General features: G+C 38.4%; 1 protein-coding gene across 3 annotated transcripts; it reads right to left on the reverse strand.

Annotated features, from left to right (window-relative positions):
* Positions 1-29,059: 29,059 nt before the first annotated feature.
* On the reverse strand, positions 29,060-212,257 carry LOC126370867 (cytochrome P450 6k1-like). 3 transcript variants are annotated; one of them, XM_050015978.1, is made up of 10 exons: positions 212,088-212,257; positions 130,452-130,511; positions 36,105-36,311; positions 35,741-35,893; positions 35,065-35,249; positions 34,600-34,757; positions 33,096-33,214; positions 31,784-31,889; positions 30,753-31,001; positions 29,060-29,254 (listed from the first exon to the last, which is right to left on the reverse strand). In XM_050015978.1, exons 3-10 carry the CDS (start codon positions 36,300-36,302, stop codon positions 29,085-29,087), a joined length of 1,338 nt encoding a protein of 445 aa, XP_049871935.1. In that variant the 5' UTR covers positions 36,303-36,311; positions 130,452-130,511; positions 212,088-212,257; the 3' UTR covers positions 29,060-29,084. The 3 variants fall into 3 exon arrangements, with proteins under 3 accessions (XP_049871935.1, XP_049871933.1, XP_049871934.1); XM_050015976.1 differs by lacking the exons at positions 130,452-130,511; positions 212,088-212,257 and adding an exon at positions 38,106-38,802; XM_050015977.1 differs by lacking the exons at positions 130,452-130,511; positions 212,088-212,257 and adding an exon at positions 37,194-37,266.
* Positions 212,258-288,358: the final 76,101 nt, after the last annotated feature.

A 288,358-nucleotide genomic window follows, 5' to 3' on the forward strand; every position in this document is an offset into this window, starting at 1 on the left:
TATCCTGTTGCAACTAAGCTTTAAGTTTACTAAAGTACCTGCATGCTAAATTTCAAACGTCTAACTTGAATGGTTTAGATTTTTCATACAAAAGGATTTTCCCGTTAATTCCCGTTCCCGTGGGAATTTCGGGAATTCCTTTCTTAGTACACCTCTACGGTATTTAAGGTATCTGCATGACAAATTTCAAACGTCTAACTTGAGTGGTTTAGATTTTTCATACAAAAGGATTTTCCCGCTAATTCCCGTTCCCGTAGGAATTTCGGGAATTCCTTTCTTAGTGCACCTCCACGGTACGTAAGGTACTTGCATGACAAATTTCAAACGTCTAACTTGAGTGGTTTAGATTTTTCATACAAAAGGATTTTTCCGCTAATTCCCATTCCCGTGGGAATTTCGAAAATTCCTTTCTTAGTGCACCTCTACGGTATCTAAGGTACCTGCATGACAAATTTCAAACGTCTAACTTGAGTGGTTTAGATTTTTCATACAAAAGGATTTTCCCGCTAATTCCCGTTCTCGTGAGAATTTCGGGAATTCCTTTCTTAGTGCACCTCTACGGTACCTAAGGTATCTGCATGCTAAATTTCAAACGTCTAACTTGAGTGGTTTAGATTTTTCATACAAAAGGATTTTCCCGCTAATTCCCGTTCCCGTGAGACTTTTGGGAATTCCTTTCTTAGTGCACCTCTACGGTACCTATGGTACCTGCATGCCAAATTTCAAACGTCTAACTTGAGTGGTTTAGATTTTTCATACAACAGGATTTTCCCGCTAATTCCCGTTCCCGTGGGAATTTCGGGAATTCCTTTCTTAGTACACCTCTACGGTATTTAAGGTACCTGTATGACAAATTTCAAACATCTAACTTGAATGGTTTAGATTTTTCATACAAAAGGATTTTACCGCTAATTCCCGTTCTCGTGAGAATTTCGGGAATTCCTTTCTTAATGCACCTCTACGGTACCTAAGGTATCTGCATGACAAATTTCAAACGTCTAACTTGAGTGGTTTAGATTTTTCATACAAAAGGATTTTCCCGCTAATTCCCGTTCTCGTGGGAATTTCGGGAATTCCTTTCTTAGTGCACCTCTACGGTATCTAAGGTATCTGCATGCCAAATTTCAAACGTCTAACTTGAGTGGTTTAGATTTGTCATACAAAAGGATTTTCCCGCTAATTCCCGTTCCCGTGGGAATTTCGGGAATTCCTTTCTTAGTGCACCTCTACGGTATCTAAGGTACCTGCATGCCAAATTTCAAACGTCTAACTTGAGTGGTTTAGATTTTTCATACAAAATGATTTTCCCGCTAATTCCCGTTCCCGTAGGAATTTCGGGAATTCCTTTCTTAGTGCACCTCTACGGTATCTAAGGTACCTGCATGCCAAATTTCAAACGTCTAACTTGAGTGGTTTAGATTTTTCATACAAAAGGATTTCCCTTCACTACTCTGCTCCTATTGATTGCAGCGTGATGAAAAGTATACTATAGCCTGTCCAGGAGTGTGAAGAATAATTGTACCAAGTTTCATTAAAATCCGTCCAGTAGTTTTTGTTTCTATAAGGAACATACAGACAGACAGACAGACAGACAGACAGACAGACAAAAATTTTACTGATTGCATTTTTGGCATCAGTATCGATCACTTATCACCGCCTGATAGTTATTTTGAAAAAATATTTAATGTACAGAATTGACCTCTCTACAGATTTATTATAAGTATAGATTTCATTCTGCCAATTCATTTCTATCATTATCATAAAATCGATTTGCGACAAAAAATTACGTAGGGTGTTTTCTTTAATATAAACAGTTATAAGCATTTTTACATTAAACGGAGCGAAGACAATTAGTGTTAACGATGCGCTCGTGTTTTATTTATAACTAACCTCTTTGGTTTTAAATATGACAAACTTATACTCGTTTTTATGTAATTGATTGTCTTTTGTTTTATTTTTTGTCAATTTTCCCCAAGATCGGATGTTTTTGTATAAGTATTATTATTTTCGTTCTATTTTACATGTTAACCTTTTTTTTGCTATTTTATTCTAAGTGGTGTAAACTATTTTACTAGTGGGGTTATCATAATAAAATATGGCTCCCTTTCTTTTTTACCATAGCCAGCTATCTTGTACAATTCAGTGTTTAGAAAAGAAAAATTGTTTACGACTTTCAGTGAATGTGAAATGTGCTTATATGTATGCAAAACCTTAATTCCTGGTGTTTGTCAAACAAAATAAGAAGTTTCAACGAACCTTCTAGAATAATATAGAAGCTGCTCAATTCAAATCACGTCGCACCTTCGTCTTCGCAGTCATAACACGTTTCGAATCGACGATAAACTCACTAACATTAAAATTGAATTCACTGAAAAAACTTTCAAGCACCCATTTTATGCAGGTTTTGATAATGGTGTTAAAGATATAAAAATATCTTAGTAGTTAGATGATTTAATTTGTTTATCATATTCTTTTCTCGTGTATTGTGACCGACCCTGCTTTTTTTTTTGACGTGACTTATTGTAGATTTGCCGCAGATGGCATTAACTACTTGGCCGGGGTTGACCGACCCTGCCGCTATAGGCCTTTGTAGGAAGAAGTAGAACCCATGAAATTTCACTTATTTTCAATCCTGACACACCATTTTCGCTTCATCCACATACATACACATACATTTACTCACGCCTATTTCCCACCGGGGTAAGCAGAGACTATAGAATTCCACTTGCTTCGATCCTGACACACTTCTCTTGATTTCTCCACACTCATCAGTCGATTCATATACGCACGCCGGTTGAGAGTAGATCGTGGTCGCTTCATCCACTCTCATAGAAATATTCATACATGCTCGCCAGTTGAAAATACCCTAGGCGGTTTTATAAACTACCTTCGTGGTCTAGTGGTTAGGTTAGCGATCTGAGAGTTCCGGTACGATTCCCGATTGGAAAGCCGGTCCTTTGTTTGGTAAAGATATTGCGTTGATGTTTCCGTGCTTTGGAGGGCACATTAAGCTGTTGGGGCCGGCTTTTGGCTCGTAAAACACCTCCACCAACCCGCAGAGGAGTAGCGTGGTGGAGTATGCTCCATATTCGCTCCGGCTGATTGAAAAGAGGCTTGTGCCCAGTAATTAAAACAGTAATTGTTCCCAGTAATAGACCAAGAGGACGGCCAAAAACAAGATGGGCGGATGTGGTCAAAAAGGACCTGTGTATGTGCAATGTCTCCGAGAACGACACGTCCGATAGAGCGAAGTGGAAGAGAAGTACGAAGAAGGCAGACCCCACCATCAGATGGGAATAATAAATGCCAAGGAGAGAGAGAATGTGCTTATGTGTCTCTAAAACATCATGAATTTGAAGTATTTTTGCCTAGGCTTTTCTCTTCCGACTGTATCACAATTAATGATTATCTTTGTAATTTATAATTAAGTAGGTAGGTGCCTACATTACGTTATAAATCACTGTCGTGACATACAGCGGTTGCAAACGAAACTATATTGTTACTTTAAGTACATTATCAGGTTTAAACTCTATTTTCTTACGATAACGTTCGAGTGATTCATTAGGAGCTGTCACCATTAGTGCTGTGATGCGGAAACGAACTATTTCTACGTTTCTCTTTGGCTAAAACAAACAGTTTCTCTACTTAACGCTACCTACGTATTTTCTAGTGTAGGCAGGTAGGTCCTAGGTTTGAATCCCGGTGGGAACATATCACAAAATCACTCTGTGATCCCTAGTTTGGTTAGGACATTACAGGCATCAGCCTCGTAATAATAAGGGCGATTTTTGTTAGAATAAAATATCTTGATTGACGAAAGTTGGATAGATGTAATATCCCTCTTATGATTTTGATAGGTGCCAATAATACGCTTGTTGATTAAGTGGTGACACGCCTCACCGCAGGATTAACACGTGTATGGAGGTCGTGTGGGATGGAAACACAGCTTAACCTTTTGGAGGTAACCTTTGTTTATTTTCCTTACCTTCTATCGTGTGGGTTGTGAAGTGAACTACCAACCTCATCAACCCTGCTGTCAGGGTTACTATTGAGCCGCCAAAGGCCCCTGACAAGGCTCATGTAACGAACTTACTTACATCAATAAATAGTAACCGGGACCAACGGCTTAACGTGCCTTCCGAAGCACTGATCATCTTACTTTCGGACAATCAGGTTATCAGCCTGTATTGTCCTAACCAAACTAGGGATCACAAAGTGATTTTTGTGGTATATCCCCACCGGGATTCGAACCCGGGAGAGTAGAAGTATTTTTTATGTAGATTTTTTTTTAGTACAATCTGTGCTTCCTCAAGACGAGAGCGATGGCATTTTCTATATTTCGCTAGTCGACATTAGAGGGCAGGGCAGGAGCAAAAATATTACTAGAAAGGGCGGGTACCTAGATAATCTACAACATTTCCGTCAATAAAAACAACTAAAAACTTTTTAATAAAAAATAGTTCTTAAAAAAACTGACTCCACTAAAAAGAGGAAAACTAGCCCAACAAGAATACTTTCCATCACACTTCATCAACATCATCTTATTTTTTTCTTTTCATCACTTTTCTGTTTTTTTTTTTCAACATGTAAAAATCATTATTTAGTTAGTTTATATTTAGAATAAGAGTTTATAATTTAACTATCGATTACGAATACATTTCGAGTTTTTAGAATATAGTATCTACAGTCATTACGCCTAAAAATAAAAAAGTATATTTATGGACAAGAAACTTTAGACAATACTATTTTAGTTATTAACTAATAATGGCTATTTAATTGTTGTTTGCAGTTCGAACCCCGATACCGAACTTGTACTAATGGATTACATTATACGGCACACCATCTGTCACTACCACGTTAGTGTAACAGAGAACCCGGTAAGGTGTAGGCGCTTAGTCTATCTTATGATAGATGTACCTCTGACTACCCCAATTGGGAAATAGTCGTGAGCTTATGTTATGTATTTTCCCGTCATTCGTTTAAAATCCAGGCCTCGTCATGTGCCTTACAACCATCGACCAGAGACTTCCTCCACTAGTTACGGTCACTAGCCAGGTCTTCCGATTTACGGGGCAGATGTTAAATGCAAGCACGTCACGGTTTGCGCAGTCCTTGAAGCGCAACATAGGCTGCCCTACTCTTCTCTTTGCGTGCGCGACCTGTCTCAACAGGGTACCCCTAGCGTACTTCACGATCCACACCATTTAACGACCCTCAGCTGAAATGTCAGTCGTGCGGATGCTGTTGCCGCTTCTGTATTGGATTTTTCAGCCATACAAGACGTTGCCACAGAAACGCTTTATAAATCATCTGATTAAGCTCCCCAAGACACAGGCCTATAAGCATAGTTTGGAGATCAGAGTTCAAGAAAACTATATAGGTACTTAACTTAATCGCACACCTGTACAAATCTCTTTGATAATAAAGAAATTATTATTATTATAATTATTATTTTGTATGTCGTTTCCATATCTCGGGACTGTGGAGTCCCGGACTTATTATTATTTATTTATTTAGATAGGTATACCAACAGTACACATATTATAAAGTTATAAAATGCAAGTGATATTATTATTAAGATGTAAAGGCTTATGATGATGATATGTTATAATTGCTGTTGAGACGTCGCAATAAATTTACACTGAAATGAAAAGAGAGAAAGGCAGTGTCAGCCTACCTCACAAGGAACAGTGTACTTAAGTATATAAAAAAAAACATTCGTTAAAGCACCACTGACAAGCTTTTAGTTCGACAGCGCTCAAGTGTTGGCTCACGTCGCAAGTTTCATATTTGTGTTGGCACTTTGAGGCGAAATTGGGTTTCTAACTTTAACTTGAGTGATCGTGGTGACGATTTATTTTCACCTATTTATGGTTAAAGAGAATTAATTTCTTATTTCCAACATATTAAATGTCATTTATATAAGAAATAAAGTACTTACATTTGTATACACGTAAGTTCACACTTCGCCTAACAGTTAAACTTAAACATAATAAGCATTTCCTTCACGCACATCTACACATACATAGACTGGTACGTAGAACCAAGCACCACACTTTCTAAATTATGATAACTTTATGTAGGTACATAAACTACCTATATACGTCCCACTGCTGGGCACAGGCCTCCCCTCAATCAATCGGAGGGGGTACGGAGCATACTCCACCACGCTGCTCCAATGCGGGTTGGTGCAGTTGTTTTTACGGCTAATAGCCGGGACCAACGGCTTAACGTGCCCTCCAAAGCACGAAATCATCTTACTTTTTCGGACAATCAGGTGATTCAAAAGAAAAAAAAGAGAAGAGCCTGAAAAGTCCTTACCAAACAAAGGACAGTCTCACAAAGTGATTTCGACAATGTCCCCATCGGGAATCGAACCCGGACCTCCGGATCGTGAGCCTAACGCTCTAACCACTAGACCACGGAGGCTGTTATGTAGGTACATAAGATATATTTTAGAAATAAAACGGATTTGAAAAAGAGTTTCATTTTGTATTACTACGTAGGTATAGTTCAAAATAATCTTTCAAGACCCGCTATAGAACGTTTTTCATTATAAATCTCTTACTTTCATAGTGCAATTCTAAAAGTGCGGTATCTACACAGCCCGCTGGCCAGTTTTTAAATATAAATATTTCTTTCTCTTATATTTATTTATTTGACTGAAATGCTCGCCAATGCTCTTTACACGTACTTACGCGTAGACGACGCTTCGCGCGGTAAAAAAATATCTTGCAGTGTGGATGCAGCGGTGAAGCTATACCGTTGTAATTATTGAAACATTCATACCTAACGTAAGAACACGTCTAATGCCATTTGCAGATACCACGGAATTCCACTTACTACGATACTGACACACATAAAATAATATTTTTAGGTTTTGGAACTAAACTAGGCGGCGATCTCGTGCGAACAGAAATATAATGTTTTTACAAGCAGAACAAAAGACCAAAAGTCATTATCAAAAAACAAAGACAATAAAGGAATAAAAAACGATATAAAAGAGGTAAAATTCTATAAAAATAATATGTGCTATCTTGCACAATTACGTCACCGTTATAAACCTGTAACATATACGAAGCTACGTTAAGCTGTCCTATAACTATCTTAATCCCACGACCATTGTACAAAATTCTTAGAAAAACACGTCTATCCATTGTATTGTAACACAGCGAGCCACGGCCGGCTCGTAAATAAATTGCGCCGCTTAAATTTTACTCTAAGCGGCTACTGAAATACGTGACACAAAACCTTCTCGGTATAAAACACATCCTGCTAAGGTCAGAGGTTTTGTCCGCAACTTTTTATGTGCTTAAGTTTAACTAGTATTATCGTAGGTATGGGTGTAATTTGTGTTTTGGACTGTACACGACAGACGCGACTTCGCGCCTATCATCGTATAAAGCATTGACGTATAATATTATGTTTTTATACATAAAGAGACTCACCGTAGCGGGAATCGACGTTAGGTGACTCGCTGTCGACGGCAGGATTTCTGAAAGTAATTAAAAAATATATAATATACTTTTTTTTTCGTAATTCTGGACAGAGTGCGAATAAAAAACTTAAAACACGTTCGCTGCTTTATCTTTCCAGGCATGTAGTAAAAACGGAAAGGGACACCCTATCTACTCGTAAATACAATCAACCTTTATACGGTCGATGTGCTGATCATTTGTCACCATACGTTTTACCCATCCGTAACATCCGCCTAATGACTTCAGAAATCAAAATCATTTATTCAATGTAATTATCATGGATCAATGTAACATTTTTGAATTTACGTCATTATGGAAGGTGTTATGGTTGAGGAGAAGAAATGACAAGAAACTGCAATAGTAACACATCTTTGAAGTCAATGAGGGTAACTAAAGCACATAATAACGGGTTCTTACCGCGTTTAAATCAAGGATATGAGACTCCCGATATTTCGTCACTGTTGCAAGTGCCATAATCACGGGATGACTGATGAGATTGGAGTGGAGTAGGTAGATCCATAATTTTCTTCGGGCAGACATATCTGTCTACCCTCTTTCTTTGCCGCTTGTTTATTTATTTGATAGGTACATCGGAATGTTCGAAACCATCTGAACTCGCACTAAATTCACAACGACAAACCGCACTCACTGTGTTCTCACGTTTTGTCACCACATTAGGCCGTTTTAAACTTTTTACAACACCTACCACTGGATTCCATATTATGCTCGATGCATGTTCAATCTCATCAGTCATCCCATCCGGTGATCATGACCCTTGCAACAGTGTCGAAATATCCCTGTTTCAAACGCGGTAAGAACCCGTTATTATATGTTTTAATAATGAGGGTATACATTGCAAGTTACTTAATAACTGAAGGAACACATTTAATACCAGACATTTTTACCATTTAGGTAATCATTAATCTTATTTACATAAAGTAAGCTTGACATGAGCTTTAAATTTGTTTTCTGACAAATTCAAAATATGATCTGGTATTTTATTGTAAAATCGTATACATAACCCCAAAAAAGATAAATTTAATTTACTCAGTCTAGAATTTTGAATAGCAATTTTATTTTTATTCCTTGTATTGTAAGTATGCCTTTCACAGTTTCTCGGAAGGAGAGATATGTCGTGGCCAGATCATAGAATTGATCATTTCATGATGTGCTCGATCATTTCATGAAATGGTCATATTTCATGAAATAGAATATCATTCGTTAGCCACATCATGATGTAGTTTGGCCAGATCAATGAACACAAAACGTTTAACGATATGAGCAACTAAATGCATGATTACTTCATGATATGGCCAAACGTTGGCAATCACATCGTGCCACTATCCACCGATAGTGGCGCTGGTGTCGATTATATTTAAAACTTGATTGATATTATAATCGATAAATCAATGTTATTGTTCAATTTTCCATATCGAATAGGTACATAATTTTAAACCTAAGAAATTAATCGACTATTCCCATTTTTATTACACCACATAGCATGGACACCGCCTACATTAACGATATGGCCAAACGTTGATTGATATATCATTAAACGTTGACGTTTCAACGATATGGTCAACTTAAGTTGGCCATTTCATAAAATATGATCATTTTATGAAATGGTCGACCACATCATGGAATGATCCATTTTACGATCTGGCCACGACAGTTACATTTTTACTATGAAAACTGGTTGCAGTCAATTTCCATCTTGTGTCCTGGTTACCTACTAGTTGCGCTGCTCATCCCATTAAAGGTTACGGGCGTGAGTTTTTGTACATACGTAGGTGTAACTGGTGTACAATTTATATCATCGAGGGCTGTCAGAATAACTAGAGAAAAAGTCGTTAGTCCGCTTTATTGCTTTTTTATTTTACGACATTGTGTGCGGCCATTTTGTTTTTACAACTTCGGCCTTTGTTTAGTTAGGACGCAAATCAATAAGCACTTTAATTTGGTAGTGTGTATTGAAGGTCGACGTTACCCTGTTTACGTTTTTGTTTAAACATTCGTAAATATAATATTAACAGCCTCCGTGGTCTAGTGGTTAGAGCATTAGGCTCACGATCTGGAGATCCGGGTTCGATTCCCGATGGGGACATTGTCGAAATCACTTTGTGAGACTGTCCTTTGTTTGGTAAGGACTTTTCAGGCTTGAATCACCTGATTGTCCGAAAAAGTAAGATGATTCCGTGTTTCGGAGGGCACGTTAAGCCGTTGGTCCCGGCTATTAGGCGTAAAAACACCTCCACCAACCCGCAGTGGAGCAGCGTGGTGGAGTATGCTCCATACCCCCTCCGGTTGATTGAGGGGAGGCCTGTGCCCAGCAGTGGGACGTATATAGGCTGTGTATGTATGTATGTATGTATGTAAATATAATATTAGTACTCACTTTAAAATAACAGATAGGCCCCGGAGACGAGTTAGACGCCTTCAAGAACACATGTCATGATGACGTCATGGACAGTGGAAGAGGAAACCTGAAAAAAAAAGAAGAGAAGTGAACCGAACAAACTCTATAAGTTACACAACGTCGGCGAGAGTGCCTTAGAATTACACGAATATTAACTAAAATTCAATCATGCCTTTCTATCTTCGGGCAACAGGATGTGGGCTTGCATCCCACCCATATGTCGTTAATATTCCACCAGCTTTTCGCTTCCTCGTTTCCAATATGAACGACTAAGGTATGCTCACGATTCCGTTTCCCCAAAAGTGCGATCTGGGCCTCTTCAAGGCAAGAGTTGATGCAGTTTCTGGGTAAGCATGTTCTATCCTCGGATACATCGTCATTTACTATGATGAGATCGTGCCAATCGGTCATAAAAAACAAGGCACGTTAAGCCGTTGGTCCCGGTTACTACTTACTGATGTAAGTAAGTAGTCGTTACATGAGCCATGTCAGGGGCCTTTGGCGGCTCAATAATAATTCTGAAACCAGGGTTGATGGGGTTTGTCATTCACCACACAACCCACACGACAGAAGAGAAGAGATAAAAAACAAGGAAACCGCGCTCGTAGTCTCAATTGGGGTGGCCAGAGCCACTAATATTTAGGAAACTATTTGCAGTCTCAACATGCTTCCTTTGTATCTTATTATTGAAACTAAAATGTCATAACATACTGGCATGATAGAATGAGATGGGATCGTGTTTACCGATAGGCTGGTTTACATCCTACTCAAAACATTTTATTAAAATACACGTTGAGGAAGAAAACTCTTATGGTATTTTCTTTCTTTAATCTTAAAATATAAATTGATCATGCTTATTACTTATAACTGGGCGTAAATAAACTGAAGAAATTTCAGAAGCACGAATATTAATACCAACGGATATTAAACTTAGGAAGTCCTTCATCACATTAAAATTTTATAACCAGTTTGCTCTAAATCCTACGTCAAGTTTATTTAAAACAATTTTATGGCTTAGCCCACATGTCGACCAAAATTAGACTTACATTTTTTGTTAATAAAACTTGGCTTTTGGAATTACTTAGTTTACTAAGTACTCGAGTGTTAGATTAACTTTACGTACATCATTCAAGAAAATAATTCATCCTATGTTTACAGAAATAACATAATATTAATAACATTTCTACATAATACTACAAAGTAGGCTTTATTGGTTATTGTATGCATATACGTTTACTTACCCCGGAGGCAAATAGGCGTGAGTTTACAGATGTATATGCATTATACTACACAATTAAATTAATATAGTTTAATAATCACAGTTCAACAGAGCCACAGTCGTTACCGCAAATTGATGAGAATTATCAGTAAATTGCTGTAAATTGAGAAGATGATTCAATATAAGAGCCTTGAACAGCCAAAGATGGCACTTCCCAATCAATTCCACCACCCTCTACAACCCCACCGGATTGTCCACATTAATATTAATACAGGGACAAATTTAATAATGGGCGGTCTAATTAATTCTTATCCCTTAATAGCGGGACCGTCTCGATAATCGGGACATTGTGACAGGTACCGAAATAAACAATTAACTGCTCAAGGGTTGGGGGCGTGATAAATTGGTTAAATAAATTATGAATATCGAAGGCACTCGGGACAAAATTTATACTCATTTACTTTCTGCCCTGTTTTTGAATAGCTAATGAAGGTATGTAGACATGGACCGTTTTTGGTTATTCGACATGTTTTTTTTATGGAGCCACTGTGGTCCTGTGGTTAACCGGCTTGCTTCTCAAACGAGGAGCGCCAGTTCGAATCTCGGTACCGGACTTGCACCAATGAGTTTTTTTTTTACTGTGTTAGTAAACACAGTTAGCTCGACCATTATAGACGGCGACACGCCTCACCACTTATCATGTTGGTCTAACAACTGACTCCAATTGGGATATAAAAAAAAAAAACATTTTATTTGCAGACAAAAAGTCCATAGATAGTTAGTACAAAAGAAAATCTTACACACTATGTTAGTAATGATAATGGGGGTAAGCATAATATTGAAAAAAAAATGTGAGTACATCCCAGTACAGTCATGAATACATTGTTTGAAGTTTACGCGGTTATTATCATAATTAAAACACAAAATACCGGGTTCTTACCGCGTTAATCAGGGATATGAGATTCCGGATAATTATACACTGTTGCAAGTGCCATGGTCACGGGACGACTGATGACTGATTGGAGTAGGTAGATCCATAATTTATTAGGGCAAACATATCTATCTACCCGCTTTCTTTGCCGCTTGTTCCTTTCATATCCCTGATTAACGCGGTAAGAACCCGGTATTATGTGTTTTAATTATAGTCGTAAACTTTTGTATTTTTATGTTAGATTTCAAATTTTTTGAATCCTTTAAGTAAATAAAAGACCAAAAAAATATATATTTTTTTGAACAATTGAGAGTTATTGAGGACAGAAGAGGCAAGATGATTGGACACTTAATAAAACACGACGAATTTATTCTTCTTCTTCTTTGCGAGTCGATGGCGATCGAAGCTGACGAATTTATTAAAAACATCATAAAAGAGAAGCTACAAGGAAAGAGAGGAAAGGGAAGACCAAGAAGAGCTTACATGGAACAGATTAAAGAGAAGGCGAATGTCTCGTCTTATAAGGAAGTGAAGGAATTGGTCTTTGATAGACAAGAATGGAGAATGCTACACCGACAAGAGCGTGGCTCTTAAATTAGTGACTGATGCCTACCTAACGATTTAAAGCTTACGTTCCGAATATGACAAACGCGGTGTAGCGATAGGTATGGCGATTTTCACGCGGCATCGCGTACCGCCGCGGTTTGCGGCAAAGCGGTCGGCAAGGTCCTAGTGACTTGTATGTAATCCGCTTGGCCGCGCGGTGAACCGCATAAACCCGCGTCGTGTGTCATCATCATCATCATCAGCCTATTAACGTCCCCACTGCTGGGGCACGGGCCTTCCCCATGGATAGATAGGGAGATCGGGCCTTAAACCATCACGCGGGCCCAGTGCGGATTGATGGTTATTCATGACTGCTAATGCAGCCGGGACCCACGGCTTAACGTGCCTTCCGAAGCACGGAGGAGCTCGAGATGAAAACTTTTTTTTTGTGGTCACCCATCCTATGACCGGCCTTTGCGAATGTTGCTTAACTTTAGCAATCGCAAACCGAGCGCGTTTACCGCTGCGCCACCGAGCTCCTCCGCGTCGTGTGTAAATCGCCTATTTATGTGATCACCCCATCGCCCATCGTCAAAATCAATACTATACTCTCACAATGGAAAAAGTACTAAGACCGCGACTTACAACGTAGTGTCACGAGTTTTGTTCCCGGCTCGGATTCCACTAAATTCGACTTTATAGTCTTGAATTTATGTTTGGATAAGATAAGTAACATCACGTGGTTTCCAGGATTTGTGCCCGGTTAATGGCAATAGGTTCGTCCCCTAGTTGAGACTTATACATAGCTGAGGACGAGGAGCGGTTGTATAAACATAAATACATAAACAGCCTATATACGTCCCACTGCTGGGCACAGGCCTCCCCTCAATCAACCGGAGGGGGCATGGAGCATACTCCACCACGCTGCTCCACTGCGGGTTGGTGGAGGCGTTTTTACGGCTAATAGCCGGGACCAACGGCTTAACGTGCCCTCCGAAGCACGGAATCATCTTACTTTTTCGGACAATCAGGTGATTCAAGCCTGAAAAGTCCTTACCAAACAAGGGACAGTCTCACAAAGTGATTTCGATAATGTCCCCATTGGGAGTCGAACCCGGATCTCCAGATCGTGAGCCTAACGCTCTAACCACTAGACCACAGAGGCTGTATATATTAAACTGTAAACGTCTGCCTACCCTTTTGGGAATACAAACGCGATGCTTAGTCAGAAAAAGTATACTGAAATATTCCAAACCCATCTAGTACGAGATTAGTGGTATAAAACCAATCCTTTTACCCGCAATCCGCCCTGCATACCGCAAATGTTCGAAGTTGTGCCATAAACGGGTAACTGCGGCAATCGGCATGTGATTGTCCTCTCACAGGCACAAGTTTTATTAAAAAAAAAACACCTAACACTCGCCTGACATTCTGTAGATGGTACGATTGTGGTTCAAGAAGGAAATAACAATCTTGATCATTGGCTACTTAACTGGATCAAAGATAAAAAATATGAAATACTTAATCTATCAACGCTTGCTGTTTGAAACGACATACATTTATAAAGTGTATTGCATTAAGATATTGTAGCTGAAAATCAGCGTATTGTTCGTGAGAGCAAAAACTTGCGCTGAGCTATGACCGATTTGCACTGCTACAGCACACATACATACCTGGCGTGTTTAATACAGAGCTTCGTCTCTGTTGATTGGTTGTCTGTATCTAATCTTTTTCTTTTTGTATGCATGTGTGTCTGTAGACCAAATAAATGTTTTTATCTATCTATATAGGACAACGGTTACCTCATTTTCATCAAACGCAAATACTTATCTCAATGTAATTTGAATTAACATCAAACAACCAGTTACCACACATTTTCCAGCTAAAATAATTATAACTCGAATCTCTATTATTAACATAAATGTATTTTAGCATTTTCAATTTAATTATAAAACCCTTTGAATACATAAACAGTTGCTAATGATGCTTACTATCTAACCAGTCAGGCAATTAGCGACTATTTTCACGAAGAAACGTGTATAAACAGGTCACATTTAAGCAAGGTGACAATTTGACTCGAACGTGTAGTTGCTTGGTGGTAAAAAGACACATCATTTCGTAACTTAGCTTCACTTAGTTTCACTTATCTCCTCGCTTAGTAACGCAAGTCAATGGTGTAAAAGCAGCCTTAAACTCCCAGTGTACATCGTCGTGAGGAATGCTTAAATTAAACTTGGAGAAAAACTGCTTGGTAGTTTGAGCGGTATACGCCGCTCGCAAGAAAAACTAAACCAATTAGAAAGTTGTCCTCTCGATGTTCTGAAAGGCTTCTGTAGGACTTGCAAAACACTCCTTTACAAAATATAACTACTCGATGTTGTGTTAACATGCGTCAGTATTAAAATACTATGTTGCTGAAGTTTTTTTCCGGGCCATAATAAAATTTACCATCGCATCGTTTTGTAAGGTATACGCGGTAGTATCTAAGCTAGAATAGAACTTAAATAGAAGTACAGTCCTATCATACTGATTTTCAATAATAAAATTATGTATCCTATAAGCAAAACTTATTAGTATAGGTATGGCAGTGAACGTGATGTATCAGGATCATGATAATTTAAATTATGACAAAAACATTTATGCGTTTTAAGAGAATCCCATCAGGATCTTAGTAGGTAAGCGGAATTCCGTTGCCTACCCCTATGGCAAACAGGTGTGATCTTAAAAAAATATTAACAATTCTATAACTGACGATAATATAATTGTATAACCATAATTTTCGAATTAAATTAAATGAGCTTTTTAACCTTTTGACATTATTTTTAAATTTCAAATAAATAGAAAATAAAATAAAATCTCATTTTTACTGAATAGGTACTTAATTCTCAAAAACTGAGAAGAAGAAGAAAAGAAAAAAGAAACCAAGAAGTTACGAGTATGTAAGTAACGTCGTAAACCCGAAAAAGATTTTATCTACCTATCAAAAATTGGAATAAACTAATCACAATTTATACCTCAAAATCCTTCACACCTCAATGCATCGAGCAACCCCCAAAGTTATACCTCTGAAAGGTTATTCCTGACGATGTTTAGGTCAATGGAAAAAAGCCTTCGCAGTTGCGGGAAGTAAATATAAAAGAAGCGGAACAACAAAACTGCCTCCGGGACCAATACACTCGGTTCGCTGAACGTGGTATGTTTTCCACCAGGACGAGGCATAGAGCCGGCATTACAGCTGGACCACTCATAGGTTAAAAACATAAACAGCCTATATACGTCCCACTGCTGGGCACAGGCCTCTTCTCTATTAACCGGAGGGGGTATGGAGACTCCACCACGCTGCTCTAATGCGGTTGAGGTGTTTTTACGGCTAATACCCGGGACCAACGGCTTAACGTGCCCTCCGAAGCACGGAATCATATTACTTTTTCGGACAATCAGGTAATTCAAGCCTGAAAAATCCTTACCATACAAAGGACAGTCTCACAAAGTGATATCGACAATGTCCCCATCGGGAATCGAACCCGGACCTCCAGATCGTGAGCCTAACGCTCTAACCACTAGACCACGGAGGCTGTAACTCGTAGTTTAAAAATATAAAAATACAATTTTCTACGATGTAAAAACGACCTTGTGACTTGATACTTGAACATAAATTTTACGTACCTTGGCCCATTAGAAATAGGTACAGTTTAGAAGACCTTCACTGTTAGCCAACTAGTTTAAATACTTTTATTTAAGTAATAAGATTTGTTAGCCCATTAACTCAGAAAGTTCTTTTAATTATTATTATGCCTTCGGGCAAGTCTGGGGCCAAGAGCAGACCCATCAAAGGTAAAAAAAAATGTAGACTGCTGAGTGAGCCACGGACATCGTATTTCACAAATATATATTAGTAAAAGGTTAGTAAAGGTTTATTCCCATCTGCCCCCATTAGGCTTGCCACCGGGATGGTGGTTGGGAAATTAGGTGCCGTTTACCACCCCGGTGGTCGATGGCACTTAATTAGTTTCATCTGCCCCCTTTACAGTTATAGTACGGGGGTTCATTCTCATGTCGTACTGGACATTAAATAAAAAAAAATTCAAAATAATAATATTTTCAAAAAAATATATGTAAATTTACAATAATGGACTAGTTTAATACTTACATCTATACTTATAATAAATCTGTAGAGAGGTCAATTCTGTACATTAAATATATTTTCAAAATAACTATCAGGGGGTGATTAGTGATCGATACTGATGCCAAAAATGCAATCAGTAAAATTTATTTTATTTTATCCAATAAAGAAAGGGAAAATTTTAATTAATATTGCTAAATTTTCATTTTTTTATTTTATGTCCAGTACGACATGAGAATAAACCCCCGTACTATAACTGTAAAGGGGGCAGATGAAACTAATTAAGTGCCATCGACCACCGGGGTGGTAAACGGCACCTAATTTCCCAACCACCACCCCGGTGGCAAGCCTAAAGGGGGCAGATGGGAATAAAGGATTAGTAGAGGTTAATGTATATAGATTATTTTAGAGCCGTGGTAGCCCAGTTACAAAGTGCTTGACTTTCACTTTGAGGTCGCATGTTCAAATCCCACGTTCCCAAAGTAATGTTTTTCAAAATTGTTTTCGAATTCATGTTTGAATCATAAATGATTATCACTTATTCAGCGGTGAAGGACACACCCTCCACAACAGCCTCCATGGTCTAATGGTTAGAGCGTTAGGCTCACGATCTGGAGGTCCGGGTTCGATTCCCGATGGGGACATTGTCGAAATGACTTTGTGAGACTGTCCTTTGTTTGGTAAGGACTTTTCAGGCTTGAATCACCTGATTGTCCGAAAAAGTAAGATGATTCCGTGCTTCGGAGGGCACGTTAAGCCGTTCGTCCCGGCTATTAGCCGTAAAAACACCTTCACTAACCCGCATTGGAGCAGCTTGGTGGAGTATGCGCCATACCCCCTCCGGTTGATTGAGGGGACGCGTGTGCCCAGCTGTGGGATGTATATAGGATGCTTATGTACGTATTTATGAAGGAAAACATTGTGAGGAAACCCGCGTATAAATGATTAGGTATGAATGCGTTTGGGAGGTGTTGCGAACTCTTCGTAGGTTTTGTAATCTTTTTATATTATTATGTTTTTTATATTTATTCTTTTTTGACGTTTTGTATGTTGATTTTGTTTTACTTCTTGTCGTTTGCTTTTTGGTGACTGGTGAAAATATATTAAATAATTCTCAAAGCTAAGTATCTGTTATTCCTTCATTTCATTTAGTTATACAGTCCACTTCATATTCATCAGCTACCATCGTAGCTCACAGGAGGTATGTGACCTAATTTGTATTGGGCCGGTTTTCCCTTCAGGTTGGAAGGTCAGACAGGCAGTCGGCAGTCAAGTTGTCCCTCTGCTTATTTTCCCGTACACTGTGACCCCAAAAACGGTTCCCAAACGCATTGGGCTGAATTACGTTACGTTCAGTAACGTTCCACGTAACCGTATTACGGAGACGGCGACGTATAACGAATGAAACACAAGCAAAGCCGGGGTAGCGAGTTATATCCTCGCAGAATTTGCTTTTGGGTAACGTACTACCTACTGCTGTTTTATTTTAAGTTTTTGTAATACAAGTTCAGTTTATTTAAGCTATTGAGCTTTTATTAAAAGGGAAGGGATATATTTTAGATCTGTGTTATTAATTAGATACACAAATACTTATGTTCACTCCTATCTTCTGACTTGTGACTCTGCTCACCCCAAATATACAAATATTTCGGTTCCAAAATTGTCGCAAAATGTACAAACTCTAGAAGATAGAAACGGTACTTAAAGAGTGGAGGAACCGAAGGTGGTGTCACAGAATCGTAGTAAGTGATTCTGTGGTGTCTAACTACCCTAACGGGAAATATGCATGATTTTATCAACAAGTATATACAAATTATATCGTCACTGGAAAGGCAAAATTACATAAGCCCTTAAATATCCTAAAATTAGCAGTCCATGTTATAATATGTACTGCTAGATACAGAAAATTTAAAACAATGGAATCTTACGTTGACGTCATCCAAGTTGAACATATTGGTAAAAAGTTATGATAAAAAACTAAAAAAAACTTGGGCTTTTTGTGTTTACGTAATTTTGCCTTTTCAATTATGTAAAAATAGGTACTTACATGAGCGGCAAAATCGATTTTGCAAAATTTCTAATTTTCTTAAAATATCACACACGCACGGGTAGTTCAGAAAGAAACTGACATCGGAAGTGTTTTGTTTGCTTTTGTTTTGGTTTTCCCCGAAGGGTAAGGCAAAGGGAACTATGCCCATACAGCCATGTCTTACGTATTTTTTTTTCTTGATGATTGATGAAATGATGAAGGGTGATGATGATGAAACCTAAGCCCCCACCCTCGGAGTAGACTCCTACTCCGAACCCCAAACGAATTAACTCAAAAGTCCGCATAAACTTTCGAGTTATGAAGCGGCTTCCTGCCACGAAGCGAAAATAGGCAGATACACTTTGTTTATTGAATACTCCGATATAATAACACTCGCGAATGTCTTCCGACTAACTTAATGCTATCATTAACCACAAAACACCACTTCGTATCAATTATTTAGATTATTCAATGAAGAAAGCAACTGTCCCGTTCCCGTTTCCCGCCAAAAAGCCGTGTTTTGTTTGCTTGAATGTGACGCACGACACGATTTTTTTTATAAGGGTTTCGGCCTGGAATCATGTCCTTTGGGCCAAGTCTTCGTTTCATGTCTTTTAATTCAAATTCAAATATATCTTTATTCAGTAGGTAACATAGTTACACTTTGAATCGTCAATTTGACATAACGAACGTCTTATCCGCCTAAAACTACTGCAGCTTCTCACAACCTGTATAGCCGGGGAAAAGAAGCTGCAAGAAAAACCTCGGCACAGGGCCCTAGACGTTCTTTAAAAAAATAAACATAAAACATAAAATATTGGTATTATTGGTATACAATTGAGTAATTTAGCTGCCTAATATCAGTTCTCAGACAGTTAATCCCATGCATTCATATCTTCTAAATAATCACTAACTTTTATATTATTTTAGTTTGTACGTAGCACAAGCACAGCACAAATATGTTTATAAATTCACAATAGTCGATGGTGCGCAAAGTTCCCATTTAAAAAAAGTGGTCCATAGGTCCACGCGCCAAACATGTCAATCACAATAACGCATTCGCCACAAATGATGATCAAACCATCGCGTGCTGTGGAATTCGACAGTTGAATGTAAAATGAGACTAGGCTCGCTACCCCGACATGAGCATCTAGCGCCGCATTGTTCCTAACGATGAGGAATTCCAGTCTGACGGCAAATCCTATTGCAATTCGTACATTGTCTGATGTACGGCCTAAATGCTTTGTCTGATACCTATTGATGGAGAACTGAGGCTGCTCACATACGATCAGATGCAATAGACACCAGCGGGCTTAGCACCGTAAGCACTCTTTCTCGCCGCGACAGAGATCATCTGTCTCTTTCTGTGCAGTACTGTGAGAGAGTGACGGGTGACGTATGTCGAGGTGAGAAAGAGTCGCGCGCTTACGGTGCTAAGCCAGCAAATCAAATGACGGTCTGCGTCACACATTTTAAAACACGGGGTTAGATACTTTACACGTAATATTATTATATTGTTTCTTTATTCTTACGTACACCTACCTTCAAATGACCTTCCATAGCATCTGCTGAACCCGGTGGGAAATAGGCGTGAGTTTATGTATGTTGTATACTTACCTTCCTTTGACGTGATTGGCCGGACTAATGGGGAGCGCTGAGGCCTCTCACCCGGTATAAAATATAAGGCAAGAGGCCTATATGTGCCCAGATGAGCGCGAATCTACGCGGCTCAGAGCGTCGTATGTGAATTAATCAACTCTAATGTGCCGACAGTGATAAGCTCTGTCGGTATCGAGGCCCTGATTATACTAACCTAACATAATAAAGAACTTTACTATTCAAACCACGCTAAGGACATCCCTTAGTCAACTTCAACTTTATGGTTGTATGGCAACCGGTCGTCATAGAGTAGAGACAACCATTACTGCCAATGTCAAGTACAGGCCATCTTTTAGTCTTTTTAAGTGAAGAATATTGTTTTTTAAAAATAGAATAAAGCTGTCCACTCGAACGTCGCATAGAGGCGTTATGTGTTTCCAGGCGCTCGGCGGCTGCGACGCTTTAAAGCGACATTTAGTTGAGATTGCGCTGGGGTATTAGGCCCGCTGGTTTAGGGTAAACGTGCACTATATCGAGCCATGCCACGGTGAGCCGCATCGGCGCACATTTGTGTGCATAATTACTATCTTATAAGCACACACACACCGTTTACACCGTTTCCGATACTTACTTTTGCAGATACATTTTTACAGGCGTTATGTGCGAAATAAGCTGTTTTTAAAAAACATCTTATCTTTCTTAGCCTATACGATCCCACTGCTGGGCAAAGGCCTCCCCTTGATTTTTCCACTCCTCTCGACTTTGCGCGATCTCCGGCCAATCCTTGCGATAAGCATTGAGGTCGTCACACCATCTTTTTAAAAAACATATCAGACCTTAACATACGCCGATACGGCTCACCACTTATCACGATGGTCTAACAAAAATCTCGGTGTGGTGTGGGTACTTATTTCATCTTACAGAGGTACATCCATTGCAAAGGACATACCAACTGTGTTAGTGAAAACTATGCTTCAGATAAATTAATAACTCATTGGCGTAAGTCCGGTACTGCGGTTTGAACCCACAATCTCGGTTTGAGAAGCAAGCCGGACCATATTTAGTGGAAATCGACCCGAATTTAAAAGGAATGGTTATTATTTTATTAGTCGAATAAATCAAACTAATAATAATATAAATCAAAAAAATAAGGTAGGTACTTTTTATGTGGGAGATATTAAATCAAATTATATATACTAATACATCAATCAGTGATTGTAAGAGACTGATGTATATTTCTATATTAAGGAAAATATTAAGAATATAATAGAATAGGTACTTTTTGCTGTATACTTATGCTGTATTGTATCGATCAGGGCGAAATAATGCGGCTATTGGTAATATAAAATGTAGAGTAAGCGATTTATAAGGATTTGTGCAAAGTGACGGGGGACGACATAATGTGCGCGTACCTTTAGCCAACGTCGTCGTACGATATTGAAAAATATAATGTCCGTGTATTGGAAATTGCTCGGTACTAGCCATCAATACAGACTGATACAGCTTACTCGCTGATCGAGGAAAAAGGTTCCTTTTTTGAAAAGGATCTCCGAATAATGAGAATTGGGTACAAAGGGATGACTTGTTATTTTTTTGTTTGGAAATAGATCAGGGAGGGTATTTTGAATGAGTTCGAATTTCGAATGTTTTTGTTTTATTACAACAATATTTTTTGCTTAAAAAACATTGTTATATGGCCAGTTATCGCTTTCATTACGATGGCAGAATATCTTTTTTTCTTTAAATTTGGTCTGCCATCCTATTAAAAATCCAATCTGCAGCCAATCAACCAATTTATGAATGGCCCGCCCAAATGTTCAGAATACTTCACAGAGGTACTTAAAAAGAACTTTTATTGCATTTTAGCTTCAGCTGAATAGGTATTCTTTTTCTCGAAATGCCGGTTCGACCTCATTTTACGCATCGCATCGCCAGCAATATCTTTCCGGAAGACTACATTTAACTTTCAAATTATGCTCAGTGGAAAACGAAAAAACAAAAAACTCTTCAAAATTAACTGAAACAAAAGTCAAATTCCCGTCCGTCCTTAACAAGATCAATATAGCGCCGGGAGATTCTGCAATATTGAAATATCTCCGGCTGCACTTTTCATTATAACTGGCGATGGCAAAAAACCGGAGAGTGCGAGTGGGTACCTCATAATATTAGGGTTCCGTACAGCTACTATAGTAGATAGCCACTATAGACCAATTTGACTTCTAGAATTTAATGTAGATACTTAATTATCTACATATTTAGATATTAATCATCATCGTCTATAATTATCAAAAGTGGTTGCTAGTTGCTAGTAAGTAAGACAGATGACTAAGTTAAATTCTTCTGATTAGGTACTAAGGTACTGAGCTGCGAATTAAAAAAAAACTCACCACTGATGTTATGTTACAAAAAATATAAACACCCTGTATACGTCCCACTGCTGGGCACAGGCCTCCCTTCGATCAACTGGAGGGGAATATGAAGCACTCCACCACGCAGCTCCAATGCTGGTTGGTGGAGGTGTTTTAACGGCTAATGGCCAGGACCAAACGCTTAACGTGCCCTCCGAAGCACGGAATAATCTTATTTTGTTAGACAATCAGGTGATTCAAGCTTGAATGTATTATGTTACAAGTGGTATTAAAATATTCTTAATAGGTTTTTGCTCTTACTATTGTGGCTACGGTACCCTAACAACCGGGAAAAGTTATATTTTAGTGCGGAGCGGAGTTTAATTAATAATTGGAGGGAATGTGGAATATTTCGCGCCGAGTAGAATGAGTACGAGGATCCAACCCGGGCTGGCAAGTTGGAACGTCCATGTCAGATGGCGCCGGAGAATTGTTGGCAAAGTTTATTTTTATATGTTTCTAGGTTTCAAAGACGGCGATCCGGCTCACCACCTATCACGTCGATCTAACAGAAAGTTCGTTGAGGTGTGAGTATTTAGACGGACATACTTCTGACTACCCCAATTGGGATATAGTCGTGAGCTTATATTCTTTTGAATATATTTACTGACGTGACTTTTGGATAGCTTATCTTATGTTTCACGGATCTTTTAAAGCCACATCTTAAAGCTATTACAGAAATAGCTGGGAGGGATTCAAACCCGGGACTAGTGAAGTCTAACACAGACGTAATTTTGTATATTTTCTAAAATACATACATACATAAACTCACGTCCGTAATCCCTAGTGGGGTGGGCAGAGCCACAGGTAATCAAAAACAACTTGCAGCCACTGTTGATACGATGTCGTAAGCTATATTCGCATTCTTCTTCGTCTATCGTGTGGGTTGTGAGGTGGAGTACCAACCTCATCAACCCTGGTACCAGGGTTACTCCATTGAGCCGCCAAAGGCCCCTGAAATGGCTCATGTAACGACTACTCACTCACAATAGTAAGTAGTAACCGGGACCAACGGCTTAACGTGCCTTCCGAAGCACGGATTGTCTTACTTTTTGGACAATCAGGTGATCAGCATGTAATGTCCTAATCAAACTAGGTATCACAAAGTGATTTTTGTGATATGTCCCCACCGGGATTCGAACCCGGGACCTGCGGATTGCCCAAGGTTCAACCACCAGACCACGGAGGCCGTTTGTATTCGCATATGTATTGCTCGTTTATTTTTCTTCTTTCCCTAGCATTGTATGTACACAAGTACCAATATAATACAGGGTAGCTAACAACAGTAATTGCGGGGAGTCACGTCCTGGCTGGCGGGCGCAGGTGCGAGCGGGAATCGAATCCGGACCCGCACGTGGCCGTATCATCGCCGTGAACATCACTTGTACATGCTACGCGTATATGCTACTGGATTGCTGTTAGATGTTGTTTTTTATTTTATTTTTAGCGTTCTGAGGGTACTTTAAGGAAGGAAAAACGAAAATGTGGTCCTGTACACCACTTTTATTTCCGGTATCAGACTTATACTCCCTAGCATTATCCTTTTTTTTCACAGATGGAATTAATGGAAAGAGGCAATTGTGATTGAAAATAAGTAAACTTCTTTCCGGTCCTTAGGAAATAAATATAACACAAACAGTGTCATTACAAAACACAAACTAAAAATAAACTAGGTTTGAAATAGTATTTCGCGCCACGAAAGAAGTCGGCGGATTTTTATGAAACTAACTTGACAAGTCATAATAATTCTATGTAGAATCTGCGACAGTAGCGCCGCGGCCTTCGGGACTTCTTTCGTATACGGATTATATTTTAAACATAGTTTATCTTTTAATATTTGTTTTGTAGTAACACTGTATGGTTTTGCGCAAAGGGTTATAGTGAAAAAATATAACCAAAGCAATGTGTTTGTTTTACTCAAATATTATGGGGAATTGTTAAAATTCAAGAACACTCAACAGTAGCGACACCTGATGGGAGAAATAGGCAGCTTTTATCCTCATTCTTTGAGAGACTCGAGACCGGACACACATTTTCTCTATTCGGGCTATCGATTTGTGTTCCGACAGACCTCGGGAGATGTTTGTTCCCTTTTTCCCATTTAAGACCTCTTTCTCATTAAAAAGTGATTGCAACGTAACATGCACCTGGCGTAACACATAAACTGCCTATATACGTCCCACTGCTGGGCACAGGCCTCCCCTCAATCAACCGGAGGGGGTATGGAGCATACTCCACCACCACGCTGCTCCAATGCGGGTTGGTGGAGGTGTTATTACGGCTAATAGCCGGGACCAACGGCTTAACGTACCCTCCGAAGCACGGAATCATCTTACTTTTTCGGACAATCAGGTGATTCAAGCCTGAAAAGTCCTTACCAAACAAAGGACAGTCTCACAATGTGATTTCGACAATGTCCCCATTGGGAATCGAACCCGGACCTCCAGATCGTGAGCCTACCACTAGACCACAGAGGTTGTTAAACCACGGAGGTTGTTACCTGGCGTTATTACATATCTAATTATAATAAATTCTTAAGTACACGTAAAATCCTTACACACAACATTGCACTCATCACACTTACTGTAAATAGCAAGACAGAATGATTCCAAGTACGCTTCTTTTTGCCAGTGATCGCATGTGAAGCCAGGGGATTACATTCGTGCATCGAAGCTCGTTTGCCCCGACTTCGGGAGCCCAAACTCGCATGATAGGAAAGTCAAACGAAACGTTCCACCAACATCTGTGAACTCGTCTTTTTGTTTGTTTGTGTTTAGCTTCGTGAGGACAATTTCGATGGCTTTCCTTGACTTTCGGGTATTTGTGGTTAAAAGAATGAACTTTGTTCTCAGGAAATTTGCTGTTGGAAGAAATCAAAAAGACTTCCAGTTAATTAAATTATAAGTAAAATGATACGTTGAGTACCCGTACCAGGGTTGATGAGGTTGGTAATCCACCTCATAACACACTAGATAGAAGAAGAGTAGGTACTACGTATAATATATATTTGTTACCTAGTATATTAGTTAAAGCTTGAAATGATCTTTGTTTTTTCGCCCACCACTAAAATAGCATGTTTGAAAGCGATAATAGATTTCCTTTTTTAAATAATATTCGTAGTAAAACCCTACATTTAAAATAAATCAATGTTTTTCGTCTATTCAAATTTCTCAGTTATTATAAATTCATCCTGAAGCCAAATCAATTGTTACAATTATAACGCAAATAAGAAATATTTACTTCTAAAAATCAGAAAACTAAATCTTCATTTATAAAGGAACCAATTTCGCCTATTTTTACCTTAATCTTTTCTACCATAATTCTTCGCACATTTCCCACCAAATAACGCTCAAATCCAGCACCTACTGGGGTATAAATTAGCCAGAGTGAGTCCGCACTATCCAGCGGTGGCTTAGCGCAGGTTATTAGGCCTGGAGGCGCCTCTGTCGCAGTAATCCTCCCAGACAGATCGCCGTCTTAATGCTGAGTAATGGTGCCACCAGACAAATCTATGGGATATCTCGCTTGTTTGTTTCGGTCATTCCCATCGGGTTGGCAATTGGCAGTTCCGGTAACTGTTGGGGGGAAAATTGCAGGCGTAAATTGTGATGGGTTTTGGAAAGCTGTGAATGTTGGATTTGGATGGGATTTGATGGAAAATACATTGCCTTAAGAGAGCCATGAACTACCAACAAACTATTGGGAGCGTAATGGAAAATGACTAGATTTATAAATTTTATAATAGTTTTTGAATTGAATTGAGATTTCCTTCTCTCCTGTTATAGATTCCTGTGTGCATTTGCAATCAACACATTAAAAAAATGAAATTATTTACCTTATCCCTTAACTTGGGGTTAGAGAAACTATCATTTCCAGGATTAACTCCTTTTATGCACATCAAATCAATATTCTATTTTCTTCTTTCTTTTTGAAATGATTAATAATCATTATCATCTCTTAAGTTGACAGTTAGATCGTCAGGCCACCTTACATTTATTATTGAGCCACCAAAGGCCACTAACTTGACTCCAGTAACTAAAGAAAGTAATACAAAAGATATACGTACATATAGAAAAGGCACCTCTAACGAGCCAGCTGAGTAGGTCGGTAACTAAGTAGTAACTGCTAGCTGGTAGCTGGTAGGTCAGTGGTACGTTGTAATGGGTACGGCCAGCTGGACTCATGCCAACACCGTATTCAATAACAAATTATTACTTGCCATTATTTAGAAGCACACAAATTGGGAATGCGAGAATACGGGAACACTGAACACTGTATTACTCGTTATTTTGGCTTCGGTATAATCGACTTCATGAGTTTATTTTGGCACTTGCTGACAATAGAAAATTGATTGGATTCTGCTTCCTTATCACTATACGCAATAGGAGTTTGGGAATTAATGACGTTTGGATAGAAATTATTTATTTCAATTATAGATATGCAAGGATTTCCATCATCATTATCATCTCGCGTCATCATCAGCATCTGGCGTTACCCGGTTTTCACGGGGTCTTACCTAACCTGATGATTTGACCATAAATATACTGTAATTTCAAGGACCTGTGAGCAAATGATGAATAAAGAAAAACTGTTTTATAACTTAATAGATAACTTCTGACTGTCATATAAATGTGCCTGTCTACTAAACTGGATGCCTAAAAATGGAAAATCATGAGATCTGTTCACTAAGTACCTAGTGGAGAAAATATTTTTAAAACTACTTACACATGTGGGAATAAAGTAACGTCTAAAATTTCCCGTTTGTGTTTTCCTCAAGTTTCACGGAATCCTTTTAAGGCTAGAATGAATAGGCTTTTTTGTGAGACGTAATCTATCCTGAATCGTATAGTCACTACTCGCCAGGGATGTGGGATCTAAACATTTATTTCACGCCCACGGACGGTTCCGAACGGCTTCAATTACAGAAATAATTGTACTACTTTGTATGTGTTGCCCGTTGCGAATATCTGTTCATTGGATTGAATTCGATTCACAAGGTTCAACATACCCGGAATTGGCCGGCTTATGGATGAGTGACCATTATGATTGCTAGCTTTAACTTTTTGGCTACTCTGTGTGTATAAAGCAGTCGGTGCTATGGGTTTTCAGTCAAAATCACTTTAGCAACGCGCAGTCCATAGGCAGCTATGAAAATAACATTCTGATACAAAGTATTCGATCTACTCGCATCGTGAATTCATGGATCTCATAAAAGTCTAGTGATATCCTTTAAATTATGCAAAATTTTGTTTTTACAAACAAGTTGGGATCGGAAGTTTAGGCACGAGAGAACGGCATGTAATCCTTTGCTTATGAAATTCAATGAGAACTCCTCTTAAAACATATACCAGCCCCATGCTTAAACCTTGCACTAAACGTACTCCAAAATTTGCAAACATTTCGGTAACCTGACTATTCATTGCCGCGTTGACAGGAACTTTCACACTTTCATTCGTAAGCTAACCTTCAATGAACTTGTACTTAAGAAACTATGTCGAGAACACGCCAGCAGACTAAGTATCTTGGTAAATTATGTAAAATGTTAAGTTTGCAAACTTCCCGAGGATTTCGGATGTTAGTTCGCGCACAACATTGTGATGTGCCCAAGAATGTTGCATTAAAGGTTTTGGGAAATATTTTCATGGCATTAATACTGATAAACTTTTCCTCAAGTTTTATAATGATATAAGTGAAAACTAGAAAGAGAGACTGCTCTTGCGTCCCTATTAAGAACAATGTGTTCTCAAATTACTATTTGAAAGAAAGACATCAAACATGCTTGCTATGAAACACAATATTCACTCTCTGTTCTGACTTTCTAAGACTTTATAATTATACTTAATAGAAATGCGAATGGTATTAATATCACTTTGTACTTACTAATAGATGTCGTTATTGATACTGAAGAGAGCAAAGACCCAGTAGTGGAACTTTTACAGACTGCTAATGTATGTTATGAATATAACATATTATATTACATTATACATTAAATCTGCATTAAACTCGGTATGTGTGCATAGTGCATCATGCGATTGTACCTCTGCTAGCATCAATTGGAAATGAAGTCTAGAGATTTATGTTATATTAAAATCTTTAGAATCTTCTCTCTTAGAATTATTCTTCATCAAAACGTGTAGAAACGAATTATTTGTTAAAGGTCTCTTAAATAGTGGTAAAAGATTCCTTGGGAATTTAAGTTGAAGAAATGGACGCTTCATTCAAAGTTTGTTCATTAGGTGGTCAAAATGTGTCAGGATCGAAGTAAGTAGGATTCCATGATCTCTGGCCACGTCAAAGGGAAATAGGGGTGATAACATATATGTATATATTAATCATTAGTGTCTGGGTACAAAATTGACGTGCAGAAGTTCAACCAGTAGGAAGGGCGCGTTCTTGTTGAACTCGATATCATTCGGCAGAGGCATGTTGGGTAACGGCTTGAGTTCGTAGTTGAGGATCACCGACGCCAAGCCAAACCTGACGGTCTGCTGGCCGAATCGCCGACCTGGAAATTATATGGGTATGGTCACTTATAAAGACTATAGAGAACCGGAGAGGAAATATGATTGGCCACCTAACATGACATGCTTCATTTATAACAAACACCATAGAAGGATAAATTGAAGGAAAGAAAGGAAGGGGTAGACCCAGGAGAACATTTATGAAACAAATAAAAGAGAAGGTGCAGGTCGTGTCGTATTAGGAGGTGAAGGATTTGGCGGGAGGAAAAGAGGAATGGCGATTACTCCACCGACAAAAGCGCAGCTCTTAAATAAAGAGAGAGAAGGTCACTTATAGAAGTATAGATATACTTTGGAACTCTATCGCATTAACTCATTTGATTAATTGGAACAGTCTAGCTGATGTTTGTATTGTATGGATGTGTAATGAAGGGTAAGTACAAGATTCAATTATACACCAATCTGTTAATCACCCCGGCTACAAAATGTTGAATAATACTAAAGCGATAGTGGTCCATATACCTTATACAATTTGAAGGCCAGAATGAACAGGCACTTTCTCGGCGAGCTCCATCTTAGGCCTCGTCAATGCCTTCGGCAAAGTCTGGGGCCAAGAGCAAACCCGTCAAAGGTAAAAAAAATACAAACTTATATTTAGACGTGACCGTACATAATCATTATTACAACTACAACAACAAGACCCAATACATAACAGTTATCAGATATTCATCATCACCAGCCCATTAACGTCCCCACTGCTGGGGCTCGGGCCTTCCCTATGGATGGATAGGGAGAACGGGCCTTAAACCACCACGCGGGCCCAGTGCGGATTGGTGGTTATTAACGACTGCTAATGCAGCCGGGACCAACGGCTTAACGTGCCTTCCGAAGCACGGAGGAGCTCGAGATGAAACCTTTTTTTTTTGTGGTCACCCATCCTATGACCGGCCTTTGCGAAAGTTGCTTAACTTCAACAATCGCAGACCGAGCGCGTTTACCGCTGCGCCACCGAGCTCCTCAAGAGCAAACCCGTCAAAGGTAAAAAAATACAAACTTATATTTAGACGTGACCGTACATAATCATTATTACAACAACAAGACCCAATACATAACAATTATCAATATTATGTATACTTAAATCAATGCTCGTAATCCGTATTGGTATCGGAATAGCGACAAATTGTTAGAAGACAAGTTTAAGCGTCCAAAGATAGATAATTAAGCTGGTGGATAAATAACTTGTACTTATTAAAAAAAGTCGAATTATTATCTGACAACGGAATAATAATTGAGATTCAATCTAGAGCAACAACCCGGCTTAAAAATGTTCAGCTATTAATACTTATCGCACGTTTATTGTTTTAATAAGACCGATGTCCCATGCTCCCAACGTTGTTCACTTTATTTAATTTGTCGATTTGCCTCAAATGGTATTCATTACTTCGCCGAACAAATAGGGAGAACATTTGCTGCAGCTGCTATGTGAGAGAGCCAGCCAGTAGCTCTCACACAGTAAACTTCTAGTGCAAAACAAAAACTTACCAATACAGTTCCTGGGTCCTTCTCCGAAAGGCGCGTATGTGAATGGTGTTAGATCACCCTTGGCCTCAGGAAGAAACCTCTCCGGCTTGAACAGCTGAGGTTCAGGGTAGTAATCAGGGTCCACCTGCATCCCCACAAAGTTGACGTAGACGGGGGTTCCCGCTGGGATGGTGAGGTTCTCGTCTATCTGGTACTCCTTCCGAGCTACGCGATCCAGCCAACCCATTGGTGGATATTTTCGAAGGGTTTCTGTGTGAAAAACGATTTTTTTTTTGATCAAAAGTTTAAAAATGTTCTCTCAGTCCCTTTACCTAACGTCGCACCCCGGACACTTCATACAAAAAACTTCGTTTTACACAGACATTATACATTGACGTTATCGTACACGCGTATCCGTGTGTGTGACGTCTGACGCCCATACGATTGAAGAATAAAGTGACACCGAAGAGGGGTGCGGTAAACCTAGCTCTGCCGCTGGCACGGATAGTTGCCGTTTTATACGTAGAACGAGTTGTTACATGAGCCACGTCAGGGGTCTCTGTCGATTCCATAATAACATTGACACCAGGAATGCGGGGCTTGGTCATCCATCTCACAGCCCACACTTGAGAAGTGCCATCACAATAGGATTAATTTAGACCCAGTGATTAGGTTTTGAAAGATTTGAGTAACAAAATTTTAAGGTCATTTGCGGCTAAATTATCTATTCTGATAACTATTACCGATTCTCTTCTTCTTATGGCATGTTATTCAAATTTTGACAGTCCAGTTTTGCCTCCAGCAGCGTCTGCGCAGATGCACAGTATCGAGGGTCAATAGACGCAGCAATAGAATGCTATCTACGTAGACAGACGTCTTACGGCTATTGGTCGAAGCCCTCTCTATAAAACGCGCCGCGGGCGGCGCAAAATAATTTGTAATGTACTTTACTTTTACTTTTTACTTCTTCCTAGTATTTTCAACAGCCGACTTTCCTACTGTATCTGTTTATTTCGAACCAAATGCTAAAAAAATATAATCATGTACTTTACCATCAATGACGCAGTTCAGGTACGTGGCGTCTGCCAGGGCATCCACAGTAAAATCTTCACCTCCTAGCCTTTCCTTGATGTCAACTATTTCACGATATAACTTCTCCTGTAAAATAAAATTACTTTGTTTCATATAACATATCAGCCTATTATATTATGTCCCACTGCTGAGCACAGGCCTCCTTTCAATTAACTGGGGGTTTCTCCATAACATAATGCGTGTCCAGTATAATAATGCTTCCAGGATTCTCGTGGCTTTCTAGATACTGTAGCGCGTCAGGGATATTTGCGTTTTGTTAATGGTTTTCACGTCATTATACGCAAACGAATTGTTTCCCTGATGATGTGAGATGTAGCCCCCATGGCATCCTGAAGGCATTACCAGATAAGCCAGATTGCCCTATTCGGAGGCATTAGAGTGCGATCCACGAGGACTTTTAAATTGTCCTTTGTTCGCTTCTACGTTTCTGTATGTAGTGTATGTGATTTGACTGTTTATGGACATTGCCTGAAATAAATGGCTTTAATTTTACTTATTTTATTATATTATTATTGGTAATTGAAACAAAGTGTGTGAACGTCACTCTGTTTTAACTGTCCCCTCCTCCTCATATACCAGTTGTTATGCCTAGGCATAAGATTAATTCTTACAATGGCCTCAAGACCTTTACTCAACCGAAATTGGAGCTGTGTGAGGTGTGTGAGGTCATACACTCCGTTTAACTGTTAAAGCGCACACGGGACACGCCGTACAGAAATCTCATTCTTACCGTGTGCCGCCTAACGCGTAAGTGGAAGCGAGACAGAGTCCGTGCGCTCTCCCCCTTACTCCTTAGCGGCTTACGGTTATTTAGGACTAGTAGAACCCAATAGGGGTAAGAAGATCGGGACCCGATACGAATTGGTGCGAGATGGAGAGATACCTTTCTATACGTAGTGGAGGAGCTCGGTGGTGCAGCGGTAAACGCACTCGGTCTGCGATTGTTGAAGTTAAGCAACTTTCGCAAAGGCCGGTCATAGGATGGGTGACCACAAAAAAAAAAAGTTTTCATCTCGAGCTCCTCCGTGATTCGGAAGGCACGTTAAACCGGTGGTCCCGGCTGCATTAGCAGTCGTTAATAACCATCAATCCGCACTGGGCCCGCGTGATGGTTTAAGGCCCGATCTCTCTATCCATCTATAGGGAAGGCCCGTGCCCCAGCAGTGGGGACGTTAATGGGCTGATGATGATGATGGTGACGTAGTCTTACTGGTCACTGTTCTACAGTATCTCCTCTATTATTATTTGCTCCAAAACTGTAACAATGCTTACCTGTACTTCAGTATTATAAGCTAGTTCATATATTGCCACTGCCAGAGTGTTGGATGACGTTTCAAACGCTCCCTGAACGAATATAGTTGCTTGTGCTATAAGTAGTTCTTCCGACATAACTACAACAAGAGACAGGTTTTTAGTTTTAGATTGGTGTTAAGTATATTTTAGCCATGAACACGGTCGCTTTATTTCTGGGGGGTTAAAGGTCACATTGAAACAATCCTAGCTCAGAAAGCAATATTGGTTTTGACATAATGGTTGGCATTACGCAATTACAAATGTGAAATTGCAATATTACTTTTTAGGTTAAATTCAAATTCAGATTCACATTCAGTCTCAGACTCAGACTCAGGTTCAGGCTCAGACTCAGACTCAGGCTCAAACTCAGATTCAAATTCAAAAATATCTTTATGCAATATGCAACATAGTTACATTTTAATTCGTAATTTTTTACATAACGAACGGACGTCTCTTGCGCCTGCTACTGCAGCTTCTTACAACCTGTATAGCTAAAAAAAAAACAAACATTAATTGCTTCAATGTGGCGTTTTTATCCCCAAGTCACCAATTTTATTTATATTTTGATATAGCATATTATGGATTTGCCTTAGACGTCATTGAACACGGCATAAGATAAAATAATGATAAACCACACGATGACTGCACTATGATAATGTTGGTGTTGATACAGTAACCTCTGATCCATGTTATTATGTATGTAGTAACTCGGCATGGGATAGGTTATCGCAATAAATAACGATTAAAACTTGTGACATAAATACCAAAATCTTCCATATACTGCATATGAATAACATAAGCAGCATATCGCTAAATATATATAGCCAATGACATGTAGCTTACCAATAAAGATTTGTATTTGTATATACGTCCCACTGCTGGGCACGGGAGGCTTGTGCCAATCAACCGAAGGGGGTATGGAGTATAATACATCACATCACTAATTTAAGAGCCATGCTCTTGTCAGTGTTGCATCCTCCATTCTTGTCTATCAAAGGCCAATTCCTTATCTTCCTTATAAAACACAAAGTTCACTTTCTCTTTAATCTGTTCCATGTAAGCTCTTCTAGATCTTCCCCTTCCTGTCTTTCCTTGTAGCTTTCCTTCTATGATGTTTTTAATAAATTCGTTGAGTCTTATTAAGTGTCCAATTATCTTGCCTCTTCTGTCCTCAATAAGTCCGAATATTGGCTCTTATCCCCTACTCTTACTAACACTTCCTCCTTAGTAACTCTTTTAGTCCAACTTATTCTTTCCATTCTCCTCCAACACCACATTTCAAAGACCTCGAGTCTTTCTCTGTCTTTCTGTGTCAGTGTCGACGTTTCACATCGCAGGAGCATACATACTCCTTAATATTATAAATGCAAAATTAACTCTTTCACTATTTTTTGACGTGACTTATTGTAGATTTGCCGCATATACCTCAATATTATACCAAATATTTTATTTTTGTCTGTCATACGCAATAATAACAACTTACAATCACTTTCCTTGGCTGCATTTTGCTTCATCTTAAGCAACGTGTCCAGTAGATCTTTGATCTCTTCGACGGGCTTGTCGTACCCGCCACGTTCCTTCACTACAGCTCTGAATATCTTCGTGAAGTAATCCGTCGCTGATTTGGGAAAGAATGAGAATCTGGAAATAAACAAAATTATTAGGATAGTGTCCAGAAGTTTTAGAAAACATAGCAACAAGGACAAACTATTTAATAGCTGGTGGAACTAAAATACAAGCACGTATATTTTTATCTTTAATAAAAATAAGTTTTAATTACTTATTTATTAGAAATAGAACGCTCACTTAGACGTCATAGAAAAGTGTGATTAAAAAGTGAAGATTTTCTTGATTCAATTTAGTAATTATGGCAATTGGTGAATGAAAATATTTTTAATTTTAGCGATATATAATTTATAGTTGACCAAACACACTATTAATATTTTACCTAAAGATATCGGCCAACTCTGGGAAAAACATGATAGAGACGAAGTTGAGTCCGCGGATGAAGCTGTAGGTCTGGAAACTCTTAGTGACACTCCTCATGGGATCCTTGCCTGTGAGCGTCGCGTTACATTTCACGCCGAATGCCGCTGTGCCTATTATGTCGGTCGAGAAGTCAGCAAACATGGTCTGAAAGAATACTGTATAAATAAAAGGGATATCCGCGAAGTAATGATTGATTTTTTGTCTAGGTCCCTATTAAAGTTATAAGAAGCTGCAGTAGTTTTAGGCGGATGAGATGACAAAATGAATATTTATGTAAGAATTGGCGATTTAAAGTTACCCACCAAATAGAGATATTTTTGACTTTTTTGTATAGACAAACTACAAACCGAACCAGTTTCAACTGGATCCTTTGTTTAAAAAAGAAACTAACATGACGTCAGGTACCTAATGAGATCAGCCATTTGTTAATGAACTTGCAGTTAGTTTCGATACTTGTCCAAAAATGGACATTGTACCGTATAGTGACAGGTGATCAGCAATTTTTATTTATCCCCTTTGGAAAAAACATACGCTAATTGCCCATGAACACATTGCTTCTGGCAACTTCCACGACAAGCACCAGATCTGTTGAGATTTTACAAGTTTTTTTAGTAAATACGCAAAAACTCACTTACCCTTATATCAATTAACTTATTTTTACTACTTTCTATTTGTATCCTTTGCACCAATTCTTTAGATTTCTGCGCGATGAGATTTTGTATGTGCTTTATCTTTGCTGTCGTGAACACTGGGGTGAGATGTCTGCGCACGCGGCTCCAAGTAGGGTCCTAGAAATATATTTAATTCTGCTGATTTATTGCAAAGGGGGCACCTAACAAGCTTTCTAATTGATCAAGTAACTTGAAAAAGTTGAAAGCAGTGTCCTGCGGTAAATCCAAACATATGGCGATGTATAAGAGCATTCACGTAGAAACCGATAAAACTGCTCGCTCGCTCCTTGCCAATGCGACAAACGGACTTCTTGGATGATAGACTTACATTAACAGAGAAAATATTAAGGCATCCAATAGGATCACTCTTGCCGGAATTGAGGAATCTGTCGCGAAAGACGTCGGCGTCCTTGACGAGCACTCGTCTGCCGATCTCTGGGTCGTTGACTATCAGCGCCGGTCGCCAGAACAACCAGATTCCGACGTATGGCGTCTTGTGCTTGTACTTGTTGTAGACAGCTATCATCCATTTAGACTGAAATAGAGAAGATTTTTACAACATTTGTGAACTGAATTGTCTAAATATTACCCACTGAAGTCCATTAATTCGCAGACAACGCCCTTAACTAAACTTTGCGCCCAACTAGGCACCCTCAGGCCAGTAGTCTTAAATTCTTCTACTGCGTGAGAGCCCTCACTGCTCCCCAATTGTCCGGCCAAGTTGTTAACTGTTTAAAGACTCTTAGTTCTGACTTTGGCCAGCTTTAGAGAGACAAACACAATAGGATAGCATCTAACTGATAAAATCAGTCACTTTTAAAACTAGGAAAACCTCTTTTACGTCATAAATGGCTATTACGTCATAGATTTTTTTGATAAATTATCGAACATTGTTGCGTTTATCTATATTGATTGATATTCGTAAAAAGATGAAGCTATCTCGTCACCTTCATTTATATGGATACAGACGTTTCCAATCTCGTTATTTTAATATAACATCATTATCCAAAAATAAATACAAATTGGGTTGATAGGTATAACTTCCAACTTCTATTTCATAAATAGATCATTGGTGTTTATGTAATCAGTGGTGCTAATTCCTGCCGACGCTATCAAATTTTATTTTAAGTTATACCTGTCATTTAGCAGAAATCTAAAACAACCGTCTAAAAATTTTACATCGGTCAATAACCCGACAGAGTTAAGTAGACAGCACGTCAAACGGATTACATACCAGCGAGATGCCTATTTTATTCGCCCGGGTTATTCATTCGTTATAAAATTAACTTGTTGACAATCATCCGTCCCTTTCCTTTTCGATGGAAAAGAAAATGACGGATATAAATTAAAAGAAAATTAGGCGGTGTCTGCAGGAATCGGGGCCATTATGTATCTATATTTAACGAGTCATATTCACCTTGATTGTATCATTTGATTGTACAGCCAAGGGCGAAAAACTTGTCTCTATTATCTGCAGTGACATATAGAAACTAGGTATATAATTAAAATAAATAACTGGTTATTACAGTGGTTTTTCATAGCTGGCGAGGGGTGGGGTGTATGTTGTAAACCTCTGCCATGCCATGCTATATTACTTTGCTGTTATGTTTTTTTATTTATAATCTATGTAAGTATCATCAGTAGTATCATCTGGTGTATAGTATGTTCTGTAATGGAAGTTTGTAAATGTGGCGTCCAATATGGAAATAAATATTTTCTTTATTTCTTTCTTTCTTTCTTTATAAATAAATGTAAGGGTCCTACGTTTCAGTCCGGGCACTCCATACAAAAATCTCACTCTTACCGTGTTCTGTTTTAACCGGGGCATAGAATAAGGAATAATACTACATGTAGAACGGACACTCTCCGCTCCCTACGCGACTGAGCTAGGTTTACCTCACCCCCGTCGGTCTTACTTTAGGCTTTCATCGTATCGGCGTCAGACGTCACACACACAGATACGTGTGTACTATAACTTAATGTGTTCTAGTGTCTGTGTAAAACGAGGTGTTTGGTATGAAGTGTCCGGGGTATGCCCAGGGGTCTGTTTCATAAAACTTACAATTGTAAATTACAACGACAATTTGGTGTTCATTACGTAGCTAATATGAAACTGCAAAATATTTGTGATCACACAATACGCAATGTACATCAAATCGTCATTATAATTTACAATTGTAAGTTTTATGAAACAGACCCCTGGGCATACCCCGGACACTTCATACCAAACACCTAGGTAAGCCAAATCTACTCTAGACCACATAGTCCTTTACCATCAGGTGAAATTGTGGTGAAACGGGAGATTACATAATTAAAAAAAAATCCTTACCGTGTTGATCTTGGTCAAATGAGTCAGACTGCCGAATATAGGGTGAGGGGGTTCGTGGGGTACACCACGCTTTCCCCAGAAGGACCGGACCTTCAACCATCTCAGGTACAACCAGGTGACTGTACACGTCAAAATCACTCCAAGCAGAGTAAACAGCATAGCAACCAATATTTTTGATTTATTCACGACGCAATTTAATTATCCAAGCAATCAGTTATTCGACATTACCACAGACACCGGTTATCGCGACCACTATGCAATAATGTACTTAAGTTGGAAGATAACTGCTTCTTTATATACAAATATTGGGAAAACTACTGAGCTAAGTGTGAGTCGGATTTGGAGAGCAATGGTTCTGTTTTCAAGGTAATAAAACCTCGGTAAACATTAGTGACATAATCGTACTTATTTATAAAGGTAAATGTACGAAAAATGATTTTTTTTAAATAATATAGGCTCCCGTTTGACCACAATCTTATTTTTTTTATTTATTTATTTCACTCACAACAACTATCTTTACAGGATAACCTAATGCGACAGAGTTGGGGACTTATTTATACATATTTAAAATTAATCAATAATTATTTTTAACTAGCACAATATACGATTTCCTTAATTAAGTATAACAGATCACACTCATTGCTATTTTTGCGAATTCACTCTTGGAACACGAAAACAGATCCACTCTCTCGGCTATCTCGTTTACTGTGCGCAAGGTTCGAACAAATGGGTCTTTTGACAGAAGGTTGGTGCGGGCCGTCGGTACTGCCAATAGGCGCGGGCGCCGTCGCCTCCATTATTATATACCTGTCTGGTACGCATAGCAATCTCACCTGATGGTAAATGACGATATGGTCTAGGGTGGATCACACTTACCTAGCAAATGCCTATTCACTCTATCCTTGAAGGCTCTCAGAATATAAAACGAAATAATAACACAATAAGAACTTATTTATAACAATTTAAAACTACAATATGTATGACATAATAATTTTGGGTTCCTGACTTATATTTTGAAAATATTTTAATTTATTCATTTACTTATCAGAAATCACACAAAAACCTTACTTTGAAATACTTTCAAATTGTTTTTTTTTTAATGTATGTACCTACTAAACTTATCCTTCAGTGTTCTAATAGCTTAGTACCGTGGTCTTGAAAAGGTACCCACTCCACGGAACTCCGTAGATAAACTACACACAATGACAATCATAATGACATGGGCCTTATATACAATCAACATTATGTCTAGACATTTATTAGACATAAAGGTAATATAAGCCTGTCTACTTGTAATTGTTTATTTTATGGTATGATTAGGGTATGATACTCCAATATATTACGGGACAGCCCTGCGCTTTGTATGACATTCATTCATTTTCATTCTACGCAATATCTAAAAAGAAGCACAACCTGGACGCTTCACACAAAAAACCTCATTTTACACAGACACTACACATTGACGTTATCGTACACGCGCATCTGTGCGTGTGACTTAATAGTGCTAAGTGTAAGATGATCCGTGCTTCGGAAGGCACGTTAATCCGTTGGTCCCGGTTACTATTTTACTGATGTAAGTGAGTAATCGTTACATGAGCCATGTCAGGGGCCTTTGGCGGCTCAGTAATAACCCTGGCACCAGAGTTGATGAGGTTGGTATTCTACCTCACGACCCACACGATAAGAAGAATAGTGCTGCCTACTACGGTCACGAGTACTAATATGTATACACTTTGAAACCATGTCACATTAACTTTTTTGTCAAATTAAACCGTAAGTCTCAACAAAATGTCAAATGTGATAGTGCGACAGAGTTCTAAAACGGGTACATGATATTGCTCACGATTGTACAATACCTAATTTAACCGGCATGACTTACTTAGAAAGGTTCTACTACTTACGCAAACAGGTTTTATTTTATAATTATCAGTCAATATCACAAATAAAAAAATATGGACGGGTCTTATAAACCTATAAGACCCGTCAGTATTAAAGTATTAAGTAGGCACTACACTTCGCTTAAAAAAAAACACTTAATAAATTGCATTCACATTATTTTTACATTAAGCACTTAGCCTAGGTTCAATTTTATTGGCAACACTGACGCGTAAATGTCAAGACGCGTATCTTAGTTTTAATTTCGTATTTTTATTATAATCATAGTTTTTAGTCGACTAATTTACTTGTATTTGTGTTAATTTTAGTATATAAAGTGTGTAAAATAGAAATTTGTGTATTTGAAGTGGAAATACTGGTGTAAATTCAAATCAGCTGATTGTCGTACGGAGACCAACGGACACCGACGTTACAAATTCGAAAATACGGACTAAAACCTGGGGAGTATTGCTTTGTTCCATATTATTACATTAGCTAGCGATAAATATTATTGCTATAACATAATAGTACACAGATCACACCAGAGATTAAAGTCCAACCTCACACCCGGCGCCGTTGTAGTCTCGCTTTGTTTTGACGTTAAGTAGAAACATAGTTGACGACAAAAAAACGGAAACACACAATGTTTTTCTATTTATTTACACACTTACAATAACATTATATTGTTGGCATTATATTGTATATTGTAGCAGTGTAAAACATAACTTTTTACTCCACAAATTAGACATAAATAACGTACACAAAGTATTTTGTTATGTAGGTACTTATTGCAGATTGCTAAGTAAAATATTATTAACAATATTATAGGTATTTTCTATTTTTCTTGGAATAGTTACTGCTGCCTTTCCTTTATTATTTCAGATTCTGTCTAGTATGGCTCCCTGCAGCAAAAAGGACCTAGAACAAAAACTGAAGCAAGCCCTTCTTGAACTACAGGCGTCTCAAGAAGAATGCAAGAAGCTTCTAGAAGAACATGAAGAGAGTGAGGCAGAAGTAATTAATGTAAATAATAGAATACTGTCTTTAAAGAACGAGCTCACCGAGTTAGATGGTCGGTATAAGGACTTGCAACACCAACGGGACTACTTACAATCCGTGATCAACTCACAGGATGAATGTCGAAACAACCATGAGGCTGCTCTAAATCGTATCAGAGAACTAGAGCAACAGGTTGCTATAGCCTACAATACAATAAAAGCTCATGAAGACCAACATTCCATCAACGAGTCACAACAAACTATGGCGTTATACAATGAGTTAGTCCGTGGAGAAAATTGCCAAAATAATGAGTCCATGACCATAGATCTCACCTCAATGAGTGATAAATATAGTGATGATGATGAAGGTTGTGAAGAAACACATAAATTGAGACAAGAAAATTGTGAGCTCCAACGCCAATTAGCACGTTTACAGCAATTATATGGGAATGCACAGAAGGAAATCACTGAACACATCAAGGCAACAGAGTCCCTGGTTATTAATACGGAACGGCTTGAGTCTCTGGTGCACGACCGAAACCTGGAGCTGGAAACACTCCGCGCCAAAACAAGCAGCGAGTCTAGCGAGGATTTGCAGCGCGGGGGGTTGGTCGTAATTTCTGGAGCCTCACCGTCCACTAGCGCCGCATGTACCACGCTGCGCGAGACCGCTCCGCGAGGTACCGCGCCCCGTAGGGCTGCGAGACGCAGAGCCGCGCCGCCCAGTGCTGCGTCGCCTATTGCTGCGCCGGCCAGGGCTGCATCGCGTAGGGCTGCGACACGCAGAGCCGCACCGCCCATCGCCGCGTCGCCTATTGCTGCGCCGGCCAGGACTGCATCGCGTAGGGCTGCGACACGCAGAGCCGCGCCGCCCAGTGCCGCGTCGCCTAGTGCTGCGCCGGCAAGGGCCACATCGCGTAGGGTTGCGACACGCAGAGCCGCGCCGCCTATTGCCGCGTTGCCTAGTGCTGCGCCGGCAAGGGTCACACCGCGAAGAGCTGCGAAACGCGGTGCCGTGCTCCCCGACGGTGCGCCGCTGTCCGCAGTGATGTGCGACACCGCACCGCCCAACAACGAGCCGCCGTGTGCCGCGCTGCCAAGTGTCGCGCCGGCCGGTGATGTGCCGCCGGGAGCCGAGCCGCGGAGGGTCAGAGTCCGCGGAGCCTCGAGGCGCGGGGCGTCAGCGGCAGTGCCGCCGTCCACGGCGCAAGCGCCTGCGGCGCCCCCGCCCGCTGCGCCGCCAGGTGGGGCGCTGCGAGGGCCCGGAAAGGTCGCGACCCCATTGCCGGACAACGTCGCGCCCCAGAAAGACTTTGTCCCGCGTCTAACGAAAAAGACTGTTGTGTTCTCGGACGATATAGGCATAGGTTTAGGACCACTTTTAAAAAACTCTTTTGATCATGACATTATTAATGTGTGCATGCCTGGCGCGTCATATTCACAAATCATCACAAAACTATTCCAGTGTAAATATGATGCGAACACTACCGTTATTCTTTTAGTAGGCAATAGTACAGGGCTCACAAAACAGCAGTTAACTAAGTATCATAGGTCGCTAATGACTGTTGAGTGTGGAAACTTAATTATTTGTTCGTTTCCATACTCAAATTCATTAGCTAGTGAGGAAAATAATTATATATTTTCTCTCAACCAACACCTTTACAACAGAACCTGTCATCACAGTAATATTATTTATTTAGATTTGAATAAGTTTATTCAAAATTGTTTAATAACGACAGATAGAATATATCTATCTAAGTACTTTAAAAAAATTATATGTTCAGTACTAGTTTTTTATATTACAGACATTTCTGCCAGACCAGGCAGTAAACTTATTGACTGTACTGTCTTCTACAGTACAAAACCTTTTATTGACGGTAGTCAGCCATGTACCACGAATGGTACTTCATCTTTAAACTAGACAATAAGACAAAAGAGAAGCTTGGAATATTAAAACTAGTTCACCAAAATATTCAAGGCTTCTCTGGCAAAGAATTGGACATAGAATTATTTTTAGAGACATTTTTTATTGACATTTTATGTATTACTGAGCATTGGTTTAAGGATTATGAATTGTTATTCGGTTTTGAAAATTATCATTTGGCTAGCGCTTTCTGTCGAAAGATCAAAATACGTGGTGGCTCCCTTATTTTTATCAGAAATAGTTTAAAATATAAAGAACGCAAAGATATTACTGGACTTTCGATAGAGGGCACTATGGAGATTTCATGTATAGAAACAGAGAAACATATTGTTGTGGCCGTATACAGACCCCCATACAGTGCTAACTTCACAGTTTTTGAATCAGTGATGGAAAATGTACTGAAGGTCATATCCAAAAGTAATAAATCTATTATAGTGTGTGGAGATTTTAACGTTGATTTATATGAAGTAGATTCAATTACAACTAGATTTCTAAGTTTGTTTACATCTTTTAACCTTGTTAATATATTTATGGAGCCAACTAGAATTACAGAAACAACTGCCTCATGTTTAGATAACATTTTTTGCAATTGTGATTTCCAAGATAACAGTATCCTTAACTGTTTTAAGTCTGATCACAGTGGGCAGTTGGTTAGTTTTCCAGTACTTAAAAATGTGCAAAAAATTAAATTTAGTACTCGACCCATCACTGATAATCGGATAGAGAAATATCGAAATAGTCTTATTAGTAACTTACCTTGTCCAAACTTTGATACAGACAATCCTGACGATTTTTACAGGGATTTCTTCACTATTATCCATAAAGAATTTGAAAATAATTTTCCTCAAAAGGTAGTTACCAACAGTCAATCATTCAAGTTCAGTGACTGGGCTACCGTAGGCATTCGCAAAAGTAGAAATACTCTTTATTCTTTATATGAGGAAAAAACGTATACACACGCTGATAGTTTCAAAAGCTACGTCAAAAATTATTCTAAAATATTTCGAAGAGTGTGTTATACAGCCAAACAGATGCATATTAGTAGTAAAATAAAGACCGCGGATAATAAAATAAAGGCAGTTTGGCAAGTAATAAATAGTGAAACAAAGGCTTCTAAACCGCGTGAATTAGAATACAATATAGAATCGGGCACTGGGTTAGTAAAACAAGATAAAGATGTAGCTGAAGTTTTTGATAAATTCTTCACGAACATCCCTGTAAAAACTACAGAATCTCTCAGGTCCTCTCCTGTTCAAGCTGATATACTATTAAAAAGTAATGTTACTGCTTGCACTGAATTATTTGATTTTAAACGCGTTGATCCGAGTAGTATTGTTAAAGTATTCAAACAGCTGAAACTTAAAACCTCGAAAGATTTATGGGGATTGTCTGTCAAATTGATGAGCTCTGTTATTGATATCTTAGCACCATATCTAGCTTACATCTTTAATATGAGTGTTGAAAATGGCACTTTTCCAAATTTAATGAAAATCAGTAAAGTTATACCTCTTTTTAAATCGGGCACAAAATCAGACCCCACGAATTATAGACCGGTTTCTATTCTACCAGTACTTAGTAAAATTTTCGAGAAAATTATTCTCGACCAACTGCTATGTCATTTTAATTTAAATAACTTACTCCACAGCCAGCAGTTTGGTTTTACTAAGGGTCGGTCTACAACAGACGCGAGTGTGACATTTGTTCGACACATTTTCGATGCTTGGGAGAAGTCGCAGAATGCCGTAGGAGTATTCTGTGACTTGTCTAAGGCGTTCGACTGCGTGGATCACGAGACCTTGCTTTTGAAATTGAGGCACTATGGACTAAATAATGGAGCTCTCAGTTTGTTAAATTCATATCTAGGTGGTAGGATACAAAAGGTACAAATCAATAGTACAACTTCTTCGGGCTCTCATGTTCAAATGGGAGTTCCTCAAGGATCCATTTTGGGTCCGTTTCTTTTTTTAGTGTACATAAATGATTTACCTTATGTAGTACAGAACCAAGCTGACATTGTGCTGTTCGCGGATGACACTTCTCTTATATTTAAAATCGACAGAAAGTTAGACGAATTTGACGAAGCAAACAGCGCTGTGTCGCAGGTTCTAAGTTGGTTTACAGTAAATAACCTAGTTCTAAATGCTAAGAAAACGAAGTGTATTAAATTTGTTCTACCAAACGTAAAGAAAGTAAATAATAACATTAAAATTAACGACGAGAAACTAGATTTTGTTGAACACACAGTTTTCTTAGGAATTACTGTAGATTCAAAACTTCAATGGGGCCCACATATTGTATCACTAGCGGGCAAGCTAAGTTCAGCAGCATATGCCGTCAGAAGGATCCGACAACTCACAGATGTACCCACTGCTAGACTTGTCTACTTCAGCTACTTCCACAGCATAATGTCTTACGGTATTTTGCTGTGGGGTCGAGCCGCTGATGTAGAAACTATTTTCATCATTCAAAAAAGAGCAGTTCGCGCTATTTATAAGCTGCGTTGTCGGGACTCTTTGAGGGAGCTGTTTAAAGAAATAAATATACTGACGGTCGCAAGTCAATATATATATGAAAACATTATGTATGTACGTAAAAACTTATCTCTCCTTCCGAGAAACTGTGAAAGGCATACTTACAATACAAGAAATAAACATAAAATTGCTATTCAAAATTCTAGATTAAGTAAATTAAATTCATCTTTTTTGGGGTTATGTATACGTTTTTACAATAAAATACCAGATAATATTTTAAATTTGTCAGAAAATAAATTTAAAGCTCACGTGAAGCTTACTTTATGTAAAAAAGCTTATTATAAGATTAATGACTACCTAAATGATAAAAATGTCTGGTATTGAATGTGTTCCTCTAGTTATTAAATAACTTGTAATGTATATCCTCATTGGTTTTTAAAAGATGTGTTGCTGTTGCAGTTTCTTGTCATTTCTTCTCCTCAGCCATAACACCTTGCGAAATGACGTAAATTCAAAAATGTTACATTGACCTTCAACAAGTTTATCCATGATAATTACGTTGAATAAATGATTCTGATTCTGATTCTGATTCTGATTCTGATTGCAAATCATCACCATAATAATTTGAAAAAAAAAAAAAACTAAGAAAAAGAAAGTAGGCAAAGGCGCGCGCGGGCGTGCTGGCATGGGCAATTAACTCTGAGATCAAATTTGGAATCAGACGAAAGAACGTCAACGTCCAATTTTAAAATTCGAACATATAAAATATTATATTGATAAAAAATATAAACGAAGGTACACGCACCTCATACGATCTAAAGGCACGTTAATTTGTTTTCTGAGTTAAGTTTGGGTTTGACAAAGGTCTAACTTAACTTGACAATTGGTTATTGAAGTCAGTCATTGCCCTTACGAGAATAATGGAATAAAAGATTTTTTCCCGTTATCCACTACACAGTCAACTTACGTACCTACATTGTGCCGATGATACATAAATCATGTCTTTCACGTCAGCCACGTAACATTTGCTTTACATCATAATGGCGTTATATAGAGTTGCTCGGAACCAACTCTTTATTCTCTCACTATTTTTTAAGTAAACAAAGTTTCCTGGCGAAATTGTTTCGTAAGCTTCCCGACTTCGTGCGATGAATTTGTTACGCTTTTTATTTAAGTACTTTTATTTTTAGCGCTGGGTCGAACCCCGGTACCTTTTTTTTGACGTGACTTATTGTAGATTTGCTGCAGATGGCATTAACTACTTGGCTGGACAAATGGGGAACGGTGAAGGCTCTCACCCGGTACAACGGTTAAGACAAAAGGCCTGAAGGTGCCCAGTTGGGCGCGAACGTCGGCTCAGGGCGTCGTCTGAGAGGAAAAATATTTAAAAGAATTAATCGACCCTATTGGGTCGATAGCGATAAGCACTGATTGACGGAAACCCCCGGTACCGGATGTGTACCCATGAGTTATGCAGTGACACATTTGGCTCAATCATCTTCTACGGTGTGAGTTATGAGCTGGATTACGAACCTCATCAACCGGTCAGGGTTATTATTGAGCAGCCAAAAGCTCCTAACATGACTCATGTGACGACTACGTACTTACATTAGTAAGTAGTGACCGGGACCAACGCTTAATGTGCTTTCCAACCATGATAGGCGGCGATACGGCTCAATAGCTATCACATTGGTCTAACAGAACGCTCTGTGAGGTGTGGGTACTTAGTTCATCCTGCGATGTATGTACCTCTGACTACCTATTATGACTACATTGGGATAAAGTCCTGAGCTTATGTTATGTTGTTGCTCTGTTGTTTACTTCATAAGTGAAGAAAAGGAGTCTCCTCAAATGGCTATGTTATATTCTTTTCTTAAGTCCGCCGCAACTTAGGCTATCAACATGATCCTCAAGGTGATCGGCGAATGTTTTAAACTGTTCCTGGAAAAGTCAACTCAATAAAAACGATTGCTATTATACTACTGATACATTTTCTTTAAAATAAAAACTTGTTCGTTCGTCTTCTCTAGGGAGAAAAGGAAGCTCAAAGGTGAAGCATTTGCCTTGCTGTGGGACAACCTCAGAAAATAAATAAATATACAAATACGCCAATAGATTTTTAGTGAGCCTTTTATCCAGCACGTAATAAAGTCTACATTTTCTCATATCACCAGCCGGGCGCTGCAACCGGTATGACGCTTTTAAATTGACTTCCCTGGCTCCGCTATCATCGCAATCTTTTATCAGAGATCACTAGTTTATAATATAAACGAACTGCGCTTCTCGCCTCGAACGTCAAACGAGCAATTTTCGGGCTATTCTGAATGCATAAAACTTTATGCCAGCCCACAAAATCTTTAACCAGCTGTATCTGACCCGTGACATTTGAATCATCCCCTTTCTTTATGCCTTGATTCTTTGCAGATGTAGTCTATCTGGGAGATCAATGTTTGGTGGAAGGTCGTTGGTAGTAACTGTTAATTTTCAAGAACAGCCGAAACCTTTCCTTTTAACGAGTTCGGGTCATTAAGGGTGTTTAACAGGCAGTGTATATACCAAGCCTCGCGCCAAGTTATGGAGAAATGATAACTTGGTAATAGACAGCCGCCATTTCGAGAGATTAGATAAAAATGGCCTAAGGTCTTTGTTAATCATAATGGTGTGACCTTTTCGTGTGATCATCATTTGAACCCTAATTATGGTGAGTAAGGGTGCTCTTAATTGACCGTGCATTTAAGTATAGCTTATATATTTTGAAATTATTAAGCACTTATTAATAATGCAATACCAATAGGAGCATTTTTTTATTTACTTATTTATTTTATTTTATTAAGGAAAATCTAAAATACAGAAAAGTAGACAAGAAACATACAGTTGAAAACTAATTAATGGTTTCCACTGATAACCCTATACTATTTAGTATGATGAGTGAGTTACTGTTATGCACAGGGAAATCTATGTTAGAAGAGAGAAAAGATATAAAAAATACTTATGGATTAAAAAACTTTTAACTGAGACGTCTTATAATCATAATGATTATCGAGGACACTACAGATAGACAAAAATCCATTTCCTATTATATACAATTGGACAATCGGGTGATCAGCCTGCAATAACTGGAGATCACGAAGAAATTTTGTCATATGTCCTCGCCGGGAATCGAACTTGGGATCTCCGGATCGAGCGACCAATGCTCTAACCACTAGACCACTGGTGCAAGTGTAGCGAACGGCTTCGTTCTCTTGTCCTCTTTGGACTGACTGGCTAATTTGTGGCTATACGTACCCTTTACAGGGATTACATGTGAGAGTTATAGTTGAAAATTCTTCAAACATAACATACATACGTATACTCACGCCTATTTCCCACCGGGGTAAGCAGAGACTATGGAATTATATTTACTTTGATCCTGACATACCTCTCTTGCTTCCTCCACATTCATCAATTCTTCAAACTCCCTGTCATTTGATCTTCGAATATTCCAATGTTTATTTATTATTTTTTTGTACAGAATAAAACAGACACAAGGAACATACAAAAAAAAAACAGATAGTACAGTCATGGGCAATATCATGTACCCACTTTAGAACCCTGTCGCACTATCATAATTTTGACATTTAATGAGACTTTTGGTTTAATTTATCAAAAAAGTAAATGTGACATGGTTTCAAAGTGTATACATATTAGTACTCGTGATCTTTTTTTTTACGTGACTTATTGTAGATTTGCCGCAGATGGCATTAACTACTTGGCCGGATAAATGGGGAGCGCTGAAGGCTCTCACCCGATGTACTCGTGACCGTACAGGTAAGCTAATCTCTAAACAAAGCGATTTCTTCCAGCTGACCTACGTGACGAGAGAGATATTCGACGTAAAATATTATAAGTATATACGCAGATATACATAAATATGCGTTATGTTTCATAAAGTAGATAGGTAGGTACGTGTAATATTCGCAAAACATGTATTTAGGTCTCAGCATAGTTTTGGCAGCCGTTAAGCACTAACCTAGATATTTAGCCCCCTAACTTGCGTCGGGCGGCGTGTATGTACGTATTTTATATGACGTAGACTAAAGGTGGAGTCCTACTGAAGCGAAGCGGCGGCGCCGAACGGATCAGAAACGTACAGGAATCGACCTATCGCACGAGAGATTTTTCTCTTACTGGGAACGCACACTAAGAGTTAGAGCCAATAAACTCTCTCCATAATAATAATTATTATTGTCTTTAACTTTTTTATTTTGTGGAAAATGTAAAAGACTGAATGCACGGCAGCATTCATCTGCAGTGCAGTTCAATAGTTGTCTGCTATCTGTAACCAAAGCGTTCGAAAATATTAAATGATTATTTTTTTTTTAATTAAGATGGGTTTGCTCTTCGTTCTTCCACGAGGAGAAGAATAGATCGACATTGGAACGAGCTTACCCAGAAAATGCCTATTCACCCGTGATTTAACCCCTTAAATGCCGGAACGCGGATCTCGACCAGACACAATGTAAAATCTATTGTGTCTGGTATCTCGGCATATGAGAGGTTAAAGGACCCCAGGTTATAAGATTCAGGAAACAGCGACGCCGGCAGCCCATTCCATTCCTTCGCTGTGCGCATTATGAACGATGAAGCGAAGCGCTTGGTGCGGATTAGTGGTATGTCAACCAAGTAAGAATGGTAACCCGCCGTACGTCTGGATGTCCTCAGATTACTTTTTTTCTCTTCCTTCTTACAAGTAGGATAGTGAAAACAGAACGATATATTCCCCCTAAACTTCTCCACCCGTCACGTAGTATTTATACGATAAAGTAAGTAGGGATAAGTAGAGGCAAAGTTGCGCACCTAGCGCTGGTTGCGTACCGGCAACTCTGACCAACTGGCGATTAACTAAATTCCCGCCTTAGTTCCCAACTACCTGCCCCTCGCAAATTGCCGGTTTCCCTGACTAATTCTTGATTAACTCGCATTCAAGATACTCGGTAATTATTCCCAAAGTTCCTTTTTAGTTTTGTTTGATTTTGATTAGGGGCCGTCTTCAATCGCCCTTTGAACATCCCGGTTCGTTTGATGTTAGTTAACTGTTATAGTAGGTAATTGAATTTCAGATTTAGATTGGAGAAAAAAGCGTGTATATTTGTTTATAACGCAAGTTTATTTACCTCATTTTTTACGGAAACAAATGAGGTAAAACATACGTGGTTGTTTTACCTTCCACTTTAATCCAAAGAGAAAATTGCTTCCGTAATATACTTTTTCCTATTTCCTTCAAATATAATTGTTGTTTTTTACTTTTAGGTACATAATATTAATTTGTAATCAATAGTTATACGAATTGTATAGCAAATTCAGTACACAACTGGATTCGTACCTGCGATAATCGCGGATGTACACGTATTATTTGCCTCGATATTCTTCGATAAAAATCCTCGAGAACATTTCAAACTCTATTAGGAAGGTATACACGTTTATTGCATTAAACGGAGATGTTTATTTTGTCGTCGTTGAAAACCTAGAGAGATGAGAATCTCTCTAAGAGGTTTCCTTTATCCTTTTCAGTCTTCGTTTCAACATTCTAGCACATTCTAGAGCCGGTTTAATCCCATTTTGTGTACTTTTTCTCTTGACGCCGCCGTGTTTTGTGCTTCTTTCCTACGAAACACTCGATCACGACGCCTGCGATAACCAGTGGCGTCCAATTTCCTGTCTTCCACGCCCAAAGCCGTATTTCGAGTTCGATGTCCGGGACAAGATTATAATGTTTTTTTATAGCCCCCCACATCCTTACGGGGATAGCGGCATTGCCAATATCATCTCGCATGTTTAGATCCTACGGAAAATTGAAATGTTTAGGTTATGATGGGTTTATAAATAATAATATCTACACTCTACGAATGTTAAACGTACCACGTTGCGACATTAAAATACATATTAAAGGCTGCATGGCTTCACCTGACTACTTATTAACTTGTAGCTTCGTGGCACTGGGTGGGTGTTCTTTAATCTTGTATCTCATTCATTCGAAACTCCACTTATCCAACTTGAGATTGGCAATCACCAGGGTTCAGTATGCGGATGCTACTGTCTGACCTTCCACCCCGAAAGAAAAACCTTCGCCATCTGTGTTTAAGCCCCATGTGGCACAAACTTCCTGGAAAATTCAAGCATGAATAGGAATAAATGAGACTCATATAGAGTCGCATTCAGTGATTTAGAGCCCGAACTAGGCTGCGATCCTGTTCCACGACAATCTCAGTCACAACAGAACTAATAATTGAACGTTTCCTTTAAATGAATTACAGTTGAATAAAGGATTTGCATCAGACACTATAGCGGGCTAAACAGACGCAAAATGTCACTCCAATTAGAGAAAAGCCGCAGAACGGTATACGGATATATCACTAGCTGTAGCATTATTCTGCCTACTGGGTGCCGTCTTCTCAGAGCATCTCATAAGCGTATAAATTCAATATATGAAACACAACATGGCCACAGCTATGAGAAACGACCAACTTTGGCTCACCTCCAATGTGGAGTTACACCTTGTAAACTAGGATACTTGCCTCTTTTTCCTGTGATGGAAAAGTATCTTTGATTATATTTTAAGTTTTTATTTAGAAGATACGAATTCATGAGATTAACTCTCTCAAAACTGATATTAGACAGCGAAATGACTAAATTGTATAACAATATTTTATGTTTTGTTTAAATAACAACTTTTCCCCGGCTATACAGGTTGTGAGAAGTTGCAGTAGTTTTAGACCGATGAGACGTTCGTTATGTAAAAAAAAAACGATTCAAAGTGTAACCTTCTGAATAGAGATATTTTTGAATATGATTTTTAGTCAGAACATCGTCTGATGAAAGGATGCTTTATACGAGTAGGTTATCAATATTCCAAGACTTTTCGCGCGTTTTACCACAATCTCACCTGATGTGGTCTAGAGTGGATCACGCTTACCTAGCAAATGCCTATTCACTCTATTCCTGAAGACTCTTATATTATAATGAGTGGAAAAACAGACAACGGCAGACAGTTCCAGAACTTTGCAGTTCGCATCAAAAAGCAAAACGCATAGTGCGTATTGGTGGTATATCCACAACATAAGGATGAAATGCCCGCCGACCTCTAGTTGTCCGTGGATGGACTATTTTAAATATAGAAAATATCTTATATGTAGCTGGAATACATACTTGAACTGGCGCCCGTATTCCCTAACAGGGTGGGTAAAACACAACTTGTAGCCACTACATTGATACGAAGTCTTAAAGTAAATTACGTATGTAAAAGCTATGAGCATCTTTAGTGCAGACATAAAGTGAAGCATACTTTATTAGGGTTTTTATGATGAAGAGTCTTGAGTAAGTATTTACTAGATGTTTGCATCGTCATTTCAACTAACTGACATAGAACGAAACGAAACGACAACATTAGTAGAGTGTGTTTAGTGGAGTGTGTTCAAATCCTTAATAGGTACACACTCTTAATAGTATTTCCCTAGGTCCACAGTATACGTGTTAAACAGAACATAGAATAAGTAGGATCTTCCTGAGCTTTATCTGAGTACAACTGAGTAGGACTTGTTCTCTACTACATGCATTTGATGAAACAAATCCAAAGCAAAATAAAAATAATTAATTAATCTTATAATCATGCTGATTCCAAAACACACAATCTAATTTTATTTTAAGTTATACCTGTAATTTTCTTATCCGCAGAAAAGGAAAGGAAGGGATAAAATTTATGGAACACACGATAATCTTAGACAGAAAAAAACCTCCCACAGAATTTTATATATACCAATAACCCGACAGAATTAAGTTGACAGCACCAGCGAGATGACTATTTTATTCGTCCGGGTTATTCATTCATTTTCAAATTAACAGTAATCGATCACCCGTCCCTTTCGTTATCGGCGATAAGAAAAAGCAACCAGCAGCAGCCAGCCAAAAGACAAAAGTCCACTGGCTGTCCTTTATCGTCGGATTTCGATGTATATTCCCATCACACCTTTTTGTGATGGATCACAGTCAATGTGGAACAGTTCATTTCCTAAATAGACCCAATTGGTATTTTTTGTATTTTCCTGTAGGCAGGTAAAAACAATTTAATATCCAGAGTCTTGAAACTTTTTGCACTTACGCGGGTATTTCATAGGTAAACATAAAATATGAACAGCCTATGTACGTCCCACTGCTGGACACGGGCCTCCCCTCAATATACCGGAGGGAGTATGGAGTATACTCCACCACGCTGCTCCACTGCGGTTTGGAGGAATAATAATATATCGCAGTAATATTTCTAAGGTTCCGTCCAGATTCAGCGAAATTGTCGTATGTGAGCAGCGCGCCGTACTGGTTCGAGGCCGAGGAAATGGATTTTGGTAGGGCTCTAGCTAGAATATCACCGATTGAGAAATTGGTCGGTGTACTGCGGAACGGAAGGCGATTGGGGCAACCACCGTTCTACACGCCCTATCTATGGAGTAATAGCGATTACTCCACCGCCAAGAGCGTAGTTCTTAAATAAAGAGAAAGATAGAGAGAGAGAGAAAAAACAGCACGCGCTCTGCTCGCGCGCAGATACAGTAACGTAAAATAAATCACGCGGGGCACATAGTAAGCGCGTGTCCAGCGCAAACAGGCGTATTCGCTGGTCGGAGCCTACAAGCAAGTCTCGCGTGGGCGATCCTTAAACTCTTGTTATATCGTTATACTTTTACCTATCAACTCTCACCAGACATACCAGAAAATACTTAGCACTCATTAAAACATAACACCCTTTCAAGTTGGTATCTCGCAAGCGCAGTCTGGAGGCACAATTAGTACGTGGCTCCATTCATTAGGCTTTAGATGCTCATTACGGCTGTATGGGACGATGGCCGTTGCCAGAAAACTTGTGCAAACTGTGCAATAATCGTTGGTTTCCACTGCAAGAGTTTGGGAATTGGATGTTGGTGAAGCAATTGTACGGCGTTGTCATTGTACCGTGTCCCACACAAGTTTGAAAGCACTTTATATTTCTATCAGCGCAAATTACAACTCCTGTCCAGAAAACTGTAATTTTTACCAAGGCAAAACAATAGAGGTGCCGCTTAAAGAAAAAAATGCTCAAAAACAAACACTTCTTAATCACAGCAATAGGTTGATATCCCCAAAGAGGTATTAAGTGTGAGTACAAACTTGTGCTGCTAGTGGTACTTGAGTTGGATTGGATGGCTGTTCTAGAATATACCGACGGGCTTTCAGAATGGTACGAACGTAGTCACTACTAGGGCGAGATTGTGTTAAGATAATTGTATGGGATTGGAATGTGCACCATTTAGTAAATCAAGAAGAATGTGTGACGTCATCGAATCCTCGAAGAGAAGCTAATGATTCTACTTTACTGGCATACATCCGACGACCTCCGTGGACCAGTGGTTGAGCGTTGGGCTCACGATCCGGAGGCCCCGGGTTCGATTCCCGGTGGGGACATATGACAAAAAATACGGTCCCTAGTTCGGTTAAGACATTTTTGGCTGATCACCAGATTGTCTGAAAGTAAGATGATCCGTGCTTCGGAAGGCATGTGAAACCGTTGGTCTCGGTTACTACTTACTGATGTAAGTAAGTAGTCGTTACATGAGCCATGTCAGGGGCCTTTAGCGGCTCAATAATAACCCTGACACCAGGGTTGATGCGGTTGGTACTCAACCTCACAACCTACATGATAGAAGAAGAGACTGACATGCATTATAAATAAACTTCACTCAACCTCGCTTCTTTTAGGGCAGGCAAGGTCAGTAGCGAAAAAAGTTATACATCTTAATTTGTATGACAAGTTGTCTTCTACTTACACTTGTGTGTGGGTTGTGAGGTCAATGACCGACCTTATCAACTCCGGTATCAGGGTTACTATAAAGCTGTCAAAGGCCCCTGACATGGGTTATGTAACAACTACGTATAATTATTACGTACATTTTGTATGGGTATTTTCCGTTGGGATAATCAGAGCCCATGAAATAGTTAAATCCATACTAATTATTATATGTAAATGGGAAAGTGAATGTGTGTGTCTGTCTGTTTGTTTGTTCGTCTTTCACGGCAAAACGGAGCGACGAATTGACGTAATTTTTAAAGTAGAGTTGTAGTGATGGAGAGTGATATAGGCTATCTTTTGTCTCTTTCTAACCCCCCACTTTCCTAAAAAGGTGGTGGAAGTTTGTAATAAAGAATTCCATAAAAAATGCATGGGGACTATTTGTGAGTAACAAAAAAAATCATGCATCATTTTTTTTTATCTGTCCCCAATCCCTTCAAAGAGGGGGGGGGGGAGATAAGTGGGAATTTTCGCAGTTTTCAAAGTAGGAAACTAAAAACATTCTATCCCCAAATGGAATGACATGATTTATAATATAGTCTCCAGTACCTAGCGTAATTAAAGCACATAATAACGGGTTCTTACCGCGTTTAAATGAGGATACGAGACTCCCGATATTTCGACACTGTTGCAAGTGCCATGATCAAGAAAAAAAAAATAATAATAAAATTAATAGAAAAAAATAAATAAATAGAAAATTATGGATCTACCTACTCCACTCCAATCTCAGTCATCCCGTGATCATGGCACTTGCAACAGTGTCGAAATATCGGGAGTCTCATATCCCCATTTAAACGCGGTAAGAACCCGTTATTATGTGCTTTAATTATGATAATAACCGCGTATACTTAAAACAAAGTACCTAGCGTATTAAAATAAAATTCCGTTCCGAGTCTTCTGTGTTATAAATCAGAAAAAGGGAATCGTGTTACCCGAATTTAAGCGAGCGAACCCGCGGGCAAAAGCTAGTATGCAATATTAATGAAACACTTGATAGTCTTTGTAAAGACAAGTAACAATCCACCACCCCTCAATCCCATATAAACATCTAAAAAAATATAACGAATATAAAAAAAATAACTTATTAATCACCGTCTTTGATGTCTTACAAAATAAGAGATAATTAATTTAACACAAGAGATACGAGAGACAATGGCAAGGCCAAACCATTTCGGTTTCTCTTTTCTAAAATTAGCTGTGGAAAATAGATTGGATGTCTCAAGTTGAAGCGTTTTCACATTATCCGATACAATACAAATATAGCTACTTAACAATAACGATATAATTGTTTTTGTTTTACGCAAATATATTAAGTATAATTTATTTTATTCTTATTCTTTATTCTTATTCTTATTTATCTGCTGGTATAATTGTTAAGATATACAATAAGTTTTTTTTTTGGCGTGACTTATTATAGATGTGCCGCGGATGGCATTAACTACTTGGCCTAGACAGACGTAGAAAAACATAGACATAAACAGATAATGACATAGACATACATATATTATGACTCTCTGTTTATGCTATGTCAGTTTATAGCAGTAAGATGCATAATCATTTCGTATCTTTATCTTTGTATGTTTTATATTTAAGTACTTAAACAGATATAGACACAAGACACAGACAACATAGAAGAAGCATAGAACAGCCACCGATGAACATTTCGATCATTGTTCTTCTTTTTAATTGAGCCTGATGTTTTTGTATTGTTACTGTGTGTGGCTCCTTTTAGAATAAATAATTTCTTTCTTTCTACACCCCACTCGTATCTCATTTGTACCGTGTATATACGGCAATACCTGGTAACGACCTCTGTGGTCCGGTGGTTGAGCGTTGGGCTCATGATCCGGAGGTCCTGGGTTCGATTCCCGGTGGGGACATATCACAAAAATTATGGTCCCTAGTTCGGTTAGGACATTACAGACTGATCACCTAATTGTCCGAAAGTAAGATGATCCGTGCTTCGGAAGGCATGTTAAGCCGTTGGTCCCGTTTAATACTTACTGATGTAAGTAAGTAGTCGTTACATGAGCAATGTCAGGGGCTTTAGCGGCTCAATAAAAACACTGACACCAGGGTTGATGGGGTTGGTAATCCACCTCACAACCCACACGATAGAAGAAGAATACCTGCCTAACGAAAATGTTTATGAGCGTGATGTATGAAACTATTTACCATCGTATCCTATCGTGCAATGTGAAAAAACTCAGACGAGTATAGAAGCCATGCTGGAACGGTGTAATAAGTGTAATGTTTAGGAGGTCATTATGAAACACTATACGACTTTACTGTCCGACGGTTGTGCGACCATTGTACGACAGTCAGCAATGAATACATTGCCTACTTAGTTTTGTTTATATTTGTGACGTCATTAGGTTCAACTGCAATGGGCTTGCAAGGCGATTGTAACAACATATTATTTAGTCTGTGGTAAAACTTACTGAATGTAAAAGAGCGCAACTGAAAGCGCAAGGCTGTTCATTGTATGTACCTCTTATAGTAAAAGTAGTTCAAGAGAGCCATACGTATCCTACTAGGTACTAATAACACGTAACTAAGTAGGTAACTCATAATGAATGAAAGTTTTTATTTCGTCTTGAATTAAATAATAATATGCATTAGTACCTAAATAGAACATTAGGAAGTAATAACTCTAATTCTCAATTTTTTCATCATCACTTATTTAAGACCCACGCTCTTGTCGGTGTAGCATCCTCCATGCTGCTTTTTAGGGAAAAAAGAGCAGTGATTTCCCTCTTGCCTTCTGCCCCGCAGTACTCTATCTGACGCGAGTGGGATGGCGCCCAGAGTAGTCTATTTCAAAGCCGTACTAGGACTCCTGTCCTTTCTAAATAGTACTGACAGTTACTGTTGCATTATTTGTTACCTACTTACTTAAATACGAGCGCTTGATGTGATATATCTACAAGTCAATATGTATACATGTGGAAATGTTCCCTTTTACGACCACCGAGGCACTTATAAATAACTATTCGGACAATGAGTGTAACTAACAATCGATTGTTGGGCAAACTTATCGAATAGTTGGAGGCTAGGAGGGCCTTCAATATCGTACTCATAATTTAATTCGTTCGTCGTCGCAGGACAAAGAAATCGCGTCATTAAGGATTCTATTCTATTCCCCTCAGAAAGGAAGGGGCGTGCGGGCTAAATTGATTCGTACTACAATCGATATAATACCCTTTGAGTCGTTTCTTTGACTTAACTCGACTTTCAATTCAATTGTGTCCTAAACGCAAGTTGGAAAGAATACTTCCTTTGGAGAGTTGCGTCACGTTTTAATTTTTTTACACAATGGACGCTAACGGCCTCCGTAGTCCAGTGGTTGAGCGTTGTGCTCACGATCCGGAGGTCCCGGGTTCGAATCCCGGTGGGGACAAATCACAAAAAATCACTTTGTGATCCCTAGTTTGGTTAGGACATTACAGGCTGATCACCTGATTGTCCAAAAAGTAAGATGATCCGTGCTTCGGAAGGCACGTTAAGCCGTTGGTCCCGGTTACTACTTACTGATGTAAGTACGTAGTCGTCACATGAGTCATGTCAGGGGCCTATGGCGGCTCAATAATAACCCTGACACCAGGGTTGATGCGGTTGGTAATCCACCTCACAACCCACACGATAGAAGAAGATGGACGCTTTGTCTCTGAATATTGAGTAAGAATCGTCCATGTAGTTGAAGTACGATTACACTTCATAAAAAATGACCCACCAATCCGCAGTGGAGAAGCGTGGATTGATAGGAGGCCTGTGCCCGTATATAGGCTGTTTATGTTATCTGCATATGCGCAAATGTCAAATTACAATATTGTTTTTTTTAGATAAATTGCTTCGATGTGTCCTTTTTAACCCCCCAGAAAAGTAATCACAGATCCCAGTAACATCCACAAACCTTAACTCAAATGCCCTTTAGATATCTGAAGAATATATATTAAACACATAAAACCTTCGCAAGGGATTTCTCCATTTGTACGTTATATCTTTGGGTTTCAATCCTCTATCGTTCTTACCGTTAATCACGGCCACAATTAGGTCGGAGTGGGAGTTATAATATTTCCTAACGTATACATTCATAGGATCCATTTTGTGGGCTTTGTCCTCGCCCTTTTGTCCCTTTGTCGCGCACCCAACTGGAAATACTTGGGGTTACTAAGATAACTCGAAGGCGAATCGTATCACGCGAGTATACACTTAAAATGGAAACGAAAAAAGTCATCATCATCTCGCTAGCGTTTGACGGGTTCGTTCACAGAACCTGAATATTTGACAAAAAAGATATTATATAGGCTTAAGGGTCTTCTTGAGCTCGGTGGCGCAGCGGTGACGCGCTCGGTCTGCGATTGTTGAAGTTAAGCAACATTCGCAAAGGCCGGTCATAGGATGGGTGACCACAAAAAAAGTTTTCATCTCGAGCTCCTCCGTGCTTCGGAAGGCACGTTAAGCCGTTTAATGAGACTTGCGGTTTAATTTGTCAAAAAAGTTAATGTGACATGGTTTCAAAGTGTATACATGTTAGTACTCGTGACTGTACATTTCGAAGTGGTTATAGTGGTGGATTGTAGGATAAACCTAAAATAAAATCTCTAAACGTAAACTATTTTTATTATAAGCAAAAAAATAAATTAAAAAGTTTCCGTTGAATCACGACCAATTTTTTTTTAAATATTCTCATACTTACAAGAACATTTACCAATATTGAGACTGAGAGCTAATTCCGGACAACAAAATACCTACTTGGCGATTCATGAATTTGAAGTGACCTAACTTGTTTAACAATTTAGATGCTGACATTTTCAATCATTCGCAATCATAATAAACTAGTCTGAAACTAAAGGACCAACTTTTCAAAAGTATAATTTTTCGGCACTGGGTTCGTTGTTTTGACGACTTGTGCTAACTACTTGACTTTACTACTCAATCTTCATTCGCTGGAACATTCTCGAAGTTTCTACTCTACTAATAATAAAACTAAAGTACTTGAGGGTCTTGTTGTCGCGTTCCAAGTTTCGATGCTTTGCTTTCAGCTCTAGGAACGCTAAAAATGAACGTCGTTGACGACTTGCAAAAATGAGTTTGCGTAATCTTGACACTTTATTTCATTGTGTGGTTTGGGATTTTTTTTTAAATAAAATAACATATTATATAACAGCCTCCGTGGTCTAGTGGTTAGAGCGTTAGGCACACGATCTGGAGGTCCGGGTTCGATTCCCGATGGGGACATTGTCGAAATCACTTTGTGAGACTGTCCTTTGTTTGGTAAGGACTTTTCAGGCTTGAATCACCTGATTGTCCGAAAAAGTAAGATGATTCCGTGCTTCGGAGGGCACGTTAAGCCGTTGGTCCCGGCTATTAGCCGTAAAAACACCTCCACCGACCCGCAGTGGAGCAGCGTGGTGGAGTATGCTCCATACCCCCACCGGTTGGTTGAGGGGAGGCCTGTGCCCAGCAGTGGGACGAATATAGGCAGTTTATGTTATGTTATGTAACATATTATTTTATATTATGCTATGTTTCACGCCTTTATCTTCGAAGTATAGTAATATATACCCACTTCTTGCAAGCTTTGTTGAGCCTATTGCCATTAACCTGGCACAAATTCTGGAAAATACGTGATATCAATTAACAATTAAAATATTTTTTATGCATTCAATATGCATTTTTATGAAGTTACGTTAGATATGGAGAAGTAAAAGTGAAGTGTGAGGAAATAGATAGTGTTTGCAGATTGAGCGATACTGTTCTCCGATGTATTCGATGTGCCACGTCAAGATTCTACAAATATCCTTAAAATTAATAAAAAAAAATATATCGATAGTCGTCAGATAACATCATAAGTATATCTATACCACAACGATAAAGTAAGTAAGTAAGTAAGTTTATTATGAAGTGAACAGTGAGTTGTGAATCATTGGTTTCTCTAGTAGAAGCAACACAAGGTCGAAAGGGAATAATGTTTTCGGAATGAATCCGTAATTTATAAAATACTCGTCCATGAATCATATTGCCTGTATTCATGTTCCATCCATACTAGTATTATAGAGATGAGTATTTCATGTTTAATTATTATTATGGACTTACGTATTTTACTGTTGTATTATTTCCATTATTTACAGGAAGATTATGGCTTTTAGACCTTATTTATTGAAAAGACAGTTTTAATTGTTGTATTTTCCGTACTTCGAGCTTTTACTGTAACATATTATACACCCTTTCCACGCATGAATTCTCATCAGACACTCGTTTCATACTACTTGTTGTAATAATATTGCATGTGTTGCCATTAGAGTATTCCTGGTTGTGAACATTCTCAAAATGTGGAATATTTTATTCTGTTCCACGATTTCCACGTCCTTTGCGTACAACACAATCGTCTAAATTTGGCTGCAGCGCTACAGCGAGCAAAAGTTTATCGAAAATAGCAGTCGTACCATAAAATAGCTAGTCCCGAGAATTTCCGTACTTCCTCCTCCGGGACCCGCGCTGGTCGGGACACTGTCCCGCTTGTCCCGGACAACTTGTCCCGCGAATCGCAGCGACTCACAATATTGCATTTCGCGCTTGTTAGCACTTCCAGATGGTTATTTTGCTGAAGTTCATTGTGCTGAACTGGAACTTTGTCATTTTAATGTTGGCGAAAATTTGCCGAGCGTAATTGAAGTTTATTTTGCTCATGAAATACATAATGAATAATCGTATTTACGATGCCGTTTCCTTTTTTGAAAATTTAATATCTTGATAACTGTGACAACGTTCTGAAATGACATCATTGTAGTTTTCCTTCCCCGTGAAATTGAAACAGGAAATTGCTTTTGCTAAATAAATAATTCCGTAAAATTATTTTACAAATAAATAAATTCAAAGGTCGTTTTCCCGTGACAAAGAAAGCTGTTCGCGCGGCAATTTTTCTTTTGTCAGCACAAAGAAAGTGGTGTAACTCGAAAATCCTCAGATATCAGAAAACACTTGTACGAAAAAGTGTCTTGGCTCTAACAAGCCCTTGTGTTTCCCTTTTCACTTAATTTCAATTTGGTTGGTTTTGCTTCGGCGCCATCAGATTACGCGCGGCTTTGCGCCGTGCAAGCGGATTATCCGAGTCTTAGCTTGGCATGCTTCGGCTTGGCTTGGCAACTCTGCCATGTACTTACTACAGAAGGAATACAATAACATGGCAATATCTTCTTCTCTCAAAGAAGTATATTAACTTCCTTGAGATTTCCTGTTGATATTTCGCTTTTCTGATGAAAATTAGGTAGCACTCTCTGAAACTATTAAAAAACTCTTCCATACAATACAAATACACAATACAAATACACTTTATTGCACCAAAATAAAAAGAAATAATCCTTCCATTTATGTTGTTCGTACGTAAGATCTCAATTTAAATAGGTACTACTCAAACCAATTCAGCAAACACGATGAAACATTTCAATTTAATTCATTCTATCAAATTTACTAACGTATTTTTTCTACTTTCTTGTAAATTGTAGCTCTGCCGACCCCGGTACGGTATGTGCTCGTAAATTTTATCTGTCTGTTTATACCATTAAGACAACAAAAAGCAGAAATCCTTTGTGTCATTACATAACTGATTGTATTAACTTCAGCCAAATATAAAAATCAAGAGATAATAAATTTAATTCCGGACATGGCATGATTTTCTACCCTAAATATTCCCTTTGTTATTATTGTTAAATATTTTCAAGAAAGCGGGATATATCTGTCTGTAGGTAATTTATCTTAGTTGGAAGTAAAATTACAAGTTTGACAGGCAAGCTGTAATGAGCTTTAAACAAAACTAGAGTCGGGTGCTAAATTAGCCTCGGAAACTTAAGTTTGTAAGTTACGTCGTTTGGCACTGGGAACAGTAATTAATTAGCATGTTTTTTTTAGTTACTTTATCCGTAGGGCACTTTCTTAAGTTTGTTTCGATATGATCAACAAAATAATATTGCTAAACTAAAATAAAGTTGCTATGGGTCTCGTGAGGAGGCTCGGTGTCGCTCAGCGGGCAATGGAGAGAGCTATGCTCGGTATTTCCCTGCTCGATCGAATCAGAAATGAGGAGATCCGCAGGAGAACTAAAGTCACCGACATAGCTCGGAGAATTGCAAAGCTGCAGTGGCAGTGGGCAGGACACATAGCGAGGAGAACCGATGGCCGATGGGGCGGAAAGGTTCTAGAATGGCGACCACGTGTCGGACGACGCTTAGTGGGTAGGCCCGCTACAAGGTGGACCGACGATCTGATGAAGATCGCGGGAAGCCGCTGGATGCGGGCAACGCAGGACCGATCGTCGTGGAGATCCTTGGGGGAGGCCTATGCCCAACAGTGGGCGTCGTACGGCTGATGATGATGATGATGAAAATAAAATTAAATAAAGCGGTTGGATAAGTTAGGGTCAACGATTGGAGCGCCATCTGTATAGCTTCGCCTTCAAACTCAAAAATAACTTTAAAAATTAGGTAACACTTTGAATCGTCAACTTTTCATACATACATAACCAGCCTATAAACGTCCCACTGATGGGCACAGGCTTCCCCTCAATCAACCGGAGGGGGTATGGAGCATACCCCACCACGCTGCTCCAATGCGGGTTGGTGGAAGTGTTTTTATGGCTAATACCCGGGATCAAAGGCTTAACGTGCCCTTCGAAGCACGGAATCATCTTACTTTTCCGGAAAATCAGGTGATTCAAGCCTAAAAAGTCCTTACCAAACAAAGGACAGTCTCACAATTATGAATTATATGTCGGACGTTTCATCCGCCTAAAGCTACCGCAGCTTCTCACAACCCATATGGCAGAGGAAAAGTAGCTGCAAGAAAAACCTACATCACGTTACCGTAAGCATTACATACATACAAGTCCACTTACGTATCATGCTTGTGATGGGCACCTTTGCCTATAGAGACAGATAGATCCAATAATCATCTAGATTTTTTATCGCACATCGATAATGAAGTAACAGTAGCTTATCTGTCTAAGTATCTCTTGGCTCCATCAACGTTCAGCACAAAGCACTTCCTTCGCAACTACCCGCGGTAATCTGCAAAATTAAACCGCCTCTGCAATGAAGACAGATACCGCGCTCCACCAAGGTGTAATATCCCTAGGGACAACGGAATACGGCCCCGTTCCTATCTCCACCATCTAAACCCCTCAAAAAAACACCTTATATAAAGGGTATAAGGCCCCTTTTCCCGCCCGAAGGATTAACTAAATGATGGCTGTGATTTTTTCAGATTATCTTTCGTTAAAAATCTGAAGTGAAAGACTCGAGGCCTTTTTGAAAACGTTTCTCGACGGCTTCGCGGCGGCGAAAGCATTTTCTTTTTGAGTAAATATTTCGAATGCAATCTCTGTCGTGTTTATGCTGTAACAAAGGGGCGAAGGCGTGTTTAGTTTTCTTAAAGTTGATAGGAACGGAAACAGAATTTAAAAACAAAATAAATTTCTGAGCATTCATATTTATCTTCCTACAAGAAAAGCCTTGTTGAAAAGCCTTCTTTATAGATGTTACTACTTGTACTAATAACGAGTTCTATAGAATTCAAAGGTACACTTGTAACGTTATAATTATTTTCTAAGAAAATAAACTTACAAGGAAACCTATTATATTCGTATTACGATTATTACGATTCTTTATTGTACACATACAAACATAATCATAAACTTTCTGTTAGCTTATTGTTTTTAACGTGACTTATTGTCAATTTGTCGCATATGGCATTAACTACTTAGCTGTATTGGTATCATAATTAAAACACATAATACCGGGTTCTTACCGCGTTAATCAAGGATATGAGACTCCCGGCGGTAAGAACCCGGTATTATGTGTTTTAATTATAATAAAAACCGCGTGTCCTCCGTGGTCCACTGGTTGAGCGTTGGGCTTACGATCCGGATGTACTAGTTTCGAATCCCGGTGGGGACATATCACAAAAATCACTTTGTGATCCCTAGTTTGGTTAGGGTCCGAAAGAAAGACGATCTGTGCTTCGGAAGGCAGGTTAAGCCGTTGGTCTTGGTTACTAGTTACTGACGTAAGTACGTAGACGTTACATGAATCATATCGGAGGCATTATTTGTCGGCTCAATAGTAACCCTGACACCTGTGTGACACACGATAGAAGAAGAAGAGAGACAGCGCCTCACATAACGTTTTGGTCATAACCACTATCTACCAGATATGTTCAGCAAGTCTTTAAGCAGGCCTAGTCTTTCATGAAGGAGCTCGAAGAAAGACATTACTTTGTACCAGATACTTTGTCTTTATAACAATAAACTCGGAGTAGATTACAACATTTGTATAGTATCTGTATAATAGCTGTATATTACTGCAGATAAAGCGGAGCGGAGAGATAAATCTCCGTCTAAAGCTAATTACGGTCCAAATTGCATAAACTACGTTCTTGGTGTCTGCGAGACGGTGCCCGGGTGGTCCCAAATCTCCCAGGTGATTAGTTCGAATAAGGCAGAGGGTATGTATTTGTGACGTCATGATGCCTACCAACTAACAAAAGCTACTCAGGCTTTGGATAAAAACTACGCTGTGCTTAAAAGATATTTTGTAATCTTATAAATTTCATGGTATAAGATTACAAAATATTCTCATTTTGTGACACGGTGCTCTGTGTCGGTAGAGTTCGGGGTTCGGTGCGTGAAGTTCCTCACGGTCTCTCCAGGGTGGCAGAATGAAACATTCCAGGTGGTGATACGAAAGGTCCGCGTTTATTATAAAACGAGAGGTACACTTCACAGTAACACTAGTGATTCTAATGTAGGAGCAACAAACAATATTATCTAATACAGTCTCTCACATAAGATTAAGAAAATTCGGATAATTAGGAAATTATAACAGAATAGCGTGAACCATTTCAAGTACGCTCAAACACGGAATCTAGCGGGGAGCCGAATCTCGCGCCGTCCAATCAGCGTGCCGGACGCGGGCCTCGCGACCTCAGGGAGCTCCGCAATAGTATATTAAAAGGTCGTGTTGTGCATTATAACTTGAAGGACAATAAGTCAAATAACGACTATCATTTAAGGAGATCCGTCCTTATCACGGGAAAGCTAAGAACCCTAGTATGATCGGCTATTTATCAAAAATTGCTTTTGTTTGTAGTATCTAACGAAAAGTAACGATAAAATTGCAGCCTATCATATAAATTATACATTGCCGATAAAGTGGCTATGAAATTTGAGAAGCAGTAGTGTTATCGTAGTTATCTGGGGGGTTAAAATGGCCACATCGAAGCAGTTCATCTAAGAAAGCAATATTGCTATTTGACATTTATTTTGTTTGTATTGCGCAATTACTTTTATATGCGCAAATGTCAAATTGCAATATTGATTTCTTAGATGAATTGCTTCGATGTGGCCATTTTAACCCCCCTGTGCATAAGAGTAGTAGTGAATGAGAGTGGGGTTGAACCGGCGACAGCGGTTCTCATGCAAAAGGCGCGTTAGGGCCTTTCGAACCTGTTTCTGCTATTCCATGATTATAATGTCTCTTCATATCTTGTATACCACGATATTAAATTTGTCATGCGAATCCAAAGCCTGATAACTCTTTGTTCTACGCTGTAATACAAATATTTCTACAATTTCCAGGGTACAAGCCGCGAGTTCGTGAACCAATTTATCATCGCTACAGAATTTACGATTGTTTTGAATAAACTTCCTCGATTCTAAATTAACTAATTCAAATTCAGTTTTGAGTTATTCATAAATTCTTTGATCCATTTTAATAGGATTTTGAGCGACGTAAAAAGAATCGTTTTCTCTTAGAGAAGTGTAAATACTGTTATTAATTTTAAATTTATAGAAGAAAATTTATGTTTACTTAATGAATGGTTTATTATTAGATTCAGCAGTTAATCATGATTACTTCTAGATCAACCCTTTTCTTCAACAACACAGCTTATGTTATATATAACAGCCCTATTTATCCCACTATTTCGTAAGTAACAAACAGTTTGGGATTAGTTATCATAATTTATTGACCTATGTAATTTTATAAATCGAGCTCAATTGAAGGAATGAAGTCAATAGTACCTAAACACCTGTAAAATGAGGAGCTCGGTGGCGCAGCGGTTAACGCGCTCGGGCTGCGATTGTTGAAGTTAAGCAACTTTCGCAAAGGCCGGTCATAGGATGGGTGACCACAAAAAAAAGTTTTCATCTCGAGCTCCTCCGTGCCTCGGAAGGCACGTTAAGCCGTTGGTCCCGGCTGCATTAGCAGTCGTTAATAACCATCAATCCGCACTGGGCCCGCATGGTGGTTTAAGGCCCGATCTCCCTATCCATCCGTAGGGAAGGCCCGTGCCCCAGCAGTGGGGACGTTAATGGGCTGATGATGATGATGACCTATAAAATTATACCTCCACCATTTAATAATCTTCATGACAGTTATTTATCAAAAGAAATACATTCACACACAAATACATTTTTCTGGCCACGTCTTTCCCTCAGCGTTACAGATTCCGATGTGGTAGTAGCTTTACAGCTAGTTACATAATATGTAATTTAGTTTTTAACGTTCAAAAAACACTAACTTTGTAAGCCAATTTTGAAAAATAAATATTTTTGAATTTTGAATGTGAACACCATTTAAGTTATGAGGACTAATTTGGATGTTTCTATATTAGATAAACCCTGCTGCCAGAGTCCTTGTCTGAAGGCCTTCAACTCTGTTTGCTGACTAGAAATACAATCGACTACGCAGATATCATAATATAAAGAAAACATATTTAATGACAACCTATTTACGTTTCGATTGACTATAAGCAATATATTAATTTCTACTAGACTCCGAAAGTAGCTCGCCTTCAAAATAAAATCATTATGAAGTAATCGAAAAGCACAACTGGAGTAAGTTCTCGTTGAAACTAAAACGAGAAGCAACTGCATCATAAAAAAGTAAAAAACTTTTAGTTTTACATACATACACACATAAACTCACGCCCGTAATCCCTAATGGGGTGGGCAGAGCCACAAGTAATCAAAGACAACTTGCAGCCACTGTTGATACGATGTCGTAAGCTGGATATGATGAACCTTATGGTGATAAGGGATCAGCCTATCGCCCATAACATTAGTCCATCATGTTAGATGACACAATCCCTCTGTCGGTTTTTACGACATGCCCGGGAAGACAAGCAGCTGAACGTTTTCTATGTTTTTTATTATAGAATAGAATAGAATAGAATAGAAAAAGTTTATTATGAAAGGACGCCACACACAAAAAGAAAGACAACAATATATCTTATTTCCATTAAAACAATTACAAAAAAGCAAGAAGGATGTTAGTCGAAATGGTCATAAGGTGGCGGTGGACGTCCTGAGATAAAAGGGCCTCACTCAGCACAAGTCGCGGCGTGAACCACGACGCTGATATTATGTGGACCCTATTGCTCCCAGAACAGCATACAAGCAACTTTTAGTTTACTATACTTTTACTTTTAGTATACTTTTAGTTTTGAAGCGCGAAATCGTTTTCTTTGGCGTTTCACTTGTCATAATTATTGTGACATCTAATGGGGCGGCGAACAAACTTACACTGCACTCGGCTGCACACGAAACGCCCTCAATTTGACGCAATAAAGTCCATTCTAGCTGAAAATGCAGCTTTGTAAACTGAAATAGCCCTGCAGCTGGAGTGAGTTCGTTGTAAAATGTGCTTTAAACTTGAACCGATAAGGAGGATAGTTAATGTTGGATTGTGGTTAGGGTTTGCTTTTAATTTGTCATATAAAATGACGTGTTTGCGTAGAAGTTGCGCGTAATGTCCAAAGTTTGTTATAGGCTTTATGCATCCTGCTTGATGGGTTCAATTAGGAAGTTGGAAGTTATAACGGCGGTTTTAAAAGCTAAGAAATGTTTTGATCGAGTGCTGTTTAATCAAAGGCAGCTTGCCTTTATACGATACAAAGTTGGGAATAAGCCTATAGGTATATAAATCAGGGTGTTAACCGACCTGTAATTAAAGCCCTTAGTTCCTCATAGGACGAATGTACCTCTGACTACCCCAATTGGAAAAATTGGTGATCTTAAGTGTATTAAGTTTAATGAAACCAAAGTTGCATATCCACGGGTCAAGTTGATACCCTCTTTTTTGTGAAGTCGGTTAAATTCTTAGTAAAACCGTTACATTGCATAAGTTGTCGAGAGGGTACCTTAGATTCTTTTTATTCAGTGACATTGAAAATAAACGATTTCGATTGTTTTTGAACCTGAAATGATTACGAAAATAGTTTCAAGGGTAATACACAAATGTAAGGACGCTCAGAAAGTCGATTATAACTATGGTCATTGGAATTTGCCAGTAATCTAACTTTTAATGGTCATTTCTGGACCCTCGTCATTGGTCACGGATTTATTCCCATTTCTACCTGATGGAATATTGAATTGTTATTATTTTGTTTTGGGTACCATGATCTTACAATACCTATCTACAGATATTTTTGTAATAGTTGAAAAAGAAAAGATTTTCATCCGACCCCGCGAAGCAAAAATGAGAGTTATGTCTGTTGACCGCTATGTATATGTATGTATATAATGTGTTATAGGCTATGTGACGTCACGTCGCGCCCTCTAGAGGACTTTAACTGAGGACGAAAATATATTTTTTTTCGAATGGTAGTGTGTTGGGCATCAAATGAAATATGTACATATTACTACTAGCTTATATCCGCGAGTTTGCTTGTATTTACTCGATAATTACGTTGAATTAGTAACATGACTGCTCAGACATGTTCCGGACAGTTTTTATCTCTGAATCTTGCCTAAAAAAATAATAAAAATATAAGTTTAAAACTAAAACCCGACTACGGGAAAATCACGCTCCTCGCACTATGCATGCCGTGGTAATATGACCACGGCTATCTTCCAAACATCACTATTCGGAAGAATATCACATTAATATACCTGTTATTTTCTTGTTTCATATTGTTATTTTAGAGCTTGATTTTCCCGTAGTCGGGTTTTAGTTTTTAAACTTATATTTTTATCAAAGTTCCTTATCTATACATTTAAAATAAAATAAAGACAACGAAGATTACGTATTTTGATTCTTTATTGAAACAGCAAATCAAAAACAATGAAAACCTATTTATAAGTCTTCAATAAAACGTAAAAAGTTGACTGTGTTTATACAAAAATTACCTATCTGGTTCCGCGACTGATTGTCAGGTGACAATCAAAGATTTTTATCAAAGGAAAGCTGAAATGTCAATGTTTTCCCTGTGAATTTCACTCTGATTCCCATAAAAGACGGGAAGCGGGGACGATCTTTGCGCAATAAAATTTCTTGCATTTGGGCGCCATGTTGTGAAATAAAAATGGCGGCGTGTTGCGACGTGACGCGGCGGTGTCGCGCGAATGTGTCACAATTTGTAGCGCACGTGACACGCTGGGATCTGGGGTCATACTGAGGTAAGATGCTGCCTGTGTTGAAAGCTGCTCCTATTCTGAATACTGGACAGCTCCTTATCTTTCCAGGGATATCGCACATACTTAACATACATACATAAAGAGCCTATAAGCCCACTGCCAGGCACAGGCCTCCCCTCAGTCAACCTTCACTGTGGGTTGGTGGAGGTGTTTTTTGAAGAAAAAGAGATATTTTTATCGACACGGAGACATAAAATATACCAACTTATTTAATTTTTATTCACCACGTTCGCGTACAAAATTATAGATTACGGGAGAATGATTTTCCTTAAAGATAGTCGCAGGCTTATTGATAAAGTTTCTTCTTCCGATCTTTTAAATTAATCGTCTTTTAAATGAACGATTAGTTACGGCGGATTATCGCTTCTCGGTTATTGAAAGTTCTGTAAGAAATGGTTTTTCTGAAACTTTCCCTTTGTCGCGATGTGGAGAAAAGATTCAGTAAAAAAGTACGGCAGTCCTTTTGTTTCTTTTTTTTCTTTTAATGTAATAATTTGTCCGGATTCGCATTCGAGATTAAAAGTTAGATCGTTCGAGAAACAAACGTTTGTAAAAAGAAACACAAACACAGTTATCGGGGGTGAGGTGAGGGCAGCTCGGATAGGTGCGGGGCGAAGAGTGTACATTTCTAGTATTATTCCAACCGGGGGTCCAACCGGCCTCGATTACTTATTTGTTACTAATACTAGATTTAAGTTTGTAATGTTACTAACAAATATGGATGTTTCTTTTTATAAGTCCGAAATAAACTTTTATTATTATTATTGTATGTCTTTTTCATATCTCGGGCCTATATTTTCAATTTAAACAATTTAATGTCTAATAAACAATTTGGTTTCACAAAGGGTCGCTCAACAACCGATGCTGGTGTTGAGTTAATAAATCATGTTTTTCAGGCTTGGGAGGAGTCCAAAGATGCTATTGGTGTCTTTTGCGACCTTTCCAAAGCCTTCGATTGCGTTTGTCATGATATCTTGATCGCGAAACTTCGTCACTATGGAATAACTGATAATGCCATCGCTCTTTTGGAGTCATACCTTAGTGGCCGCGTTCAGAGGGTTGATGTGCATGGCTGCAGATCGTGTGGATCTAACGTCACTATAGGCGTCCCGCAGGGCTCAATTCTAGGTCCATTTCTATTCCTAGTTTACATAAACGACCTACCTAGTCTTGTAAAACATGAGGTGGTGCTGTTTGCAGATGATACCTCCTTACTTTTAAAGTAAAGAGACGACAAGATTCCTTTGACGATGTAAACAACGCCATTTCAGAGGTAGTGGATTGGTTTACTGTAAACAACCTGCTACTTAATGAAAATAAAACAAAATATGTTTATTTTACGTTATCGAATGTTAGTAGGCCCCTCGATTCTATTATTGTAAAAAATAAGGAATTGGACCTCACGGATACTGCTGTATTTTTGGGAATTACTTTGGACGCTAAGTTGCAATGGAGTCCTCATATTGATAAGTTGTCCAAAAGGCTCAGCTCAGCAGCATTCGCGGTCAAAAAAATTCGTTTAATAACCGATGTAGAAACCGCGCGATTAGTTTATTTTGCCTACTTCCACAGTCTAATGTCGTACGGCATCTTGCTGTGGGGTCATGCTGCAGATATGAACAGCATTTTTGTTCTGCAAAAGCGAGCCATTCGGGCGATTTACAAATTGGGACCCAAGATGTCACTTAGAAATAAATTTAAAGAAATTAATATTTTAACTTTGGCATCACAATATATCTTTGAAAACTTAATATATGTAAAAAAACATATAGGATTATTTGCAAAAAATAGCGATCGGCACATTGTTAATACCAGGAATAAAAATAAACTTGCTTTACAAGTCAGTCGATTACATAAGATTACTAAATCTTTTAAGGGGCAATGTATACGTTTTTACAATAAGATTCCCATTGACATTCAGAATTTGCCTTTCAACTGTTTTAAGACAGTAGTTAAACAAAAACTTTACAAAAAAGGTTATTATAAAGTTAGTGATTATTTAGAAGATATGAATGCATGGGATTAACTGTCTGAGAACTGATATTAGGCAGCTAAATTACTCAATTGTATACCAATATTTTATGTTTTATGTTTATTTTTATTTTTTTAAAGAACGTCTAGGGCCCTGTGCCGAGGTTTTTCTTGCAGCTTCTTTTCCCCGGCTATACAGGTTGTGAGAAGCTGCAGTAGTTTTAGGCGGATGAGACGTTCGTTATGTAAAATTGACGATTCAAAGTGTAACTATGTTACCTACTGAATAAAGATATTTTTGAATTTGAATTTGAATTTGAATATGGAGGCCCGGACTTTTGGAAGGCGTGCGTGGGGCCGAAGCCAACACGTAGAGGCCCCTTAAGACAGTTTAATCTAAATGGGGTGTGACACCAACCGGCGATTATCCCTGTATGCACTATGGGAGTGCACCCAAAGACAATGCCCGGTTCGTGTAGGACTATTGCAGATTATGGGAACAAAGGGAACTGGGCTATTGGGTTGGGGGTTAGTGGACCGGGATACTGGAGCTATGGGGGACTATGGCGCCTGCTCGACCAATGTTGGTAAACATGGATAAATGAGCAGGCAGTGACTCGCCACTCACTGGATGGGCCACCTATCTAGCCGACGCGACTGGACGGCAAGGCAGCAACATGGTCGTGAGCAGCTCAGGGTGTCGAGAGGTGTACATTATAGTACTGTAACGCGGATTTTCATCTGCAAATAAATATCAGGTGGTAACAGTATAACGAGTTTATTATCATCTCTCTCATTGAATTTATAAATAAATAATAGGAGGAGAATTAATTATTTATAAAATCAAAACAAACCACATCATGCTAAGCACATGGCGCCGTAAATACTCCCTGTTATAATATATTAATTTAAAGATTCTTCAAGCAATCAATCAATAATACTTTAATGCACAACAACATATACAAAGGACATAAACATACGAATAAAACATAAGCACAATAGGCGGCCTTATTGCTAAACAGCAATTTCTGCCATTTTGATTCTTGGGTTGGATTCTTCTTATCTTATCTAGCCTAAAGTGTCCCACTGCTGGGCAAGGGCCTCCCTCCATTTCTTCCAGGACTCTCTCTCCAGTGCTTCCTCTGGCCAGCCTTCCAGGGAAGCATCCAAGTCGTTGCGCCACCTCCGCCTCGGTCTGCCGTGCCTGCGTCTGTCTCTATTCGGAGACCATTCTGTGGTGATCTTAGCTCACATGTCGTTAGGCATCCGATGGACGTGACGCATTTAAAGATTAACTTTTAAAGTAACGCGCGTGCCAGCCAGGGTGAATCCTGGCAGAGGTCACATCGATGCAAACGCTGCAAATTCTTACAGAAACGCGTCCAAATTGCAGCCGGGCTAAACCAGCCAGCTACTTACCACCTTGCACGATGGTGATCGTCAATTTCCTACTGCCGGCAAGAGGAAGGGAATAAAATTACCACCAACGGCTGGTGCACTGGTTTGCCACTGCCAAATTAAATCATCTCACCTTGAACTCAAAGTTTCGGTTTAGGAGGTTATTTTTACCTCGACATGGTTCTGAAGTTTCAAGATTGTACACGAAATAGATTATACATTGTATTTGATTACTTGTGGGTCTGCTCACCCCATTAGATATTACAAGCGTGAGTTTATGTATGTTTGTATGTCTGGAGATCTGCGTTCCGATATAAAACTTGTTATATTCAATTGCCCGATCTATTCAGATTTATTCAGATTTATTTCAACCAATAATGCTTCTGGTATTGTATGATTATTACATTTTATATACATAACATGTTTGTCTGTAAATCCTCTAAAGAAAATGATATTTCATTGTCCTAGCGTTATCACGATTCTTAAGATTTCACAAGTCCGGTTTTTACAGAAAGATTTTTTTTACTTATTGTAGATTTGCCGCAGATGGCATTAAATACTTGGCCGGACAAATGGGGAGCACTGAAAGCTCTCACCCGGTACAACGTTTAAGACAACAGGCCGAAACTCGGCTCAGGGCGTTGTCTGAGAGGAAAAATATTTGAAAGAATTAATCGACACTAGTGGGTTGATAGCGATAAACGCTAATTGAGAGAAATCGTCTACCACGCCGGCGGGGTCGGTATCGGGGTCCTGAAGTGTTTGGTGTCGCGAGCTGATTGGCTACCTCTATGGCTAGAATTTACAGAAGCGACTGCCTGTCTGCACTCCCAACAAGTGAAGTGAAATAATATCAAATATATAATACCCTCTCTCACATTGAGCCGAATTTTTCGACAGCACCCCTCGGCATCACTTGTAGTTACTCCAGTTACACTGTCCTCTATAATTAAAACATTTGTCGGGACACGCTCGTGTCTTCTGGGGAAAACAATTTGCGCTTTATTTGTCTCTTCCCGTCGAGTTCAGGAGTTCTACTGTTTATATAAACTTGTTTTATATTACCTCTTGTGTATCTATCTACAGGGTGTTAGTGCCATCGTAACGAATACGGAGATGATTCAGATGATTCTGAGTTAACGTCAAGTGGAGTTCTCCGCCGCAAAATTCGTGTTTTTTTTTGTGTTTATTTGTAAGTCTATACGTACTTTTGCGATGGAAAATTTCATTTGATATTAACACAGAATAATGAGCTGAATCATCCCCCTCAGTATTCGTTACGATGACACTTATATGCTGTACAAGCACATGACACCGTAACGAATATGATCAGAGTCAATTTAGATAATTTCGCCTCCGAAATTAGCACTAACCGGGAACCGAACCCGAGTCCTCTGTTACTCCAGGGTTAAATGAAATAAAATAAACGCTCAAGTTACATACAGCTCTTAATAATTAAAACTGGCCGACGGAACGCGGTCATGTCTTTTGGGGGTAACAATTTGTGCTGTAATTGTCTCGCCTCGTTACGTTGAGTAGTTTTACTGCTTATGTATTTTGTTAGGTATACTCTTCGTGTAGTTAGGGGAGTGAGTAGAGAATTTGAGCGACAGTATATTAACTTAGAATTGTACTTGGAAAACCTTATAAACTGTACGAAGTAACTAGATATCAATAGATCCTGCAGGTCCCAGCGATACAGTGCGTGAAATTAGGCCTGCGTAGAATCCAGCTTCAAAAAAAAACAGGGGGGTTAAAATGGCCAAATCGAAGCAATTAATCTAGAAAGCAATATTGTAATTTGACATTTGCGCATATAAAAGTAAGTGCGCAATGCAAACAAATGTCAAAATAGCAATATTGCTTTCTTAGATGAATTGCTTCGATGTGGCCATTTTAACCCCACTGGATGTCTCATGCAAGTATTTGGCGCAGTAGATATTATTATATAGCAGGTTGATAGAAAAGAGCAGCTAGCAGTGGGACGTTCATAACATAGGCTCTACAAACCATTTAATATAAAAATAATTCTTATAATAAATACATCAGTCATTCAGAGTCTGGAAAAAAATATCCAGTGTTGAAGTGTCTAGTTTAAGCTCCTTCAAGCATGTCTCTGCCGCATCCGTCATACTATGCAGCTCGGCTACGTCAGCGGGTAGTTATTTCAGTCAGAATTTGCAATAACGAATAAAGAAAATATTGTAAAATCTTTATTAGAACATTTTCAAATTGTTCAACAGGCATACATTGCTTTAAAATTCAACAATACTTAGATACTGTTTCACTGAAAGTATATTCCCAAAATGTGACAGATCACTCCATTGTCCTTTGTTCCAAAGTGACGCGACAAACAAACAAGAAGGGTCCGTTTGTCCGGAAAATACGATGAATAAATTAATTAAAGCCAAGCTTACACTAGCAACTGAAGCGAACTAATTCGCTGCTGTGGAAACAGTGCATATTGTAAATTAATTTAGCCGTTCAAATATAATTTTGATCGGGCGGTAATCCGATAACGGAGATCCGGCGATAAATTACTGTGTTCCAATTAAACCAGCCCAACTGGGGTTGGGTTGTGCAGTCCTGCGACCGGACCGCGACTAATAGTTAGGATTGTGTTATCTGAAGACTTAGTCATTTGCAGAAACTCTTTTAAAATTTTAAAGGCGTGTTTACTTCCGAATGAACCATTAAACTATTGCACAAAACAACATTACTTATAGGTAGATTTTGCGTTGCACTCCGGTTGATTGAGGGGAGGCCTGTGCCCAGCAGTGGGACGTATATAGGCACTAAGCCTCACTAACGCTTAAAGCCGCATGAAAATGTCAGTTAGACGGGTTATTCCTACTTGTACACTCAGTAGCGTACAAATCGCACCAATAGATTTTATGGTTGGATAGATGTTGCAGCTTTCCACTTCGTAGGCACTGGACACAGTGCCCACAGTAATGCAGTAGTTCTAAAAATTAAGCTAAGGGATATTCATTTTATTCTGACAGTTACTCAATAATAATGAGCAGACAAATTACAAAGCCGTTATCGTTCGTCTGTGTCGTTTCCCAACGGAGGAAATTTTCATATTACCCGCGCTTGGAGTCAGAAAATAAATTAACGTTCTTATGCTGCCGACGTTACGTGGCCATTGGAAACACACCGATACGACGTGTATTCGCAAGATTTATTGTTTAATTTGCATACTCATTTTTTGTCGGACTCTACCAATGAAATTCCACCATTTTCCAATAAGCAGAACTGTGCTCAATTATGGCGGAAATTTCGGAACACAGTGCGGAAGTTTGCAACTGTGCGAAGACCCAAAAAGGGTTTGGTCCACTTGTTCAAATTTCGTGAGTGCGTTAAGTTGTTTATTTATGGAGTCGGCTGCGAATTGTATTGAGTTCTGTTCTGAGTTTTGCTCCTTGTAAGTGGATTTAGGGATGTTGAGAGTTTGTGTGTTTTAGTTTGGGACCGACTTGCTGTTGTATTTGTTTCTGAATCTTTTATTTGAGTAATATCTCTGCGCTGCGCTGAGGAAACATAAAGGTCAGGTTTGGATTTATTGTTGAAACGCGACTATACTTGAGTCAGCACTTGGTTTCAGTGGGTTTTTAGAAAACTTATTTTGATTGGTGGATTTATGTTGTTCATTCTTCCAATGAGTTATGTGTTACGCTTATTAGTAGTACCTACGCGTATACTTACATGTTTATTTTATCTAGTTATGTAAGTGATGATTATGACGATTCAAAGTGTAACTATGTTACCTACTGAGTCAAGATATTATTTTTGAATTAGAATGTGTCTTCTGGCGAATATATGGTTATTCCTTGGGATTCTAACATACAGAGCTGATGCTCTGTTGAGTGTATGAGGATTTAGAAAAAATCATAAAGAAGAATTCACATACATAAGATCACGCTTATTTCCGGTTGAGGTAGGTAGAAACTACCACATTCCACTCACTACGATCATGAGTTTCTGCCACTTTCGCTTCTACCATGCTCATTAAAGTCGCCGGTTCAGTGTAATCTTGTTATGTTATGTTAGTGGGCTCTGTTTTCCGCATTTAGACTCTAAGATGGCCCATTATGCGTGTAATTGTTGACTACGTAAGCCAACCTATCTCCTTCCAGAAGCTCAGAAGCCTCCTGGGTGTGACGGAACCAACCCCAATAACCAACATAATATTCGGAGTAAGAATCGGAGAAGCAAAGGGTGGCTGGTACGATGTGTGAAGGTAGTGCTTCTGGCTACCCTGATAGGGAAAGAGGGAGTGAACATATTATGTTTGTTCTATTAAGTGTGTTACTTTTTTATACGCATTCCGAAGAACTTTACGCCATGGGAATCTCATACTGTAGGGTAGGTACTTGAAAAGGTTTTTATAAACATTTCATAAGAAATACTAAGCCAAAAACAAAACGTCCAATAAATTTAAATATTAGACGATAACATATACAAATGTTTGCCATAAAGTTTGTGATATATGATACGAGAACAGTGAAGTAACTTTTGTCTAAGTGGCTAGCACAATGGGCATTCCAACCAAATACAAAGGACTCGATTGTTGGCAATAAAGTATAGGAATGATTGCACGTAACATATGCAATGCAGATGTAGAAAGGTTAATGGTTTTTGGGAAAAAACAACTTGAGAACGTGTGGGAAGAATGTTAGAGAGAACACAAGGATCGAGGACTTGCGATTCGGACGTCGCGGGAGCAGGTCGTAGTCGTTGTGAGGGTTGACGAGGACTTGCCCATCGTACGCCGCGGGAGCGGGTCGTGACCGTTGTGAGGATTGAGAGAGAGACTTGCCATTCGAACGTCGCGGGAGCAGGTCGTGGTCGTTGTGAGGGTTGACGAGGACTTGCTTATCGGACGTCGCGGGAGCAGGTCGTGGTCGAAGTAAGGGTTGTGAGAGGACTTGCCATTCGGATGTCGCGGGAGCAGGTCGTGGTCGTTGTGAGGGTTGTGAGTGGACTTGCCCATCGGACGTGAGCAGGTCGTGACCGACGGGAGTGTTGTGAGTGTAGTGAGTGGAAAGACTGTAGGGGTTGAAAAGACTGTAGGGGTTGACGCTGGAGTTGAGAAAGACGAGCCGGGTAGCTAGAGGGTGGAGTCGTACGGTATTGCTGAGAGGAACAAAGCGATCTGAAACATCGGTTTCAGGTCTCAAGTAAGAATAGGTGTAAGATTAGGATTGGTTAGGATCATTGGGAATGTGACAAGTATAGATTGGATAGGTCAGTAGATCAACTCTAAAAATTATATTGCTTCTATTGTGATTGAGTTATAATTTTGATACCACTGCAAGGTTATACATCTAAGTACTTAATTAATATCTACTTATATTATTTACCCACTAAATTTCTCTTCAACAACCGTTCCAAATTGACATATAGGTACAAATGAATCTGGATATTACTAGATGAATATTATAATATTTATGATTATTATTTTATTAAGTATATCAATTACGTTTATATTATGACTATGTTGAAGATAATAATTTTATTATTTCCATCACAACCTTCTATTGAAAGTTCCTTAACTTGACAAACCTATCTTGTTGAAATATCCTGAACGGGAGCACTCTGCATAATGACAAGTGAATATTTTTGTGTACATTATTAATAGAATATGTTATTCTATATACATTTAATCATTTGAATATTCTATTGTTACTCTGTCATACGGTCATACCTGCGTTATTTATTAATATTCTCGATATTATCCAGGCCGTTGTCCTAGCGCTCGATCGTACTTCATCATACTACTATTTATATAAATAAATTATCGACGAGATGCAGTCCTTTGCGACGGACTAACGAAAGCCTGTCTATGTTACTATCATCGAATATTATCTGTTATATTACTTGTTTTAATGCTCTTACTCATTTATAATAATATCAATACTGGACAACACAAGTTAACGTGTCCTTGGGTGTAGACCGACATTTTTGATGAAATGCTGATATTGTTTACCAAATCTAAGTATATTATATTGCATGTTTTGCATATGAGGCTGACCATACATCAAATCTAATACTAATTGAATAAAGTAAGCTATGAAGCTGATTGGTGCTGAGTGCTGCTCATCCCAAATCCTTACACTTTATTTTATACTTCAGAGATATTTCATCTCTACAACAAGGCCGAATGGCTCACCATTACAAAATATATCCTTTTCGGAGAGGGGCCTAAATCAGGGTAGGGCCTCATTCGCCGAAGAGCGTGGTCGGGGCTCGAAAAGGCACCCTATACCATTACATTGTTGGTATGGGATTCTAATCCTTTTCCTGTGTTCCTAGATCTTTCACAATAATAAAACCTAATTCCTAAACAAATAAATCCTTATTTAACTTAACCTAACTATATTTATAATTATTTATTTTTATATTAAATACTTTATAGCACTCTCAATTTAATCTCAATTGACAAAACTTCAATATTTCAATCTATATCGTATTCAAGTTTATTACCTATGTCTCTCATTGTACCAAATACAAATACCATTCTAGTACTCCTCTAAATTCTCATATTAATCTAATTTTATTTAGTCTCTTTATCGACTTGCAACAAAACTATAATATTTAAAATTACTTTATATATATTAATATTTAAGTATTTATTCAACTTTATTTCATTTACTGTATATTGTTTTATATTGTATTCTATTTATTTATGACATGTATAATATGTATGGCATTCTTAACGTCTCCTTTCGTACGTTCATCCTGATCTCAACATACCTTCATTCAAAGAATCTGAGTTATTACAAAAACACAACGTAGAGTCCTAACCATAATATACTAGACGATCACATTATTATTAATTGGCCAATTAAAATCTACTTTGATTATTTTACGAATTCGTTTTACAGCTGCATGTTATATTTTAAGGATTTCTTGATTTGATATATTTATATCTGTTCGTGTCTATGTACCTTTATTTCAGGTGGATTATTTTATGCTTTATCATAGTCGTTTGAATATGTCTGTTTATATGATTTCTGTGCTGTGTGAATTTCTCTTACAGGTATTTTTAAACGTATTTATAGGTCAAAGTAGATGATTGTAGGGATATATAGATTTAGGCAGGTGTTTAAACGAGTTGCGAAGGGGGGGAGTGTTACATTTGGTGTTGTGACCAGGATAGTTGTTTATGTAAGGGGGGTGTGTTACATTTGGTGCCGTGACCAGGATATGAGGTCTCAAATGTTGAGTAATGGTTGAATGTCTTGGGGGCGTGGAGTTATATAGTATTATCAATTTTATTATAAATGTTATTATGTATGTATGTTTTCTATATAGAATTATAATATATTCATTTTCTTTACATTTTATTTAGGTCTTATAAAAAAAAACAAAATATCAAAATATTTAAAAAAAAAATCCAATAAAATTAATTAATTAATAATTCTATTAATATATTACTCTATTATTATTTTATTATTAATTCTTTATCAAAATATTTACGAAAATATTTTAAACGTCATAAAAAACACAACATTGAATTCTTAACTATTATTATTTTATGATAAAGATTAAAGGTGTGGTTAGAATCTATTTTAGTATTATAGTATAGGTATTTTGAATATATTGCAAATAATTAGTAGCTTCCAACGCTTTTGGGGTAATTTCTTATCTTAGATATTGGTTAGTTAAGTTAAATTTTATTTTAGGTATATTTACATTGAAATATGTACCTAATATAGCAGTAGTTGACACAGATTTGAGCATACAATTGATATTCATTTGACATTAAAAATTACTTTTGTTTCAATAGGGATGGGTACATATGGAAATTCTTCTTTTGTACGCTTTTTCTAGTTAAATATGAGGTAAACAGGAAGGTAATTATTCAGGATTATTTAGTTATATATTAAATTTTGATTTAATTGAGAATTTAACAAGCACTTAGAATATAAGGATTAATTTTAACAGTTATATAGAATTATAATAATAGTATGTAGCCTAGCAGTGGACAGACGTAATATAATGTTCATTAGTTATTTTATTGTCATAAACATTAAAATATAAACCCAGCAGTGAGACATTATACTAGTTGATTAAGTATGGTTGTATGCTATGTGGACCTTAGTATAAATCATGTAATGGTTCATCACCAGGAGTTTATCCTTTACCCAGTCTAATGTTAGAGTACAATGAAATGTGTACAGATTATGTGATGCAGTAGTTTTTAATGAAATTGTTGAGTATGTACGTATATATTATGAGTTGAGCAGTGGAACATATATTTATATTCGATTGGTTGTGTGTGAGTCCTACAACCCTACAGGGGATAAAAACAGTAGAAGAAGAAGAGGATTGTGTGTTTATATGTATGTTGTTTGTATGTTATGTTGAAAATAAATCTAACTACGACACAGTTCATGTTTGAGTAAATGATGTGTATGATGGGTATTTTAATTAACTTCTTGAGAACGAAATTTCTAAATGCAATTGTTAGACAATAGGGTTTGGATTTTAAAAGGACATTCAGTTTTATAGCTGTAAAATATCCTTCGGTGACTTTAATATTTCCTGGTAGAGATTGTACTTCTGATTAGTCCAATTGGGAACATGGGTGTGAGTTATGTGTATATGTCTCTCGTGTGTGTATGTTACCCAACAATGAAGCGTGATGCCCAGCAGTCAAACAAATTGGTTTATTCAATGGAGAGTAGTGATCTTGTATGATTATTACACTAGTTATTAATAATTTTGTTATATGTCCAGCAGTGAACACAATGATTATTTAGTTAATTGGAATAGGATAAGGATAACAACGAAAGTGCAAAGTTGTCTGGTAAGGTAACTCTGGTCATCTTAGTGGATTGCAAACCAGATATGTATGTATGTTATGAAGTTAGGATTAGAAGAACAGAAATTCGGTTTATTACTTTAGGGGTTGCAATATTAAAGGTGAGAGCTCGCAGCTAGAAGTAGTCCCAGTAGTATCAGGTTTAATTGATTTCTTTCAGATCGATATTACGTAGTGTTAGGGCAATCAATGTAGTAGTAGACATGGTGACTGAACATCGCATGGAGGATTATTAATATTATTTATATAATGGTTAATATCCTGGAGCTATGAAGTCATGAACTTATAGAAAGCATGTATTAATGTTATTATAAATCTGTGTTTTCTGTTTATTTGTTATATTTATTTGAGCTACATTAATTTTGAAAAGTGTGTTTGCCATATAAGTATCGGATAACTAGCCTTGATGAGTTTTTCATTTAATGATTTTATTTCATAGAGTACAGTATAGTGTTGTATTATAATTATGTTTTGCAGTGGATGATGGATATTATTAACAGGGGTAAATAAATAGCTAGTTTTCAGAGCGTATCTTGTGTATACTTAAGTGTTTGTGACTTGCCAACAGTAGGATTTTGGAATTTGCTTTCAGTTGTTACATAGCATGAACAAGACATGAAAAGGAAAACGAGGACGATTCATTCTTTTAGGACATAATACTTATTGGAAGTGCTTGAAGTTTAAACCGTCTTGTTAGAACTTGGGGGCGTGTATGTGTGTGTATATGTTGCTGTGGAATGATAGTGATGTATCAAATGAGGTGGGCGAACATTTGTTTTCTATCTAACATTAGGTACAATGAAACAGAAATGGCAAAATGTTTATATTTGGACATGTTCTTACTAGGACATAATTTTTATAGGGTCTTGTGATAGTGGAAATACTTGAAGTTAATGAAAGGAATGATTAAACGTGATTCTATTTAATCATGTTCTCTTTAAAATATAATTGAGTCGAATGTTAGTGAGAAGTTCAACGCAAAGGAAACGGAGAGTGTTGATCACGGTCTTATTGGGACACATTCTTATTAGGCATAGATGCTAATAGCGGGAATAGTAGGATTTAAAAAAAAAAAAAACCAGGGAAACATGTAGATTTTGTTTCACCTTAGGTTTCATAATTTCATAGACCTACAAACCTATATGGAGGTGATGATGATTTTCTAGTGTTTATATCATTGTGAAGCTGCTTATTTCTTGATTTGAATCTAGTGTTTTCCTATTTAGGAATTTCAAGTCAGAAGAGAGATTCTGTAAGTTGGTAGGGCCCGATAGGAGTGCCAAAAGTGCATAGGAAAACTTGCGAACGTAAAGGACCATGTGCAGCTTGTGATTGTTTACCTTTGTTTGTGTTTTGTTACTATTTATGTTATTATATTATGTAGTTTATGTATGTTTATCTATTCAACTTTGACTGACACTTTACTGACGCGTAGGGAATGACTGCTTGCGACATATTCTGACTGGACTTTATTATCTAATTTGTTGTATGTTTGGGCTGTGTGTCAATGTTTACAATGAAAATTGTACATATTGCCGCATAGACTAAAAAAAAAATGTTCTTCGTGTAGTTCTGTGTGTTGAAATCTACATTTCGAGGTAATATAATTATTGCCTGGAGATGGGAGATCAGTATGCAGAATGAGGTATCCTGGTTTTAGAGGTAACCTCATGGATTTAGATTTTTACTTTATATTTTTGTCAACCTAGACTGATGGTCCAGGTTGGATTGTAATCTTGCTGTGTTTTATTGTAGTTAGAATTCCCCGAGGATTCTACTCGAAAACCAATCTGACGTTACACAGGGTGAATCTTTATGGTTTACGGCCTGCTACCTCACTGTGTCAATGTAGAATAATTGTTGGAACAGTTGTTGTTACCACTGTAACATGGTTCTGAATTGTTCTATAGTGGTGCTTTGGGAGATACAGCTATCTACAGGAGTGGTGCGGTGAGATATTATTATCCATGACCTTCTTTCTGATATTGGGACAGGAGGACCATCCGCCAATATGAGATGAAGCTAGATAATCAGTATCGAGCCAGCGTTGCGACTTGGATAGTCAGGTTGGATTGCCTCCTCCTGATGAGCGGTTGTGCGTGGCGATGCTTTCGAGTATGAAGACTCTAGCCGATGCCTTATAATCAGTATTGTATGGTATGGGTCAACTTTGTCCTCTTGTGTCATGATGTAATTTTATTATGACCCTCTCTGGACCTATCAGCTTATTGTGGCTTATTAAGCCATGTAAATAATACACTAAATTACTAATTTGAATTGAATTATAAAAGTCTGGATACCATGAGATGAAGGTAATGGTATTATTGGTAATGGCTTTTGAATAAACTTATATACTTTGAATCTGTGTTGTTATTTCACCTATGTGACTTAACATGACTGTTACATACTTATCTGTATTGTCCGGGCCTGCCTGGCTTGATTACACTGATATACATAAACCAAATCCACACAATTTAATTGTGTTATTTTATTATTCATCTACCTGATTATACCTTAATGTCACTGCTGCCAGATAGTGACATACCTAGCTTATAAACTATACCTTGTCCGGGGGTTTACCTGGCCTGATTTCACTATGCAACTTGTGTGCTTACTGGCATACAATATTATTGCTACTTATAATGCATTTATGCATAACAATTACATCCAGTTTGACCGCATATATTCTTGTGATTCATGGTTGGTATCATATTCATGACCATCCATCTCACACTCACACTCATACTTATTCTTATGGCTGGTGTTATTGCAATGCCGCTGAAGCCATGGTAGGGACGTTAGGGACATTTTTGCTTAGTATACACGGGGTCAATCCAGTTCGGTAGTCTCTGCTTCTGTTGATCCTCTTGCACTAAGGTGTATTGAGGGGAGGACAGTGATGAGTAGCTGCGTATTGGCTTCCGGTTGCTAAGTCGCTCACTTACTTACCTTCTTACCTTTTAGCGCCATGGCTATGGTGTCAGCTATGCATCACAATGAGTTGTGTTGTTAGATTGGATGTAAAATCTGTTTAACTTAAATAACGTTATTTATGTGTGCGTCAAGCTAGCGGCCTCAAAAAAAAAATGGGCACGAAAAAATAATTTGACCATACCAAAAAATAGTACTCTTATTGAAAAAAATAGTACCTGTTGTAAAAAAATTAGTACCATCACGGTTCTGGATTTATAGCCATGTTTTATTGCACTTGCTAGCTTGACGGTGAGCGAAATTTGGCGAGAGTTAACGACAAGGTCTTTCGCTTTGATTTAAACGCCAAAAAATAGTATCGAAATAGTACTCACCCCCTGCAAAATACCGAAAGTAGTACTTCAACGGTTCCAAAGTTATAAAGGTAGTTCTTTGATCCCGCTAGCTTGACGTTTTGAAAATACCTATTATCTGGGGAATGCTTGCATACTTCAGTTTGTAACTAATGTCAATAAACTCGTATGAAATAGTACTCCCTACCATCATAATTTGGACCTGATTCTCTTTGTAGAAATATGTCAAAAAGTCATTATAACCTATGTCATACATTTATCAAGACAAGTACAGTCGCGAACAAAATTATTACACATGGTCAAGAATGTTGTCAGATTTCAGTATTTTTCCCCATTTTTGGGTAAAAATTGGTGAAGTGCCAGGGTTGTTAGATGAAAGTAATATCATTGTTGAAACTCTTTGAGTTATTCTACAAATACTGCAAATTGTTTATTAACAAACACTTCGATCCGTAACAAATTCAACATGAAGGTATAAATTATAAAATAAAACAGCAGATTAAAAATGTATTATGATGTATTAAAATCACAGATTGTTTTCGATAAGAACTAGACCCATGCAGCCATTTTCTATTAAAATTAGTGCATATGGGTGTATGCAATAGGAATTTTTTGTAATAGCAGCACTGAAGTGCAAAGAAATGGTAGGGTAGACCTCCAAAATGGCAATACTTACGAATAAATTGTGAGGTTATGTAATTGTCTACGTGACTGTATCAACAACAAATGTATGGCATAGGTTATGATGATTTTTTAACATTTCTACAAAGAGAATCGGATCAAAATTATGATGGTAGGGAGTACTATTTCATACGAGTTTATTGACATTAGTTACATACTGAAGTATGCAAGCGTTCCCCAGATAATAGGTATTTTCAAAACGTCAAGCTAGCGGGATCAAAGAACTGCCTTTATAACTTTGGAACCGTTGAAGTACTACTTTCGGTATTTTGCAGGGGGTGAGTACTATTTCGGTACTATTTTTTGGCGTTTAAATCAAAGCGAAAGACCTTGTCGTTAACTCTCGCCAAATTTCGCTCACCGTCAAGCTAGCAAGTGCAATAAAACATGGCTATAAATCCAGAACCGTGATGGTACTAATTTTTTTACAACAGGTACTATTTTTTTCAATAAGAGTACTATTTTTTGGTATGGTCAAATTATTTTTTCGTGCCCATTTTTTTTTTGAGGCCGCTAGCTTGACGCACACTTATTTATTACATATGTGAAATTGGTGTTGGTGTTGATTTGATATATTTATATCTGTTCGTGTCTATGTACCTTTATTTCAGGTGGATTATTTTATGCTTTATCATAGTCGTTTGAATATGTCTGTTTATATGATTTCTGTGCTGTGTGAATTTCTCTTACAGGTATTTTTAAACGTATTTATAGGTCAAAGTAGATGATTGTAGGGATATATAGATTTAGGCAGGTGTTTAAACGAGTTGCGAAGGGGGGGAGTGTTACATTTGGTGTTGTGACCAGGATAGTTGTTTATGTAAGGGGGGTGTGTTACATGGGGTTTTCACAGACTTCGCGGAGCGACCCCATTCCTTTGAGGATTTTTACTCGTTGTGCTGACACTCCCGTGCATTCCAGGATTACATGGGGGGCAGTTTCTTCTGCGTCCAGACAGCCTCTGCAAAGTGGGCTGTTCGTTATCCCTAAGTTAAATAGGTGCTTGTTGAGTGGGCAGTGACCCGTAATACTGCCCACTACTATTCGAAGGTCATTGCGGTTTAAGCGAAACAGTCGGCGAGTGAAGCTCTTGGATATCATAGGCATGATATCCTTCGACTGTCGGCATGTGGGCAGCTGTGCCCATCTGATGTTGTGTAGTTGCTGGGTATGGTCCCGTACCCACGAGCGTAACTATATAGCCATATTTAGCTTTAAGTAACTTTTTGTACAAATTTTTTACTTTGAATAAAAAAAAAACTGACTGAAAGGTATCGGCAGGATCGGTATGGGTCCATACACCCTGGTGTCTGATCCTCTCCTTGCCAGTTCGTCGGCGGCATCATTACCCAGCGATCCACTGTGCAATCTTGACTTGGCGTTTCTTTATAACATTCTGGATGTGGTCGCGGTATGTTCGTCTAGGTTTTCCTCAAACACTTATCTTATTTTCTTTTTATTGCATCTAGCAGATCCAGGATACTCCATACAATTGTCTGATTTAGTACTTGTGTGTGGCTCTCCCCAAAGACTACTACAATCACGGAATAGAAAAAAAATACGTATTTATTTCATGACTACAATCAATGTAAGATTTTATTAAAATTCGCACGTAATCACTAATAGGCAGAGCTCAAATCAATATGATAACATAATATTTGATAATATCGATTTTCGTATTCTTAATTTGAATAATTCTGATGGCGAAATCAGGAGGATTCGACATATAATGAAACTAAAATTTTCAAATTGACAATTCGAAAATCGATTTTCTCTGTTCTGTAATAGATTTTCTAAAATTGATGACAAATAAAATTCAATTACAATTTGCCTTAATATTTACTATCTATTTATTTGTACTCTCTTGTGTCACTTGTTTTCATTACGTGTTTTGATTGTAAGTTATGTGTTATTCCGTGTTTTGTTTTATATTTGTTACTGTGGTGTCCCTTTATAATAAACGTTTCTTTATTCCTTTCTTAATATTGAAAATTCGGAAGACTTTTAGTAATGCGTGAAACTTTATAATACGAAAACTCCAAACGAGGTTTTCAACCTTTTCTAAAGTCAAGCGTACACTCCACTTGTCTTCTCAAGAAGTTGAACCTAATTAGACCGTAAATTTAAAGCCAATAGACTTTTCAAGTGTTTAATCTAACGTCCGAGGGTAATAATTAATGTTACGGAGTTAGTCTAACGGTTTCGGGTAGGCTTAATGCCCAGTAATGTTCGAAGGGCGGAACCCTTAAAAGTTGAAATTTTTAATTAAAACTTCACGTCTTTGGGTATAAGGTTTAGTATTACGCCACGTGGACCAAACTGCTTTATGGGATGAGATTGGACAAAGAGTTGGGGAACTCAACATTATGTTAAATAAGATGTTTTGTTTCGTTACTCCTTAGGCAGTATAGGTCAGATTACGGCCAATGAAGTTAACGCCGAATGCGGCAAATCTACAATAAGACACGTAAAAAGAAAACAAAGGCTTCGAGTTACAGATGCTTTACCCAACGAACCAGTGCAAAGGTTAGATTTTATTCCATACAGGTTGGCGTTTGACCACAATCTCTCCTAATGGTAGGTGAAAATGTATGCTTACCTAGTAAATGCCTAAAGTGTTGAAGAAGAATGAAAAAGCAGGCAGAAATTAGTGCTGCGAGGTACTGATACCGGTGAGAAGGTATTAATTTAAATATAATATTTAAAAAGAAAAACATGTATGTACCTATTTTGTGATCATTGTTTTATATTTTAATTGATTTTATTTGTTTTATTATTTCAATTTATTTGAATGTTTTATTATGTAAATTATGGATCATTGTAATCTGAAATAAAGCAATTTTAGTTTAATTTTAATTTAACTATGCAGTCGGCCCAGTAGTGCGTACACCAGGGAGATAAAATGAGGTCGACAGAACACTTTACGGCCCCGATACCGACCCCGCTGGCTGGGTCGATGATAATCTCATTCCGACGCATACGGAGCATCTGACAGAATAGATACTACTTACGCCTGTTAACGATACCAGGGTAGATTGAGCCACAAAACAATGATGTCAATAAATAAATAAAAATATCTTTTTATTTGCGCATTAAGGTAATAAAGTGGGTCTCTCCGTTTGAGACACAAGTCGGTGACATATATTTTGGGAGACTTATCGCTTAGGGCATTGACTACTTGGCCGGAAGGTACCACTACACAAGTGACCATAGTGTTCATAATAGACCGCTGTAGGACCAACCATGGAAAGTCAAACCATCACCTATATAAATGGGGCTTAAAAGTGTCGCCACAATGTGAATGTGGTCACCCGTACAAACCATATCTCACATAGTGAACGAGTGCCCTCTGCACCGGTTCCCAGGTGGTATAGCCGAGCTGCATTGTGTGACGGATGCTGCAGAGACTTGATCCACGCAAGATATTTTATTTTGTCTGCCATACGCAATAATAATAATAGACCGCTTACAAAATTTTCAAATTTTCCTGCAAGAAGTAATTCAACTTGCAAGCTTCAAAAAGGTCGAATACAAACAAAAAAGGTCCGTGCCCCGGAACAAATCGCAAGTTTATTCCTCAGTCCTGGACGGAGGATTGCTCATGCAAGTCAACGAGCCGTCGAACAAGACATATTGTCGGAGAAGTGCAAGTCACTACCATATTAACAGAACTGGGTCGCTGTTTCCACTCCCAGCGGTTTTTTGTATCGTTTTACTCCTCATAATGTAGTTAAAAGGGGACCGGAGACAGATAGATAGATAAAATACTTTATTGAGCACAATGGACACAAAATACAGAGATAAGGACAACATATACAGAAAAGCACAACAGGCGGCCTTATTGCTTATGCAGAAATTTCTTCCAGGCAACCTTTAGGTACAGGAAAATTTTGTACAAATATAATAATACCCCAGCAGTCGGCGTCGTACGGCTGATGATGATGATAATAATAGCGGTTTAGTGCATTCTAATAAAATAAATAATTAAAAGAACTACCTACATAAAATAAGTAAATTTCACTTTTTATAGTATATATAAACATATAAAATTAATATGTATAAACATTGGCATACCTATATATAAATATTTATTTATTTATAATATTATACTTACATAACTAAATCATTATATACCTAAATACATAATAACACTATGGAAAAAGGACAGATGGTTTACATAAAAGAAGAGGAGCCAGAGTTCACAGAGTGCGCCTTTACTTGTCCTTTAAAGGACTCCAGCGATATCATATATACATTCTGGTTTCCACTAAGTTATCTTCCTATTTTGAAAAAAAAAAAAAAAAAAGTGATCAGATCTGAAAGTACGGGTTCGATTTCCATAGGGGACATTATCATGATCACTTTATGAGACTGTCCGTTGTTTGGTAAAGACATTGCAGGTGTGAATCACTTGATTTTCTGAAAGAGTAAAATGCAGGACACGACTATTAGTCGTATAAAACACTTCCAGCAACCTCTCTAACACATCATCAGCCCATTAACGTCCCCACTGCTGGGGCACGGGCCTTCCTATGGATGGGTAGGGAGATCGGGCCTTAAACCATCACGCGGGCCCAGTGCGGATTGATGGTTATTAACAACTGCTAATGCAGTCGGGACCAACGGCTTAACGTGCCTTCCGAAGCACGGAGGAGCTCGAGATGAAAACTTTTTTTTTGTGGTCACCCATCCAATGACCGGCCTTTGCGAAAGTTGCTTTACTTCAACAATCGCAGACCGAGCGCGTTAACCGCTACGCCACCGAGCTCCTCAAACTCTCTCTAACACAATGAACCATTAATATTAAGTTGTAATATAGTGAGAAAACATACTATATTCGACAAATGCATTTTGGGATTATAATCTGTATTGGGCTGGATTTCCCTTTATGGGTTGGATTGGTATTATGTAATGATAAATAATGTAGCTTACTAAGTGCTTAGTAAGTGTATTATGTATGGATTGTTTATTAATACAAACATAATATAACCTTACGATTATATCCCAACTGGGGTAGTCAGGGGTATATCCATCGCAAGATGAACTAAGTACCCACTCGTCACCGAGCTGTATAAAGGGTCAAAAAATTTCATTTTAATTTATTTATTTATTTAGATAGGTATACCAACAGTACACATATTGTAAATTTATAAAATGTAAGTCTTAAATTAGTTTTTGTATATGCGCTCCAATTACAGGTACACACAACATTCATAATTACAACAACAAAATATATATATCTATGTGTATATTATTTAGATAAATATGTATAGAACTTAAACATAAATTAACTTCTAAATTAAAACAGCCATAAATCTTCTTAGCAAACATAAGAGTTAAAACTATAACATAATACATATAGAACAAAATTAAGTATTGTTGGAAACAAATGAATTAAAATTAAAAATACAAATGGGAAAATGTACGTTATGAACTTATGACGATACAGAGTTAGTAACATGCCTCAGTATCTTAGCTTTCAGTGTGTGAATGGAATCATGGAAAATGTCTATATCCTTTATTTTAGAATTTAATAAGTTGTACTTGTCACAGATCCTTAATATTGGCGAATGTGAAGTGAGGTTGGTTCCACAGAATGGTAGTTCGAAAGTTCTATTGAAATCTAGTATATAATTTACTAATTTCATAGTAACAAATGTATGTGTAGAATGAAGTTTACTTTAGGCTACATAAATGGCAATCTAATATACCAAGTACACAAATAAAATGCATCAATTAAGTAAATACAATTACAGTGTTATTATTTGTGTTACGATCACGCACTCGCGGTACGGTCACGTCAATCGCGCCAATATTTGCTTTACAGAATTAGCATGGCGATGAGTGACCCCACTTAACCGGGTGACCCCCACTTCCGGGGTGTCCCCCTGAATCAATTACCCCCAATATTCATTATTCGTCGCTTTGATATGCGGCCGGTGTACAATGCAAATTGGGCCGATAGGGTTTCATCTTTATTTACGGGTGAGTGACGTCATTGTTATTTTTGTCGTAAAAAACGTGACATGTATTGTCGTTTAATTTATTTTTCACATCTCCAACATAAATAGAGTACTCTTTGCCCCTAAAACAATGAGAAAAAATGCATTTTATTTCCTTAAGAGACAAAATAGCTTTTTAATATTAAAGACATTGGAACTTAGTCTGATTTGCGGTGTAAAATCGGCGCTTATAAGTGACAGTTTGTTCAGGCCTACCAATTGTGTATTTGTGTGCTATTTATTAAAATTTATTTTTATAAATTGAACTATTGCCTTTTTAGGAAACTTATATTTAAAATAAATTTCATATGACTTACCTAAAAATAATATTGTGTTTAGAATACATTAACAGTGTTGATTGGAGGCCTGTGCCCAGTTGTGGGACGTATATAGGCGGTTTATATTTAGTGATCAGTATATAGCCTATTATAGGTATGTTCATGACACTGAACTATAAACACTGACGGCCTTACAAATATAAATTCCATCTTTATTTAAAGATTAAACTAGGAATAGTTAAACCTGGTATAAACCGATAATAAGGAGATAATTTAAAAAATCCGAGAAGAAACCAACAAATCACCGAAAAATCACATCTTTCTGTCAATGTCAGTCAGTTTTAGGTTATTCCGAACTTAAACTAGGGTGAAGGTTACTTTAGCGATATTATGAGACGTTACACCATTGTATAAGTTATTGCGAGTTTATTTGTAGATTGTGCTTAGTCTCATGTTATGATCGGAATAAAAAGTTACACCAGGTTTATTTGTAAGGCTGTGAATGTTCAAGAACTATACTAACCAATAGCAAACCTGAACAAGTTCGTTCTCTGCTTATTCGGTACCAGCTGAAACAAGATTAAGTGACGTATGTGTGTAGTTAATAGCCCACACTAGTCCCCGTTGTCGTGAACCATACATAATCATGTAAGGTCACGAATTATCTGAATTCTGAATCACATTCCAAAACTGAAATGTGTCATAGTTATATGAAATACCTATGGGGCAAAATACCCACAAATGGACAACGTGCCCATAGCCGTCTGAATATAGGGTAAAAACCAACGATGTTTGAATATGGGGTGAAACCCCGCGAATGGCCTCCAACCGCCCCTTACAGCCATCCCTGTCCACTCAGATTGCCTTGATAAATTCATCTGATTACCTGATAAATCACCACAACGATATTACCTACTGCAATGTTTTACTGTTTGTTTTACTATCCGTTTTACTGTTTACTGTCTGTTGTTCTCTTTATCGATTTGTATCGGATAATACAAATATAGTATAACTGATATCTAAGTAATTAGGACAAATATATAAGTATTATAAGACTTAACTGAATATTCTTCCTGTTATACCTGAAAACACACTGTTTCTTCTCTAATCTGTTTCTGAATAATCTGAATATTCACTGACCTCTGTTCTCTCCTCTTAATGCAATTTCATTTGCTCCCTTTGTCGACCTATACCAAACAACACAAATACCTATAGCATAACCGATATCTAAGTAATTAGGAAATTATATAAGTATCATAAGACCCAACTGAACACTCTTCCTGCGCATCGACAGGAAGCCTGGTAAAACCGTTGTTGACTGTTATATCCGAAAACACACTGTTACTTCTGCTCTGATCTGTTTCTGAATAATCTGAATGTTCACTGATTTCTGTTCTCTGTTCTAATGCACTTTCATTTGTTCTCTGAAAATTATTTAGTTTTTTCGTAATGACAGCCCGCCAAAAGCATCAACTTTTTTCTGGCCAGTATTGTTATGACATAAATAACCTACAAATCGATTACTCACTCGAGTAAAAATAAAATCGATATGATGTATTTTAATATTATTATGAATTTGATTATTTAAATTCGAGAACTGATTACAGTTCGAGACACTGCCCCGACGCGAGAATTATGAAATACACCTGTGTTTTGATTAAGTTTAGCATTCTAAACTCTGCTGTAGGTTTTGAGTAGACTGTGCAAGTTGCTGCTTTATGTTCGGAACAACTTGAGCAACGGCAGTTTGCTGAATTAGAAACTCTGGTTCATTTCTCTGTCCTGTTAATTTAGCTGAAGCTGTTGTTGATTATGAGACAGCGCACTGACTGAAAACTTGGCTGATGTTTTTGATAAAAATAAGCAGATACGTCTATTCTGGGTAACTGGAAAGTAACAGTAACATAACAACTTAATATATCTAATATCACAGCTTTCTCCAGATGATGTTGGTATGTTTGCTTTGTGCTGACAATTAACGACTGAAAAAGGTCTAAAAATCGGAGGCATTCCAATTTGTTGCTACTGAAGGTACGGCTTAATAGAGGGCAATTAGGCTCTCACCTGAATATCCTGATCTGCGACTGAAGAGATCGAGGCTGCTGATATCATTGACAGCTCCCTGGTATGCGTCAGCGTATGGTTTACCTCATTAAACTGCTGTTTAATCTTCTCCAACTCCCGAAGCTCGTCAACAACAAAGAACTCTTAATTGTACTGAATAATAACCTGGAAGGCATCCACTAGCTGTGGATAATGACTCCCGGATTGCTTCTGCGCCACTGATAGCACGATTGTTGATTCATGTTCTATAACTGTTGTATATGAATTGGTTAATATATGATATTTAATTGAAAACTTGGTCTTAACTCTTAGCAACTGGTTGGTATTCCTTCTAATGACAATACTTACTGACTATTTCGAACATGTTTACACTGAATTTTTGCAATATAAATTGAAGTAAAACATAATAAAATTTGTACCCCAAAAACATAAAATCAATGAATTAGTACTTTTCGAAACTCGTAAATGAACTGACTGACAACAAACTTAACAACACAATTCAACTGATCTGATTTCATGATCTGATTTATGATTTGTTGATATCTGGTATAGTCAATCTGATTTTATGTTGATAACTGGTATAGTCAATCTGATTTAATGTTGATAACTGGTATAGTCTATCTGATTTAATGTTGATAACTAACATGGTCAATCCGATTTGATGTTGATAAGTAACATGGTCAACAGTTACATGGTCTATCCGATTTGATGTCGATAACATTAACAACTGGCTTCGTCCTTCTGATTTATCAACTGATTTGGTTGATCTGATTCGCAAATAATCTGGTCAATCTGCTTTGACAACTGATTTGGTCCATCTCATTTAACTACTATTATTAGCCTATCTGATTTGAGTCAACTGATTTAACAACTGTTATTGGCCCATCTGATTTAAGTCAACTATTATTGGCCCATCTGATTTGAGTCACCTGTTTTAACAACTGTTATTGGTCCATCTGATTTGAGCCAACTGATTTAACAACTGAATTGGTCCATCTAATTAGGTCCATCTGATTTAACAACTGAATTGGTCCATCTAATTAGGTCCATCTGATTTGATGTCAACTGTTCTGTATCTACTGATTTTGTACTGGGTATCATAACACTAAATTACATGTTCAAGAGATCCCAGCATCTCCACCATGTCGTGAACCATACATAATCATGTAAGGTCACGAATTATCTGAATTCTGAATCACATTCCAAAACTGAAATGTGTCATAGTTATATGAAATACCTATGGGGCAAAATACCCACAAATGGACAACGTGCCCATAGCCGTCTGAATATAGGGTAAAAACCAACGATGTTTGAATATGGGGTGAAACCCCGCGAATGGCCTCCAACCGCCCCTTACAGCCATCCCTGTCCACTCAGATTGCCTTGATAAATTCATCTGATTACCTGATAAATCACCACAACGATATTACCTACTGCAATGTTTTACTGTTTGTTTTACTATCCGTTTTACTGTTTACTGTCTGTTGTTCTCTTTATCGATTTGTATCGGATAATACAAATATAGTATAACTGATATCTAAGTAATTAGGACAAATATATAAGTATTATAAGACTTAACTGAATATTCTTCCTGTTATACCTGAAAACACACTGTTTCTTCTCTAATCTGTTTCTGAATAATCTGAATATTCACTGACCTCTGTTCTCTCCTCTTAATGCAATTTCATTTGCTCCCTTTGTCGACCTATACCAAACAACACAAATACCTATAGCATAACCGATATCTAAGTAATTAGGAAATTATATAAGTATCATAAGACCCAACTGAACACTCTTCCTGCGCATCGACAGGAAGCCTGGTAAAACCGTTGTTGACTGTTATATCCGAAAACACACTGTTACTTCTGCTCTGATCTGTTTCTGAATAATCTGAATGTTCACTGATTTCTGTTCTCTGTTCTAATGCACTTTCATTTGTTCTCTGAAAATTATTTAGTTTTTTCGTAATGACAGCCCGCCAAAAGCATCAACTTTTTTCTGGCCAGTATTGTTATGACATAAATAACCTACAAATCGATTACTCACTCGAGTAAAAATAAAATCGATATGATGTATTTTAATATTATTATGAATTTGATTATTTAAATTCGAGAACTGATTACAGTTCGAGACACCCGTGGACGCTGTGCAAAGATTTATAAACACGCACTAAGTTAGACTAATGTACTGAACAATATTCACTAAGCCACAGTAGGAAAACTACAGCAGCTAAATTGGGAAGTATCCCAAGTCAAAGATAAATTATGAAATTCTGATTATAATCACTACATAGAATAAAACAAAGTCGCTTTTTCTGTCCCTATATCCCTAAGTACGCTTAAATTTTTAAAACTACGCAACGTATTTTGATGCGGTTTTTTTTAAATAGATAGAGTGATTCAAGAAGAAGGTTTATATGTATAATACATACACTGCCTATATACGTCCCACTGCTGGGCACAGGCCTCCTCTCAATCAACCGGAGGGGGTATGGAGCATACTCCACCACGCTGCTCCACTGCAGGTTGGTGGAGGTGTTTTTACGGCTAACAGCCGGGACCAACGGCTTAACGTGCCCTCCGAATAATATGTATAATACCATCCATTAAATATTGGAGAAATACTGTTATTTTTAAGGTTTTTTAATGTGATGTCGTAAATAATTTCATGTTTTCTTCAGCATTGCACCCAAGCAAAACCGGGGCAGGTCGCTAGTTACTAAATAAAGCCAGATCTAAAACTGACGTAAAACATTTTTTTTTTTTCTACTTAACTTATTTATTTTATAGACTTAATAATAAGTCCGAATAGTGTGCTTTTTCATACAAATTCCGTAGTAATTTCGTGTTTTGACGTTTATTAAACAGTAACTGATTTTTTCAGTTGGAAACTAGTCTATTTAGTGTTTTACTCTATGTGCTCTCTATTCAGATAGACGAGATACTGATAACTGTCAATATGTAGTTCATAGTTTCAATGACTAGACTGACTGTTGTTTTTCATTTCAATGACATATTTTTCAACCCACCCCGATAAAGATAACGGGCGTGAGTTTTGCCAGTCTGTACACTGTATGAACGCCTGGGTGGTGTACGTTTTTAATCTTACTCTATCTAGCCAATTGTTTGAGTGTACCCACTGTTCTTTCTCTACTATGATCGAACGTAGCACGATCCAGTGACATTTCAGCCGGAACCAGGTGGCCCAACTTAACTAATCGTCCATCATAAATTTCAAACAAATATAAAACCCTCCTGCTAATCCCGTAAAACAATTTCAAGGCGGGAAGACTCGAGAGATGCAATCTATTACAATTCAGAATCAATTTTGACAAATCCGTCGTGATTTCCAGTTCCAGTACCAGTTATCTTAATCCGCGCCAGATTTCGAAAACGACAAAACTTATGTGATCGAAGGTTCGTTCAAAGGGAGCTAGGACAAAGGGAGCCCTTTGTGTGCCAATAATTAACTTCCCTAAGTTAAATTGATTCTCATCGATAGAATTTTCCTGCCGATGACGTGGATAACCTAAGCTGCTCCACTTGTATCTGGTTTTGCTTTTTTTTAATAATGATAGTAAATAAGTAGACCTTTGCCTGTATGAATGTTGGACAACCCTGTTGACGTATAACCCGACAGAATTAAGTAGTCAGCGTCAGCTCACGACAAATGGGTTGGGAAACATGTTTCACTCACTCATATTATTCATATTAAAATTAACCTCTGTCAATCACCCATCCCTTTCCTTTTCGGCGGATAAGATAATGGCAGATAGGGTGTATTTAATTGTATTTTTTTATAATATCACATTTAAAAGGACATAATGCATTTTCAAGTCACACTTGAGATGATAAGCAGGTGAACTTTATTATTTCTCCCTTCCTATCAAAAGTAAAAAGTTAAAATTCTAACCAGTTTATTCTTCAACTTGAAAACTTAAAATTCAAACGAATTTTAGAAGGGGGCTTAAAATGGTGGTTCGACTAAAGTTATGACAGCGCGGCCGGCGCGCCATCAATCCGCCGCCGCCGTCCCACTCGTGCGAATTTACAGCCAGTGTTGAATCTGACAGCCGTATTTTGAGGACTAAATCCAATTCCATTTTAAATTTGGCATTTGACGCGTGCCCAGAGATGTGGCTCCTTCTACCATAAATAATATATTGCGTAAATATTTAAAGCTCCGCTGTTTATTCCCCGAATTGAATATTATTTCAAGTACCAGCACCGCGACGCCTCTTGAAATTCGTATAAAGCTCACTAATGCGGCTCTTATTTAATTCAACTTGAACCCCAAGTCCGAATAAAGATACCCTTCATTGTTCCAACAGATGTGGTAAAACGCAACCACATCCAACTCTTAAAAAATTCAGCTTGCATTTATGTAAATGAAACAGCGCAGATTGTACTAAGAAAAACCGCGCGAAAGTCCACATTTCTTTTATTCAGAGCGAGCGTAATTCGCTATTTGTACAGTGCATTCGGTCCATTGTAGCACCATGAATAGAATTACCCGACCGCGGAGAGTGCGGCGCGCTCATTACCATAGCAAATGTCCGGCGCGGACTCCCGCACTCGGCCGTATTTGCACTTAAATCGACTGAGCCGGCCCGCCGTGTTAGACGATCCAAATTTGAATTTTAAACTAAGCGTTCCGTTTTATGCGGAAGGTAAATTCCGGGGAGCGTTTTTTTACCACCACCGAGGTAATTTAGTTTGTGAATAATTTATAGAAAGCTAACCAAGCTATAGCCCTGCTTGCAGTGAGCCGCGCGCCGCCGCTTGTAGGTCGCGTCGATTTTTAATTAGGGGTCGTAACTCAGCGGAAGTAAATTAAGTTTTACGACCACTTGTGCTGACTTTACGGTCATATTCAAATCCGAGTCCGAAAGAATGACGGGATTATACTTTATTTTCTCTTTACATTTTTTTCCTTTCAGCATACCTACTCTTTTCTTTTGAGTTGAAATTCTGAACAATACCTGTAGGGAATTTCAAAACCGCTGCAGTGTATTGCGCAACGTTTTCGTGAAATAATCTTGAAGTTATATTCGGTATTCTTACTGTATGGAGCGTTCGAGCCGGGGCGCGGGGCCATATTTCATCGAAGCTATCGACGGCCGGTTAAAATGAAATATGCGTCTACCGCCTATACCGTTTGAATATAATCACGAGGAGAAAAATGTTCGGCGAGCGATGCCGATTTATGTCGAGGGATACAGCGCCTTCAGTTTTATTCGACGACGGGCTTAGTCCAATTTTTATTTAGGAGCTGGATTCTGCGGGAAATTCTAAAATTCTGAATATGAACGACATTCTCCGCGGCAAACTGGCCGAAACTAAAATCAACTGACTACACTCATTCGAAATTCAAATTCAGAATCAAGTGCGCGACTAAACAAACCAGTACGTCCCTTGGCAATAACAATATCTTAGCAAAACGCGAGACTTGCATTTTCACAGAAAAAAGAAAATGGACGGGCAAATTTTATGAGAACAAAAGCCTTTTTGTCTTTGTGGGGCGGCCATTGATGCCGGCAGACAATAATAATGGCATTGTAATTCAATTACGAGGGACTGGGTTCGATTTCCGGAGCCAATTATTGGGGGGACAATGAGTGACGTCACCGATAAAGGTGGAAGTGGCCAGCCGCGTAGCGAACCCTTCGATTTCATAATTTCCCGTCTGACATTTTAGGAATTCATTTTGAGATGGCCCCAAGTTGACAATTCGATTACTTACTACGTGCTAAATTGAATTACAATTTTTAGAAGTCGGTTTATTTTATCAGCCTATCGCCAATGTTTGATGAGATACATATTATACTTATATACCTTCTGGCCAACATAATTGTGCACTAAGTTGTGGTTACCGGTCTAATGTTATTGTATATGACATGAAATTAACTGTAATATATGTAATTATATTAAACACATATTATTATTGCAGCCTCCGTAGTAGCCTCGTCTAGTGGTTAGAGCGTTGGGCTTACGTTCTAGAGGTCCGGGTTTCCGATGGGGGCATTGTCGAATTCATGTTCCTGTCCTTTGTTTGGTAAGGACATCGCAAGCTAGTAAGATCATTCCGTGCTTCGGAGAGCACGTTAAGCCGTTGGTCCCGGCTATTAGCCGTAAAAATAACACCTCCATTAACCGGTAATGGAGCGGCGCGGCGGAGTATGTGCCATACCCCTTCAGGTTGGTGAGGGAGGCATGTGCCCAGCAGTAGGACGTATACAGGCTGTTTATGTTATGAGTCATCATATTGAAGACTTTCATGGCTTTCTGGTAATACTGGGGCCACTGAACACATCCTACATTTTTTACCGATAGTCCAGTATATACAAATTCGTTTATTGCAAAAAAATGTGGTACATATATGGTAGTAAAAGTAATAAAAAATATAGTTTCACACATTTCGCTAAAAGCAGCATTACCTTTTAGCTACGAGCTCCTATGTGAATATTAAATGAAATACTCTTGATACTTTTATCAAGACATGCATTTACCGTAACAGACACGAGAATAGACAGGCGAGGTGGAATAATAGTAGTTGAAACTTGGAAAAGCTTGTGTGACACAAACAATGGCGTCTTTATATTCCCTCAACTGAATAAATCCTTTGAAAAGAAGGTCTTTAAGCTTACTAAGTGACTTAGCGTTGTTATCGAAGGCAGTCGTGCATGTGAGGTAAGGTTTGCTTGGGTTTATGTTTAAAAGGTAAGTAATTTAACACTGATTTGAACATTTTTATATTGTATTTAGAAATTACGTTAACCTCAAATGGAAGAACTGAGGGTTATCACCCAAAAAATTAAGACACACAAATTTAAGCTACATAAATTTATGACAACAGGACTAAGTGTACATTGCGTGTGTGTTTGCCCAGTTGATAGAACGCTTGCCTCCCACTTTGAATTCGCAGGTACGAATCCAGCACAGGCCTAAACCAATGATTGTCGAATTTGTATTCGAATTCATGTTTGGATCGTAAATGATTATCACGTGCTCAGCGGTGAGAAAACATGCGGAAAATATCGTGAGGAAACCCGCATTCCTGAGAAATGCATTTTATATGGTATTTGTGAGTCGGTGGCCGACCACACCAACCCCGTTGTCAGCGTTCGGAAAACTCTTAGCAAGTTTAAAGGTAAAATTCATTAAAAGTAGTGCAGTTTTCACTAACAGAGGTGGTAACCATCAAGATGGTGATACGGCTCACCACTTAACACGTTAGTCTAACAGAAAGCTCAGTGAGGTGTGGGTACTTAGTTCATCTAGTGATGAATGTACCTCTGACTATCCCAATTGGGATACAGTCGTGGGCTTATATTATAAGTAAAAAAAAATATTATCTGATCAAAAAACATAACCTGGAAAGGTCTTTAGAATATTTTTAACTAGGTTTCTTGCAAAGTAATAACTTAACTGGTGGGTGAGAGGCCAAGTAGTTAATGTCATCTGCGGTAAATCTATATTAAGTCACGTCAAAAAAAAATATGCACTTAAGAACTCCTGGTTACATGTCGTTTCTGTTATAAACCAAAAACCATATAATGTTATGACAACTTACGGTTCATAATTTCACCACTGCTTACAAATAATTCGCTGGGCTCAGTGATTGCACTTTGCTATTTGATTGTACATTTACTAAGCAATTTTCTAAAGTTAATCAGTTTGAAAGTCCAAGCAATTTGCCGTCCATGTAAAACCTAACAGCCCGACGTCTCGGCATGATTTAGCAAAATTCGCGAAACTTCCACGAGGTTCGTTACGAACACCTTTTTTCGCTTTAAGCGAAGTTTTGAAGTAATTAACCAGTCTCGACTAATATTGGATTGGTCTGAGAGATAGAAGATACGGTAGAGGAACATGCATCAAGAAGCATTCTAATAGGTCGTTCAAAAATGACTAAACATGGCTTACATTGCTCTCGACTATTACCTACCCCAATTGGAGTAGTCAGATGTATCTCGATGGAATACACCGACCTTACAGTGGTCACACATTGAAAGCCCTCAACGGTCCCCTTTTGTCCGACCAAGTAATGAATAAATGAATGAATGAATAAGAATTTATTTCGGGTTGAAGTAATTATTTCCATCTGACGCAGTAAAATCATACAGAAGTGGGTTTCGGGATTAGAAGAAAACTCACTGAGTCCAGGAAGAAACGAATTTATTCACTATACACACGGTACAGCTTTCGCATAGGGCTTCGCGGTATAACTCCGTCACCGTCACTTCGCTTCAATTCGCTACACTCGATCACAGCACGAAACACTACATTTCTTCTTCTCTTCTATCGTGTGGGTTGTGAGGTGGAATACCAACCTCATCAACCCTGGTATCAAGGTTACTATTGAGCCGCCAAAAGCCCCTGACATGGCTCATGTAACGACTACTTACTTACATCAGTATGTAGTAACCGGGACCAACGGCTTAACGTGCCTTCCGAAGCACGAATCATCTTACTTTTTGGACAATCAGGTGATCAGCCTGTAATATCCTAACCAAACTAGGGATCACAAAGTGATTTTTGTGATTTGTCCCCATCGAGATTCGAACCCGGGACCTCCGGATCGTGAGCACAACGCTCAACCACTGGACCACGGAGGCCGTTAGCATCGGGAGTAAAAAATAACAATTCAGCAGAAAATAAAAAATAAATCAATTAACACCTCCCGTAATCCTTCAAAAGAAGCTTGGCCTCGCGCATTTGTATTAATTATGAAAACGCCACGATTAAAATTCAAATTCAAAATTAATATTTAATATTATGCACGAAGTTTTAAGCTGCATTTGTTTGTTTTTAGAACAATGTTCCACAAAATAAAAGATGAAGGGTTATTTGCAGCTGCTTTCTGCAACAGAGGTTATAAAGGTGCATTTTTAAGCGGATGACATGATCTCCAAAAATGGCGATTTAAAGTGTAAATATATGTATTGTGTGCGTCAAGCTAGCGGCCTCAAAAAAAAAAAATGGGCACGAAAAAATAATTTGACCATACCAAAAAATAGTACTCTTATTGAAAAAAATAGTACCTGTTGTAAAAAAATTAGTACCATCACGGTTCTGGATTTATATAGCCATGTTTTATTGCACTTGCTAGCTTGACGGTGAGCGAAATTTGGCTAGAGTTAACGACAAGGTCTTTCGCTTTGATTCAAACGCCAAACAAAAAATAGTACTGAAATAGTACTCACCCCCTGCAAAATACCGAAATTAGTACTTCAACGGTTCCAAAGTTATAAAGGCAGTTCTTTGATCCCGCTGGCTTGACGTTTTGAAAATACCTATTATCTAGGGAACGCTTGCATACTTCAGTTTGTAACTAATGTCAATAAACTCGTATGAAATAGTACTCCCTACCATCATAATTTGGACCTGATTCTCTTTGTAGAAATATGTCAAAAAGTCATTATAACCTATGTCATACGCATACGCAAAGGCCGGTCATAGGATGGGTGACCACAAAAAAAAAGTTTTCGTCTCGAGCTTCTCCGTGTTTCGGAAGGCACGTTAAGACGTTGGTCCCGGCTGCATTAGCAGTCGTTAATAACCACAAATCCGCACTGGGCCCGCGTGGCGGTTTAAGGCCCGATCTCCCTATCCATCCATAGGGAAGGCCCGTGCCCCAGCAGTGGGAACGTTAATGGGCTGATGATAATGATGATGATATTATTTTGTTTTTATAAGATGTAAATAAATGTTGTATATTTCATTTGTAATTTTTTCCCTACATTTGACTTGTTAATTGGATACATTTGATCCCCAACCCTATACATACAATCTATTATGAATAAGTACTTACAATAACAATAATTATATACCCTAATGTCTTGGAATAGAAAGTTCTGTGCTTTGCTTAACTTTGTACTCAACCCGTCTAGTTATAAGATCCGCTCGTCTCTCGAGGTTTGAGCTTAGCTTAACTTAAGAAAACTGTTATTGCGTATTATTACGGGATTATACAAAGTTTCCTAACAGTTTAACTCTCGGCTATCGGCTTTTTTAATTTTTAGAAAAATGTTGGAAAAGTACAAATTATTTCGGCCATTTAACTCCTAATTACTTCGGAATTGTTAATTAGAAGGTAAGTAATGATGGTTGGGAAATATGATGGAGTTTTAAAAACTTCGGTTCGTGTTGTAATATTTTATTTTATATATTTTTTTTTTTTACTGGAAATAGCAGACCATTGATTTCTAGGTGCTACTGACACGCCATTTTCGTTTCCTCCACTCTAATCGAAGTCAAATTATAACTCGTAACAATGTTTTATTCCTAACCATAATCATACCATTTTAACTTTATGTGTTTACTTGCATTTAAACTTGGCATTAGATTCGATTACAATATTTTTTAGCTCAATCGGGAACTTGGGCGCAGTTTCTAAGAGTAGGTACAAATGTTTTTAGTGGGATGCAGTTCACACGGAAGTTTTCGCAATAATTCTACTTAGTGTCAGAATTCAAAAACAGAATATATTTATTTTTCAAAATTGACTTACATAGTCAGCATTTTTTGAACGAAAAAAATTAAATTACATATTATGAAACTAGCTGTAAAGCTACTACCACATCGGAATCTGTAACGCTGAGGGAAAGTCGTGGCCAGAAAACCTTCTAGCACAGGGCCCTAGTCCTACTGTTTCATGTTTTCCTTTCTTTTTTTTTAGAGTAGTGCAAGCTAAAATACGTTATGATCAAATAGAATCGATAGTTCCCAACACTAATCTGCTACTCTGTAGCAAGCTTGCTCGGATCATTGGCTACAGTTTTTCCACTCCCGCTAACTAAGTTACTCGCTCAACTTACTCTGCTTAGTTCACTTGTCGTCCATTGTAAAACTGATTTTCAACGATTTTATATCGTACAAGTTATGGTAAACACTTCACTTTGATTTTACTTCAAACTTAGTAGCACAATTGCTGTTCTAGAGTAGTTTGAATGCAGTTAGTATGTGAGTCCGCGTCGACATGTGAAACTTAGATAGTTCGCGACGTACACAGGAAGCTTACCTCTTAAGGTGCAGCACATCAACTTACTTCCGCATCGTACGCGATGTCAGAATTTAAGTTTTATAAGGAATTATTTGACATGTTTGTCGCATGAACCCTGAGCGGTGGGCACGGATCGCCACGCATTGGGTGCCTCATGACGGGTACAGGCCTCGTGGCAGATCTGGAAAGAGATGGTGTGACAACTTGGACGCTTGCCGGAGGGACTGGCCGGAATACGCACAGGACCGCGAAAAATGGAAAAACGAAGGGCAGGCCTTTGCCCAGCAGTGGGATCTTGTAGGCTAGATTAGATTAGAAGGAATTATTATTATTGGACCTCGTAACGACCTCCGTGGTCCAGTGGTTGAGCATTGTACTCACGATCCGGAGGTCCCGGGTTCGATTCCCGGTGTGGACATATCACAAAAACTAATTTGTGGTCCCTACCTTGGTTAGGACTTTACTGGCTGATCATCAGATTGCCTGAAAGTAAGATGATCCCTGCTTCGGAAGGCACGTTAAGCCGTTGGTCTCGGTTACTGCTTACTGATGCAAATAAGTAGTCGTTAAATGAGCCATGTCAGGGGCCTCGATAGTAACCCTGACACCATGGTTGATGAGGTTGGTACTCCAACTCACAATACACACGATAGAAGAAGATTTGGCCTCGTAAAAGATGGTGTAACGACCTCTATGCTTGACGGTGGGGTTGGAGGGAGAGAGGAAAAGCCAAGTGCGTGTTTGACTCGCGCACTCTTTCACTTTGCCGTTGAAAACTTATTGTCTTCGTACACAGAAATAGGTCGCGATTGTTTTACCAACCGCAAATAAGTTTGTTACTAATTGAATAAAACATGTTTCTTTTGTAATTAAAAAAATTAAAAAAAAAAAAATTAAAATTTCTTTATTTCAGATAACAATGATCCATAATTTACATAATAAAACATTCAAATATCTTAAAATAATAAATATAATAAAATAGAATTAGATAAAACAAATAAAATCAATTAAAATAGAATATCAACAATACCTTCTCACCGGCATCGATACAGGCACATGTCTGTCGCAGCAATGCCGGAGATAAGGACAGTCCAGCCTATCGCCGATCATTTGCAGGATGACATTGGAGCTGGCCCGCACTCTGCGCACCAGGGACATGCCGCGGGCGCGCATCGTCGCATGGAAGCAGGCGGTGCGCGCCGCCGCGAACATACCCGACGCGCTGCAGAACCGAGGCAGCCCCAATATCACCCTGAACGCATTATTGTACAGGATGCGGAGGTCATTGTAACAGCGCTTAGTGTAATTCGCCCACAGGCTGCAGGTGTATAGTGATGTACAATACGCACGAAAGAGTGTAATTTTAACCTCTGGTGTACATCGCGCAAACCTGCGGGCTATCATATTAGCCCTTACAGACAGCGCCCTCCGCTCCCGCTCAATATCCGCATTGTCACTGAGGTCAGCAGTAACTATGTGCCCCAGGTACTTAAACTGATATACCCTCTCCAAGGGCGTACCATTCAGCAACACCGGAGGAACGTTCTCTGGGCATTTATTACCCGCCTCAAAGACCATGCACTGGCTTTTCCTAACATTATATGTTAAACCGTGACCACCTGCATACTCCTCACAAATCCGCATCAGTCTTCTCAAACCGCAGACCGACGCACTGAGCAGCACCATGTCGTCAGCGTAACTCAGATTATTAACACAAACGCCATCCACATGGCAGCCGACACGCGTGCTGCTCAGCGCGGCGATCAGCTCGTTCATGTAAAGGTTGAACAGGGTCGGAGACGTCAACCCACCCTGCCGCACTCCACACTCGAGTCGATACGTCTCCGACACTTCCCCTGCCCATCTGACCATGTTGGACTGGTGCGCGTACCAATACCGAAACATATTAATTAGTTCCTGAGGTAGGTTTATGCTCCTCAACTTATCCCATAACAAGTCATACCGAACCAAGTCGAATGCTTTGGACAGGTCAAGGAAGCAAGCATATACAGGCGTCTGACGGTCTGTGTAGTATTTGACGGTATGCTTAAGACACAGAATTGCACTCTCAGTAGATAATCGTGGTCGAAATCCAAATTGATTATCATGTAGCGATACGTACTTATTTAACTGTGTATTAAGCAGCCCGTCAAAAACTTTTGCTACAACAGTGGCAAGAGAGATAGGTCTGTAGTTAAGTTTGTCGGTAAGGTCACCTGTTTTATTCTTCACCACAGGCACTACCACTGTTTTCATGAAGTCGGCTGGTAAATAGGAATGACCCACACAAAGTGAATAGAACATGGCCAGCACTCTGGCAATGTGCGGCCCGGCGTGCTGCAGGTGTTCGATGCTGAGCCCATCGTGGCCCGGGGATTTACCTCTTGCTATAAGCTTTATAGCTTTATCGACATCTTTCGCAAAAAATTTCGTAACCGGTTGACAGTTCATTTCAGCATCAAGCACCCACCCCCCCGCCGGACCCAATGGCGAACTGACCGAAAAATGGTCCTTCAGGATATTCGCTATGTCTTTGGGGTCCTGGACATCGTCGACGCTCACAGGAAGGCCAGGTGCCACATTCACCTTGCTAGTATCTTGCCAAAAACCCCGAAAGTTACCTTTCGAATGTTTTTCAGCAAGCGAGTCCATTCTTATTTGGTGCTTATGGTCTTGACACCATTTTAATCTAGACTTAAAAACTCGCCTACTATCACACATCTCCTGATGTACTATGCCAGTCTTTGGCCTACCGCACCTCACCCACTCCATAAACCTAGACCTGGCAGTCCTATGAGCCTCGACGACATGTTTGTTCCAACCCACCATGCGCGGACCAACCCCGCCCTTCCTTCGACTTCCCCGACCCGCCTCTGCCGCGTCGCGGAGCGCAGCCACAATGTCAGAATAGAGCTTGTCCAAAATACGCAAATGATCACGGTCGTTACAAAAACAATCGGCACAGTTCACACATTCTGAAGGAAAATCAATAAGTTTTAAACGCTTATGACACTCTTTGGTATACATATCAACCTGCTCCCCACATCTCACTCCCCACAACACGTCTTTATTGACATTATTAATTTTAGGCAATACTTTAGCTGCAAGTGATTGTAAATTACAGTGTACAATGAGTGGGAAGTGGTCGGACCATGTAGTTTCATATATCACTTCTACGTCAGTAACAGACTGCATCGCCGAGTGAGTTGCAATACAGTGATCTAGCCAGCTACAAGTCCAATGCACATCACTTATAAAAGTAAACGTACCTGAATCCAGCCCTAGTATGTCTACGTCGACACATGACCATAATTGGTCATTACATACAGTTGTCAGTTCTCTGTAAAACAACTCCCCCGGGTCTGCGTTAAAATCCCCCAAGATAAATACAGCATCAATCCCATATTCGTCAATAATCGCACTCACAGCACCCAAACAATCCGTAAAGTCATTTAAATTATCGGCAGAGTTTGTTGGTAAATAAACATTTATTATTATCATAGGTCTGTTATTTGTAGTGATTTTAATAGCACATATACGGGCACTGTCACACTGTAACACTGATACCTGTTGGAATGCACTATGTCGCCACAGCAGCGCAGTCCCCCCATATGGCCGGCCTCTCAGGATGCCTTCAGACGTGTCAACTGCAGACGTCGCGGTACAGCCGAATCCCGCGTCGATCGTGCTGATGTATGGTATGTCGTGCGGCAGCAACCATGTCTCCTGGAGACATACCACGTCACACGACTTGCACAGCTCTCTTACGCCATCGACGGATCTTTTTACACCCTTACAGTTATAAGTAGCGAAACGATAAGAACCACTATCCATTTTGTAGTGAACTGCCGCCGTCCTCAGAGGTTTCTCGTTTTGAGTTTCTATATTTGAAATGGACGAATTTCCTAAATATAATGCCCTCCGGCCATAAGCTTTTGTCCATAAACATATGTAGTTTTTCATGACTTACAAAAAACTTATATGCATTATGATTTGTTTGCCTTTTCATTTTAATTTTTTCAAGTACAACAGTTTCTTGAGTCTTACTTAATATGTAGCTTATTATATCGACTTCTTGCGTTTCTTTATGTATATTACTTATAAACATAGGTATTTGACGTACTACCGCTTTAAAGTTATTCGTACTTTCTTGCTTTGCTGTACCTATATTTCCTCTATATCGGTAATGTTTATTTTTCTTGCGTTGCACTGTTTGCCATTCTTGTTCCAATCTATTCATAGCCGGAACTTTTTCTTTTTTCGTACTCGATCCCATTTGTTTATCATTTAACACATGAGGAATAGACGGCGAGCTCGGCGTGTTAACAGCTGAGTTGCGTGACGTCAGCGGCGACCGGTCATGCAGCTCCGGTTGACTCATCGCGTCAGCTGAGTGTGTTCGTTGGCCCGACGACACGGTAGGTAACAAGGTGATATCTCGCGGATTTTGCACAGACACCTCCGTTTGTTTATTTGAATTATTTGCACTACCGGACATTAAAATTGTTCTATATTCTGGTTTATTCTGTATATTTGAAGAAGCAAGGTTTTCAGTGTCGTTCAAAGTCGAATTATGAACGTTGGATAGACCTATTGGCCCGCTATCTAAACACCATCCGCCTCTTTTTTCATTAACATTGCACCCAGATAATCGTGCCGGTATAGCCGTCTTGTTCATAAATAATTCACTTTTTAGTTCCTGTAGCTGCTGCTTCGAAGCACAAGAAGACTGTAGGCAGTTAATATCCTCTTTCATTTTTAATATATCTTTGAGTAGCTTGGTACAGTCAAGATGATCAAAGGTAATCGGAGGCAACTTTTCTACCTGCCTAGCGACAAAAACGGGGATGTCATCTGGCTCCGTTGTTTTAAAAATGTGCACAATATCACTGAGATCCCGATGCGCTTTTCCTTCTCCTTTACGCTGAATTTTTCTTCGCCCAGTTGGAAGTGCATCAAATAACAATGACTTCGATGACTTGATCTCATCACTTGTAAACGTAGATGAACACAACCGAAGTATCGTTTCTTCATCCATTATCGATATCTTATTTTGAATATAAGACAATAATTCGTTTATTACGATATTACACTCGGAACATTTTAATATTTCCGACGACATAACGACACGTAATGGAACAACAAATATACGATTTTAGCAGCAGAATCATCAGGCGACATGTGGACTCGTGTAACTCAGTGCTGAGGGTATATTTCCCTTGATTCTATGATCTGTGGTAACAGACTACAATACGGCTATACAGGGTATTAGTGACATCGTAACGAAAACTTTGAGGGGTGATTAAGGCCATGATTCTGAGTGAATATCAAGTGGAATTTTCCGTCGCAAAAGTATGGAAATGAAAATAATAAAAAAACAAACAAAAAATTTCATGAATATTCAGACTAAAATTCCACTTGATATCAGTTCAGAATCATGGTCTGAACCATCCCCCTCAGTATTCGTTACGGTGTCACTAACACCCATAGGTACCTACTTGTATGGCTACCGTATGTACTTGTGCGGGGTGTAAGTGACATCGTAACGAATACTGAGGGGAATGATTCAGCTGATTATTCTGAGTTAATATCAAGTGGAATTTTCCATCGCAAAAGTATAGAATTTAAAATAATTCATAACATAACATACACAGCCTATATACGTCCCACTGCTGGGCACAGGCCTCCCCTCAATCAACCGGAGGGGGTATGGAGCATACTCCACCACGCTGCTCCACTGCGGGTTGGTGGAGGTGTTTTTACGGCTAATAGCCGGGAAAATAATTCAAAAAAACTAAAAAAAAACATGAATTTTGCGACGAAAAATTCCACTTGATATTAACTCAGAATCATGGTTTGAATCATCCCCCTGAGTATTCGTTACGATGTCACTAACACACTGTATAGATATTACTAGGTCGTAGCCAGCTAGCTCACGGGCGAAACCGTAATAAAATAAAGGAACTAATCTACCGACCTCACAGACGACAGCAAAAAGTGAAATTAGTTTCCTTACGGCTACTATATCACGAGTCATCCCGGGGAAACTAACACGTTTTTCTTAAGAACATTCTAGACCTACCAAATGACGTTTGTAAATTGTAATTATTTATTTCGAAGTAAAAATAGTGGGTACTATTTGTAAGAAACAATAGTAGAAGTATTAGTATCATAAAACGTTTCAAAAGATTTCAATTACAGTTGCCACTCCTTTAAATACCAAAAGCACTCCTCTTGAAGGAGGGAGAATACATTATAAACCTTAAAAAAAACAAAGATTTACATATAACGTCTGTAATCTTAAGAGATTATACGATAACCTATATTTAATTGAATCCAAAGACAACTTTACTACTTTAAGAGCATCACCTCAGGTGGATTTCCTTGTCCAGCCAAGTAGTTAATGCCATTTGTGGCAAATCTAAAACAAGTCACGTCAAAATAACAGGTGGATCTGATGAACCGAATCGTGACAGTTGATAAGCGCATATCGCCTTTATACGCGGAATATCAATGACGGTTTTTATGATAAGCCCGGAGACATAAGCAGCTGGAAATACCTACTATTTCTCTTTTATTAGCTCTCCAGTCCAGAAGAATCACATTCACTCATTCGTCAAATCTACGAAACCACTAAATAACCCCGGCTCTTCTCTTCCAATCACTTAATGTGGCATCAAACTTATTATCCCGTTTTAACATCCACTCTTGGACGCTCTTCTGATCCACATCCCAAATACTAATACTCCTTCATCAAAAAGGGTTACTTTATAAAGATAAACTTTCCCAATACACTTTATCCGCGAGCTGTCCCCCCGTGGGGGTGTTTGGGGGGTGTTAGGGGGTGTGTGGATCTGTTAAGACCTCTCGAAGACTTCATATATCATTACCAGCTCATTGTATTCATGTCTCTCTCTCTCGGGTCGATTTTCATTAGATAGTGCTGGGATGTTGTGCGTGAAAACGACTTCTGGGAGTGATTTTTTCGATGAGTTTTATGGCGGATGTTTTCTCGGTGCGAAAATGAACTGGTACTTGTTATGAGTTATGGTAATATGAAAATAGATACGATGTGATGAACAAGAAAGATAGGTAAGTATCTAACTAACCAAAACATAACATAGTCTAACAGAAAACGTGTAGACTCTTTTTGTTATTCTAATAGTGGATTTACGAGTATTGTATCTACAATGGCTTTATGATGTAGGAGTGTTAGTATTTCGGATTTAGACCTGAAGAATGTCCAAGAGGGGATGTTAAAGTAGGATAAAAAGTTTGATGCCACACTTTAGTGGATTTTGTGGAATAGTGGATTCAGATAAGTAGTCGTTTTTGTAAATAAAAAGACGTGTCAAATCTTCAAGGGTGGGTGAGCAGGCGTCGTGCAAACTGAATAATAATGATTATATCTAAGGAGATGATTATAATAGTGGATTTTTAATACCTAATGGTTTTCATCGGAACAATCGAGAAGATCAATTTTGTTGTTAAACGTACCCACTTGTACTTTTTTTATACATTTCGGATCCAATTTCATGGAAATAGGTTTTAGGATTCAACGAAAATACCAAATGATTTATGTGGGATCCAACGATAAAATATTAACTTGGAGTTTAAGAACAAAAGTAAAGATCTCATTTTATATTTGTATTATTTATTAAATAATCCTCAAACCCAGGTCCGTACAGTCAAGGCATTCGGACTGGTCGATACACCACAAGATTTACATTATGAAGGTAAATACGTACAGGGTGATAGTGACATCGTAACGAAATCTTTGAGGGATGATTCAGACCATGACTCTGAGTTGATATCAAGTGGGATTTCCCGTCACAAAATTCATGTTTTTTTTTTTAGTTTATTTAAATTATTTTCAGTTCTATACTTTTGCAACGTTTTTATTTTAACCGTGGTAGCCCTGTTGGTAGAACGCTTGCCTTTCACTTTGAGGTCGCGGTTTTGAACCCAGTACAGGTCTAAACCAATTAATATCGAATTTGTTTTCGAATTCATGTTTGGATCATAAATTATTATCACGTGCTCAGCGGTGTTGGAAAACATCGTGAGGAAACTCACATTCCCGAGAAATGCATTTCCGGAGGTATCTTACTTAACCTGTGGTTTTCCCTTCGCGGGTTGGAAGGTCAGACCGGCAGTCGCTTCTGCAGAAAACGTGTCAATTCGTGAGGTTAGGTAAGTGGACCCCGGGATACTGGTAGGGTGACGATGATGACTTTGCGATGGAAAATTCCACTTGATATTTACTATCATGGTCAGAATCATCCCCCTTAGTATTCGTTACGATGTCACTAACATATTTTTCCTTTTATCCCAGGATTAATCAGCCGCAGCAGTACATCCCTAAGAATCTCGTTTGGTCGCCGCTCGTGACGTATGGTCATTACTACGTAATCGGCCAGATAAAGAGCCTTTGTTTTTACGAACCCCAAACATAATGACTCCTTGGCTCATACGAGGCCGCTATACAATATAACATTATCTACATACACGAACCTTTACGAAGCCACTGACAATGCCGTAAGCGTGTCCAATTATTGGTCAGCAAAAATTTTGTATCGATCGCCGTCGACTCGCAAAGAAGAAGATCTATACAAATTAATATTATATTAGTTACACGAAAGGAAAGATAGAATGTTAGAATGGAGAGAAGATATCCTATGACACTACTAGTTGTATCGAGTGGTGCTACGGGCAAAAAAGGCCTCTGCCTAGCACAATTGGCGAAATAATCGTGAGGTTATTTTACGTTATCATTGATAAGTACGAACCCGCCGGTAAGACAGAGCTAATTCAGAGTAACCATTCTGATAATAAAACTAATTGTGTGTTAACAAAACCTCGCAATAAACACCTTACTTAGTTTAAATTCAAGTAAGAAACTGTGGTATTACTTTTTACTTGGAATTAAATTAATTCTCCTACTATTGTGTGGGTTGTGAGGTAAATTACCAACCCCATCAACCCTGGTGTAAGGTTATTATTGACCCGCCATAAGCCCCTGACATGACTCATGTAACGACTACGTACTTACATCAGTAAGTAGTAACCGTGACCAACGGCTTAACGTGCCTTCCGAAGTACGTATCATCTTACTTTTGGACAATCAAGTGATCAGCCTGTAATGTCCTAACCAAACTAGGGATCACAAAGTGATTTTTGTGATTTGTCCCCACCGGGATCCGAACCCGGGTTCTCCGGATCGTGAGCACAACGCTCAACCACTGGACCACGGAGGTCGTTATTATTAAATTAATTGAAAAAAATACATGTTTTGTTGAAGAAAATCATATCAGAAAGAGATTTTTTCCAAAAGGCACTTACATGGATATCGTCGCCATAATACTGACAATATCTGGTAAGCATCAGAATAATTGGTCATTCTGAAGTAGCTCTGTCACATAGTTTTGAACGCAAATTTGAAAAAAACCTCTTGGTATTAACTCAGAATCGCGGTTCGAATCATCCCTCTTAGTTTTCGCTACGGTGTCAAGTTTACATAGGCAGGTATGCATATTAGACATGAGGCCACACAAGGAACTTCGCTTACGACCCCGACACAGTCATCACTTTCGCTTAATCCTTCCTCATCAAAAGTGTTCATAGTTTCTCGTCAGCTGAGTTTACACTAAAGTTAATCTGACCCTTCTTTAGAACGACCTAAATGTTAGATCATGCTATATTTGCTAAAATGTCCAAAAAGTCAAATATAAAAAAAAAAACATTTTATACGGTTAAGTATAGTTCGCCTTTAATTCACAATAAATTGTCTCAAAAACATACACTTGTACGTTCGTCTAGATACTACAGACAGCCGTCCATTTAAGTACTTATATTCAATAAAATTGTAGCGGACCCAACTAGATGGCCACCTAGTTCCGCTCACATGCAACAGATGGCGCCACATTCAATAATGCAGTCTTCAAGCGGTCGTGAAACGCGGTATCGAAGTTTACACAGCAAGACGCATATATACAACTTCCAACACAACACTGTTGGATCTTCGATCCCTAGTCACACTACCAACCTGTGGCTAGCGGGGTACTATGCTCAGTTCGGTACCCCGAAAACATACTTTGGCGGCAGCACACCCACGCCGCCAAAAAATAACTGCTACGTGTGCTAATAATAAACTATTTTCTTAAGGGACGGAAAAGGCCTGGCCTAATTTCATCAAGGACGCTTACGCAAGGGAGAAATAAAAAAGATATAGAAGGCAAGGTATTAATGTTAATGTGGAAGGTGATAAAGAGAGATTAAGTTCGGAATAAGGTCTGGAGTTCGTAACCCAGTTGCGTTTCATCGTCAATGATTAACAAAGTTAAGCAACTACAACGATGTAAATATGTGACTGTTTTGTAGAACTGCGCTTCGAGTTCCGTTTTGTGTTATAAGAGACTTGATCGCTCCATTTTTATTTTCATTTGACGAAATGAACAATTCTTTATGTTTTTGAAATTTGACTTACTTACCAACAACGTGGTATTTTCCCTCGTGTGGGTTGTCATATCAATGGCTTACCTCATCAATCCTTATGTCTGGGTTAATTTTAGTCACCATGGTCCGTGACATAGTTCATGTAACGACATCTTTTATAGCAGCCGGAACCGATCATCATTCTTTCAGATAATCCTTCAATATTCTAACCAAACTAGGGATCACAAAGTGATTTTTATGATTATGTCTTTACGGGGAGTCCAATGCTCAAACGAACAACACGCATTCGAACTAGCTGCTAAAGACATTATCGCAGATTGCCCTGACTTATTGGAGTTATATCAATATTATTACGTTACTTTTAGTGGATTTTATCATACTAAGGATTATTCTTTGTATTTTGTCTTCACCCAGTTCAGCAGAGAATCTTCTCTTTGCATCTGCAAATGGAGACATAACTCACTAATATTCAATGTAAAAACGCTTCCGCGTGAACGCTCTTATGCACCGCCATATGTTTAAATTTGCCGCTCAACGCCAAACGCTCAACGACGCCTTTGGTTGAATACGCATACCTAATCATGCCTATTCTAGATTTCACCATCAAGCGTTGTAGCGCTATAGCCACATTAGTCAGCCTAGACATCTATAATTAGAAGCACTGGCGACCGCTCGAGTGCATCTGAATTCGATTCGATCTAGGCCATTGGCTCTTTTGATCGTATGTGGGACTGTGGGGTCTGGGATAGTATTTAATCTATACCGTATGCGATTGGAGCACAATGCGTTACGGGAGAATCTACCGCCTGTATAATCTTTAGTAGGTATTCATGATACAATTGTATCTATGGGATAAAATGACACAAGTAATGTAAGCTCACGGCTATATTCCCTATAGACTAGAATGCTGAGTAGTAATTCAAGTGGTTCTCTTTTTCATTTTATTTTTTCTTTTGTTTTTTTTTTTCATCCCGGCTTGACATGAGATGCGGGTTCTAGTCCCGTCCGAGTCAGAATGTTTTGGATTTTATTTTCTTTTATGTAGATTGATTTCGTAGATTTACCTCTCACGGCATTCACTACCGACCTACCTACTAGATTATTTATTTAACTCGAACTACTTGGTCGGAAATCCCTTCCATGCAAAATCTCTCAAACGCAAAATCCCTTCCTTGCAAAATCAGGGACAGAAAGTCAAACTAAGGATATCTGAGTATGTAAAGAACGAACTAAGTGGAATCTCATGGGCTCTGCCTATCCCAACGGTAAATAGGCGTGATCTTATTTTATGTATATCATGAAGAACGAAGTTGAAACTGTTTAGCTAATACTGACGCCCAGAATTCCTAATAGGATAGGCAGAACCAGAGCAAATAATAATTGGTGTTAAATCCTAAATAAAAAGCCATAAGCGTCGTATTTCATCTTGAAAATACATTCACGTGTGTGAAATCTCCACGGGGAAACCCTCTATTTTATACTTATTTGAGATATCGTTAATTGGGGTTCAAGATGAGGGATTACCTGTCGGGTATCTGGTTATATATCCCTTGTTTGCTGAGGGTTGTCTTTCAGTTTACATTCCTTGGGGGGAAAGGATCTCTACTATCTACAAAGATATTTGGAATAGAGAGGTCTTAAGAGTTAAACACAGACAAACTATGACATGACACAAGTCGTCACACAGTCCGCTTACCTAACCTGAAGTTTTGACAGGTCCGGTTTTTTACAGAAGCGGCTGCCTGTCTGACCTTCCGACCCGCGAAGGGATAACCAGCCCAATAGTAAAGTCACATACCTCCGACACGCATTTCTCGGGGATGAAATGACAATGGATATCTAAGAATAAAGTTCAATAAGCAAATCGCCGGACAAGTGCGAGGTCCGTTTCAAAATAGACATTAAATGCCGTTTTTTTTTTCGTATTGGAGCCCTCAAATATTTATTTAATTTTAATTGTCGTATTTAATATTATAAGTAAAAATATAACCGAGTATCTTGTGAATATGTCAAGTGCCTATCTGTTGCCATTATTGATATCGAACGAAAAAAAATCGCGTTTGTTGTATATCTTGGGTGCCCCTTAAGTTGCATAAAATTAATAACCCTATTTTAAAAATCCATAACAGCTTGACATAACTGTAATTTTCATACCAATTAGAATGAATAACTTATAAATAACTTATATATCATTATTAAGCATATTAATGAATATCCATAATTTTAAAATATAAAAAAACAAGCATAAAAATGTTTTTTTATGCAAATCCATAATATTAACATCATAATTATGTAGTTAATACCTGTCTCTGGACAGAGCAAGCATTAAAGATTGTAGTTGTAATAGATAGGTATGAATGTATTGAAAGAGTGGTAATTGGTAAAATCAACATTTACAATAATATCGTCATATTCGTCATCAAACTGTTTTATTATTTGCATTATATTAAGAGTATGTGTTTCAACTTTTATGGGTATTAAAATTAATGGTGTTAATTATATATTATATTTTTAATCGGTATTTATATTGACATTATGTATATTAAATATATACTTTTTAAATATATATATATATTAAAGTTATGGATTTTAATGATCATGTGTTTCAATGATTAGGGATTTTCAATATAGGCATTTTCAATTATGGATTTTAATAAAGACCCAACTAACCTTACTTATTTTCTTTTATTTTTAGTATTTGTTGTTATAGCAGTAACATAAATACGTATGTGTACGTATGTGTGTGTATGATATAGATTTATTTGCATACATTTATTGGTAAGTTGTACTTATAGCTTCTACCCGCAATCTTTCAATTTCAATTATTACATTTTCCTCGCCTTATGGTTGTCAGGAAATAATCGCTTGAAGTGATAAGGCCGCTATTTGCCATGTACCTAGTTAAGAGTCTTTTTGTTATTACTTCTTTTTATTTTGGTGCAATAAAGTTTATTTGTATAAATACAAAATTTATGAAAATTTTAACTGCTTAGCTATCGCGGTTCTTGAGATACAGCCTGGTGACGGACGGACGGACAGCGGAGTCTTTCTAATAGGGCCCATTTTTTACCCTTTGGATGCGGAAGCGTAAAAAAGTAAAAAATGGCCTATATATGTCCTATGCCGGACACAGACCTCCCCTCAATCATTGAGGGAAACGCACAGAAGCCGCGTGGAGGAGTCTGCGCTCCGGTTGAATAAGTAAAATGTCTGTAAACTAATCTTAGGTCATTATTCTATATAGACATAGCTCTGGGTCCCTATTCGAACTCAGCCACCATCTCACTCCGGCCTATATTATTAACGGAATAAGGCTGCCGGCAGCACATTACTTGCGCAACCAGGTGCCGTACATTATACAACTGCATACTTTTTGTACCATCGTACCCGATTGCCCTTGGTGTATGGTTTAATATATGGAAGAGGCGAGGAGTGGTTGTTATATAATATACACCTCTGCCTAACCTTTTGGGGATGTAGGCGTGATGTTATATATAAAATTACCCACAATTGTATGGCTAACTCAAGCACATACGTTCAGTATGACGTCCGTTAATCTACTTTGGCGACTGAAGAACAAGTCATCCTAGGTTTTGTCCACCCAGACAATGCATAAAATGAATAAAGCTGAACAAAGAATTAGTATGCAGTTATTAAGAGTTTCACGGAGTTGATTCCTGAACTAGATAGAATCTTTGAAAATTCCTTTGTTCTTAGCAAGCAGTTTTACTTCTTGAATTAGTTCTTGGGCACGTTAAGCAGTCAGTCTCGGCTACTATTTACCCCAGTAAGTATGTAGTCGTTACAAAACAAAACAAAATCGTTTAAATAATTATCATGAGGAAAGCACATTCTCGTGAAATTAATGCGTTTCGTATTGGGCTGGTTTTCCCTTCGCGGGTTTGAAGGTCAGACAGCAGACAGGCAGTCGCTTCTGTAAAAATCGGACATGTTAAATCTTTAGGTTAGGTAAGCGGACCTCGTGTAAATGCGATAACGCTAAGAAGATGATGGTGAGGTTTGTAGTCGTTACATGATCCAATAAGGGGTGACTTGGATCATCACTATAGCGGCTCAATAGTAACCCTGATACCAGGGTTGACAAGGTCGTTCTTTGAACTCACAAGAGTAGGTTCTGCATACCTACTGTAAGAAGTATTTTATTATATTCACGCCCGTTATCCGTACGGGACGAGCACTACAGATACTTATGTATCAAATTATACTACGCATAAATGCGATGAATATACAAAAATAACCTAAATTTTGATTAATAAACTGTAATCAGACCTAGAGTTTCTATTGAAGTTATTTTTAGCAGACTTCGAAGGCAGTTTTTCATGTCAATATTTAACTAACTTATCGCTCAATATATCTCGAGTCCCTAAAATAACTTTGCCAGAAAATGGTCGTAGGTACCTAAGTTACCTAATGTTTTCTTATCACAGTTGCCGGGAAGTTTTAAAAATTCCATCATAATTAGCCGGGTTTGCCGGACGCACACGGACGGATGGAACTCTATACAACATTCACTCAAGTTCACCCATTCACCCTCCCCTGTCACCCCCACTCACACCTCACCCTTCCACCCGACTTCCCCTTCATCCCAACATGGAACGGATTAACATATCCGCTTTTAATCCTGAAAAATATTTCAAAAAGAAAGCTGTCGACTGTAAAGCTAAAATGAATTGAGATAAAAACACATTTCATTTTATCCGTACCTAGTGAATTATTCTGTAATAAAAAATACTTTTTTTCATCACGCGGGTGATACAGTTGGCCGAGTGATTGGTCTAACCAGGTTCCTGGCACCTACAGGAATCACGACTGCGTAGGTTTTTGAAATCAAACTTAGAGATTTGGGCGGTAAGGCTGCCAATTGACATTTATTATCTAGTTAGGTTAGTTAACGATTTTATTCAAATAACTTCAAACTTCTTTCTATATCTGGGAGATTAGAATAACAATGAATACCGCAAAGGGAACTTCGATTCACTTCAATTTAGTTCATCATACTTCGTATTTTGTACATAAAAATACCTACGTTTTAGAAACTGCTGCCTAGTTAGTTTCAGAATACTGTATTTAAAATCAACCCTTATCAATTTTGTCAGAAATATCCCCTAGTAAAATCCTTTTAATCTACAAGAAATACGCGAGTTTCAACCTTTATTAAAAGGAACTTGAATTATAGAGCAAAGGTTATCCTAATTTAATTTGAGTTATTAAACAATAATATCATTTTTGCCGGTTATTATACTAAATGAAGTCTAGAATAATTAATTCCTTGAGATACTAAAGCCGGTAATGTTAGCCGTAACATCTGTAGGTTGAACTGTTCTGGCTAAGTTAATGCTATTAAATATCATCAAAGGCTAAAATAATTTCGCCTCAAAAATCCTTTGCGGGCCGAAATATTGCACATTCATGATGTTCTAATGCCCCGGGGAACAGCTACCCATAAAAAGTTAATTGAATTTTTACCGGAGAATTTCTGCTTGTTTAGAATTTAACCTCTATGAAGTGGCCGATACCTCAGTAATTGAGCAAAGGAGCGTTTGTAGATGTAATATTTGGTGGATATTTCCGAGCGGAGAACATTTTATATTAAGTCGAGTGGCTGTACGTATATGATGGATGTAATACTTGTAATTTACGCTGGGATTATGTTATGAGACGATGCTCGCTAATAGTTCCTCTGCGAGCTAATGGAATGACAGTGTTCAAAGTTGTTATTTATAAACATTTTGTGAGATGTGCTGCCGTGGAACGAAAGACGTAGCTCCTAGCCAATTTCGACTACAGCGACTACTGCTTATCATGGTAACTCCTTTGTTAGGGTTAGGAGTTTTGGTGAAATGCTCTCAAGTGTATATGACTGCAATAACCAATCTTGTTAATAAACGTGCGAGCACAGTGGCTACACGTTAGGACACCGTTGATGTAGTTAAGTCCTAACGACTCTAGCCATAGAAGCGGCCAATCAATTCGCGACAACAAACACTTCCGGACCTCAAAACCGACACTTTCCCTCATCCAGCACTTATCGTTATCGACCCACTAGGTCGATTGATTCTTCCACCAAAAAGCCGATTAGTCGGCCAATTGTCCAGCCAGTACACTGTCATGTATAGGTTAATTCTGCATATTTGTAAATAGAAACAGTGTTATTATTCAAAGTTTATTTTACTGGTGTTCGTCACTCATGTCAATAAATGTTATATACGGAATATATTATAAAGTATATAAAAAAATAAAATAATTGTTTATTGTCATAGAAAAAGATCGACACAACATTGGGTACTATAGCTAGGACACACAAATGCTACAGAAGTATAACTCTGCTGCCTGAACTAGGAGACCTGTATCTCAGGAAGCAGTGTTCAGCAATTACATCTTTTATAACGTCGGTTTAGGCAGACCATTGTTAAACTGAATTTATTTGACAATAAACTGTGGTTAAATAAGAACAAATAAAAATGCATTTTGTATGTTAATTGTGTTGGTGTGTGTGTATATATTCAATAATATATAGTAATATATATAAAGTATATAAGTATTATATATAAGTATTATATACTTTCGTTAGTATTCTGACTGTACCTGCTACTTTTTCTACTGAGTTATGTATCAGGTTTAATGAAGCAACATAGTACTGAACGTTTGGTAGCACTCTGGGGAGTGAACCAACAGTCGGAGTGGATGCCTTTATGGTTGCTCAGGGAACTATGTTTCGAGTTTTTACAAAGAACAAAATGAGATCCGAAGGTAACTACCTAATTCGTTAACTACTTGCTTGCTGAATTAGTAAGAAAGTCTGTTATTTTTACTTTATAATTATTATTCGAGTCGTTACCCACTGGACACCTCTCTCTCTATTACTCGCTCTCAATTTGTGTGGACTCACGCGTGTAGTACTCACTCTCAATTCATGTGAATTACTCAGGCCTCAAACTACACCCTCGTTGGTAATCGGTCACTTTCTTCATTCGGTGAAAAATGTACTGTTCCAATATACACAGGATGATAAGTATAATTTTTTTATTCCTATTCCAGCATCAAAGTGATAAAAAAGAGCAGCGAGTGGTATGTGAAAAAATCCCGCCATTTTATTAAGTTTTATTTCACACGCGCTAAATTTTATTACACACACAAGATGAACAAGTATGTTTTTCTTTTATTTATAAGCTTCAATTCTTTAACAAACCTGACAAATAGGACGTGACCAAAAACAAATTTTAAAAAATGAATCAAACGGCGAAAATATTTTATGACGTCACCAGATTCAACCTCTGTTCTTTGATAGTGATTACAATGCCATAAAAAAACATTGTAACAATAAAATTATGTCCCGCTATCAGCTTTAAGGATAAAGTCCCATCTAACACACCTATATGAGCGATAGGATTGTAAAGTTTAACCATATTCTTCATACATACATACATAAACTCACGCTTATTTCCCACCGGGGTAGGCAGAGACAATAGAATTCCATTAGCTTCGATTGTGACACACTTCTCATGCTTCCTCCACATTCATCAATCGCTTCATACACGCACGCCGGTTCAGAGTAGATTGTATTAAACCTTTTCTAAGGACATTTCCAATTTATTCAATGTAAGTCCTTCTCGGTCTTCCTCTGTCAGCCCTACCATCAACATTCGCTTTATATGTCGCTTTCGCAATTCTATTATCATTCATCCGCTTTACGTGTGTGTATTCTTCATGATTGCGTTATTTACATTACTTACAATTAGACAGTTATTTACAATACTCCATTTATGGTCAATATCCCAAACAGAGGGTAATCTGAGCGGCATCTATCTAATCGTGGGTTAAATCGCAGCCAATCACCGTCCAATTACGGCCGCCGCATGAGATCTGCGATAAACGGACAAACCTCAAACCTCGCTCACATTAGATCTATATTGTCATACCTAGCTGGATTCTCTATTCTATACAGTGTACGGTTACGAGTACTAATATGTTTACACTTTGAAACCATGGCACTTTAACTTGTTTGACAAACTAAACCGTAAGTCTCATTAAATGTCAAATATGATAGTGCGACAGGTTTCTAAATCAGGTTTTAGGAAAGATCCTAAACCTTGACTTTGGTTTACAATAAATTTTGGTGGTGTATTATGGTGTATTGGTGTGATAGAGCCCATTATGTTTACCTACCTATACTTAGTATTCGATTTGACGATCACAATTTGGCTGACAGTTAAAAACTTACCTACGTAAAAAGTAGACTCTTGATTCCTCTAAGCCCTTTTACAACGAACAAATGTAAACATTACACGATAATAATCAGAAAACAAACACGAGCCACATTTTCATTAATATTATTTAAACATTAAATTCGAGTACAAGAATATACAAAACGCCTGAAGAAAACAAACCTCATTTGAACTACATCCCTAAAGAGAACAGAACAACGAAACAGAATTAACTTTGAACCGGTCTTCTAAGGTAATTCATTTACTTTGAAACATGTCATCCTTTGACGTGCAGCTGAAAAACAGTCGTGAAAAACAGGAAATTCCTCTAAATTCGAGGAACAGAATCAAATTAACAGACTTTGGTGGGTATGGGATGGCCCCAAGGGATCGTGCCATTGTCAGCGGTAAAGCGATTAACAGCAAATTGCCCAAGACGCCTTATACTCTGCTGATCTATACTAATCTAATCTATCACTAAAACAAATAAACCTGGTAAGAACCCGGATAAATAAATAATCACGTAAACCTGAAACAATGATTAAATCGAGTACCTAACGAGTTTGAATTAGTACAATATACAATATTGCACGAAAAGGAATACAATACAAAAATGTCCACGATACAAAAATGTACAAAAGGTGGGCTTATTTTTAAGGTAGAATCTTAATTTGTACGTATTTAAGCACTTTTTTCCGATTTCATTATTAATTTAGATAATTCTGTTTACGTAACGTAGTGAAAATGATAGGATTTTAAAAACTTATGAAACTAATGACTTATTCAAATCAAATCAAATCAAATCAAATATACTTTATTGCACAGAACTAGAATTTCAACAATCAGACATAACACATGAATACAGTACAATTTGGGCGGCCTTATTGCTCTAGAGCAATTTCTTCCAGGCAACCAACAAAAGGAAACAAACATTTACAACTTGGATGCGGGATGGTGCAACAAAAAATAAATAAATAAATACCTAAAAGTAAAACTAAAGTTAATATAATAAATACTCTATACTATACGTACATATATTAATAAATACTCAATTTAATATAATCCATATATACTAAAAATATACCTAACCATAATCTAAAGAAAACTATAATAATAAATAATAGACTATACACACACATACAGGTATTGAAATAAATAAAATACATCATACATAATAGTAATATCCTAAGAATATCCACATAAGGATTCAAAATGAGCTCGCAACTGGTTTTTGAAGCTCTGAAGAGAGTTAGCGACTCTGATGGAAGCAGGTAAGGAGTTCCATAAGCGCACAGCTTGCACAGTAAAAGACTGGCCGTAGTAATCAGTTCGGTGGGTGGGAGCTACCAATAGCATCCTAGTGCACGATCGAGGCAGCCGTTCGTGAACTTCCGTCCTCAAACTAAAACGCTCTTTGAGGTAAGGGGGAGTATTGGGATTATGGAGGATATTGAAAAGGAGTGAGAGGATATGGGAATTTCGCCGAAGTCGTATAGGGAGCCACTTGAGCTGCGCACGGTACACCGACACATGGTCGAACTTACGCAAGCCAAACGCGAAGCGGATGGCTGCGTTCTGCAACCTCTCGAGTTTGTTGAGCAGCTCTTCAGTGAGATCCAAATAACAAACATCGGCGTAGTCAAGGATAGGAAGAAGAAGGGACTGGGAGAGAGCAATTTTCGTCTTAACGGGCAGGAAGCTACGCAAGCGCCCAAGGGACCTCAAGGAGGCAAAAATCTTACTTACTTATTAATTTATCTTAAGTGCAGTTATCGAACAGTTAGGTCGAACATTATAGACGGCGATACGACTCACCACGTATCACGTTGGTCTAACAGAAAGCTCGATAAGGCGCGGGTACTTAGTTCATCTTGTGATGAATGTACCCATTTGGGGTTGTTATTTATTTATTCACAATTTACATAGTCATTACAGGCAATCCCAATTCGTTTTATGTTAAAACCTATTGTAATTTTTCTTCCCTCCCAACCCACCATCGGCCCCTATCAAACTAACTGAGTTTTTTACCTAATCCCATTCGCTTCTCTTTAACACTCAGGCAATACCCAGAGGGGGTAACGGGTTAAGGGGACTATTATTCAATTGGCCTATAAAAAACTGGTTGCAATAAACCAGCACAGGCACCAGCTTCTGACGCCCCTATAGCAAATTTTGATATTTTAAAGTACGCTTAGAAGCGTTCGATGGAAATCGATGGATGAAGTCTTATTTTCGATTATACAATTTACAATTTTCCCTAATGTAATCGTTATGTGAGCCATGTCAGGAGCCTTTGGTGGCTCAATAATGACCCTGACATCAGGGTTTATGAGGTTGGTAATCCATCTCAGAACTCACATAACAGAAGAGGAATAAAAAGTACATATATACCATATTACTTTATAAATAAAACGAGATTGACTATTGCTGACTGCAATAATAGGGTTGAGAGCAGTCCAGCAAAGCTCCTAACCCTAACATAGGAGTTACTATGAGAAGCAGTAGTCGCTGTAGCAGAAATCGGCAAAGACGAAGGAGGAAGGAATTGTTACATATAGGTGCCTATGCAGCGAGCTTTACATAGAATGTGAAAAATGCGCAAATGGAAGAAAACTACGTTATCAAAATCACAATTAATTGTATACATTATACACTACCTGTTACCCGCTCGCGTAAACCCTACTACTATTAAAACTATAGAAGTATATTTCATAATTTGTCAATTTTTGTCACACCTTTCTACTTCTTTAGGTGTTGAATTTCGTAAAATACCCTATAAGTTCCCTAAAGGGAATTTGCGATTCCTAGCGCTTGTAGTTTCTGAGATTTCGTGATGAATGAGTCAGTCAGTCAGTAAGTGCCCTTTCGTTTTATACATCTAATTTTTGCTTTTATATATTATACATACATATGTATGAGCACGCCTATTTCTCTTTGAGTTAGACAGAGGGCACGGAATTCCTTACAATTCTGGCATAAGTTAGTACAATGCAAAGATGTGGTTCATTTTCACTTTCGCTTCTTTCTGTCGCCGGAGACAGATTACTAAATTGTATAACAATATTATTGCTTTTTCTTAAAGAACGTCTAGGACCTTATTTCAGAGGTTTTTCCTACAGCTTCTTATCCCTGGCTCTACAGATTGTAAGAAGCTGTAGTAGTTTCAGGCGGATGACACGTTCGTTATGTAAAAATGACGATTCAAAGTGTAACTACCGAATAAAGATATTTTTGAATTTGAATTTCCAACTTATAAAAGCCTTCATGCATGCTCCCATGTTTATAATACTATTTACTTTATAAGTAAAACTAATGTGTAATGAGTGGTAATAATAATAATAATAAAACACTTTATTGCACACAAATTCACAAAACATTTACAGGGTAAACTTATTGAGTGGTGTGGTAAAGGTAAATAGCAACTTACAGCATACACATTAATCACTTAAATCCTTCATGAAAACTGCTCTACTCATAAAATATTTGTTAAACAGGCAACGCACGTAGTAAGTTGGTATGTATTGGCAATTATTGCATCGAACAATGCTCTCAGGTATTCCAATCACACTGTGTTCATTGAATTGTCGGCAGTGAACGTTAATTGTGTGATATTAAAACGCAGTAGCGAGCTTTATGGCGCAAGGCATAAACTTTTATACTATAACCTCCTCGGTCGTCACGCATTGGGTGCCTCATGCCGGGTACATGCGTCGTGGACCTCGAACGGGATAGCGTGACGACTTGGTCGCTTGCCGGAGGGACTGGCCGGAGTACGCACAGGACCGCGAAAATGGAAAGAGGAAGGCTTTTGCCCAGCAGTGGGATCTTGTAGGCTAGATTAGATTAGAACTTCTTAACACCAACCATCGGGTTTGAGTTGCAAAAGAACATTCAGTCTTACACTATTATTTTATGTCTTATATTATTATTATTTGTTGGTATTATACTATTGCATTGGTGTAGAGAATACTCATAATCTAACTAGCGTTACCCCGTTACCACAGGGCCGCTAACCTAACCTAACTTGACCGGTCCGGTTATTTGTAGAAGCGACTGTCTATCAGACCTTTCAACCCGCGAAGGGAAAACCAGCCCAATATAGGTTAGGTCATATATCCCCGAATCGCATTTGCTTCTTCTGGCATTAATAAAAAAATATATCTCCCTATCTATCCATAGGGAAGGCTCGTGCCCCAGCAGTGGCGACGTTTATGGGCTGGTGATGATGATGATGAGATAGGTATACTTAAATGAAATATCTTAAACACAGATGAGATTTCTACAAAAAATATATATTTGTAAGTACTTATTTTAAGATGCAAAATGTTAATAGTATTACCTACTGAGTAAAAATAATCAACAAAATTACAATTATAATACAGTTCAGCAGTCTGCCTCTAACTTGCGCACGCGATGGGAGCTCGTAAAGCCAACAGCGCTTTATTAATGAATTGCCGTGTGCTCAACCACGGTTTATGAAACACGTACATTTTACTGAAATACTATTTTTAAAACGGCCACGCTAAGTTAAAACGATGGAAGCGGATAATGTATTACCAACAAAAGTGCAAGTATTTTTAGCCTAGCTTTAGGTATGCCTGCGATTTCGGTGAATTATGGCATTGACAGCTTGTCACCTTACTTGGATTCCCCCTACGGCGAGTCTCTATACGATGAGTTTGAGTAGAATAGTTTGTACAGTTCAAAACACAATTATAATGACACGACAACATACCTACATCAAATAATTTGAATTTAATATACACTGTATTGCCTATTTACTTAATTAAAAAGGAAATAATAAAAAGGCTCAACCGTTTGTCTGTCTTGGGTTAGTGTAATTGTTTTTATTATCCTGTTCTGTGTACTTAGAATAAATTGTTAAATAAATAAATAATAAACAAAATAATAATAATACGCAAAACAAATAAATAAATAAATTTTTACCAACTTAATTTAAATACGCATCGTTCTTAAAGAATCGATGTTTTGTAAACTTTTAAAGGAAAAAATAATAAAACATATGTCACGCATTTAAAAGACACCAAACACCAAAATAATAAATACTTAATTTGTCACTAATATATTATCTGTGGTCGTAGGTAAAATAACCACGGTGGAGCAACATTTGCAGGCCCCTGCAAATGGTTGCGTCGACTTCAGAATTTAGATTCTTACATTGCATTCAACATAATATTAATATTATTTCTTCTTTTATTAGATTGTGAAGTAAGTTAATATTTTTAAATAAAATACATTTTTGATGCTTTTTCAATGTACCCTTTATAAACTCGAAGTAAACAAACAACCTTTTTAATATTACACAAATGTTTTAAAAAGGTTTCCTTCCTGTTGTCCATAATTATAAGTGACAGTTTGAAATATTTTACCGACTTCCGCTGAAAGGTTTTCCCAAGACTCGTAACCTTCGGCCTTAACACACAATATTTACGAAGAACTTTAGTAAATATCCGTACAATAACCCGAACTTAATGTAAACGTAAAATGACCTTTAGGTGTTACTAAGGAATGAAAGATCTCGAATGATTCTCACTTACCTACGCCGGCTGGATATTGAAATTCCCGCGTTCTGGCGCGCTTGCCTTGCTGTCTCGGCTCTGTGTGAAATAAATGAAAGCATTGTTGATTTCACATCAAATCAAATCGAATATACTTTATTGCGCCAGAAACAAAAGTGTATGCGACATAACTGCAGTATACATGGGCGGCGGAATTGCTCTGAAGCAAATTCTTCCAGACAGCCACTACCAGGCATCAGCCATAAAAACTTGGATGCGGGACGGTGCAACAAAAATGGCCATTAGAGTACAGTCTATTGTTTCTCATTTAGTTTTAATTTGTTATTCTTCTTCTTCTCTCGTGTGGGTTGAGAGGTGGATTACCAACCTCATCAACCCTGGTGTCAGAGCTACTATTCAGCCGCCAAAGGCCCCTGACATGACTCATGTAACGATTACTTACTTACACCAGTAAGTAATAACCGGGACCAACGGCTTAACGTGCCTTTTGAAGCAGGGATCATCTTACTTTCGGACAATCAGGTGATCAGCCTGTAACGTCTTAACCAAAATAGAGATCACAAAGTAATTTTTGTGAAAGTAATTTGTTATTAACTTTGCTGGTATGAGAGTTATGAAAACCGCCATAGAAAGCGTTCAGTTGGTTATCCCTAATTGATAGGAAAAGTCGTAACAAAATAACTGCTGATAATTGCTGTTTAGCAATAAGGCCGCCTATTGTGCTTATTTTATAAATATATATATATGCCATAAGTTTACGTTATGTGCAATAAAAAAAAATTGATTGATTGATAACAGCCTCCGTAGTCCAGTGGTTGAGCATAAAGCTCATGATCCGGAGGTCCCGGGTTTAAATCCCGATTGGCATATCACAAAAATCTTTGTTTCCTAGTTTCGCTAGAACATTGCAGGTTGATCACCCGATTGTCCGCAAGTTAAATGAACCGTGCTTCGGACTTAAGCTGCTATTTACTTAAGTAAGTTTGTAGTCGTTGACAAATGGGGAGCGCCATCAAGTACTACACATCATCCACAAAGTAATACACACCTAAATAGTTTCCCTAATTCCGCCTACTAATTGAATCATACAGTTAAGCACTAAAAACAACCGTCACAACTTTTAAAGTCCGTGAAACTTTTCGCGGCCTTTTAAATTTTCAATTTAATTAGGCATACTTTGGGTTTGTTCGAAAATAAATTGTTCAACTGACTAAAATTCCGTTGAGAATAATTTACAATCTTCTCGAACTCACTTAAAAATGTTGAAAAGTTTATTCCGGAATTGGCAAGACTAATTGTGCTTAATTTCCGCCACGAACTGATTGGTTTCCAATTAAGTGAGGTAGAAGCTTAAATTGTTCTGAGGTCTCTCTGGACCCCATTGTAAAATATATTTGTGTATTTTACGGGGAAACTTTACATAGAGTGGCAGATACACTTTGCAAAATGACAACGTGTTGAAGAAGTAAGATTTAATAGTGTTTTAAAAGGGATTCTCTTATAATGCATAAATGTTTTTGTCTAAACTATCATAATCCTTTTTGCATATCGTTTTCTAGCATAATAGTACTTTCCCATAATAACATCTAGGAATACTGGTTTGTTAGGTATAACTTATTTTTGGACTAATATTTGTTGGTATAAATTTGATTCGCATATAAATAGGTATCCATAATTCTTTTTTAGAATAATAGTGTTTTGTCATAATTTTTACAAGGCATAACAAACAGTAGGTGATGGTGCGGCGGGGGTGGTACCCCTACGCCGCCGGAATTTTTATCTTACACACGAAAAGTATACTGAATGATGACCAATAGCATGAAATAGAGTCAAAAAATATAAAAAGTGACAATCATGAATCAAATGCAGCCAAGGAAAAAGTAAGTTTCAGAAATGTACAAAGTTGTGCCAAAACTTTTCTTATTCGGAGTATAGTTTTTATGCTTATAATAATTATGCTTATATACCATTATTGTCATTGATTATTATGCTTATAGTAGTTATGAGTTTCAAAATAGTGCTTAAAAAGTTATGACAAATTAAAACTATGCGTAACTAATAATAGGACAAATAACATTATGCCATGGTAAATTATTACATAAAATTTTATGAGTAAAAATAGAGAACCGTTTTAAAATTCAATCATAAGCATAACATAAAATAACCTCACTATATCCCACTAAATATAATGTAGTCAGAGGTACATCCATCGCAATATGTACATCCATCGAAAAGAGTGAGCTTACATTGTTAGTCCATTGTGAAATGCAATCGCGCAAATGAAATACCGACTGAACATTTTGATACTTGTCGCGCTCATCAAGTTTTGTACTAATTTATAACTGTATTGACGTAGGAAATCGCAGTTCTTTATTAGGTAGGTATATCAAGTAGTAGTAGGCTGAGCTGTAGGCCATCTACGGGGTTCACAGGTGGCGGATAGTGGAACGGCCATCAGATATGATGGTTAGCTACGAATATAAGAATAAGCAGTCCCCGACCAAACAGCGACAGGATTAGCAGAACGTAGTGGGTAGCTCACTGGGGCGGGCTAACCTATGAAATGGTTCTACGACGATCTTGTGACGTAGCGAGTAGGTGCCGCTACTTCAAAAGCGCACCCCTAATGCCAGGCAGCAGCGGTATCAGTACTGGTTGGAGGCCGAGGCAATGGATTCTGGTAGGGCTCTAGCTAGAATATCACCGATTGAGAAATTGGTCGGTGTACTGCGGAACGGAAGGCAATTGGGGCAACCACCGTTCTATACGCCCTATCTATGGAATAATGGCGATTACTCCACCGACAAGAGCGCAGCTCTTAAATAAAGAGAGAGATATCAAGTCGACCATGGTATAAGAAAATCAGGTCTGCTCTAAACTGACAGCTAACATTTCAAGGTTAGCCCAGCTGATGCAGGGCCTCCCTTAGTCCGCTCTGCATTGCAATTTCGTAAAATAATAATTACCCACAACCAATGTTTTTATATTTATTTTGGAAGGAAATTTTGAACTTTTAGTAAAAGATTAAAGGCCGCCTGCTGGCCTTTGCCCAGCAGTGGGATCTTGTAGGCTAGATTAGATTAGATTAGTAAAAGATTTACTTACATTATTAATAATTTTTATATAATGTGACAACCAGGTTAAATACATAAATCAGTAATTCACTTAATTAACATCATCATCATCAATTTAAGAGCCACGCTCTTGTCGGTGTAGCATTTTCCATTCCAGTCTATCAAAGGCCCAACCTGGCCTGGCCTTTGATAGACTTAATTAACAACAATAAAATTTACATCCTTGGAATTTTGGAGATACCAATTAATGGTAACACTTACGTCATCAATGGGCTAGCAATGGCGGCTTGTCATGGGATTGAGCATACCTGGTCTTCTTATACCATGAAGTCGACCAAAATGGCGTACCGATAGTTTAAGACAAAGGTACTCACATAACATCTTCCATATTTTATTGTCTTCTGACCCCAAGGCACTCTGGACGCTGCCGATGCACTTTTTAATGGGTTTTACACAAGATTATGGGTTTAAATGAGTTTTATCACGATTTTAAAGTTCTTGTAATTATACGCGCGCGAAGGCGGTCAGTCGACTAAACTTTTCTTTTTTTTTAAGGCTTGGGTAGCGGGAGTTTTTGGCCGGGATTCTTAGCACGCTAAAAAACAAATTAGTACAAAATTGATCGTCGACAAGTTCATTCTTGATAAATACCTACGTGTTGTTAATGAATTTGAATATTTTATAAAATATATATACCTTAGTTAGTTTCTTTTTTTAATAAATATCTAAGTAGATGAGACCTCAAACCACCACCAGAAAGTAAAACAAAGTAAAAAAAAATATGTTACTTATATAAAAAAAAAATCTGTAGTTTCTGTATCACCCAAATCATTGGTATTGACGGTTTACAAATTTTAATACGTCACAGTCATTCCCAAGTGTTACCTGCTTGAGGATAATCTACCTACAATAATTATCAGCTAAAACAAAATTCAACCACATGTTGTCGTTAAAATTGATCAATCGAAAACTACTTCAGGGCGAAAACCAATAGTACTGCCATAAGTTCTAACTGCGCCAGACCTTTCCATAAAACCTAACGTATGTTGCGACAGTAAAATCTTGCTCAAAAACTACCGTTACGTTTGGGACGCACATCGCATAAAAATGAGAAAATACCCATAACTCAAGAAAGGTATTTCTCTTTGATAGGCTCAGGAGTTTATGTTCTACAACTTATATTCTTGCTTCAAAAATATTTTAATACATACTAGATCACGCCTATTTCCCATTCGGGTAGGCAGAAGCCACAGAATTCCACTTACTAAGATCCTGACACGCCACCTTTGCTTCATCCACTCTCATCAAAGACTCATGCATCTTCTTCTATCGTGTGGGTTGTGAGGTGAATTACCAACCTCGTCAACCCTGGTGTCAGGGTTATTATTAAGCAGCCAAAGGCCCCTGACATGGCTCATGAAACGACTACTTACTTAGTAAATAGTGACCGGGATTAACGGCGATTGATGAATGTGGAGAAAACAAGTGTGTCAGGATCGAAGCAAATGGAAATCCATATTAACTGCTTACCCCGATGGCAAATAGGCATGAGTATAATATGTCTTTTGATTTACATATGAAATCAGTGATTAAGGGCGTTGCTTTAAGACAGTAGTTAAACAAAAACTTTACAAAAAAGGTTATTATAAAGTTAGTGATTATTTAGAAGATATGAATGCATGGGATTAACTGTCTGAGAACTGATATTAGGCAGCTAAATTACTCAATTGTATATCAATATTTTATGTTTATTTTTATTTATTTTTAAAGAACGTCTAGGGCCCTGTGCCGAGGTTTTTCTTGCAGCTTCTTTTCCCCGGCTATACAGGTTGTGAGAAGCAGTAGTTTTAGGCGGATGAGACGTTCGTTATGTAAAAATTGACGATTCAAAGTGTAACTATGTTACCTACTGAATAAAGATATTTTTGAATTTGAATTTAAAGTAATGGTCAGTATATAATACATAAGTAACTTATTTTTTTAATGTATGCAAGTTTTGAATTAGATGTTTTTGTATTGTCATTGTGTGTGGCGTTCGTTTATAAGAAATCATTTCTTTCTTTTTAACTTATTCTACAGTTACCTCGAATGGAATTCCCTATTTGACTGGCAACCAGTAGCGTAGCTGGTCAGAATCATCCAAATACTGGTAAAACCTATAAATTCTCACGATAACTGCACCAAACCACAGCAAACAAACGCGACCATACATCTCTTGGTAATCTCTTCAGTCCATTACACTGAGTCGACCACATGCTTCTACCACGTTTCCTGTATAGTTTGTGACAAAAATAAACACACTCATGACGGAAGATAACAGATTGGTAAGAGGGTAGTTCACTTTTTTCTCAGAACGGGTTGGTTGATCAGTGTGATGCTGACCACTGTGATTGAATGACGTCCCGGCGAACATTATTATACATACATACATAAACAGCCTGTAAACGTCCCACTGCTGGGCACAGGCCTCCCCTCAATCAACCGGAGGGGGTATGGAGCATACTCCACCACGCTGCTCCAATGCGCGTTGGTGGAGGTGTTTTCACGGCTAATAGCCGGGACCAACGGCTTAACGTGCCCTCCGAAGCACGGAATCATCATACTTCTTCGGACAATCAGGTGATTCAAGCCTGAAAAGTCCTTACCAATAAAAGGACAGTCTCACAAAGTGATTTCGACAATGTCCCCATCGGAAATCGAACCTGGACCTCCAGATCGTGAGCCTAACGCTCTAACCACTAGACCACGGAGGCTGTTAAGCTACCACCATTTTGTAACATTTGTCTGTCTGTCCCCGCGCAACATTCGTGTAGATTATATCCACGATACAAACACGGCCATAGATCTCTCTCGGTAATCCCTACACTCCATTACCTCCCTCGACACAATACGTTTCTTTATTACAAGTGATTAATGCGACTTATAGGAATGGACCTTCGTTGTTTTGAGCCTTTAAGAGGTTAAATTCTGTTTAATTTTGGTTGCTTTACCTTCTGATGAACGATACTACATACACGAGTAGCCTTCATAAGTTCCATAGATGGCCACAAGCCTGCCCTCCATCGATGGAAGGGGGGATGGAGCGTACTCCACCACACTGCTCCACAGCTTGGGGGGAAGTGTTTGGGATGCTTAACTGGGAGTAAAGAAAAACGTAGAATGTCTTCTTCTTATCGTGTGGGTTGTGAGCTGGTATTCCAAGCCTCATCAACCCTGGCGTCAGGATTATGATTGAGCCGCCAAAGGCCCTGACATGGCTCATGTAACAACTCCTTACTTACACAAGTAAATAGTAACCGGGACTAATGGCTTAACGTGCCTGCCAAAGCACGGATCATCTTAGGGACAATCAGGTGATCAGCCTGTAATGTCCTAACCAAACAAGGGATCACAAAGTGATTTTTGTGATTTTTTCCCCTCCGAGATTCGAACCCGGGACCAGCGGATCGTGAGCCCAACGTTCAACCACTGGACCCCGGAGGCCGTTTTGTTTGTTATATCTTTAGAAAGATGTATGTAAAGTATATATAGTTATTGAAAACAGAAGCGTCATTCGATAGCGCCTTTGTATAAGATATGCATTTGACGCGACAATACAATCTTTTGATAAGACTGACTGAACGGGGGCGTTCTTTGAGAAAATCACCGCTTCGGCGTCGACACACTGATATATTGTGTGAGAAGAAAAAGCGAAGGAAAATGTATATTGTTAGTCTTACAAAGTACGAGACATACGCTTGTTACGAGTGGAACACACAGACACATATAGACAAGTAACCCTTATTTAAGATAGTTATTCCGTAGTCTGGTGGTTAGGATTCGATATCCGATGAGTACATGGTCCAAGTCGCCAAGATACTTTCTTTGGTAAATGAATTGCAGGCTTGAATCACCTGATTGTCCGAAATAGATGATTCCTTGCTTCTACAGAACGACCAGTTCAGTACAGTCATGAGCAATATCATGTAGCCACTTTAGAACCCTGTCGCACTATCATATTTGACATTTAATGCGGCTTACGGTTTAAATTGTCAAAAAGTTAATGTGACATGGTTGCAAAGTGTATACATATTAGTACTCGTGAGCCTACAATCAGTGAATAAATGACAATAAAGATAACATTTTACAATAGCCTCAATACGGGGCAAGAAATAGATCTGTCAAAGTACGCAAGCTAGTGTTGTGACGTTCATAAACATAGTGATGGAAGTATAGTCGAGATTAGGGCGATTGATTCTTTTCTATCTAACGCTTCGGAGACCACGTTAAGCCGTTGGTCCTGGATTCTAGCCGTAAAAAACACCACCATCAACCAGGGTGGAGCAGCGCAGTGGATTATGATTCATACGCCCTCCGATTGATCGAAGGGAGGAATGTAAATATGCTTTTCTTTCACAGCATTTATTACGTAACATCTCATTTTCCGTAATGACAAAATATCATCATCATCATCTCCCTAGCATTATCCCGTTTTCCACAGGGTCCGCTTACCTAACCTAAAGATTTGACAGGTCCGGTTTTTGTACAGAAGCGACTACCTGTCTGACCTTCCAATCCGCGAACGGAAAACCAGCCCAATAGAGGTTAGGTCACATACCTCCGAAAATACATTTCTCGGGAATGTGGGTTTCCTCACGATGTTTTCCTTCACTGATGAGCAGCGACCTTGAAACATGAATTCGAAAACAAATTCGACAATCATTGGTTTAGGCCTATGCTGGATTCAAACCTGCGACCTGAAAGTAAGAGGCAAGAGCTCGGCTCAAAATGAAGTTAATGACAAAATAAAATAAGCCCAAATATTCTAATATTAATCGTTAATAGAAAACGAAACGAGATGTGAAGAGGCTCGGGATTGTTCAAGTTCAATCACAATTCAATCAGGCGGTTTGATGTTGTCGGAGTATACCGAATGTCGCCACCAGAGAGAGACTATGATTGGAACATTCGGGAAACACACGGGGGGGAATCATGATGAAAAACGCGGCGGGACATTTTTAAGCCGCTATGATAACATCCGGTTAATTGAGGGAAGGCCGGTGGCCAGCAGTAGGACGTATATAGGCTATTTATGTTGCGTGTTATACAGGTGTTAGTGACACCGTAACGAATACTGAGGAGCATGGTTCAAACCATGATTCTGAGTTAATATCAAAGTGGAATTATTTTCAGTCGGAAAATTCATGAAAAATGTTGTGTTTTTTTAATTCTTTTTAGTTCTATACTTTTGCGACGGAAAATTCCACTTGATATCAACTCAGAATCATGGTCCGAATCATTCCTCAAAGTTTTCGTTACGATGTCACTAACACCCTATATAGGTATTATGTGTTAGCACACGGTGCCTAGCGTGTTTAGAAAACGAGTAACTTTTACAAGGTATTGTTGTCACAGTTTCAAATTCCGGATCGACAGCTAAACCACAGAATTTGACTTTATGGGTTTAAATTATTATTTGGATCTTACGTGGTATGGGGTTTATCTCCAGTTAATTGCAAAGACACAAAAGACTCACACATGGAACTTAAACATAGCTGGCGAAGAGTGGGTGCATACAGGGTGTTAGTGACATCGTAACGAAAACTTTGAGGGGTGGTTCAGGCCATGATTCTGAGTTGATATCAAGTAGAAATTTCCGTCGCAAAAGTATGGATTGGAAAATAATTAAAAAGAAAAGAAAAAATTTCCTGAATTTTTTGACACGAAATTCCACTTGATATCAACTCAGAATCATGGTCTGAACCATCCCCCTCAGTATTCATTACGGTGTCACTAACACCCATACCTACTTATATGGCTACCGTATGTACTTGTACGGGGTGTAAGTGTCATCGTAACGAATACTGAGAGGGATGATTCATCTGATTATTCTAAGTTAATATCAAGTGGAATTTTCCATCGCAAAAGTATAGAATTGAAAATAATTTAAAAAAACTAAAAAAAAACATGAATTTTGCGACGGAAAATTCCACTTGATTTTAACTCAGAATCATGGTCTGAATCAACCCCCTCAGTATTCGTTACGATGTTACTAACACCCAGTACATATACTACGCCCCTTTCGAAGATACACGCGTGTTGATATGTTACGCAATATTATGATAAAACTGTATAATTTATTTTAATTTACCATCCCAACGAAGACCTGAACACCGTGCTCGAGCATCTCAGTAACGCATCCCAACGAGTGGGTCTTAGCATGAACATGGCAAAGACAAAAATTATGTCCAACGACCATGTCGCACCCACTCCAGTTCAGGTTGGGAACGTTACACTCGAAGTTGTAGACCAGTACATTTACCTAGGACAAATAATCCAGTTAGGTAAATCCAACTTCGAGAAAGAGATCTCTCGTCGGATCCAACTCGGATGGGCAAGCGTTCGGGAAGCTGCGGAATATCTTCTCGTCCAAAATACCTCAGTGTCTCAAGACGAAAGTCTTTGACCAGTGCGTGTTGCCAGTGATGACCTACGGCAGTGAGACGTGGCCGCTTACTATCGAGAGGAGATCCGCAGGAGAACTAAAGTCACCGACATAGCTCGGAGAATTGCAAAGCTGAAGTGGCAGTGGGCAGGACACATAGCGAGGAGAACCGATGGCCACTGGGGCGGAAAGGTTCTGGAGTGGCGACCACGTGTCGGACGACGCTCAGTGGGTAGGCCCGCTACAAGGTGGACCGACGATCTGGTGAAGGTCGTGGGAAGCCGCTGGATGCGGGCAGCGCAGGACCGATCGTCGTGGAGATCCTTGGGGGAGGCCTATGCCCAGCAGTGGGCGTCGTACGGCTGATGATGATGACGATTACTATCCCAACATAAACTGACCCAAACTAGAAGTTACCCAACGTATTTAATCAATAATTATTGTTTTTACTTGACATCTTTTATATTAACAATGCTATATATAATTAATTGTGCATGCTAGTTTAATGACGTTTCTCTTTTTTTTATGACTACTTATACAATTACGATGTCAATTTGCGACGCCCTATTAGGGTTATGTACTGATACTGTTATTAACTTTACTTTTTCTTATAATATCATGGTGCAAACAAATAAATGAATTATTTAAACCGCACATATTAGAGACCCGTATATATTAATATTTGAGTGATATTCAGCAAAACGATTTTTACCCGCGGATATTATTTTTCGGTAGATCTTCCAATTTGGGAAGCTTAATTTTTTCGTACGTAAAAATTTATTCCGTTTCGATCTGTTATTGTAGCGAGTAGCTTGACTTCTGAGGGGTTCGATATTCAATGGAGGAAGTGAGGGACATATATTGAAGGTACGACAAATATATCAACTTCACATATATAGAGTTGGACTATCACTAGGAAAATATTTAACGGTACTCGAAAAGACGAAAATATTTTATTGTTATTTAAGTATATATAATGTATAGATATGTAATAGGTATTTTCATAAACACTTAACTGTATTGTTTTTAATGAAAAGCAAATTTAATTAAGAATGTAAACGGAGGGAGCTAACTGAAAAGTTTGGACAAACACAGTCGTCACAAATTAAGAAGTGAGAGTCCTCAGTAGTCCCCATTTGTCCGGCCAAGTAGATAATACCACGTGAGGTAAACCTACAATAACACATGCACACATACATAAGGTGACGCGTATTTTCTGTTAGGGTGGGCAGCAACTACGGAATTCCATTGATCCCAGACTACGGGATTAATACTATGATCCTGACACACAACGTTCGCTTCTTCAATTGTCATTAAAATCTTCATCCCGGGTGCGAATCTCGGTGGGAACAACTGTGTGATCTCTAGTTTGTTTAGGACATTGCAGGCTGATCACCTCATTGTCCAGAAGTAAGATGATCCGTGCTTCGAAAAGCTCGTTAAGCCGTTGGTCCCGCTTACTACTTACTGATGTAAGTACGTAGTCGTTACTTGAGTCACGTTAGCTGAATAATAACTGACACCAGGGTAGATGAGGTTGGTCATCCCCCTTACAACCCACACGACAGAAGAAGAAGAAGAAAGTCTTCATGCGCGCCGGTTTAGACTTGACCTGGCGTTACTTGTGAACATTCTGGATTTGACGCAACTTGAAACTTTGAATTTTCTCACGAAAGTATGTAATTTCATATAATTATCAAGCGAGACTTAAAAAATATTATAACCATTTCAAACTCTTTCTCTGAAGTCACACTAAGTATATCTCATTATTCCACTATTCAGCTAGCACTTCTGAGCTCGACAGTACTTCCGCGTCGTTTGATCCGTCACGGTGCTGGCGCCGGATTTATTGTGAAACTTGCGCAATAAATACCGCGATGCGAGCCACTTTCGCACGCGACTGTCACGCCTAAGAAGAACTTTCACGTCTTAATTTCGGGTTAAAGTTGTGATTGGATTGCATTCTAATGAGGTCGGAAGTAGAATTGTGAGGTGGGTACACGTTTGAAACTCTTTATTACTTGCTGAATAACTCGACTAATGGTTCTCTGATCGGGCGAGAGTTCAAACGCTCCCTAGGCGCTCATTTAAACCCTTTTTTTGTAAATCAACCAAATTAAGTCAAGTCAAAAAAAGAGCTCTATCTATATAATCGTTACAGAAGCCTGTCTGCCTTTCGAACCCATGAAGGGAAAACCAGCCCAATACAGGTTAAATTGCATTTCTCAGGAATGTGGGTTTCCTCGCGACGTTATTCTTCAACGCTGAGCACGTGAAAATCATTTACGATCCAAACATGAATTCTAAAACAAATTCGACTTGGTTTAGGTTGTGCTGGATTCGAACCTGCGACCTTAAAGTGAGAGCCAAGCGTTCTGCCAACTGGACTACCACGGTACATCTACTTGTCAATTAACATGATTAGTCATCCTAAAGTCAGGTGTGATACATGATATGTTGTAACCACGAGATAAAATATGGTTTTTATGTACATAGTATAATCAAACATTGCTAGACCGTACTCGCCAACAAACTGTAGTCAGTTTGGCGAGAGAATGTTATGTGCATGTATAATTTATGGTTCAAATAAATAAAAAAAAAGTAATCTGTATTAGTTGTCCTGGTTACTCTTGCCATAGAGGTGACCCATCAGCCGCGCCAGCGTGGTCGTCGATTTCTGATCGGCCCAGCGTAGTAGTTAATTCCATTTGTGACAAATCTACAATAATTCACGTCTAAATAACTCTACTTATAAGAACGTTGCGCGCCGTGGTCTTCAGTTCGACTCCCGGAAGGGACACATCAATCACTTTACGGACTTCTCTTTTCCCGTGACTGTTACTTGTGTATGCAGAGGTATAATCCACTACATCAAATATTACGTTTGTCTTTTTTTCTTTTTGAATTGTTAAAGAATTATTTGACGGCTTAAGGCTCACATGAATAAGAACTCCATCTAGGCGGGAGATGGGTTATCATGTCGGTTACAAATTTCAAATTATTTCCAGAATGTGAACATAACCATAATATAGTACTAAGTAGACACCTGCGAGCAATAATCATACGTCATCCCAGCAAGTACATCGCGCGGAAGTATCCGCATATTCTGGTCACCATCTCATACATTTGCACAACATCATACATTCAACTCGCTATTTGCCTCTGAAGCTGCAGCTGTTGTTTCTCACGCTCACACAACAGATGCAGAGCAAATATTCAGAGCTGGCGTAGTGAATAACCAGAAGGGACATTTTGTGCCTATAATCAACCGAGCCGCAATAACCCAGTTTGAAGAATGCTTGACTTTCACTGCGAGATCGCAGGTTAAATCCCAGCACGGGCCTAAACCAAAGATGTTCAAATTTGTATTCGAATCCATGATTGGATTATATCACGTGCTCGGCGGTGAAGAAAAACATCGCGAGGAAACTACCATTCCCGAGAAATTTTTCAGAAGTATAGTTCGTTTCGCTTTGGGAGGTCAGATAGGCAGCTGCCTCTGTAAATGACCAGGCGAATGAATGACTGAATATCGAGATAACGCTAGGGAGACGCTGATGTATGCAATAGTGGAGCCTATTTCCATTAACCGCGCACAAATCTTAGAAAACACGTGACATCAAATTATCTATATCCAAACTAATGTTATATCCAAACATTAGTTTGGATATTGAGTTTAATAACTCAATAAAGTCGAATATTTAGTAGTTTACAAAACCGTGTCGGAATTAGGGACCATGACGCAACATGGTAAGCCACGCATTTTCCGAAGTATGATATAATATCACGAATATTAGGAATTATAAAGGTACCAAGACCCATACCCGCTTTTTTATAGACAACTTGGGGGTTCCAATGGCCACATCGAAGCAATTCATCTGAGAAGGCAATGTTGCAATTTGACATTAAAATTTGCGCATATAAAAGTAAGTGGGCAATGCAAACAAATGTCAAATAGCAATATTGCTTTCTTAGATGAATTGCTTCGGTGTGGCCATTTTAACCCGCTTATGTCACAAATACAAATGTAGTAGTCATGTTTGTACATGCTACAAAACCACATACTCGATTCACCTTTACTTGAACGCTAAGTTCACGGTCCCTCCTGTAACTCTGTTTACAGTGACAGAACGCAACGTTTGCAGAGAAACGATGTCCCTCGGCCACAAACGAGAGGGCCTCGCGATTCGCAGCTGAGCCCACAGCCATACCAACATACCAATATACCCACAGCCAAGACACTAATACAAACTTCAACTCTATTTCGGAAGTTTTAGAGTGTCAGTATATAAAAGCAGATACGTTTTACAAGTTGGCAAAAACAATGTTTCCCTCACGGCTTATAACATGTCATGAGTTGAGGAGTATATTAATGGTCGGACCGAAAAAAGGACAAGCGTTTTCAGTGTAATTGTTGACGGCAAAATTATTATTTTTGCGACAAGGGTTTACGGAATTAGGACGTGAAAAAATGCAGCGGTTTGTCGGGAATTTAATATAATGCAGACATTTGTATGTCTCACGTCGTTCGATGTGTGTTTGGGAAACCTTTGTGTTAGACTAAGGGTTGGGACAGATTAAAGAAAAGGTTAACGTCGTGTCTTATAGGGAAGTCAAGGAATAGGCCTTTGATAGACTGGAATGGAAAATGCTACACCTACAAGAGCGTGGCTCTTAAATTGATGATGATGAATGGTTTGATACCATGATTACTTTGTGAGTAACAACGAAAATGTTGGTGGACAGGAGGCTTAAGTCCGCTGAAACAGTAGATTTAAATAGTTCGACCGATTCAAGCCCGTATTTTACACGTCTTTACTTTCAATTTTAATATTTTCTTTTAAATATGGAATTGCCTCTTGTAATTTGTTTATAACACATACTTTATATAAACACGAATATAATTCTCAATTGGGTAGTTTCCTAGGTCAAAGATAAATTATGAAATTCTGATTCTTAATAAATAAAGACAGATTTAAAACTGTCAAAAAACATTTTCTTTTTCTATATAACTTATTTATGAATTTTAATAAAGAAAAATGTTATTACATTTTATGTGTGGAGCTGGAGTAAATTTAAATGAAATTGCACATAAAAGTTAAAAATGGACTGTATTTAACAGGATTATATTTTATAGTTACATTTTGAATGATTACGCAAAGAGTTGAAGGGAAAGAGTGTTACAATCGCCATCTTGTGGTCGAATTAAAAAACTTAAGTCCAGTGTTGCCACATTATTTTATGTGAAGATTCGAACATAATTGCCCCACCAGCAAAAAGAGAATAAATGCGATATTTTGTCCCGTTTTTATATGACGTTACAGGTTACTTTTTCCATACAAATTACAAAGTAATTCCGTGTTTTTATTTCCAGCCAAGTAGTTAATGCCATCTGCGGCAAATCTACAATAAGTCATGTCGAAAAAGAAACGTGTTTTTACGTTTAGTAATAAGTAACTGATTTGAATAGTTTGAAACTGCCCTATTGATGTACCTCAGACATCTAAAAACATATATATTTATATCTAGAGGTGTTGTTACAACGAGTACACAATTTTTCCCAAACCAATCCAACACCATAGCAATGATTCGTTTTATTTACATTATCAAAACAACGTTTTTCAATCGCGAATGTAGGTATGTATATTCGCATATTTATAGTGAGTTAATATTTGTAGTTAATTTATTCGTACAAATGGACTACGAAAACAAACTCCCACATACAAGTCATATTTCATTAATATCTGTTTATTTGGCCATTTATTCGGATTCGGTACTGCTTGGCAACTTGGCACATTATTTCAACAACATCTTTCAGTTGGCCGGGTATTACGGCTGATTGGGCGTAAAGGTGGGCGCACACTTTACTTTTCGGTATATTAATGGACTCTCATTAATTCAAGGAAAACATAATAATAAGCTAGATAAGCATGTTCCAATTTACGCCCACTTAATTGTTGCAAACATAATTATTTTTTTATAAATAGGTACATACACCGGTAAACCCACACCCATAGTCCCTAATGAGGTGTGCAGAGCCACAATAGTATTTTATGCAACAGTTGTATAAGAAGGGTCAAAAAATGCGAGTGGCGTGAGTTGCGATGTGAGCCTTGGCGAACATCGCAATAAGAGACGCCACGAGCATTTTTTGACCTAGTTATACAACGTTGCATACAATACTTTTTCTACGACGACGTAATTTTAAATGAAACAAAAATTTTCCAATTTATTTTCCAACGCGCGGGAAAATGGCGGCAAATGTATACTTTTTTTTATAGTATATCTATGGCACCAAACAAAGTAAAGGTGCCAGTTTCCAGGTCAAAAAAAAAAAAAACAACAACAATGCTTTTTTGGCGACATTATAGTACAGTTACACTTTGTAAACAATGCTTTTATAGGCCATAGAGCGTACACTTTTTCAAAGAGTTTAATTAGTATGTACTTATATTAGACTTTTTGGTTATTTAAATGCCAGATTAAAGTAGAGGAGTAGAAAAATAATCAAAGACAACTTTCAGATACATAATGTAGAAGCTTATTGGGACAAGAGTTCAGCCTATCGCCCATAACAATGACAGAGTTTCCAGGTTACGTGCACCAAAAACAATATAGATGGCATTATAAAGCTTTAACGTGATAATTACCTATATTCACATTACTCGGGTAAATAATTATTCCAAAATACAATGTAATGGCAGAAGCATATATAACTATAATTGTTGCTTGATATTTGGATCACATTATGTATACAATTATGTTGCTTCCTATATTGCTTCTCTTTATTTTGCTCAGAATAATAAAGGTTATAATAAAAATAAATAGGGTCGTCATTTATACCCAAAAACAAAGACTAAAGATGCATACGACATGAAATTAGAAGGTTAAACGAAGGAAAATCTATATAGCGCCATTTATATTGTCTTTGAAAAATGTAGTCTGGAAAGTCCTCATTGTGCATCATGTTGGAAAGGACACAATCCCTCGTGTTTTGTGATTTGTATTCCCTCCCAGAACTGAATAGACACTACATACAAACAACATAATCTGTATCTCCGGACTTTATGTATTGTAATTGTCATTCTTTCAAAAACCGGCTGTCCAAATTATCTATCGACCTGGAAAATTTGCAAGAAAAAGCGACAGGTATATTTTCAGACGTGATTTATTACAGGATTTAACTCAGATGGCGTTCATTATTCGAGGCAAAAAAGACAGACAGAATGCATAAACAAAACAGAAAATATGACATTTCAATTTTTTCGATGTTGAAAAATGTTTTCGATGCATATTGTCATTTTCACACTATATCTACCTTACCTTATTAAATTATATAATCACTCTGTGGAAGTGAAACGTGGACTATGACACAGAAGAGACAGAGAGAGATAGAAAGCATTTAAGATGTGGTATTGGCGAATGGAGAGTATAAGCTGGACTGAAATGGTGTCAAATGAAAAAGTGCTGGAAAGAGTTGAAGAAAGGAGAACCATAATGAAGACTATAGAGAACCGGAGAGGAAATATAATTGGCCACCTGATACGACACGATGACAAATATCGTAGAAGGAAAAATTGAAGGGAAGAGAAGAAGGGGTAGACCTAGGAGATTCATGAAACATAAAAGAGAAGGTGCAGGTCGTGTCATCAGGAGGTAAAGGATTTGGCGGGAAGAAGAGAGGAATGGCGATTACTCAACCGACAAGAGCGCAGCTCTTAAATAAAGAGAGAGATCTACCTCACCTATTATAGTCATCATTACGAAAATACTGGACGTTCATTTATTTCCATGCTACATCATTGCGATGAAACACGGCTTATAGTGGGTACGTTGCGACGTCGGAACGATGATGCTCTGTCGTATGAAGTACAAATCACAATGATAATGTCACATTATACTTTAAACACCTTACAAATGAAAAATAAACCAGGGGTGAACGTGGGTTTAAGTATTTGACAGCCAAGCAGAATTGAATCCAATTCCCTATTACATGGGACTTCAACATAGCTGTGTGTGTGTGTGCAATAGTTTTAGACGGATCAGACGTTTGTTATGTAAAAATTGACGATTCAAAGTGTAACTATGTTACCTACTGAATAAAGGTATTTTTGAATTTCAATTTGTGTGTGTGTTATGTCATTATTATTCGTATAAGCTTGTAAACTTTAAAGGTATTTAGTGAGGTGAGTTAACTTAGTCGCAGACTTGAAATTTCCGACAGCAAATCCACAACGCAAGGAAGCGAAAGGAGCGAAGCGGAACGAAGCGAAGCGAAGCAACACGCCAGCATATGCGGGGTCGGCCTAAGTGCGAATGTCGGGCTTACGTGTGCGGCATGCATATTTCATAAGACGACCGTACGTTCCGGCCGCTATTGATTCCGTACGGTTATCGGTCCGGTTATCCGGTGGCTTTTCCAGGTCAACGCTTCAGGTACGTCTGTTCCTTTGGTTTGCGTATTTGTTCAGAGAAAACGGACTTTGAAAATATCACGCTCAATAATGGTTAAAGGAAGGATTGTAGGTCTGCTATTGTAGGGCTACTCTGTAGCAGTAGTATAATAGTTATTTTATGTACAGAACCTACTATTTATAGCTATGGTAGCTCAGTTGGTAGAACGTTTGACTCTCACTTTGAGGTCGCAGATTCGAATCCCAGAATATAGGCCTAAACCAATGATTTTGGAATTTATTTTCGAATTCATGTTTGGATCATAAATTATTATCACGTGCTCAGCTGTGAAGGAAAACATGATGAGAAAACCCACATTCCCGGGAAATGCATTTTGAAGGTATTTGACCTAACCTATATTGGGCTGGTTTTCCCTTCGCGGGTTAGTTGGTTATAAAAAACCAGACTTGTCAAGTCTTTAGATTAGGTAAGCGGACCCTGTGCTGGATTTGAACATGCGACCTCAAAGTGAGAGGCAAGCATTCTACCAACTGGGCTACCACGTCTCTCTGGTGTCGCGTGTATTCTAGTGAAATAGAGCCCCAACACAATAAAACCCGTCGTACTTTACCTCATTCGTAAGATGCTACATTTGTTTCTCAAATGGACTTTAATAGACCTTACATAACTCATTGTACGCTACATCACTGCTGTGAATATAATAGTATATTTGCAAACCTTAAGGAAAATACTCCGTCCTGAGAACGAGGGAATAAGGATAACAAATTATTATGACGACATCCTTACGATAGCTTCGAGCAGTAAATTATTTATTAACTAGTTAATAGACGTTTGCTGTGTATCGATTATTAGTAGGAACCCTTTGATGCGACGCTAAAATAATAATAAAAAATAGTAAATAGTATACTAGGTGTTGCCGCTTTTCTTGGTTCCGCGTATGGTGTTCGCGGTCTGGTCGCTCAGATTCTCCGTATTGATGGTGACAGACTGACGATTCCGTTCGTGGACCAGGCTTTAAGCGAGTGGAATGGGTTATGCCCTAACCAGTCGGCTCCGGACCGCCTGGGGGCTCAGAGGGATTGGGATGAAAAACTGTGCAAAATTGTTTTTGATGATTTGTTACAGCGTTCGTCTGGGGCTGGTTTGGCGCGCTTGAAGGCAGCTGCTAGGCCGGAGTCGGGCGCTTGGCTTCATGCTCTGCCTTCCCCGCAATTAGGAACACTTTTAGACAGGGATACTACGCGAATCGCCGTTGCGTATCGTTTGGGCTGTAATGTATGTATCCCTCACAGGTGTATTTGTGGGGTGCGTGTTGAGGCTGATGGGCACCATGCTCTTAGCTGCATCAGGTCCGCTGGCAGGTTTTCGCGACACGGAGCCCTTAATGACATTCTCCGTCGTGCTTTGGTGTCAGCGAACATCCCCTGCGTTCTGGAGCCCCCGGGTTTGAGCCGTGCGGACGGTAAGCGTCCAGACGGTTTGTCTTTGGTCCCATGGGAGCGGGGGCGTAGTCTGCTGTGGGATGCGACGTGCGTTAGCACTTATGCTGCGTCGCATCTCTCCGGCACTATTCGGACGGCGGGAGCGGCTGCGGAGTCAGCGGCAAGGGCAAAGCATGTAAAATATGCTAATTTGAGTCCAAATTATTGCTTTTTGCCCTTTGCCGTTGAGACTGGGGGCCCATGGGGTTGCGAGGCACTAGATTTCGTTAGGGAGCTGGGGAGGCGGTTGCGTGAGAAGGGCCATGATCCGCGTTCCGGATCGTTTTTGGTTCAGCGCATTTCACTGGCTGTTCAACGTGGAAATGCGGCCAGTTTAATGGGTAGCTTTGAGCCGGAAGCGGTCCGGGGTGGGCTACTGGAGTAGGCAGTTTTGGACGAAGCCAATTGTGGTTTTGTTTTTGTATTTTGACGAAGCTTGTGCGGATTTTATTATGTATGAATTGAATATGCTTTCCCTTATTTTTTTTTTATTTTTTATTTTTTTTTAATATGAATGTTGGTACTGACGAAGCCTGTGGTGGATTTACATTCTGTTTTTTTATTATTTATGAATAAATCAATATTATTAGTCTCTAAAAAAAAAAAAAAAATAGTATACAAAATAATAATAATATAGTAAAGTGCTGTAGTAGGAGTCAAAGTGGTCGCCATAGCCGAAATCGGTCGGAGATCATCATCATCATCATCATCATAGTGGTGCAGTACTAGTACAAGGTTGCCTGGAAGATATTGCTACTTAGCAATAAGGCCACCTATTCTCATGTTATTTTTTTTTGAACTTTGTTTTTTCCTGTTTGTGCAATAAAGTATTTGTTATGTTATATTATGTCAGTAGTGTAGTAGTAGTATAGTTAATAGGTGAAAATAATAATAATAGGATAGAAAGGCGATTTGTAGGGTTAACATGCGACACTTGATAAAAAGAAAACTTGTAAAGAGGGCCACACGTTGGAAGCCAATTGTGAAGGGCGGTTTATCCTAGCCGCGTAACACAGGAGTACGAAAACGACTACGTCACTATGAAATACTTTTATTACTCAAACTCTTACATACAAGCAAGGCCAAATGATTACCAAGGCACAGTCCCTGTCGTGACGTCACACATAGTGCAAGCGTCACAGTCGGAATCAGTACTTATAATTCCTAGATCGGTCCTGTGATAGTCACCTAAAGGTAGTGAGGAGCTCGGTGGCGCAGCGGTTAATGCGCTCGGTCTGCGATTGTTGAAGTTAAGCAACTTTCGCAAAGGCCGGTCATAGGATGGGTGACCACAAAAAAAAAGTTTTCATCTCGAGCTCCTCCGTGCTTCGGAAAGCACGTTAAGCCGTTGGTCCTGGCTGCATTAGCAGTCGTTAATAACCATCAATCCGCACCGGGCCCGCGTGATGGTTTAAGGCCCGATGTCCCTATCCACCCATAGGGAAGGCCCGTGCCCCAGCAGTGGGGACGTTAATGGACTGGTGATGATGATGGTAGGAAAGTTATCCAGAAGCCTGGGTTCTGAGTACAACGACACATAATTACGTATGTAATCTTCTTATTAGAATATAATAAAAATGTCGATACAGCATTCTAATAGACTACTAACGCCATCTATTGGCGTGCCGCACGAACTATTTTACATAGTTGTGTTCCAAACTACATTTTTCATGAATTTTTCGACGTTCCAGATTTCACTTGATATCAACTCACTATCAAGGTCTGAAACATCCCCCAATTTGATTGTTACGGTGTCACTAACACCCTCTATAAGCGGTATCATCAACTGAGCTAGTAATAATTACTCCCATAGTGCATATTGGGTTAATCGTCGGTTGGCGTCACACCACATTAGATTAAATGAGTGACTTTTCATGTTACGTTCCCCAAAAACAATATAGATGGCGGTGTACAGTTTTGATAAGAAAATTACCTGAAAATTCTCTTTGGTCGGGTACATAATTATTTAAAAATATAATATAAATTGCAGAAGCATTATATAAAAATAATTGTTGCTTGACATTTCGATCAGATTATGTATAGAATTATGTTGCTTCTCTTTATTTTGATTAGAATAATAATGGGTGGAAGATGTAATTGTGCAAGAGTCCCAAAAACCCCAAAAACAAAGATAAAAGATGCAAATGTCTGTTATCCATGAATTTAGAAGGTTAAACGAAGGAAAATCTGTACAGCGCCATCTAAATTGTTTTTCAGGAACGCAGCCTGAAAAGTCGCTCATTCTCTTAAGGGGCGTTTACGTGTTGGCATCGGCCCCACGAACGCCTTCCAAAAGCCCGATACTCCAAAAGCCCGAGATATGGAGACGACGATATTGTGTTCATTGCATACAAAGATTTTACTGTCAACATAAGAGTGTTAATAGGAACAATGCGGCGTAATCGCGCATTTTGTTTCAACCCATCCTATTACCACATTTTTATTTTTCCAAATAAAAGTGGAAACGTCATCCGCATTCCATTTAAAAACCAGCTCGGATCCGACAAAGGGCTGAAGAATTATAAATGGTTGAGTAATTAAGCGATTTAAACATTTGAATGGTATTTCCACAGCCCGTCTGCCACCCCAGTGGACGCAATCCGACCCTGGGTGGGCTGTTCTCAGTTCACCTACTTACAGTTTTTTTACTCAAAATGAACCTTTGACCATAGAATAAGGACTAACTAGGTACGTGTAGAACGGCCACTATCCGCTCCCCCCTCGGTCTTACTTAAGTCTTCAATCATTATGGCGTCAGACGTCACACACACAGATGCGCGTGTACGATGTCGTCAATGTGTAGTGTCTGTGTAAAACGAGGTGTTTTGTATGAAGTGTCCGGGGTGTGCATTTGACCTCAATTTTATCAGCAAGCCAATCGCACCGCGGCTCTAATTATATCGAGGGTTTCGTCCAATAGACGCAGCAAATGCTATCTACTTAGATATAATTCGCGCCACGCGCGGCATGGTCGCCATGCCGCGAGGGCAGATACCATTACAATAAAGAATAATCAATCAATCAATAATACTTTATTGCACAACGACATATACACAGGACATAAAAATAAGCACCCTTATTGCTAAACAGCAATTTCCTAATAATACTACATATAGAACGGTAACCCCTCCGCCCCGCACCAATTCGTATCGGATGCCAAGCTGGATTTACCTCTTTAGTATTTCATAACGTATGTCACATTATCGCGAAAGTGCGAGCAAGACAGGCAGTCCGCATGCGGACAGGACATACGTTATGAATGAGTTTTTTGTATACACTTAGTAGTATTAGAATAATTTTATTCTAACTACAGGCTCTACATCGTCGCTGATGACGCGAATCGACGTATCTGCATTTTTTAGCGATACTGATTTGCACCTTTTGCAATTGTCAATAAGGGACAATTCACTTAAGCAAAAAATTTAAGAAATGTCAGCCACGACATGACAGTATCAGCTTGATGAGGGTTGTTGGAACGGTCATTGACCTCACATTCCACACGAGCGAAGAATATCAGCTTTCTACACAATGACAAGAGGCCTATGCCCAACAGTACTACAGACATCTTCAATACTTTGACATATTTATTTTATAATGGGTTAAATAGGAAAAGGCCCAATTCATCGGGTCGGTTAATAACAGGCGAAGGACGAATTTTAATCTCATTAGGCCTTCTGCCTGTTCGCAGACACCGTCTCCGCTCTAATGCCTTCCTTAATTTAAAACTGAGATCCTTTCATACTTGCAAAAGATTTATTACTATGCCTCATGATTGAACATGGAATGATATCCCCTGCAATCAGTCTCAGATAAGTAATTAGTCGTTACATGAGCGGTCATCAAAGCGGGTCAATAATAACCCTGACACCAGGGTTGATGAGATTGGTAATCAAACTCGCAACCCACGCGATAGAAGTAGTCTCGGCTAGATACAAGTAACAACCAGCGGGCTTAGCACCGTAAGCGCGCGATTCTTTCTCACCTCGACATACGTCACCCGTCACTCTCTCACAGTACTGCAAAGAAAGAGACAGATGATCTCTATCGCGGCGAGAAAGAGTCGCGTGCTTACGGTGCTAAGCACGCAGTCTGTTTTATAAAAGAAAAAACAATTTTTCAGGCTCATCAGACCCAAGTCAACCGATTTTTTACTTAAAAATGTAAAAATAAGCCCAGTAAAGGAGGTAATTACAGGGATATGTCCATTAAATGAATGGCTTTATAAATGACTGATATGAATAATGCAATCAAAAACACGCGTCAACCGAGATCTGATTGACGCGATCTTCGTTGTCCAGTGGTTGAGCGTTAGGCTCACGATCCGCAGGTCCCGGATTCGAATTCCGGTGGGAAAAAAACATAAAAAATATTTTGTGATCCCTAGTTTGGTTACGACATTATATTGGGCTGATCACCCGATTGTCAGAAAGTAAGATGATCCGTGCCTCGGAAGGCACATTAACCCGTTGGTCCCGGTTACTACTTACTCATGTAAATAAGTAGTCGTTACATGAGTCATGTCAGTGGCCTTAGGCGGGTCAATAGTAACCCTGACACCAGAGTAGATGGGGTTGTTAATCCACCTCACAACAAACACGATAGAAGAAGAGATTTGTTAATATTGCGCACTTTCTTTTATATGCGCAAATGTGTGGCCTTTTCAAACTTACAGGTGTCAACTGCATACATTTCGTTGGTGTTGCGACCATGGTGGTGTCACCATGGTTTCCTAATGAAACATTACCCTAGAAGGAAAGGAAGACACTCTTTTGCTGCAATTTATATTTCACCAAAAATCTCTTGTTAAAAAGCTTCATCGCAATGAAGTAACGATACAATTAATGTTGCAATCAGTAAACCGAGATCAGCTGATTGACATCATGAATAACCGCAATATACGGCCTGTGGCTGGTAGTGGCTATAAAATCACGAGGACAATGAGTACAGGGCCGCTTCCAGTGACACTGGTAGATTCATATCAAGAGCATTCTTCTATCGTGTGGGTTGTGAAGTGAATTACCAACCTCATCAACCCTGGTGTCAGGGTTACTATTGAGCCGCCAGAGGCCCCTAACATGAAGAATGCAATATTGCAATTTGACATTTGCGCATAAATACATAAGTGCGCAATGCAAAGAAATGTCAAAAAACAATATTACTTTCTTAGATGAATTGCTTCGATATGGCTTATGAGTAATATAGAATACGTGCTGTTCGTACTACGTCACTTCCTCCAAAAAGTGGCAGTGTAGTGTAAAGCTAGCCTAAAGACAACTCCGCTCTGAAAGTCTGCGGTTCCAGTAAATCGAACTGGTACGCCAGATTATAAATTATTTTCCATTTAAACATTCTGACTCAGACAGCTTGACTCTCACTGTGGTCGGGTCAAGTCGCAGGTTCCTAAACCAATGATTTATGTTTAAATCATAAATAATCACATGCTAGAGAAGGATGCAAGAGAAGTGTGTCAGGATCGAAGCAAATGGAATTCTTTAGTCTCTGCTTACCCCGGTGAGAAATAGGCGTGAGTTTATGTATGTATGTATGTGCTCAGCGGTGAAGGAAACCCAAATTCCCGAGAAATGAGTTTCGTAGTATGTCACGTAACCTCTATTGGACTGGTTTTCCCTTCTCCGATCGGATGATCAGACAGGCGGTCGACTCTTGTGATCAAAAAGGTTAAATAAGCAGCCCTGTAAGAACGGGACGGCGGTAGGGAGACCGTGATGACGACATTCTGAGTCCCTCCCTGATATCAGCAGGATACTACATCCATATATGTCGAGTCCAGCAACCGGACGGTTGACAACGATTTATGTCAATAACCACTTTGTGGTCAACTTCACTGCAATGAAGGACTTTCCGAGCCACGTTCCCCAAATATAATATAGATGGCACTGTCCAGATTTTACGTGATAATCAATTATTTTCTCATTACTCGAGTAAGTACATTGTTATTCAAAAATACAATGTAAATAGTAGAAGCATATATAAAAATAATTGTTATAATTAAAGCACATAATAACGGGTTCTTACCGCATTTAAATGGGGATATGAGACTCCCGATATTTCGACACTGTTGCAAGTGCCATGATCACGGGATGACTGATGAGATTGGAGTTGAGTAGATAGATCCATAATTTTCTACGGGCAGACATATCTGTCTACCCTCTTTCTTTGCCGCTTGATATTGTTTTTGATATCGGAATGTATAAAATAATTGTTGCTTGATACTTGGATCAAAATAATAATGGGTGGAAGATGTGTTGTACCTGGGTGTAATAACAAGGGTCATCATTTATATCCAAAACAAAGATAAAAGACGAATATGTCTGTTATACATTGTTTTAAGTTTACGCGGTTATTATCATAATTAAAACACAGAATAACGGGTTCTTACCGCGTTGCAAATAAAACCGTAGTAGCCGGTTGCATTAGAAAAATTATGGATCTGCCTACTCCACTCCAATCTCATCAGTCATCCCGTGATCATGGCACTTGCAACAGTGTCGAAATATCGGGAGTCTCATATCCCCATTTAAACGCGGTAAGAACCCGTTATTTATGTGAAATTAGAAGGTAACACAAAGGAAATCTATACAGCGCCATCTGTATTTTGCTTGGGGGAAAACGTAGTCTGGAAAGTCTCTCATTAACACGTAACGCCCCTTTGTTCTCATGTCAGATTTTCATAATTATTTATTCTTCTTCTTCTGTCGTGTGCGTTGTGAGGTGGATTACCAACCTCATGAACCCTGGTGTCAGAGCCGCCAAAGGCCCCTGACATGACTCACGTAACAACTACGTACTTACATCAGTAAGTAGTAACCGGGACCAAAAGCTTAACGTGCCTTTCGAAGCACGGATCGTCTTATTTTCTGACAAACAGGTGATCAGCCTGTAATGTCCAACCTGGCCAGGGATCACAAAGTGATTTTTGTGATGTGTCCTCACCGGGATTCGAACCCGGGACCTCCGGATCGTGAGCCCAAAGCTCAACCACTGGACCACGGAGGCCGTTCATGATTATTTATTTATTATGGTGCATCAACACAGCAGTACATAAATATCATAATATAGCATCACGCCGATAATCCCGAAGGTTGCCTGGAAGAGATTGCTACCTAAGCAATAAGGCCGTCTGTTGTACTACCAATTTAATTATAATACTAATGTATTTTTAATGTGATTCAAGTGCAATAAAGAGTTTTTGTATTGTATTGTATTGTAGGCAGTGGTGTATAGTAAATACACCCTCTCATTGCCAGCTACGTCTATCTCCCAAGTAATACGGGGACGAATCTATGGCCTTCCCGACGACCCGATTACTCTAGCCATAGAGGCAGCCAATCAGCTCGCGACACCAAACACTTCAGGACCCCCATACCGAACCCGCCGGCGTGGACGACGATTTCCGACGATTTTTATGGTTTGCCCCACCGGTATTCGAACCCGGGACCTCCGAATCGTGAGCACAACGCTCAACCACTGGACCACGGAGGCCGTTACGCATTCTCCAAACAGGGCCAATAAATAAAATCACATCCGAATGGCCGAAGTAAATTGGAGATGTCCTTAGAAAAGGTTCAGTACGATCTAATCTGAATCGGCGTGCGTGTATGAAACGATTGATGAATGTGGAGGAAGCAAAAGAAGTGTGTCATGATCGAAGCAAATGGAATTCTATAGTATCTGCTTACCCCGGTAAGAAATAAGTATGTATGTACATACAATAAATGTGATTTTTCAAAAAAGCGCTATAAGGCGACGATTTCTAAGATTAGTATGGAAAGAAAAACAAAATTGAATTGTTAAGAACATTTTTTTGTATGCAGGTTTATTATTTACAGGAAGGACAGTATTTTTGTTTGTGTGGGCTTGATTGGATTCTCAGGTAAATTGCGTCGTATTTTTGTAGCAGAGGAAAAAGGAAGCTTTTCCCCGGGCTGAGAGGTTTACCAAATATCACGTCTTTTTAAACCTACTGCTTAGTAACTTAAGAGTACGTGCTTACTTGAATGACACAATTAATTTATCACACGTTTCTATCTTCTTCTTATCGTGTGGGTGTGAGGTGGAATACCAACCTGATCAACCCTGGCGTCAGGGTTATTACTGAGCCGCCAAAGGCCCCTGACATGACTTATGTAACGATTACATACTTAGATTAGTAAGTAGTAACCGGGACTTAACGTGCCTTCCGAAGCACGGATCATCTTACTTTTGGACAATCACGTGATCAGCCTGTAATGTCCTAACCAGACTAGGGATCACAAAGTGATTTTTGTGATATGTCTCCACTGGGATTCGAACCCGGGACCTCCGGATCGTGAGCCCAACGCTCAACCACTGGACCACGGAGGCCGCTCGGCCTCTAAACCATTAAATTCAACTTTATGAATATGAATTCATATTTAGATCCCAGATAAATGGCATCTCGAGATTCTAAGAATTTGGTCCCGGCTAATGGCAATAGCCTCTAATATGCCCTAATACGGGGCGCTGTGTGTCCTTCAACATTTGCAAAAAATCCCCCACTAAATGTCTATTTATTACTATCAGTTTCTTCTCTGGTCGATATATTTGACAAAGCATCATTTGTTTTAATTTTCAGCTGGCAATGTTTTCTGTTAGAGGAAAACAATATAATAATCCCGGATGAAATATCGGCTGCCTCCCCCAAAACAATTTCCCTGACATTACGGCTACCATGAGTATAAACAAGACTTTATCATCACACACTTATTGTCTCTGAACCGGCGTGCGTGTATGAAACGATTACTGTATTCGGAGGAAGCAAGAGAAGTGTGTCAAGATCGAAGCAAATGGAATTCCATAGTCTTCGCTTCCCCTGTGGGAAAAAGGCGTGAGTGTGTACTAGAATAGTATTCGGATACTAAGTATACATAAATACATAAACACTACACTGTTACTGCAGCGTAACAAAAAAGAGGGTTATGAGTTTGACCTCTGTGCATGTGTGTATGTACGTCTGTTCCCGCCTAATTTTTTAAACTTTTATTAGTATTTGGCAAGTGACGTGTCACTAGAAGCGCTTTTTTGTCCGGTTATTAGTTGTATAGTTGTTTTGTAATTGAATGGCGACAAAATATGCGATTCCCTAAAAGCAACTCCGTTGCTATGCGTTCGCATATGAGAGAATCACACTGTTGTACTTAGCAACTATTACCTTATCTGTGCTGCTGGAAAGGGCATATCACACCGACTTTTACCCACAACATCGCAACTACCACATAAACCCGTGGCAGGGTCCCCAACTCGTCAGAACCGGGTCCACTATTCAATTTCCTGCCAAATATACACAGTTTCAGTTTAATATTGTGTAGGTAAGTAATAGCAGACCATAAAGGTTCTAGAGAGAATCAAAATAGTTTTTCCAACTATAAGAGAAAAAGTCTGTGACTGATGTATTATAATTATGTAGTGTACAAGTTTGTAAGTTACATATGAGTTTCACATCATAGACCCTTTCGGGCACAACGAAATAGAAGTGTAAAGGAGAGAAGGAAGCTTTTCAAATTGTAACATCAGTATCATTAAGGTATTCACTAGTGCTGTAGTAACATTTATTAATTAGAAGCACGAAGCCTTTTTTTTATAAGATAGGCGAGCAGAGTTCGCCAATCTGCGTTGGATATTTTCGCAGCCCTCGCGGCACAACACCCACGCCGCGCGCGGCGCGAATCATATTATCAATAGCCTTGACCAATAACCGCACGACGTCTATCCATAACACTCGCTGTGTCTGTTAGTGGCACCCGTCGATAAAATTCTGCACTGCCTTCGATACAATTTTGTAGGTCCAGATAGAAACCACAACTTGCAGGATCTAAACGATGCGCGCGGCGCTTATTGTATCGATAGCTTCGACTAATAAATGCAGCGAAATACATTATACGTCGATAGACATCGTAAGGCTATTGGTAGAAGCACTCACGCGCGATTGCCATGCGGCGAAGGCTGTTCTTAATTCAATAATATGGGACGAACAGTAAGTAAGGCACCTTAAAAAGGCATAAAATTTCAAATGATAGTACAAAACTATAATACGAATATGCGACTTAACGTCTTCCTATAATCCATCATAAACTGAATAAAAAAAAATAAAAAATTCTATTTCACTACGTTGTCTACCACAGCTTCAATTTAAATGCTAGAACACATTTCCAGAGGTTTCCAGTCAGCCGCACTGTCCGTCTAAACATTTTGCTTGTTCCAATCATCATTTCCTACTTCCTAGCATCCCCTCCATTCCGGGATCCGGTTACGTAACCTGAATTTAGACCCAGTGTTTTTTTAAAGCAATCGTACATTTTAAATTCTTTTTGTTTTTATGCTGGACTGGGAGCGAATCAAAAACATAGTACGTACGTTCATATCGGAAAATCGGAGAGAGGCCTACAGGGCCTGTTCTCTCTTCTTCTTGTCATGTGGGTTGTAAGGTGGATTACCAACCTCATCAACCCTGGTGTCATGGTTATTATTAAGCCGTAAACCCCTTGCTTCGGCGTCAATTCATCTAAGAAAGCAATGTTGCTATTTGACATTTGTTTGCATTGCGCACTTACTTTTATATGCGCAAATGTCAAATTGCAATATTGCTTTCTTAGATGAATTGCTTCGATGTGGCCATTTTAACCCCCTACGACTTTGTATCAACAGAAGCTGCAAGTTGTTTTCTGATTATGTAATTTTGTGGCTCTGCCAACTACTTAATAATAGAATAGAAATTATTTATTATAAGAGGACGCCACACAAAAAAAATACGCAAAAGTAGCATTAAGGATGTGGATAATGTAGTGATTGAACGTTGGGCTCACAATCTGCAGATCTCAAAAGAAAAAAAAGAAGGATATATCACAAAAGAAAAAAGAAAGAGAAAAAGGAGAGATAAAGTAGAGTAGAGAGTGGAAGAATTGGTCTTTGATAGACAAGAATGGAGACTGCTACACCGACAAGAGCGTGGCTCTTAAATTAATGATGATGATGTCACAAAAATCAATTTGCGATTTGACCGTTCTCACTCGACCGTTACGGCTATCAGAGGAAACCTAGAAATCTAAACTTTATATCTAGTGCCAATGATGATCTACGACCAATTGAGCCGGTGCCAAGACCCGAGGATCCAAAATAAAGACGACACTCATATAAATCAAACGCGGCAATATACTTCGCAGAAGCAATAATAAATTTTCAAAACTTGGGAAACTGTGTACTTCCAAGGTATGACCGCGTTTTCATATGCGTGAACAAGATACTTGACCTACTGATAATATCAACGGCCTATTTCCCGTTATATTTCTGTCTTTATTTAGTGTAAATTGTCCTTGTAAGTACCTCTCTAAATTATCTATTATAATCTTAATTTGACAAAAGCGAGACGCGAAGTCTCAAATAAAGAAATTCTTCGATAATAACTTGATTTATTTCCCAAATAAAAAACCCGGATGAGATTAAATAACCTTGAGGCAAGAGTACGGATGCACTTGTATAGGTAGCAATATAAACTGGTCGATGACAATGTTTATGAAATTTGGCATATCATGAAATACTTCAAACAAAGCGGTTAAAACACGGAGGTTGTTCCCTAACAACCTCCGATCCAACTTCCAACCTCTTTCTTCAATTCGATGCCCCTGCACAGGGCAGGGCTATAACAGATTATCTTAAGAGAGCAAGGTGGCGACTCCTGGTCTGCGCATCACCTAGCGCAGCATATTTCCCTCGCCATCCAATGTAAGGTAACGCTGCGAGCGTGGTGTGTGTGGGGATCGAATCTCCCTCATTCAGCGCTTATCGCTATCGACCCATTAGGGTCGATTAATTCTTTCAAATATTTTTCCTCTCAGACGACGCCCTGAGCCGAGGTTCGCGCCCAACTGGGCACCCTCAGGCCTGTTGTCTTAAACGTTGTACCGGGTGAGAGCCTTCAGCGCTCCCCATTTGTCCGGCCAAGTAGTTAATGCCATCTGCGGCAAACCTACAATAAGTCACGTCAAAAAAAAAAAGAAAAAGGGATCGAATGTGCCCACATTCGGTCGAGAGGTGGTAAAAGGGAGCATTTTTTAATTGAGCCTGTAGTTATGTACTTTTGTTTTTATTTTAGTTTTAGTAGTTTAGTTTTAATTATTTGTAATGCTAAATTTAAGAATATTTAATTGTTAAATTTTTGTAAATATTTAGATATATTAAAGCATTTTTTGAGTTTCATATTATTATTATTAGCCTCTGTGATCCCACTGCTGGGCAAAGGCCTCCCCCATGTCTTTCCAAGTATCCGGGTTCTGTGCGAGCTCTATCCAGTCTTTTCGATAACCGTCGAGATCATCGCGCCATCGTTTCCGGGGCCCTCATAGAGTTTCATATTACTTCTAAATAAAATTGCTGACCATTTATAGTTATATAAAGGTAAAAGTATTGGATCCGATCGCAAACATTTAGCTATAAACTAGAAATATCTTGAATCGAACCTGTTTTGTAGCAGATATTACCATAACAGAGGATAGTAAAAGAGGGTCCAGGGTACAGTGTCATTGTTCTCTCGTTACTTACACATGCTTTAGAAGAAGTTCAGTGCCCTCCCAGGCTTAGTTAACATGCTTCACTGTCTGAATAATATTATTATCCACTTCCTAGGTATATCGTCTACTTCGTAACTTGTAGGTCCTAACGTTTATATACGATCCTAATGACCTGATGACTTTGGCCTAAGAATCGGCCAATCGGCTTGTGACATCTGACACTTCATTCAGCTCAAAAAATGGTAATGTGTTTACATCTTAACCTTCAACCTGGTACAAACGATTCCCTAGCTTCTTGATCGTTATTTCATGGTTATGGCACTATATGGTCGGCATATGATTAATGTTAACACTACCCATCACTAAAAAAAAAGTTTTCATCTCGAGCTCCTCCGTGCTTCGGAAGGCACGTTAAGCCGTTGGTCCCGGCTGCATTAGCAGTCGTTAATAACCACCAATCCGCACTAGGCCTGCGTGGTGGTTTTAAGGCCCGATCTCCCTATCCATCCACAGAGAAGGCCCGTGCCCCAGCAGTGGGCACGTTAATGGGCTAGTGATGATGATGATGACCCATCACTAATTTAAGAGCCACGCTTTTGTGTAGCATTCTCAATTCTTGTCTATCAAAAGACAATTCTTTCACTTCCCCATAACACATGACGTTCACCTTCTCTTAACACTAACACTTCTTTTCTCATGTGGGTTATGAGGTGGATTATCAACCTCATCAACCCGGGTGTCAGGGTTATTATAGGGTGGATTGGTATGTATTTCACCTCACAACCCACACGATAAGAAGGTAATTAATAAGTAAAATGTATCAATTACCTAATTATCTGTCATCCAAACATGAATTTAATCTCATAAAATCGAATATCAAAAACCAAAGTACAAATGTCTCCATATAAAGGTAAATAGTTTTTAAAAAGACATTTCCAAATGATTTATATGAAAGCAATGAATCCGCAACTTGAAACTACAAACGTAATAGACTTGAGTTGGCCTACTAGGTCAAACAGAATATCCTACAATAAACTTCACTTGTGGAAACCAGTAAATTTCAGACCTTCAACTAGTTTCGCTCAGATTCAGATAGTTAGGAGCAGAACACACGAACAAGGATTCTCATAACTTTGATAACTTCATTACCTATTATTGTTATTATTCAAAGTAACTGACATATGCGTTCGAAAAAACACACTTATAATCAAATTGATTACTTTGTGATCCCTAGTTTGGTTAGGACATTACAGGCTGATCACCCGATTACCTGATGATCAGTACTTCGAAAGGCACTTTAAACCGTTGGTCCCGGTTACTAGTTCTACTGATGTAAGTGAGTAGACGTTATATGAGCCATGTCAGGGGCCTTGACACCAGGGCTGATGAGGTTAGTAATCCACCTCACAACCCACGCGATAGAAGAAGAAGATCAAATTGATGACGTTTTAAATAACATAACATAAACAGCCTATATACGTCCCACTGTTGGGCACATGCCTCCCCTCTATCGATCGGAGAGTTGGTGGAGGTGTTTTTTATGACTAATAAATGGGACTAACGGCTTAACGTGACCTCCGAAGCACGGAATCATCTTACTAATATACTCAGGTCAAACCTGCAAAGTCCTTACCAAGCAAAGGACAGTCTCACTAAGTGATTTCAACAATGTCTCCATCGGGAATCGACGCTGCACCTCCAGACCGTGAATCTAACCACTAAACCACGGAAGCTGCTGTTTAAATGAAATACGGCCCTATTTCTGTAACCCGGTAAACTTTTTTGTTACAGGCTATCTAAAGAGACCTGGCAACGGTCAGTTGTCCGAGAACTAAAAACTCTCGGCGTGTCATGGAAGCAGGCTACAGAGGTTGAAAAAGATCACGAAGAGTGATAATCTGATGATCGAGCCCTACATCCCAATAGGGGATAACAGAATTTAGAAGAAGACAGCTCAATTTGTCTTAAAAGATATCGTGACTTAGTACAAAAGTCGGCGCGACGACTTGGATGCTTTCCTGGAAGGCTGGCCGGAGGAAGCACTGGAGAGAAAGTCCTGGAAGAAATGGAGGGAGGCCTTTGCCCGGCAGTGGTTTAGTCTAGATAAGTACAAAAGTGTAGTTCTGACCGTATCTTCCATTTATTTTTTGCACCGGTAAGCGTGGCCAATTATTGGTCAGCAAATATTTAGTTTCGTTCGCCATCGACTCGCAAAGAAGAAGAAGACCAGTAAACTGCAAGTAGCAAGGTATACAGTATTCTTTACTCACAGCTGAAATCCCTATAAAGAAAATAACACTCACATTTCGCACATTTCCCGATAACATCAATATGAGTCGAGCTTTGAGTGCCCCTTACAATAATATGGAGCGAGGGGAAAGTAGGCTTCCAATATTCATTCCATCGATTTGTTCCGGTGACTTTGATCCTTGGGAATATGAGGCGAAAAATTATTAGCCGAAAGAACCCGAGTATAAATCATTACGTATTATCATAAATAAATATTCAGTGGCGGGCGTATTAAATTTCATCCCGCAGTGTGGTGTTGGCTACGATCCAAAGGCCGCGATTGCTGAGGAGCGCGGACATAAAGCTGGATACTAGAAGGGACAGACAGAAGTCACGCCCGTAAGTATCGGCGTGGGGAGAATCATAACTCGCCATTACTACGTAGGATCATTCAAATCAACAAAAAAGTAATACCTGTAGTTTATTTGGGATTCAAATATTAGTAGCGCGGAGTGGGTACATACGATACACAAACGTGATGATAATATGTTATATCTACAAGTTTATCGTTGATTATTACATAAGATAACTTAGAGACCCCCCACACCAGCGTCTTTCGAGCGTCGTCGTCGTGCCAGCGTCAGCGCTACAACCGCCACGGCGGTCGTAACGCCGCGCTGTCTTTATATTAAATGCTTCTTTTTCTGTCGCGTGAGTTATAACACGAAAATCCGACTTTATCAACCCTGGTGAGTATTAAACGCTAAGAAGGATATGATAAATGACGAATAGGAAAATTATGAAAAAAATATACTGGTTTATTATTCAGAATTTTCTTTACCTTCGCTTTACCTTCAAGCCCTTTGCGTCTGTGGCATGAAATATGCTTTGTTATTCAACTTGAACTTGTTGTAGTGGTCAGACAAATTATCAATCTAAATGAATATTTCTAACATTAATGAATATTCCATTAATACTTCTTACAAATTCAATTAGTACTCCAAACTTAAACATTTATGAATAAAACCATTATACAAATTGTAATTAAAAGTTTAAATTGTGCAAATGTTATTTTATTTGAATTGAAATAATAATAACTTGTTAGTGTTTATGTTTATAATAACAATATTGTTTACTCGTTATATTTCAACTGAAGTATGTAACTCTACTTACTTTAATAGGGATAACCAACTTCGGAACAATAATTATAATACTAGAACTCACAGAATTATTTATGTAAAAGTTCTTAGCTCTTTTACACAAGAGCAGATGGTATTGGGATAAAAAAGTGTTGGTCGTGTGTAAGAGGCCTTAAGGTCATAGCCCACTTAGATGACTCTTCTCCAACACCACCCTAAAAACAACTGGTGGCGGTCAACTACCGAGCTTATGGCGGGAAACTTGGTGACACCTCCTAAATTTACTTTAACTTATACCTGTCCTTTTCTTATCCACCGAAAAGGAAAGGGATGGATGATTGACAGCTCTTAATTTTAGGAAGAATGAGTAAATGAATGAATAATCCGGGCAACTCAAAAAGGTATTTCGCTGGTATGCAAACAGTTTGACAACTTTGAAACAACTTAATTCTGTCGGGTTATTGGCCAATGTAAAATTTTTAGACGGTTGGTTTAGATTTGTGCTTAAAATTGACGTGTGTTCCATAAATTTTATGCTTGTCGTTTACCCGTCCCTTTTCGGCGGATAAGAAAATGACAGATATAACTTAAAATAAAATTAGATGGTATTTACAGGAATTAGCACCAGTGTATACTAAGTCACAAGTACACGACTTAAAGCCCATGTTTGATTGATGTTTTAATAGTCGGGTGGTAGTGGAGTCGTGTAAGTAAAAATAAGATCTGTCTCTTCTGGCGTCAAGTTATCTTTGTACCTGACTATGCAAAATTTGGTCCAATGTTTTCTCGGCGACTGTACTATCCATTTTCTATCCATTAAGGCTCCTTGATTCTTTCTCCAATTGTTTGCTCCTTGGCTCGGCTTGCTGTTCTAAATGAAACTTTCCACTTTGTATCGACGTAAGGTTCTACACTGACCCAATTATAGATAGTTGTGATGATTTATTCAGACTTTTTTTTGTTATCGTCGCGTCGTCTCAAAGTAAAAACAACGAAAGTGCCTTTTAAAAAAATCAAATTCCTTTATCTTTATCTTCAATAACACCTCGATTTCTGTCAGTGAGAAACTTTCCAGGCTACGTTCCCCAAAAGCAATGGCGCTGTACAGATTTTTCTTTGTTGCACCTTCTAATTTGAATAGAAAATGATTAATTTGATAGATAACAAACATAATGCATCTTTTATTATCTTTATTGGGTATTAATGATGCCTCTTCGATCTCCCTTCTTTTATCGTGTGGGTAATGAGGTGGATTACCATCCTCAGCAACTGGCCCTGAGGTTTTATTAAAGATAATCATAATGGAATGTGACTTTTCAAAGAGGCATTTACGGTCACGAGCATTAATATGTATACACTTTGGTACCATGTCACATTAACTTTGTAGGAGAGTTGGGCGCCCCACGTTGGGCGCCACTGCGGCACGCTGGGTGGTGAGGATATGGTATCCCGACGTGCCGGCAGAATCAGAATCAGAATCATTTATTCAACGTAATTATCATGGATAAACTTGTTGAAGGTCAATGTAACATTTTTGAATTTACGTCATTTCGCAAGGTGTTATGGCTGAGGAGAAGAAATGACAAGAAACTGCAACAGCAACACATCTTTTAAATCAATGAGGGTACATTACAAGTTATTTAATAACTAGAGGAACACATTCAATACCAGACATTTTTATCATTTAGGTAATCATTAATCTTATAATAGGCTTTTTTACATAAAGTAAGCTTCACGTGAGCTTTAAATTTGTTCTCTGACAAATTTAAAATATTATCTGGTATTTTATTGTAAAAACGTATACATAACCCCAAAAAAGATGAATTTAATTTACTTAATCTAGAATTTTGAACAACAATTTTATTTTTATTCCTTGTATTGTGAGTAATGATTGGTGACGGTGACAAATTAGAAGCAAGCAGCAAGCAGGAATATATACAGTTTATTAAAAACACTTCACAAACAGGATAGGAATATACATAGTTCACAATATACACACTTCACAAAAGAATCAAGACTTAGGAATTAGAGGGCACGGCCCTAAACAGTATAATACACTCGTTGTTTTTATGAAGGTCGGGGATGCAGTGAGTCAAAAGAGTGTAAAATGAAAGGAAATTCGAATAGAATGGAATGAGAATTTCGTAATATAAAATTATGATGGTCAGAACAAAAGAAATAATATTAATTTTATTTGATTTTATATATAATTTAATTTTAATTTATCTAATCTAATCTGATGTACTTTTACTTATAATTATGGATATTAATCTAAAATAAATAATTTGAATTTGAATTTGAAAAGGCCAGTATGTGCAGAGTTTGTACTCTGCTACAACTTTATTGACAAATTGAACTGTAAGTCTCACTAAATGTCAAATATGTTAGTGCGACAGAGTCCTAAAGTGGGTACATTATATTGCTCATAACTGTACATGTTAAGCATTCACCATTAGGCGACGTTACAGATTTAGTTTTTTTTTTATAAGTATAAGATCAAATTAAGTGTAGATCGTTAATGAGACCGTTAGTATTTCATTATAAAGGATCTATTGGACTTAGAATTATATTATGTGCCGCTCAATTGAGTTGGTACATAATTAATAGGTATTAGGTTCCATCTGTCCCTTTGTGACTTTTGTATCAATGTCACTTTGAGCGTTGATCGGTAATATAGATTTAGTGACGTAATGTAAATACATTTTGGATTGGGATGAAGTTCGAGCTGAAAGTCACGGCATGACTATGCATTTGAACCTCTAAGGACTTCGAAGGGTATGTTAAGTTGGTCCGGGCTATAAGTATACATATAATAGTATTTTATGCAACAGTTGTATAAGAAGGGTCAAAAAATGCGAGTGGCGTGAGTTGCGATGTGAGCCTTGGCGAACATCGCAATAAGAGACGCCACGAGCATTTTTTGACCTAGTTATACAACGTTGCATACAATACTTTTTCTACGACCACGTAATTTTAAATGAAACAAAAATTATACAAAGAAAAATTTTATTTATAAAAATTATTTTCCAACGCGCGGGAAAATGGCGGCAAATGTATACTTTTTTTTTATAGTATATCTATGGCACCAAACAAAGTAAAGGTGCCAGTTTCCAGGTCAAAAAAAAAAAAACAACAACAATGCTTTTTTGGCGACATTATAGTACAGTTACACTTTGTAAACAATGCTTTTATAGGCCATAGAGCGTACACTTTTTCAAAGAGTTTAATTATGTATGTACTTATATTAGACTTTTTGGTTATTTAAATGCCAGATTAAAGTAGAGGAGTAGAAAAATAATATAAAAAGGTGTTTGCTGTCTTATTATATGTATCGTATATATATACGTATATTATACATTCTGGAGATCCGGGTTCGATTCCCGATGGGGACGTTGTCGAAATCACTTTGTGAGACTGTCCTTTGTTTGGTAAGGACTTTCCGGGCTTGAATCACCTGATTGTCCGAAAATATACCCGTGATTCCGTGCTACGGAGGGCACATTAAGCCGTTGGTCCCGGCTATTAGCCGTAAAAACACCTCCACCAACCCGCAGTGGAGCAGCGTGGTGGAGTATGCTCCAAACCCCCTCCGGTTAATTGGGGGAGGCCTGTGCCCAGCAGTGGGACGTAGGCTGTTTATGTATGTTATGTATACGTATCGGCTCACAGTCCAAACCGCTATATAAGCGTAGGTACAGTCATGAGCGATATAATGTACCCACTTTAGGACTCTGTCGCACTAACATATTTGACATTTAGTGAGACTTACAGTTCAATTGGTCAAAAAAGTTAATGTGACATGGTACCAAAGTGTATACATATTAATGCTCGTGACCGTACATTCTAAGATGATTTTAGAAGGCGATACGGCTTACCACCTGCCGCATTAGTCTAACAAAAAGTTCGGTGAGGTGTGGGTATTTAGTTCATCTCGCTGTGCCTCTAACTACCTCAATCGGGATGTAGTCGTGAGCTTATATTGTTGTTACATTCTAAGTTTTCAAAAATCTGGACCCGATTGAACCGGTGTAGGACCAACGACGAGAAGTCGAACCTACAGAAATGGATCTTAAAAGAGACGCCAAACTGAGAATGCAGTCACCCGGTTCCAACCCTATCTCCCATAGTGAACGAGTACTTTTTTCAGAACCAACCCGAATCACGTCACAGTCCGCGAAATGTATCGATAATATTTTTAGTAACTTAGAACCTTGTGATAAATTAATAATTAATAAATTAAAGTCAGATCACTGTGGTCAACAAATATCTTTCAACTTATTTGTTGACCGCTCACTGAAAAATGATGTTACATACAATCCCATGTAAATTACTCAATTGTATACCAATATTTTATGTTTATTTTTATTTTTTAAAAGAACGTCTAGGGCCCTGTGCCGAGGTTTTTCTTGCAGCTTCTTTTCCCCGGCTATACAGGTTGTGAGAAGCTGCAGTAGTTTTAGGCGGATGAGACGTTCGTTATGTAAAATTGACGGTTCAAAGTGTAACTATGTTACCTACTGAATAAAGATATTTTTGAATTTGAATTTGCCCTTTATACCCTACACCGGCTCCCAGGTGGCATAGCCAAGCTACATTGTGTGACGGATGCGGCAGACACTTGGTCGAAGGAGCTACTGGACATATGATCGACTCAGGACAATTATTTACACTACGCAATAGTAATAATAAGCTAATACATAAACTCATGTGATAAATAAGCAAGTAAATATAGTAGTAGCACGCTATAATGGCCATTACGGCATTTCAATATACGCCAATGCACTCCGTCAATATAGAGCGGGAAACGTCAAAACAGCCAACATAGCGTGCTGATAGATTAAATTGTTTCAACTTTACAAAACACTTTAACCCCACAACGACGTCAAATTTTCAAACTACAAAGACTAGATCAAGTTATCAGCTCTCAGCTTAGCTCTAATATTGTGAACTAAGTAGTCCATAATCTACCAGTTGACTTTACGCGTGCAATCGCCGCCGCCGGGGCCTCAATCGTAAATCCAGGCCACTCGAGGAGCGGGGCCCCCGTTATGGTCCATAAAGCCGCACCTGTGGACCCAATTTATTGCGACTCTCGTAAAGCCGACTACAGACTCGCTGTTTATTTATAATATTCCACGACGTTTATCGATGGTTTGAATCTGGAATGTTCGTTGGATGGTCGTAAATTCTTGGCGACTGTTCCAAAGTACAATTTTAAGTTGTAACTTTATAGAGTCTGTGTTGCGTCACTTGAAGTTTCTTAAAAACAGGGCGTATACAAAGTTATTTTTATCGTTGGTTTACAAATCGTAAGTCTACACATAGGAGTAAAAGCATGCGTAGGTGTTGTAGGTAGTAAGCCCCAAAATCCTTTTTAAAATCCCAATGATTAACTATTTTGATCGGAAATCCATGTCATACGAGGTACACATGTTTGGCAAAACGGGGATAGAAATCGGCAGCATATAATAAATAATAGTTTTAGTAGATAACATAGTAAAATCAATATTATCCAATTTCATCACCCCCATTCTCTGACGATAACATTATTGTTTATGTCTTAGTGGACACAAGTCATCATTTTTTATTGAAGCGATTGCCTGTCTGACCTCCCAACCTGCGAATGGAAACCCAGCCCCAATAGTTTAGGTCACATATCTCCGAAACCCATTTTTCGGGAATGTGTGCTTCACCGCTGAGCACGCGATAATCGTAGATGCAAACGTGAATTCAAAAATGTATTCGAAAATCATTGGTTTAGGCCTGTGCTGGATTCGAACCTGTAACCTCAGAGACAAGCGTTCTTCATCACAAAGCCTGTAAAATAGGCAGCATAAAACAATCTAGTCTTTCCATTCATCCCTATCCAAGAAACCTTGAACAAAACCCTCTTTAAAATCTAATTAGCCGTCTAATTTCAATTCCACGACTAGTCGCTAGTCGCAACAATGGCGCGTGAGCAGCCCGCCTTGCAGAGTTAATTATAATGAGCCGTTCGTCGGTTAATCGCACGCTGACGCTTTGTCCCCACCGCCTCAACTGACAGAACAATGTGGGCCCATTCACGAACGTCTTTTGTGAACCTTACACTAATTTATCGCTGCTCTCGTGCTCAGGAGTTCCAGTTTGTAATGTTTCATAACTATGGTATAAGGCGGTTGGTTGCGCTCCACAGACCGAAGGACGTAATATAAGACTCTGACAGCCCGATTAATCTTGCCTAGAGGTGGCCAATCAACTAGCGACATCAAACACTTCAGGACCATGATACCGACCCCGCTGGCGTGGTCAACGCTTTCCCTCATTCAGCGCTTACCGCTACCGGTTCACTAGAGTCGATTAATTCAATGCAAGCCAATCGAACAAGCGCGAATCCCCATTTGTCCAGCCAAGTAGTTAATGTCATTTGCGGCAAAAAAGCCATAAAAAACTCCGTAGACCCTTCTTGATAGCTCGATAATTCATGATTATATGTATAAGAGAAATATGTCATATGTTTTTAAAGAAACTGTATCTAATATTAGAATGTGTCAATCTGAAGCTGAAAGTCCGAATGAAACGGAACGTTAAGGTAAAAGAGAGAGTGCGATGAGTGAGCGAGAAAGAAGAGAGGATTGCGGAATGACAGGGAATGGCGGTAAAATTAATAAAACCTGAAAATTAAGAACACAGACAATATACAGAACACACACACACACACACACACACACACACACACACAAAGAAAATACTACTACTGTACAAAAAATATAATGAGTTTCCAAATTGTCTTATTGTTAAATATAGCAACCCCGACGCTGCCTGCGCAGATGACTGCCATTTTTGTTCAACTTATACGCCCTTATAATAAGACACGTCAAAAAAGTCAATTTTCATCTATAAATCCTGTGAAACTGCTTTCTCTCGCCTTTTCAGTTTTCTTTAAAACTAGAGTGAATAATTTAATATACTGACTGGTTCATTGTAATTTTCAACGTGGGTAATATATTATAATTATGGTGCACACATCGGTGGGAACTATGATGGCATAAAGTAATTTATTTTAACGAATTCCCTATAAATAAATACAAGCAGTTTGTTTGCATTGTACAATACAATACAATTTATTTCAGATAAACACATTAACCTATTAATTTTTATATTGTCGAAACCACTTTGTGAAACTGTTCTTTGTTTGGTAAGGACTTCCAGGCTTGAATCACCTGATTGTCCGAAAAAGTAAGATGATTCCGTGCTTCGGAGGGCACATTAAGCCGTTGGTCCCGGCTATTGGATCAGCGTCCTCAAGCAACGCCCTCCGGTTGATTGAGGCCTGTGCCCAGCAGTGAGACGTATATAATCTGTTTATGTAATCTGTCTATATAATCTGTTTATGTATGTAAACATGTTAACATATAGGACAATTACAAAAAAACAATAGAAGTACAATCGGCGGCCTTATTGCAAAATAGCAATTTCGTATAAAAATAAGAATAACTCGGTGAGCCGTGGGTACTTAATTCATCATGTGATGTTGTACCACTGACTAGCCCAAATGGGAGTATAGTCGTCAGCTTTTGTTATGTAAAAGAAAAAAAACACCTCCACAAAAATCGCATCAAATTCAACCCCTATAAACCTCTTTCTAGACTCAGTACTTCCGACACAACCCACTAAATACGTTAAGCTGCACTTTTTCCGACAAACTCGAACCCGGACCTCTCAGGTGCAGGCGAGAGGTAATTTCCTAGTTCGTGTTAGTGGCCGCTCTGATTAGCCGTTAATTGAATCAAATTGCGCAAGGTGGCCAGCTTTGCAACGGATTGTCGGCTTTTGCTGGAACAAGGGATTTGACTTTGATTTAATTTGTTTTTTTCATTGTAGCCTATTTTATCTAGTTTCCTGTTTTCAGCTAGACTGGGAATAAATAACTAAGAACATATATCATAAACTCACAACTAAATCCCAGTTGGGGTATTTAGAGGTAGGAATCCATCGCAAGATGAACTAAGTACCCACGCCTCACCAAGCTCTCTGTTAAACCAACATGTTGGGGGTTAGCCGTATCGCCGTCTATAATGGTCGAGCCAACTGTGTTAGTAATAACTGCACTTAAAATAAATTAACTCATTGGTGCAAATCCGGTACCGGAGTTCAAACCGGCGTTCTTCGTTTGAGAAGTAATCTACATAATATTAGTGTCAGTCCGCAGCAGTCCACCTACTCCAACTATTCTACCACTGACTGGGACTTTTATTGTAAACGAAACTATCTTCTAAGATTTTTTTGGTTATTGATAGTTCAATACTCTTTTGTCAATGCGAACCAAATCGTCAAAGCCACCGTTCCGTTCCACAGTCGTTGATTCCGTTCCATTTATACCGTTTTCTGTACTATTGGATCACACTACACACGCAGCACTGAAACCTACACTTTGACCTATACCAAGCTGGGATTCCCAGCCGATTAGTCGAATTCCTTGGCAATGGAATAAAAATTCACGTTTTAGGAATTCCAATCCTCATCGTCAATAGAAGCCGTGGTCACAATAGTTCGCGTGCATCCACATTCTTGCGGCTACAAGCGCTTCTGACGTTTCCGCGCCCGCGCCACCGCCGCGCACCGCTCAGCCAATCCGAAGCCCCAATTTGAATTCCGAATTCCAAAAGTTTCACACGAAACGCTTTGTAGTGGTTTCTGTCTTGTCATCTTTTTTCTTTGTACCGCCTTTGGGTTTAATGAAGGCGCCCTAACCGCTTTTACAATTGCCATTTCTGGATTTGCAACTGAAAAATGAAATTTGCAATTCCGTGTACTAACTAACCGTTCTTTGATTAGAAAAGGGTTAAATCGAGTGAAGAACTCAGAATGCGTTTGTGAATTAACAGCAGCGCAAAATAAAGTGAATTTCCTGGGATACATGAGAAGAACAAAACAGCCATTCCTTTTTGGTCTATCGCATGAGGTAACCTAACATTTTGCTTTCTTCCGTAAATTTCGAAAATATCTCAGTTCATTCTACGATAGAACCTCATAATGAGATTTGGGTTACGAGACCAGAAGCAAAGTACGTTCAAAATAGTTTCCAATACCGGATTTCTTGTATCCACCGTATTATCGGTCCCCACTACATGCTGAGAGGTTTACCATCATCTCTGTAGATGAAACCTTAAAAGGACCCAACAAATGTGGGAGTTTCCTTATAGACTTACGTAAAACTAGACACGCAATGCTACAACGGATTTCAAAACGACATCATCTAAAAATGATGTGTCTGTATTAAGCTGGTTTTACCTTCGTGGGTTGGAAGGTTGAGCTGGAAAGTCAGACAGGCAGTCAGACTTCTATAAAAACTGGATCTATTTTCTTATTATTTTGTTTATTAAGTTTTTTAGTTGTTTCTAATTTTGTTATTAAGTTTTACACGTGTAGTATTATAAACATCTGTGTTATATAATTTTGTACCTAATTACTTAATTTTATAATATTTTGTTAGATAACATTTTATAATATTATTATAATAAGGCAAATAGTGTCGCCTCTTTTATATTGCCATGCCCTTCAAGGCCGTCACACGTACCTTCTTACTATGTTCTACCTTAATTTATATTTGTGACAAGCAATGAATGAATATGAATACCTGTCAAATGTTCAGGTTTGGTAAGAATAACGTTAAGGAGATGATGCTCATCTAAAGATCATCACCATCAGCTTTATAAAGTGAATGTTAGTACTTTTCTGGTGAACTGGACCATAATGGTTTGTCGAAATAGTCGACTAAGAGTTTACCTCCTGACCCAAACCCTGATCCCAGGATTGATGAGGTCGGTCAGGGGTAAATTGATTTATTGTTTGAATAAATATTTCTTTCTTTTTCCTTAACGTATAGTTTATCTCGCCTTTCGGGAGGTATTCACCAGAGACACGGGACACTGTCGTTTCCATATCTCGGAACTACGGAGTCCAGAACTTCTGATTTTATTATTTATTTATTTATTTAGGTACTCATACAGAAATACATATGAAACTTTTACAGACAGCATTATAAATAGAAAGACTTGGTATATATGCTTGCCAATTACATGCGTACAAAGCATTCACCGTAAATGAAAACAAACAAACTATATTAATACTAAACTATATAAATTATAAACTATAAATATATATTAACACATTTTTTATGAGCAATTTTAACAAAATATAAATGTACGTACTGTTTACCGCTTATAACGACAACCAAAATGATTTAGCACTTTACTTTTGTAGCATCGAGGAGAATTGTTAAAAATATCGATGTCTGGCAATTTGTCATTATTCCTATCATGTCAAATTGTTTAGGTTGATCTTACCACCCACGCGATAGAGGAAGATGACTGAATTAAATCGCCTGCGAGCTCTACCGATGTACCCGCTCTGTGTCCTCAACCGAAGTAATCGTCTAAGCGGCGAGGACATGTTTGCGCATGTTTAAATATGCATCAAGTTTAAAGTTCCGCAGTTCAATCCAAAACCGGTTTCAAACAACGCTCCAAGTTGCTCTACGCTTTCCTTTTACCGCATCCATTCTTGGAAAGTATGGACTGTTCGCGTCTATAACTTGTTTTAAAAGCTCAAACACGATAGGTATAGTCTGAAGTTGTATTTCTGAAGTTAGAAGTACTTAGAATATACTACACCGCTTATTATCCCTCCTTGCTAGCAGGAGTAACGAAGTTACGCGAGAGATAATAAAGAAAAAAACATACACACATACATAAAATTACGGGTATTTCCCGCCAGAGTAAGCAAAGACTATGGATTCTCATCTTCGATTGCGTCTATCATGACATAATTCTCTTGCTTCCTCCGCGACTGAATTTTGCTTAGCTGTCTCTATTAGACACGTGTTCAACGTTCACGGTGGTTTCGAATCCTGGGTAGAGCTCTATATACCACTGAATTCGACGTTATGAGTCTTTTGCTGTTTAGTTATGGTTAGATCATAGACAATAGGCTAATTTGCAGCTAGTCAAATCAGTAACTTTTTAATAAACGGCAAAAATACGAAATTACTATGGAACTTGTTTTAAAAAATACACTGTGACTTCATAGATAACTTAATAAAATGTCGGACTTATTATTACGTTTTTCTTGTTTAAAATTCATAAATAAATTAAATAGAAATAATAAAATGTTTTTCGTTATTTCTAGATGTGTATTTATTTAGTAATCAGAATTTCATAATTTATCTTTAATCTGGTACACGACCCAATTGACGACACGAGGTTTCCAGGATTTGTGCCCGGTTGATGGCAATAGGCTCGCCTCCTATTACCTGGGAGTTGAACATTAATACTCGAAGTGCGACACCTAGTTATAGCCGGTTAGAACTAGGTGTAGCCAATTATATTGGATTTTATTCGTAGTTTGAGGCAACGTCCTATTTTATGGGCACCTTTTGCGAGAACTAACTATAGGCATAATACCTACTTGATACGATCTATTGACAGTTTTAACAGTTTACCACCTGAGTACGATCTAGACTTGTTTTGTTCTAAAGTATCCATGATGCGACAAAAAAATGCGAAAACCTTATTTGAGACACAAGTGACTTATTAGCCTTAGTTTGAGAACGTCAAATGTTTGTACCTAGCTTACTTAACCTGCTTTAACCTACTTACTTAATTCTTGATTTTTATAATTGTAAAAGGGTAAATAACTTAGCCACTATTAGGTGGAGACTTGTAATTAGCCTTTAGTTATTGTCTGGTTATTATGTTAGAAAATGTATATGGCCGTAAGTCTTCCTCAAAATAAATAAATAAATTTATCCAACAGGGAATGGCTGGACCTAGTTGTAGCCGGCATGATGAAGGCTAGACCTAGTTTTACCCGAAAACAATCGGCTCGTCTCGTACTAGGTTTAACCAAGAGTAAATGGCTACACCTAGTTCTAACCGGCTAAAACTAGGTGTAGCCGCACTACGGGTATTAGCCCTAACATATCTATTAAATACATCTATGCCTACCCCTTTGAAGGTACAGGCGTAATTCTATGTGATGTTATGTCAACGGTTATTTATTTATTTAGTTATTGTGATGTTCCCGTCCTATATTGTTATAAGAACCCAAAAGGGTGTGTGATGTGAAACTCATATATAACTTACCAACTTTATGCCATGATAGTACTTATGCAAATATTAGTCTTTACATAAAATTTTAATAAGTCCAAAAATTCTTATCCCGTAGTTATCTCGTCTAAGAAAACATGAAAGCCTCTCTCATTTAAGATTGAATTATCTGCCTTTGATCTGCCGTTTCATTAAGGTCGCCTTAAGATTTTTGCTTTAATTGCGATCCTTATTTCCGTATCTTATTAGAGATACCTTACGGAAAGTAAACATATTTTAATATTATTATTTCTCGAAAGGTCGATGAGTCAAAACGTCCCCCTCTACCAATAGATTACATGACATTAGATGACATAATTATCTCATTTGAAGCGTCTTAACAAGTCGATATTTTTGTTTTATGGCGACTTTCTCGAAATAAGCGAGGTTTATTTGTGGGTTTATTGGTGGTATTTTATTGTGGGGTCGAGCCGCTGATGTAGAAACTATTTTCATCATTCAAAAAAGGGCAGTTCGCGCTATTTATAATCTGCGTTGTCGGGACTCTTTAAGGGAGCTTTTTAAAGAAATAAATATACTGACGGTCGCAAGTCAATATATTTATGAAAACATTATGTATGTGCGTAAAAATGTATCTCTCCTTCCGAGAAACTGTGAAAGACATACTTACAATACAAGGAATAAAAATAAAATTGTTTTTCAAAATTCTAGATTAAGTAAATTAAATTCATCTTTTTTGTGGTTATGTATACGTTTTTACAATAAAATACCAGATAATATTTTAAATTTGTCAGAGAATAAATTTAAAGCTCACGTGAAGCTTACTTTATATAAAAAAGCTTATTATAAGATTAATGATTACCTAAATGATAAACATATCTGGTATTAAATGTGTTCCTCTAGTTATTAAATAACTTGTAATGTACCCTCATTGATTTAAAAGATGTGTTGCTGTTGCAGTTTCTTGTCATTTCTTCTCCTCAGCCATAACACCTTGCGAAATGACGTAAATTCAAATTGTTACATTGACCTTCAACAAGTTTATCCATGATAATTACGTTGAATAAATGATTCTGATTCTTTGGAATTCGGATGTTTATGTAGGTTTTAGGTAAGTACTTGTATCACATTTTTGACCGACAGATTTGAGACACGACCATAATGTCTTCAAAAGGTTCGTCATGTCCATCTCAGACTTCATAATCAAGAGTGACTGCAAAACAGTTGTTGTTATGGAGTATTTATAGACAAATTAATTTTAATAAATATTAGCTAGAAACAGTTCATTATCATCATCTCGTTTTCACAGAGTCCGTTTATCCTGATGATTTGACAAGCCCGGTCTTTTACAGAAGTATTTTGTGTTGTCTGCCTGACCTTCCAAACCGCGAAGGGAAAACCAGCTCGACGCAGGACAGGTGAGATACCTCCACAGATAACATAATTATTATAACATAAGCTCTATCCTGAGATACTGGTCTCCTAGTTCAAGTAGCAGGATTATACTTCTGTAGCATTTGTGTGTCCTATAGTATTCAATGTTTTGTCGATCATTTTCTATGTCAATAAACAATTTTTATTTAATTTATTGATATGCCAATCCGGTTAGAGGTACATCCACCGCAAGATGAACTCAGTTTTTTCTTATTAATAAAATCTTTATTTACTCTCACAAAAAGTAATGCCATTGTGATATAACAATACATTCTGTGAGAATCTGGTGCCTGAGCTAAATATGACCCTGTGTTCCAGGTCACCAGGTCACTCCTGGAGGTCACATATACATGAAATTGGTAAGGAATATAAAGATAAAAAGACTTAAGTATACAAAAATAAAAAAATACGTGTGTTTGTGTGCGTGTGTGTATGGGTGTGTGTGCGCGGTGGCGCGCGAGCTTGCGTGCGTGCGTGCGTGTGCGTGCGTGTGTGTGTGTGGTTGTGTGCTAGTCATGCGTGTAGAAGTACCTGTTACTTAGCTCACCGAGCATTCTATATTAAGAAGTATACACATAAAAGGAAATGAGTGCCAGGAACAATAAAGTCACTCCATTAAAACACGTGAAAGCGCAACAAAGGGCTAATGACAACGGCGAACATCTAATGTACGGTTTACTATAGAGAGCCTTTAGGGTGTAGATGCTGTGGGCTATATTATTTTTATAATCAGATAGAATATAATCCAGTTATTTTATTGATATTAACTCAGAATCATGAGCCGTGGTAGCCCAGCTGGTAGAACGCTTGCCTCTAACTTTAAGGTCGCTGGTTCGAATCCAGCACAGGCCTAAAGCAATCATTGCCGAATTTGTTTCGGTGTCAATAACACACTGTACGTATTTTATAATTTGTGTTAAGTAAATGTTTTTAATATTACCTATTCTTAAAAATACCAAACAATGAGGCCAGTGCTAGCATCTTTTTATGTAAACAAACTTACATAACATAAACAGCCTATATACGTCCCACTGCTGGGCACAGGCCTCCCCTCAATCACTGAGGAGACTGGTACCGAGACAAACCGTATTGTGGTTTAACGGTATCAGTGGTTTACCTAATTATGTAATACTTTAATGATATAAATAAATTAAAAAAAAAAAAAAAAAAAAAAAAAAAACCGGAGGGGGTATGGAGCATACTCCACCACGCTGCTCCAATGCGGGTTGGTGGAGGTGTTTTTACGGCTAATAGCCGGGACCAACGGCTTAACGTGCCCTCCGAAGCACGGAATCATCTTACTGTTTCGGACAATCAGGTGATTCAAGCCTGAAAAGTCCTTACCAAACAAAGGACAGTCTCACAAAGTGATTTCGACAATGTCCCCATCGGGAATCGAACCCGGACCTCCAGATCGTGAGCCTAACGCTCTAACCACTAGACCACGGAGGCTGTAAACAAACTATCATCCATATATATTGTCCATATAGACTAAAGAAGCAGTTCAGTTTGGAAAGAACTGTTACATTTGAGCCCAGTACAACCGCCGCTTTAAAACTCCCCATCCAACCAAAAGGGACAAATCACAGAGTAATTTGCCAAGTTACCTTATATCAGGGAAATTATTCCGCAAGACAAGACAATGACGGCAATTATACGAAACAGTACTAATTACTACTTATCATGATTACGTTTTGGTCCGCAAGAGGATAAATCTAGAGAGGAATCGGGGAACGGGAGTAGGTCGTTTATAAGAGAACACTTACTAGGTAAGCGGGTACTGACATTTCATCAGTTACAGAAATCAGAATGGATCTATGCCATCTTCCATGTCAGGTCTTGAATACCAGATGTGGCCTCAGGTTGTCATCTGCTGTCTTGTTGTTCTGACCAGAGACGTGTCTCATTGCACTACTCAAATTCAAATTCAAAAATATATTTATTCAGTAGGTAACATAGTTACACTTTGAATCGTCAATTTTTACATAACGAACGTCTCATCCGCCTAAAACTAGTGCAGCTTCTCACAACCTGTATAGCCGGGGAAAAGAAGCTCCAAGAAAAACCTCGGCACAGGGCCCTAGACGTTCTTTCAAAAAAATAAAAATAAACATAAAATATTGGTATACAATTGAGTAATTTAGCTGCCTAATATCAGTTCTCAGACAGTAGTTGTACTTGACCGGACATATGGGGAACCCTGAGGTCTCTCATCTGGTAAAAGAAAAAAACTCTAATTTTATCTTTATCTAGACTTGATTCCACTGTTGGACAAAGGCTTCTTCATGTTTCTTTCACTTTTCTGGACTCTGTCAATTTCTCTTGAGCGGTAAGGTCATCACACAATATTTATGGATTTAAAAATAATATATATATTTTTAGAAAAAATCTACGTCGACGTAATCGCGGGCCGCAATAAATGAATTCCAAATTACTTTGAATTCTAAATCATCTTTTCAATTTTTCCCCTACCTAAAAACTGTAAAGTATTATGAATACAAAATTAAACTTGTAAATGCGACTGAGCGGTGACTGCCGAAAATTGTTTCCCCATTACGTAGGGATGGGACTAGTGGGGTAGGGGAATAGGTACGTATTTTAAAATGTTTTTTGTTACAATATACTCAGAGACGGTCCGTTAGTTACCTAGTATTATTGTCAAATTGTTTTTCTTTTTATTAAGCTTTTTTCCTTTTAGTTATGTTTGTTATTTTCTCTCTGTAAAAAAGTTACAATGAAATTTTATAATATTTCGTAACCGTAATAATAAAAAGTCCGGGACTCCAGAGGCCCGAGATATGGAAATAAAAAAAAATACATATTTCTCTACCCCTGTCTACTCCCGTAAAGTATTACTACCTACTGTTTAAATATTACTATACTGCTAAAGTATTGTTTAACATCACATCACATCATAGCATAACATCATACTTGTATCCTCGAAGGAGTAAGCAGAGGTGCATAGGACACCACCACCATCGTTGACCAGTTCATACACTCAATTATTTGTATTTCTCGTGTATGGTGTTTTTATTATGTGTTTTGATTATAAGTTATGTGTTACTCTGTGTTTTATGTTATATATTTGTTATTTGGAAAAAAAAAAAAAATACCCCCCTCCGGTTGATAGAGGGGAGGCCTGTGCCCAGCAGTGGGACGTATATAGGCAGTTTATGATTTATTTGTTATTTGCTTTATATTTGTAACTGTGGTGTCCCTTTATAATAAACGTTTCTTTCTTTCTTTCTTTCTATAGTACACCAGACCTTGCCAACTGAGCACGCTCAGGCCTGTTATCTTTTTCGTACCATGTGAGAGCTCTCAGCACTCCCCATTTGTCCGGCCAAATCTACAATAAGTCACGTCAAAAATAAACAAAAGCCACCCCTCGTCAGATATGTTATGATGGTATGTGTGTGGTCATCAAAAATTTAATAAACTTTCTGCCAACAAACTGCTGTGTTGTTTGGCGGACGGTGGCGATGTATATGTGTTAGAATTGATCATTTCATGATGTATTTGACTATTAAACTGTTTCATGAAATAGAATATCACTTGTTGGCCATATCATGATGTAGTTTGGCCAGATCAATGAACACAAAACATTTAAGAAATAAATACTTCTTTTTTTACCCAAACCCGAGTCAATTCAAAAGTAACTTAAAGTAAATACCAGCTATGACAAGGAACCGGTTCTATGGAATTTATGGAACCCCTACATGGAAGAATTTCCATAAATATAGGAGTTGTACGGCTCCTGCGGGCGTTGTTTAATATCAGCTGCGGATGTGCCCCGCGCAGGCGGAAAGTTTGGAAGGAATTGCCTGTATACACCATTCCTGCCATAACATAAGCTCACGCATATATCCCAATCGGGGTAATCAGAAGTACATCCATCGCAAGACGAACTAAGAATCCACATCTCACCGAGCTTTCTGTCAGAACAACGTGATAGGTGGGGTGAGCCGTATTGCCGATACCGGGGTTCAAACCGGCGTTCCCCGATTGGGAAGCATGCCGCTGTATCACAGGACTACAGTGTCTATTATACAACGTTTTTACAACGACAAGAGCACGAGTAAGGCCGCCTATTGTACTCATTTTATTTCTCTTTTGTTTTGTATTTTGTTTTTTTCCTGTTTGTGCAATCATCATCTCAGGCCTTCAAATCTTTATCAGATGATTCAAACAGCGTTTCTGTGGCAGCTTTTAATATTTTTATTTTTTTATAAATGAGAGAGACTGGTGTCCATACTAGACGGAATGCCTGTGTTACGGATCACCAGGCTCTCTTCCTCCCTATTTTCATAGTACATGTCAAGGCATTGTTATAGAAATAAGACTCTTTAAAATTATAGCTATAGGTGTGTGTGTGTTTTAGCCCTACGACGCGAAGTGTCTTGGGATCTGGAGCTGCCATGACAGCAGCTTCCACTAACAACTACACTTGTGTGTGTGTGTGTGTGTGTGCGTGCGCACGCGTGTGTGTGTAAAATGGCTGTAAAGTCCGATGCAAGAGCGACAGTAGCGGCCGCACGACTGGCATTGTAGTTGAGGGTTATTAGATGGTGCAGGGCAAATCTGCCCTCTCACTTCTGTGCCGCCTCTCGCGCTTGTCGGCTACAATCTGGAACAAGGTTTTATCTTGTGCTTTGCACCCATCGGCCAAAGACGTCCTCCACTTATTCCGGTCACTGGCCAGGTCCTCCCATTTATAGGGGCTGATCTCAAAAGCAAGCATGTCACGCTTTGTGCAGTCTTTAAATCGCAACAACGGCCTTCCCACCTTTCTTTTTGCAAAGGCAACTTTTTCCTGTTTGTGCAATAAAGTATTTGTTATGTTATGTTATGTTATGTTAAGAGCACTAATAAATACCATGAAAAACAAATATAACAAGCGTTATAGCAAAACAAAAACTAAAAGTAAGTAATACCAGTTTTAAAATATATGCCGCGTAATAAAAGAAGTCTTACGCAACCAATTCGTTTCTAGAAACTGGTATTAGGTACTTACCTTTAGTCTTCAACTCTCAGATTCCCAAAATTTTTATACAGGTTAGTTACATCGTAACGAATACTGAGGGGGATGATTCAGACCATGATACTGAGTTGATATCAAGTGGAATTTTCGTTCGGAAAACTCCATACTTTTGCAAGGAAAATTCCACTTGATATCAACTCAGAATCATGGTCTGAAACACGCCTCAAAGTTTTCGTTACGATGTCACTAATACCCTGCATTTACGTATGCAAAATGTATACACTTGTACAAACATTTTTTTCTTGCATTAAATATAGAGGTATATTATTTGCATAATAGCTCGGTTTGGGCTCTTAACCACTGAATTCGACTTTGTGAGTTTGAATTCATATTTGGATAATACTTAGATATTACGTGGTTTCCAGAATTAGTGCCCGGTTAATGGGTTATTGTGCCTGTTAGGGACTTAAACATAGTTGGCGAGGGATAAATGTACTATTACACTTCTGTCTACACTGTCGGGGATACATGCGCGATGTTATGTTATGCGTACATTTTGGTGGTGGCGCAACGCGGTGGCTCCGCCAATACGGTGTCCTAGTGCGATAAGGCCCTTATTGCTACAAAGATGGTGTAAGAAGCTCTACTAGGAACTAAACTAAACTCTCTTTGTCTCACCACGCACGAAACAAACTTATAAGGTTGTCTTAAGATACTGCCAAGCTTCTTCAACTTTTCCCAGATATAAAGTTACATCATCATGGGCGCGTGCGTCTGTAACTCGCCTCCATTCACCCAGGCTGACCCACCCAACAATTTTATATCTCGCTACAAATTCTAAAGGAAACGCTTGCAATTTTGTTTAAACTTTAAACTTGGGGAATTGGATTTCGATTCTGTCGGAATAAGCTAGCTCCCAAGTATTTCACTGCTCAGAATTTGATTTAAGCAACGTTGAATAGAAGCGGAACTCGTCCTTTCAAGTGCTTGTGCTGTAGTTTCAAACATGTTAGAATTTAAAGGTATCATTATAAGAATTTTGGTCTACGTTAAACTTGTGGCGGAGGACAGGAGTCTTAGTATGGCTTTGTAATAGACTACTCTGGGCACCATCCCACTTGCGTCAGACAGAGTACTGCGGGGCAGAAGGCAAGAGGGAAACCACTGCCCTATATTTCCCTAAAAAAGTAGCATGGAAAATGCTGCACCGACTAGAGCGTGGCTCTTAAATTAATGATGATGATGATGTTAAACTTGCGCACAACTGAAAAAAAAACCCGTCACAAAAATCGTGACTTTAAGAAGTGAAAACTAATAATTATGTACTTGTGCTTATCAGAATATTTATTTATTGACGCTGCGGGAACCGTTGAGAGCTGAGATGCTGATGTTAAATTGTAACATCTGCATGAATAGGTACCAATTGATTATCATTAAATGCTATTGCAATTTGTGAATGATGCAGTGGACATGGCTAACTAGAGGTACGATGATGACCTTTGTACCTACACTTCGCGGAATCAACTATCAATTCGATTGATATTGCAAACAATAAGTTCGATATGTAAGTGAAACTATCGATTCTGCTCCACACCACCCAAAAAATCTCCTGGTGGTTGTGGGTTGTTTATGCCATCTGAGACAAACCTACAACGAGGTTCTTCCATGCTATGTTCCTCAAAACCAACATAAATGACGCTGTAAAGATTTTCTTTTGCTTACCCTTCTAATTTCATGGATAACAGACACAATGCACCTCTAGCCATAGAGGCAGCCAATCAGCTCGCGAAACCGAACACTTCAGGGCCCCGATACCGAACCCGCCGGCGTGGTCGACGATTTCCGACCCAATACGGTCGATTAATTCTTTCAAATATTTTTCCTCTCAGACGACGTCCTGAGCCGAGGTTCGCGCCCAACTGGGCACCCTCAGGCCTGCTGAGAGGAAAAATGTCTTAGGTAAATGTTGTGCCGGGTGAGAGCCTTCAACGCTCTCCATTTGTCCGGCCAAGTAGTTAATGCCATCTGCGGCAAATCTACAATAAGTCACGTCAAAAAAAAGACATAATGCATCTTTTATCTTTGTATCTTTGTTTTTTGGTACAAATGATGACTCTTTTTATTACATCCAGGCACAATTACATCTTCCACCCATCATTATTCAGATCCAAATACCAAGCAACAATTATTTTTATATATGCTTCTGCCATTACAATGTATTTTTGAACAATTATGTAACAGAGTAATGAGAAAATAGGTAATTACCACGTTAAAACTCGACAGCGCTATCTATATTATTTTTGGGGAACTAAGCCTGGAAAGCTACCACTTTAGTATCTGTGGTATACGATGAAGTGAGACAAAATATAATGACAGGGTATTAGTTCGTCACAGTCACCTATAATTAGAATATCCTTGTATATCAGAACTATGTGCACTTAGATGCCTTCAAGTACTAGACTGAGAGGAAATGCAATGTACTTACTTGCAATCTTCTTCAATCGTGTGGGTTGTGAAGTGGATTACCAACCTCATCAACCCTGGTGTCAGGGTTATTATTGAGCCGCCAAAGGCCCCTGACATGAGGACGACTTGGCATGTAACAACTACGTACTTACATCAGTAAGTAGTAATCGGGACCAACGGCTTAACGTGCACGGATCACGGATCACCTTACTTTTGGACAATCAGATGATCAGCCTGTAATGTCCTAACCAAACTAGGGATCACAAAGTGATTTACCTGATATGTCTCTACTGGGATTCGAAGCCGGGGCCTCCGGACAATACAACTTACTTTTTGTTATTACTCGTAGTAATATCCAGAGTCTAGTGTATAGAACGTTTAGCACACAATCTAAAGGTTTGTTACGATGACAAAATTGTCGAAATCACTTAGTAAATCCACCTTATGCAGGCTAAAACTGCATAACTTTTCCTATAATAACTCGGTTGAACATTCAAACTCATAGTTTTGGGAAAATTGGCCCAAAAAGGAACCCAAATATCACAAAAATAAAATTTTATCCTAACGATTTTTCTGATGTAGGTTTATTCGGGGTTATCAGAGCCCTTACTCGTTATTAGTTTAATAGATAGGCCCGACTGAAATCCTCGGGATTCTAACTATTATTGATATTAGGCTGATATTGTGGTTGGTTCTGTACTATCAACATAGCATAAAAATAACAGTAGGTTATCTCCATACAAGGTTCTTTGTATATTTGATCATCAACATGCATTTCAACTCGCGTGATCCGGCCAAATAAGTAGACTTTGTTTATGGAGAAATGTTGTAAGAGGTATTAAACGACACATTTTTTGATGTCAAAATTATTAAAATAAGTTACTATTGTGTTGCCGAAATATATATAATAGGCATAATTATTAAGTTCATAACACCTCTATTGATACTTGTAATACTCGAAATATTGATTTTATTACTACACAGTCGGGCTAAGTTATCACTCAGATCATAACGTAAGGACATAAAGGCCTGGTATAAAATGTTAAGACAACAGGCCTGAGGGTTTGCTTATGTTGAAAAAACGCTTATGTTCGTACTCTACTCAACAAAGTATATGAAGTGAACCCGCTGTCTTCTCTACACTATGGTGCAGCTGTACGGAAAAGTTTTTGGAGTAGAAATTAAATTTGGGGACATCCCACTTAAGGATTTAAGCTGGAGCCACCGTAATTGTCGTGGAACTAGTCCAAACTTTTAATTAGAGGTAAGTTGACTTTCTGATATGATTGAATCTACGTACCCACGAATAATTTAATCATACTATCCAATGTATCCCCTCCGGTTGATTGAGGGAGGCCTGTGCCCAGATCTTATCTTATCTAGCCTAAAGTGTCCCACTGCTGGGCAAAGGCCTCCCTCCATTTCTTCCAGGACTCTCTCTCCAGTGCTTCCTCCGGCCAGCCTTCCAGGAAAGCATCCAAGTCGTCGCGCCATCTCCGCCTCGGTCTGCCGCGCCTGCGCCTGTCTCTATTCGGAGACCATTCTGTGGTGATCTTAGCCCACAGGTCGTTAGGCATCCGACAGACGTGACCTGCCCAATCCCACTTCAACTTGGCGCCTGCGTGGACCACATCCGCAATTTGAGTCTTAGAACGCAGCACGGTGTTTCTGACACGATCAGTCCGTTTCACACCCAACATGCTGCGTTCCATTGCTCGCTGGCAGACCTGAAGTTTGGACCTTTGAGCCTTTGTCAAAGACCAAGTCTGAGCTCCATAGGTTAATATTGGGAGAATGCACATGTCCACGAGTTTGCGTTTTAGAGATAGAGGTAAATCGCCTTTCATATGTTCCTTCATTGACCAATAGCTCCTCCACGCATTTTCGGTCCGTCGTGCAACTTCTTTGTCTTGACGTGACTGGAAGGAGACTATTTGCCCCAGGTAAATGTACTCATGGACATATTCCATTCCCCCATCATTTAAAACTACCCGTTTTTGTATGCTATTAGTCATGAGCTTAGTCTTTGACATATTCATCATCAGTCCAACCCTCAGGCTCGCCGAACTTAAATCCTGCAGCATTTTTTCTAACTCTGAAGCCGAGGAAGAAAGAAGGACGATATCATCGGCAAAGCGGAGATTATTCAGTCTCTTGCTACCAAGGTCGATACCCCGCCTCTCCCATTCTGTCGCTAGGCTCCGAAAAACTTCCTCTAGCGTGCTAGTAAATAGCTTTGGCGACAGAGGATCACCCTGCTTGACGCCCTTTTCAATTTTAAAAGATGGTCCCGTCGTTTCTAATTGTATAGCTGCTGTGCTATTGGCATAGATTATTTTTAGAAGATCTATATAAGTTTGTTGTATCTGTTGGTTCTGGAGTGCGTCAAACAAGGCGTCGTGCTTCAAACTATCAAACGCCTTGGAGTAATCGACGAAAGCTAGATATAGAGGCAAATTGAACTCTGTATGCTTTTCCAATATCTGGTTCAATGTATGCAGGTGATCAGTGGTAGAGAGTCCCGGTCGAAAACCTGCCTGTTCTGGTGGTTGGTTAAGATCCAGTCTGCCAGAAACACGGCGTTCTATGATTTTTATAAACGTTTTGTACAAGTGAGAAACAAGGCTTATGGGTCTATAATTGTTAATATCAGATTTATCTCCCTTTTTATGTAGTAAAATGATATTTGAGTGGCAAAACTGCTTAGGTAGCTTTCCTGTCTTTAAGATGCAATTAAAAAAGTTTGTAATGTGTGGTAAAAGTGTGGGTGTACCAATTTTTAAGACTTCGATAGTGATACCATCCTCACCTGGACTCTTATTGTACTTCATCGCGCGTAATGTTCGATGTACTTCTAGGTCTGTTATGAGAGGGATGGTATCATCATACTTGTATTCTATAATATTTGTGGATGTATGGGGTTCTGAATATAAGTTTTTGTAGAAATCAGTGCTAATCTTTAAAACTCTATCTCTGCTGCCCTGTTTCGCACCCGTGCTATCCTTGAGGCATGAAATCCAGGATTTGCTCCTTGATATGCCTTGTTTTGCAACTCTAAGAGATCTATTTTGTTCGAGTGCAATTTCGATATTTATTTTGTTGAAATTTCTAATATCTTTTCTGATACTACGTTTCACATCTCTATCTATGCGTCTAAACTCTTCCATTGTCACGTTGTTTCTATGTTTTTCTCTCTGAAATATAAGTTGTAAGGTCTCATTTGATAATTTTCTATTATTAATTTTTACTTGCTTTATTTTTGTACTAGCGATTTTGATGGCTTTTTTAATATAATCATATTGGTATTGAATGTCCTCTAGGTCTTCTACGTCTGTATCTGATGTATTCAAAAGCTCAAACGAATTTTGTAACTCCAAATTAAATTGATCTTCATTAGCAATCAATGTGTCTTTGCATATTCTCTTAATTTTATTTTTATCCTTAAATATTTTTTAAATATTTTTGCCCTGCAAATTTTTCGGTTAAGACATATTTTTGCTCTGACTGGTCGGTGGTCGGAACTGAAATTAATCTTGTTAATTACTTCTACGTTTTTTACAATTTCTTTATGTGACGATAGTATGTAATCTATTTCATTCTTTATAGTGCCACCAGGAGAAATCCAAGTCCATCGTCTATGATGTTTTTTGTAGAAGAATGTGTTGGCTATACTAAGTTGTTGTCCGAAGGCAAATTGAAGGAGTCTGGTCCCACGATCGTTTCTATGGTCTAAACCATGAGGTCCTACTATGTGTGCATCCTCCGTGTCTAGCCTTATTCCGACTTTTGCATTAAAGTCTCCTACTACTAGATTCCATTTGCCTCGATGTTCGTCAAGTGCCCTGTTAAGAGTATCATACAATTCTTCAACTTCGTCAACACTATGTGTGGTAGTAGGCGCGTGTACCTGGATGATAGTTAGGGTTTCCTTTTCTGATATACGGAATTTCAAAAGAGCAACTCTTTCTGAATAGGCTACGAATTCTTGTATGTTATCTTTCCAGCGTTTAGCCACAAGAAAGCCTACTCCATATTGTCCTCCAGCTACTCCGCAATGGAAGAAGATGTTATCTTCCCGCTCACAGGTTTCTTCGCCCTCTCTGCGTATTTCTGCGAGGCATACGATATCCCACTTGATGGTCCCTAAAGCATTCTCCAGTTCCAGCAGTCGATCCTCAGATTTCAAGGTTCTGACGTTGTAAGTCAAAATATTAAGTTCGGTGTCCGTTTTGGGTTTAGCATAGGTCGTTTGACGGAGAAGCGATCGCGCTCGGGGATTCTTAGCACCCCCTGCTTCAGGATCACCTTGCCAACCGTCATCGGCAAGGCGCCCAAGGCTGCCGGGCACTGGGGGCCTAACATTATTGGAAGTGTCCATATTTGTTTAGAGGGGTTTAGACAAATAACCTACCACGCTTGTCTAATGCGGGTTGGCAGGTAAGCAGTAAGTCTGCTGATTCGACCTTGGAGCGCCGCCGTTGATGTTCTAGACATTCTTCCGCCGCCGCTCTAAGTCGATGTCCTGCTTTAACACCGACTGCACTAACCAAGCCTTTAGTGTATATTTACACAAGCCTCAGTTAGCCATACGTTTCGCCAGAGCCCCGTCTGTTGTTCAGCAGGAAGTACCAACGTGCAGGTGGGGTTGGCTTTGGTTTCGTAGGTGACAATGAAACCACTTACTCCCCCCCAGTGCCCAGATATGGGACGTATATAGGCTGTTTATGTTTTATCCAATTATCCATAATGATAAATTGATAACTTGTCTAAAATTAAGATATTTAACCGACTTCAAAGTCAAAACTAAAAAGCAATAAATAAATTTGCTTCGCACAAAGTAATAAGTACGTATTTTCAATTAGTTAATTAATTTTATAAATTTGAAGTCGAAGCCAAGTAAATCGAAACTCCTCCTTTTTTGAAGTCGGTTAAAATACCTACAATCGAAGCAGAGTACGCATCGGATAATACGTATTACTATAATTGGATCATGCCAGCGCGGATTTAGAACCTAATAATAATGATTTCTGAATTAATCGGATTCGAACATTTTCATTGCCTAAAAGACCTTTTTGAATGTCATTCTGTAAGTGTTAAATTATTTTAGAAATGTATGTATTTAAATAGGTATAAAATAATATTTTGAGTTGAGTTAATAACTTTTTTAAGAAAAGGTTCAGTAAGATCTACTCTGAACCGGCGTGCGTGTATGGAACGATTGATGAATGTGGAGGGAGCATGAACAGTATGTCAGGATCGAAGCAAACAGAATTCCACAATGTCTACTTAGAAATCGGCGTGAGTTTATACATATATGGATGTTGACAACTTTTTTGTCTTTCATCATATTGACGTTTCAAGAGCACAAGTGGCTACTTGTGTCTTAGCATCACGCCTGTGTCCTCGACGGCGTAGGCAAAGATGCATAGTATAAATAAAATAAAACTAAAAATCATTTATTTCGGGTGTTTTCCCATAGCAATTATTAGTAACAAAAGTCTTATATCTATGTTAGTAAAAAATTACAATTAATTAATCAATTAAATAAGTGTCTTTGGCAAGTTGGACGCGGGTCCAGTGCTGCATAATAGCACTGTCCACGTCCAGCCTTGCCGCGACAGTCTGCAATAGGCTGTTGGAGCTGCGCCTCACCCGATGGATCAGGGATGCGATGCGCTTTCTAATTATAGCTGAGAAGCTATCGACTCCAGCTTCTGCTAGCATCCTAGATGCACTGCAGTGACGGCGCAGCCCCATCAGCGCCCTGAAGGCGTTATTATAATGGGTGCGCATGGCCCTGTACGTTGTTTGGGTGTAATTCACCCACAGGCCGCACGTGTACAGTGAGCTACAATAGGCTTTAAAGACCCACTCCTCGCCAGCTATGTTTAGTCTCATGTAATTGTGCCGAGGTTTTTCTTGCAGCTTCTTTTCCCCGGCTATACAGGTTGCGAGAAGCTGCAGTAGTTTTAGGCGGATGAGACGTTCGTTATGTAAAATTGACGATTCAAAGTGTAACTATGTTACCTACTGAATAAAGATATTTTTGAATTTGAATTGGGGGCGAGCCTATTGCCATCAACTTGGTCCAAATCTTGGAAACCACGTGATATCAATTATCTATAATCCAAACATGACTTCAGTGGTTTACAGCCCTAGCCGGGATTCTTTTTTATTTTTGACGTGACTTATTGTAGATTTGCCGCAGATGGCATTAACTACTTGGCCGGAAGAATGGGGAACGCTGAAGACTCACCCGGTATAACGTTTAAGACAACAGGCCTGAGGGTGACTAGTTGGGCGCGAACCTCGGCTCAGGGCGTCGTCTGAGAGGAAAACTATTTGAAAGAATTAATTGACCCTAGTGGGTCGATAGCGATAAGCGCTGATTGAGGGAAATCGTCGACCACGCCGTCGGGGTCGGTATCGGGGTCCTGAAGTGAAGCCGGGATTCAAACCTGTGACACTGCGACGTAAGTTCCGCATTATCCGAACAGGACTATCACGATTTTTAAACTAATCTTATCTTTTAGAATTAGGTACCTACAACCGAGGAAGACAGACAAAGCAATTACGAAATGACTCGCAGGCTTTACTGATAATTATACTTAACTATTATCCTATGCTCAGATGTAGGTATAATGATTAATGGTCCAACAGAAGTACAATGGAATCTTATACGTCGTTTATACACTTCTCATCAAAAAAATCGAAACACTTCCGTTTTCATTGTTTCTGTCCGAATTTAACACAAAAAAGAATTCATACGATGAAAAAAAATACATAAATGTATAGCTGGCAGTTTGGCCATTACAGTAATAAGCGAAAATTCTAAATTCAAAATTAGAATTTCATTTGTTTATCTTATAAACGAAATGAATCACTGTTTTGAGACAAATGTGTGTTTAGGGTTGGAGTACATTTAGCGTTTAAAAACTAAAAATTGGCGCCTATCCTTAAACTTTTTGTTTTTTATTTCAATACTGTGACTTTGGGACGTCTGAAAAAGGTTTTTTTTCTAAAACGTATGGATACTTCGCCCACAGAAGCCGCCCAAGTTGTGGCATTGCTGGATTCTGGCCTTAGTCAGCGTGTTGTGGCTGCAAGACTGCATCTAAGCCTGTCATCTGTTCATAGAGTCTATAAACGTTATCGGGAGACTGGTTTGTTCACGCGCCGTTCAGGATCTGGCAGGAATCGGGTCACTTCTGAGCGAGATGATCGATTTATTGTAACAACTTCTTTAAGAAATCGACGCCTTAACGCTTTTCAACTGCAGCAGCGGCTTCGTGTTGTACGAAGGGTGGCTGTAAGTGACTCTACAATTAGAAGAAGGTTGAAGGATCGTGGACTGGTACCGCATAAGCCAGCAAATGGGCCGAAATTAACTGCAGACCATCGAAGAGCGCGCCTTAACTTTGCACGTGAGCACCTAAATTGGTCATACCTACAGTGGAGCAAAGTTCTCTTTTCTGATGAGTGTAAAATTATGCTGTATGGTAACGACGGAAGGAACAAGGTCTACAGAAGAGACGGAGAACGCTATGCACAATGCTGCATTGAAGAAAAGGTCAGCTATGGTGGCGGTTCGTGGACGGTTTGGGGAGGAATCAGCGCCGACGGTAAGACAGAGCTTGCTTTCGTGTCTGGGCCACGTCTGCCTGCACTAAACTGTCATCGGTACGTCGAAGAGTGTCTCGAGCCTCATGTGATGCCCTATGCACATTTTATTGGCAACGGCTTCATATTCATGCACGACAATGCTAGGGCTCACACCGCGGGCGTCGTACGAGATTATCTTAACGAAGTCGATATCTCTATTATGGAATGGCCAGCAAGAAGCCCGGACATGAATCCCATTGAACATCTGTGGGATGAATTAAAGAGACGAATTCGAGCAAGAGATCCTGCCCCAGAAACACTTAGCCAGCTGCAAGATGCAATCCAAGAGGAATGGGACAATATACCACAGCATGTGATCGTGACTCTCATCCGATCGATGAAGAACCGTATGGAAGCAGTAATTAGAGCTCGGGGAGGGAATACAAGTTATTAAATAAACGTTTTTTAGCTTTTTTTTTCATTTACGTGTGTTGTTTTATCCATTTCCTTTATACTCCATACGGAATAAAAATTACTCATTTAACAAAATACGAAACCTATGAAAAATTCATTTAAAAGAACATTAACATTAAGATTTGATAAGCTCATATTACTCACTATTAAACGACATTTAACATTTATTCCTAAATGTACACATTTTTCTGATAATCCTGACAAAACGTAAACTTGCAAGGTGTTTCGATTTTTTTGATGAGAAGTGTATTATATAAGTGTAAGTACATAAGCTGTGTATGAATAATATAACAACTTCTAGACAATCAAAACGAACTGTGAATAATTACTAAGTATTTCGTCTCCGAATTAGTCTCAGATGTAAGTAAAACACGAACCAGAACTTATCAAGGAAAAGGTCATAAAATATCCATCTCGTAATTAAAAAGTCTGCAAAAACAGACGAAACAAACTCGACAACACTGGTTATACGTAGAATATTTATAAAATATGTTTTAAGTTTGATTAAAATAATTGTCCAATTGCTCAGATTTCTTATTCGAAACTCATTCTTAATATACAACCCCTACTGAAGAATAAAGAATAATACTCCGTATACATCGGTAAATCTCCACCCCGTACTAATTCGTATCGGACGCGACTTCACCCTTTCTGGGTCTTACTTTAGCCTTAAATGGCCTTAAGCCGCTAAGGAGGTAAAGAGGAGACCGCGAACTTCCTGTCTCGCTCGCACTTACGGTTTAGGCGACATACGGCAACGCGAGAGTACAAACGTTTCTTTTGTATGGAGTACTTATTGTCCAATAAAATGTTTGTCCATGTGCAGTTTTACCTGGATTGAAAATAGCGTGGCTATTGCGAGGTTTTGTTGGCGAAAATCACGTCAAAGTCATCATCATCTCCTTAGCATTACCACTTCTTTTTAAAGAGCCCGCCCACCTACCCTGAAGATTTGACAGGTCCGGTTTTTTACAGAAGCGACTGCCTGTCTGACCTTCTAACCCGCGAAGGGAAAGCCAGCCCAATACAAGTTAGGCCACATACCTCCGAAAATGCATTTCTCGGGAATATGAAGTTTTCCTTGACTGCTGAGCACGTGATGATCATTTACGATCAAAATAATTATGAATTCGAAAACAAATTCGACAATCCTTGGTTTAGGCTGTGCTAGATTCGAACCTGCGACCTCAAAGTGAGATTCAAGCGTTCTACCAACTTTACTACCACGGCTTTCACATCAAAATTTATTTATTTATTTATTTATTTATTTATTTATTTCACATATACATAGTCATTACAGATAAACCAAATCGACAATGTAAAATTGTTTTTTAAAAAAGCTTACGAGATTTTACGGTTAGTTAAAAACATACTCTTAGAATTAGACATGCGCCAACAGATGGCAGCTCTGGCCAGATGAAAATATGGCTATCATTTGTCACTGTCTACCCTCCTAACGGGCGGGTAGAGACCCCTATTGGTATCGACAATTATTGACTTTGGAAAATGAAGGTCATTGCTTGAGTGCGCAGAGAGAGACGGAAATATCAGAACTTTCACCCTAAGGTTGCCTGGCAGAAATTGCTATTTAGCAATAAGGCCGCCTATTGTGCTTATTTTAATTCGTATGTTTATGTCCTTTGTATATGTCGTTGTGCAATAAAGTATTATTGATTGATTGAAAATAAAACTTTGAAAGCGATGGACTACTTGCCACCCCGGGTATTAACGGCCAATGGTTTAGTGGTTGAGTGTTCGGCTCACGATCCGGAGCTCGAATCCCGCTGGGAACATCAGAAATAAACGCTTTGTGATCCCTAGCTGAGTTAGGATATTGCAGGCATACATTTGATCGAAAATAAGATGTTAAGGACATGTTAAGTAAGCCCGACCGCTGCTTACTTAACAAGTACGTAGTCATTACATGAGCCATATCAGGAGTCTTTGGAAGCTCAATAGTAACCCTAGTAGTAGTAGTAGTAGTAGTAGTAACCCAGGGTTGATAAGGTTGGTATTCCATCTCACAACCCATACGATAAGAAGAGAAGATAGTAACCCTGACATCAGAAAGATGATAAGGTTTGGTATTCGAAAGAAAAATAGAAACATTTAACATCGATACTATTAAAATCACATAGCATCACACTTGTATCCCCAAAAGGGGTAGGCAGACATGTATAGTTTACACTACCACTCCTCGCCATTTTTTTCATTAAAGACTAAAGTAAAACCGAGAGGGGGTGAGGTAAACATAGCTCGGTCACTGGGTGGTCCCCACCTATTCTATGCGTTTAGGTTGTCCAAAGGGAGGTACTTTGTGCAACACAGATAGCAAAATTGTATCGTGTATTAAAAATGTTTTTTAAATATGCCAAAGTAGGGCTTTAGAAAGTAATAAATTAGTTAAGTACCTAGTCCAAATTCTTAAAAAAAAATATGTTTAATAAATTTTAATATTTTGAAGACCAGCTTTGTAACTAAAATAACTTATTTATTTTAGTAATCGGTAAGTATCTAACCTAAATTCTTGATTACTTGCTGAAAACTAATTAGGTTAGTAATTACAAATTACTTACCTAATTGGTTACAAAAGCTATCCATATCTTCTAAGAATCACTATTACAGGTTTCCCTGAAAACTGGGCGTTACCACTCCGCCCTAATTGGAAATCAGTTGATATATTGGAAAGTATCAAGAAGTAAATTACATAAGATCACGGCTGTAGTCCCAATAGGGCTAGAGAGAGATACATTCATCGTAAGATGAACTGAGCACCCACTTTTCAACGTGATGGATGGTGAGTCGTATCGCCGTCTATAATGGTCGAGTTAACTTTATTAGTGAAAATAACAAGAAAAAAAGGACATCATCATCATCAGCCCATTAACGACCCCACTGCTGGGGAACGGGCCTTCCCTATGGATGGATAGGAAGATCGGACTAAGCCATCACGCGGGCCCAGTGCGGATTGAAGGTTATTAACGACTGCTAATGCAGCCGGGACCAACGGCTTAACGTGCCTTCCGAAGCACGGAGGAGCTCGAGATGAAAACTTTTTTTGTGGTCACCCATCCTATGACCGGCCTTTGCGAAAGATGCTTAACTTCAACAATCGCAGACCGAGCGCGTTTACCGCTGCTTTTTTAATAGTGATATTGAGATTTGTATTTTACATAACATTAATTCATTCGGTCAACCTTAATAGGAAATATAGTCGTGACCTTATCTTAGGTAAGTAAGTACGTTGTAACAGAACGCACCACAATAATCGTCGCGGATGCAGCCATCTATATTAGCTTCAATAAACCTTAATGTACCTATATCAATGTGTTAATATTTTGTCTAAAAGTTAGTACTTAACATTTAACTAAAAGGTTTGGCTATGGGGTGAAATATTTTTTCGACATTTATTTATTATTTTCGTCTTTTTGAATTTATATTTTTATTATTATAATATTCTTTTATTTTTAGACTTTAGACAGGGAAAAACCATAATTGGAACTTTGAGAAACATGTAGGCTTTGTTTCACCTTTAGGCTTCATAATTTCATAGACCTACAAACAAATGGAATTCGGTGGTCTCTGCTTGCCCTGGTGGGAGGAGGGCGTGAGTTTATGTATGTATGTATCTACAAACCAATATGGAAGTGATAATGATATTCTAGTGATTATACCATTATGTATGTCTGTGCCCAGCAGTGGGACGTATATAGGCTGTTTATGTTTATGTATATCATTATGTAAATATTTATTTCTTAATTTGAATCTAGTGTTTCTATAAGGCAACTTTTTTATTATTTTTATAAATTTAACGCCATCTATTAGGGAATAGATTTGGATAAGTGCGTCTACTCGTACATAGATGGAGTGGGAAAAGGACTGACATTTGTGAAAAGCAGGACTTCATTTCTATCATTGTCATTGTAGTACCATAGCTTGCCAATAGATGGAGCTGTACGATATCAATAAAAATAATCAACCAGGGGATTATTAATGAAACATAAATTTTTCTCCAAAACTGCTTTATTTAATATTGATGCGCATAATTAACAAAGTACCTTTGATGTGAGAAACAGTAGCATGCTTGTAGGCTTAAATCTTTCATCTTGCTAAATCTGTCCGTCATTCACATTTGTTTTCCCATAATTTTTTTTTAATATTCTGCAACAGATTCCAGGTTTGGAGTAAATATCTGTCCCTCCTGGATCTTTGGACGATTCTGAAAGTAATTCATAACTGAAATTAGGGGTAAATTTTATGTAAGAGCATAATCACTGTCTAGTACCTACTAAGACGATGACTTGCATTTACTTATTGTTTCTACAGGTATTATTTATGACTCACAGGACTCTAATAAACTAATAAAAACATGTGAATACAATAGAAGTAGGATTCATTCTTATTCTCAAAACAATATGAAGGGAGATCAAATTTCATCATGAAAGCCAGTTTTAACCGAAACCATTTTGCTAATAACTTTATATTTTATTTATCAGTCCAGAAACTATTGGTTGATTTCATGTCTGGTAGGTATGTAATTTACTAATTATTATATTACTCATCAATAAAACAAGGTTGTTAGTGACTGCCATGTGTAGGAATCTAAGGAATATTTGAAAAATTTCATCTGTTAATATCTCATTAAATCCTAAACAGATTCAAATAATTCTTGTAGTCCTGATAAGAACTATCTCCCCACACATGGAGTTAAGTAATAAAATTTGGCTTGATTGCTGTTTGATAGTTGAAATTATCGTAACAAAAATTGGAATAAATGGTTGAAACAGTGACTTTTCGCACTACGAATTTCTCTATAAAATACTTAACGAATACAAAAGGTATTTATTAATTTCTTACCTGGCGAGTGAATATTTTATAGGATACATTATAAACATCGTCAAGAAGTCTTCAATCTTACTAATTATTGTAGTTAAAACCCGTACGTTGCATCTTATTTTGTCTTTCTTCCATTATGATTCTCACTATTTTGTAGTCATATTAAACACGATCTGAAAGGTTTCATAATTATATTTAACACAAAAAGTACACTAATTGTCCAAACAATACAAACCACACTACTTGATTCAACTGTTTTGTTTAACTGTGAGAACGAATGAAGGATATGTTCAGTTTACGTCACAGGAATACATAGATTATAAAAAAGTATACGAAATTTTAGAGTTTGTTAATTAGGATTCGAGATAGGGATGTTATTTTGGAAGAATATGTACGAATTTATGGAATAAAATTATTTAAAATACAAAAATAGACATTAGGATAGTTTGAATTTTCGCGGGAGTAGCAAGCACCAAAAGGGTGTCGATGTAAAAATATATGAATGAAGGGTTTTGAGCTGGTATATTTTACAAAATTGAAAATAATAGCTATATTACGTAGTATTTCTTGTTGAAATTGATTTATAAAGCAAACGAAGTTCGTACCTATCGTTTAAAATATTATTCTAATTTTTAGAACTGTAATTCGTGAAAATTGAAAAAATCATGGAAAAAAAAGTAAAACTAAAATAATGCCAAGTGTGAATCGCATTATTTTGAGGGGTTCCGTGCCTACAATTGAAAGAACATTTAGTGAACAAAAACATAAACGTGAGTTGATCGTGAATTTTATATTGCTAGTATGTTGTCGTTGTTAATGACAAGTCAAAACATGCATTGGTGGATCGGGTTTGTAGAGTGGGGGATCTTTTTAAATATTTGATTTATTGTGTTTCTTTGAATTTGTAGTTGTGATGGCAATGGAGATGCATTGTTTTTGAAAGTTTCAGCTACCTAATTGTCACAGTTTAAGAGATATAGAGGAATTTAGGTATTATTCATGGTTTTTGTCTCCAAAAACGGAACCGTTTTTGGATTGTTGACAAGGTGTTGTATTGTACGCGTTTTAGACCCTAAAATAGAACAATCCAGAAGTCACGCCACTTTTCGCGTACACAGAGAAACAGCCAATAAGGTTGAGGAGCTTGGTTTGTGTAGATTATGTAAATTACAGATGTGTGCGAGAAACGTCAGGCAAATGGTCGAGCGAGTGTTTGGCTTTTTAGAAATTCTACAAAATTGGATATATTTTTTATCTAAAATTCTGCAGTTCTGATTTGATAAATTAAATAGAATTTGATTAAATAAATAACATCATTAGTATTATAGTCTACTTAAGAATAAAAATAAAATTAAATGAATATTTTTATGTCAATAAGAAGTATGAGATTTTCAATAAATACCTCGATTGTCAATGTCGGGTAAATGTCATTTGGATGTTTTTGAGGCGCTAGTGGTAGCAATATCGCAATTGCCTGATAGATGAGAGGGAGCATAACGGGTATAAAAGGGGTTTTGCACGATCTTTTGAGGAACTTCGTTGGTGACTACGACAGCAGGAGGTGCTGCCGGTTTAGGAATTTCAAGTCGGACTAGCTATTCTGTAAGTTGGTAGGGATCCGTTCTGCTGGATTACCAGCTGTCGCGACTTTTGAGAGCTCCGTAGCTCAGGATTACAGTGCGCGATTGTTATTTTGTCAAAATATGTAAATTTTGCTCTTTAATCAGCTATCCGAACCTTCCGAGGTGTAGCTGGTCGTCTACCGCGCTAGAATAGGGATTAGAATTAGCTTCCGTGCGTAGATTACGTGAAATATGTAGGATTTGTCCGACAAAAGTCCGCGGAGTGCGCTGTAGGGACCCTGTTAGGTTTAAACTAGGAAGTGTAGTGTACTAATTACCTTTTCTTTCAGGCATCGTTGGAAACAGGTCTGAGATCATCAGATCTCAGACGACAGGTACAATTTTACGCTAAAGATAGGGCCCGATAGGAGTAGGATGTGTCAAAAGTGTGTAGGGAAGCTTGCGAACGTAGGGACCATGTGCTGCTTGTGATTGTTTACCTTTGTTTGTGTTTTGTTATTATTTATATTATTTTATGTAGTTTATGTATGTTTATCTATTTAACTTTTTGACTGACACTTACTGACGCGTAGGGAATGACTGCTTGCGATATATTCTGACTGGATTTTATTATCTTATTGGTTATGTTTGGGCTGTGTGTCAATGTTTACAATGAAAATTGTACATATTGCCGCACAGACTGAACAAAAATGTTCTTCTTGTAGTTCTGTATGTTGCGATTCACATTTCGAGGTAATATAATTATTGCCTGGAGATGGGGAGATCAGTATACAGAATGAGGTATCCTTGTTTTAGAGGTATCCTCATGGATTTAGATTTTTACCTTATATTGTGAACCTAGACTGTTGGTCCAGGTTGGATTGTAATCTTGCTGTGTTTTATTGTAGTTAGAATTCCCCTGAGGATTCTATTCGAAAACCAATCTGAAGTTACACAGGGTGAACCTTTATGGTTTACGGCCTGCTACCTCACTGTGTCAATGTAGAATAATTGTAGGAACAGTTGTTGTTACCACTGTAACATGGTTCTGGATTGTTCTATAGTGGTGCTTTGGGAGATACAGCTATCTACAGGAGTGGTGCGGTGAGATATTATTATCCATGACCTTCTTTCTGATATTGGGACAGGATGACCATCCGCCAATATGAGATGAAGCTAGATAATCAGTATCGAGCCAGCGCTGCGACTTGGATAGTCAGGTTGGATTGCCTCCTCCTGATGAGCGGTTGTGCGTGGCGATGCTTTCGAGTATGAAGACTCTAGCCGATGCCATATAATCAGTAGTAGTATTGTATGGTATGGGTCAACTTTGTCCTCTTGTGTTATAATGTAAATTTATTATGACCCACTCTGGACCTATCAGCTTATTGAGGCTTATTAAGCCATGTAAATAATACAATTAATTACTAATTTGAATTGAATTATAAAAGTCTGGATACCATGAGATGAAGGTAATGGTATTGATAATGGCTTTTGAATAAACTTATTTATACTCTGAATCTGTGTTGTTATTTCACCTATGTGACTTAACATGACTTCTATATACTTACTGTATTGTCCGGGCCTGCCTGGCTTGATTACACTGATATACAAACCAATTCAACACAATTTATTTGTGTTATTTTACTATTCATCTACCTGATAATACCTTAATGTCACTGTTGCCATATGGTGACATACCTAACTTTACAACCTATACCTTGTCCAGGGGTTTACCTGGCCTGATTTCACTATGCAACTTGTTTGCTTACTAACATGCAATATTATTGCAATAATGCATTTATGCATAACAATTACATCCAGTTTGACTGCATATATTCTTGTGATTCATGGTTGGTATCATATTCATGACCATCCATCTCACACTCATACTTATTCCTATGGCTGGTGTTATTGCAATGCCACTGAAGCCATAGTAGGGACGTTAGGGACATTTTTGCTTAGTATACTCGGGGTCAATCCAGTTCGGTAGTCTCTGCTTCTGTTGATCCTCTTGCACTGTGGTGTATTGGGGGGAGGACAGTGATGAGTAGCTGCGTATTGCCTTCGGTTGCTAAGTCGTTCATTCGTTTTGTTAGGGACCTTTTGCTTAGTATATTTGGGGTCAATCCAGTTCGGTAGTCACTGCTTCTGTTGATCCTCTTGCACTGTGGTGTATTGGGGGGAGGACAGTGATGAGTAGCTGCATATTGGCTTCCGGTTGCTAAGTCGCTCACATACTTACCTTTTTGCGCCATGGCTATGGTGCTAGCTATGCATCACAATGAGTTGTGTTGTTAGATTGGATGTAAATCTGTCTAACTTAAATAATTTTATTACATATGTGAAATTGGTGTTGGGAAACTCTTCCCTTTACCTACCAACTATTTACCTAATGCTCCTGATATGTCACATTTATGTGCTTTTCATTTCATAAAAAAACCTATTTTTTCTTTCGGAGAGGGGCCTAAATCAGGGTAGGGCCTCATTCGCCGGTGAGCGTGGTCGGGGCTCGAAACGGCACCCTATACTATTACATTGTTGGTATGGTATTCTAATCCTTTTCCTGTGTTCCTAGATCTTTTACAATAATAAAACTTAATTTCTAATCATATTTTAAATAACTAACTAATTTCTTACCTTCTTGTAAGTTTCTCTTGTTTAATTATAAGCTTTAATCAGTGTCATTAAGTTCAGGTTTGCTTGGCGTTGATTTGACTGTTTTTAAACTATAAATACTTATAATATCTCACATCCCATTGCCCTATTACTTAGATATTTACTTGACTTTCTCATATACCATAGTGACATAATTATAACCTATTTGTATTGTTATTAAGTATATATGTAGTATATTAAGTTAGTATTATTCTTTATTTACATGCCCTCAATAACATGCATTCATATCTGACTCAGCTACCTTCATATAAAAGAATTTGAGTTACTACAAAACACAACATAAGGTCCTACCTTTATACTAGACGATCACAACAATAATATTGGCCAATTTAATCACTTAGTTTGACTATAACCCAGGGTCGAATCCTGGTCAGTTTAGTCGTGGATTGAGTGTGTGGGGTTTATTTATATTTATTAAGTATTTTTGTAAGGGGGGGTGCGTTACAACGTGTTTCGTTATACTTGAGCCTTCAGCGCTCCCCATTTGTCCGGCCAAGTACTTAATGCCACCTGCGAAAAACCTACAATAAGTCTAATCAAAAAAAGGCACAAAGTAAAAAGCATGCTGAATCAAAATTGAACAAAAAAGTCTATATCATATAGCCTTATAGTGAAAACCAAAGCTTTAACAAACCCTGGATTTGAACTGAAACTAGTTAGTCTAGTGGTTTTGTTAACAAAAAACACTTTCGAATGTGATGACATTGATGATTGATTGATTGATTGTAGGTTGATGATGATCAACCCAGCATTATCCCGTTTTTCACATGGTCTGCTTATCTAACCTGAAGATTTGACAGGTCCGGTTTTTTACAGAAGCGACTGCCTGCCTGACCTTCCAACACGCGAAGGGAAAACCAGCCCAATACAATGTTAGGGCACATATCTCCAAAAATGCATTTCTCGGGAATGTGGGTTTCCTCACGATGTTTTCCTTCACCGCTGAGCACGTGATAATCATTTAAGATCAAAACATAAATTCAAAAACCAATTCGACCATCATTGGTTTAGGCCTGTGCTGGATTCGAACCTGCGACCTCGAAGGTCAACCAAGGCTCCAAGAAACACATACAAATGTGAATTTTCAAAATCATCATCTCAGCCAACCGTTTGGTGTATGGAACTAAGTGGACCACAGAGCAGTGGGTCGAAAACAAAACAATCGGATAAAAATAACGAAATAATGGCCCCGATTCCTGCACACACCTTCTAAAATTACTTTAAGTTATACCTGTCATTTTCTTATCCACCGAAAAGGAAAGGGACGGATGATTGACAGCTCCTAATTTTAGAAGGAATGAGTAAATTAATGGATAACGCGGGCGAATCAAAAATGTATCTCGCTAGTATGAAAACAGTTTGACGTCAACTAAATTCTGTCGGGTTATTGGGCAATGTAAAATTTTTAGACGGTTGTTTTAGATTTGTACTTAAAATTGACGTGTGTTCCATAAATTTTATGCTTGTCGATTACCCGTCTCTTTCCTTTTCGGTGGATAAGAAAATGACAGGTATAACTTAAAATAAAATTAGATGGTTTTTATAGGAATTAGCACTATTATTTTGACGGTTCCATTCACTCACAAGCAATCAAAGTAATCACTCAACTTTATGTAACTCAATCCAGAAAGTGTTATTAGTCATTTATAATAAACCTCTGGCTGGAGATATAATTTGACAACGTTAAGATTTAGAGGTAAGCCATAAACAACGTGATGGCGGAGTACAAATGTGGCCATCCAAGGGCGCCATATATCACGAAACTGGACGCCATTACTCATGGGTTTTTATAGGGACTTCGGTTTGTGTGAGATAGTAATTGGATTTGATTGTGGTTCAACTACGTCGCCAAAAAACGTATGCAGTTAGTTGTCCAACCATAAATATCCATAGGGCCTTAGCCAAATTGCAAATAATTATCGGGAAATATTGGGATTACATTTTATGACCGCGATTACTTCTCCATAATATAATTCTAGTGAAAGAGAGCCCTAATTAGGTCTCTGCTCCTTCCTTCCATAATGAAACCCACAAAAAAAAACCAAGCAAACGCCATTCACCTGGCGGCCAATATCCGACCATATAATATCCCGTTATCCCCATTGCCATAAATAATAATTTCGGAAAAGATTGTATCATTACTTGCCTGACCTTCGTTCTGATTAACAAAATGTGGGGGGATTTTCTCCCTACCTTGGTGGGGGGGTCGATAAACTTGGGCTGCGTGATATACCGGCAACAGAGATTAGAGTGCAGGTGCGCATAACGAGTACTCTACGTATTCTATACTACGTAATATATAATATACCTACCTAATAGCTGAAACATATTGACAGCGGAGCGGGGCGCGGGGAAAACAAACTCTTTTAACATGTATGGAATCGCACACATCATGCGCGATTGATTTTCCACCAAAACGCAGAGGAGCAAAACAATGACTTGCAGAATCAATCAATAACAGCATGTGAAAACGAACCTGCTCTGGGTAGCTTTAAATAAATAAATTCATCTAAAAGCATGAATTTCAAATAAAAATAGCCTTCTAAGATCAACTGCTTCAATGTGGCCTTTTCAATTTGGAAGAATCAATGATGTGGGCGGGTCACGGTCGAATCAAATGGATACCAGGCTCTGATTACCTCGAAGGACACCGGTAAGAAACAAAGGCGCACCTAAAATAAATATGGCTATTTTGTTTTTATAAAGAGAAAATTAAATCGAAAAACACTCGCACAGCTACATAGCTTAGTATTGGTAGAATGGGTCACTGCGCTGAAGGCGCTGAAGGCTTTCACCCAGTACAACGTTTAAGACAACAGGCCTGAGAGTGCCCAGTTGGGCGCGAACCTCGGCTCAGGGCGTCGTCTGAGAGGAAAAATATTTGAAAGAATTAATCGACCCTAGTGGGTCGATAGCGATAAGCGCTGAATGAGGGAAATCGTCGACCACGCCGGCGGGGTCGGTATCGGGGTCCTGAAGTGTTTGGTGTCGCGAGCTGATTGGCTGCCTCTATGGCTAGAGTAATCGGGTCGTCGGGATCGTATACTTTTCAGTACTGTCCCTAAGCGGAATGTATTCGGAATTTATACATCTTCGCAGCTTAGCTGCATAGCACATCTCTGGCAGAAAGGCACCCTAATGCAGTATCCAGCGTGTGTTTGGCGCTAGTCGTTCAACGTAAGTATTTGTTTAATATTTTGGTCCGCGCCGCTCAGCACTGTGTGTGGGGTCCTAACGGTATTATATACTCTCTCAGAGGGTGTATTTTGAACCACGCTGCGTTATAGTATGTTACTTAGTACGTAATCCTGTCGCCTTGATACGGGTAAGTTTGCGGGCACGGTTTTGAAGACGGTAAAGAGGCAAGGACTGAGAACTTCGTAATAATATTACGATAGACAGACTGTAAATATTTTATATAGATGAATATTGTCACGTAGATACTGTTATCATCGACTTAAAGTGAAAACTTAGAGCCTAATATGATCGATCACAAATCAATATTTTTTAACTTACCTACCTAACCTATTTATGATTGTTACCCGCCTGAGAGGAAGCAAAAATAAAGGTTATGATTAAGAACAACCTCGGTGGTTTACTGGAGGTCCGGGTTCTACGTGCCCTCCGAAGCACGGAATCATCTTACTTTTTCAGGAAATCAGGTGATTCAAGCCTCAAAAGTCCTTACGAAAAAAGGACAGTCTCACAAAGTGATTTTGACAATGTCCCCAACGGGAATCGAACCCGGACCTCCAGATCGTGAGCCTAACGCTCTAACCACTAGACCACGGAGGTTGTTGCTGTTTTTGTCTGCCATACGCAATAATAAAAATAATAAATTATTTATAAACTAAAGATTGAATTCAAACTCATAAAGTACAGTGGTTTTGTGCCCAAGGCAGGATTCGAACCCGTTCCCGGGATTGTAAAGTTCAATATCTTATTTGTCTAGTAAATCAACAAACTATCCTAACGTCCAGGTCCCTGGCACCGTAACCCTGACCTCTCAAGTTTATCCACGGGATCGACGCGGGTCGAAGTCTCCGAACCCTCGTCAACCGCAGGGTTAGTCCTGGATTCTCCACTGTACAAAGAGTTGGGTTCGAAACATCAACTCGCTGTATGTCAAGATAGCAGGATCCTTTCAGTGGGTACCATTTGTTTGTGCACACACTCACCTACGGTATAATATAATAGGTATATCACCGTATATTTTATGGATTAACTATACTGGGTGTTAGTGACATCGTAACGAAAACTTTGAGGGTTGATTCAGACCATGATTTTCAGTTGATATCAAGTGGAATTTTCCGTCGCAAAAGTATTGAACTGAAAATAATTCAACAAAACAAAAAATAAAACATGAATTTTCCGACAGGAAATTCCACTTTTTATCAACTCAGAATCATGGTCTGAATCATCCCCCTCAGCATTCGTTACGGTGTCACTAACACCCATACCTACTTGGCTACTTGTACTTGGACGGGGCAAGTCACATCGGTCGTCGGTTTGTAAGTGACACCGTAACGAATACTAACGGAGATGATTCAGACCACGATTCTGAGTTAATATCAAGTCGAATTTTCGGATGTCACTAACACCCTGTGTAATACAAAAATTATAGTAATTCTAAATACGTATGAAGAATTGTTGAAAACACGAAATTACAACGTGCCTTTGCCGACTACTAACACGGATTTAGCGGGTAGTTTTGGAGAGTTTATGAGATCTTGCACTTACAATGCAGTAACTAAGTCCTGCTGTATTATATATAGACTGCTCGCTCTATTCTGAAAGCAAACGCCGTGTTAACAGACTGGTTACTTACCCTGGACTACACCTACTGAAGACCTCGTAAAATACATATTTACTTGAGTACCTCTTCGTCAATTTATACATATACTACAGTTTATTTTGTAATGCTTAGTTTGTTCATTATTTTAAATTTTAGGGTAAATATAAATAAAAAAATATCTGGCTCCCCAAGATTCAGGCATTGGCCCCGATTCTTGCAGACACCTCCTAATTTTATTTGAGGTTATACCCGTCATTTTCTTATCCGCCGAAAAGGAAAGGTACGGATGATTAGTTAATTAAAGTTACAAGTTAATTTTAGAAGGAATGAACAACCCGGGCGAATAATACAGGCATCTTGCCGGTATGTAATTCGTTTGACACGCTGTCTACTTAACTTTGTCGGGTTATTGGCCGATGTAAAATTTATAGATGGTTGTTTTATTATTTTCTGCTTAAAATTGACGTGTATTCATAAATTTTATGCCTGTCGATTACCCGTCCCTTTCTTTTTCTACGGATGAGAAAATGACAGGTATAACTTAAAATTAGATGGCGTCTGCAGGAATTAGCACCATTGTCTAGTTTGGGGACTCCTGCTCAACTCCTATATAATATATAATCTATCTAGAATATAAGCACATTTTTAGTTTCAAGTAAACATCCCTGTATTTCTTTTATTTTGTGCAATAAAAGTTATTATAACTATTCTCATAAGAAAAAAAGAAACATTTTGTACTACACAAAATTTTCTTGTTAGCGGTCCTAAACCTCATTCAGCGCTTATCGCTATCGGCCCACTTGGGTCGATTAGTTCTCTCAAATATTATCCTCTCAGACGTGGCCCTGAGCCTAGGGTCGCGCCCAACTGGACACCCTCAGGCCTGTTGTCTTAATTTTAGTACCGGGTGAGTGCCCTCAGCACTCCCCATTTGTAGTTTATGCTATTTGCGGAAAATCTAGCAAAAAAAACCGTCTGCTGACTAATGCCTTTAGTCCTACAACAGCTTTGGAACTTTATAGTTCCGCGCCGCCCACCTCAATATGGATTAAGTGACAGTTAGGTATTTGTCTGTGTAACTGAAACTTGTAATTAACAAAGTTCCATTTCCAAAATTCATTAGGAACCAATTAAAGTTCTATCAAATATCCTATTCTTGGGTCTAACCTTTTTGTCTATCATCAATTAGTTCTAAGTATAACTTTAGAGGAGCTCGGCGGCGCAGCGGTAAACGCGCTCGGTTTGCAATTGTTAAAGTTAAGCAACATTCGCAAAGGCCGGTCATAGGATGGGTGAACACAAAAAAAAGTTCTCATCTCGAGCTCCTTCGTGCTTCGGAAGGCACGTTAAGCCGTTGGTCCGGGTTGCATTAGCAGTCGTTAATAACCACCAATCCGCCCGCGTGGTGTTTTAAAGCCCGATCTCCGGTGCAGTGCAGTGGGGACGTTAATGGGCTGGTGATGATAATGATGATAACTTTATCAAATTACTAGCACACTGTCCCTGGGATCTTTGCTTACTGTTGAGAAGTTCCATTACTGAGGGTGCTGCCATCCTGTAACATTCGGTCACCATCCACAAAACCTCTTGTTGGATAAGGACGAATTAATTAATAGTTGACATTGTATTGATGTATTGTTATTATACTTATTTTATCATTCTATTGCGAACTATTGACATTTTAGGCATTCTAATAGTTAACGCATCATATTTTGTATAATGTATAAACCATTCGCTGTTTGAGCTTCCCTCAATCAGCGCTTATCGCTATCGACCCGCTATGGTCGATTAATTCTTTCAAATATTTTTCATCTCAGACCATAAACCCATCCAAAAAACCATCTCAAACCATTGTCGATAGTCAAACCAAAATCGAATTCAATTCAAATTCAAATTCAAAATATCTTTCAGTAGGTAAAACATAGTTACACTTAAAATCGTCAATTTTTACATAACGAAAGTCTTATCCGTCTAAAACTACTGCAGCTTCTCACAACCTGTATAGCCGGGGAAAACAAGCTGCACTAAAATCCTGGGCACAGGACCCTAGACGTTCTTTAAAAAAAAATTCTTATACAATTGAGTCATTTAGCTGCCTAATATCAGTTTTCAAACAGTTAATCCCATGCATTCATATCTTCTAAATAATCACTAACCTTATAATAACCTTTTTTGCATAGTTTCTGTTTAACTACCGTCTTAAAACAGTTGAAAGGCAAATTTTGAATAAAAGAAGTATCGATAACACCACCGACCATTCAATCACATATCAGTACTGAGACAAAAAAATTGCCACATTCGATACCATTTCATTTGTCTAACCACTGCCTATATACACGAAGCAACATTATGTCACTAACGTCGGACGAGCGATAACGAATGTTTCTAACAAAAACATAGCGCTGCATGTTAGACAGGCGATAACGTTTGTGTCTGACAAAACGACAACTCGCCCGCGGCCGTATTTTGCATTGCAAAGTTAAAATAAAACCGTCAATTTGTTTATATTTGGTTCTTTATGAGTGCCCGTGCATTTAGTTTTTATTTTACCGGTAAAAAACAATTTTCTGTTTTTTATTATTATTGTTTTTTTAATATTATTTGACAGATCTAGGGCAATGGCTTTGATAAAAAAAATATTATATATATATTGGATTAATTTAAAATTTAAAAATTTAAAGATAGATACAAAATTAATTTAATGATTTTTAAATTAATCCAACATTTTTGACAGATTTGACACATTGTATATTATTATTTTGTTTTTAAATACAAGTTGGTAAATAAAGTACTAGTCAAATAATAAAAAAAAATCATAATTAAAGTGGTAATTGATCGATCGGATCCGAAACACCACGCTGCGTTCCAAAACAAAAATAGCAGACGTAGCAAGAAAGGCTGCCTGCTTGAAATGGGACTGGGCTGGACATGTTGCCCGAATGACCGATGACCTCTGGGCCAAAAAAGCTACAGAGTGGGTTCCTGCAAGTGCTGTTAGACGTCGGGGAAGGCCACGGAAAAGATGGCGCGACGAGTTAGACCGCTTCTCGAAACGGTGGCGCGAGCAAGCTGAGGACAGGGAGGAGTGGAAGAAGGAAGGGAAGAGAGGCCTTTGCCCTGCAGTGGGACATTGAGGGCACGCCTTCCAAAAGTCCGGGCCTCCATAGGCCCGAGATATGAAAAAGACATACAATAATAATAATAATTAAAGTGAGAGGCAAGCTTTCTACGAATTGGGCTACCACGGCTTTGATAAAAAAAAAAACTGATTGGCTGTAACGTCATTCTCCCTTGTATTATTGTTGAAGTCATTATATTTAAATGCAGTGTCGTTTTTTATACCATTTATTAATAATGTTGAAAACCCTACACAAAATGTTTGATTCATGTTATAAAATAAAATAATGGGTGACATAAAATTTAGGTACTTACCCACTTAACATCCGCGTCGCCTTATTGTCGCTTCTTGAAAAATCAACGGCCTCGGTGGTCCAGTGGTTGAGCGTTGAGCTCACGATCCGGAGGTCCCGGGTTCGAACTCCGTTGAGGACATATCACAAAAATCACTTTGTGATCCCTAGTTTGGTTAGGACATTACAGGCTGATCACCTGAAACAAAAAGACCAAAAGTAAGATGATGCGTGCTTCGAAAGGCACGTTAAGCCGTTGGTCCCGGTTACTACTTACTGATGTAAGTAAGTAGTCGTTACATGAGTATGTTACCTTTAACTTGTTTAATTTGTAATTTTCTAAGTTACTTGATAATATTGTTATAATTAAGCTGCTGTCACCTCTTACGTTGCTGTGCCCTTGCAGTGCGTCACATGTATTCAAAATTCAAAAATATTTATTTTTCAAAATTGGCTTACAAAGTTAGCGCTTTTTGAACGTCAAAAAATTAAATTACATATTATGTAACAAGCTGTAAAACTACTACCACATCGGAATCTGTAACGCTGAGGGAAACACGTGGTCAGAAAACCTCCCAGCACAGGGCCCTAGTCCTACTGTTTCATGTTTTCCTTTCTTTTCTTTTTTTTTTAAATACCATGTACGGTCACGAGCATTAATATGTATACACTTTGGTACCATGTCACACTAACTTTTTTGACAGATTGAACTGTAAGTCTCACTAAATGTCAGATAAGTTAGTGCGACAGAGTCCTAAAGTGGGTACATTACATTGCTCATGACTGTACCTAATACCATGTATGTAACACCTAACTACTTGTGACTTTGCAATGAATAAATGAATATGAATATGAGCCATATCAGGGGCCTTTGGTGGCTCAATAATGACCCTGACACCAGGGTTGATGAGGTTGGTAATTCACCTCATAACCTACACGACAGAAGAAGCAACCTCGCAATATACACGCTAGTTTTAATCTGAATAAAAAGATGTGGTAAGTATCCATTTTTACCTGAAATGATAATAATTTAATGTATACGAGGTTTTGTTGAAAAAACTCTCATAATATGATATTTATTTTTACCGACTTCAAAAAACGAGGAGGTTCTCAATTCGACCGTATATTTTTGGCACCGACTTCAAAATTATAAAATGAATTAACTAATTGAAAATACGTACCTGTACTTTGTGCGAAGTAAATTTATTTATTGCTTTTTAGATTTTCCTTTGAAGTCGGTTTTTTTTTGTTAAAGAAATATTTTTACAAACAGGCGCTTACGCAGTGTCTATGTATAGGGCGACGCTAATCATAAATTTCCACCTACGATGACCAAATTTGATGAAAAAGCACAAACTGTTAGGTAACAGGAGATAAAATGTACTTATATGAGCGGCAAGATCACTAAAATACTTTATTTTACTCATGATATAACGATATATAGAAAGAAAACCAGCTATGTTCAAAATGACAGCTAACATTTAAAGGTTACCCCAGCTGATATCATTCCACGCTGTGTTACAATTTTGTAAAACAATAAATTACCCACAACCAATGTTTTTCTTTATGTTTACTTTGCAAGGAAATTTTGAACTTTAACTTTACTTTAAGAAAAAAAATTACTTACAGTTTTAATGTTTTTTATATATGTGACAAGGAATAGTAATTAAATACATTAGTCAGTAATTCACTTAATTTTCAATAACATAATTTTGAATGTTGGAGATACCAATTTAATGGTTACACATGGTAACACCACACCTTTTTCACCTTTTTGTATTTTATGTGTTCTCGCAAATAAATTGATTTGATTTGAACAATTACGTCATCAAAGGGCTAGCAATGGCGGCTCGTCGTAGGACTGAGCATACCTGGTCTTCTTATACCATGATTTTACTTGCGCACGAACCACGCGGTTTAAAGAAAAAAAGAAAAAAAAAGAAAAAGAGAAAGTGACGACTGATGCGTTTTGTTTGCTTAAAATTGACGCACGGCTATCTACGATGCGTTTTATTTCATTTGTTTATTACTTATTGTAGATTTGCGGCATATGGCATTTACATAAGCCGATATCACGCCCAACTGATCCGTAGCAACAAGGCGACCTGTAGCCTCTGCACGGTAACCACGCCGCGTGCGGCGCGAAATATATCAAGGCCTTCGACATTCATATAGTTTATTGGTCGAAGCGCTCAATATAATTCGAGCCGCGCGCAGCGCGGTTGTCATGCAGACCCGGCTGGTGGTTATAGGATTAGAAATCGACATTAAAATGACGTAAAACCCACGAATTTCGGCTAGTTTGATTTGTCTTGATGATGAACACTCTAGCCGCTAAGTGGTTGGTAATCAGTGTTTGATGATATCCAGGTGATTATAGGATAGGAACTCGAGATTTAAATGACGCAAGACCCTTGAGTTTGGGCTAGTGTGATTTGTCTTGATGAGCGTTCTGGCCAAGTGGCTGTTGGTAGTTGGTATTCAGGGTCTGATAATGACCAGGTGGTAATTTGTACGGAACCCTCGGTGCGCGAGTCCGACTCGCACTTAACCGGTTTTTTCTCTTTCTTCCCCCTTTAAGGCCTCCCTCTAAACAAGTTATAGTAGCCATAATTGCACGTACTGAACCAATACAATGCACTAGTTCAATATTTTAACGGAAGCCGGATAACAGTAGCGGCATAAACCATTTTGTTCAAATAGGCGCACTCGGCAATTGGAATTTTAAATTTATGCCAATGGGTTAACGGAAACTATAGTTTTTAAACTTTTAGCAATTCAGTTTGACCCACTGTCGGGGTAATTTTTAATTTATTCAAGTGGATTCATTCGCTTTGTTTTTTGACGTGACTTATCACGGATTTGCCGCATATGGCATTAACTACTCGGCCGGACAAATGGAGGACGTTGAGGGCTCTCACCTAGTACAAATTTAAGACAACAGGCCTGAGGAAACCCAGTTAGGCGCCTCGGCTCAGGGCGTCATAGTCACCTAAAAGGATTACATTAGAAAAATCTAGTGGACTCTAGTGGAGCCTTAGCGATAAGCGCGAATGAAGGAAATTGTCGACCACGCCGGCGTGGTTGGTATGAGAGTCCTTAAGAGTTGAATGACGCGAGCTGATTGGCTAAGATTCATCCACTGAAACGCGTGGAAGTGAAAAAGGCCACATTGAAGCATAATATACAACAACAGCATATATACGTCCCACTGCTGGGCACAGGCCTCCCCTCAATCGACCGGAGGGGGTATGGGGCATACTCCACCACGTTGCTTCACTGCGGGTTGGTGGATGTGTGTTTACGACTAATAGCCGGGACCAACGGCTTAACGTGCCCTCCTAAGCACGGAATCATCTTATTTTCACAGGCTTTTAATTTAATTAATTTCATTCCGACTAAAAATTTGAGATAACAAAGCTAGTTCTAAACTAAGCTACTTTCAACCCAGATAAAAAATTGTATTCTGATTTTTTCCCGGATTGAAACTACCTTGTCTATAATATTGCGTGATGTAGTCAACAAAAAAAAAGAAAAAATACGGTAGAATTATTTGAGAAACTCCTCCTTTTTTGAAGTCGGTAAGAAGGCACTCACGTAGTTTTCTCTATGACGCGACGATATGGTACTTACAAAAGTCGTTGATCTTACCACAAGTAAGAGTAAATTCAGGAAAAAGTTCGTTAATACCAATGTCAATGTCACGGCGACAAACTCGTCTCGTGCTGCGAATTGTTTGCGTGACTTATTGTAGATTTGACGCATATGCGGTATACTACGTGGCCGGAAAAATGGGGAGCGCTAAGGGGTCCAAAATTTAAGATAACAGGTCTGAGGGTGTCCAGTTGGGCGTGAACCTCGACTTAGGGCGTCGTCTGAGAAGATAGATAAAATACTTTATTGAGCACAATGGACACAAAATACAGAGATAAGGACAACATATTACAGAAAAGCACAACAGGCTGCCTTATTGCTCATGCAGCAATTTCTTCCAAGCAACCTTTGGGTACAGGAAAATGAAGATGAAGAATGATAATGATGAGGATTATATTCTAAAGAATTAATCGTCTTTAGTGGAACCCTTAGCAACAAACGGTTGATGAGGGAAATCGTCCACCACGCTGTTGTCGCAAGCTATTTGGCCGCCTCTATGACTAGAGTAACTGCGAACTTAGCGTAGTAATGAGGTAACAGAAAAATATTTCTCACAAGGACAACTTAAGGCTACGACAATGGCTTATCTACCTACTTATCGAGCGTGAAACTGATGTTTTTATGCCTAATAAAAAAGTCATAATCGTGATTACACATGTATATCATGCTAATAAAAAAGTATTTGACGTATTGTCGCTAAACTATCATTAGCGTACGTCGGGCGGGGGCGCTAGATGGCGCAACAGGGGGCGGTGGAGGGGGCAAAAAGGGGGCGGTAGGGCATTTATTGCGCCCCATCGCATCAATCTTCATCGCCTGGACTCGCCCGATTGACGGCGAACGCGCAATGAATACAGATGAACTGGCCCGCGGTGTATGGGCCAAGTCATGTGTGAACCATTCACGGAATTGCTAAACTATTGTCTGTGATTTTTCTCTGTGCTATCTCTGGTTGTAGATGTAGACTTGAGTGTCCTTTGCAGATGCGGTGACAAATGGCCCAGGACTAAAGCGACGATATGAACAGTTATCACATCTCCCATTATCCCGTTCTTCACAGGGTACGTTTACCTTTGATAGGTCCGGATTTTTATTATAGGTAGAAGCGACTGTCTGTCTAACCTTCCAACCCACGAAGGAAAAACCTGTTACATACAGGTTAGGTCATATACCTCCGAAAATGCACTTCTCAGGAATGTGGGTTTCCTTATCATCCGAACATGAATTCGAAAACAAATTCAACAATCATTGGTTCAGCCCATGCTGGATTCGAACCTGTGACCTTACAGTGAGAGTCAAGCGTTCTTCCAACTAAGTTACCACGGGTCGGCGGCTTATTTTTGGTAAGTCTTCTTTCAATAAATTAAATTCTAAAAAAAGTCGCCTGCAGCTTGCGCCACGCCCAAATGTAGAACACTCGAACTCACAGAAATCAGGCCTCCAGTGGAATTACAGCGGCTTTTCATTAGCCTTCTCTCTTCATAGCACGCGTACGTACTCTAATTCTTTGTTTATTCAACCTTAGGTATGTAGTCTTCTTCTTATCGTGTGGGATGTGAGGTACATTACCAACCTCATCAACCCTGGTGTCAGGGTTATTACTGAGCCGCCAAAGGTCAGTTACATGGCTCATGTAACGACTACTATCTTACACCAGTAAGTAGTAACCGGGACCAACGGCTTAACGTGCCTTCCGAAGCACGGATCATCTTACTTACGGACAATCAGGTAATTAGCCTGTACTGTCCTAACCAAACTAGGGATCACTAAGTGATTTTTGTGATATGTCCCCACAGGGTAGAAATATTACGGTGTATTCTACACCCTAGGTCGACATCGAGCCACTCAGATGAGTAATACGAACTAAGCCCAGCTTATATTGTTCAACTCGTCAAGGACCAACGAGTTTAGAATAAAGATTGATCATGATTATAATAATGAAGGACTTTCCAATAGGCGTTCCCCAAAAACACGATAGATGGCGTTGTTCACTTTTAAAGTGAAAATTACCTATTTTATCATTGCTGGGGTACATAATTTAAGGGAAAACACCGAGAACTAGTATACACTTAGTTTATTTCTAAAAACTTAAGAATTGACACAAAACATCAATAGGTCGCGCGGTAGCGCCGCTCGGCGGTACGGAACTGAACACTGTAGGCTGAACCCTGCCGCCCGCGGGAGACGTATACGCAGGGAAGCAAGAGCCTCGTAGTACTGTGGTGTACTGTGGTCGCTCTTATAATAATTATTCAAAAATGTAATGTAATGGGTGTTAGGGACATCGTAACGAAAACTTTGAGGGATGATTCAGACCATGATACTGAGTTGATATCAAGTGGATTTTTCCGTCGCAAAAATATGGAACAGAAAACAGAAAACAAAAATCTTCATGAATTTTCCAACGGGAAATTCCACTTAATAGCTCAGAATCATGGTCTGAACCATCCCCCATCACTAACAACCATACCTAATTCTACCTACCTGTATGTACGTTTACGGGGTTTAATTTTCCGTCACACTTATGATTTTTTTTAGTTTTATTTTATTCTATACTTTTGCGATGGAAAATTCCATTTGATATTAACTCAGAATCATGGTCTGAATCATCCCCCTTAGTATTCGTTAGGTGTCACTAACACGCTAAGTAAGAAGAACACGAAGTTTATTTGGAAAGTAGCCTTTTGAAATATAATATGCCTTAGGTGATAAAACTTGCCTTGAAAATATCAGCTTCGGCCTTCACTCTTTATTATTTATTTATTTGTACACAATACAACAGACACAAGAAACATACAAAGAAAACAGAGAGTACAGGCAAGCTTATCTCTAAACAAAGAGATTTCTTCCAGCTGACCTACGTGACAAGAGAGACTTTCAACGTATAATATTATACAGATAGACATACGCCTTTGTACCCAATAGCCTTCAAGAACCTTAAAAAAATGGCGAAACTTACAAAAAGAGCACGATTTTCAAACTGCCTACGGCAATTAGTTAATCAAGTTTACCTATTTATATTTCAGTTACAAGAAAATTTTTCTCAACAACCTTTTTAAACTTTGTGTAAGATAAATTATATTATTATAGGTATAAAGTCACAGCCGACAGCCTCCGTGGTCTAGTGGTTAGAGCGTTAGGCTCACGATCTGGAGGTCCGGGTTCGATTCCCGATGGGGACATTGTCGAAATCACTTTGTGAGACTGTCCTTTGTTTGGTAAGGACTTTTCAGGCTTGAATCACCTGATTGTCCGAAAAAGTAAGATGATTCCGTGCTTCGGAGGGCACGTTAAGCCGTTGGTCCCGGCTGTTAGCCGTAAAAACACTTCCACCAACCCGCATTGGAGCAGCGTGGTGGAGTATGCTCCTTACCCCCTCCGGTTGATTGAGGGGAGGCCTGTGCCCAGTAGTGGGACGTAAATAGGCTGTTTATGTATGTATGTTATGTAGGTATAAAGTAATATAGTATCACGCCTGTATGCCCAGAGGAATAGGCAATGGTGTATAGCTCGCCAGCTACGTTTAAGTCTCCTGTAACAGGGGGTGGATGTATTGCCAATAACGGGGCACAAATCCTGGAAACCACGTGATATCAATCTCTTCTTCTTATCGTGTGGGTTGTGAGGTGGAATACCAGCCTCATCAACCCTGGTGTCAGGGTTATGATTGAGCCGCCAAAGGCCCCTGACATGGCTCACGTAACGATTACCCACTCACATCAGTAAATAATAACCAAGACCAACAGCTTAACGTGCCTTCCGAAGCACGGATCATCTTACTTTTGGACAATCAGGTGATCTGCCTGTAATGTACTAACCAAACTAGGGATCGCAAAGTGATTTTTGTGATATGTCCCCACCGGGATTCGAATCCGAGGCCTCCGGAACGTGAGTCCAACGCTCAACCACTGGACCACAGAGGCCGTATATCAATTATTTATGATCAAATTGTGGGGTGGAAATAAAATATGACCGCTGCGACACAGTTTATTATTTTTTTTCCATACACCATTTGTACAAGCATTTCACCATTACGGAAAATAACGACTATTGACCATTCTGAAAATTAATTGAACACTGATTTTCCAAGATACAGGCCTTTGTGCTTAGTTCGGATCAACAGAGTGTAACAATTATGTACAATATTTACCCACTGAATGATTAAACTTATAGAAGTCTTGCACAATAAAGAATTTATTATTATATAAGTATGTCGTTTCCATATCTCGGGCCTATGGAGTCCCGGACTTTTGGAAGACGTGTGTAGGGCCGAAGCCAACACGTAGACACTTAAGACAATTTACTCTAAATGTGGTGTGACACCAACCGGTGATTATCCCTGTATGCACTAAGGCAGTGCATCCAAAGACAATCCCCGGTTCGTGTTTTCGTCGTGACTATTGCAGATTATGGGGACAAAGGGAACTTTATTATTAATTCAAACTCATACGGCCTTACAAATATACCTGGTGTAACTTTTTATACCGATCATAATCTAAGAATAAGCACAATCTGCAAATAAACTCGGAATAACTTATACCTTGGTGTAACGTCTCGTACTATCGCTAAACCAACCCTCACTCTAGTTTAAGTTCGGAATAACCTAAACTGACTGCCGGATATTGCTTGCTGGCTGAAATCACCTGATTGACCGAAAAATAAAATCATCTCGTGCTTCGAAGGACACGTTAAGCAGGTGCTTCCGCAGTCGTTACATGAGCTACGTCAGGAGCTTTGGCGGCTCAATAATAAATGAGTTTTGTTTCTATAGCACCCACCCGTGCTTAGGGAAACTCACAAAGAGAAAATTAAATAGAAAAAATCTGTCTCGGAAGGGACTAGAACCCGCTGTCCTTGTCAAGCCGGGATAGCGTGTTTAACCATTACACCAGCGGGTCCCCCTCCTGTCCATGAGAAGTTCTCTCGGTCTATGTATCGTCATTAAGCTGACGCCGGTGCCATCTATCTAGAATATTGAGTACTAAAATTACTTACACAAGAGCATAGAATAAGAAATAATACAAGAGCTGTGGGTTCAAGTCCCGTCCGAGTCAGATTTTTGTTTGATTTAATGTATTTTTGATTTATTTATTATACACATACATAAACTCACGCCTACTTCCCACCGGGGAACCGGGGGGGTTTCCGGGGATTATAACAATTATAATTATGTGTATTATTATGTAGTTTATGTAGTCGAAAGTGTATTTATTTTTATACGTACAAGTATTCCCATGCTGCACTATCCCGCTATATTACATATTCAATATCTCCTATACTTAAAGGTTGCCTGGAAGAGATTGCTACTTAGCAATAAGGCCGCCTATTGTACTAATTCTATTTCTCTTTTGTTTTGTATTTTGTTTTTTCCTGTTTGTGCAATAAAGTATTTGTTATGTTATGTTATTTTTGTGAGCCCAATAATAACCCTGACACCAGGGTTGATGAGATATTTGATCTCAACACACACAAGAGAGAAGTAGATTAAATATGTTGTACCTCGGTTCACCCTGATGTGGATTACAAGCTTGAATTTTATCGTAATATGAAAATACATTAAGCATTTATTATACAAACATTCGGGTCACACGCCATTTTGAAAACCACTAACCCTTAGTAGAGCCAGGTTGTAAATACGGTCCGTAAACCCTTTTTATGTTCCATAACTCTTTCGCCGTTTTAGAGATTATTGTATCCATAAATATAGTTTCTGTTCACTACATGAACTCATGTCTGTAGCCACTAATGAGGTGAGCAAACAAACAGCCACTTTACGAAGTATTATAGACAGATAATCAGCCTTGCGCCCAGATGGCTTTTCGTTACTGTTCGTGTTATATATTTTTATTTATATGGTTTGTGTAAGTAGCTAGCCGTGATAGCACAGTTGGTAGAACGCTTACCTCTCACTTTGAGGTCGCAGGTTCGAATCCAGCACAGGCCTAAACCAATGGTTGTCGAATTTGTTTTCGAATCCATGCTTGGATCATAAATGGTTATCACGTGCTCAGCGGTGAAGGAAAACATCGTGAGGAAACCCACATTCCCGAGGAATGCATTTTCGGAGGTATGTGACCAAACCTGCATTGAGCTGGTTTTCCCTTCGCGGGATGGAAGGTCAGACAGGCAGTCGCTTCTATAAAACACCGTACCTGTCAAATCTTCAGGTAAGGTAAGTGGACCCTGGGAGAAACGGGATAATAATTTATAATAATAATAATTGTCTATTGGTTATTATAATTGGCTTTCTGTATTTACCTTATTATAGCTATTGTTTCTCCGAACATTAAATAAATAATGCTAGGGAGATGATTTGTGTATGTTTTTCAGACGAATTGGTTATTACTGTAATGGTTCTATGTAAAACAGGATATCGAATTACTTAAATAATAATAATCAATCATGTTTGTTGGAAAGGGCGAAATTTTCCTCTCAATTTTAATATACGATACGATTTTGCGATGCAATATCCACTAACACAATTGGCTCGCCTATTACCGACGGCGATACGGCTCACCTGTCACGTTGGTCTAACAGAAAAATCGATGAGTTGTGGGCACTCAGTTTATCTTGCGATGGAAATACCACTGACTAACCCAATTCCATGGTATAAGAAAACCAGGTATGCTCAGTCCTATGGCAAGCCGCCATTGCTAGCCCTTTGATGACGTAAGTGTTCCTACGTTGTTAAATTTAATTATCAATAATAATAAGTAGTTCACTTTATTTTCAATAATAAAATTGAATTACTAACTAATGTATTTAATTACTAGTACTTTTCACATATATAAAACTGTATAACCCACAAAATGCTTTTGTACGTATACTTAGTTTTTAAGTTCTCAAGTAAGTGAATTTGTATTCTTATTGTGAATAAAGATTTCTTTAAACCTAACCTAAGTAAATCTTTTACTAAAAGTTCAAAATTTTCTTGTCTTGTAAATCAAAAACATTGGTCGTGGGTAATTTATTTTTTAATAATGGCAACGCAGGGTGGGATGACGTCAGCTGGGCTAACCTTGAAATGTTAGCTGTCACTTTTGAGCATTCCTGGTTTTCTTATACCATGCCCAATTCAATTGGGAATTATTATAGTCGTGAGTTATAGTATGCTATCCCTAGTACGCAACCATTTTTTTTTGTTAACCATATGGCAGCTATTACACCTCGCCCGCAATATGTTTTTTATACTGCAGTGAACATTGTAATAGATACGGTTACTAAATCTCAATTTAAAAATGTTTTAGAAAATTCATACATTTTTCCCCTACGGGGTTTTTAGTTTTCACACACGACAAACACGAAATACAGGTAAAAGTTTTTCCGTTTTTCTAAATTTATCTATTTAGTTAACATTACATAAGCTTATAACTATATCCCAATGGGGTAATTAGAGGTTACCGAGCCTACTATTAGAACAAAACGCAACGTTATAAGGGGATCCCCTTAGTTAGTTTTTGACAGACATGCGTTTATGTTGTCAACTTTTAAATGAATAAAGCACTTAAATCAAATAGTTACCAAAGAATCAGCCACCAAAAATCTTTCAGCCACAAAATCGAGATAAAATGCTGAATCGGATAACAGGACCATTTAAAACTCTTGCTCGACCAAAAGTCGCGACTAAACTCTGTAAGCCGGACCCGGTGTCAAACGGCAGTCTTTAGGCCGTACTAACGTTAGCACTAAGCCGACAAAAAGCGTATTAAAGCTGGCATAGAATCCGATCGTGCCCCTACAAGCCTCCGGTCAGGTATAAATAAAGCTCTCACATTAGCTACGGCTTAAGTTTATAGGTAAGAGCGACCGAGGTTTTAAAACTAAAAGAAGAAATGAAGGAAAAGCCAAAACGAAGGGTTATGATTTTAGCAGGATGCTCGTAAATTCGATAAACAGACAAATAGACAGACAGATAACATGTAAGAACAAACATAATACACGTCACTGAACAACAACAACAGCTTTGAAAGTAAAACAGGCTTCGGCAAACCAAAAACCATCTGAATGAAGTCTAAAGTAAAGAGAGACCAGGACCAAGGAGGTTAAAAATAATTCATCTAATAAGCTATATTGCTATTTGACATAATATGTGCGCACTTACTTTCATATGCGCAAATGTCGAATTGAAATATTGCTTTATTAGATGAATTGTTTCGATGTGGTCTTTTAAATCCCAGGTCTAAAATATAGTTCGCGCCAGAAAAAGTCACGCGGCCGCGGCGCTTGTGGATTTTGCGTAGAATTATTATGACAAGTAGAATTTTCCGTCGCAAAAGTATGGAACTGAAATTAATATAAAAAACGATGAACTATTCATGAATTTGCCGACAGGAAATTCCACCTGATATCAACTCAGAATCATGGTCTGAATGATCCCCCTCAGTATTTGTTACAATGTCACTAACACCCATACCTACTTGTATCTACTTGTGGCTACCTATATGTGCCTACTTGTACGGGGTGTAAGTGACATCGTAAAAAATACTGAGAGGGATGATTCAGCTCATTATTGGAATTTACCATCGCAAAAGAATAGAATATAAAATTATTAAAAAAATATTACGAATTTGCGACGGAAAATTCCACTTGATATTAACTCAGAATCATGGTCTGAATCATCCCCCTCAGTATTCGTTACGATGTCACTAACACCTTGTACACAATGTATATGTCATATACAACAATTCGTCACTATGTCACAATTTCAATCTTACATACAATTGTAACCCTTTATCGACAGTACTTTACCTTCTACAGACTCGTGCCGAATGTTATTCTGTTTATTTCTCCACTCTATGTTCTCAAAGGAAGTAGAGCTGAACACACTAAATCGTCGCACAAAAGCCTTCAAATTGCTCGGGGAACGTCGTTAATATTATAAATTTTCCACAAAGAACTCTCGGCGAGCATTCTGTTCGCTTGTGCACACATCGCTTTGTTCAATAAAGTATTTTTCGGAACCGTTCGGCGTGAGGAACCGTGACAACTCGCAGCGGGTTTTGGGTGTTCAACGAGACAATGCGCTGTCTTGTAATGTGTTACAGGTGTGTAATCAGAACGATCTAAATGCAACCAATCTGTTAATCTATTCAGGCGACTCAGGCGAGGCCCTCGTGAGGATGTGTTCGCGTTGCCCAAGTGTAGGACGGATATATTGAAATATGCCCCACTGACGACGGCGCTGAGAATACTCAACGGGGTCTCTAGGGAGATTGATTTGTTTGATTGCTCGTCCACGAGATTCGCAGAAACCACATTATCCTATTTATGTAAAAATCTTTGATAGTTGTAATAAAAGAAAATTGTATCTAATTTTATTAATAATAATATCTAATGTGATTTAATTCGTAAGATTAGTTTACAATAAGTTAAGGATTTGACATTGATTTTTTTTTTTTAAATTTTTATTTGATTTTGATTTTATATGAATGGCATGACATTTTCAAGCATTATCGACTTGGGATTTTACCTGTAATGATAATGTGTTTGTGATCTTAGTGAATAAATAAATAAATAAATTACTTTGCGAGTGTCTGGCTGGACTTTTAAAGCTGATAGTATTTATTTATTTATTTATTTATTTATTGAGGATATCCAACAGCTTATTAATTAACTAAGAATAATTACAGTAAGTACAATGTTTGTTCGCCAATCACAGGATACCACAAATAAAACAAATTGTAGAACTTGATGAGAACAGTAACAAAACTAACGATACAATGCTAGGCTTAAAGTACTTATATAAAAATATATATATTATAAAAAAAAACACATTATAAAAAAGACTGTAAATGTTACAAAAAAATTGTTTATAAACTTAAACCTATATATTATAAACTATTGTCACTATAAGCAGGCACCGACTAAAATTGGTTTACGTGACCACAAATAAATATAAAAATAAATATTATTTAAAAATAAATGATTATTTTAATAATTTTAACGTAGTTTAGTTAATTTCTTGGCAAAAGTCTTTTCAGTATTTGTGACTTAAATGAGGTTTTAGACAAAGCATAAATATCTAAATCACTAAAAAGTGTATTATATTTAGAAGTTGATCGAGAAACGAATTCGTTTCGTCCATAGTTGGAATGACCTTGAGGAACATGAAAAACTTTGTGGATAGCGTACCTAGGCCGGCGCTGAGGAATATGTAGTGAGACTAAAGATGTGAGTGTAGCGTCATCCAATCGGGAGTTAACCACGTCATGTAAGAAAGACATATCCAACAACATACGTCTATCCGCCAGAGTAACAAGGCCATGTCCCCCACAGGCCTCCTCGTATGAATCGAAACGGGCATTTACGCGGTAATTTAAATGTTTTAAAAATATTTTTTGAATACGTTCTATCTTGTTAATATGAACACTATAAAGAGGATTCCAAATTATGCTAGCAAACTCTAACTGACTACGCACATATGCATAATATATGCCATTTTGATACACTGTATATCTTTGAAAGGCTTACAAGATCTCATGACAAAGCCGAGACTTTTATAGGCTTTATTAGTAATTAGGTCAATATGATCCGTCATACTCAATTTGGAATCAAGAAGTACCCCTAAGTCCCTTACATTATTTACTTTTTGTAGTATATTATTATCCGCAGTGAATACGGTCGCACATTTATCGGCTATCTCATCATCTCTTTAGCATTATCCCGTTTTTCACAGGGTCCGCTTACCTAACCTGAAGATTTGACAGGCCAGATTTTTTACACGAGCGACTGTCTATCTGACCTTCCAACCCGCGAAGAGAAAACTTCAGAAAATGGCTTTCTCGGGAATGTGGGTTTCCTCACGACGTTTTCCTTCACGCTGAGCACGTGACAATAATTTATGATCCAAACATGAATTCGCACATACATACATTCTCAGGTACATGATTCTCATAAAAATATAAGTTTAAAAAACTAAATATCAAATCAAATCAAAAATACTTTCTGGTATAAAAATTAATAAAACTTATATTTTTATTTAGGTATATTATTTTAGGGTTTTATTTATTAAGGTAACGTGCTCCCATTACGTATTTTATGCAAGATTTGGAGATAAAGCCTGCCCGGAACGTGTCTGAGCAGTTATGTTATCAATTCAACGTAATTATTAAGTAAATACAAGCAAACCCGCAAGCAATATGTACATATTTAAAATGTGCAAATAACCATCGGACGTAGAAGACGCTTCTAGTGACACCTCATTTATTAAATTCTGATTAGTGGTTTAGACCTCCGCGGTTCAATGGTTGAGCGTTGGGCTCACGATACGAAGCTCCTGGGTTCGCTTCGCGATTGGGACATATCACAAAAATTACTTTGTGGTCCCTAGTTTGATTAGGACATAACAGGCTGATCGATCATCTGATCGTCCGAAAGTAAAATGATCCGTGCTTCGGAAGGCATGTTATCCGTTGGTTCCGGTTACTATTTACTGATGTACCTAAGTGAGTAATCGTTACGTGAGCCATGTCAGGGGCCTTTGGCGGCTCAGTAGTAACCCTGACACCAGGGTTAATGAGGTTGGTACTCCACCTCACAACCCACACGATAGAAGAAGAAGGTGGTAAAAGACGTGCATAGACATATACGTACATAGCGGTCAAACACACAACCCTCGTTTTCTGCTTCGTTGCAGTCCGGTAAAAAGCAACTGCATCGCTGTTCGTTCTTTGACAAACCGGCAAAAAAAATGTATTAGTACCTATTGGTTCTAATTCCTGTAAATACCATCTAATTTTATTTTAAGTTATATCTGTCATTTTCTTATCCGCCGAAAAGGAAAGGGACGGGTAATCGACAAGCATAAAATTTATGGAACACACGTCAATTTTAAGCACAAATCTAAACCAACCGTCTAAAAATTTTACGTCAGTCAATAACCCGACACATTAATTTACTCATTCTTCCTAAAATTAAGAGCTGTGAATCATCCGTCCCTTTCCTTTTCGACGGATATGAAAATGACGGATATAACTTAAAATAAAATTAGGCGGTGTCTCCAGGAATCGGGGCCATTGTTTATTTATTTTACTCCTGTCTACGTTTTCAAAGAAAACTGACAAAAATACGCCTTCGCCGTTCACCTAGAGTAGATTCACATCACGCGCCGCCGCGAGCGCTCACATACATACAAACAGACATGCATAAACATACAAACACTCCTATTTCCCACCAAGGTAAGCAGAGACTATGGAATTCCATTTACTTCTCGTGCTTCCTCCACATTCACCAATCGTTTCATACACGCACGCTCAGAGTAGATCGTACTAAACCGTTTCTAAGGACATCTCCAATTTGATCAATGTAAGTCCTTCTAGGTCTTCCTCTGCCAACCCTACCACCAACTTTCGCTTTACATACAGCTTTCGTAATCCTATTATCCTTCATCCGCTCTACGCGTTCAAACCAACTTAACATTCCCCTCTAAATTTTAGTCACTATAACGTCTTTTACACCACATCTCTCTCTCTCTCTCTGATCACACTGTATTTCACTCTATCAATTTAACACCGCAGATGCTAGACAAGGACCTCTATAGGTATATCGGACGAAAATGTCATAAAAATACCACAATGATAGTGCACCTAGCGCTTACAACGAGCAATGATGGTAGACTTATCGTTTGTCGAATATGGCTGGAGAAATTTGTATTTAAGTGTCCCAATAAAATAATGAATTAGGTTTTTGAGCGTGTAATTCTAAAACAAGCCTCACCCTCCCCTGCCAAACTGAAGTGCACCACTTGATCACGTACGGGACTTGCTGAAATTGCTAAGTTATTTTTAACTGTGCTCCATTCACATTTTACTTGAGATTTGTTTCATACTTTTTACAATATAAAGACTTTTGATTATGTTATATTTAACTAAATAAAATTCATCGCTTATCTAGAGGAGCTTGGTGGCGCAGCGGTAAACGCGCTCGGTCTGCGATTGTTGAAGTTAAGCAACCTTCGCAAAGGCCGGTCATAGGATGGGTGACCACAAAAAAAAAGTTTTCATCTCGAGCTCCTCCGTGCTTCGGAAGGCACGTTAAGCCGTTGGTCCCGGCTGCATTAGCAGTCGTTAATAACCACCAATCCGCACTGGGCCCGCGTGGTGGTTTAAGGCCCGATCTCCCTATCCATCCATAGGGAACGCCCGTGCCCCCGCAGTGGGGACGTTAATGCGCTGGTGATGATCTACAAGAAATGAGAAATGAGGTATTTGCGATGCATCTGCGGTGTTGAGTGATAGAGTGAGAAACAGTATGATAAGACAGAGATGTGGTGAAAAAGACGATATAGTGACTAAGATTGAGAAGGGAATGTTAAGTTGGTTTGGACACGTAGAGCGAATGAAGGATAATAGAATTGCGAAAGCGGTATATAAAGCGAAAGTTGATGGTAGGGCTGGCAGAGGAAGACCTAGAAGGACTTCAACATCATCATCATCATCATCAGCCGTACGACGCCCACTGCTGGGCATAGGCTTCCCCCAAGGATCTCCACGACGATCGATCCTGCGTTGCTCGCATCCAGCGGCTTCCCGCGATCTTCACCAGATCGTCGGTCTACCTTGCCTTGCTTGAGAAGGACTTACATTGACCAAATTGGAGATGTCCTTAGAAACGGTTTAGTACGATCTACTCTGAACCGGCGCGCGTGTATGAAGCGATTGATGAATGTTGAATAAGCGAGAGAAGTATGTCAGGATCGAAGCAAATGGAATTCCATAGCCTCTGCTTATACGAGTGAGTTTATGTATGTATGCATCTACAAAACTACACACGTAATTAATCATCGCAGGTCACTGAGATTAGGTAGATCAGGACGGATATAAAAGGCAGTGTGGTAGATCCCGAAAAACTGACCAGGCGGGTTAAAAAGGCCACATCAAGTGATTCAGCTTAAAAAGCAATATTGTAATTTGACATTTGCGAACCATTGTCAAATAGCAATATTGTTTTTCTAATTGAAGTGATTTGATTTGATCTTTTTAATCCAGCAACACACAAGGCCGCGAAAAATTAAAGAAGATGAGGTTTTTGCCTACAAGTAATACGTGGAATCATATACGGCTAGATTGGATAATGAGTTGTACCATCATATTATTACAGACAAATTGTATAGTAATTGTTTATTAAAAACTAGCGCCAGTTGCTCATCATGTATCGTGTTACAACAACGGATACTATGTAAGTTTAATTTTAGTCTAAACAAGCAATATAAAGCTAGCCGTCATGCTAGCAACGGCTCCCGTCGTAATATTTGGATCCCCGCGACACAGTATAGAGACATCAGTAGATCACATTTTAGCCAACACCATTATAAAGATACTGCTCAATAAAATCCCTGCATATCTTTTTAATTTTATACGGAATTATAATCAAAGTTGCAGATGTAAATCACTACATACACATTATAAGGTCGATTTTCGTTTTGTTAATGAAAAAGCAACCAGTGACACGACTTGTCGAATTCTTCTATGTCATGACGTCATCACGAGAATTTTTGAAATCGACACTACAATAGTCTTTGTTTATTCTGCTCTTTTTAACTTGACTTATAGTAGACCTCACTTGTTTACGACTATAGTAACATAAATGTGTTAACGAGTATCTCTATCCAAAGTACAATTTGGTCACGTTCAAAATGAAACATTAGGTAGAGGGGCTTATTGGCTACCAGAAACACCCCCATGTATATACAGCGATTATTTACGGTTTAGAAGATATGACACATTTTGTACCTTTTCAAGATTTTTTTACCTTACCTCAGAAGTCATTATTTTGTCGCTATTTTTTCCTAATAATTATTTTATTTTACTTTATACCTAATCCTAACAAAGTGGATCACTAGCCGAAAAAATAAAAACAGACAAATCAGAAAAAAGTGAGAATTTGACTGCCGAAGAATAATAAATATACGTGTTTGCCATAGGTCCCGAAAGTATTTCTAAAAACTGCTCTTAACATTATTAGACACTTTAGCCTACCGTTCTTTGTACTCTACGCCCAGCCGAGCGGCACTCAATTTCCTCAGATCTCCACGCTCCGCGATATTTTGCAACAGATATTTACATAAGTTCCGAAAAAACTCATTTTTTATTACTTAGGAAGGAATTTGTTGCGGCGTAAATAAAATAGCTTTTTTTGGGTTTTTTTGCCCTCCGTGAGTGAATCCCCTGTGAAGCGGACAAGGTTCGTTTCGTCCGATTACTTTGACTTTGGGGTACAGCTTACCTGTGTTTTTTTTTTTAAGGAAAATGCGAAATAAAAATTAAATCAGCCATTCTAATAGGGCTTTGATGAAATATAAATGTTAGTAGTCCGCATTTCAGTCATTTCCCGATAGGTTTCGTTTTAGAAAGGAGTCATACTTTAGGGGCTTAAGAGACTTACGTAAAGGTAATTCAGATACTCAGCTCTATCCTTATGTACTTTGTATACTTAGGTGCGTTTGTTGAATCTAAATATACTTTAGATCGACATAGCAATATACACAAAAAATCGCAAATCTATGCAAGGGTAGTTTTCGCTCAAGCGAATCCCATCAAATCCATCGTCTCTAAGTAATATGAAATCGTTTTATGCGAAAAGCCACGGGAGCTCCGTGGTTCCTTCGCAATGAAAATCTGTACATTGACCTAGGCCTGCCAACCATTGCCCAATGGCTGAAACTAGCGCATTCCGCTGACGACCAATATGATCCCCTCAGGCGACGCAGTCGAGGTTCGCGCCCAACAAGGCACCCTCAGGCCTGGTGTCTTAAGTTTTTACCGGGTGAGAGCCCTTAGCGCCCTTCACTTGTCCGGTTAATGCCATCTACAATAAGTCACGTAATGGTCTCCGTAGTCCAGTGGTTGAGCGTTAGACTCACGACCCGGAGATACCGGGTTCGAATCCCGGTGGGGACATATCACAAAAATCACTTTAAAGTAAGACGAGTTTAGAGTAAGACGATCCGTGCTTCGGAAGGCACATTAAACCGTTGGTCCCGGTTACTACTTACTGACGAAAGTACGTAGTTGTTACATGAGTCATGTCAGGGGACTTTGGGGGCTCAATAGTAACCCTGACACCAGGGTTGATGAGCTTGGCAACCCACACGATAGAAGAAGAATAAGTCACGTCAAAAAAAAAAACAGACACCGTAAAAGAATAAACTACCAAGACATCGGCGTCATCTCCGAGGCAAGGGCCGCCGGTAAATCACACGCTTTCGAATATATAGACTCATATTTCTAACGTCCTGGTTGACTCAGATTGAGGTACACTTATACCTACTTTAGTACATTTTAGTCAATTATTTTCTTCTTTTTTTTATTTAGATAGAAGATAAGAAGTCAATTGAAAGAATAAGATATATGTACGTTTAAGAATTCTTTAATATTCTTCTTTTATCGTGTGGGTTATGCTTGTTAGGTTACCAACCTCATCAACCCGAGGTTGGGTTGATGAGGTTGTTAATATTGAGTATTATATACTGCTGCGTCGTTTGGCAAAATCTAGGCAACGGTTCCTATTCCTTCAGATAACTCTTAATTTTATTTCAAGTTATTCGCCGTAAAGGAAAGGGGCGGATGATTGACAACTGTCAATTTTAAAATGAATGAATGAAAAACCAGGTTAAATGAAATAGGCATCTCGTTGATATGCAATCCATTTGAGGTGTGCTGTCAACTTAATTCTGTCGGGTTTTAAGCCGATCTAATTTTTTTTTAAAGGTTGTTTTAGATTACTGCCTAAAATTGACGTGGGTTCTATAAATATGGCTGTCGATCACCCGTAAAATTAGATGGTGTATATAGCACCAATATGTGTAAAAACATCTCACGCAAATTACCGTGATGATTACGAGCCCACATATTATCCAGCAAAGAATGTGATCCTTCTTCTATCGTGTGGGTTGTGAGGTGGATTACCAACTCCATCAACCCTAGTGTCAGGGTTATTATTGAACTGCCAAAGGCCCTAAACATAGCTTATGTAACGACGATACGACGACTTAAGCCAGGCGCGCACTGCGAGTTTTTCGCCGCGCGGCAGAAAAGAGCAACGGCATAATGTCGCACTGTAATACTGCGCCGCTGCGGTGGCTACAGTATTACAGTGCGACATTATGCCGCTGCTTTTTTCTGCCGCGCGGCGAAAAACTCGTAGTGCGCGCCTGGCTTTATGAGTATGTAATGTGATTCTAAGAAGCGTGTTTTAATAACGTTTTCGTTGAATAAGTTCACTAATAAATATCCCCATCATACAGATAAGATTACTACAGAGCAATTAGGCTATTGTATTTGTACTGTTATCTCTCTTCTGTATGTTTTAAAATATTTCTTGTATATGTGTGCAATAAAAAATATTTGTTTTCATTAGAGGCATTTCAAGGCCCAACATGTTTTAACGCATATTCAACCCGAAAATACTAACACGATAACCTATACTGGCTCTCTCGGTGTACCACAAGCCTTACCCGTTAGGTTACACAATATTTCTTAAAAGCGCAGGAGCGTGTAACGAACTCTTCAAGATATATTATCAAATGTTGAGGTTATTGCGAACGTCGTTCCGCCAGATAATATTACGTGTCGCTCTAACTCTGGTGTTCACTTCGTTTAGAGTTACTCTTTTGAAATAGAGTTATTAAAAACCCAGAGGTTGAAGGCGTCAACGATTCTTATTCCTCAATCCACGTTCAGCGCTTATCGCTATCGGCCTACTAGGGTCGATTAATTCATTCAAATATACTCCTCTCAGACGACCTGAGCCGCAGTTCGCTCCCAACTGCGCATCCTCAGGCCTGTTGCTCCCCATTTGTCCGGACAAGTAGTGAAGGAAGGTCATCATCTCCCTAGCATTACCCCCTTCTTCACAGGGTCCGCTTACCTTACCTGAAGATTTGACAGGATCGGTTTTTTACAGAAGTTCCTACCTGTCTGACCTTCCAACCCGCGAAGGGAAAAACAGCCCAATACAGGTTAGGTCACATAACTCCGACACACACACACACACGCACGCACGCACGCACGCACGCACACACACACACACACACACACACACACACACACGCACACACGCGCGCGATCCGGAAGGTACGTTAAGCCGTTGGTCCCGGTTACTACTTACTGATGTAAGTAAGTAGTCGTTACATGAGCCATGCCAGGGGCCTTTGGCTACTCAATGTCACCCTGAACACCCCACACAATAGAAGAAGAATAAAAAATATTACGGGCAAGTCTTTTAATAGTATCTCAAGTATTTTAATACCCCGGTGTACCCAAACCGACCGTAAGGTGGAACAATAAAGGGTACCACCCACATGGTACAGTGGAACAGTACACTATACGATGAATACGAATTGTCGCATTAAGTAGCGATCGATTGCAATCGCTAGAGAGTCGTCCTCTCAAGGTTCATGGTTAAGGTCTATTTTCGATTATCCTCTTCAATACATTTAAAGGTGAATCTACCCTGACTATGAATGTTGATGAATTTTCAGATTTATTCCATTGTAACCTTACCGTTTTATCTACAAAGTACAAAATAGCGAAGCCAAAAGGAGGGTTATGTGTTTGACCGCTATTTATGTATATGTGTACGTCTGTTCGCTTCTAACTTCTAAACTTTGGATTTCGGTCGTGTACTAGGTTCAAGATTAGTTAACAAATTCTGATTACTAAGTAAAGACAAATCTAAAACTAACGAAAAACTGTTTATTTTTTCTATTTAACTTATTTATGTATTTTAATAAAAAAAAATGTAATATTCATTTCGTGTTTCATACAAATTTCATTATAATTTCGTGTTTTGACGTTTAGTATTTTTTTTTTGTTTTGGTTTTCCCCGAAGGGTAAGGCAAAGGGAATTATGCCCATACAGCTATGTCTTACGTAATTTTTTTCTTGATGATTGATGAAATGATGAAAGATGATGATGATGAAACCTTAGCCCCCACCCTCGGAGTAGACTCCTACTCCGAACCCCAAACGAATTAACTCAAAAGTCCGCATAAACTTTCGAGTTATGAAGCGGCTTTTTGGCACGAAGCGAAAATAGGCAGATACACTTTGTTTATTGAATACTCCTATATAATAACACTCGCGAATGTCTTCCGACTAACTTAATGCGATCATTAACCACAAAACACCACTTCGTATCAATTATTTAGATTATTCAATGAAGAAAGCAACTGTCCCGTTCCCGTTTCCCGCCAAAAAGCTCTGACGTTTAGTAAATGTTAACTGATTTGACTAGTTGGAAACTAGCCTATTTAACAAATGAGTTTTTACTAAAAGTGTCTCGATTGGCAGGTTACAAACTATGTGACGTCATATTAAATTGGCGCCCGCTAGAGAACGTAAACTGAAGAAGAAGAAAAAAATGTTTATTCCACTCATAAGTATTGTGTTGTTGGACAATATACAGGGTGTTAATGACATCGTAACGAATACTGAGGGGGATGATTCAGACCATGATTCCGAGTTGATATCAAGTGTAATTTCCTGTCGGAAAATTCGTGATTTTTTATTTATTTTCAGTTTCATACTTTTGCGACGGAAAATTCCACTTGATATCAACTCAGAATCATCCCTCAAAGTTTTCGTTACGATGTCACTAACAGCCTGTATGTATAACCTGATTGATAAAGCAAATACGTGCATTATAAAAGATCTAGCTCGCAGTTGATGGATAGCAATTACAAAAACATTCTCTAGCTATTGTGCAACAAGAATAATTTTACAAGTTACGACCAACGATACACTTTGTTCAACCCCAAGTACAGTCATGCTTGAGCAATAATGTACCCACTTTAGGGCTTCAACCTCACCCTTTCTCTTACAAGGAGTAAAGGGAAGAGTGTGAACTGTCCGTCTCACTCGCACTTACGCGTTAGGCGGTATCAACCAGGGTTGATGAGGTTGGTAATCCACTACTCAACCCACACGAGAAAAGAAGAAGAGAAGAGAAGAGGGACCTTTCGACTAAATCGTTTAGTATAAAGGCATCGCCCTCGATGTAAACCTGAAAGTTAATAGACAATTAATCCGGTGTCTCTAGATTGGACGATACATCGCGTAAACAAACTCATTTGTCGACTTCATGCGGTCCGTGACGGATCGGCGCCCGCGACGGTGATTGAAAGCTGTGGTCCAGGGTACGTTGGTACGCGACGGGTTAAAACGTTAATTACCTTTTCACCTCATACGTGAATAGTTTCGGATCATAGATTCTTCCTCCACAAATTTTAAATTAGATTGACGTTTTGTTAGTAAAACACATCTGAATGTGAAATTTCACAAAGGCGCTTACTTGGTTTTCAGCATCAGGCGATGAAATGCGACAGTTAAGTGTGGTGGTATAAAAACCGTTTCGGGCTGGAAGTTTTTATTTGCTCCTAATCCAACACTCAAGGGATGGTTGAAAACATAGCATCAAGCAAAGGTGTGTGGTATACACGCCCACTCGTTCTCAGCTATGTTTAAGTTCCATTTAATACACGGCAAGTATATTGCCATTAACGGGACACAAATCTTGGAAACCACGTGATATTAATTATCTATGATCCAAACTTGAATTCAAACCATAAAGTCGAATTCTTTAGTTTAAAGTCCGAGCCAGTCACTCGGCAGGGCCCGCAGAATACCAGCGTCGCGGCTCACGCCGCCGCGACTTATGCTGAGCGAGGTCCTTTTATTCCGGACTCCACCGCAGATGATCGGGCCGTCAGTGCGTTGCATTTAGAATACTTAGTTTTATAATTATTGTTTTTATGATTTTGGTTTGTTTTTCTTTTTGTTTTGGTATATATTTTTTTTTCTATGTACTTATTGATTTCCGTGTGGTTTCTGTCATGTGTTAAATGTAATGTACCTGTCTGTCTGTGTCTGTGGTGTCCGGAAGTAATAAATGTTTCTTTCTTTCTTTCTAGTAAGGTCACAGGTTCTGCGAACAGTCTATGGCGGATTTCACGGATATCAGATCAGAGATGGTTGAGCATAGAAGATATATCTTAGACGAGACAAGCTGTCAAAGCGAACCAGCTTAGGATTAAAGCTATCAGCGTGACAGAGTGCGCGTAATGATGAAGCGGAGTTGTGAGCAGTCTGCAACGTTGCAGCAACTGAACTGCTGAGATGCGGTGCTCACGTGCTGTGCCAAGTTATAACCTACCAGCTAATTTCTTACCTATTTTTGTTAATATGAAAACAGGATTAATGACGTAGAAATGAGGTCGTTGCGTAACATCTGCGGTGTTAAATTGAGTGATAGAGTGAGAAACAGTGTGATAAGAGAGAGATAGATAGATAAAATACTTTATTCAGCACAATGGACACAAAATACAGAGAGATACGGACAACATATACAGAAAAGCACAACATGCGGCCTTATTGCCCATGCAGAAATTTCTTCCAGGCAACCTTTACATACAGGAAAATTTTGTACAAGTATAATAAGATAGTGTGAGAGATGTGGTGTTAAAGACGATATAGTGACTAAAATTGAGCAGGGAATGTTAAGTTGGTTGGCTAATCCTACTGGCTTACAAAGCGGTATATAAAGCGACGGTTGGTGGTAGAGCTTCCAGAGGAAGTCCCAGAAGGACGTATATTGACTAAATTGGAGATGTCCTTAGAAAAGGTTTAGTACAACAATTTACTACGTATAAAGTGTGTGAGTGATGATATTATTATTTGAGCCACTCGCTTTATCTTTTATATTTCTGTTAATAAGCGTAGCTACCCAAGAGAAACACACCAAAAAGTCTCATTACATTTAAAACTTTTTGTCGTCTGTCGTGTAAATCCCGAACTGGTATTATTAACTTTTGTTTTCTGTTGGTTTTTTCGCAAATATGTAAGAACGATAGGACAAGAAACTACTTACCGATCAATTCCGTCCAACTTAGACCACACGCTCGCTGCAGTCTTACAAATGCAGCAGCATAGTTAATCTTGTCCCTGGTTATTATTGTGATCATGCTACACCACGAGTTGGGTACACCTCAGACTTCTCATATGTCTAGTATAAAGCATTACCGCTGCAGTGTGTTCGTGTTTGTTAAAAAGAGACAACTGACTTCTTGAATTCATGTTTGGATCATAGACATTTGTTGTTTTGTTTTTCCGCAAAGGGCAAAGGAAAATATGCCCATACAGCCATGTCTTATGTATTTTTTTTCTTGATGATGATTAATGAAATGATGAAAGGTGATGACGATGAATGATGAAACATAAGCCCCCACCCAGCAGACTCAAAGAATTAACTCAAAAGTTCCCATACATTTTTAGTTATGAAGCGGCTTGTTGGCACGAAACGGAATTGAATAGAATAGAATAACTTTATTCCCAAAACAGTGAAGGTTACAAAAGCATTTAGTTTAACAATTGGTGACTAGTAGAATAAATAGGTACACTTTGTTTATTGAATATTCCGATATAATAACACCATCGCGAATGTTTTCGGACTAACTTTATGCGATCATTAACCACAAAACACCACTTCGTATTAATTATTTAGATTAATCAATGAAGAAAGCAACTGTCCCGTTTCCGTTCCCGACAATAAGTCCTGGATCATAGATAAACGATATTACGTGGACTCCAGGATCTATGCCCAGTTAATGGGAATAGGCTCGCCCCCTACTGACGAGGAGTGTATAGACTACACCCTTCTTACTTGGAATTGAATTCAAACTTGTAAAGTCGAATTCATCCCTTTAGAGCCGAAGCCAGGTTTCGAACCAGTGACACTATGATGCAAGTCTCGCTTTCTCCGAACAGGGCTGTCACGGATTACATAAGGTCACGACTATATTCCAACTGGGGTAGTCAGAGCATAGAATACTTAAAAAACGGCAACTCTCCGCTCCCACCAGATGTTGAGCCAGGTTTACCTCATCGGTCTTACTTTAGTCTTCAATCGTATCCTGGGCGTCAGACGTCACTAACGTCAATGTTTGTGTATAACTAGGTTTTTTTTTGTATGAAGTGTCCGGCGTGTCCATCACAAGATAAACAAAGTACCCACACCTCACCGAGCTTACCACATTTATAGACGGCGATACGGCTCACCACATATCACGGTGGTCTAACAGAAAGCTCGGTGAGATGCGGGTACTTATCACGGATTACCTATTACATACATACATAAAATCACGCCTATTTCCCACCGGGGTAAGCAGAGACTATAGAATTCCATTTGCTACGAATTACCTATTATTGCTTATTATGTAATTTCAAATAAGTGTGGGTTCAATATTATATTAAATACATGTTGTATCCGCATAACAATGCACATTACGCCTGCAGTGACATAAATTCTCAGTTATTGCTGTATAATGCACAATTTCAAAGGAAATTATGAACACAGACTGGCAAATTATTGTCCAAGTATTTCATATTTATTACTTTATAGCAATTTCTATAACGTTCGGTCGTTATTGTGTTAATATTGTATCGTGTGTTGTTAACGACTCGGATTGGAATCGAATGAACGGATCCTAACTATTGTGAAATTAATTTGGATGGTACTTACATGATATAACCAAACCTCACACTCATAATCATTAATTAAGCGGTTACGGCTAAATTACTAAAATTTCAAATTACTCGTAAATGTAGTAGGTACTATTATGTTATATATTAATCGATATACTAATATACCAGAATATTATGAGGGATTTCTATCTGTAGTGTATTTTGGTATATACAGGGTGCTAGTGACATCGTAACGAAAATTTTGAGGGGTGATTCGGACCATGATTCTGAGTTGATATCAAGTGGAATTTTGCGTCAAACGTATGGAACTGAAAATAATTAAAAAACACTAAAATTGTCATGAATTCTCCGACAGGAAATTCTACTTGATATCAACTTAGAATCATGGTCTGAATCATCCCCTATGTGTGTCGAGTCGCTGTGGCCGAATATGGTCAGGAAGGATTGATTGATTGATTATGTGTGTATGTGTAATGTACACCAACATTTAATTAAGACATATGTGTTGCTGTTGCAGTTTCTTGTCATTTCTTCTAAATGTACCTACCTTGCGAAATGTCGTAGAATCAAAAATATGAAATTGACCTTCATCGAGTTTACGTAAAAATACGATAATAATAACTACGTTGAATAAATAATTCTGATTTCTAATTATATTGGTTCCCAATTGGGGTAGTCAGAGGTACATCTTTCACATCATCATGTTAGAGATAAGTTGTACCTTTTGTGTCTCCGCATGTTGTCATATTGTGTTTCTGTGTTATCCTGTGTACAATAAATTATTACCTACTTACTTAAATAAATATCATCCACTTTAAACCGAACTGTCTGTTAAAGCAACGCGATTGGCGGTGAGCCGTATCGCCGTCTATGTTAGAGTAAACAAGGTTAAACAAATTAACAAGTTTAGTTAGTAGGAATAAGCAAGTTTCAATATTACACAACACTCCTGGCACATATTATGTATAGCGTTTATTATTACACTGGCCAATCCATTAAGTGTCAAGGACACGGGCTCGAGCATCAGGTGTAGGTCTAGCCCTCGCGGCATGGCAAGCACACTGCGCGCGGCGCGAGTTATACCGGGGGGGGCTTCGACCAAAATCTCTCTCTATCTACGTAGATAAGATTCACTGCGTTTATTGGTCGAAACCCTAGATATAATTTACGCGGCGCGCAGCGTGCTTGTAATGCCGTTATCATGCACACCCAGCTGGTAAACAGCGTTAGAACGACAATGCGACAAATTAGTTACTTTTGGTAATCCGAAACCCAACTGGGCACCCTCAGGCCTGTTGTCTTCAATTTTGTACCGGGTGAGAGCCCTCGGCGGCGCTCCCCATTTGTCCGGCCAAGTAGTTAAAGTCATCTGCGACAACTCTACACTAAGTCACGTCAAAAAAAAAGGTAATCCGAAGTCATGTCAGATTGTCAAATTGTCACTACAGACAATATTATCGGATCGTCAGTTTTATGGCAAGAATTATATCGAGGGCCACCCATAGCCATTCGACGTCTATCTACGTAGATAGCATTGGCCTTGTTGCTTGGTGGTAGCCCACGATATGATTCGCACAGCTCGCGATATGGTTGTCGTGCACACCCTGCTGGTGTAAAGGGGTGTCCCTTAAGTTGCATAAAATTAATAACCCCATTTTGAAAATCCATAACAGACTTGACATAACTGTAATTGGCATACTCATTAGAATGAATAACATAAAAATATATATCATTATTAAGCATATTAATGAAAGTCCATAATTTTAAAAATTATAACTTTAAAATTCATAGCATAAAAAGCAATTAATTTGCAAATCCATAATATTAACATCACATCACCAGCCCATTAACGTCCCCACTGCTGGGGCACGGGCCTTCCCTATGGATGGATAGGGAGATCGGGCCTTAAACCACCACGCGGGCCCACTGCGGATTGGTGGTTATTAACGACTGCTAATGCAGCCGGGACCAACGGCTTTACGTGCCTTCCGAAGCACGGAGGAGCTCGAGATGAAAACTTTTTTTTTTTTGTGGTCACCCATCCTATGACCGGCCTTTGCGAAAGTTGCTTTACTTCAACAATCGTAGACCGAGCGCGTTTACCGCTGCGCCACCGAGCTCCTCGAATATTAACATATTATGTAGTAAACACCTGTCTCTAGACGGAGCATAGCATTAACGATTTTAGTGTAATAGGTAGGTATGAATGAATTGAAAGAGTGGTAATGGTCTTCTTCTATCGTGTGGGTTGTGAGGTGAATTACCAACCTCATCAGCCCTGGTGTCAGGGTTACTATTGAGCCGCCAAAGGCCCCTGACATGACTCATATAACGACTACGTACTTACATCAGTAAGTAGTAACCGGGACCAACGGCTTAACGTGCCTTCCGAAGCACCGATCGTCTTACTTTCGGACAATCAGGTGATCAGCCTGTAATGTCCTAACCAAACTAGGGACCACAAAGTAATTTTTGTGATATGTCCCCACCGAGAATCGAACCCAGGACCTCCGGATCGTGAGCCCAACGCTCAACCACTGGACCACGGAGGCCGGAGTGGTAATGGTAAAATCAACATTTATTTACAAAAACATTTATAATTATTATTTATTTTACGTCGCACTGACAAATCATAAATGAGGCTTAAAATAATTTTAAGTTCGCAGCAATAGCTGTTAAAAATTCAGTTTTATTTATGCACTCATTTTTGTGATATAATTTATTTAATCTGATCTTTCAATGTATTTTCGTTTCTTTTGTGCTGGAGGGCAACCATTTATTATTATATTAAGAGTATGGGTTTCAACTTTTATGGGTGATAAATATATATTATTTAATCGTTATTTATATTGACACTTTGTATATTAAAGATATACTTTTTAAATATATATATTTTAAAGTTATGGATTTTAATGATCATGTGTTTAAATGATTACGGATTTTCAATATAGGCATTTTTAATTATGGATTTTAATATAGACCCGGTGTAAAGTGATCGCCGATGAAAAGATTTCAATATAATAGTACACTATATTGACCCTCTTCATAAAAGTAGTAAAACTCCGCTGAAAAATGGCCTGAAAACAATCAGCTAGTGACTTCAAAGATACACTTAACCCTGTGGGGTATCTTTGACAACCAACATAGGGCCGTTTGTAATAACTCCTATATAAGATATTCCGTGTGTCTCTTTTATTTTAATTTAAAAGGGCCTACGTAATCTCTGGGGGTCGGAAATTGATTTCGTAGCTCGGCGAAATATTGCGAATTATTAAAGAAGAAGTCCTCTTTATATATGACTAACGGGACAGCGAAATTGAGATTTTTCCGGTTTTTTGGGTCTTCAGACGGAATGGCTTGAACCATATTGTTTCGGTTTTCTTAATTCGCACTTTCTTTTCTCGAATAATCGTATAAAATAAATCAAACAATTTCACTGTAATCAAGCAGTTTTTTTTATTATTGTCTGTCTGCATCCTTTGCCTACCCATTCGGGAACACAGGTGCAATGCTATGTAAGTATGCTATGTTTTATTATTTTAACAGATTTTAATACTGATACTTGTATTTATTATAGTAAAAATCGTTTAGGAAACTGTACTTTAATGTGTTAGCTCCTTTATTTAGTCTCCAATTTATAACTGCTTACCAAAATATTTCATCAAGACGGCCACACTGTATAAAAACAATACGGAACCTTAAGAGAAAATTTGCCAATGAACACTTAACATTTATTTTCTGTTTTATAAAGAAATAACTCGCGATATTATTATATTGAATATCAGAGTAAATAAATAAGAAAACTATTCATTTGAACTCCGGAGGATATTAAAAGGAAATTTAAGTACAAATAAAGGTGAGCAATATTGTATTAATAAATCCTACCTACTTATCTATTTTAGGAAACAAAAGAGTGTTGTCGTCATTTTAAATTAGCAACACTGAAGTACGGCACTAGTCTATCCCGTTGTTTGCTGATTGGTAGAACAAATAGTTCGCAAAACCACCACTAGAGGTCTACGACGACGCGGCAAAATAACGGCTCAGCTTCGCCATTCTTGGCTAGGACGTCGATCAGATACCTTGTCTGGAATACTCCGTGTCGCCGAATCATTTAAGTTACGTATGCGTATTGTATATTTCTTATTTATATGCTATCTAAATACTTTATGAGCCCAATAATTTTACTACAGTTTGGTTTATCGTGATATACTCGACTCCATCCAACCTTGTACCTATCAGGGTTGTTATTGAGCTGCCAGTTAGCTGAGGCAACTAGTAGCTGGGAGCGACTACTTAACGCGCCCTCCGAAGCACGGATCATTTATTTATGTATATTAAGAAACAAACGGTCATTTACATGAAAGTATTACATTATGGTAATTAGTTTAGACCTATAGTTTCCTTAATTAATAAATCATCTTACTTTCGGAAAGTCGAGAGATCAGTCTGTAAAGTCCTCATGAAACTGACGATCACAATAATTATAATATATTTGTGATAATGTCCCCAACGGGATTCGAATTCAGATCGTCCATATCGCGAGCATAACACTCAACCACTGAACCATGCAGCCCGTTAAAATGCTAAATAGAAAATCAAAAGCTAAAACTGTAAACTGTTGAGAGTATATTCCGTGGTGTTCTCGGCTCTCGACTACAACCATCTGAAGTTAAGCCGTCGGGCGAACTTGCAGAAATTTACATTTTACATTTCAATGCAAAATTATGACGCCGATGTCGCTTCCATAAACGCTGGCACTTATGCAAAAATCATAATCACCACTGGAAGGATGGAGGAGCAAAAAATATACTTGGAAACGTTATTTTTTTTGTTAAAGGACTGGCTATCCGACGCAATTTTGTCCCCGTGGACTTGGGTTATCGCTTTTAATGCCTCCGTTTTCCATCCCCTTAGGGGGTGATTTCCGGGATAAAATTTTCATCATGCCAAATTTCATCCAAATCAATTAAGAGGTTTAAGTGTGAAACGGTAACAAACCGACAGATAGACAATCCTAAGATAAGATATTTACTTATTATATTCCTAATGTTATTACAGAGGTTTTAAAAGTAGAGGAAAGTACAAACAGAAACCCTGTAAGGGCACTACAACATAGTCAACACAAGTAGGTTTAATTAACTTGAAATATAATCCACCACCACCACTTATTAAAAAATAAAATAAAATAAAAATAAAACTCTACTTATTGAATTTCCATTTATATTATACATGTGTTGTTAATTATTGTCTTTACATTCCGTTTTGGGCTAGACAGGCGGTACATCCATCGCAAGATGAATATAGGTAGGTAACATACATTAATATTTGTATGTCGTTTCCATATCTCGAGCCTTTTGGATGGCGTGCGTGGAGCCTATTATTAAAAAACCTTTTTTCCAGTTTCTTATCTGGAATAATAAGCAGCGGAACGCAATCTATTAACTTTACACATACTTATATACAAACTAACATAAACTATGGAATATAATATTTCTTTGGACTCTGACATATTTCTTTTGTTTCCTCCACATTCATCAATCGCTTCATACACGCGCTCCGGTTCAGAATAAATCTGTACTAAACCCTACGAATAAATAATAAGTCAGGAAGAGTAATTATGAACAAACGCCGGCGAAATATTGGCCCCACGACATTCTAAAAGGTCGTAAATCCATAAAACCAATCAGTAGCGATTCCGTGACGCGCTTCATTGCGACAAGTGCTGTGATTGGTTATCAACAGGCATCGTAATAGAGGTTGGTCCGTGTGTTTCCGGGGTTCTCAAATCAAGGATGCTGTTATGCAATGCATGGGTGAGTATAAGTAAAAAAATGGACGAAACTAATGATGGATTTAATAATTTTTAGTGTTTTGTATTTCGGATGAGGCGTGTTGCTGAATTATGTATTCAAGTATATATTATTATATCGCATGTTTTGTGTTTTGAGTTAATTGGTATTTAGTAAAAACAACTATTCAATACTTCAATTTTTTACTTGGATGATATATAAATATAATTACAATGTGACTTATTATTTACTATTTATTTACTGGAATACGATGGAAGCCGATTATCCTCTCTTCTTTCGTAACGAACTGCTTTTATCCATTTTTGCAGTTGGTTTTCATTTTTGGGGAAAATAAAAAAAGGAAATTTCAATAAGATTAAATAACAGAAATACTTATATTTTGCTGGAAATTGTTAGTATTACCTACTTGTCTGCATAGTATTACAAATTATAATTTATCGGAATTAAGCTAGGAACTTCTTGAATAATGCGGATCAATGTACAATGTGTTTACGAGAACAGGAATGTTATATTTACCGATGATAAGTTATTCCAGTTAACTTTTTGCTGAGATTTTTTCGTTTCCTACACCAACTAACTACACGTGACGACATTTTACATAATATTTCACTGCTTTTTCCATAGAAATATACCATAAATCGAGCAATGGCATACGTCAGTGACGGCGCGAGGCAGATTGAAGTAGGTGCGAGTAGTCTTTTTAAGCCCCGCCCACTCAGTGTACATTTTAGTGGCGTCAAATTGTGAGCGTTATTACTCTTCCTGACTTATTATTTATTCGTAGACTAAACCTGTATATAACATATTGTTAAAAACAACAAATGCAACCCTAATCCGTCCACACAAGCAACCACGAACCACAATCCGTTCTCCTTCTTTTTTCGAACGCTCCGTTGTAAATTTCAGGAACTAAATTTCCTCAGTTTGGAACTCTCGTCCGCGGAGATTTTCCCTCCCCTCCCCCTCGCTGCCTACCCGTTTGCGGAAGAAAGTGCCAGTAACAGCTATTAACAACGACCCGGCTCCTGATTGACTTTAAAACCAGCTGACTCGCGCACAACATTTTACCTCATTCAGCGAGTACAAAATGCTTTTAAGAGTATCGGAGAACTGCTTCCATGTAGTTTAACAGATTATCCTGAGTATACTTCACTTTACTAGGTACATTCATACATGAACTCACGCCCGTATTCCCTAACGCGGTGGGCAGAGCCACAAGCAACTTTTTGCTAGCTAAGTATAATATCTTCAGCTGCCAATCATAATATACGGGGTGTTAGTGACATCGTAACGAATACTGAGGGGGATGATTCAGACCATGAATCTGAGTTGATATCAAGTGAAATTTTCCGTCGCAAAATTCATGTTTTTTTTTTAGTTTTTTAAAATTATTTTCAATTCTATACTTTGCGCTGAAAAATTCCACTTGATATTAACTCAGAATAATCAGCTGAATCATCGCCCTCAGTATTCGTTACGATGTCACTTACACCCCGCACAAGTACATACTGTAGCCATACAAGTAGGTATGGGTGTTAGTGACACCGTAACGAATACTGAGGGGAATGATTCAGACCATGATTCTGAGTTGATATCAAGTGGAATTTTCGGTCGGAAAATTCATGAAAATTTTTGTTTTCTTTTAAACTATTTTCTGTTCCATACTTTTGCGACGAAAAATTCCACTTGATATCATCTCAGAATCATGGTCTCAATCATCCCTCAAAGTTTTCGTTACGATGTTACTAACAACCTGTATGATTGATTATGTTCCCGGTGGGAAGACTAAGAACTTTATTGTTGATTTGTTACATGCATTGTGTGCGTCAACGTGTTAAGATGAATAATGGCGACATAATATAAGAGGTGTTTAGCTATTCGCCTATTATAATGATCAATCAATTTAAAAAGGACACATCGCTATCGTATTTTTCGACAAGCAACGCAAGCACAACACGTTCATATTTCGTTTGTAGCTTGTAATAACAGCAGTTTTCTACAGTATTCGTGTGGTGTCTGAAGTGGATGACAAACCTGAGCAACCCTATTGTCAGGATTATTATTGAGCCGCCAAAGGCAACTGACATGACTTATGTAACGACTATGTACTAATATAAGTAAGTAGTAACCGGGAACAACGGCTTCACGTGTCTTTCGGACAATCGGGTGACAAGCCTAACCAAACTAGTGATCTTTGAGACTCTGCCGTGATCGTGAGCCCAACGCTCAACCACTAAATTACCGTTGCCGTAAAGCAGCAGTGAATTACCTACTTATTATTTGAGTTAAACGCCTACACGTAATATCTTTGCAAACTGAAAGCAAGCTATTCGCGGTAAGTGTACATAGTGTAAAGTTATCCCGACGTATTTGCAGAGTAACTCTCAAGTAATGTTATTGAAGTAGCGAATTTAAAGACTTTAGTTGCTAACTTAGTACAATGGGGTGCCAACCAACCCACTGTGCAACTATTTGAAACTTACAGCTTTCATATTTTTTCACTGGAATAACTTATAACTTGGTACGTTTTCAGACAACCCTCTAGAGTTACTGTCGCGGATATTAGAAAGTGTAATAATATAATTGTTATACATTGATACAATACAATACGATACGACACGTCACGTCACGTCACGACGCGACGCGACGCGCCACGGCCCGACCCGACCCGACACGACCCGACACGACACGACACGACACGACACCACACAACACAACACAACACAACACAACACCACACCTCACCACACCACACCACACAACACCACACCACACCACACCACACCACACCACACCTCACCATACCATACCATCCCATATGATACGATACAATACAAATATACTTTATTGCGCCAAAATAAAAAGAAATAATTTCAAGACACTCTTAAATAGGTACATGACAAATGGCGGCATTATCGCTTAAATCTATTTCTTCCAGGCAACCATAAGGCGAGTAAAAATACAAAAATTGAAATTTTAAGATTGCGTGTACAAACTATAAGTACTTACAACTTACCAATAAGTACAATTAATGCTCTACAGTGCTTCTATTTTTGAATTATGAATGTCGTGTCCCTTGGCAATCATCGCATTTCCGGATACAAACAAATGTTAATTTCCATGTTCATCAATTATTAGATTTATCGTGTATCAAAATTTGAATTCGGAATTAAATACTACATTGTTGTTTTGTTTTGATGCCGGCGCGAACAAAATAACAGTAAAGTACTTACTTCTCAGTTTCCCCACCGGAAACTTAAACCCGTCACATTTTATTTTTGTCTCATTTATAATTGCCCTTTTACTTAGTTTTTTTTTAACAGACAATTAGGAAAGACGCGTTCAAGCAGTCGGTTTTACCTTGCGGCACAAGCGAGACTATAATGTAGAGTCCAACCCAAGAAATGTCAAATCGTTAAACCTGTCTCATATAGTACTATAGTAACTTATTATGCATGCATCAATGCATAAAGTACGTACTTCTTCGTACATATTTGAACATTTACCAAAGTTTTTATCAATTAAAGTTTTAATGTATCTATACGATAACTAAGGTGCAGGTCGTGTCGTATCAGGAGGTGAAGGATTTGGCGGGAAGAAGAGAGGAATGGCGATTACTCCACAGACAAGAGCGCAGCTCTTAAATAAAGAGAGAGAAGGAGAGAGAGAGAGAGAGAGAGAGATACGACAACCTGTGATTTCGTTCGTAGTTTATAAACTCGTAAGTGTAAAGGTTGCCTGGAAGAGATTGCTACTTAGCAATGTGGCCGCCTATCGTACTTTTTCTATTCCTCTTTTGTTTTGTATTTCCTGTTCGTGCAATAAAGTATTTGTTAGGTTATGTTATGCACCACAAGTGGCTGCAAGTTGTCTTTTGATTACTCTCTGCCCACACCAATATGGATTACAGGCGTGAATTTATATATATGTGAATTTTCTCATCACCTCGTAAATTTCATCATCATCATCATCAGCCCATTAACGTCCCCACTGCTGGGGCACGGGCCTTCCCTATGGATGAATAGGGAGATCGGGCCTTAAACCATCACGCGGGCCCAGTGTGGATTGATGGTTATTAACGACTGCTAATGCAGCCGGGACCAACGGCTTAACGTGCCTTCCGAAGCACGGAGGAGCTCTAGATGAAAACTTTTTTTTTTTGTGGTCACCCATCCTATGACCGGCCTTTGCGAAAGTTGCTTTACTTCAACAATCGCAGACCGAGCGCGTTAACCGCTGCGCCACCGAGCTCCTCGTAAATTTATGTGCAACTAATCCTCTCCCAGTATTTGTCTTCCTCAGGGAAAACCTGCTGGATCTATTGACACTTCATCTTTCAAGGTCCATTATTCGTACATAAATCCTTGTGTACTTACTTACCCTTGTCCCCAATATTTGTCTGGTGGCCGGAACAATACTCGGTAAATATGAACTCACATCGACGGTACTACTTCTAGACTCCTAGTAACGGAAAAATGGGATCTGTCAATACATCTGACAAATATCAGACATCAATATTATAAGATAGGACGTAGGACCAATCGCGACCCGTTCCGTGACTTTTTGACGTGTTTAGTATAATGAGAGAACCAATCAGAACGCAGCGTCCCGCTTTCCTCGCCCTCCCACTAGTTCAGTTGACAGAATTCCATAGCACCTTATTACAAAACAAAGACTTAAGAAAACAGACAGACAGAGAGGTTAGAGAGAGAAAGAGACCTGGAATAATGCCGCCTATTGTATTCTTTCCATTTATTTTATATTTTATATTTTGTGTTTCTGTATTTCCTGTAAGTGCAATAAAGTATTCATTATGTTATGTTATAATACCAGATATAGTCTCTTGACCGCAGTGTCGCAAATTCTGCATAAAATTATTATGACTTTCAAATTAGTTCCATTCTCCTCTTCTTCTATCGTGTGGGTTAAGAGGTGTGTTACCAACCCCATCAACTCTGGTGTCAGGGTTATCATTGAGCCGCCAAAGGCCCCTGACATGGCTCATGTAATGACCACGTAGTATATCAGGGTGTTAAAAAGGCCACATCGAAGCATTTTTTTTTAGCAATTCATTTAAAAAAGCAATATTGCAATTTGACATTTGCGCATATAAAAGTAAGTGCGCAATGCAAACAAATGTCAAATAGGAATATTGCTTATTTAGATGAATTGCTTCGATGTGGCCTTTTTACCGACTTGAAAAAAAGAGGAGGTTCGCGATTCAACCGTATACATGTTTTTTTTACCCGCCAGTAAGTAGTAACCGGGACCAACGGCTATTAGTTCCATTAAAATCAGTGAATTTCTTTCAAGACGCGAACTATTATTTTAAACCTGGTATTATCTATCCGAGGAGCTCGGTGGCGCAGCGGAAAACGCGCTCGGTCTGCGATTGTTGAAGTTAAGCAACTTTCGCAAATCGCGATGGGTGTCCACAAAAAAAAAGTTTTCATCTCGAGCTCCTCCGTGCTTCGGAAGGCACGTTAAGCCGTTGGTCCCGGCTGCATTAGCAGTCTTTCATAACCACCAATCCGCACTGGGCCCGCGTGGTGGTTTAAGACCCGATCTCCCAATCCATCCATAGGGAAGGCCCGTGCCCCAGCAGTGGGGACGATAATGGGCTGGTGATGATGATTATCTATCATCTTTAGTTTTCGTTTGGAAATAAGGCGGTAGGTGTCTACTGGGTTGTACGGTCGATGATAGCCTCCCATTGTATTTTTCTTGTTTGTCCACTCCCGAAGGGGCTTATGCTATTAATCTACTCGAACTGTTGTACTTTCTTCCTTTATTAGTTGCTTGTTTAGGAAATCTTGGGTAAAACTAGAGGAAAGGTAAGTATAACTCTTCCCTGTAATTTCTAGGGTGGACAGAGCCACAAGTAGAACAAAAAAATACTAGTTATCATCATCCCCCTAGCACTATCCCGTTTTTCACACGGTCCGCTTCCCTAATCTGAAGATTTCACAGGTCCGGTTTATACAGGTTATACAGAAGCGACTTAAAGACTGCCCGTCTGACCTTCCAACCAACGAAGGGAAAACCAGGCCAGTACAGGTTAATTTGGGTTTCCTCACGATGTTTTCCTTCACTGCTGAGCACGTGATAATCATTTATGATCCAAACATGAATTCGAAAACAAATTCGACAATCATTAGATTAGTTGTTAAAGTTACTAATTATTATCTTTTGAAAATCTTCAGCTCTGTAATACCATACAAAATATGAATTACTACACTAATAGAGAAGGGTAAAAGAAGCTTATAATGCAAGGCGATGACCGCCGGTAAGTACGGTGATGCAAATGCTCATCAAACACATAATATGGTTAATTAATGCTGTAATACGATTTATAAAGTACGAATAGACTAACTACAAAGTTACGTGAAACTTTAAAGTTATGTGTTATAATTAAAACACATAATAACGGGCTCTTACCACGTTTAAATCAGGGATATGAGACTCCCGATATTTCGACACTGTTGCAAGTGCCATGACTGATGAGATTGGAGTGGAGTAGGTAGATCCATAATTTTCTACGGACAGACATATCTGTCTACCCTCTTTCTTTGCCGCTTGTTTATGTATTTGATATCGGAATGTTACCTTTCTATGACTGTTAACGTGCGTAAAATGTTCATTCATATTTAAATCTATTATCTAAACCTCGCAACATATCTACCCTATACAGGGTGTTAGTAACATCGTAACGAAGACTAAGGGGGGTGATTCAGACCATGATTAACAATCAATCAGATCAATATTAAGTGGAATTTTCCGTCGCAAAATTCATGATTTTTTTAGTTTTTTTTTTTTTTAAATTATTTTCAAATCTATACTTTTGCGATCGAAAATTCCACTTGATATTAACTCAGAATAATGAGCTGAATTAGCCCCTCAGTATTCGTTACGATGTCACTTACGGTCACGAGCATTAATATGTATACACTTTGGTACCATGTCACATTAACTTTTTTGCCAAATTGAACTGTAAGTCTCGCTAAATGTCAAATTATGTTAGTGCGACAGAGTCCTAAAGCGGGTACATTATATTGCTCATGACTGTTCACCCCGTACCAGTACATACAGGTAGTATGGGTGTTAGTGACACCGTAATGAACACTGAGGGGGATGATTCAAACTATGATTCTGAGTTGATATCAAGTGGAATTTCCTGTCGGAAAATTCATGTTTTTTTGTGTTTTTTTAAATTATTTTCCGTTCCATACTTTTGCGACGGAAAATTCCACTGGATATCAACTCAGAATCATGGCCTAAATCATCCCTCAAAGTTTTCGTTACGATGATGTCACGAAAATCCTGTATAAATCTGTCTGTACGTCATAAAAGTTCCACGTGCGTACCTAACCTTCAAGGACAGCAAGGGTACTGAACTTTATTTCATTCGATTCTCAGAACCATCCAATGTTTTTCAAAGGTACGACGAATGGGAATTCATGAGAATTTTTTAGGATTTGAGGAAGGTTATTATTACATTCGATTTTTAATCAAAGAGCAACACGGGAGGGAGTAGACATTCGCAGACGTACACCTCTGCGAACCTATAAGTCCTCAGGACAGGGAGTTCTATAAATACCTGCAATGATAGTTGTAAGATTGAATAAATAAATAAATAAAAACAAGTTGCAGTCGGCCTGCTCCCCTCTGGTCCGCGTAGGTCCGTGTTGCTCTGTGTTTTTAATGTATAGTGTTGAGAAATTAGGTGTATCGCTCACACGAGAGTTGAGGCGGCGGTGTCGCGGCGGGGTCGCGACGCGGTCGAGGCGTAGTCTTTATGTAAGTAAGAAACGAAATGACAAAACGCCGCTCGACTCCATCGCGACAACTTCGACTTACACCAGTAGCGCAGACTTACCAAAGTCTGCGCTCACTGGAGCGCAATACCATTTATTTATTAATTAATTAATTTATTTCAAAGGTACACACAACAGGTAACAAACGTGGCATGCGAAAATAAAAGGTTACAGATGTAGGTAATAACTAGATTGAAACCCGAAACGTGTATACACGGTATGGTTAGGAAAATTTGTAAAGTGGGGCATTTAACCCTAAACCAAGACGCGGCGCACTACTTGTGCGTTCGTGCTTTGCCGCCTCCTAGTGTCAGCGACGCACCAATTAGCGATAGATAATATATTATTTATATTTGGACCATAAAATGTTTATCGCGTGCTCAGCGGTGAAGGAAACATCGTGAGAAAGTTCACACTCCCAAGAAATGTGTTTCCCAGGCCTACCTCCTCCTAACTTACCCTGTATTGGACTAATTTTCCCTTTACCTGTCGCATTTTAAGGTTAGGTAAGCGGACCCTGTGAAAACGGGATTACGACAAAAAATAACAGTGTTTTAACCAAACCCTTGATCCTTTTCACGGCAGAAAGTAACTTATTTCTACTTATAGTAGGTTCATTCTTAAGTGTGCTATTTGAAAATATTTACTTATAACGAAAATCTTCTAAAGACTATTATCTGTTATCTAGCCTTTTCTTAGGACTTCTGTATAACCTCTAATTCTAAAACCTTTTCTCAGAACGCCTACAATAAATCTTTAAAGAGAATAAGGTATTATTTTCGTTTATGATGTCACTTATCATTTTTATGGATGCAAAAGTGATTTCAATATTCTCGTGGGAGTATCAACTGATATTATGCTTTTATCTCTTTTTTTATGTATAATTCAATACCAAATGATACACAGGCCAAAGTAGCCAGGTCAGAAGATTATTTTTGATTTTATTTGATGTCACGTCCTTTGACAGTGAAGATTATTTGCTTGGAATAATATCTTCAAAGGTTATTATTATGAGAGTTGTCAAATATTTTTTTCTATTGAAAATGTTAGATACATTGTTATTTGATTTAAAGCTACTAAATGGCAAAGTCAGTTCTGTACATTATCTTTTAATAGATCTTGTGCGATATAAAAGGATAACTCTCCGCCCCGCACTAATTCGTAGCGGTCACCGAGCTAGATTTACCTCACCCCCTCTGGCTCTTCCTTTAGTTTAAATAAGCCGCTAAAGAGTAAGGCGGAGCGCCCGCGGACTGTCTATCTCTTTCGCACTTACGCGGTAAGGCGGCACGCGATAAGAATGAGATTTTTTATGGAGTGTCCAAAGTGTGTTACAATTATAATATTGCACTACCTATCAAACTATACTGCGACAGAGCGAAATCCATGACAACTGACTAAGAACATCATTATTAGTACTTCTACTTCTACTATCAGAAAGCAATACATGAAATGATTATGATTATTATTCATTCGCCGAAACCACGCGTGCGCCGTTCATTGAAGTTATTTAAATAAAATATTCGTTTATTGTGGTACCTAATGTAAATTTAATATGAAAATAAAAATAATCAATAGCAACAACAATAAAAACAAGTCTATTTCTGTACTGTTAGTAACTGTTTTGTTTATGGTGTTTCTAATACATTTTTAACTAGAAAAATTAAAAATAAAATAAACAATAAAATGTCGCGGCTGTAAATCCATGCACAAACGATTTTACGCGTCACGACACGTCTGTGCACGCTACGGGCCATGTTTGACGCCTGTATCAATATGCAATGTATACAGTATTGACCTGCCAATGTGTGGGATTAACTGTCTGAGAACTGATATTAGGCAGTTAAATTACTCAATAATTGTACCAATATTTTGTTTATTTTTTTTAAAGAACGTCTAGGGCCCTGTGCCGAGGTTTTTCTTGCAGCTTCTTTTCCCCGGCTATACAGGTTGTGAGAAGCTGCAGTAGTTTTAGGCGGATGAGATGTTCGTTATGTAAAAATTGACGATTCAAAGTGTAACTATGTTACCTACTGAATAAAGATATTTTTGAATTTGAATTTGACGGCACATTTTTGTTCTTTGTTCAAGAAATATGCGGGTGAGGTATAGGTCTAGATTCTTTTTGTAAGGTTATGGAATGGGTTGGTTACGTAGAACCCTTGTTCAGAGATACGGGAGAAGATCGCAACGGCTGCAGAGGCGAAGATGGGAGCAATCGGTACGGCAATGCAGGACAAAGGAAGAGGAAGAAAATAAAAAAGAACAAGAGGGGAGAGAAGGAGGAAGAAGCATGGAGGAAGAGGCATGAGCCCCGCACGCCATACGCTGCACGCACTACTATACGCGTGGCACATGTTTCGCCACGAATATGAAGGAGCACATACTCTGCTCACTCTAACAAATCACTACATAGTACAAAACTAAGTCGCTTTTTCTGTCCCTATATCTCTATGTACGCTCAAATCTTTAAAACTAGCAACGGATTTTGATGCGGTTTTTTTTTAATAATAGATAGAGTAATTCAAGAGGAAGGATTGTATGTATAATAAAATCCATTAAATAGTGGATAAATACTTTTATTTTTGAGGTTTTTAATGTGATGATGTTTTACTCAGCATTGCACCCGAGCGAAGCCGGGGCGGGTCGCTAGTTAATTATAAAAGGCCACACTTACATATAGAAGCACAGTAAATGAATTCTTCACAAGTAACCAATGAATGTCGTCTGAAGTTTTACAACACCTAGCACGCAACACTACACACAGCCTCATATATTTACTGTGACACAGCAATTTCAAAATGGAACACAGCACGTTTCAAAACGTGTCAATCCGTGCCGTGCCGTGCCGCCGGCGGACGCACAAACGATTTTACGCGCCACTACACGCCTATGTGCTCTGTACCACGTTTGACGCCTGCACCAATGTGCAATTGTACACAATATTGTTCTATCTCTGTGTGATGGCACATTTTTATTCTTTGTTCGGGAAATACAGTTTCTAGAAATATGCGGGTGTATAAACGTGCAAGCGTGGGGCTTGTTCGTCTATTGCAAGATTGTTAGATGCATTGTTTTGGGACTGAAAAATAACTGCGATGCTGCTTAACATTGCATGTCAAAGAAGACGACTTAGGGCGTGGAATAAGGAACAATATTACCTATAGAATGCTTCGAATAGAATGGCAACTCTTTGTTTTCAGCCACAAGTAATCAAAGACAACTTGCAACCACTGTTGATACGATATCCCAAGCTAGATGTGGTGAATCTTATGGTGATAAGGGATCAGCTTATCGCCAGTAACATCAGTCCATCACGATAGAAAGGACACAATTCCTCTGTCGGATTTTACGACATGCCCGGGATAAAAAGCATTTTTCACACGGTCCGCTTACCTAACCTGAAGATTTGTCGGGTCCGGTTTTTTACAGAAGCGACTGCCTGTCTGACCTTTCAACCCGTGAAGGAAAAACCAGCCCAATATATGTTAGGTCATATATCTTCAAAAATGCATTTCTCGAGAATGTGGGTTTCCTTACGATGTTTTCCTTCACCGCTGAGCAAGTTGTAATCATTCCAAACATGGATTCGAAAACAAATTCGACAATCATTGGTTTAGGCGTGTGCTGGATTCGAACCTGCGACCTTAAAGTGAGAGACAAGCGTTCTACCAACTGGGCTACCTCGGCTTGTATTAAGTTTATGTATTTACATTTTCCCGGTGGCGCAACCGAGGTGGCGATACAAACGCTTATCTGAACGGAATCCCCACTTTTTCTGTCTCAACAGAGACGTTGTTGCATAGCTGAAGCCTCTCGGATTAACGACTACTCATGAATAAAACAGTAATATAACTAACAGTATCCGTGGGATTGTTTTCTCTATCCTTGTTTACGAAGGCTATATTTCACGGGCTATCAGAGGTTATGACGGACGACCCGACAACTCGGCCTTTGATTGATGTCCCTGGGGATAGCCCAGGAACTAAGAGGGACATCTGAACGGGACAGGGACTTATCTGTTTGTTGACTTGAGTATTGTAAGCTATTTAGAATCGTATATTATGTAGCCCAATGGTGTTTGTTTAGGGCTTCTACGTTTGTTTAGGTAAGTTAAAGGTAATGAAGCACAATAACAAAATATAAATAAAGAATAACATAAGCAGCCAAAGGCAAAGGGGTAAGTTGTCGACCATGCCAGCGGGGTCGGTATAGGGGCCTGAAGTGTTTGTTCTTCTATCGTGTGGGTTGTGAGGTGGATTACCAACTCCATCAACCCTGGTGTCAGGGTTCCCAAAGGCCCCAGACATGGCTCATGTAAAGACTACTTACTTACATCAGTAAGTAATAACCAGGACCAAAGGTTTAACGTGGCTTCTAAAGCACGGATCATCTTACTATAAGACAATCGAGTGATCAGCTTGCAACGTCCTAATCAAGCCAGGGCTCACAAAGTGATTTTTGTAATATGTCCCCACCGAGATTCGAACCCGGGACCTCCCTATCGTAAGCCAAAGCTCAACCACTGGACCACAGAAGCCGTAGATTGGGTTGACATTTACTGTGACACTTATGGAAGTGTCACATATGTGTATTATTTAGGTGCAATTTGTTATGTATAATTTATGAACTCAGAGCTATAAGTTACAAAGTTATTTATTCTTTGGAGACAAATAGAATAATCCTAGGAAAAAAGGAGAAAGGAATAGGCCTAGAAGACTATTCGGTTGAACACTTCTGTGTTTAGTATACAACCACTCCACCACTCCATCTAGGTAGAAGTCCCATGTAACATACAAGGAACGAGCCTATTGCCATAGACCGAGAGAATTATAATTTAAATAAATCAATCAACTCTAGTGGTTTGATAGCGATAAGCGCTGTATAAGGGAAACTGTCAAAAAAAAATCTTAAATGTTGGTCTTCTAGCCTTATATGTCTTTATATTATAAGTACCTTTTGCGTAGGATGTGTTGCCCTAACTAATAGCTCAACCAGTTTAATCTCTGTTATAGTTTATTTATTGCTTCATGTACTTAAATGTTATAATGATTTATGATTAATAAGGTACATGACCCCCCTACCTTCGCCTGCCCTGCCTGGCCGAATGCTGATCCCCAAGACACAGGCCTATAAGCGTAGTTCGGAGATCAGAGTTCATCAAATAATTTGTACACTTTCTATATAGGTACTTAACTTAAGCGTGTACAAATCTCTTTGCTAATAAAGAAATTATTATTTATTATATAAGAGCTATATAATAATGCTTTACAAATAAACGTTATATGAAAATACAAATACTATTCAACGTGAGTCATAAAAATGTAAACATACTCTGAACAGGCTACAAACAAATATATAACAGTCCTGAAACGCGGTAGCGAAGTTTTCCAACTCAATCCCATAAATACAATTTCCAACGCAGCACAGAAGGGCCACGGGCATACGACCTCGGCGTTTTCCTCGACACTATATTAACCGAAACCAACTGGCACATAACAAACAATGCCATTGGCACTAATTACTATAGAAATTGAGGGCCACATTACCAGGGAGATCCGTAATAAACAAGGAACAGTTTCCCAAAGTTACTACACCCACAGATTACCGGGAAACTAAACCAAGTAGCTAAACACTACACAACGGTATCTACCGATCTCTAGCTAGTTATCTGCCAGTAATTCACTTGTACTAGGGCGGTGCTTACCGGTTATTTCACCGGTAGTAAATTAGCTCCAACTTAGCAGCAACTTAACAGCCTCCGTGGTCTAGTGGTTAAAGCGGTAGGCTCACGATCTGGAGGTCCGGGTTCGATTCCCGATGGGGACATTGTCGAAATCACTTTGTGAGACTGTCCTTTGTTTGGTAAGGACTTTCCAGGCTTGAATCACCTGATTGTCCGAAAAAGTAAGAAGATTCCGTGCTTCGGAGGGCACGTTAAGCCGTTGGTCCCGGCTATTAGCCGTAAAAACACCTCCACCAACCTGCATTGGAGCAGCGTGGTGGAGTATGCTCCGTACCCCTCCGGTTGATTGAGGGGAGGCCTGTGCCCAGCAGTGGGACGTATATAGGCTGTTTATGTATGTATGTAGCAGCTGTGTGGAAAAGCTTCTACGAATGGGTTCATAAGTTATCTTAACTAGAGATGTACGTACTGGGATGTTATTACCGGTTTTAATTCCGGTCATTATTATTAATACTAGAATAACTTGCAGTGGTACCGAAAAAAATATTCTTAGTAAGCAGACCTTCATAAATTATGCTCGATCTATGGCATTTGACCATAGAGCAGATAAATAATAAATAAATAAATTTATTTCCAAAAAATAATTGTTACAATGAAGTTTACAATGGTTGTACTTAAAATACAAGGTTGTGATTCGCTGTCCCCGAAACTAGGTATAAACCTGTATCTTAGGGGTCAGTGAGTCTGGCCAAGCGTTGGAGTAATGTACAGACCAGAGTAATGTTAATCCATATGCCCTGGAAAACAGTAAATAATGAAAAAGAAATAACAAAAGAAAAGGTGTCTGTGTGTGTGTGTGTCTTAGGTGTATGTGCACATGTGTGTGAGCGTTACTGTGTGTGTTTAAGATGAATGTCTGCTATTCTGAATCCGCATGGATATTAAACAGAATAGCATTATTTAAACATTTTTGAATTTGTAAACGAAGCATAAGCACCATACCCAGTACCATGATATAACAGCGCACATTATTAAGTACCTAGAATTTGAATACACAAACATACAAAAGATAACGCTTATTTCCCATTGGGGTAGGCAGCGACCACGGAATTCCACTTATTACAATCCTGGCATGCCACTCTCGCTTCTTCCACTCTCATCAAAGACTACATGCGTGCTTGTCGGTTTAGAGTGCTCTTGACCCGGCCTTTCTTTAAAACATCGGAAAATGGATTGCGGTATGAATTTGAGCACATTCCACACAATATAAATAAATATTATCTAAGTACTCGTTTATTCAAGATGACCAAGAAGAGCTTACATGGAACCGATTAAAGAGAAGGCGAACGTCGTGTCTTATAAGGAAGTGAAGGATGTCTTTGATAGACAAGAATGGAGAATGCTACACCGACAAGAGCGTGGCTCTTAAATTAGTAATGGTGACTAGTTTATTATCTAATTCTTTTCGCTATTATAATACAGGGTCCTATCTTACTAGAGCAAAATAATAATAATAATAATTTAAAATAATAATTTAATGTAATGTGACAATGCCGTAAGCTGGCCAATTATTGGTCAGCAAAAATTTAGTATCGATCGCCATCGACTCGCAAAGAAGAAGAATGTAATGTGTAATGTATGTATAATACTCGTAATGTATGCATTTATAGAAAAGATACTGTCTTCACGTAGTTGCTGAACAGTAGGCCGGGAACCGAATCCTGAATAATTTTTCACTGGTGGTGCAACCATGGTATCCTAATAAGATAGAGAAACTAACAATAACGCTATAATTACTAAAAGGAAAAAGTTAAAAAAGTACTTATGTGCACAAAAACTATGGTAAGCATATTTCACCTGCACCCATAACAGTTATTTTTTAAGTGCAAAGTCAAATAATTACAGTTATAAAGCTATTAGCCACTTGACCTGTGGATTTCAAAAGCCGTTAACGCGGCAATAATAAAATTTAATGGCCATTATTTTTATGTTTAGATGAAGTAACCACTAAACCATTTACATTATAAAATCACGCTATAAGTAACTTTCAGTGTATTTTGGATTTACATCTCATATTGAAAGCAAATAACGACACATATTCATACAGCATACATACCCACTGCTGGGCACACGTCTCCCCTCAAGCAACCGGTGGGGGTATCGAGCTAACATGCCCTCCGAAGCACGTAATCATCTTACTTTTTCCGGACTTTTTTTTTCTACACTATCGATAGTCCTATCAATAGACTATTGAATGTTGATAGTGGCGTCTCGTTAGGCAACACTAGTAGATATACCATCATGATGGCGAGAATATTAATCTAAAATCCCTCTTTACCAACAACTGATAATAATACCAGTTTTAACCGGTTTTTCCCATCTCTTTTTATTTTATTTTATTCATCAAATACTAAACTAAACCGTGTTGCACAAGCAGTTTATGCGATGGCATATGTATACAATCATTTCGCTCCTCGTATAACTTTAGTCTAGCCAAAACATCATACAAAGTATATTATGTTAATTTCCATACAATACATCCATTACATACATTTCAATGTAGCCAAGATGAGATCATACGTATCGATCTCAGTGTCAAAAAAACATAATTTGTCAGAAAATAAATTTAAAACTCATGTAAAGCTTACTTTATGTAAAAAAGCTTTAAGCTGTAAAAAAGATTATAAGATTAATGACTACCTAAATGATAAAAATGTCTGGTATTGAGTGTGTTCCTCTAGTTATTAAATAACTTGTAATGTATATATATCCTCATTGGTTTTTAAAAGATGTGTTGCTGTTGCAGTTTCTTGTCATTTCTTCTCCTCAGCCATAATACCTTGCGAAATGACGTAAATTCAAAAATGTTACATTGACCTTCAACAAGTTTATCCATGATAATTGCGTTGAATAAATGATTCTGATTTCTATCAGATCTCATGTTAAGCCAATGTTCTAAATCTACACGCCTTAACTATACAAACACTAAGATCACAAACTCTACACATTTGGCAAAATAATGGGGCTTGCCCGTTTTGTTACTACAGGAACTAGACGTATATTATAACAGAATGGCAATGTACAGTCGATAAATTTATTACCTTACGCCTATGGAGCTGGTAGCGAAATAGTTTTTTCGTCTTACGCTCATATGATGTTAGCGATAAAGCCTAAAAAACATGCTGTAACTCTCCTTTAAATTGCTGTGCCCAATCGGGGTTCATTTGTGTTACTCACCTTATATTACCAACCTCCTACCATGTGGAACGCAATAAATGATATGATTATGATTATGCGAATAAAGATAAGTAGTGCCCGACCCTTACGCTTCGCTTTGTTCGTCTTGGCGTACTTGAGGTATTATATTATTACATTTACACTCTTTACATGAGGAGCTCGGTGGCGCAGCGGTTAACGCGCTCGATCTGCGATTGTTGAAGTTAACCAACTTTCGCAAAGGCCGGTCATAGGATGGGTGACCACAAAAAAAAGTTGAAGAGCTCCTTCGTGCTTCGGAAGGCACGTTAAGCCGTTGGTCCCGGCTGCATTAGCAGTCGTTAAAACCACCGATCCGCACTGGGCCCGCGTGGTGGTTTAAGGCCCGATCTCCCTATCCATCCATAGGGAAGGCCCGTGCCCCAGCAGTGGCGACGTTAATGGGCTGGTGATGATGACTCTTTACATGCTTCTTTTTTTAAAAAGAAACACGTTAAAAAACTGCAGTTACTTACTTAAATTTCAATATAAATTCACTCGCCTCGGGTTTTATAGGAGATAATAAATAAAGAGTGTGAAAATAAAAATGTTAATTTAATTTCCAGCTGCTTATCTCTTTTTATAGCGTCGGTCTTTATAAAACTGAACTCGTTTGTTGAATAAAATTTATTATGAGTAACGAAAGTATTGCATATTTTTTTACATCATAAAAGTGCTGTTCATTCAAAGTTTCACCCTGGGCATAGAATAAAGAACAATAGAATATTATTATCCATTCAAGAAATGGATTTATTTATATTCTTTATGCGTGTTTTCTATACAAACGGAGATACTTACAAGCAACGGAAGAACACGCTACTCTGCATCATGCGGGGTAGTGTGAGAATCGCCATAATAACAAAATAAAAATACATCAGTTTAAAAACTAAAACCCGACTTATTTATTAAAATAACGTGCTTCCCTTACGTGTTTTGTGCAAGATTTGGAGTTAAAACCTATCCGGAACATGTTTGAGCAGTCTTGTTATCAATTCAACGTTATAATCGAGTAAATACAAGAATATCTGCAAGTAAAAGCTAGTAATGTATTCATATATTATTTGAAAAGTGCAAATTAAGCCGTTTCAATTGATACCCAACAACAAATGGCGACATATTTTTTTAGCGTGCGTCACATAGCCTATAACCACCAATTTAGGCGCTTCTAGTGACACCTCTGACAAGTGGTTTAGAATTTAGGTTGGAACAGACGTGCGTGTACACATGCATACATACCGGTCAAACACATAACCCTCTTTTTAGCTTCGTCGCAGTCGGGTATTAAAACTGACAACAAGTTTTCGCTCTCCAAATACGTGTCTGCTACCGCAGCACTAACATCCTAGATACGTCCACACATAACACTCCAACTAAACTAAACTGGAGTAAGACTTCGGTGCACACAACTAAGTTGAAAACTTAGAGTTCCACCAAATTGATATGAGCCGACTCGAAGACTCGAGGTAGGACTGACGTCAGCTAATTCCGGGAATTTGATGACTGCGTCTTTGACTGGCCAACTGGAAAACTAAACTACTCGTACAAACTTGGAGTATTTGTCATCAAATAGCACACGTAACAGAGACTTGGCGAGTTAGGTGACTAGTTGTCTATTTGATATGTGGCGAGTTTTCATTGAATTGATGACCTGTGGACGTTGATGTACGATTCATAGAGTATTTGGCCACTTTGGCCTCACCATAAATGGGTTCTTTGTTCAATAAATAAAGTGTCATTGGATACGTTTAACCAATATTTACTTCTTAAATCGTGCGATCTGTGTGTTGGATTACGAACCTCATCAACCTTGGTGTCAGGGTTATTATTGAGCCTCCAAACGCCCCTGACATGGCCCAAGTAACAAGTTCATACTAACATCAGTAAGTAGTAACCGGGACCAATGGCTTATCGTGCCTTCTGACGCTCGGATCATCTTACTTTCGGACAATCGGGTGATCAGCCTGCAACTTTCTAATCAAACCAGGGGTTAAAGTGATTTTTGTGATATGTCCCCACCGGGATTCGGACCTGGGACTTCCCGATCTTGAGCCTAACGCTCAACCACTGGACCACAGAGGCCGTAGGTTGGGTTGACATTTATTGTGACACTTCCATTATTGTTTAGATGCAAGTTGTTGTGTATAATTTACAAATTCTGATGTAATAAAACAGTAGTAGTAGTAGTAAGTTATAAGTAGTAAGTAGTAGTAGTAGTAAGTAATTATAAAGTAAATAATATTAGTAGACGTCCAATAAGTGTTGTTAAGGATCCTACATCTTAATTATTTCTATTATCTCGTATTTACGAGGTCCTCTTACATAAAATGAAATTACCGACAATCAAACATGGCCGAGTGTTATTAATAAAGAAGCATATTGACTTACACATTGATTTCATTGATTAATTGTATTGTAAGTGTACTTCTAATGAAGAATAATGTATGATGAGGGTTAGTGATGGTCATTATTATCGGAGTTATTTCATTAAGTTTGTTAACCGCACACTCTTAGAACACTTTATTTCAAATTCAAATTCAAATTCAAAAATATCTTTATTCAGTAGGTAACATAGTTACACTTTGAATCGTCAATTTTACATAACGAACGTCTCATCCGCCTAAAACTACTGCAGCTTCTCACAACCTGTATAGCCGGGGAAAAGAAGCTGAAATTTACCCTAGTGATGAACACAGCTAGTTTATATAAAAATTATAAACGGCATTTCGCAATGAAAATTTGGGTAAACAGACCTTTAGAGGACATCTGAAGGTCAAATATTACCTACATGATATTTTGCTAAAATAAACACCATCCGACTGATTTAAGAGACAAAATTCGAGAAATAAGGCTAATAAAGACGAAATCTCGAAATGGTTTTAGAATTGGCGTAACTTATTTTTTCCTTACATTCACATACATACATAAACTCACGCCTATTTCCCACCGGGGTAAGCAGAGACTATGGAATTCCATTTGCTTCGATCATGACACACTTCATACATACACGCACGCCGGTTCGAAAAAGATCGTACGTACTAAACCTTTTCTAAGGGCATCTCCAATTTCGTCAATATACGTCCTTCAAGGCATTCCTCTGTTTCTACCATCAACCTTCGCTTTATATACAGCTTTCGCTTTACCGCATTTTTTCCTTACATAACTGTATAAAATAAACAGCCTATATACATCCCACTGCTGGACACAGGCATCCCCTCAATCAACCGGAGGGGGTATGGAGCATACTCCACCACGCTGCTCCAATGCGGGTTGGTGGAGGTACATACACATAACTGTAAACTATTATTAAATTATGAGTTGTTAAATTATTTTAACTGATTCGTTATAAAGCATTTGTGTTCGTTTCGTTCGTTTATGGGTCGTTCTTCTTTTTTATCGACAATAAAAAGACATTTTCTCAATTTATCGGATTTAACATCTTTAAAATTATAACGGCATTAAATATTTTAAAACATCATATAAAGATGTGTCTGTAGAGGACCATTTAGAGGTTCTCTTTATCTTGGTAACATACTTTTCTTTGTAGACACATTCCAAAAAATATTGTGACAGAGTGGTCCTTTTCATCGGAGACAGCATTTTAATTTACCACTCTGTCACAGAATTTTGTGAAAAACAATCAAGCTTCTTTAAGGACTAATTGAGGAACCGATTAGTATTTTGCTTGTATTTTGAGTATAATAAGATAACTATATTTTTGGACAATGGAAACATGAAACAAAATTCTAAAACATAACTTATCAGAAGCAGAACGAAGGACAGATCATTGTCGATAAAAAAGAAGAACGACCCTTATAAAGTGTTACAAGCGTTGAAAACAGCTTGAATATTTGTTGCCAGCCTCGCAAATCTCCTGTATGACAGGCTGTCGAAGGAAAATTTATGACGATAGATTGCAAAGCAAATTCTGGCCCGAAGCATGCATATGACATTTTTGGCGTGAAACTGTTTTTTCGACGCTTGCAAAAGCTTACAGCGGCCTTTTTGGAATCGACAGAAGGTTCAAGTCTGGGTTTAACGGTGAAGGTAAACATGGTGAGTAAATCCACGTAATAAATTTATTGACTGTTCATTGCCATTCTGTTATAACGTGCTTCTTATAGTAACGAAACGGCCAAGCCCCATATTTTGCCTCACGTATAGAGTTTGTCAACTTATAGTTTGTATAATTAGGATGTGTACGTAGAGTTAGAAACTTAGCGTTACATGAGATCTGATGACTTTTTGACATTCTGATCGATATGATCTATGATCTTGTCTTGGCAACATTTTTACATGAAAATGTGAGAATGTCCTTTGTTTGGTAAGGACTTTTCAGGCTTGAATCACCTGATCAACCGAAAAAGTAAGAAGATTCCGTGCTTCAGAGTTCACGTTAAGCCGTTGGTCCCGGCTATTAGCCGTAAAAACACCTCCACCAACCCGCATTGGAGCAGCGTGGTGGAGTGTGTTCCATATCTCCTCCGGTTTATTGAGGGGAGGCATGTGCCTGGCAGTGGAACCTGTATAGGATATTTATGTATGTATAAATTGATACGTAGTGGTATAAATCAGACTATCATTTTCTATTTTAGCGTCTTTAATTGGAGATTCCAATTACTACTCATAGCACGTCCGAATACTCGAGCATTCCTGAACGTAAAGAATTCTTAGACTTTTGACTACTAATGCCAAATCAGTATTCTGGACATTTTATACTTATTCGATCTGATTTTACAATCTTGTCACGTTTTGAACCTATAAGTCTATCAGTAAGTATCAGCTGAACATCGTGGTGATTAGTGAATGAAAACGAACTAAGTATTTTGAATTTAAACTATAGGTAAATCGACTAGAAGAAATGAAAAAAAATATATATTCGCTCTAGAGTGGTACAAAAGATCTTAAATATATATTGCAATAAAAAAGTCCATCACTCAACCATATAGCGTGCGAATATTAATATTAAATAATTTATAATTAAAGGAACATACTTTTAATATAATATTTAATAAATCGAAGTGTCGTGTAATGACTAGACGGCTCAGCTGTTCGATTCCCGAGCGAGTTAGTTTAGAAAAAAACGTATTTTTTTATGTTTCTCTAACCAACCTACACAGTGAATCAATGTGGAAAAGTAGGCATGTTTTGTAACAGGGCATAAAAATCGGTTAAAACGGTTAGTGATAAATATTTGAATTACAATAAGTATCTTAAAATAATGACACTGCTATTTTCTGCTACCGAAAAATGATTTTGGTCGCGTGGATCCTTTTTAATTGAGCGTACCTCTGACGGCCCAATTGCGAAATTAGTCTTGAAAATAATTATGCTGTACGTCAATGTTTTAACTACTTAACACTATTTTGACTGTCTCCCTTTCAAGAACTGGTCAGTAATAGATTACAAATATTGAGCGATTCAGAGCTATCATATCAAAACCAACCAATTCCTCCGAGGCAGATAATCAAGTGAATGTAACGGGGGTCACGTGGAGACATCGACGATACAACCTCTAGACTCCTTAAAGATGAACAAGTTCTGCTGTATTCGCCACAGAAGGATGTTTTCGTAGTACCGAACTGAGCAAAGCAGCCCGCTAGCCACAAGTTGATAGCGTAACTAGGGATCGACGATCCAACGGTGTTATGTTGGAAGTTGTATATGTATATGCGTCATGCTATGTTAACTTCGATAGCGCGTTTCAGGACTGCATTATTGACTGGTGGCGTCATCTGTTGCATGTGGGCGGAACTAGCTGGTCAACTAGTTAAGTCACAGACATCTGATTCGTAGGTCAGGTATAAGATGGCGCCCGACAACGGTCCACTAATGGCTACCACTTCAGTGAACTTTCCATTTGTTTACGATCACGAGAGTGAACCGACGATTCCTTAACCGCTATTCTACTTCGGGTTCTTCTTCTGTGGGATGTGAGATGGAAAACCAATCTCATCAACCCTGGTGTCATAAAATAAGGAATAATACTATGTATAGAACGGAAATTCTCCACTCTCCACTAGCCGCTGAGCTAGGTATACCTCACCGCCATCAGTCTTCTTCGCGCGTGGACGATATCCAAAATGTTAGTCTGTGTAAAACCAGGTGATTCGTATGAGAGTCCGGAGTGTGCTGGTGTCATGGTTTTTATTGAGCCGCTAAAGGCCCCTGACAAGGCGCATGTAACGACTACGTATACAACAGTACCGGGACCTACGGCTGAACGTTCCTTCCGGAGCATGAATCATCTTGCTTTACGATAGAAGACCTTGGCTAAATCAAACATTCGGCGCAAGCTAGACAGAAGCGCGCAGGCGATGGAATCTATTTTTATAATATGCAGCGCTACTATACGTTTTTAGATAGATAAACTATTTATTTACTCACAATAACACATTACAAAGCTTAACAAATAAATCAAAAATTCTAGATAAAACGGATAAAAATCAGCTCAGCATTAAATATAATTATATGTTCAATTTATTTAATAATAATATGTGTGTAAACCTTTGTATTTATTTTTTATCTACTTATTTTTATATTCGTAGTCTCTAACCTATGCTCTAATACGCAACAGGCGTGATCATATATTATGTACCTAAGTATGTATCCATTTTTTAGTTCGAGTTCAAATTCAAATTCAAAAATATCTTTATTTGTTTGCGCGCACGTACTACTCGCGACAGGTACTAGAAGAATAACAGCGCTGCGACTCGTTCCGCGTTTCCGCAGCAAATGCTGAGCTAGGGCCTATTTTGGGACGGCGGTACTTAACCAGATTACTCTTTCTGACTTCTAAGTGGTTTGTTATTGTTATGTTTCAAACTGTATGTTTGTAACCTACTTGTACTGTTGTCCCAAATAAACGTATTATCTATCCATCTATCTATCTATCTAAATTCTGAAGACCCATGGTCAACAAGGCGCTGATTTTCACCTGAACCTTTTATTATGAAAATCTCTCTTGTAGGTCATGCACCTTAGGCGTCTATTTGGTTGAATTGTCGATGATTGGAGGGCATACCGGGAGGAACAAAAACGGTCATTACCTCCCGGCTGAGTCACTCACCCTCTGACCTCTGAGTCTCAAGAGGTTTAAGGTTCAAACACCTTTACAGGTGGCCCTTTAGTCTTAATTATAATAGATACATCAATCTTTTGATATAAATTTATTTTCGATATCTTTATTGAAACCAAATGAGTTTCAATTTAGCAATACAATATACCTTAATACATGCATAGATGGAAGTACGCTTGACTCCTACTGTGAGATCAAAATAATTACAATCAAATATTTTTCCGATTAAAAAGTTAAACATTTATTTAACTCACTCGTCTTACGGGAAGACCTTTAAACTTTTTATTTTTTCAAAAACGAATTAGTTTCCTACGTAATCACATCCGAATGTGATGTTTCAAAAAAGGAATTCAAGTTGTCTCTTTTAAAAAAATAAAAAATGTAAAGGGATAGTTAAAACAAGCTTGATGAGGTGTGAGTACTAAGTTCATCTTGCGATGGATGTACCTCTGCCTACCCCAATTGGGATATAGTCGTGAGCTTATGTTATTGTTAGTGGTTTTCACGATAAGAAGATATTACGTAACTCTGTTTAATAGTACATAGGTATATAACATAAGGTCACGACTATTGGGGTAGTTATAGGTTTACCTAAATGGGGTAGTGAGAGGTACGTATATCCAAATAAAAAACATAGAAAACGTTCAGCTGCTTGTCTTCCCGGGCATGTCGTAAAAACCGACAGAGGGATTGTGTCCTCTAACATGATGGACTAATGTTATGGGCGATAGGCTGATCCCTTATCACCATAAGGTTCATCATATCCATCTTAGGATTTCGTATCAACAGTGGCTGCAAGTACACATAGTATTTTTTCTATTTTCTTTTTAAATAATATAGGCTCGCGTTTGACCTGAATCTCACCTGATGGTAAGTAAGTAACGATGCGGTCTAGGGTGAATCACACTTACCTAGCAAATGCCTATTCACTATATCCTTGAAGACTCCTATTAGACTCTTGATTTACGTACAAACATATAAATTTATCGGCGGCGTAACGTCTAATGTCTTCCCGTTTCCTCAATGATGTTTGTTTCGATGGCCTCTGCTTCGAATGGTTTATTGCTGTGTTTTTTTCACTTCGTCTCTCAGTAGTTTTAATTTAGAGAAATCTAATCCTAAGTAACGCAGAACACCAATAAGATTTCCCTGTAACTATATAATAACTATGGTTGCATACTTTCGAAAGGCACTTTAAGGTGTTGATCACATTATGTTTCTTCTTCTTTGAATCTTTTTATCCCCTGTAAAGATAACAGATTTCCACTCCTCACGGTCTTTTGCGGAGAAAGCCTTGATCCCATGACATGCCGTTTTTAATTCCTGGTAAACCGAGCGTCGCCAGGTCTCTATGGGCCCACGCGCCCACGAGGTCAGAGTTCGTCCGCCACACCGCAATTTCAGTGTGCGGTCATTAGCCTCCACAGATTTTGCCCAGTATGCGCAGTTCTGTGTTTGTTATAGTTTTAGGCCAGATCTTGAATATTTGCCTATTATTTGTAGCGCGGTATATATTAAACTTAGTATAATTATATTTAGTGTTGGTTTTGTAACGTGGTTTCCAGGATTTGCGCTTCCTCTATCTAGGTAGGCAGATATAAGACCTCTTGTATAGACGTGAAGCTATAATAATTATGTTGTATTATGTTCGTTTTGTAACACGATAGTATAGGTAACCCCTTTATTCTCAGTCCTTTGCACGTTTCTCAAGCGAAGCGATTACCAGTTACCTACTGCAACTATTTAATTTGAAGACCACCTTCCAGAAGAAAAACTATCCTGTGTTACCAAGCAATAGCTCTAAGTTTCTCTCGCCCCGCAGCCACTATAAAACAACCTTATTCGACGTGCCATAGTTAACAGAGATCAGTAAGTTAAGTTCATATGAATTTCGAATCGTTCGAAAAGCGACAGGTTATTTTTTTTTTTCAATAAAAGCGACTGTGTTGGCGTTAAAAATATGGAATGGACATAAGATGACACATGTCACTTGCAACTTGGCTAAGGCCGTGCTATCATACGTGACGTGCTGCGTTGTTTAAACACTCAACGACATACTCGTAAATTGTCTCACAATTAGTCGTGATACACGTAGATGTACAATTCAGCCGAATATGACAGTTCTAATAGATTATCATGCCACAGATTACTTAATAGTTACTATATAACAGATAAGTCACTCAGCATATAATTTCTAATATTGCAATTTTACATTTGTGCATATAAAAGTAAGTGCGAAATTCAAACATAGATACCATTATAATTATGTACATTGTTATACATAAATGAGCCATTTCCTTTTGCTCGTATTCGTAATATTCATAATTATCTAGTTCTTATAGCAAATGTAAATTGTTACTGGCAATAATTCTTTCTTATTAAATAAATCTTTCTTATTCTTATTCAAACAAATGTCAATTATTTTAATATTGCATTTTCAGGTGAATTGTTTTGATGTGGCCTTTTTAATGTGGCCTGGAGAGTAAAAATAGCCACATCGAAGCAATTCGTCTAAGAAAGCAATATTGCTATTTGACATTTGTTTGCATTGCGCACTTGCTTTTATATGCGCAAATGTCAAATTGCAATTTTGCTTTTATTGATGAATTGCTTCGGTGTGGCCATTTTAACGCCCCTGTTCTCTCTACTATGTCGGTACAAGCGGTCATTTAAGACCCGCGTCTATCGCGCACCGCTAGGAGGCGGGGCGATACTAAATAATATATGGACCTCCATTCTGCGCCCATTCCGGTTTTATCCAGTCATTACTGGCGAACATAAACATTTGCCTGGGATGCTCCGACCACGTGACCAGGGAACGAATGTTGTACTGTTTTTACACCGGCCAACATACTTTGTACTGTACTATACTTTTATTGCGCCATACGTTGTCCGTAGTTTACTGTTGAAACTAGTGAAGGTTATATCTCATAATGATATTGCTGGAGTTGATTAAATTGCGGAATCGTTTTTTTTTTGAGAGCGCTGTTTTTTTTCGGCGGTTTGTAGAAGGATTTGTAGAAGGACGACTATTATCCTGTCCTGTGGTTCACTGGCATACTTCTCAAACGAGGAGTGCCGGATCGCACCCCGGTATCGGACCTGTCTTCTTCTTATTATGCGTGCGAATTCTCCACTTATGCGTGCTTTGCGTCTCCTCTCCGCGATGTTAGAATCGACACCGCAATGTGTTCGCTGATAGATGGTGGAGTGTATGGAGAGAGTGTTTTGCTATTTGCGAGAAGATTACTAATGATTTACTGTTTTAGTTTTTCTATTTTTATTTTTGTGTGATAGTTTACTTTTTATACTTTTTTTCGTCATACAGCGCATTGGATTACACTGTAATGTTGTATGTACGTTTATAAATAAATAAATTACACTTATCGTGTGGGTTGTGAGTTAGATGACCAACCTCATCAACCCTGGTGTTAGGATTATTATTGAGCCGCCAAAGGCTCCTGACGTGACGTGATCGGACCTGTTATAACTTACTTATTTATCTTTGACTGGCACAGTTGGCATTATAGACACTTTTCTTTCCACATTCATCACTCGTTTCATACATGCGCCAACAATACCAATATATCCGGAAAAAAACATAACAAAAAAAAACCCGTTACCCATTGGTGTAAAAAATTAACAGAATATTTATATAATTCAATAAATTCTCTTTCTGCACAATAAATATACAATATCAATTATAATTAAAATAAGATATATATCCGACCAATACATATAATAATAAAAATGAATTCGAAGGTGCTTTCTTCCTGATATTTATAGAGTTTCCCCATCGGATGATCTTTTGTCAAGCCCCAAATTATATTCATTGATTCGGCAAATAACAGAATTTCCTTTTAGCTATTCATTTAAAATAACATCACGCCTGTATACGTGAAGGGATAGGACAGGGTTGAAGGTATACAAGTCAAAACCACGTGATATCAATTATCTATGATCCGAACATGAATTGAAACCCATAAAGTAGAGTTCAGTGCTTTTTTTTTAAAATGGCTACAAGTGTTGTCAGAACAAAAGATGTTATCAGAATAAGATCTGTCTGCCCTCTACATTACAACTCCGTGCTTCGGAAGGTTTGGTCCCTAGTTTGGTTAGGACATTACAGGCTGATCACCAGATTGTCCAAAAAGTAAAAAGATTCGTGCTTCGGAAGTCACGTTAAGCCGTTGGTCCCGATAATTACTTACTGATGTAAGTACGTAGCCGTTACATGAGTCATGTCAGGGGCCTATGGCGGCTCAATAATAACCGTGACACCAGGGTTGATGGGGTTGGTAATCCACCACAATCCACACGATAACAGAAGAGAAGATTAGAAGTCACGGCCCTGAGTTTTCCTACTAGTTAATGCAATCTGAGGCTCACCTACAATAAGTCATACATAACATTAACAGCCTATATACGTCCCATTGTTAGGCACAAGTCTCCCGTCAATCAACCGTAGAAAGTACAGAGCATACAATAAGTCCGGTCTCTTTTAAGGTTTTTTTTTAAATAGCCTGAATTGTATATAATATAATGTGCACCGTAATTGTCATATGTACTATTATGCCACATTTGTTTTGACGTGACTTATTGTAGATTTTCCGCAAATGACATAAACTACTTGACCGGACAAATGGGGAGCGCTGAGGGCTCTCACCCGGTATACTATTGATTGAAATAAAATGTTTAATTGTAAATGATGTGGCTGTATCTTATAAATAAATGACAAAATAATATCTGATTTGTTTTTTTTTTATTTGAAAATAAAGACCTTGAAATTACGTATAATGTGTAATACCTACTTAAAACTCAGGGTTGGCATAAAGTATCAAAAACTGAACAAAATCGCAGCACAGTATAAAATTCCGATGAACTTTGGAAGCCGGTCTGTTGTAGTTAGCAGTTTTGATTTAAACAACTTGTTTCGAATCGGAAATAAGAAAAGACAATATATTCGCTTTTAGTTGCAGCGGATTTTATTTAATAAATTCACGTGGTTTTATGACGAAAAATAATAAAATGATTTTTAATGTGTATTGTCATGAAAAAGAAGTTAAATATGTAAATATAACATGACAAATGCTCACAACTACATCCCAATTGGGGTAGTCAGAGGTACATCCACCGGTGAACTAAGTACCCACACCTCGCCGAGCCTTCTATTATACCAACGTGATAGTAGGTGAGCCGTATCGCCCGCATATTAGGTATTATAATCACTATCGCTACATAGTATAAAACAAAGTCGCTTTTTCTGTCCCTATATCCCTATGTACGCTTAAATCTTTAAAACTACGCAACGGATTTTGATGGATTGCTTCTATGTAGCTTCTTTAACCCCCTATTAGTACCTGTACTGTAGGTTCTGAATTCAAATACTATTATGTTACAACAACCTGTAGAGTTTTACCTAAAGTTTACAAAGAGTTCTTCTTAATTGTTTTTTTTATATACGTCTAGACTAAAGCTCGACAGCCCTTTGATTGAATGTGTGATATAGTCTAGACAAATAATAATATTTAGACAATAGATTATAACGTACGACACACGCCTGGGGAAATGAACAGGCCAAATTTACTTTTTATTCTGTCCTAATTTCTTAGGCAGTCATCTTTTTTACGATAACATAAAAATAAAATTAGTTTAACGTAGAACTATAAAGATTAATTCAAATCCAAATTCAAATTATTTATTTGAGATAAATATCCATAATTATAAGTACATTAGATCAGATTCCATTATTAAAATTAAAATTAAATTAAATTATATAAAATCAAATAAAATTAAAATAATGACCTAATGAATAAAATAAAATTAATATTAATAATAAAAATGAAATAAAATACATAATAAATTAATACTACTATAGAACGGTAACACTCCGCACCGCACCAATTAGTTTCGGGCGCCGATCTCACCCCCTCTGGATCTTACTTAACTCTTGAATGACCGCACTTACGACTTAGCCGGCACACGTATCCCCGGACCGGTAAGGTCGCCCCATAATAGGATTTTTACAAAAAGCCTCCTTTATACAAATAAAATGTCGCTGCGCCGTTACAACTATCTTATAAATAGAAATATACTTTAAAAAGCAAACAAGTTTCAATAAACTGATTTTTCTTATTCGTTTTTTTACTTTGAAATAGTTGAAAACGAAATAATCATGCAAATGTGAAACGAACTCGATTTTTTTTTTATCAATAGGCCGTGTCTATTTGAAGTAGGTAGACGACCTTTGGTGAAAGATACTGAAAACAATAGCAAACCCTATATTTATTCGTAGAGCAAAACGCTTCACAAGCCATAAATCTATCGCATTAAACTGGGTTTATATCGACACTCTCCCAATACCAATGACTCATTTAAATTCGCTCTTAACATCAGAGCATTAGGTCTAATAACGCATTGGACACACCTGTATTAGATTAGAAGGGTCGATTGGTTCTCGTATTAACAGCTGATCGGGTCAACGACCCTAATAACTACACCTCGTTAATGGCGTATACAATTTGATAGAATAGGTACTGACTAAATTAGCCTATTAAATCGAGGATGATTTACTAATCACTTCGTAGCCAATTGCTACGGGCCGTAGATAATGCTACGCGCTACGGATAGATATTTTCCCTACAGTTATTAAACCTACAGTGCCTCTATTTTCAACTTTTTTTCACATTTCTGAATAAGAAAATTACTAACAACTGCTATTTTGCTATACGGAGACCGCGTTACATCTTAAATTACGGGTTCGAATTTCGTCTGAATTCAACTTTACGAGTTTGAATACATATTTGGATCACAGGTAATTAACCCCCGCCTTATCGGTAATTCACCTCACAACCCACACGATACCTACCTACTGACCTATTAGGGACCTTAACCGAGCGTGCGAGGAGTGGATATTTATACAACTCTGCGTACCCCATCGGGGATACAGGCGTGTTATTATAACATAAGTATAAATTAAGAATTTGAATCCAGAACTTACAGTACAAGTGCTACTGGGGGTAAAAGACGCTACATGGAAGCAATCCATCTAAAAAAACAATATTGCTATAATTTGACATTTGTTTGAATTGCGCACTTACTTTTATATGCGCAAACGTCAAATTGCAATATTGCTTTATTAGATGAATTGCTTCGATTTGACCTTTTTAACCCCCCAGGTGACTTTGTGTTTTGTTTCGATAACGCGTGAAACCAGCTTCTAATTCTATTAAATCACCTATTTAGAAAGATTTATAAAGGTATAAATCTTATCTTATTTGAGATCGCAGGTTTGAGTCCAGCATAGGCCTAAACCAATGATTTTCGAATTCTTGTTTGGATCATAAATGATTATCAAGTGGACAGCGGTGAAGGAAAACATCGTGAGGAAACCCACATTCCCGAGAAATGCATTTCGGAGGGATGTGACCTAACCTATATTTGGCTAGTTTTCCATTCGCGGGTTGGAAGGTCAGACAGGCAGTCGCGTCTGTAAAAAACCGGACCTGTCAAATCTTCAGGTTAGGTAAATGAAAAACAGGATGATGCTCGGGAAATGTTGATGACCTATGTAAATATTAGCCAAAACCTTTGACCTGATCTGTATTTCACCTACAACTCATCTGTACCACGTAACGGGGGCGTTTTGCTCTATTTCTGCGAAATTACTGACGTCAGTCGGACAAAGCTTTTGAACAGCAGCGACTAATGATTTCCTCCGACGCCGCTCATCCCGGCACCGCATTTTTCAGCGACTCTTTTACGAATATCTCTGTAACGCTTTGTGAAATAATCGGGAATGCTATAGGCTTTGATTTTGTGTAGAATTGTCTTGAAGTCGTTTGAATCAAGCGGCTGTAAGCGTTCATTGTTTTACGCAAGACAAATGAAAAGGTGGAGTGTTATCGTGAAGCTTAATGTTTTACATGGGACATAAATGTCCCCTAATGTGTTTTTTAACGTGGGTTATTGTAGATTTGTCGCACTTGTCCAGACAAATGGGGAGCGCTGAAGGCCCTCACCCGGGGTGGCGCCACGACGTTCCTGTTTTATTGGTTGTTCATCACTGTCACTTAATTGAGATTGTCATAATCATTATTACCTTGGGTAATCAATGGTGCTAATTCCTGTAAATACCATCGAATTTTATTTAAGTTATATCTGTCGTTTTCTTATCCGCCGAAAAGGAAAGGGACGGATAATCGACAAGCATAAAATTTATGGAACACACGTCAATTTTAAGCACAAATCTAAACCAATCGTCTAAAAAAGATCCGTGCTTCGGAAGGCACGGTAAGCCATTGGTCCCGGTTATTACTTACTGATGTAAGTACGTAGTCGTTACATGAGTCATGTCAGGGGCCTATGACGGATCAATAATAACCCTGACACCAGGGTTGATGGGGTTGGTAATTCACCTCACAATCCACACGATAGAAGAAGAAGAAGTTAAGTAAGTATTCAATAATCTTCAGAAAAATACCTAAGTAAATAATCGACACCCACGACGTATCCAAATAGGAAAAATTCTGTTAATTAATGTATGAAAAAGCTTTTTGCTAAATTAAAGTCCACGTGTACGGGACAATAATGACATTAAAGATCAAAGTAATTAATATTATCCTGTCGCGAACAAATGCGGACGGTAAATATAACACAAGAGGATTCCAAATTCCCAATAAGATTTTTTTTCCGTGAATTGTTTTAGATTTAAAAAAAACAGTAAACTCGGTGAGGTGTGGGTACTTAGTTCATCGTGCGATGTATGTAGTCGTGAGTTTATGTTACATGTTATAGTGAAGTACGTCATGATCAAAGCAAATAGAATTCCATAGTATCTGCTTACCCTGATGGGAAATATGCGTGAATTGATGTATGTATGTACGGTGGAGTTCACCGGTTTAGAGCCCAGGCCGGGATTCGAATTCAATGTATTCAATGTATTTTATTCATTAACAATATAAATTGTATTTGAAATTTTACATATGTACCTATGAATTTAAACAATCCAAAAATATAACAATTGAGCATCTAAAAGCCAACAACTTAAAGTGAAACATTTATCAATATTTCAACGAATTTAAAAATAGTACATATATTACTAATTAATATCAACGAAACATTAAATCTGTTACACTACGATGTAAGTCCACCTTCTCCAAATAAAACGATCACGAATCTTTGTTAATTTTTGACGTGACTTATTGTAGCCTTAAAAGGCTTCTACTTGGTGACGTCACATGCATTTTTTTTATATTTTTTTGTATTTGTTTGAAGTTGACATGATTATGGTACGTTTTGTATTTTTTTTTAAGACCATAAAATATTGGCGGTAAAATATCTATATCTAGTATTCCCTTACAACCAGCCACATTAATGAAATAATTGATTTCAACCAAACCACAAAAAAGCTATAGAGTATTAAGCAACAAATAAATAAAAATTAATAGCTACGTTAGAAGATTGCCTGTACTATCTGTTTTCTTTGTAAGCTTCTTGTGTCTGTTACATTAAGTACAAATAAATAAGATTCTGGAAACATAATATAGTGAAGGTAGGTATCAAAATCTAATTTAATCTAATCTAGCCTACAAGATCCCACTGCTGGGCAAAGGCCTCCCCTTCCTCAAAATCAAAAATATATTTATTCAGTACGTAGCATATTAACACTCGAATCATCCATTTTATATAAGGAACGGCTCATCCGCCTAAAACTATTGTAGCTTCTCACAACCTGTACGCTGTTTAACCGTTCAAGTGATTATTAGCTATGATATTTTTCCGTTGAAAATAACATTTTTCGTACTAGAAACTTAGTCGGAGCGTAACAAAATCTGAATGTAGCTAGTTCCCCGAGTTATTCCCAGAGTATGATAACAACCTGATATAACAATGCATGAAATTTTCAAACTTTTAGTACCCGCCGTACTTTCACTTTGAATGACAACAAACTGAAATTGGGTAAGTCGTGCAACTTTTGAGATTTCCTTTTTAAGTTTACAAGGAATACAGACTACCAGACACGCCTGCGATCGCTATCGGGGTAGGCAGACCCGTAGGTCAATTTTACAATACTTACCAATAATACTTACAAAACAACAGATATTAATAAAACAAAAATATATCACACATTAATGGCAATTATATATCAATTTTATTAAATTGACTTTATAAAAAATATATTATAAAGATAGAACCTATAATTACTAAATTAAGTATTTATAATTTATATAAAATGTTTAGACTTTATAAAAATAATTTAGTTTTAAGTCATTGTTGAGTTGCTTTTGCGGTGCCCTTACAGGGTGTCACATGTTTGTACACATATACTTATAACAACTGTAATACCATGTGACATGCAATAAATAAATAAATAAAAACCTTACATTACATTATGTAAAGTGAAATGAATTTTCTTTACCTATGTAAACAAACATCATGGGGCATTATGTATATCTAAGACCCCTCCCACACTAGCGTTTTTCGAGGTCGACGCGACGCCGACGCCGCAGCGACGCGACGTCGGCGCTGGCCGGCTGCCGAACGCCGTGGCTCCTGTCGCGTACAATCAGTGTGAAAATGGATTCCGACGAAGATACACTACTGTTGATATTACTGATCCAAAAATTACGTAAAAGGAAACACGCTAGTGTGGGGGGTATCTTAATCTGTTTTTCTTTTCTTTTATTAGTTTGTTAGCAATGTGAAGTCGGCAAACAAGTAATAGTTCGATGGTGATCTACATAAATAACGCATTAGGCCGACAATACCCCGGAGTTGGTCGTTGGACTAAGCACCGCTCAAACCTTAATGGAGGCCGTTACATTAATATACAGGAAAACAATACAAAACTCACTGAAACACAAGAAATAATGAAACAAAGGGCAGTAAAACAAACAAGTTTTTTATCTGCGTAATGCTGCCCTTACAATGTTGGGGAAAACAGAAAATTAATTATAGTTCCTAAGTATGAATTCATAAATATCTCATAGTCAAGCTCGGTGAGGATGTGTGGATACCAAGTTCATCTTCCGTTGGATGTGTTATGTACGGTCACGAGCGTTAATATGTATACACTTTGGTACCATGTCACATTAACTTTTTTGACAAATTGAACTGTAAGTCTCACTAAATGTCAAATATGTTAGTGCGACAGAGTCCTAAAGTGAGTACATTATATTGCTTATGACTGTATGTAGTAAGTAAAGCTTATGTTATATTTGTTTATAAATGCGAATACAACTAAACAAACATACGTTTGTATCTATACGTTCCTGTTTCTCCACCACTGAAACATATCGGCGTCTGACGGACAGAATATACGATCCTAATGATACGATTACTCTAACTATAGAAACGGTTAACCTACTCGCGACAAGAGGAGGTCCCGGGTTCAAATCCCGGTGGGGACATTGATATATCCCCACCTTTTGTTTTGTGATCAAAACTCATTTTGTAATCCCTAGTTTTACAGGCTAATCACCTGATTGTCCGAAAGTACCTAAGGTGATCCATGCTTCGGAAGGCACGTTAAGCTGTTGGTCTCGCTTACTACTTACTTATGTAATTATGTAGTCGCAGTAGTAGTCATTACACGAGTCATGTCAGGGGCCTTTGGCGGCTCAATAGTAACCCTGACACCAGGGTTGATGGGATTGGTAATCGACCCACACCTCACAGCCCACACGATAGAATAACAAACACTTCAGGACCCCTATACCGACCCCGCCGGCATGGTCGACAACTTCACCCTTTCAGCGCTATGTTATTGGCCCACTATTGATTGATTCTTTCAAATATAACCCTTTCAGGCGACGCTCTGAGCTGAGGTTTGTCTTGCTAAATTATGCAATGCTAATGCTATTTGAGGCAAACCAAATCAGGTGAAAGACTTCGGCGCTCTCCATTTGTCCGGCCAAGTAGTTAATGCCATCTGCGGCAAATCCACATTAAGTCCCAAAAAAAAAATAGGCTAACCTACAATTAGTCCCGTTAAAAAAAAAGTGCGTGAAGTATACACGACTGATGTAAAGGCACCAACAGTGTGAAGTAGAATTTTTTTCCCTCGACAATCATCGCACTTGTGAATACAAACAAATACTAATTTTCATGTTCATCAATTATTCGGTTTTTCGTGTAACAGAATTCAAATTCAGAATAACGTACTTTATTTTTGTTTAATTATACACTACAAAGTTTCGTGTTCAATGTTCGCGTTTTACTACATAAATAAGTACGAATTTTAACTTATCGCTTAATTTTGTACGACCTTTGATGTTTACCTATTTAACTTTCTAGAAAAATAGTCAATTAGCTTTTAGGTCAGACGGTATTACAAAAGTCCTTGTGACTATCATTCAGCCTGTAATATTCAGTTGCAAACTCACATAGTAACAAAATCCACCCTTAAATCGGGTAAAACAAACGAATTTTGCAAAAATTCGCGCAATGTCCGTTCGTTTTATTCGCTGCACCGACGTTTGAGTCTCTAGTTACAACTTTTCAAATAAAACTGTTCCGTCGAAAAAGCGTCTAACTCGATTCGTGTCAAATTTGAGGAGTTGCTCGTTGGCTAATCTGTGTCAATTTTGTCAGAAAGGTACGCGCCGAGCTCCAACTCAAAGGCTATAATTTCAGAGCAAATTCTTTACGAATTTGCTTTTGAATTCCATTGCTTTTACAGGGAAGTTTCATTGATGGGGCAGACTGGTGGAGATTTCTGGAATAACCCCGATTGGGGTGTGTCCGTCTCGCATTCTGTGTTGTAACGCAATTTTCGGCTTTTAAGTATATTAAATAAACATCTGCAATGTGAAAATGAAATTAGATCAGAGGAAATTCGCGCATCGTTCACAGAGAGATGAACAGATGTTGCCGTTTAGCGAATTTGCCCTTAAGCAACTAAAGAACACAATTCCTATCAGAGTGGTTGACCACAAGTCGTAAAAAGTCCGCCAAGTTAATCTGTCCGCATTACAAAATCTGACATGCCATCGAAACGATAAGAAGAAGACAAAAAATAAATATTTTCGAGTTGTCTCCTTTTGCCACAGAGCCATCCACCTCGCGTTCCGAACTCACAAGTTATAATCGTTATTCGCGAACTTGTCGCCAAAACGTAGTAACTCAGTCGCGGCATCGTTGACGACTTCGACGCCCATTCGGCCGGTGTTATTTTAAACTAGTTCCAACTAGTTATAACCGGTCTCGAGATAAGATGGAGAAATAAAACGCTTTCTCGCCTTTTGTTTTGGTGGCTTGATGGGTTTTGTGTTATTTAAGTTTCGCTGTTAGGATCCAGTTACTTAACTTATTATTAGTTCGAGATATCTTCGGAAAATTCGGAGATATTTTTATTTCTGTCGTCATGCAACTACTGCAAATTACACAGCAACACACGCTTTTGAATATTTAAATTAGAAAAAAACTTTCCGACCAACAGCGTGGCTATTAAGTCAATTTGTATTTTTTTTATCTTATTTTTTTGACGAGACTTATTGTAGATTTACCGCAGATGGCCAGAGTGAATTTGGAACAAGTCGTTTTAAATGTACGTTAATATTTCTTGGAGGGGTTTTGTTAAGTTTGTGCCATGGAAAAGAAAGAATGTCCCGCGTAAGCAACTTTTTGTAAAATCGCAATACATTTGTATGTAATTTTTGTTAACAAAATTTGCAATAGACAAGCTAGTGGCCATGCAGAAACAAAATGGTCTCAACCTTTACCCGGATTGAAATTAATTGTAAGAAATCGAGGTTTTTTGAAGAGAAAAACAAAAGGTGCTTACGTGGTTTTCTCCCGATTACTCTAGCCACAGAGGCAGCCAATCAGCTCGCGACACCAAACACCGTCGTGGTCGACAATTTCCCTCAATCAGCGCTTATCGCTATCGACCCACTAGAGTCGATTAATCCTTTCAAATATTTTTTCCGCCCTGAGCCGAGGTTCGCGCCCAACTGGGCACCCTCAGACATGTTGTATTAAACGTTGTACCGGGTGAGAGCCTTTAGCGCTCCCCATTTGTCCGGCCAAGTAGTTAATGCCATCTGCGGCAAATCTACAATAAGTCATGTCAAAAAAAAGTAGCTTTCCACGCTTAGGCCACGATCAATACAGACCATTGTGCCTTTTTCATGACACAAACTTAACAAAGAACCCCACAAAAAATATTGACGTACATTTAAAATGGTTTGTTCCAAATTCACTTGATAGCCCGTTATTGGTAGGAAATCCGTTTTTTGCTAATTTAAATATTCAAAAGCGTGTGTTACTGTGCAATTTGCATACACTGCATGGGTGTGCATTAACATGTAGAGTGCATTGCAAATGTTCACTTGTGGGGAATGAAACTGGATCAATGGAAAGCTGGCTATTGGTGTACTTGGTAATAAAAGGTTTATAGACTTCTGTTTTTTTTTTTTTTTTTGATGGCATTATTAACTTAGCCGGGACAAATGGGGAGCGCTGAAGACTCTCACCCGGTACAACGTTTGAGACAACAGGCCTGAGGGTGCCCAGTTGGGCGCGAACCTCAGCTCAGGACGTCGTCTGAGTATAGGGACGGACGTCGAGGAGGCAAGTAAAACCAGCGAATGCATGATTAATACTGATTATATTGAAAGATCATTACATAGATTATTAGACATACTTAAGGTGATTCGTTTTCCATACAAAAGTTGATGCAGTGCTACAGGAAAACGGATAGAGGAATATTGTTATAAAACCGATAAATAGTAATATTTTGGTGTATTATTTTCGGAAACTAACAAAAATTTAGGGTCCGAATACGAGAAGTACCATATTTCAGACCCTCAATTTTGATCAATTCTACATTTGTAGTGGTGCAGATTACAGTGTATTTGCTGAGCGTGTAGAGGTGTCAATGTTAGTTTGTGTGCGTGATAGTTTTTTTTTTCTAAAGGCTTTGACTACTTGACAAGTGTAATAGAATGTCAGTGACAATTTATAAAGAGATTTTGTATGAAGAGAATAAATATAAATAAAAAACTAAAAATACTACAATCTGAGAAAAGGAATATTGGAAAAATATTTTTGTAATAACGTATATTATTTAAACATTTTTAAATAATGGGTAAATACCGTGTTTTAAAAGAGGACATATATTATAATAAAAAATCAATACATAAAATGAAATGGCTGTATGGGCATAGTTCCCTTTGCCTTACCCTTCGGGGAAAACCAAATCAAAAAAGAAGTTGTTGCATTTGCCGGCCTAATAGTAGTCATTTATAATTAATTGTTTTTCCATCCAACATACAGATTTATTTATATTCTCTTTGCCGCGGACTTTTTGGTGGGACCGGGAACGGGAAGGTTGCTTTCTTCATTGAATAATCTAAATAATCAATACGAAGTGGTGTTTTGTGGTTAATGATCACATTAGTCGGAAAACATTCCCGATAGTATTATTAAATCGGAATATTCAATAAACAAAGTGTACCTATCTATTTTCGCTTTGCGCCAACAAGCCGCTTACTTCGTTTGGGGTTCGGAGTAGGAGTCTGCTCCGAGGGTGGGGGCTTAGGTTTCATCATTTCATTAATCATCATCAAGAAAAAAAAACACAAGACATGGCTGTATGGGCATAGTTTGCCTTTGCCTTGCCCTTTGGGAAAAAAAATAAGATAAATTTTGAAATTCTTATGTATAATAAACAAACATCACAGACATCATGACAGATCTAAAACTAAATAAAATCTTTTTTCTTTTTTCTATTTGACTTATTTATGAATTTTAATCAAGAAAACGTGATAATAAGTTCGACAGCAACCAGTTCAGGTCCCCGAAACAGCCCATTTCAGGCCGCGTATATATGGAAATACTACTTCAATACGTCCCAGCCTCGTCTTTTTTTAACGTCCTCGTTATAAAAAGACGTCCTAACCTGAACTAACTAACCTAACAATAAACACCACGCGTAAATACACTTCTCATCAAAAAAATCGAAACACCTTGCAAGTTTACGTTTTGTCAGGATTATCAGAAAAATGTGTACATTTAGGAATAAATGTTAAATGTCGTTTAATAGTGAGTAATATGAGCTTATCAAATCTTAATGTTAATGTTCTAAATTTAAATGAATTTTTCATAGGTTTCGTATTTTGTTAAATGAGTCATTTTTATTCCGTATGGAGTATAAAGGAAATGGATAAAACAACACACGTAAATGAAAAAAAAGCTAAAAAACGTTTATTTAATAACTTGTATTCCCTCCCCGAGCTCTAATTACTGCTTCCATACGGTTCTTCATCGGTCGGATGAGAGTCACGATCACATGCTGTGGTATATTGTCCCATTCCTCTTGGATTGCATCTTGCAGCTGGCTAAGTGTTTCTGGGGCAGGATCTCTTGCTCGAATTCGTCTCTTTAATTCATCCCACAGATGTTCAATGGGATTCATGTCCGGGCTTCTTGCTGGCCATTCCATAATAGAGATATCGACTTCGTTAAGATAATCTCGTACGACGCCCGCGGTGTGAGCCCTAGCATTGTCGTGCATGAATATGAAGCCGTTGCCAATAAAATGTGCATAGGGCATCACATGAGGCTCGAGACACTCTTCGACGTACCGATGACAGTTTAGTGCAGGCAGACGTGGCCCAGACACGAAAGCAAGCTCTGTCTTACCGTCGGCGCTGATTCCTCCCCAAACCGTCCACGAACCGCCACCATAGCTGACCTTTTCTTCAATGCAGCATTGTGCATAGCGTTCTCCGTCTCTTCTGTAGACCTTGTTCCTTCCGTCGTTACCATACAGCACAATTTTACACTCATCAGAAAAGAGAACTTTGCTCCACTGTAGGTATGACCAATTTAGGTGCTCACGTGCAAAGTTAAGGCGCGCTCTTCGATGGTCTGCAGTTAATTTCGGCCCATTTGCTGGCTTATGCGGTACCTGTCCACGATCCTTCCACCTTCTTCTAATTATAGAGTCACTTACAGCCACCCTTCGTACAACACGAAGCCGCTGCTGCAGTTGAAAAGCGTTAAGGCGTCGATTTCTTAAAGAAGTTGTTACAATAAATCGATCATCTCGCTCAGAAGTGACCCGATTCCTGCCAGATCCTGAACGGCGCGTGAACAAACCAGTCTCCCGATAACGTTTATAGACTCTATGAACAGATGACAGGCTTAGATGCAGTCTTGCAGCCACAACACGCTGACTAAGGCCAGAATCCAGCAATGCCACAACTTGGGCGGCTTCTGTGGGCGAAGTATCCATACGTTTTAGAAAAAAAACCTTTTTTCAGACGTCCCAAAGTCACAGTATTGAAATAAAAAACAAAAAGTTTAAGGATAGGCGCCAATTTTTAGTTTTTAAACGCTAAATGTACTCCAACCCTAAACACACATTTGTCTCAAAACAGTGATTCATTTCGTTTATAAGATAAACAAATGAAATTCTAATTTTGAATTTAGAATTTTCGCTTATTACTGTAATGGCCAAAGTGCCAGCTATACATTTATGTATTTTTTTTCATCGTATGAATTCTTTTTTGTGTTAAATTCGGACAGAAACAATGAAAACGGAAGTGTTTCGATTTTTTTGATGAGAAGTGTATATGTCCAGAAATGCGCTGTGAGTCGTCTGGACTGGGCGCGAAAACAACATAGAATTCGATTAGGTGCTAAGTGTCCCGCATGCTATCACCAGCTGTCACTGACATACGTATGAAGTCCCGCGGATTTTATTGGAACTAAATGACAAGTCATAATAATTATATGCGGATACTGCGACATCAGCGCCGTGCTTGCGGGACGTCCTGAAGCGCTAATACATCTTTCAAACGCGATGCGACAAAGTTTGAACCTACGCAATTTAGGAAAAATCTACCTTATTATTACTGTACTGTGATCGTTATTTGTAAAATCATACAATACATATACACAATTCTTTATACACAATATAATTATTATGACATATTGTGGACTTTTCGGTATACCTACAAAAAAGGAACAATTCAACCATACGTTGTTTTGTTATGTAATGGGCTCAGGCAGCGTTTTCGCCGAAAGCTCCAAGTCGGCTATATTTGTAACGATAATTATGTTTGACATTCATCATCATTTTTGAACCATTTTATACAAAAAAAAAATACTTGTATAAATTATAAACCCTAAAGCACGCCCATGAATCACTCTACTCATTGGTGAAAACCGTATGAAAATCCGTTCAGTAGTTTTTTAGTTAGCCGCATGTTCACTGATGCGATTAATGCCTGTTAGAATTTTACAAAATAAAAAATACGGAAATTACGGAAGGTACTTTAGTGCAAAGTAAATTATTGTATACTTAATTATAATATTATTGGTAAAAGTGATACTTTTTGAAAATTCCGTAACAAATAGACGGGTTCGCCAAATTCAATTGTAAAAAAAAATACAAAAAGTAAAAACAATTTAAACATGCAGTTGGGTTTGAACCGTGAACCTTAAGAATGGCGGCTACTGCTTTACCAAATGCGCCATTTAGAAGTTAGAAGTAGACTTCAAATTATGCATCTCTTTTAATAGCTAACCTAGTTCGCATGTGTGTGTGACAGCTTCGTGTTTGTACACAAATTGAAATGACACCAACTTTTGATGCAATGTTTCAATATGATATCTTCAGTAAATACTTCAAAATTGTAGCTTAACTTAAAGATAATGTATGTAAGATTTCGCCACCTAACATTTCACTGGGTCAGAACTCAACACTAAACGAATAAATGGAAAAAAATACGAAAACTGCAGAAGTAACGCCATCTACTGACGCAGCGTTACCTAGCTGACTGAAACACATCACCTTAATAGCTATACTTACTACACTACACCTTCCCCGGAGGGAAAAAATAAAATAAAATCACATGTTTATTTTATTTTATAATAAGTATCTTAATAATTATGTTTTAAATTTAATTTTTCAAATCATACTGATAATTGCTTTAATGTTAATATCTTACATTTTTTTATAAACATTGTTTTTCTCCATATTTCATCTTAAAATAATTACGTTTGAAATAAAAGACCAAAAAAAATAAAAATTACATCTTAAAATAATTGTTATATTTTAAGTAAGCATGTTAATATGGAATTTAGTTACACACATGTCATGTTGAATTACATTATTACAATACATAATCAAATTCTGAAGGGTTTTGTGCGATTTTTGTGGACGATTTCTTCCTTACCATTTTTAAGAATTTTTACGTTAGGGCCTAAGTCATCGATTATTAAATATGGACCCAAATAAATTGTATCAATTTTATCTCCTGTTTCATTTTTTAGTAGTAAATAATTACCTTTAATATACTGAACCTCGTTAATTTTACCATCATATACCTGTTTCCTTCTGGCCTTGCTCAACTCCAAATTTCTTTTGGCATCTCGTTGTGCTGTCTGCAATCTAAACTTAAATTCTAGAGGGTAACTACTAAAATTATATAAGGGATCTACATTACCTGTATCAAAATTGTTGGGAAGCTTACATGTTTTCCCGAAGACCAACTCGTGTGGCGTA

Source organism: Pectinophora gossypiella, chromosome 11 (assembly GCF_024362695.1).
Source record: "Pectinophora gossypiella chromosome 11, ilPecGoss1.1, whole genome shotgun sequence".
Lineage (NCBI taxonomy): Eukaryota > Metazoa > Arthropoda > Insecta > Lepidoptera > Gelechiidae > Pectinophora > Pectinophora gossypiella.

Bases quoted from the DNA above. Each gene is read 5' to 3' on its own strand.
- LOC126370867 (XM_050015976.1), bottom strand. From the start codon at position 38,264: ATGCTGTTTACTCTGCTTGGAGTGATTTTGACGTGTACAGTCACCTGG. The intron at 35,894-36,104 runs GTAAGTCTATCA...ATATATTTCTAG, and splicing joins TTAATATTTTCTCTGTTAAT to GACCCTACTTGGAGCCGCGT. The intron at 29,255-30,752 runs GTAAGTTTTTGT...TATAATTTCCAG, and splicing joins AGGACCCAGGAACTGTATTG to GTCGGCGATTCGGCCAGCAG.